This window comes from Giraffa tippelskirchi, chromosome 1 (assembly GCF_054371585.1).
Source record: "Giraffa tippelskirchi isolate mGirTip1 chromosome 1, T2T-mGirTip1v1.2.pri, whole genome shotgun sequence".
NCBI classification, from domain to species: Eukaryota; Metazoa; Chordata; class Mammalia; order Artiodactyla; family Giraffidae; genus Giraffa; species Giraffa tippelskirchi.
The window spans coordinates 18036801-18289622 of record NC_137275.1 but is presented as its reverse complement, the minus strand read 5'-3'; the positions used below and the strand labels follow the sequence as shown (position 1 = coordinate 18289622).

Below are 252822 nucleotides of genomic sequence, written 5' to 3'. Positions count from 1 at the left end.
CCATATTAAGAGAAACGCAAGTCAAAGGGAGATACTCCAGTTGACAGCCTCAGTTAATTTCAGCGTTGCAGTCACCCCAGCACAGGGACAGACCTGTGAGTCAAGAAGCCTCCAAACGATTCCAGCCTGGGTGATTCAAATCACATCACTCGTTTTGCTCTTTTCAGTTAAGGACCCAGACACTGTGGGGCAGAAACAAGCCACGTCTGCCATGTGCTGTCCAAATTCCTGATCTTTAGATGCCAGGAGCGTAGTAAAATGGTTCTTGATTTATATCATAAAGTTTGAGGTTATATAACAACAGAGGAATGAAATAGAGGGGAATTTTGCTCTTTATCTACTTGTGTATATATTTGAAACTGTCCAAAATTAAAAGTTTTCAAAAGATTTGTATGGGCATTCAAAAAAGAATGCTTAGAGAGATTTCTCTGGGGGCCCTGTGGCTAAGACTCTGAGCTCCCAATGCAGGGGACCTGGGGTTTGATCCCTGGTCAGGGAACTAGAATCCCCATGCTGTAACTTAGACCTGCAGCCAGATAAATAAATTTAAAAAAAAATAGAATGCTAGAAATACAACATCAGATTGTCTAAAAGATATGATGCCATGAAGGGTTTTACAATGGTTTTAGCTCCCTGGCGATGGAATACATCTTACAGTATGGTAAATTTTCAGATTCCTTGATCATGCACATGCAGCCTGTGAGAAAGTCAGAGACTGTCTAGATGAGATTTCTTGTATAAATTTGAAGAGGAGAGAGTTTGGGGAGATAGTGGGCAGGGGAAACTCTAGTATTCAGAGTAAAAGGGTCAAATTAGAGTAAATTGCAGCTTCTAAGTAGATTTCTACATTTTATGTGCAGAGAAGCTGTCCAAACCCATATTTATTCTTCACTAATATTTGGATTATGAAGTAAAATTCATATTTTGTGGCAAGACAAGAAACATTTAAACATGAAAAATGTTCTCTACCTTTTAGTTTCATCTCTCGCCACACTGTGTATTGTGTATCTGTGTTACCGCATTAAGCAAACTTCCCCTGTAGACAGAAATATCTGCTCAGCCATAAGATGCAATGGTCTTCCAGCATTAGTAAGATGACTTCTTAAAAGGTAGCATTCTTTCTTGATCTCATAAGGGGTTATGATGACACTTAGATCTGGATTGTGTAAACTGTCAATACTACACCATCTAGAGAAAAATAGGTATCATATGATATCCCTTATATATGTAATCTTAAAAAAGCTACAGATGTACTTATCTACAAAATTGAAATAGAGTTACAGATATAAAAAATAGACTTATGGCTACCAAGGGGTAAGGGGAAGGAGGGATAAATTGGAAGATTGGAATTGACATAAACACACTACTGTATATAAAATAGATAACTAATAAGGACCTCCTGTATAGCTCAGGGAACTCAACTCAACACTCTGTAATGGTCCATATGGGGGAAGAATCTAAAAAGGAGGAGTATGTGTATTTGTATAACAGATTCACTTTGCTGTACACTTGAAACTAACACAACACTGCAAATCAATTATACTCCAATAAAAATTAAAAAAAAAACCTGAGACACAAACACACAAAGAAAGTAAATATTTGACAATTAAAAAAATATGTCATCTAATGTACAGCCCTCTGTCTCAGAAAACTGATACAGCTCTGCTTTGCCTTTTTTTTTTGACTGGTTTTACCACAAGCGGCGTGTTGGATCCTATCTCTCCATCCAGGGGTCAAACCCATGTGCCTTGCTTTGGGAGTATGGAGTCTGAACCACTAGACCATCCTCTGCCTTGACTTCTAAAAGGAGGAACAGTTCTTGGAGCTTTTTGAAATTCTCAAATTTGGTTCAAATAAAATTTTTCATTTCTTTCCTTCTTGATTAATTTTTCAGCGACAGGATTATGGACAATCTTTTCTTTTCCTTCGAAGGTGATTAAATTCCCAGGAGTGCCGCACAACAGGAGGATCAACTAAAAGAACTCTCTACCTCCCTTTCCTTCTCTTTGTTCCCTGGGCTTTGTAAGGGAGAATGTGTCATCTTTTTCCAAAAATGGAAATAGCCTTATTTTATTTCTATTTCTAAAGTGAATTCATGTTCTTTAAAAAAAAAATTAAATAATTAAAAAATTAGTATGTTTAGAATCAAATGTCTACTGGTGAATAAACACGTAAACAAATGTGTTATATACATACAATGAAATATTATTGTCTTAAACAGGAAGGAAATCCCACCACATGCTATAACATAGATGAACCTAAGGGATATGGCTCAGATGGTAAAGAATCTGCCCGCAATGCAAGAAACCTGGGTTCAGTCCCTGGGTTGGGAAGATCCCCTGGAGAAGGAAATGCACTCCAGTATTCTTGCCTGGACAATCTGATGGACAGAGGAGGCTGGCGGGCTACAGTCCATGAGGTTACAAAGAGTCAGACACGACTGAGCAACTAACACTTTCGCGTTAAGGGATATAATTCTATGTAAAATAGAGCCATCACACAAAGATAGATACTGTATGTTCCACTTATATGAGGTTCCTAGATTAGTGAGAGTCATAGAGAGAGAAAGTGAAATGGTAGCTGCTAGTGGCTGGGAGTTGGCGGGATGGGTAGTGGTTGTTTAATGAGTGTAGAGTTTCAAATTTGCAAGATGTAAAAGATCTGGAGATATGGTTCACAAAAATATGAACATACTTAGCACTACTGGATTGTACACTTGAAGAGGCTGAGATGGTGAGTTGTAAGTTATGTATTTATTACCACAATAAAGTGTTTTGTATTAGTGCATTAAGAAATGAATAAAGAAAATAGGTGTCTTCATAATCTTATAGGCTAGAAATAATTAGCATTAATTGACATATATCCTTCTGTACATTTTTCCTATGGTGACACACATACACACTCATTTTAATTAAATATGGGATCACAGGACTTCCCTGATGGTCCAGCGGTTAAGACTTTGCCTTCCAATGCAAGGGGTGTGGGTTTGATCCCTGGTCGAGGAGCTATGATCTCACTTCTTGTGGACAAAAATCCAAAGCATAAAACAGAAGCAATACTGTAACGAATGCATAAAGACTTTAAAAATGGTCCACATAAAAAATGATTTAAGTAAATAAATATGGAATCACATCATATACACTTTAACAATAAACAGGCTATCTTTTCACTCAATAGAGAGGTTTCCATGCTCCATTTCAGTGGTTGCAGAGCTTTCTGTCATACTAGATGTGTGGCAGAATAAAACTTTGGCAGTGATTCTCAAAGTTTTTGACCTCAGGCCCCCTTTACACAATTAAAATTTATTGGGAAGTCAAAAAACATTTTTGTGTGTTATATCTGTGATATTTAATGTACTAAGTATTAAAACTGAGAAATTTTAAATGTTTATTCATTTAAAAATGATTATTATAAACACATTTAAAATTCATATAGGTAACACAATTGTGAAAATAACTATATTTTCTTAAGTAAGACACCTAATGTGAGACCTGACTCCTTGGAAAAGATCCTGATGCTGGGCAAGATTGAGGGCAGGAGGAGAAGGGGGCAGCAGAGGATGAGATGGTTGGATGGCATCACTGACTCAATGGACATGAGTTTGAGCAAACTCTGGGACACAGTGAAGCCTGATGAGCTGCAGTTCATGGGGTCGCAGTCAGACATGACTTAGTGTCTGAACAATAACAAAGCAAGACAGTTAGTGAGAAGGGTGACATTGTTTACATTTCTGCAAATCCTTTTCATGTCTGGCTTAATAGAAGACAGCTGGATTCTCTAACAACTGCTAAAGTCAGTCTGTTATGATATTACATGTGTAACTGCTGGAAAACTGCACTGCTATCTCATAAGAGAATGAAGAGAGCAAATAACATTTTAGTATTATTATGAAAAGAGTTTTGACCTCATAGACCTCCTGCCAGGATATTGGGATCCTTTATGGACTATGGGCTGCATTTTAAAAACAGTTGTTTTATTGATATTATTCTGGGTCTTTTAAAGAATACTTTTAAAATTTCAGCTTTATTGAAGTATACTGACAACATGTTAAGGTTTTTAATGTGTACATAATGGTGATTTGAAATATGTATGCATTTTGAAAAGATTCCCCAATCTAGTTAATTAGTATATCCATCACGTCACATATTTATTGTGTGTGTGTGTGACAGAGAGAAGACATTTAAGTTCTACTCTCTAAGCAAATTTTAAATATGCAATATAGTGTCATCAACTACAGTCATCATGTTTTACATTAGATCCTCAGACCTTATTCACCATACAGTTGAAATTTTGTTTTACCAACTTATGCTTTTTTTTCTCTTGTCTTCCCTTTAGAACAAGTAGTCTGCCAGACTCATTGTCCCATGGGAGGGATGTAACAAGGCAAAAAAAGAAGAAAAAATCAAAAAAATAAAACCCTTTCGTTTCCAAAAGCCTAATCCTCCCACTCCAGTATTCTTGCTTGGAAAATCCCATGGACGGAGGAACCTGGTAGGCTACAGACCATGGGGTCGCGAAGAGTCAGACACGACTGAGCTACCACTTTCACTTTTCACTTTCATGCATTGGAGAAGGAAATGGCAACCCACTCCAGTGTTCTTGCCTGGAGAATCCCAGGGATAGGGGAGCCTAGTGGGCTGCCGTCTGTGGGGTCGCAGAGTCGGACACAACTGAAGTGACTTAGCAGCAGCAGCAATCATCTAAGAAGATTGTGCGAGGTGCATCAGAGGTAACATGTCACCAGAGTGCAGTTGCCCAACCTCATACACTGGTGAAAAAAATCATTCCATTTTGTGTATTATATAGTTATGATAAGAAAAATAAAATACAGATCATGTAGTTGCTAAATATTTGATTGGTACACAACTTCCAAATACTGTCTCTTCCATTTTCTTAACAAAAGACTTGAGCTTGATTCCATGAACAAAATTTTTTAATATCCAGTGTTGTACTTGAAATGGTTGGCCACCATCTTGATCACATTCTTTGTTCATACAAGTATGTAATAAACAGCAAAAAAATTTTAATAGTTATAATTCCATTATAAGAATCTTACAGCAGTTCCTTTTTAATTTCGTGACAAATATAATGTTGAAATCTCCTGTGATAAAGTGAATATATTTTTAGATATAATTGAACTTTTTCATAGTAAGTGTTTCAAAAATACTGATGAAATTGTAATTGACAGAAAGGTCTTGGCAATGACCAAGAGGCAGGTGGGCCAAGGCAGCTGACACCAGGGTTGATGGCTACCTGGAAGCTCAGTTTGGTCCATTATCTGCCTGCTCCCTACAAATACTACCCCTTGGCACCATGCAAGTGTCCCCTCCTCAAACTCAGATATAATCCCGCAGGATAGGAAAAATCCCCTTTTTTAAAACTGTTTATTCTGTATTGGGGTATAGCCAATTAACAACGTTGTGATAGTTTCAGGTGGGAAAATTCTTAAACTTTTTTCTATTTTAAAATGTTTATTTTTCTTTTCCATTTTGCTTTATTATAAGATATTTGATGTAGTTCCCTGTGCTATAAAATAGGACCTTGTTGTTTATCTATTTTATGTAAGTAGCTTGTACCTGCTAACCCCAAACTTCCAATTCATCCCTCTTCCCACCTCACCACCAACCTCTGGCAACCAGAAGCCCATTTTCTGTGTCTGTGAGTCTGTTTCTGTTTCATAGATGTATTCATTTGTACCATGTTTTAGATTCCATGTATAAGTAATATTATAGGGTATTTGTTTTTCCCTTCTTGACTTACTTTGCTTAGTATGATAATCTCTAGTTGCATCAATGTTGTTTCGTTATTTAATTCCTGAGTAATATTTATATATATATATATATACATACATATATATATATACATACATATACAAAAAAAAATATATATATATATATATACACACCATATCTTCTTTATCCATTCATGAGTCAATGGACATTTAGGTCCTTCTATACCTTGGCTATTATGAATAGTGCTTCTATGAACATAAGGGTGCATGCATCTTTTCAAATTAGAGATTTGTCTGGATATATGTGCAGGAGTGGAATTGCTGGATCATATGGTGGCTCTATTTTTAGTTTTTTGAGGAACCTCCATACCGTTCTTCATAGTGGCTATACCAGTTTACATTCCCACCAACAGTGTAAGAGGTTTCCCTTTTCTCCACACGTGAAGAGGGGAAATTAATTGACGGAGATTGTGTCTACTCTTCCTATGCTGCTGCTAAGTCGCTTCAGTCATGTCCGACTCTGTGCGACCCCATAGACGGCAGCCCACCAGGCTCCGCCATCCCTGGGATTCTCCAGGCAAGAACACTGGAGTGGGTTGCCATTTCCTTCTCTATGGAATGGACTCAAAGTAAAAATTGAGTTGTCATAGAAAAAGCATTTACAGTTTTTTACTTAAGGCATACCTCAATTTGTGCTCTGAGATTCATCTCTGCCACAGTGTTTATTTGCTGTGTTTCCAAAGGTTGTGTTATGATAACCAACACTTTGGGAAACTTCTTCCCACATACATTTTTTTCAGCTAACATGTGATTATTTCCTTAGATTAATTTGCTGAAGCAGACTTGCTGGGTCTCAGGTTTGCAACACTTGTTATTTTCTTCCCTTTTTAAAAATTATTATTATTATACTTATCCTAGGAGCTGTGGAGTGATATTTTATTGTGATTTTGATTTGCATTTCTCTAATGAAAAATGATTCTGAACATACTTCATGTTCTTATTAACCATTTGTACATTTTCTTTGAAGAAAAGTCCATTTAAATTCTTTACCCATCAGCTTATTTTATTGATATTGCAATGTCAGCTATAGACAGTATACCTTTAAAGACTTCAACATGAAAATTATTACCTATAGTTCAATATTTGTTTATGGTTTCTTTGTTTCTAGGAAAAATTTACATACAGTGTGTTAAAAACAGGACAACAGGCCCCAGATGGAGTCACTTAGGGGAAGATTCATGTCACTAAACTGAGACAGGACAGTTTTAGCACCGAAATGGAGTCTTGAACCAATTAATCAGGAATCACTTGATCAGCACTAGTTAGGTAATTGGCCTGTTAGACCCCTGCCATCCTCTAAAGCAAGTGATCTTGCAATAACCAGTCTGCTGTTTTGCCTGCTACAATTTCCTTGTTCCACTCCCTTCTACCTATGAAAGTCTTGCATTTTGTCCAGCTCCTCAGAACTCCTTTCTGGCTGCTATATTGGGTGCTACCTGATTCATGAATCACTGAATAAAGTCAATAAAATCTTTATAATTTACTCAGTTGAATTTTGTTTTTAACAAGTGAAGTGCACAAATTCTATGTGTAACATTGGATGACTTTTGACAATGTGTGAATCCAAATCTCTACCACTCTGAAAACTTCCTTTAAACCCTTCCCCAGTAAATCCCTTCCCCTATCCTGCAAAGCAATCACTGTTCTGACTTCACTCATCAAATATTACTTCAGCCTACTCTAAAACTAAAAAAAAAACAAAAACAAAAGAACACTAAAATCATACGCTATATACAGTTGTGTAATACTCCTTTCAGTCAGCATGATGTTTTCAAAATTAATTCAGGCTGTTGTATGTATCAGAATTCATTCATTTTTTTCCTAAGCAGTTTCCATCCTATGAATACACCACTGGTTGTTTATTCATTTTCTATCAATGGGCATTGCCAATTTGGGGCTAGTATGATTAAAGCTACTTAAAACATTCTCTTTTCTTTTTAAAAAAATTCTTAATATTTTATTTATTTTTATCTTTTGATCGTGCTACAAGGAATGTGGAATCTTAGCTCCCTGACCAAGGATTGAACCCGCACCCCCTGCATTGGAAAAGCAGAGTCTGAACCACTAGACCCCCAGGGAAGTCCCCAGAACATTCTTATCTTAGTCTTTCTGTGGACATATATTTTCATTTCTCCAGGGTAAATATCCAGGAGTGGAATTATTTGGGTCATAGGGCCTGAAAATTTTTTTCCCAAGTGACTGTACCACTTCACACTCCTATGAACCATGTTTGGGGGTCTTGGTTTTTCCACACCTTCACCAACATTTAGTGTTGTCAGTTTAAAAAATTGTACCCATTATCCTATATCATTGTGGTTTCAATATTCATTTTGCTGATGACTAATGATGTATTTTATGTGCTCAATTGCCATTTGAAAAGCTTCTTTTATGAAATGACTGTCCAAAAGTTTGTTAATTGTATAGCATTTTAACATACATAAGGGTTGTATGTCCTTCAAGATAGTAAACGTTTAACAAGAACACAGAATTCTGACCCTTAAGTACTTTAAAAGCCAAGGAAATGCACTGGCATGAGGGATGCATCTAGGTGAGGTGTCAAAATTCTGTAGATTGATTTAAGAATGATGGCCTGATAGAGTTCACACACAGGGAAGTGGGCTAAGGGACCAGGGTTGCCGTATGATTTTTGCAAGCTTTGGGCACTTTTGCCTTTGTGGGAAAAAAATCTTATTGTATTTTTACTATTGTATTGGAATAAAGATGAATATAATCCAAACTTGATTTGGTATTATATATGCATTATTATCATGTTAATATTTTCTTTTGATTTTAAAAGAAATTAAAATTAGAATATATTTGTGGACGCCAATTCGATCCTGGGTCAGGAAGAGCCCCTGGAGTAGGAACTGGTGACCTGCTCCAGTATTCTTGTCTGGAAAATTCAGTTTACAGAGGAGACTGGTGGGCTACAGTTCATGAGATCGCAAAGAATTGGACAAGACGGTGTGCAGGAACACACACACAAAAGTCCTAGACACTGTGCCACTCGGCTTAATGGATGTCAGCCTTGTTGTTCACTACCCACTCGCTTAAATTATGGCATAAAAAACTATAGTAATTAGAAATGGGAACTCAGCCTAGGCCGGATCGTGAGAAAAGCTAGTCAGGCTGCAACTTCTGGTTGTTCTGCAATGTCTCAAGCACCTGAGAAGATAATTTCCTGTGTGTGGAATGACATCATCTTTTCCTTGGTGGGTAAGCACCTCTCCACCTTAGAAGGCAACAAGTATAGGAGTGTTTAGGAAAATCACATGAATATCTTCAGGTTAAAGAAATTGTACATATTTGATTTTTAAGTCTTTAAGAGAATTTGGCCTGTTTTCATAATATTTTAGCTTTGTAACCCCCAGCTAAATGTATAACTGACCAACTGATTTCGCTCAGGTGAGGTGTTATAAGTTTAATTTATGAGATTTTAACATAGGAAAGTTTTGTTTCAATAGTACTTGAAAGGTAAATCAAATATGTTAAAAGTATAAACATAGTTGGAAATATTTAAGGGAATCTACTCACTTAAAAAATTTATCCTTAAGGGAAGTGTTAAAATTGTCCAGATAAGTAAAAAAAATTACATGTTTTAAAAACTGTGGGACTTCCCTGGTGGTCCAGTGGTTAAGAATCTGCCTGCCAAATGCAGGGGACATGGGTTTGATCCCTGGTCAGGGAACTAAGATCCCACATGCCACAGAGCAACTAAGTCAGTGCTCCACAACAAGAGAAGCCACCACAATGAGAAGCCCACACACCACAACTAGAGAGTAGCCCCCACTTGCCACAACTAGAGAAAGCCCACAGGCAGCAACGGAGAACCAGCACAGTCAAAAATAAATAAATACAAATGTTTTAGAAGACTATGACTTCTAAAAAGCTTAAGAAATAATCAGGTTTTAAATAACTGAGATACAAATTTTTAAAAAAATAATTTTGTATGCACAGACACTACCTATGAGGACATTGAAATAAAAAAAAAAGAGATGTTGACAGTATCTATTGCTGCAGTGGAGGAATCTTGCTTTAGATGAGGGCTGAAGAGAACAGGTTGTGAAGGAGGGAAAGCCTGGAAAGCAGTGATAATAGGAGCCTGCTCCTCTTACGAAACTTCAGATTTGACAATTTGGGGCTTCGGCTCCGAACGCAGATGTGTATCTACAATGGCATATGTGTTAGATACTGACATCCCAATGTCAAAGCCTCACGTCAATCAATTTGCTATGGTCACCAAGGCCTTCCCCAGTGGCTCAGCTGGTAAAGAACCTGCCTGCCAGTGCAGGAGATGTAAGAGACGTGGGTTCCATCCCTGGGTCAGGAAGATTCCCTGGAGAAAGAAATGGCAACCCACACCAGTATTCTTGCCTGGAAAATTCCATGGACAGAGGAGCCTAGTGGGCTATAGTCCGTGGGGTCGCAAAGTGTTGGACGCAACAGAGTGCAAGCACACACACCTTTCTATAAAACATACTTTAAATCTTTCCATCAGTACCTGAGTTCTCAAATATGACTTCCACCTTGGCCCAGACTCTCTGCTTTTACATTATTTATCTGGCTATTTATTCCAACCAGATTCTTCTTTGTACTCCCTGGGTGCAAATTAGAGCTTTTGGAAGCAGTCTCAAATTTTTCAGTCACTAGGGTCTTTTTTACCCTGACTTGCCAGGATAATATTTCCTCCAGTGATGCTCTGGTGGCCTGAATAAATGGATGTCCCTTCCAAATGGCCTAATTTGCACCCCCAGGATGATTTAGCTACCCAGAAACACCCATGAATTCTGTTTTTATTTATCTCATTAGATACTTTTTCTAGTTATTTTGATAACTATTCTCAGAGCCACACTATACTGCTTAGATAAGGGAAATACTAAAGCGACCGAGCTAATGTGGTTTAAGTGGCCATATGCAAACACACTTAAAATGCAAATGAACATTCACATAAAGAGCATCATTTTTTAAATGTGAAGCAGGATACTCCTATATGCAAACAGTGTAACAGTTATATCAGTTACACATTAGAGCTACAAAGTCCTTGTTCCCTGTGAAAGTCACTCAGTCGTGTTCGACTCTTTGTGACCTCATGGATTGTAGAGTCCATGGAATTCTCTAGGCCAGAATACTAGAGTGGGTAGCCTTTCCCTTCACCAAGGGATCTTCCCAACCCAGGGATTGAACCCAGGTCTCCCACATTGTAGGCGGATTCTTTACCAGCTGAGCCACAAGGGAAACCTAAGAATATTGGAGTGGGTAGCCTATCCCTTCTCCAGGGGATCTTCCCAACCCAAGAATCAAACCAGGGTCTCCTGCATTGCAGGCAGATTATTTACCAACTGAGTTATTAGGGAATTTTTCCCTGAGATGTTGTCAAATGCACAGGATGGTGTGTTTACCTACTCTCCGTGCCTCCAAGAACTGCCCCTCCCACCTGTCCACAGAGTTCATTCTACAGTAAACATGTACTATGTGATGGCCACTTCTTCCTGCTACAGTTGACTGACCAGGGTTGGGAAGGCAAACCAAACGTGGTCATTCCTTTCTAGGAAGTTGAGCCTTAGAGATCTGGGAGGCTGTCTGCTGGTCTGTAAATGGGAGGCCCTGTGAAGGGGGTTGGGAAACTACTGCTGTGGGGCAGCCATCTTGCACCTCACATCTGTGGAGCCCAGGGAGTTTGCCTGCAAAGAGAGAGAGAGAGATAAAGAGAGAGAGAGAGAGAGATAAAGAGAGAGAGAGAGAGGGAGATGCAGAAGTGCTGAGCAAAGGGAAGGAAGATATGGCTAGGCAGCATGGGAGACACACAGAGCGGCCATCTGATCACTTTCTCGCTCCTGGTTCCGTCCCCTGAGAACCCAAGGGCACATCCTGTCCTCTGAGTCTGTGCAGTGTCCCTGCATTTTAGAATAAAAATCCCCCTATTCACCCTACCTTCCTCTGCTTGGTTTTCTCTAACTTGTAACCCAAAGAACTTTGACTAAGAAATAAAGGCCACTTACTAAATAGTAGCCACAGAACTGAATATCTTTTCAAAAATTAACTTATTTAGTTAATGCAATTTTAAATGAGAGAGCTATCACGGTCTCAGGAGTTTCATTAGGTTCTACAGTGTTAGGACTTCCATTCTTAGTTCAGAGCAAATAAAATGCACAGTAAATTCAATCTCAAATACCAACCTAAAACATTCATGGAAATAAACACACAGTCATTTTCCCTTGGTTTCCTCAGAAATTTAGTTCTCAGTGGAGATGTGGGAATTCTGTAATATACCGTGTTTAACAGCTCAGTTCAGACATTTAACAAACGTGATAAACATAGAATAGATTGTGCCAGTACTGGGGCTACAAGATGAATACAATTGGTCTTTTGCCTCTAGAGGTATGCCCAACACAGAGGGGATGTCAATAAAGGATAAGTTCCCTTCCCCCTCCTCTGCTGCCAACTCCGTGGGGAGGTGGGGCGTGATCTCTAGGGTCAGTTGGCACGTCTAGACAGGACACCCTCCTTGGAGTCCGATAGAGCAGAACAGCGCTGAGCAGGACCCTTGGGTTCCAGACTGGGCTTTGCCAAAAATAACACAGCTCTGTGACACCTTCTAAGCCAGTTTTCCTGTTCATTTTCACAACTGTAAAAATGGGCAAAGGGACACTAAGAAAGGCACTCACGTGGGTAGATCACTCAGGATTCAGTTGTGGCAACAGCTGCATATGCAGAAACAGCTATTGAAAATGGTAATTAAGCACTTTCAAAATCACTGCAGGAGCTAGAAGAAAGGGCTGCAGGCTGGGCCTCTGCAATAAGTCTCAAAGGCATGTTGCAGAACTGGCCTACCATGGAATCAGAGGCTGAGCAAGCCTTGTTGACTTCAAACAAACACTTCCACAGCCCCGATCCATGACCAACTGCCTGGGACACCTAGGAAGCTAATGAGGGACCCCAAACCTAGGTTGTAGAAATCCCTAGGGCAGAGGAAGACAGCTATATAGCAGGAAGGTAACCTGCCCCTCACTTCCACCTTCAAAATAACCACCATGATAAAGATGGTAATAAAGGTAATACTTACTGATACTATGTGCCAAGCTAAACAATTTATATAATTTAATTCACTAGTTCTCATAAGGACCCTATGAGGTAGATGCTGTGATCTCTGTTTTATACACAAGGAGCCTAAGGTAAAGAATAGTAGCTGTAGAGGTGAACATACATCTTATGGTGTCATCTCTTTCATATCTAGGACCGTAGCCACAAAGAAGTATAGGAAGCGAAGTGTGGCTCTGGGTTTTCCCACCTCCACAACTTTCCAGGTCCTCTAGAAGGGAATCAGGATGCGCTATGTGACTGTCTGTGTGACTGTCCACCACAGCCATCCCCATGAGACAGCTGCAGACCCAGGGCTGACAATGGCAAAGATACCTCAGCAACAGTTACTCAGCACAAACAGATTCAGTGCACCTAATCTGTTTGTCATTTGTTTCCCATAAGATTAGCTCACCACAAAACCCTATCAAAGCAATACAGACCAGAGAACAGCAAGGAGAGATAAGAAGGCCTTCTTAAGTGAACAATGCAAAGAAATAGAGAAAAGCAATAGAAGAAGAAAGACTAAAGATCTCTTCAAGAAAACTGGAGATACCAAGGGAATAGTTCATGCAAAGATGGTCACTAGAAAGGACAGAAATGGCAAGGACCTAACAGAAGCAGAAGAGACAAGAAGAGGTGGCAAGAATGCACAAACTATGCAAAAAAGGTCGTAATGACCCAGATAACCACAATGGGTGGTCACTTACCTAGGGCCAGACATCCTGGAATGTGAAGTCAAGTGGGCCTTAGAAGTATCACGACGAACAAAGCTAGTGGAGGTGATGGAATTCCAGCTGAGCTATTTCAAATCCTAATTCACAAAGATAATGCTGTGAAAGTGATGCACTCAATATGCCAGCAAATTTGGAAAACTCAACACTGGCCACAGGACTGGAAAAAGTCAGTTTTCATTCTGATACCAAAGAAAGGCAACGCCAAAGAATGCTCAAGTTACCACACAATTGTGCTCATTTCCCATGCCTGCAAAGTAATGCTCAAAATCCTTCAAGTTAGGCTTCAACAGTATGTAAACTGAGAACTTTCAAATGTACAAGCTGGATTTAGAAACGGCAGAGGAACCAGAGATCAAATTGACAACATCCATTGGATCATCAAAAAAGCAAGGGAATTACAAAAAAAATCTACTTCTGTTTCATTGACTATGCTAAGCCTTTGACTATCTGGATCACAACAAACTGAGGAATATTCTTCAAGAGATGGGAATACCAGACCACCTGACGTGTCCCGTGAGAAACCTGTATGCAGATCAAGAAGCAGCAGTTAGAACTGGATGTGGAAGAACAGATGGGTTCCAAATTGGGAAAGAAGCACGTCAAGGCTGTATATTGTCACCCTGATTATTTAACTTATATGCAGAGTGCATCATGTGAAATGCCAGGCTGGATGAAGCACAAGCTGAAATCAAGATAGCCGGGAGAAATATCAATAACCTCAGATATGCAGATGATACCACTCTAATGGCAGAAAGTAGAGAGGAACTAAAGAGCCTCTTGATGAGGGTGAAAGAAGAGAGTGAAAAATCTCGCTTAAATCTCAATATTCAATAAACTAAGATCATGGCATCTGGTCCCATCACTTCATGGCAAATAGATGGGGAAAAAGTGGAAACAGTGACATGTTTCTCTTCTTGGGCAGATGGTGACTGAAGCCATGAAATTAAAAGATGCTTGCTCCTTGGGAGAAAAGCTATGACAAACCTAAACAGCAGAGACATCTGTATAGTCAAAGCTATGGTTTTTCAAGTAGTCATGTATGAATGTGAGAGTTGGACCATAAAGAAGGCTGAGCGCCCAAGAATTTATGCTTTTCAACTGTGGTTGGAGAAGACTCTTGAGAGTCCCTTGGATTGCAAGGAGATCAGACAAGCCAATCCCAAAGGAAATCAACCCTGAGTATGTCCCAATTCTTTGGCCACCTGATGCGAAGAGTTGACTTATTGAAAAAGACCCTGATGCTGGGAAAGATTGAGGGCAGGAGGAGAAGGGAGTGACAGAAGACGAGATGGTTGGGTGGCATCATTGATTCAGTGGACATGGGTTTGAGCAAGCTCTGGGAGATAGTGAAAGACAGGGAAGGAAGCCTGGTGTGCTGCAGTCCATGGGGTCGCAGAGAGCTGGACACAATTTAGCTACTGAACAACAAGAAGTTTGTATCTGACACACATCTGTTCCAACAAGGCTTAAATTAGTTTGTTGCCAGTGTTTATTTCATTGATACCCAATTACAGCCTTAAGTTTGGTGTTTAGGATTTACTCATTTTGATTAAATCAGCGATTACAAGCTCACTGGGTGTCAACAATTTCTCTTTGGTTTTTACAACCAGGCTCAAAAGTCATCTCTTTCATGAGAATTTCCATTCTACCTTTGAGTAATTTTATTAATTGTATTATTTTCTGTAAAAGATCTATACATGTCTGTATTAGTTTGCTAGGACTATGATAAAAAAGTACACCAGACTGGGTGGCTTAAACAAATTTATTGTCTCGCTATTCTGAAGGCTAGACGCTCAAGATCAAGATGTTGACAGTAATGGTTTCTATCGAAGCCTCTCTTCTTGGCTTGTAGACAACTGTCTTCTCCCTGTACCTTCAGATGGCCTCCCTCTGAGTGTCTGCATCTTAATCTCCCCTCCTCATAAGGACACCATTAATATTGGATTAAGATCCATCCTAATCTCCTCATTTTACCTTAATGACCTCATTAAAGACTCCTTCCAAATGCAGTCATATCCTGAGATGTTGGGGGTTATGGCTTCAACATATGAGTTTAGGGGGAAACAATTCAGTTTGTAACAAATCCCTTGCCCACTAAACTATTTTGTTTCCAGCATTTTTCATACCGCATAGATTTTTTTTTCTAAATCTAATTTTATTTTTACATATAACAGATAAAAATTTTATGTGGTCAAATATTCCCATCTTTCAGTTCTTCAATAAAAGCTTATTTCTTAACCAAATGCTTGTTCTGTATTTTCCAAGTCTCCTGTAAATGTGTTACCATACTTTCATAATTTGAAAAGATAAAAATCAAAAAAAAATTTTAAAGCTTATTTTTATTCTGTTTATTCATATAACTTTAAAGTATCTTGAGGTGGTTTTGATGTTATTCAAGTGAGAATGTAAATAGCTTTTATTTCTCTAAAATTTAAACTAATTATCCCAACAACCTCTTCTAAATATGTCTTTCTTTACTGATTTGAGTAATAATAACAAAATAAATAGTAATAACAGGTAAACAATAATAAAATAAAGAAGTAATAAATAAAGTTGTATTTTTATGTAACTGTTGTTTTGTACCCAAGGCCTATATAAGATTCAGACCTTTGCCAGAATGAATGACATAATATTTCTTTATATTTTCAGTTGGCACATCCCTTAGTCTGTCTGGAGGCATCTTAGGATGGTAATTTGAAAATGGCATTACTTGCCTCCTTGCCCTGGTTCCTCTGCAGTCCCCCAGGGTCCAGCCTTGATTTTGCTTCACTCCTAGCTGTTGGGGTTGGTGGCATCACTTGCTCCTGGCCTCTGAGATAGTAAGATGGATTTTTCTTTTCATCCTGTTGGGCAATGGATCCTTACAACCTTCAGAGGTCTGAGGGGTGTGGAGGCTTGAAAAAACCATTCTGTTGAGCGGAAGAGGGAGTTTATTAGAGAAATGTAGTCTCATTTCTGGGCAGGGCTGAGCCCATTTGAGATTGACGATCATGAATTTAAGGTGGACACCGGCAGCGCCATCGTGTGAATCTTTCAGTAGGGACTGGAGAGATTTGAATTCCTTTTGTGGGGATTGAAAACAAATGGTGTGGAGAGGTTAAAATCGGAGGAGAGATGGAGACAGTGGACAAGAAAGAAAATACTTTATCCTCTCTGGGGAGGGAGGAAAGGAGAGGGTGTGTGTGTGTGTATGTGTGTGTGTGTGTTGGGCGGGGTGTGTGCAGGAGTCCCTGCCTGACTATCCCAATGCCCTCCCTCTGATAGCGGAAGTGGAAATGGGAGGACACCACTCACCCATCCCTTGGCAACCAGACCCCCTCCACCTGACGCTGGGAGTCTGAATCTGGAGCAGCCAGCTGTCCTTGGCACCTGCAGTGATGTTCCGTCGAGATGGCAGCAGTGTCTGGTGCCAGTGTCCCTCCCAACTGTCACGGCTCAAAAGATGACTCCATAGTCTTTCTTTTCTTATTCCTGGAGCTTTCTTGGTTGCAGCTAATTTTCCAAGTCTGGTTCTTAGGCTTCTAGCCAATATAGTAAACATCCACCATCCTTTTGTTATAATAGACAGTGTCAATTTCTGTGACCTTCAGCCAAGAAACCTGACTGTCACTTGCAGATGGGCTATGGAACTAAGCACACGTTTTCATTTCAGCTCTAGGGGCTTCCCTAGTGGCTCAGATGCTAAAGAATTTCCCTGCAGTGCAGAAGATAGGGGCTCAATCCCTGGGTCGGGTCGATCCCCTGGAGAAGGGAATAGCTACCCCTCCAGCATTCTTTCCTGGAGAATTCCATGGAGAGAGGAGCCTGGTGGGCTACAGTCCATGGGGTTGCAAAGAGTCAGACACGACTGAGCGACTAACAATTTCACTTTTTATCTCAGCCCTAGTACTAGCTTTGCAGCCTTGAGCAAAACACTTAAGCATTCTAAGCCCCAATTTCTTTCATTTTGTAAAGTAAGAATATCTATCTTACAGAGTTGTTGTTAGATCAAATGAAACAATAAGCGTAAAATATCCTCAAAAACACCTGCATTTTTTTGAGATCTTGATGAAGAACAGTTACTTTTCACAAAGGGTTTCCATGTATATAATGTCACATGACCTTCACACAAGGCAAGGTAGAAATCCCCATTTCACAGAGTTGGAAACTGACATTCAGAGAGGCAGGGTGACACCCTCAAGTTCACACAAATCTGGGATTTGATCCAGGCTTTCTGAATCGCAGTCCAGCTCCTAAGAGCCGTGGCTGCAGGCTTGCAGGTGAATAAGAGTTTCACTGGGTGTTCATGGTAACATTTGGGGAAAGGTGATTTGGAGACAGGAGTGTGGAATTTAGGACCAGCAAGATGCGTTATCATCTTAAGATGATAGTGGAGAGTGAGGTCTGTCTGGTGTACACCTGCTCAGAGGGGAAAGATGTACAAACAGAAGGTGTGGAGTAGTGTGCAGAGAATCGGTGTCTGTACAAAGCCAGAGAGTAAATAAGAACTTGGGGTTGATTGACAGAATCAGGCATTTCAAAGAGGTCATATAGAATGAAGACCGAGAACAGGCCGTTGGATGTAGCTATAGAGACATCACTAGTATTCAAAGACTCCGCACTGTTCTCCAATCTACTCACCAGGCTTATCTAGATCATCAAATCAACAAACATTTTTTTAAATAGAAGTATAGATGATTTACAATGCTTCTGGTGTACAGCAAAATGATTCAGTTTTACATATATATTTATATATATTAAATCTTTAAAAAATTAATTGATTTATATAGTTTGGCTGCATGAGATCTTCACTGCTGTGCATGCGCTTTCTCTAGTTGCAGAGAGCAGGGGCTGCTCTCTTGTTGCGGCGTGTGGGTTTCTCACTGTGGTTGCTTCTCTTGTTGCGGAGCACGGGCTCTAAGCACAGGCTCAGTAGCTGTGGCACATGGGCATAGTGGCCCCAAGACATGTGGAATCTTCCTGGACCAGGGATCAAACCCATGTCCCCTGCACTGGCAGATTTTTAACCACTGGACCACCAGGGATGTCCTATATATCCTTTTTACATGGACAAGCATCTTAAAGCATTTGTTTCATTCACTAGTCATAAATAGAATAAGTAGACATAAATAAATAGAATAAGAACAGTGACATCTTTCATAGGCTATACTGTATTATGGTTTTCACTAAATATCATTAATCTTCCAAATGGTAATGTTCCCAGAAATGGAAGTACATAATAATTTCTAAAATCACCCCCATTTGCTGATCTTTAGTACATTTCTCTATTGATCCCTGGAAAAAACGAATAGTTTTTCTGATATATGTAAGTGCACAGTTAAAACATTTTAAAAAGCCAGCAATACAGGTGATGTAAATCTATTTCTTTATGTCTAGTAGCAGCAGCAGCAGCAACAGCAGGAATAGGAAGTATATAATACCAATGAGTAGTTTGGATTTTTTTTTTTTTTTTGCAAGTTTCAGGAGTATAAATGAGTGCCGAGTCCTGACAGGTTCACTCAGCTCTAAAATTATAAGACAGGAACACATTATTTGAAATTGACTTGGGAGGTCAATCGGCATAGACAAGAGAATATTTTTAAAAAAATCTTACCTGGTGCTTTGCATGGTCTTCTCTATATTTTCTGGGGATAGCAATGACACTGGGTTCTCTTCAGAACAATGAAAAAGGACATTATTTGGAGAATATAGTGTTATTCTCTTTTGTTATTTTTTGAACATCTATTTTCAAATGTATTTTAATGTAAAATATAAACATATTTTATCAGAATGTACTACTAACATGTTTGCATCATCACAATTTATGATCTTTGACCTCTGTTTAAGGCTGAAAGAGACACTGGCTACTTTTGAAGTCAGTGTTTGAAATTTTTGAAACCACTTCAAATTAACTTTTTTAATTAATTTTATTTATTTATTTTTGGTTGCTCTGGGTCTTGGTTGCTGAGTGTGTCTCCTCTAGTCGCAGAGACTGGGGGCTTCTCTCTAGTTGTACTGTGTGGGCTTCTCATTGCGGTGGCTCCTCTTGCAGTGGCCCACGGGCTTCAGTAGTTTCGGCTCCGAGGCTCTTGAGCGTGGGCTCAGATAGTTGTGGTGCACTGGCTTAATTGTGCTGAGGCATGTGGGATCTTCCCAGACCAGAGCTTGAACCTGTTTCCCCTGCCTTGGCAGGCTGATTCTTATCCACAGTACCACCAGGGAAGTCTATTTTTTAAAATTAATTTTTATTGGAGTATAGTTGCTTTACAGTGTGGTGTTAGTTTCTGCTGTACAGCAAAGTGAATCAGCTGTACACATACATATAGCCCCTCTTTTCTGGATTTTCTTCCCATTTAGGTCACCACAGAGCACTAAGTTCCTGTGTTATATACAACAGGTTCTCATCAGTTGTCTACTTTGTGCATAGTAGTGTGTATATGTCAATCTCAGCCTCCCAGTTCATCTCTTCCCCGCCTTTTCCCCTTTCCCGTCCCGGCTTTTGTTCTCTACGTCTGTGTCTCTATCTCTGTTTTGCCAACAAGATCGTCTGTACCTTTTTTCTAGATTCCACATGTATGCGGTAAGATACTGGCTACTTTGATAGCCTGGAAACAGGCTCCAGGAAAACCATCAACACCACAGCCTTTGAGGACAAACCCAACAACCTAACTTCATTGTTTTCCTCGGTGCAGTTCGAGCAGCCATCACCGCTTGGCCAGGCACCTGGCAGAATGCGGCTGTTTGGCTTTGACCGTCCTTGTCCCAGCACCTCGGAGGTGCTGGCTCTCAGGGCTGTGCTATCTGGGTTTCCCTGTACTACGTATCGTGCCACTTCTGGTCCCATGGGTGGCTCGGAGCTTCTTGCCAGCACTGCAGGACTGATCATGAGAGCAAGTAGCACAGGTTCTTCTGTCAGTCTAGAGCTAAGTATTATAAACACTCAAAAAGAATGGAGGAAAAGAAGAAAAGCCAAGGAAGGCTTGGTGTCTAAACATGATCTCAGAGTGTGTGTCAGTTATCAACTTATTGCCCATCAACTCAAAATCTACTGTTTGTTACCTGCTCTGTGGTAATGGGTTAGACCGTCACATCACTGCTCCTTTGTGGAGAGCACGTTGTTGGGCTTTGTCAAGAGCAGACACTGGAAGAACGCTCAGGAGGAAGGGGCTGTTCCTGGGTCTAGTTCTTCCATTTTATTTCCCCCAGATACACATCCCCCTGACCCAGGCTGAAGTAGTAGGACTTCAGCAGGTTCCCTGTGCTGGAGGCAGCTAGAGGGACCCAGGTCTGCTTTGCCATCAGATGTACCACCACCTCCACTAGCTTTGTTTGCAGTGATGCTTTCTAAGGCCCATTTGACTTCATATTCCAGGATATCTGGCTGTAGGTGAGTGATCACACCATCATGATTATCTGGGTCGTGAAGATCTTTTTTGTACAGTTCTTCCGTGTATTCTTGCCACCTCTTCTTAATATCTTCTGCTTCTGTTCGGCCCATACCATTTCTGTCCTTTGTCGAGCCCATCTTTACATGAAATGTTCCTTTGGTATCTCTAATTTTCTTGAAGAGATCTCTACTATTTCCCAATCTGCTGTTTTCCTCTATTTTTTTGCATTGATCACTGAGGAATGCTTTCTTATCTCTCCTTGTTATTCTTTGGAACTCTGCATTCAGATGAGAATATCTTTCCTTTTCTCCTTTGCTTTTCGCTTCTCTTCTCTTCCCAGCTATCTGTAAGGCCTCCTCAGACAGCCATTTTGCTTTTTTGCATTTCTTTTCCATGGGGATTGTCTTGATCCCTGTCTTGTGTACAATGTCACAAACTTCTGTCCATAGTTCATCAGGCACTCTGTCTATCAGGTCTAGTCCCTTAAATCTATTTGTCACTTCTACTGTATACTCATAAGGGATTTGATCTAGGTCATACTTGAATAGACTAGTGGTTTTCCCTACTTTCTTCAATTTAAGTCTGAATTTGGCAATAAGCTGTTCATGATCTGAGCCACAGTCTGCTCCCAGTCTTGTTTTTGCTGACTGTATAGAGCTTCTCCATCTTTGGCTGCAAAGAATATAATCAATCTGATTTCAGTGTTGACCATCTGGTGATGTGCATGTGTAGAGTCCTCTCTTGTGTTGTTGGAAGAGGGTGTTTGCTATGACCAGTGTATTCTCTTGGCAAAACTCTATTAGCCTTTGCCCTGCTTCATTCTCTACTCCAAGGCCAAATTTGCCTGTTACACCAGGTGTTTCTTGACTTCCTACTTTTGCATTCCAGTCCCCTATAATGAAAAAGACATCTTTTTTGGGTGTTAGTTCTAGAAGGTCTTGTAGGTCTTCATAGAACCGTTCAACTTCAGCTTCTTTGGCATTATTGGTCGGGGCATAGACTTGGATTACTGTGATGTTGAATGGTTTGCCTTGGAAATGAACAGAGATCATTCTGTCTTTTTTGAGATTGCATCCAAGTTCTGCATTTCAGACTCTTTTGTTGACCATGATGGCTACTCCATTTCTTCTAAGGGATTCCTGCCCACAGTAGCAGATATAATGGTCATCTGAGTTAAATTCACTCATTCCAGTCCATCTTAGTTCGCTGATTCCTAGGATGTCGACGTTCACTCTTGCCATCTCCTGTTTGACCACTTCCAATTTGCCTTGATTCATGGACCTAACATTCCAGGTTCCTATGAAATATTGCTCTTTACAGCATCGGACTTTGCTTCTATCACTAGTCACATCCGCAGCTGGGAATTGTTTTTGCTTTGGCTCCATCCCATCATTCTTTCTGGAGTAATTTCTCCACTGATCTCCAGTAGCATATTGGGCACTTACTGACCTGGGGAGTTCATCTTTCAGTGTCCTACCTTTTTGCCTTTTCATACTGTTCGTGCTAGTGGAGGTGATGGAATTCCAGTTGAGCTATTTCAAATCCTCAAAGGTGATGCTGTGAAAGTGCTGCACTCGATAGGCCAGCAAATTTGGAAAACTCAGCAGTGGCCACAGGACTGGAAAAGGTCAGGTTTCGTTCCAATCCCAAAGAAAGGCAATGCCAAAGAATGCTCAAACTACTGCACAATTGCACTCATCTCACATGCTAGTAAAGTAATGCTCAAAATTCTCCAAGCCAGGCTTCAGCAATACATGAACCGTTAACTTCCAGATGTTCAAGCTGGTTTTAGAAAAGGCAGAGGAACCAGAGATCAAATTGCCAACATCTGCTGGATCGTCGAAAAAGCAAGAGAGTTCCAGAAAAACACCTATTTCTGCTTTATTGACTATGCCAAAGCCTTTGACTGTGTAGATCACAATAAACTGTGGAAAATTCTGAAAGAGATGGGACTACCAGACCATTTGACCTGTCTCTTGAGAAACCTGTATGCAGGTCAGGAAGCAACAGTCAGAACTGGACATGGAACAACAGACTGGTTCCAAATAGGAAAAGGAGTATGTCAAGGCTGTATATTGTCACCCTGCTTATTTGACTTATATGCAGAGTACATCATGAGAAACACTGGGCTGGAAGAAACACAAGCTGGAATCAAGATTGCCGGGAGAAATATCAATAACCTCAGATATGCAGATGACACCACCCTTATGTCAGAAAGTGAAGAAGAACTAAAGAGCCTCTTGATGAAAGTGAAAGAGGAGAGTGAAAAAGTTGGCTTAAAGCTCAATGTTCAGAAAACTAAGATCATGGCATCCGGTCCCATCACTTCATGGGAAATAGATAGGGAAACAGTGGAAACAGTGTCAGATTTTATTTTTTGGGGCTCCAAAATCACTGCTGATGGTGATTGCAGCCATGAAATTAAAAGACGCTTACTCCTTGGAAGGAAGTTTATGGCCAACCTAGATAGCATATTTAAGAGCAGAGACATTACTTTGCCAACAAAATCTGTCTAGTCAAGGCTATGGTTTTTCCAGTGGTCATGTATGGATGTGAGAGTTGGACGGTGAAGAAAGCTGAGCGCCGCAGAATTGATGCTTTTGTACTGTGGTGTTGGAGAAGACTCTTGAGAGTCCCTTGGACTGCAAGGAGATCCAATCAATCCATCCTAAAGGAGATCAGTCCTGGGTGTTCATTGGAAGGACTGATGTTGAAGCTGAAGCTCCAATACTTTTGCCACCTGGTTCGAAGAACGGACTCATTGGAAAAGACACTGATGCTGAGAAAGACTGAAGGCAGGAGGAGAAGGGGACGACAGAGGATGAGATGGTTGGATGGCATCACCGACTCGATGGACATGGGTTTGGGTGGACTCCAGGAGTTGGTGATGGACAGAGAGGCCTGGCGTGCTGCAATTCATGGTGTCGCAAAGAGTCAGACACGACTGAGCAACTGAACTGAACTGAACTGAACTGTACCACCACCGCCCCAGTTTCTGGGAGGGGGAACTGATAACATCCCATACTTGCTGCCTTTGCCGGAGAATTGCCCTCAGCTACATAGCTGCTGCCTTGGCCCACCCAGTAGGCTCTGTTACCCTCTCACTCACCCTTGAGTTGTCCATTTGTCCAGTGACTGATGAAGAAGGGTACAATTAGCTTCAAAACAACTAATTCTGCTTGATATATAAGCCTCTAACTTTAACCATTTAACTAGCCAGCTGCTCCTTTTATTGGCTTCTGTGTGTATACCACTAAACATTTTTCTCTTGTTAATCTTTTGTCAGTTTAATTCACAGGCCCCAGGGACTGAACATAAGCAGGTGGAAGAAAAAGTTTTTCCTTCCCTGTAAAGGCTTTGGAAAAGAACTGCTTTTTCATTTGTGGTTGTGTGGCTTGACTATGTACAAATGCAAACTTCCCAGCTCATTATCTTAACAAGGATGGATGAATCTTCCAAATAAGATGTGATCATTATTGCTCTCATCAGCTTCTAGCAACTGCTGGACCATGTCTGATCCACAGATGTTCACAGTGACCCTTCTCTCCCTGACACAGGACTAATAAGCAGCACATTCATAACCTTGTTAAAAATGTAGACGTTTTCAAGGGAAGAAGGAATGAATATATGCCAAAGTGTCAGTGTGAGTTATTTCTGGATGAGACCATTTTTTTTTACAACTCAGATTTTAATTTTTAATATTGATTTTTTATTGGAGAAATTTTTTTACAATGTTTTGTAGGATCAGACCTTTTAAAATTTCCTTTCTTGGGCTTTTCTTTATTTTCTAAATTTTTAGCAGTAAATACTAGTATTATGGTATAAAAAAGCTCTTTTCTCCACAATTAATAATATTTAAAAAACAAAAGTAAGTCATTAATCATATAAGATAGACAATGCCCTCTAGATAATTCTTGTCTGCTGATTTTTTGTTGTTTTTGTTTTACCTTGTATCCTGATTTGACATTGCTTTTTAAGTATTTACCGCATACTCAGCACTCCTTGCTCTTCGGACGGTTACATAAGTAGCAGCAGGAAAGTCATTTCCTCTGGGATTCTGCCATCTATGCAGCAGTTCAACTTTTGCCTCCCAAACCTGAAACCAGAGCTCATTTTATTGTATTTTTTTGCAAAAATCATACCCCAGCTAATCACTATTTCTTTCTAGAGCTCAGTTATGGGAATTGTTTTTATTAAGCATAGCTCCCAATAATAAAGGACAGGATGAATTTTGAAATAAATAGAATGATTTCTTGGAAAGAAATGTGAAACAGGAAATCTTTCTTTTGAAACAAAGGTGATTTGAAGGTCACATACAAGTTATTTGAAAACAGTACTAATATTTATTATAATTTGGTTAAGGACAGGTTATAAGAACGTTGAAACAAACAGAACTTAAACTGAATCAAGATGAAAAGAAAATCACTGTAAATTGGTATGCAATATCCTTATTAAAGGGCTTCCCTGGTGGCTCAGCGGTGAAGAATCCGCCTGGCAATGCAGCAGACGTGGGTGCGATACCTGTGTCAGGAAGATCCCCTGGAGGAGGAAATGGCAACCCCCTCCAGTCTTCTTGCCAGGAAAATCTCACGGATGGAGGAACCTGGCGGGCTACAGGCCATGGGGTTGCAAAATGTTGGACACAACTGAGTGACTGAGCACATCCTTATTAGAAAACCATGGAGAAATTTTAGCATCCACATCTCTGAGTTTTAAAGGGTTTGTGCTTTAATCTCACTAATCAATTGGCATGGGGGGGAATATAATTAAAAACAAAATCTCTTCACAGCCCAGAAAACCCCTCCTCAAAGAACAGGAAGAAAACGATTGTTATTGAATAAGTGTAAACCAGAATGTGATGTGCAGGTCAGGCCATCTGCCAAGAGATGGCAGAGATAGAAAGCCACCTCACGCACTCACAACAGAGAGGGTGCAACCCATGGCGTTAGGTTGGGTTTTCGATTTGCGGTTGGGGACAGCTGATGTTAGGTGCAGCTCCTCCTGGGAAACTGGTGAAAGGGGTGATGGCTTCCTTGATGCAAATTTCTTTCTTTTAAAAAATATTTATTTATTTGTATTTATGTATTTATTTGACTGTGCTGGATCTTAGTTGCAACATGAGGGACCTTCGATCTTCGTTGCAGCCTGCAAGATCTTTAGTTGCAGTATGAAGTTTCTTTTAGCTGTGGCCTGTGGGATCTAGTTCCTTGACCAGGATTTGATCCCAAGCCCCCTGCATTGGGACCGTGGAGTCTTAGCCACCAGACCACCAGGGAAGTCCCCATGCAACTTTCTAAAATATGGCTCCCAGGTCCTTGGAAAATATCCCCAAGTTGTGAAACCAGCAAGAGGCTTATTTAGTCATTAAAAAGATATATATATATCAAGAAATTCTGAAAGAAAAGGAAAAAGTAAGGGGTCTCTTTCTAGCAAGAATTAAACCTCTTATTTGTCCTTACACATACTGAGGGGTAATTTAACTCACTTGTGTCAATGAGCAAAAAAAAAAGAAAAATGTAATTCAGCAAATGTGAAGTTTAGTTCCCACCCACCCCCTTTTTTTTTTTGTTTGGCAAAACGCAGAAACATACACTTTTCTGATTGCCCAGACCAGGGTTTTTAAAGCGTGGCACTATCAACATTTGGGGTGCCAGATCATTGTTTGTGGCGGGAATTGTGCATTGTAGGATGTTTGGCAGCATCCTTGGCCTCTAGCCATAGATGGCAGCTGGGCATCCCCTCCTCACTCAACCTATGACAACGAAAAATATCTCCAGATAGTGGCAAGTGTCCTGGGGTGTGGGGATGGGAACCATCCTCCACTAAGAAGCACTGGCCTAGATGAATTATCAAAGACACACAACCCAAACAGGTAGTTGAGTCTAAGACTGGGCTGGGATGCTAGCAAGGCTTCTGCTCTCACTCCATGAGCCACGCCTGTATGATGCATGTTGCGATAATGTTTACTCAAGCATGGGCTGAGCACTGCTATTCTCAGAGGAACTCAGAGTCAGTCTTCTTAGTGGAAGACATCTCTCTACTAGTCCACTATCCAGCTTCCTTTTTTTTTTTTTTTTATTAAAAAAAAAAAGTAACACCTTGATTGTCTTTCTCAATCAGTCCAGAGAGGCAGGTTAAGACCCAAATCATTGTAGCTTTAGGGGTTGTCTTGTATCTAAGGACTGGTCAATCGTTCATCATTCTAGCCACCATGAAAAACATGAAAGATGAATTCTTTTTCTTTTCTTAGCTGTGAGGATAAGCCTGACTGAGAATGGAGGCAATTTTAGGGGAAACAGAATTACAGTAAACAGAGACAGTGTCTTGAGGAGAAAATTTGACTCCTGGATCTAGCCATGCCTGAAACCATCTTCTGAATTCTTTGTTCATGTAAGTCATCACAGCTGCGACTGGGAATTCAGCAAGCAAGCGGCACACAGCACTCAAGACTCTTCACTCTTTCCTTTTCTCCCTAATAGATCAGGGAGGTGGAGATGCAAGGGCTCGTGGTCTTAACATTCTCCTCTAATCTACCTCATCATTGTGCTTCTACCTCTACTCTGAAGTTCCTCTCCTTAATCACTCTTGTTATAGTTAGAGTTCATAAGGATGCCTTCTCTCTGCTACTAAGCTCTATGTTTCCTAAGGACCGGGACCTAGCAGATTCACCTTTACATCCTCTGCAGTGCACAGCTGGCCCTCAATAGAAAGTACAGGTTGCATAAAGCAACTTCAGCAGCAGACTCTGTGATTGACCTGTATCTTAAATCAATGCCCTTTTGGTTTCCACAGTAAGATTAGAGGAACATTTTCAGCAACGTTCTGATTCTGAAAGCTGGGCCTGTTTATTCCCACTTCGTCCACTGGATTCCATCTTTCCTTTCTCTCTGTCTTCTTTACTCATAGTTAAGGACAGACATAATGACCAAACAGCTCATTGTCACTTTCTTTGCCAGTCACTTCCCGTTTTTTGTTTTTTGAGATACCTCCACCATGCCCCTGATACCCACATGCATGAAAACTATGATTTTATGTTGAAGCTGAAGCTCCAATACTTTGACCACCTGATGCAAACAACTGACTCATGGGAAAAGACCCTGATGCTGGGAAAGACTGAAGGCAGAAGGAGAAGATGGTGACAGAAGATGAGATAGTTGGGTGGCATCACCGATTCAATGGACATGAACTTGGGCAAACTCTGGGAGATGATGAGGGACAGGGAGGCCCGGCATGCTGCAGTCCATGGGGTCGCAAAGAGCCAGACACAACTTGGTGACTGAACAACAGCAAAGAAGCAAAAGCAAACTTCAGTGCTTAAATAAAACACGAGAAAAGCACTTGGAAGTCTCTTAACTCACAATATGGACATGACAAGTGGCCCCAGGGGAAAAAAAAAACGGAGCTCATTCTCTTCCAAGCAATTTGAGGTCCCTATGGAAGATTTTCCCATACAATTCCAGCAGAGACCAGCCAGGGCACCAGTTTTGAGGAGTTGAATTCAAGCTTCTCATTCAACAGGGTTTAACAAAGTTCGCTGCGGAGAAGTGGAAATGTGGGATGGGATGCTGTTAGGGAAATTAAAATGGAGGAGGTCTTGTTCAGAAGCAGGAGAGCTGGCCTCTGACCTGCCTGGACACTGGAGGATTCCATGCCTGCCTGCAAGCACAGCTAGGCAGGTGGTACTTTATACAAGAAAGGGAGCAAGTCTTGGAATTCTTGAGTCCTGGGGAGACTGACCAACTCCTCAGGGTCTAACAAAATCCTGTAGCTGCTCACAAGATGAAACAAAGGTGAAAAAAGGTGAAAGGAAAACCAGGGCTGCATTTTTCATGCAAACTGATCCTGGGATTATAAGCGAGAGCCTCCGAAACTGCAATTTGAAGTCTCTTACCAATTGGGACTCCAGATTGCTGTTAACCAGGGACTTAGCAGTGCTGTTCAAGTCTGAATGTAGTTTGGCCCAATTTGGTGACCTACAGGCGGCACTAGTGGTAAAGAATCCGCCTGCCAATGCAGGAGATGCAAGAGACAGTGTGTTCTCTCCCTGGGTGGGGAAGATTCCCCTGGAGAAGGAAATGGCAACCTGCTCCAGTATTCTTGCTGGAAAATCCCATGGACAGAGGAGCCTGGTGGGCTACAGTCCATGGGGTCGTGAAGAGTCAGACAGGAGCACACAGGCACATACGATGTTATTCTCTATTGTTTCCATTTCTTTTCTTTTAATGATTGTATATTGAAATTTAAGTCAAATAATCTTCTAGACAAAAACTTTGGCCACCTGATGCAAAGAACTGACTCATTGGAAAAGACCCTGATGCTGGGAAAGATTGAAGGCGGGAAGAGAAGGGGATGATAGAGGATGAGATGGTTGGATGGCATCACCGACTCAATGGACAGGAGTTTGAGCAGGCTCTGGGAGTTGGTGATGGACCAGGTGTGCTGCAGTCCATGGGGTCGAAAAGAGTTGGACATGACTTAATGACTGAACTGAACTGAACCGAATCTTCTAGAAAAACTGAAATTGTTTATGTGTGTATTGACTGGCTTCTTTTGGTAACGAATCCTTTGAACCTAAAACAAAAGTAAAGCTTTTGGCAAAACAGACCCCTAGATCCTAGCCTGCCTGGCAGCCTCTACAGACGTAAGACCCAGTCAGTCAGTCATTGCGTGTGAATGAAACCACTAGCCACTGTGAATCAGAAACATGTCAATCATGCATTTGGAATAAATAGTGGGAAAGACGTTTTCTCTCTGTTGAATCAACAAGAAAAATGTTTCAGCAGCATCTGCTAGGATCTGCTCTTTTTGAGGGAAACAACAAAAAGGTCACCTCCTAGTCAGTTTCCACCAGAAGCAAACACTGCCCTTGGTAAGAGAAGGGCAGACGCAGCCACAGCCGAGCTTGATCTGCATGTGGGACCGTTTGGTGAAGCATCATACCACACTCATCTTTTTCTACGTATGGATTTGTGCCCTCCTTTTGTGCTTCTCTCAAGGACTTTCAGCCTCTCTGGTAAGAACACATGTTCCTCCAGCCAACATCTTGGCAAAGGCAAGTCTTTTTGGCAGCATTAATGATAATAGGTGCTGGCATAAATCTAGGAGGCCAGGGTGCCAGGGAAGGCGTGACCCAATTACTGACAGCTGTTAGAGCCTCGTTTCTCTGCATTTTAGTTTCCCCAGCAGAGTGGCACAGACACCACCATCATTAACATTTCATTTTGATTCAGTGTGTCTGCACAGGCCGGAACAACTAACGTGCAGCCTGTTGCCTATAAAAGTCCAAGCCCCCTTGAGGTCACTCTGGACTGCACCTGCTCAGGCACGAGTGATGGGTAGAGGGAGCTTTTCAAGGTTGTTCCAGTTTCTGAAGGCTTCCTCCTGCTGCAGGAGTCCTGAGAGGTGAACATAAGAGCTTTGTGAAGAGCTGGAATACTCCTGCAAAACTCCCTTCCTACCCCTCTGTGATCATGCTGAGAAAAAGAACTGAGAACAAAATTAAAGTCCAAGGCCTAGGTTTCATAACATAGATGGAAGAAAATCAAATATCAGTCTTAGTGAAGGCATGTTTTTTTTCTTTTTATTTTTTAAGTTTTTGGCTGTGCGGCATGTGGGATGTTAATTCCCCAACTGGAGAGCAAACCCACATCCCCTGCACTGGAAGCACAGAGACTTAACCACTGGACCACCAGGGAAGTCCCAGTGATGGCGTGGTTTACACTGAGCCAAGTGGTGCATGTTGAACAAATCCTCGAAAGTGTCGGATTCTCTTCCTGACCAAACTTTAGATGGGCTCATCTGAGTCCTCTTTTTGACCAGCCCTTAACTCTGGCCTAGAAAAACTGTAGACTCTCAGCACAAATGATTCCACCCCAGCCCTCCCAAGCCCCCTCTAAAAGATTCGATAGACACTAACATAGCTCCTCACAGCTCAAGGCTGCCACCTAGGATGACCCCAGTCTCCCTTTTTCTCAGTCAGCCTGAGAAAACCACCAGGATTACTGTTTGTTCCAATTTAGACCTAGTAATAGACAGATAGACCCCCATGCACACCCTCATCCCTGTTTGAGCAGATTCTTTAGAAGGCTGGGGTGCCTTGCTCTATCTTGCACCACTACTTCCTGTCATAAAGATACTAGAAGCTTGCTTCTCCTCTGGATAAGCACCAATGAATAAACAGAGGCTTGGGCTTCCCTGATAGCTCAGTTGGTAAAGAATCCGCCTGCAATGCACGAGACCTGGGTTTGATCCCTGGGTTGGGAAGATCCCCTGGAGAAGGGAAAGGCTACCCACTCCAGTATTCTGGCCTGGAGAATTCCAAGGACTGTATAGTTCATGGGGTCACAGAGTCAGACACGATTGATAGACTTTCACACAAGCGCGCGTGCGCGCACACACACACACACACACACTGCTGGAGTGCCCGCTTGTTCCCCATTGCCCCCTGATTCTCCCATAAAAATGCCCATCACTTCTGCACTTGTTCAGTTGCTAATTCGTGTCTGACTCTTTGTGACCCTATGGACTGCAACACTGTCTCCTGGAGTCTGCTCAAACTCATGTCCATTGAGTCGCTGATGCCATTCAACTATCTCATCCTCTGTCATCCCCTTCTCCTCCTGCCCTCAATCTTTCCCAGCATCAGGGTCTTTTCTAATGAGTTGGCTCTTTGCATCAGGTGGCCAAAGTATTGGAGCTTCAACTTCAGCATCAGTTTCCTTCCAATGAGTATTCAGGGTTTATTTCCTTTAGGATTGACTGGTTTGATCTCCTTGCTGTCCAAGGGACTCTCAAGGGTCTTCTCCAACACCACAGTTCAAAAGCATCAATTCTTTGGCGCTCAGCCTTCTTTATGGTCCAACTCTCACATCCATACATCACTACTGGAAAAACCATAGCCTTGACTAGATAGATCTTTGTTGGCAAAGTAATGTATCTGCTTTTTAATATGCTGTCTACGTTGGTCACAACTTTTCTTCCAAGGAGTAAGCATCTTTTAATTTCATGGCTTCAGTCACCATCTGCAGTGATTTTGGACCCCAAGAAAATAAAATCTGTCATTGCTTCCATTATTTCCCCTATTTTCCATGAAGTAATGGGACCGCAGGCCATTATCTTAGTTTTTTGAATGTTGAGTTTTAAGCCAGCTTTTTCACTCTCCTCTTATATCCTCATCAAGAGGCTCTTTAGTTCTTCTTCACTTTCTGCCATTAGAGTCATATCATCCACATATCTGAGGTTGTTGATATTTCTCCCGGCAATCTTGATACCAGTTTGCGATTCATCCAGCCCGGCATTTTGCATGATGTACTCTGCATTTAAGTTATATAAGCAAGGTGACAATATACAGCCTTGACGTACTCCTTTTCCAATTTTGAACCAGCCCGTTGTTCCACGTCTGGTTCTGTTGCTTTTTGACCTGCATACAGGTTTCTCAGGAGGCAGGTAAGGCAGTCTGGTATTCCCATTTCTTTGAGAATTTTCCACAGTTTGTTTCGATACACACAGTCAAAGGCTTCAGTGTAGTCACTCTGCACTCAGTACTGAATAAATTCTATCCTTACCGCTTTACCTAGTGTCCAGCTTATCTTTGACAAAGCTCAGACATTTTATTTCTGCCCTAGGGAGCAAGGACTGGACAGAGACCATAGTGTCAACAAGGCCAACGTTGTGAACTTGATCTCCATATGGCTCATGGTCACACGTGTCCACCTGTCAGGTAAAGTTTCACCAGGGCTTTTCATTGATCACAAGGTGATCCAGGTGAGACTGTAGAGATGGCTCAGCACAAGTCACCTGCTGCTGCTTTTGTGGTTTCTAGTTACTGCTTCAAGAGCACAAATACACAGATGGTGTGGCTTGCAGCCTTCCCTCCGGAAGCTCAGCTAGAAGTCAACCCTCCTGTTGTCTTTCATGTCCCCCCTCCCCCACCTGCCCTGCTCCCTCTATTCAGACATTCCCAGCCCTCTGTTCTTTTCTTTTTAGTCTATGGTTGACCTCTTTCACCAGTTCTCCCTAAAAGACATCACCTCCCACTTCTCTGTCTCTAGTGCCTTATAAGCACTTATCTTTGTTATGTAGTGCTTCATTATGTTACCAGCAGTGGCTCATGGTTCATGTACTTATTCTAAGTTGCTTCAGTGGTGTACAACTCTTTGCCACCCTATGGATGGTAGCCAGCCAAAGTCCTATGTCCATGGGATTCTCCAGGCAAAAATACTGGAATGGGTTGTTGCCATTTCCTACTCCAGGGGATCTTCCTGACCCAGGGATCGATCCCCGTCTCTTATATCTCCTGCATTGGCTAGTGGGTTCTTTGCCACCAGCATCACCTGGGAAGCCGTTTATGCTCTACTGCTCCTAAAAGAAACAAGAACCAGATATTCTTCCTCTTGTTTTCCACCTGTAACTATCATCAAACTAAGCACATTGACACTACTCAGTAAAATGCATTTCAGTAAAATGTTTCCATTGAGCTTTTGAATGACTCTGACGAATTTCAGCAACATGCTGAATTCTTTCATCATTTCTAGAATGGGCAGTAGACTCTCAAAGTACTTACAAATTTACAAAGAATTAAACTAGTGTTACTGTACTTCATGTAGAGTGAATAGATTTTTCCCAATTTTGTGTGTGATCATACAGTAATATTATGTTTTATTATAAAAGAGGCTGATTTAGCACACAGCATTATAATAGCTGGTTCTTTATACTTACATTGCTGGTAGCCTACATTTCCCTAGCTTTATGCACATCTCTTTATTATAACAACACACTTTATGCCTCTTTGAAGACAGAAGACAAACTTAAGGGAAATATCATGGACAACATGGCTCATAAAACCCCTCAGAAGTTAGGGATACAAACTTCCAATCTCCGTGATAATCAGATCTTTTTTGCTGTTGTTTTGTTTTAGTCAAGTAGGGATAGAACTTCTACATTTTACTTAAGTTGTTGAAGGGATAAATAAAAAATCTTTTCACTGGAGAAGATGCAATTAATAAAAATGGTAGGTATTTACCACAGTTAACTTCTATAAATCTCCTTTGGGGGAGGTTTAATCATCTAATACATTTGATTCAGCTAGAGAAAAACCATTCATTTTCTCTAGAGTGGCAGTTTTAATTCTAATAGCAAATTTTTTTTCATTACATACATAAGCTCTCCTGAAAGAGAATTATCATGTCTTCCAGTACTTCAAGTGACCACATATCACTTGGACAACCACTTACGGAAGACAGGGATCAAAAGACTATTTTAAAAATGAAGCATGCTAATTTATCACAACAAATTTGTCATTATTTCATAGCATTTTAGGCAGGAGGAAGGCTTATTATATATGCTGTCTGCCATCTTGATCAACTACTTTCCAAACACACATAAGGCAGCCTATAATGCTAATTTGTGTGTGTGTGTGTTAGTCACTCAATCATGTCCGACTCTTTGCAACCCCATAGACTATAGCCCACCAGGCTCCTCTATCCATTCTCCAGGTAAGAAGAGTGGAGAGGGCTGCCATTCCCATGCGAATAAACACAAAGAAAGAATTATCAGTATAATCTAGCTGTGACCTAGGCTCTGTTCCTTATCAATGGAGTGATCCTGGGCAAGCCACACTTTCTTCGTTTGTAACATACGGTAGAAAACGATAATGCACCTCAGATTCCTCAGTAAGGAATCTCTAAGCATACAAAATATTTAACATATTGTTGGAACAGTGTAAGCCCTCAATAAATGGTGGTTTATTGTCATCCTTATTATTTATCATTGACAGTAACAAAAGAAAATGCAAATTTATCAGTATGATTCTAAATTACTGGAAATTGTCAAAGAAAATTAAGTATAACAATGCTTACGTGTCCTTGTGCTACTTTTTGTCATATTGGTATGGAATCCAAAAGCTGTAGTGACTCTTAGTCCTTCCTGAAAAAAAATAGCAGTTTGGATATTTGTTGAGAGGATAGCTGCATTTGAAATGCTTAAACTTGATCAAAAATTTGATGTACCCAAAAGAAAAAATAATTCTTTTTTTTCTTTTGGTGGTGGTTGTTTAAGCTCATAATGCAAATCTAAAAAAGCTAGGACACAAGAAAGGTTTTGGTGAAGTTAATCATTCTAGAAATGGGCAACCTTGCTCATAGCTTGAAAAAAACCAAAAAGGAAAGCTGGAGAGCAACACTGGAATTGATGAAATTTTAATGTGTAGAAGCTCAATACAAGGGAACTAAGGGTACATTTCTTGATGCTTCAGAGAAGTCAGATGACACCATCAAAAAGTCCACATTCAAATCTTTTCATTTTACCTATAACTTAAGTTGGTTTAAGAATACAAGTTGAAATTCAGCTGAATATTTTCCTAAAACATGATGCAGCCGTTGTTTGAACACAATTCTTCGAGTGATCCATCTTCTCCACTGTGACTTAAGTGTTCCCTGTACTTCTTTGCCCACCACTCCGTCTCTCCAACTTTGGAAAAAACTAACACAAAGCAAAAACTCTAGATCTTGGCCTCAGAGGCGGGCAAAGGACGAATTAGACCAATGAGAATCTCTTCAGAGATTTCTCCACCTGGGGATGGCAGCAGAGAGCTCTTTCTGCTTTCATCTTGAAGCCATTGAGTCAGTCGGTCTAGAGTTGCCTGACAAAGAAGAGGTGGCAAGCCCTGAGATGCTGTTCTCTGGTTCCAGTTGCTCCAAGACCAGTGTTATTGCTGTCATGGTTTAAGAATGTGGCCACTACATTGTCTTGTTTAAGCTATATATACTTGGGCTTCTATCAATCAAAACTGAAAAACCATGTTTATTACACATTAAGTTCTTAAATGTCTTTGAATCTATTTTTATTCTCTATTATGTTCCCACTAACCTACCTTTCTCTTTTTCTCTAGAGCTGAACTGTCAATTTCTTTATATTTTAACATCGTTCAGGGCTGGTCACCCATCACTACCCTTGGTACACTTTCAGTTGGCTCACCTTACTGACACACTGATTGGGGGCAGGACAGATGGTCCCAAACTGCAGGCACAGGTTTTCTAGTTTCTGAAAAGGTATCCCTCCAATCTGCTGCCTCTAATATTAATAAATTAATAAAATAAATTATATATCAGTCTCATGAATTGATTAGCAAGAATCAGGGCTTACTTATAGCCTTACTCACTTGGGCAAACTAATAGAGTTGGGGTGTCTAGATGTTAAAACACTGAAGACTCTACTGTGGACACCTCATGGCTGAGCCCAAGCAGCCAGCAGGCGGGCCAGCTGCTCTCTTACAACTTTTTTAGCTGCAACAAATGGAACACATGCAGTGCAGCCCAGGACTCCACCGGGGCGTTAGGATGCTGTCCTGCATCTTACATGAGGGCGTGAGGTGTGGCAGTGTGATGTCATGCTGGAGACAAAATCAAGGTCGGGTGAGAGAGACACTCAGGAAGGACAAAATGGGGAAAATTCTACCAAGGCCAGACGGTATAATGGTTAAGTGCACAGACTTTGGTGTCCCAGGCGGCTCAGTGGTAAAGAATCTGCTTGCCAATGCAGTAGATGCAGGTTTGATCCCTGGGTCAGGAAGATCCCCTGGAGGAGGAAATGGCAATCCACTCCAGTATTCTTGCCTGGGAAATCCCATGGACGGAGGAGCCTGGTGGGCTACAGTCTGTGGGGTTGCAAACAGTTGACGTGACTGAGCAGGCATGCACAGACTTTAGATTGGGATTGCCCAGGTCTGAAGTCCCGGCTTTGCAACAAATATCAATAGTACAGGACCTTGGTCAAATTACTCTAATTTTATCGGCATCATTTTTCCAACAGCATTTGCTGACTTTGTATCACATTTTGGTAATTCTAACAATATTTCAAACTCTGTCATTATTCTTATGTTTGTTAATGTGATCTTTGATGTCACTGTCACAAAAAGATTACAACTCAGCAAAGGCTCAGATGATGGTTAGAACTTTTCAATAATATTTTTTATTAAGGTATATATGTTGTTTTCTTTTAGGCATAATGCTACTGCACACTTAATAGATTCTGGTATAGTGTAAACATAACTTTATATGCATTAGGAGGCCAAAAAATTCATATGACTTGCTTTATTGCAACAATCACTTTTTTGTGGTGGTCTGGAACTGAACCCATAACATCTCTGAGGTGTGCCCATATTACAATGAGCTAAAATGTTGAGGCACAAAGAACTTAGACTGTGGATCTATCTGCAAAGTTACCAATGGATGTCTTTCAGACACATGAGGAAAGCTTTAACTAAATCAGTTCAGCACTTATAAATAGTAATAGTTATTACTCTTATCCCAGTTTAACCAGTCATCTACATTTGAGCTAAGAATCAGAAAAGGGAGAGGGGAGAGGTAATATTTAAGTTGTGTTTAAAGAGAATCTTTAAATTATCAATTTGAGTAAGAATTCATTTTTCACAGAGGTCCTTACTTTGTGCAGCAAACTGTGTAGGTGCTATGTGGCATACAAAGACCATAACACAGGTCTTGGCCCTCCAGGGGCTTTCAGACTAGCAGCATTAATAAATACCTGGACATAAGTGTGGGGCTCACAATAATTAGAGCAGGGAAAGAACCCATGGATAGGGTGGGGATAAGGCTGAACTTGGACAATTTCATAGAGGAGACAGTATTTGAGCATTTTTAGTTGAAACAGAGTATATAATACATTTTAAAGATAATTTTCCATGCACTGGGAACAGCATAAGGCAGATAGGAAATAGCAGGTTTGTGAATCCCAGGGTAAATTCTGGGATTGCAAATAGTCCAGTTTGATGAAAGAAATGGGTAAGAGGATAATGAAAGGTCTGGTTGCAAAAGTAGGCTGGGGATATGCTGGGAAAGTTGGATTTCATTTTGTGGTGGACACCAGACTTTTGATCACAGAAATAATGCATAATTATTTATGCAAGTATGGATAAGAGGAATATTCAAACATCAGCCACAGTTCTTAATATATAGTTAAAATATATTTTTTTCATTTATAACTTATAGGAGAGCTTTAATAAAATGCATGTACAATAAATAATTCATACTTAAAAATGCTCATCAGATAGCTTCATGCCTTTTCAGTGGAAGAGGCCACAATACCAGGGAAATCAGAAGGCAATCTCAATAATTCTTCTACTTCTTCTTGCAAAGCCTCTGCTTTCTCATGCAACAGCATCTACAATAAAAGAATCAAGATGTGAAGCGAAAATATGCATTGTTAGGGAACTGCTAACATTTTACCACCATCTATTCAATACCTGAATCCTTAGGTATCAGCATAATCTAGACATTAAAACTAATAATGAGATTGAAAAATGGTCACTTAAGAACAAGCAATTATAGTAAATGAAGCTGAGGCATTTAAAACCATTTTAGCTGATCACTGCATTTGGTATACCAAAAATAACGGAGCTTTAATACTCTCAAATGTTTGTTTTATTGAAGACTCAGCCACTTAAAATTAACTTTTAACCTATAAAATTTAAGACAATTTTGAAAAAATGTAATTGGTTCTTAAAAATGTTACCCTTTATATATAGATTTTATTAATCCTCACAGTTTAGTATGCTATCTTTTAAAAACCTATTGAGAGAGTTAAAGCTTGGGGCCCTTTAGAGATCAAACCAGTAAATCCTAAAGGAAATCAGTCCTGAATATTCATTGGAAGGACTGATGCTGAAGCTGAAGCTCCCATACTTCGGCCACCTGATGCAAAGAAGTGACTCATTGGAAAAGACTCTGATGCTGGGAAAGACTGAAGGCAGGAAGAAAAGAGGACGACAGAGGATGAGATGGTTGGATGGCATCACTGACTTGATGGACATGAGTTTGAGCAAACTCCGGGAGATAGTGAAGGACAGGAAAGCCAAGCATGCTGCAGTCCATGGGGTTGCAAAGAGTTGGACACAACTGAGCGACTGAACAATAACAAAGTCATCTCATTCACTTTCACTTGCCATGATTAAATAATAACACTTGGTACGGGAGCTGGTGATGGACAGGGACGCCTGGCGAGCTACAGTCCACGAGGTCAAAGAGTCGGACATGACTGAGCAACTGAACCGAACTGAAGGAGGAAGTGAACATGCTGGCTCATGCTTTCCTTAAGCCTTGTGCGACAATGTATCTTGCCCAAGAACTGGCCTTTCTTTAGATCCTGAACTAATGATCACACAGTACAATGTCTTACTCATGGAAATGCTTTTCTTAGGCTCTATGTTAATGAATATAATTGTAACAAATCTTGTTTGGGAATCAGTTTCTCAAGACTTGTACCCCTGATTACACAGCAACAGTGTATCTAGCCCAGAGACATTGCCCTGAACCCATTCTACCTGGCTAATTTTGTGCCAAAGTTATCTCAGGAGGTATGCCTTGGGAAAGGGTCTGGTGGAACTCTTAAAACCTTGAGGTATTCTTTTTATCTATTCTCAGCAGCCAGTTGAGAAGTACATAAGGCCCAGCTTAAACTAGTGAGGCGGGTACTCTTTCTACCCGCTTCTGATGTCTATGTCAGAAGCTTTCTCTGTTCTGTCACCTTAAAATAAAATTTTGTAAAAAAATAAAATAAAATAAAATAAAATTTTGTACACAAAGCTCTGAGTGACTGAGAATCTTCTTTGGTCTTGGAGTTAAATCTTCTCCTTCAGAGACCACGAATCCGGTGGCACCATTTGCCATAAGCTGTCACTATCAATGTTTCAAAGAAAACTTTTATTCAAGCTCCTAAAACTAACATGGTTAATTTCAAAAGGAGCATAATAAACAAAGAAAGTATTTCTAAACCTGGTACATAGTAGATGTCAATAAATATTTGAATAATGACTTTTCCCCTTTCTTTAAAAACAACAGAAATCAAATGTTGGTATTTGTTGCAGCTGGGTTTGGGTATATCGGTGTGAAATCCTTGGACTATTTCTCTTACAACATTTTATAACAAAAAGGTCAATAAAAATCATAGAAGATAAAACCACTCTCTCTACCAATTTGATATGAAGCATAACATTATGAGCATTATTGTGCCTGAACTTGTCTAATACTTTTAACATTTAAAGTCACTTATTAAATATTTTGGCCATTGTTACTGCAGCTCCCTTTGTATCCTCTTTTTTTTTTTTTTTGATGTGTACCACTTTAAAAGTCTTTATTGAATTTGTTACAATATTGCTTATGTTTTATGTTTTGGTATTTTGGCTGTGAGGAATGCGGGATCTTAGCTCCTGGACCAGGGATCGAACCCATACCCCCTGCATCGGAAGGCCAAGTCTTAACTACTGGACCACCATTGAAGTTCCACTTTGTATCTTTAATAATATATAGTCTAACACTATAGTCTTGCTCTACTACTTACTGACTAGTTGTATTTCCTTGGGTAAATCACTTCATTTCTTTAAATATCATTTATTTATTTATTCAAAGATTTGTTAAACATCTGCTATAAGCTGAATACCGTGCTAGGTGCTCCAGCAATGAAATAACTACAATTTCAACCCTATCAACTCAAAGAACTGCTTATCTAATACGACAAGTTGTAGTGTCCTGAGAGGGCTGTCGCGAAGATCAATCACAGTAATACAAACCACAGAAGAGCCTTTCAAAAAAGTAAGCTGGAAACTTACTTTTCAGTCAGTTCAATTTATATATGACAATAGTATAACAATGAACTTTAAAAAAAACACACACACAACTATACAATTTAGATCACAAGGATGGAAATATAGTTGAGATCAAGAAGGAAATAATCCCTTGCTGTTTAGTTTAAGTTGTATTCAACTCTTAGACACAATGCCATGGACTGTAGCCCACCAGGCTCCTCTGTCCATGGGATTTTCCAGGCAAGCATACTGGAGTGGGTTGCCTTTTCCTTCTCTAGGGGATGTTCCCAACCCAGGGATTGAACCCATGTCTCCTGCACTTGCGGGTGAATTCTTTACTGCTGAGCCACCTGGGCAGTCCAAATAATCCCTACCTGCTGTGTAATGGATTTACCCACGTGGAACAGGAGGGTAGTGACAAACTGGGTTGCACCTTGCAAAGTGTAACCGGATGGCGAATAACCTAAAAGCAGACTGTTGACTACAGGTGAAAGAAACAGAAAAGAGAAACCTTTGGAGGCAACAAGAGCTGTTTTCAAGTATGTGAAAAACCACCAAACGAACCAAGGAAGAGCCTGGTTGCAGAGGGTAGTACTATGATGCCATGGTAGGCATTTTAAGGCAGCCTCATTTATACTGGGATGCTCTTTGTAACACTGAGTCCAAAAATAGAACTTAGTTCTCGAGGTTGTAAATTCCCTGTCAGTGAGAGTGTTTAAAGGTGAGAAGCCCAGATGTTGGGGATGCTGAGGAAAGGACTTCTGCGACAAGAGTAGTAGGAGGCAGAATTCAATGAGTTCAGAGTTCCTTATATTTCAATGAACTCGTAAAAGTTCCTTTATTTTTTAGGAGATCCTTTTTCTCTTTTTAACAAGTCTTGCATCATAACACATGCACTATTTTTATCCACATATTGTGAATATATATTTTTGTGCCTGTAGTTAATATGTCTAAAGTATAAGGAGATTACTCTGTATAATATCATAAAGATTTAAAAATGTCTTGTTTGCTTACCTTGGCTGATGAAACAATTTGCTTGGCCTGGCGTCTTGATAAATGATCAATTGTCCTTATCAGCACTTCAGGATTTGCATTAGCTAAGTGCGTTAGACTTTTATAACCTGCATTGTATAACTGTCTTGCTCGACCCTGCAAAGTATTGATAAAAATCATTAGGATCAGAATTGGGGATTAGGAAAAAATAATTAAGTGTTTTACTGAAGGGAAAAATTCACTTGTGAGAGACAGGAATAAACTAAGATAATAAAGTAAATATGAAAAGACAACACATCAGAATCTGAAGGAATTTTAAAAGTGTTTTAAAAGAATTTTAAAATAATCTGGGTGGCTCCAATCTGACTGCAAGAGAGCTAGCTTTCTGTGTAGCTGAAGTCAATTGATGTGTGCTGCAATCAGAAATGAGAAACCTGGGCACTTCCCTGGTGGTCCAGTGGTTAAGAATCCACCTTCCAATGCAGAAGACATGAGTTTGATCCCTGGTTAAAGAACTAGGATCCCACATGCTGTGGGGCAACTAAACCCACATGCCACAACTAGAGAGACAGTCACGTGCCACAATGACAAGTCCCACAAGCCACAATGAAGATACCCCATGCCCCAACTAAGACCCAACACAGTCAAAAATAAATGAATGAATTAAATATTAAAAAAACAGAAATAAAAAACCCCTTAGGGCACTTAGGCGAGGGGCATTAGTTCAGATCTCCAATCAAATGTTTTAGGTCAGTATCCCTAGAATGTTCTCACTATCTACACAGGGGACCTCTGGAGTGTGTGTGTGAGTGTGTGTATGTGTGTGCACGCTTTCCCAAGCAGAATTCCTCTGGTTTAAGAACTGAATAACAGAATAAACAGAAAACAAGGGTTGATCAAAAATAGAAAGCTGAGAAACCAGCTGAGGAAACCTTCATCTCATTCTCTTAGAAAATGTAAATGACCCTCACTGCCACCGAGTGACCACCACCTTCAACAAGCACTGCCTAAACTGACAGAAGGTGAGTCTTTGCTGGAGAGGAGGAGGGTATGGCACACATACATATTGGAGGAAAGAGGGGTGGCTCGTGTACTTGGGGAGAATCACCCTGTCTCTACTGTGACATTTTTCCACAAATGTGATTTTTCATCAGGACTGCTTCTGGATTGACAGGGATTTTGGGGAGGCCGTGGCAGCAATTTATTAAAAACAAATAAAAAAAGATTCCCATGATAAATGAGTAATATGGCTATTGTTGCCACTCACCCTGTGACACAACAGTAAAACCTGATTTTTCTGTGAGCTGAAATCATCTCAGTTGGGGAGCTAAGAAGCTGCTGCTGCTGCTGCTGCTGCTGCTAAGTCGCTTCAGTCGTGTCCGACCCTGTGCGACCCCATAGACGGCAGCCCACCAGGCTCCGCCGTCCCTGGGATTCTCTAGGCAAGAATACTGGAGTGGGTTGCCATTTCCTTCTCCAGTACATGAAAGGGAAAAATGAAAGTGAAGTCGCTCAGTCGTGTCCGACGCTTAGCGACCCCATGGGCTGCAGCCTACCAGGCTCCTCCGTCCATGGGATTTTCCAGGCAAGAGTACTGGAGTGGGGTGCCATTGCCTTCTCCGGCTAAGAAGCTACTAACCTCTAAAACCCCAGTCACTTCCATGAGTGGAATTAGCTCTGCCTTTACACAGTAGGTCAGCTTCTTGGTGAGTTCTCCCAAAAGGGCCTTGTAAACCCAGAACTCCTCAAGCTCCTGCAAAACACAGAGAGATACGCAGAACTGAAATCTCATAAGTTATTTCAGAATTCAGTATGTGTGGTAGGGGGCTCAGAAAGGACTCACCCTTTGATAAACTCTGGAAGTTGGGTAAAACCAGAGGTGAGCAATGACTCTGAGGAAAATTACTATGAGGAAGCATGGCAGAGGCGGAGGAATTTGAACAGAATGGTTTTAGGACAAAGAGTGTAAACTGAAAAATAAGTCAACAGGAAGAATTCTAGGGAGGGGAGTTCAGGAGAGAGGGAACACATGTATACCTATGGCCTATTCATATTGATGTACGGCAAAAAAAATCACAATATTGTAATTATCCTCCAATTTAAATAAATAAATATTTTAAAAAAGAAGAGTTCTGTTCACGTTAATCAAAACATCAACAAGATGTGCAAAGCGTGTATCATCTAGTTAATGGAATTACCTCACAGAAATGTAACACACAGGAGGAGAATGATGCAGCTCCAGAGAGAAGGCTTTGTATATATCCTCGAGGCATGTTAAACTTTTCAGACACACTCCAAATGTTGGTCTCTTTGAGCAAGGTATAAAGAATGAAAGACAGGTATAGTCTGTTGACAATGTTCTTGTCCACCTTCTAGAAAGACACAAATAAATTCATGTATTGGACCTGCTTAAAATGTACATCACATTCAAACTGGACAAAAGGTAACGAGAATGAAGCTGCACACAGCACAGAGAGGACAGAGCGGTTCTACAGAAATAAATCTAAGTCATAACAAATGTACTTTAGATTAGTTCCAAGTATTATTTTTTCCAAGTCTATAAAAAAAGAGATATGTAAAACTGTTTACAATTTAAATTTCCTTCTGTAGGGAGTATAGTGAGTTGAACTGTCCCTCCCCAAAAGATATATTCAATTCCTAACCCTTGGTGCCTCTGAACGTGACCTAATTTGGAAATAGAATCTCTGTAGACGTAATTAGCGAAGGATCTTGAGATGAAATTATCCTGGATATACAGGGGGCCCTTGAGCCCATTAGTCACTGACTAATATCCTTCTAAGAGAGAGGACATGAGTGACAGACAAGGTGGTGTGAAGACGGAAGGAGGCAGACTTTGGCGAGATGGTGACTACAAGGATCGCTAACCACCACCAAAGGCCACAAGAGAGGCAAGATGGTTCTTCCTCAAGCCTCCAGAAGGAACAACTCTGCCAGCATCTTGATTTCAGACTTCTGGCCTCCTGACCTGTGACAGAATAAAGTTTTGTTGTTTTAAGACACCTGGTTTGTGCTAATTTGTGATGGCAGCCTTAGGAAAAGAATACGGGAAGAGTAGGAGTTGGGGAAACCTTTACATTTACTGTAGTATTTGTAGTGTTGAATGTTAGTCGCTCACTTGTGTCTGATTCTTTGTGACCCCATGGACTGTAGCCCACCAGGCTCCTCTGTCCATGGAATTCTCCAGGCAAGAATACTGGAGTACGTTGCCATGCCTTTCTCCAGGGGATCTTCCTGCTGGGTCTCCTGCATTGCAGGCAGATTCTTTTACTATCTGAGCCACTGAGCCACCAGGGAAGCCCCTGGTAGTACTTACAGGTTGGGTGTACACACACACACACACACACACACACATATATATGACTGTGATTATAAATTAGACAAATGTGTTTATTTAGATAAATATGTTAATAAGCTTGTTTATATTGCAAACTAAGGGTAAATACTAGCTTCTATGACTTAAACTTGGTCATGGTAAATAATTAATGTTTCCAGAAGTTAAAACACTGAAAGAGAAATGGTTCCTGTAGTTGACAATTTCTATTCTGTATATCTGCTTTTGCCTGTGATGCCTAGTGATTATTTTTTGTATAAAGCATTTCACAGCTAATTCCAAGCTAACTCAGAAACTGAGTAATGCATGCTTGAAATCAGAGAAAAAAAAGAATGAACTTTAAAGAGAAAAGGGAGGTTTAAAATATAAAATTATATCCTCCACTATAGTAAAAGAATGTTTAAGATGAGAACTTAGAATGTTTGAGAACTTTGATGAGCACATTGAAGGACGTAAGAATTTCAGATTCTGTATGTTTGATACTAGATCACCCTTTTAAAGGCTTTAATCTGAAAAAGCATGATAGTTGACTAACAACTAGGAAAAGATCACTTTTTAATTTCCCAATTTTAGTGCACCTTCATTATTAACTATAAATTGAGTCAATGAAGATTTTTGCTTAGAATGTATTTTCTAAGCCAAGAAAAATGACATAATTGCATTACATGGCGAGATAAGTCACTTTACGCCAATTTCAAGATCTTTTACAAGAAATGTTTAAAGAAAAGGTCCTTTTCAATGTGGAGAAATCAAGTAGATTTTAAGTAAATATGTTCTCTAGAAATTTTTTTAAAAAGATACTTCCAAAGTATTAAACAAGTAACTCGTTCATTTGTAATTAAGATAAATCCATGCTCATACTATTTTAAATAATTATAAATTGAACAAACATTTATTGACTGTCTTATAAAATGTAATAAAAATAAATTCTGATTCAAGTTTCAACAGATGCATTATTGTAACATGATTTTATAAATGTTTATTACTTGGTAATGAGCTCCAGATTAATATTTTTTAAAAAATATATTTTAGAGTTTGAAACAAAAGGTTTGTTTTAAGAAATATTTTTATTCAACATTCTGAAGGTCTAAACAGTAGTCACTTCTGAGGTAAAAGACCGAATCTAAATATGGACAACAGGAATACTGAAGTACCGTGTATTTATACTTTTATGATACCTCAATACAGAGGACAGCTACACCATTCAATTCAAATGTAAGTAAAACATCTTCCATTTTTCAAAATGAAACAGTAATATCTATATAAATTTAAAAGATATACAGGGAAACAGTAGGTAAAATCATTAGGCTTCAATGAAGATTAGATTACCAAACAAAATGAAAATTGAAAAAAAAAGTGTAATTATTATGAGGTAGAAAATTATGCTAATTAAGGAAATGAATGTGTGTTTGCCAAAGAATTATTTTCACTTCTTGTACAGTTAGTGTGGCGCATTCAGCACTTGAGTCTTGTTTGTTGACTTAACTTTAAAAGACAAAAATATAAGATATCACACAAGAGTACTTGGCTTCTCTGCTTCAACCTTCTAAAATGCTTTATGTTCTTGAAGTACATTGGTAGTTCTTTGGGACAACGAAAAGCACCAACAAAAATAAAAAATCCAAAAACTCGTCTCATGTTAGAATTCCTGATGCCAAGTGAATGCTTAAGAAAAAGTTTCTAGAAAACTTTTCTCCCATGAACTGAACTTATTTCAGGATTCTTTTCTATAACATTGTGAAAATATTTTACAATTGTTATAATTTAAACCATAATAAGTAGCCTAAGAAAAATAGATTAATAAGGTTTACCTTTTCCTATGCTAAGAGCCTTAGATGTGCATGACTATTTTAGAAATACAAAGGTACACAAAAAAGGGCAATCACAACCACCCAGAAATAACATTATTTTTAAAAAATACCTAAATTTCTGGTTTGCAGATGTTTTGAATAGTAAAGTGGGAATTACATTAAAGACCAAAAAAATGAACCAAAATGATCAAATCAACAAAGGAGATGAGATGACAGCATTAATTTTTGTTACATGAACTTAGCTATTAAGAAAAAAAAAAAGACTATGGTACGTACCTTCCTAATAGCTTGACCTGATGCTTTCTTCCCAATAAAGTTCTCAGAGACTCCAACCAGAGCAGCGACATTTTGTTCTGCTGGACTGAGCTGGTTAAACTACACAGAAAAAGAATATAGAGAAAAATTACATTGTAACTTTAAAAAGTCTGTCATTAACCAAATCTAGTAGTCACATCACATTTTCATTATTATAAAAACTATGAAAGACTAACACAAATTTTACTTACAAGTAATGCAAGTTTTGTATTACAAGTAATACAAATAACACAAGTGTTTACTTACAAGCTTGCAATACTTTTAATGTATTATTAAAATATAACAAACTTTAGTAGAATGAACTTAAAAGACATGGCCACAAATACTGTAACCACAGTCTATGATTTTCATGGACTGCGTTTATGTTTCATTCGGGAGATGTCTGTGGGGAGGGGGAGGAGGGAAAGCTTTTGGAAGTAATTGCATTGTTTATATACATGTGTTTGTGTGCATGTGCTCAGTCATGACCAACTCATGGACTGTAACCTGCCAGGCTCCTCTGTCCATGGGATTCCCCAAGCAAGGATGCTGGAATGGGTTGCCATTTCCTGCTCCAGGGGATCTTTCTGACCCAGGGATCAAACCTGTGTCTCCTGCATTGGCAGGTAGATTCTTTACCACTATGCCACCTGGAAGACCCGCATACTGCCACTGCCTGTTCACAGTAAAATCATAGTAGACTGTACTCTACCACTTGGTTTTGTAACAGGTACAGCCACTTCCACCTTGCTACTGGAGATAAAGATGATTATTCCTTCTCAGGTATCAACATCACTGGGTTTGGTGTGACAGGAGGTGACACCGTGTGTGACTCTGATAGCGCTTTCATGTAATTAAACTCAACCTTCAGCGATGGTTTTCTTTACATTTCAGGCATTAGAAAATGTAGTGGTCACCACATCGCAAGAGTAACCACCTTGAGGAGATGGGGACCAGGTATGGTCCTTTTTTCTCTTCTGCACCTTTCTTTATTTTTTTGACAACAAACATGTTTACATTTAACAGAAAATATTTAAGTGAAACAAACAAAAAATGCTCTTGTCATAAAAAGTATTAGTCGCTCAGTCATGTCTGACTCTTTGCAGTTCCCATGGACTAACCCACCAGGCTTCTCCATCCATGGAATTCTCAAGGCAAGAAACCTGGACTGGGTTGCCATTCCCCTTCTCCGGGAGACCTTCCCGAGCCAGGGATTGAACCCAGGTCTCCTGCATTGCAGACAGATTCTTTATCGTGTGAGTCTTTTTTCTGGCTATGAAAATATACTTGAAATTGGGCCTTTCATCTTTCGAAAGGCCCAATTTCAAATATATATATATTTTTTCTCCTTATTTATTTACTTCTTGCTTGTTAGTGAAGTTGATTTTTTTCCACGTTACTTTATTTATCTATTTATTTATTTGATTTAAATAAATTTATTTATTTTAGTTGGGGGCTAATTACTTTACAATATTGTAGTATTTTTTGCCATACATTGACATGAATCAGCCCTGGGTTTACATGTGTTCCCCTTCCTGAACCCCCCTCCCACCTCCCTCCGCATCCCATCCCTCTGGGTCATCCCATTGCCCCGGCCCTGAGCATTTGTCTCATGCATCGAACATGGAATGGTGTTCTGTTTCACATATGATAACATACATGTTTCAATGCTATATTTTAATAGCAAAAAATAATCACATGATAAAAATCATATTGTGATTAATTATTTTAGCCTGTATTGCAGAATCTTATCTTCTCACCTGTCTGAAGTATATCATCCAATCAGGGTCACACTGAGAAGCCATATCATAGGGAGTTGTTAAGTAGATTAGATGAAGAAGGCTTTCGAGCATAAGACCCTCAAGACCTTTCTTCAAGTCTCTATAAAGAATGTCACAATAAGCCAAATCTATAGTTCCTAAAAGAAAGACCCAAAGAGTTCATTTTTCACAATCACTGAAGGAGGAAAGAGGTGATTTTAAAGAAAGTCTGGTTTACCTAACCATACCAACCAAGCCTTGAGGGACTTCCCTGGTGGTTCAGTGGCTAAGTCGCCACACTCCCAGTACAGGGGGCCCAAGGTTCTATCTCTGGTTTCACATGCCACAAATAAGAGTTCGAGTGCCACAACTAAAGATCCCTCGCCCCCAAATATATTTAAAAAAAAAATTCTTTACAATCTCTTACGATGTAACTTAGCACAAACTTAGGAGGTCATTTTGATATTATAGTATCCATCAACATTTAATAAGCACATACCTTCTGACCTAATCAATCTATTCTTGGGAATCTAACCTAAAGAAACATTTCTACACATACCCAAAAATACATGAACAGAGATGCCCTTGTTTATAACCGAGAAAAATCGGAAACAGTGTAAATGTCCATCAATAGGGGAATGGTTAAATACATTACGGTATCCATAGTGTGGATGACTAATGTACTAAAAGAAAAATGAGGTAGATTTAAAGGGACCGATGTGTAAAGATGCTCATGATATTTTATAAATGAAAAGAGCAAGCTGCCTCCATATACTTATACTATTCAATATGTATGTGTGTGCATGTGTGTGTGCTATATATACATATATATGTACATATGTATATATGCATATATACATGTAACACAAACATAAATATACATACACAAAATATTTGGAAGAATATATATCAAATTGTTATTAAATTTAGAGAAAATGTCTGAAAAGATATATACCAAATTGCTATTCTTGGTAGGATATTAAGATTTGTACGATTGCTGGGGGAGGCGAGCATGAAGGAGGGAGGACCATCTTTTCCTCCATGTATTTCTACAGTATTCTAAATTACTTGCAATTCAAAACATTTTTCAACTTTTAAAAACTGAAGTAGTTTAACAGTTTGCAAGATAAGATTATTATTATTAATATGAAATTACAAATCTAATTTAGAGTTGCAGAAAATTACTATTGTTTCCAATGCATTTCCTCAGATTCATAGTCAGATTCAGGTAAGCTCTTACCTTTAAAAGAAGCTCGTCCCAACTTTGTGATATGAAAATTATTTTGGAACTCTTCTTCAGACCCATAAATAGTAACTTTTTGTAGAAGTCCTTTTTCTGTCAAGTATCTAAGTGATTCCGTAGTTATTTCCCAGAGACTTTTTTCTTTCAACAAAACCTTTTGCTGAACACCAAAAAATGTACCATTCATAAAACGATATATGTCATCCAGGTTTGTTGCAATCTGAAACAATTCAGGATACCATTAGAGCAGCTTCTCTAATTCAAGGCATCATTTTGAATGAATAATTCATCAACAAGAGGACTCATTTCCATACCTCAAAGCTATTCAAATAAAAATCATTATAAAATCTACATAGTTGCATAAAGGTACTTTTATAATGATATTTTAAAATGACAAGAAAAAACAATTGAAGGGAGAATATAGTTATCATATTTATACTCTTAATGAAGGCATCTACACATTTCTGATTCAAAAACTCCTTAGGTTTTTGAGTACTTTTTCACAGTATCTCCAAAACTGTGCCCTCTGCTCACTCCCCACCAGTTGTCACTAACTCCCACTCAGCCTCCTTCAGAAATCCTCCCTCCACCCCCTCCCAGCCACCTGTGAAAATATTCTTTAGCTCTAAAAATTGTATTTAAAAAAAACACATATGGAAAATACAACTGAAAGTCTCCACTAAGGCAGGATCCAGCAATACTCTCCCTGATATTTTACCTGAAAATAAACAGCAGTTTTCTCCCTCTTTTTGTCTCTCTCATCCCCATCTCTTTTCTTTGTTCTTTTGCTGCTTTTTTTTTCTCCCCCCAACTCACTGTTTAAAACTTATAATAGCAACGGTGGTATTCAGATGTAGAGCTGACTCTGAGCGTGCATAACTTACATTAGCCAATTTTAATGAAATCAGCATGTTATACTAAAATATAGTCAATAAATAAGCATATTTCTCTGTTTCAATTCCGATGATATTTCAGTGGGAAAACTTAAGTAGTAATTTCACAGTAAACCAATATAAAGGATAACAAAAAATATTATGGAGCAGGGACATTTCCTAGGGCTTTTTCTCCTTTTAATAAAAGTCCATCCTTAACATAATATTCATTCAAGCTAAAACTGCACTTTTAAGATATTCAAGAACTGATACTCAGTTTATAGATTATCAACATACTTAGTTTCTATATTGTTTTTTAACTGAGTACAGTTAACACTGAGGGTAAACAAACAAACAAACCCCTTTACTTGATCCTTCTAGCTACCATCACATTATGTTTGTATCCCTCTGTAAAAATTTTTAGACATAGTGATTGTAACCCACTGGGATAGCTTCTATCTCTGGCTTCTCAAAGCTGGGTTCTCCAATGTTGCCCCAATCTGCAAGTTCAGCCATGACCAACTCCAAAGCCAGACCATAATTCAAGTATTTACTGAGTGCCAACCACATGCCAGGCACTATGCTAGTCACTGGGATTTGGTGATACAGGAGAATAAACATGGACCTGTCCCAGGGCTTCATTCCAGGGGGGTAAAGTTATCAGCCAAAGAAAGTCACTAACAAGAATACAACTACAAACTGATGGGTGCTACTAAAGGAAAGAAGTGTGTTTCTATAATGCATCCAAGAAACTGACTGCACTTGGTGGTAAAGGAAGGTTTCCCCAGGGAAGTGGTGGTGAAGTGAAAGTCTGATGGTGAGTAGGAGTGGGTGAGGGTGAAACGAGACGGACAGCTGAGATGAATGAGTCCCAGGCTTGCAGACCACTGCGGTAGGAAGGGCATAGAATGTGAAATGAAAACAGAAGGACAGTGTGTCTGGAGAGCAGAGTGTAAGAGCGTGTTGAGAGATGATAAGGATGGAGAGAGAGGCAGAGGCCATATCTACAGTGTTGGTGTTGTCGTTCAGTTGCTCAGTCATGTCTGACTCTTTGCAACCCCATGGACTGCAGCACGCCAGGCTTCGTGATAAGGGCTTCCCAGGTGGCTCGGCAGTAAAGAATCTGCTTGCCGATGCAGGAGATGCAGATCCGATCCCTGCGTCGGGAAGATCCTCTGGAAAAGGAAATGGCAACCCACTCCAGTATTCTTGCCTGGAGAATTCCATGGATAGAGGAGCCTGGTGGGCTATAGTCCACGGGGTTGCAAACGAGTCGGACATGACTCAGCGGCCAAACAAGGCCATGATAAGGGATCTGGACTCAATCCTAACAGCAGTGGGAAACAACCATTAACAAATTTTAGGCAGAAAGGAATTTATATTTGGAGAAGATTGATCTATTGAAGAATAATATGGAGGGGGTGTGGGAAGGCAGGGCACAGTTGATGCCAGGAGACCAGCTGGGCAACCATCATAGGGATCTAGGCAGGACCTCGGCAGCCTGGAAAAGAGTGTGCAAGCAGCCTATGTGACCTCTTTTTGCCTTGGATTCTTTTTTTGTGAAAGCAGAACTATTTTATTTCATTCAAAGGTATACAAAGATCAGAGATAAAAGCATATCAAGTATCTAGCAAGGTATCTGAAACATAGACGTGAGAAATGATCACTGGAGGCTCCCTGCATCCCAGGGCCCAACAACTGTTATATTCTAATTCCTGGAGTTTCCATCTCTTCCACCAAAACCTAGTCTCCCCAAGGATGCCCACCTCCACCCTCCTGCCTCTTGACCTCACACTGCCCTTCTCACCTCTCACCCCATCCCTCTGGTTCTTTCTGTCTGGAGGACTTGACTTCTCCTTCAATTCTAACTCCAAAGATTTTTCTGCCTCTCCACCCCCGTCTGTAATTCCAGCCTCCTTCCACAACTAGGGCCCTGTGGTGAAGCCCTACCCCAATGTGCAGAAGAACGCTGATGGCCTGTTCTTCTCAGCACGGGGCCCAGGAGCCTCGTAAGGGCATGTTTGGAACAACAGTTGCCTACTGGTTAATCTCCTGAGCCGACTCTGCCTGGTCTTCTTGCTGCTGTACTTCAATTGTTAACACAGAATTTAACTGAAACTGTTGAGCCCTATGGATCTGGCATTGCAGGCCCATAAAACCACACCCTTGTGGCCAAATCGGTTCCTCCAGGATTCCTGTACCTGAGTGCACTGGTCTCAAGTGAAGCCTCAATTCCATTGCCTTGCATGGAGTCCTAACTCATGACATACACGTATTTGTCAGATGTATATGTTCTTCCCGCCTTTTCATTGCCTAAGTAGCATCTTTTAAAATTATAAAAATATGAAGTCTATTGAATTGATTTTTTTCTTTCATGATTTATGCTTTTTGTTTCCTATATACGGAGAAGGCAATGGCACCCCACTCCAGTACTCCTGCCTGGAAAATCCCATGGACGGAGGAGCCTGGTAGGCTGCAGTCCATGGGGTCGCTAGGAGTCGGACACGACTGAGCGACTTCACTTTCACTTTTCCCTTTCATGCACTGGAGAAGGAAATGGCAACCCACTCCAGTATTCTTGCCTGGAGAATCCTAGGGACGGCGGAGCCTGGTGGGCTGCCGTCTATGGGGTCGCACAGAGTCGGACACGACTGAAGTGACTTAGCAGTTTCCTATATAAGAAATCTTTGCCTACCCTAAGGCATTTCCAAATAAATTTCAGTATAGATCAGTAATTTCTTAAAAAAAAAAAAAAAAAGAACAAAACCTGTTGAGATTTTGATTGGAATTGCACAGAATTTATAGACCCATGCAGGAAGAAGTAATAACATCTGAACAAAAGTGAGCGTTCCAGTTTGTGAAGATGGTATCTCTCTCCGTTTATTTAGGTCTTCTTTAGTTTCTCTCAGCAGTGTTTCACAGTTTTCGGTGAGTTTTAAGTGGGAGTAATTTACACAGGGTTAGCAAGTAACAGAGACAGAGCTGTGACAGGGACACGGGTATGTGTGACATGAGAGCCCTTGCTCTAAACCACCACGAAACACTTTGACGATTTCCCCACTGATACGTGACTGTGTCACGACGCTTCAGTCTCGTTTTTAAGCACTCTCTCCCATCCTCCCCCACTATGGCACACAGTCTGGCCCAACTTTTTCCACCCAACTTTCTACTCCTAGGTTATCTTCAGCCTTCCTCTACAGCTACAGTATCTAGTCTATTGACTGTTACTCCACGTCATCTTAAGGTTTCTCATCTTTCAATTTATTTCAAGTACCTGGAATGGCTTATTCCTTCCCTCTGTTTATCTAAAACCTCCATCTCCTTCAATACTCAGGACTCATTCCTCTTCTTTTCTGTAGCCTTTCACTCTTATAATTTACCAGGAGATAAAATATTATACCATTCATCTACAAGGCAATCAAAACAGTCTCATGATATCTTTTACTCATCAATTATCTTTTGGACTTTCACTTACACCAATTTGGGATAATAAAGGTAGGCTACATGATAGATTAAGAGTCCTGGTTTTTAGTTAGATAAAGCTGAATTCAAACCCTGGCTTTACCAGTTTGGGGCTGAGGGACCTTGGGCACAAAAGAATAACCCTAAAAAAGAGGTTTTACTCAGGAATAACCTTAAAAAAGAGAGCCAATTTCTAATCTTAGGGAAAAGAGTGTTTTCCCATTGTGTCCCACCCAACTTTTTTTTTCTGCCTGATAAAGGCTATACTGACTTCACAAATGTTTATTATGGTCAGAGGACTACAGAGGATCTTTTCTTACCAAGGCAGAGATGCCGGATTATCCAACATCAGGACCCATGCTTCTAGGCTCCTTTATCCCCCACAGTATCCACCAAAGTCTCTTACTTATAATGGATGCCCAGTTATTATTTGTTCCATACAATTCAAAGGATTAAAAATGCACATGTAAATCCAGATTCAGATTTATCATGTCACAGACTGCTCTTTTCCGCAATATATGGAAGTGAGCATTTTTTTCAACTTTCTTTAGTTTTCAAAACTTTTCAACCACTGTCTCAAATAATAGTAAGAAGATATAAAAATATTAAAAAAATACCTTCAAACCAATCAAAGAAAGAAATAAAGTTTGGATTCCCTTGGTGAATTCCTGAACAAGATGGCTATAGCAGTTTTCCAATGGTCTGCTTATTAACTCCAATACCTACAAGAGTTAAAGCAATATTATGTTTTATGTTATTATAAAAAACAAATCGTGTTCCATATAAAATTTTATAATTTGCATAGATCTTGTGGAGGCTGGGAGAGACAAAAAACAGAGAGACAAAAAAATAAGAATTTAACAGGTATCCTCATGAAAATGGAAGAAGACAGGGAAAATACTTTTCATTGAAATATAGAACTATTCAAGCTACTCTGTCTAATGCTTAATCACAGAGGAGAAGGAAACATTATTTACAGGAATATTAATCATTAATTTTTAAAAGATGATATCGAAGGGCTAAATTAAAGATTGAGAAAAGACAACAAAACAACCAACCAACCAACAGATTATTACCTGTTGCTTGTCTTTTTCTTGCAATATAAGGATACTCTCCCCAACAGAATCTATTCCAGCACGGCCAGCTCTGCCAATCATCTGTTTATACTGATTCCTCTTTAAAAATTCCTTAGCAACATAGGGGGCTCTTAATATAACTCTATGGAATTGATAAAATTAATTAAAAGTGATAGTCAATCTATACCATTAGCATCTATTTTTAAACTCTTCATTTCATTATTTTTATGTGATATTCAATTAATGACATATTAACTCAAAATAATACGTAACTACTATTTACTGGTAATCTATGTTATGATGTCCTAGGTGCTTTATGTATATTATCTGTAATCTTACAAAACTTGAGGTGATAATATTCTTTTTTTTAATTTTTATTTTAATTAGTTTATTTATCTATTTTTTAACTTGACAATATTGTATTTGTTTTGCCATACATTGACGTGAATCCACTATGGGTGTACATGTGTTCCCCTTCCAGAACCCCTCTCCCACCTCCCTCCCCATCCCATCCCTCTGGGTCATCCCTGTGCACCAGCCCCGAGTGCCCTATATCATGCATTGAACCTGGACTGGCAATTCGTTTCACATATGATAATTTACATGCTTCAGTGCCATTCTCCCATATCATCCCACCCTCACCCTCTCCCACAGAGTCCATAATACTGTTCTATTTATCCGTGTCTCTTTTGATGTCTTGCATACAGGGTTATCTTTACTGATTAACTAAATATCATATATATGTATTAGTACACTGTATTGGTGTTTTTCTTTCTGGCTTACTTCACTCTGTATAATAGGCTCCAGTTTCATCTACCTCATTAGAATGGATTCGAATGTATTCTTTTTAATGGTTGAATAATATTCCATTGTGTATATGTACCACAGCTTCCTTATCCATTCGTCTGCTGATGGGCATCTAGGCTGCTTCCATGTCCTGGCTATTATAAACAGTGCTGCGATGAACATTGGGGTACACTTGTCTCTTTCAATTCTGGTTTCCTCAGTGTGTATGCCCAGCAGTGGGATTGCTGATAATATTCTTACGCACTTTAATTTTCCTTTACAAAGTAGTTGACTGAAGCACAGATAAGTAGCTTATCAAAACCAACAAGACTAGTAACTAATAGAATCATAATTTGAGCTTAAGTCTGCTAGCTGCAAAGCTTATGATCAATCCACTATAGCAATAATCTCAAAAGGTTTTTGATTTAATACTCCATAAATGAAAAATCTGACCACAGGCCACTAACATATGCATATTTATTTACGAATTTGTATTATCAACTACATAAAATTTCAGATTTCAACTGTTTTTGACCTATGACATGGTGATTTCAATCCTGTTCATGAATACAGAAGTCTATAGCCAGCCTTCCTTTTCAAAGGTGAGAGAAAACCTGTGCTATTTACCTAAACTATTCAACCAACTCCTTTATTTATAAATCTCAGTGGACAGACAAGATTATTAAATACATGAAGAAAACAAATGATATAGAAGACAAACAATGAGAACATACAGAATATACATCTGACAGGGAACAGAAAAGAACTTTAAAAAATTGAATTAGTATGCACAGAAAATTCTGGAGGGTACTATATTTACAGTAGAAGAACAGAGTACTATAAAGAAAGAACAACAAAAGAAGAGAATTCTTAGAAATAAAAAATTAATTCATTTAAACAATTCAACTGAAGAACTGAATAATGAATGAATATAGTTAGTGGGATATAATCAAAAACTGATTTTGTAACATAGAAAGTAAAGGAGTCATATAACTCATATAGACTGGAAAATGTGTAAGAAAAGTTACGAGAAATGAAAGACCAATTTAAGAGATTCCAATTGTCTAACTGAAGTTACAAAAGCAGAGAAACAGAGATAATGGAAGGAAAGAAATAATACAAGAAATAACTGAAAATAATTACTCTAAGATGAAGAAAGGCATAAAACTTTAGACTGAAAGCATGTACCCAAGGGCTAAGCCCTATGAATCAGAAGTAGCTAGGGACTTCCTTGGTGGTCCAGTGGTAAAGAATCTGCCTGCCAAGGCAGGAGACGCAAGAGATGTAGGTTTAATCCCTGAATCAGGAAGATCCGCTGGAGTAGGAAATGACAACCCACTCTGGTATCCTTGCCTGGGAAATTCCAAGGACAGAGGAGTCTGGTGGGCTACAGTCCATGTGGTTGAGAAGAATTGGATGCAACTGAGCACACACATGATAAAATGTTGAGGTTAAAGAGAAAAGCATACAAGCTTCTGGAGAGGGAAAAACAGCAAGCCTATGTAAAAACAAAAATGTCCACCACTAGTTCCTTAAAGACGTAGAAGAATACTACAAAGGCTCCTAACGGAAAACACTGAACCTAGCATTGTGTTCACCGTGAGGTGTTCAAGTATGAGGCTAAACTAAAGATAGCTGCAACTATGCAAAGGTTCAAAAATTTTTATTTCCAATGCATCATTTAAAAAGAATTACCCAAGGATGGCAAAATAAAAAATGGATCACTGAAGGAAGATGTTCGATATAAGGGGCGGTGGTAGGCAAAACAAAACAAAAAACCCACACAAGTATGATTTATTGGTAAGTTTAAATAATTATTGATTATAAGATGAGAAAAAGTTGATGTTTGGTAGAAACCAACACAACACTGTAAAGCAATTATCCTTCAATTAAAGATAAATAAATTTTTTTTAAAATGAGAGAAAATTAAAAATCTAGACCTAACATTTTAGGTAACTGCAACAATACACAAGACAGTGTAGAAAAAAACATACAAATGCTAAGACTCTTGAGATGTTGAGCAGAGGATACAGTTATCAATTCTAAAATAATAGAAAAACACATTTGATTACCACTGTTAAATTTTAAGAGTAAACATTGCTAACAGAAATAAAATATATAACTTCCTTTATGATGTCAACAATTGTCTGAAAAAATGGAAAACTTACTAAGTGACAGAGTTTGAAAACAAAAGAATAGAAAAAGATATAGTTGCCAAAAAATACATAGTTCTAGTGTTTAAAATAAAGTCACTCTGAGGAAAACAAGGACTTATTCCACTGATAAGAGGAGTAATTCAGCCATAAGATATTTGGAATAAAGTTTTATATACTTAAATGAGACTTCCCTGGTGGCTCAGATGGTAAAGCATCTGCCTACAATGTGGGAGACCTGGATTCAATCCCTGGGTTGGGAAGATCTCCTGGAGAAGGAAATAGCAACCCACTCCAGTATTCTTGCCTGGAAAATCCCATGGACAGAGGATCCTGGCAGGCTACAGTCCACGGGGTCACCAAGAGTCAGACACAACTGAGTGACTTCACTTTCACTTTATATACCTAAATAGTTGTGAAATACAAAGCAAAAAATTGTAAAAATGTAAAGAGGAGAAGTTGATAACTCCATAATTACAGTGGGAAACTAACATACGTCTCTGGAACTGACAGATCAAAGAATCACGGAGAAAACAGAGGAGCTGATAACATGACTAATAATTGCAATCTCACTGAGATACATAAAAGTGCATACCCAACATAAAATATATAGTTTAAAGCTCTTGGATGATTTATAAAAATTGACCATTTATTTGAAAACAAAAGTCACAAATTTTAGCGTCATCAATAACTAAGAGTGGAAATCAATTGCACACACCCACAGCTTTGGTAATAACTAAAAAGGTAAACAAGGATCTACTCTGAAAAAAAAAGATACTATTAATAGACTCAAAAGTCTTCATAGATGAGTTCTCTAAGGTATCAAGGAACTCTCTATGTTAAATAAACTCTTTCAGACAAAAAAAAAAAAGAATGGTCAAAAGCTTGCCAACTGTTTCTACATAACTAGAATAACAAACCCTAATATCAAAACCAGATAGGGAGAGGACTAAAGAAAGAAGGACTAATACTAGCAAGAGATCTACTAAGACACTGCCTTGGTGGTCCAGTGGTTAAGAATCTGTCTTCCAATCTGTCTTCCAAAGCAGGGGACAGAGGTTCGATCCCTGGCTGGAGAACTAAGATCCCACTTGCCGTGGGGCAACTAAACCTGCTCACAACTAGAGAGAAGCCCATGTGCTGCAGTAAAGAGGCCACGAGGGGCAACTAAGACCAGACACAGCCAAATATAAATTTAAAAAAAAGCGAGAGAGAGAGAGAGATCACTAATGTCATTTTTCATTAAGATATTAAAGGAAATAAACCAAACAATCAACTCAGCAAATGCTGAAGAAAACATTTGATAAATTCTCATTCATTACTGAGAAAGAATAAACCAATTAAAAAAAAAAAAAACCTGTTGGCAAGCTGGGAACCAAAGTTTGGAGCCTGGCTGACAATGACTTGTATCTTACCTTCTCGCTGGTAGGTTAACACCTGCTGCGAGGGTGGATGTGCAGGTGAGCAGGCAGAGGACCCCTGTGGAGTAGGCCTCCTCCAAGAGCTTCCTTTCATCGCTGGTTAAGCCACTGTGGTGATAAGCAACTCCAAATGGGATGGTGTGCTTTAACACGCGACACAGGTTGCCACCGCTGACATTCTTCAAGTTCTTAATCACCTCCTGTTTTTCCTTCTCTTTGTGCTTCAGATATTCCCTAGGGAAAAGATCTGTTAGAACCTTTGATCTTATAGGGACAGAGCACCTACCATTTTAATTTTAGTAGCTACATGTAAACATTCTCCTTTTAAAATCATGTTACTTTTATTGACTTAAGTACATAAAACATTCTTAGAACTGTAAATTCTGAATTCATTAACAGGCAATTTCTCTCAACCTATTTGGGGATCACAGAGTCCTGTGAAAATCTGCTTAAAGCTAAGGGAAAAAACAGATATTCACATTAATACAACACTTTGCATATAATTTCAGAGGGTTTGTGTACTTCCTGAGGTTCAATCCTGTACTTCCTATGAATTCATGAATGCTGGGTTTAAACACCTGCTCTAGAAGTTACAATTTTTTTTTTCACAAGAAAATACATCTTTAGTGAAGATGAATTGCTTTGTCATAAATTTTCCTCTCTGAAGATAATATATATATTATTAAAGCATATGAATTATATGTAAAACACTGTCTAAACATTAGCACTTCAGAAGCCTCAGTAATATCCTACAATATCTCCTTCCTAGAAGCATCTATTTTTCTCAATTCCCTTCTAGAAAAGAAAAAAAGGAAAGACTAAGTACAACTAACTACTGATTGACTGTGAAGCAACAACTTCTGAATACTAGTAGCGAACAAATATAGTCTGTGTGTGTGCTAAGTCACTTCAGTCATGTCCACCTCTTTGCGACCCTATGGACCATAGCCCGCCAGTCTCCTCTGTCCATGGGATTCTCTGGACAAGGATACTTTGGTGCGTTGTCATGCCCTCCTCCAGGAGATCTTCCCTATCCAGGGATCGAACCCGTGTTCTTTTACGTCTCCTGCTTTGGCAGCTGTGTTCTTTACCACTAGTGCCACCTGGGAAACCCAAAAAATATTGTCTAAGATATAAATATAATACACGCAGCCCTGTACTGTTGTAGCAAGCTTCATGGAAAGCACAGAGAGCTCTGGCTGGTGCTAAACGCACAAGTTCAGTAATTTCATAAGAAGCTGAGAAATGGGTGGCAAGGAGACAATGAAGAATGGGGCAGAAAGTGATCGAGAGTCAACAGTGCAAGAACCAAAAGTGATAGCTGGGTAGGGAGCTACAGAATTTATGTTACTATTTTCCAGTCAGAGTTTGAGGTCCTGAAAGGGACAAATTCTTCTCAAGGAATTAAGTCTTAAGGACAATTACCCTATAATTTAAGAGAAGGGAGACACTATTTGTAAATGACCAGATAAGACATGGATCTATGGAGAAGGGTTTTGCTGGGGGGAAGTTGAGATGTGAGCTGGGTCCTGAAGAACAGGTTAGAGGTGGCAGATGATAGCTTAGTGGTGAACAGTGCCGCCAGATACGTCATCTCCGAAGGAGAAGATTTAACTCTGGGACCAAAGACAGTCTCAGTCACTCAGAGCTTTGTGTAGATTTTATCTAAAGTGAAAGTGACAGAAAAAGCTTCTGACAAAGACATCAGAAGAGGGCAGGAGAGTACCCGCCTCACTAATTTAAGTGGGGCCTTATGCACTGCTCACCTAGCTGCTGAGAATAGATAAAAATACTTCAAGGCTGTGGGAATTTTGCCCAGACCATTTCCGTAACATACACCCTGGAATGACATCAGCACGAGATTAGCCAGAAGGAACAGGTTAACCCAGAGCTCAAGGCTGCGGGAAGTTTTTACCTTGAACAAGAGATAGTGCTGCCTACAAGGCCTACTTGTCTAAGTCAAAAGAATGTGAAAAAGAAAAAATGTTGACCTCCTCCTTAAAGGGGCCTTAGGCTTGGACTCCTTATCAACCTGCCTAAGTTAACTCTCTCACAATGAGGGGTGGGGAAGTACATTATTGGCAGAAGGTAAAGCATGATCGCAGGCATGGAAATGGGTGATTCAAAGCATAAACAAAGAAGACAAGTATGGATGTCCCTGGTGGTCCTGTGGTTAAGAATCTGCCTGCCAATGCAGGGGACATGGGTTCAACCCCCGGGTCAGGGAAGATTCCATATGCTGTGGAGCAACTAAGCCTGTGTGCCACAATTACTGAGCTTTAGAGCCCATGATCTGCAACAAGAGAAGCCACTGCAATGAGAAGCCTGAGCACCACAACCAAGAGTAGCCCCCGCTCACTGTAACTAGAGAAAGCCTGTGTGCAGCAATAAAGACTGGGCACAGCCAGAAATACATGAATAAAAGAAGACAAGAAGCTCAATCTGGATGATGTGCAGGGTGGATAAAGAGTAGAAGAAATAAGGATGAAAAAGTAAATTGGGTCAGATTTTAGCATCAATCTAGGCTAAGAAGCACTGTGGTATCACTTTAAGGGAGATTTTTAGGGAAAGTGATACAATCAGAGCTTTGGCCATTGTCAGGAAATAGTGTTTAAAAGACATTCTTGACTTAGAAGTCCAAAGCACTAACAGCCATAAAAAAGATAATTTTCCTTGAGGTTGAGACAATCACTTGGGGAAAACTCTGCTTCAGTCTTTGCACATAAACTACACATAAGAAGCATATTCTAGGAGATTGTACTATACCTGCTTCCTGTGAAAGTTATGATTAGGAGGCAAATAATTAAGATAAGGGCTGATACTTTATGACTTTCAAGAAATTATCTTTCGAAGATACTACTGAGATCAGAAACCATTTAGCCCTAGATTATATTCATCTACATGTAAATTACAGAAAAACAGAAAAAAGTATGCTCTAAATATGACAACATTTTAGTTAACAGCCACCAAGATGGGAGCTAAACTATTTTATTGTTTGTTGTTAAGTTGCTCAGTCGTGTCTGACTTTGTGACCCCATGGACTGCAGGATGCCAGGCTTCCCTGTCCTTCACCAACTCTCGGAGCTTGTTCAAACTCATGTCCATTGAGTCAGTGATGCCATCCAACCATCTTATCCTCTGTTGTCCCCTTCTCCTCTTGCTTTCAATCTTTCCCACATCAGGGTCTTTTCCAATGAGTTGGCTCTTTGCATCAGGTAGCCAAAGTATTGGAGCTTCAGCTTCAGCATCAGCCCTTCCAATGAACATTCAGAGTTGATTTTGTTTAGGATTGACTGGTTTGATCTCCTTGCAGTCCAAGAGAATCTCAAGAGCCTTCTCCAACACCATAGTCCAAAGGCATCGATTCTTCGGCATTTAGCTTTCTTAATGGTCCTGCTCACATCCATACATGATTACTGGAAAAACCACAGCACTCTATGGACCTTTCAAAGTAATTCCTCTGCTTTTTAATATGCTGTCTAGGTTTATCATTGTTTTTTTTTCAAGGAGTGTCTTTTCATTTCATGGCTGCAGTGATTTTGGAGCCCAAGAAAATAAAGCCTGTCACTGTTTCCATTGTTTCCCCATTTATTTGCCATGAAGTGATGGGACCAGATGTCATAATCTTCATTTTTAAATGTTGAGTTTTAAGCCAGCTTTTTCACTCTCCTCTTTCACCTTCATCAAGAGGCTCTTTAATTCCTCCTAGCTTTCTGTCATAAGGGTGGTGTCATCTGCATATCTGAGGTTATGTATTTCTCATGGCAATCTTGATTCCAGCTGGTGCTTCATCCAGCTCGACATTTTGCATGATGTACTCTGCATAGAAGTTAAATAAGCAGGGTGACAATATACAGTCTTAATGTACTTCTTTCCCAGTTTTGAACGAGTCCATTGTTCCATGGCCAGTTCTAACTGTTGCTTCTTGACCTCCATACAGATTTCTCAGGAGGCAGGTAAGGTGGTCTGGAATTCACATCTCTTTAAGAATTTCCCACAGTTTGTTGTGATCTACATAGTCAAAGGCTTTAGTGGAGTCAATGAAGCAGAAGTACGCATTTTTCTGGAATTTTCTAAGAATTTTGAGTATTACTTTGCTCGTGTGTGTTCAGTTCAGTTCAGTCACTCAGTTGTGTCGGACTCTTTGCCACCCCATGAACCACAGCACAGCAGGCCTCTCTGTCTAACACCAACTCCCAGAGCCTACCCAAACTCATGTCCATTGAGTTGGTGATGCCATCCAACCATCTCATCCTCTGTCGTCCCCTTCTCCCCTGCCCTCAATCTTTCCCATCATCAGGGTCTTTTCAAATGAGTCAGCTCTTCACATCAGGTGGCCAAAGTATTGCAGTTTCAGCTTCAACATCAGACCTTCCAATGAACACCCAGGACTGATCTCCTTTAGGATGGACTGGTTGGATCTCCTTGCAGTCCAATGGACTCTCAAGAGTCTTCTCCAACACCACAGTTCAAAAGCATCAATTCTTTGGTGCTCAGCCTTCTTCACCGTCCAACTCTCACACCCATATGTGACTACTGGAAAAACCATAGCCTTGACGAGACAGACCTTTGTTGACAAAGTAATGTCTCTGCTTTTTAATATGCTGTCTAGGTTGGTCATCACTTTCCTTTCAAGGAGTAAGCATCTTTTTATTTCATGGCTGCAATCACTATTTGCAGTGATTTTGGAGCCCCCCAAAATAAAGTCACTGTTTCCACTGTTTCCCCATCTATTTGCCATGGAGTGATGGGACCAGATGCCATGATCTTAGTTTTCTGAATGTTGAGCTTTAGGCCAACTTTTTCACTCCCCTCTTTCACTTTCATCAAGAGGCTCTTTAGTTCTTCTTCACTTTCACCATCAGGGTGGTGTCATCTGCATATCTGACGTTATTGATATTTCTCCTGGCATTTTTGATTCCAGCTTGTGCTTCTTCCAGCCCAGCGTTTCTCATGATGTACTCTACATATAAGTTAAATAAGCAGGGTGACAATATACAGCCTTGACGGACTCCTTTTCCTATTTGGAACCAGTCTGTTGTTCCATGTCCAGTTCTGACTGTTGCTTCCTGACCTGCATACAGGTTTCTCAAGAGACAGGTCAGATGGTCTGGTATTCCCATCTCTTTCAGAATTTTCCACAGTTTTTTGTGATCCACACAGTCAAAGGCTTTGGCATAGTCAATAAAGCAGAAATAGATGTTTTTCTGGAACTCTCTTGCTTTTTCGATGATCCAGCGGATATTGGCAATTTGATCTCTGGTTCCTCTGCCTTTTCTAAAACCAGCTTGAACATCTGGAAGTTCACGGTTCACATATTGCTGAAACCTGGCTTGGAGAATTTTGAGCATTACTTTACTAGCGTGTGAGATGAGTGCAATTTACTGTAGCTTGAGCATTCTTTGGCATTGCCTTTCTTTGGGATTGGAATGAAAACTGACCTTTTCCAGTCCTGTGGCCACTGCTGAGTTTTCCAGATTTGCTGGCATATTGAGTGCAGCACTTTCACAGCATCATCTTTTAGGATTTGAAATAGCTCAACTGGAATTCCATCACCTCCACTAGCTTTGTTTGTAGTGATGCTTCCTAAGGCCCACACTTGACTTCACATTCCAGGATGTCTGGCTCTAGGTGAGTGATCACACCATCATGATTATCTGGGTCGTGAAGAACTTTTTTGTACAGTTCTTCTGTGTATTCTTGCCACCTCTTCTTAGTATCTTCTGCTTCTGTCAGATCCATACCATTTCTGTCTTTTATTGAGCCCATCTTTTCATGAAATGTTCCCTTGGTATCTCTAATTTTCTTTAAGAGATCTCTAGTCTTTCCCATTCTATTGTTTTCCTCTATTTCTTTGCATTGATTGCTGAGAAAGGCTTTCTTATCTCTCCATGCTATTCTTTGGAACTCTGCATTCAAATAGGTATATCTTTCTTTTTCTCCTTTGCTTCTTGCTTCTCTTCTTTTCACAGCTACTTGTAAGGCCTCCTCAGACAGCCATTTTGCTTTTTTGCATTTCTTTTTATTGGGGATGGTCTTTCTCCCTGTCTCGTGTACAATGTCATGAACCTCTGTCCATAGTTCATCAGGCACTCTGTCTATCAGATCTAGTCCCTTAAATCTATCTGTCACTTCCACTGTATAATCATAAGGGATTTGATTTAGGTCATACCTGAATGGACTAGTGGTTTCCCCACTTTCTTCAATTTAAGTCTGAATATGGCCATAAGGAATTCATGATCTGAGCCACAGTCAGCTCCAGGTCTTGTTTTTGCTGACTGTATAGAGCTTCTCCATCTTTGGCTGCAAAGAATATAATCAATCTGATTTCGGTGTTGACCATCTGGTGATATCCATGTGTAGAGTCTTTTCTTGTGTTGTTGGAAGAGGGTGTTTGCTATGACCAGTGCGTTCTCCTGGTAAAACTCTATTAGCCTTTGCCCTGCTTCATTCTCTACTCCAAGGCCAAATTTGCCTGTTATGCCAGGTGTTTCCTGACTTCCTACTTTTGCATTACAGTCCCCTATAATGAAAAGGACATCTTTTTGGGGTGTTAGTTCTAAAAGGTTTTGCAGGTCTTCACAGAACCGTTCAACTTCAGCTTCTTCGGCGTTACTGGTTGGGGCATAGACTTGGATTACCGTGATATTGAATGGTTTGCCTTGGAAACGAACAGAGATCATTCTGTCGAAGACTGCATCCAAGTACTGCATTTTGGACTCTTTTGTTGACCATGATGGCTACTCCATTTCTTCTAAGGGATTCCTGCCCACAGTAGTAGATATAATGGTCATCTGAGTTAAATTCACCCATTCCAGTCCATCTTAGTTCGCTGATTCCTAGAATGTGTACGTTCACTCTTGCCATCTCCTGTTTAACCACTTCCAGTTTTCCTTGATTCATGGACATTAACATTCCAGGTTCCTATGCAATATTGCTCTTTATAGAATTGGACCCTGCTTCTATCACCAGTCACATCCACAACTGAGGGTTGTTTTTGCTTTGGCTCCATCCCTTCATTCTTTCTGAAGTTATTTCTCCACTGATCTCCAGTATCATATTGGGCACCTGCCGAGCGGCAGCTGCACGGTGCAGGAGCGGTGAGCTAGTGTGTGAGATGAGTGCAATTGTGCAGTAGTTTAAACATTCTTTGGCATTGCCCTTCTTTGGGACTGGAACGAAAACTAACCTTTTCCAGTCCTATGGCCACTGCTGAGTATACTCAGGACATTTACCTTAAGAAAGCAGCAAGTACACCTATGGACACCTTATCTTCGACAAAGGAGGCAAGAATATACAATGGAGAAAAGACAATCTCTTTAACAAGTGGTGCTGGGAAAACTGGTCAACCGCTTGTAAAAGAATGAAACTAGAACACTCCCTAACACCATACACCAAAATAAACTCAAAATGGATTAAAGATCTAAACGTAAGACCAGAATCTATAAAACTCCTAGAGGAAAACATAGGCAAAACACTCTCCGACATAAATCACAGCAGGATCCTCCATGACCCACCTCCCAGAATATTGGAAATAAAAGCAAAAATAAACAAATGGGACCTAATTAAAATTAAAAGCTTTTGCACAACAAAGGAAACTATAAGCAAGGTGAAAAGACAGCCTTCAGAATGGGAGAAAATAATAGCAAACGAAGCAACAGACAAACAATTAATCTCAAAAATATACAAGCAACTCCTACAGCTGAATTCCAGAAAAATAAACGACCCAATCAAAAAATGGGCCAAAGAACTAAACAGACATTTCTCCAAAGAAGACATACAGATGGCTAACAAACACATGAAAAGATGCTCAACATCACTCATTATTAGAGAAATGCAAATCAAAACCACAATGAGGTACCATTTCACACCAGTCAGAATGGCTGCTATGCAAAAGTCTACAAGCAATAAATGCTGGAAAGGGTGTGGAGAAAAGGGAACCCTCTTACACTGTTGGTGGGAATGCAAACTAGTACAGCCACTATGGAGAACAGTGTGGAGATTCCTTAAAACACTGGGAATAGAACTGCCATATGACCCAGCAATCCCACTGCTGGGCATACACACCGAGGAAACCAGAATTGAAAGAGACACATGTACCCCAATGTTCATCGCAGCACTATTTACAATAGCCAGGACATGGAAGCAACCTAGATGTCCATCAGCAGACGAATGGATAAGGAAGCTGTGGTACATATACACAATGGAATATTACTCAGCCATTAAAAAAAATACATTTGAATCGGTTCTATTGAGATGGATGAAACTGGAGCCCATAATACAGAGTGAAGTAAGCCAGAAAGAAAAACACCAATACAGTATACTAATGCATATATATGGAATTTGAAAAATGGTAACGATAATCCTATATGTAAGACAGAATAAGAGACACAGATGCATAGAACAGTCTTATGGACTCTGAGGGAGAAGGTGAGGGTAGAACTTCTGGGAAAATAGCACTGAAACATGTATATTATCATATGTGAAACAGAACACCATTCCATGTTCGATGCATGAGACAAATGCTCAGGGCCGGGGCAATGGGATGACCCAGAGGGATGGGATGGGGAGGCAGGTGGGAGGGGGGTCCAGGATGGGGAACACATAAACCCATGGCTGATTCATGTCAATGTATGGCAAAAACTACTACAATATTGTAAAGTAAAAAAAAATAAAAATAAATAAAGAAAGAAAGAAAGAAAAGGAAAGAAAAAAAGAAAGCAGCAAGTAATATGGAAAATGTATTTTAGAGGAAAATTTTCCTTCAGAAAGAGTTAAGCTCTATCTGTTTAAGAAAGTATCAAGGGTCCATTACAATTCAGTACCTGAAGATTCCAGGGAACCAAATTTTTAAGTATGTCAACATCAACATTTATGACCCAAATAAACTATTACCCCTGAAAAGCAAAATAATCAAGGGTATAACTTGACCAACAATCAATCTTATTTCTCACAGTCAAAAGTCTGTCTCTAAATTTCCCCATCACTTAGTTGGTACTATATTACCTTATTCTAAGAAAACAAATGATTCACTGAGAATCCCTCAATGATAATTTAATTTCCTTAGGTTTTTATAATCTACATCATCATTTTAAAGTCAGACTCTGTTACTGAAATGGGAAACACTCCCTGACTTTATCCCAAATATCTGCATCTTTGTGCTAGCCAATTAATTTAACTCTGTATTAGACCAATCCACAACAAGCAGGATTTGGGGGACAGGTGAAGGAAGGCTGGGTTAGAATCCAGGGTACTGATCTGTGCATGGTCACATAGCACTGGCTCAGCGGCCCATCAGAAGCCTGAAAAATATGCTAAAACAACACATGGGACAACAAGGTACAGAAAAAACTAAAACTGTTCATACTTAGGGTCATTTTATACTTATCTCTATGACAGAGCCAATGCTAAAATACTATACAATTACAAAGCAGTACATTTCTTTATTATTTAGCAAATTCAATTCCAATGTCCACACAACCCAAGTGTGAAGTTTACTAAGAAATCAAAGGCAATAGTATTTAATTACAGAGAAAGTTAAGCCAAAGATATGATTAATCCCTACATTGATCACTCCTCTGATCACATAGGCCTTCATCCCTACTGTGATTATTGATTAGTCCTCTGATCACATGGGGCTTCCCTGGTAGCTCAGATGGGAAAGAATCTGCCTGCAATGCAGGAGACCCAGGTTCAATCCCTGGGTTGGGAAGATCCCCTGAAGAAGGGAATGGCAACCCATTCCAGTATTCTTGCCTGAATTCCATGGACAGACCATGGGGTCGCAAAGAGTCAGACACAACTGAGCAACTAACACACTGATCACATAGGCCTTCATCCCTACAGTGATTATTGATCATTCCTCTGATGACATAGGCCAGTAATTGACCTTGGCTGTATGTTGGACTTGCTTAGAAGCTTTACAAAATAGTGGTACCTGGGTCCCACTCCCAAATATTCTGATTTGTCTTGGAGGTAGCTTGGGCACTGAGATTTTAAAAAGGCCTCAAGGTGACGCACTGTGTAGCCAAGCTATTGTATTAGTCAGCATTCTCTTACATTTAGCCTTAGAATTTTTCTCTGGCCATTTCACATCTGTGAATTCCACAGTTCAGCTTTTTTCCCTCAAGGCCAGGACCTTTAGAATCTAGTATAATAACTTAGCATAATGTCTGCAAAAAGTAATCAGTGCTTGTTAAATAAACAGAATACAGGCATGTAGATCATGATAAAAATGAAACAGAATATTTTTAAAAGATTAACATACTTGCTTAAACTTTTGCATATTATTTCTGCTACGTTTTCACAGTTCTTCTTAGTGGGACAAAAAACTAAGCAGGAATAATTGGGAATAACTTCTGTCACCAGTGCTGCCAAGTGATCAGGATCCATCTTTTTCAGAGTATCGGAATACTGCACAACAAGATTTAGGAACAAAGTAGTTAGCAACCATGAAAGCCTTTCATTTTACCAGTGTGCTTTGAAAGATAAGTAAGTCAACCATAATTTTGAACTTCTCATTTAATAAACATGAGCATTTAAAAGAAAAGATGCAACCTATATTACACAGCAAAATGTTAAGTCCCACTTTTGTTATTAGGGTTTTGTTAGGTGTATTTAATTTTAAATAAAGGAAGTGAAAGTAATCAATTTTGTTAATAACTCTATGGCCCGCCCATCTTCACTAAAGCAGAAAAAGTCCACAGAGAAACACAAATTGATCCTAATAATAGTCAAAGAACTACATAAAAAAGTTAAACCTCTTACTATTACTGCTGCTGCTGCTAAGTTGCTTCAGTCGTGTCCAACTCTGTGCGACCCCATAGACGCCAGCCCACCAGGCTCCCCCATCCCTGGGATTCTCCATGCAAGAACACTGGAGTGGGTTGCCATTGCCTTCTCCAATGCGTGAAAGTGAAAAGTGAAAGTGAAGTCACTCAGTCGTGTCCGACTCTTAGCGATCCCATGGACTGCAGCCTGCCAGGCTCCTCCGTGCATGGGATTTTCCAGGCAAGAGTACTGGAGTGGGCTGCCATTGACTTCTCCGCTTGCTATTACTAACAGTTTTCAAAAATATATTCAATCATACTGCAGGACATGTTTTCAGAAATACAAAAGATATTTATCAAACAGACAGACATAAAGAACTCAAAGAACAAAGAAAAATGTAAAGTTATTTAAAATCTCACTTTCTTCAACTTTACTGAAAACTAATTATGATACTGATTTAGAACAATATACCTTTATGTTTTTGTTTAGTCGCTCAGTCATGTCTGACTCTTTTGCAACCCCATGGACTGTAGCCCGTCAGGGTCCTGTGTCCATGGGATTTCCCAGGCAAGAATATTGGAGTGGGTTGCCATTTCTTTCTCTAGGGGGTCTTCCTGACCCAAGGATCAAACACCTGTCTCCTGCACTGGCAGGTGGATTCTTTACCACTGAGCCACCAGGGAAGCCTAATATACCTTCATGAAATAATAAAACTGCTGTAAAATTCCTTTCTCTCCTTTTCAATGTCCTCCATGAAAACCATAGAACATTAGCACAGTAGACATCCATATTTTCTTATGCCAATATCTGAGCTATACAGCCCACAAATATTTCTTCTTGTATTACTGTTGCTGCTGAATGAATAAACATTTACGGGAAAGGTCTCCAAGCTTTCTTGGTCCATGGAGCCCCAAGGTCAAAAGAAATACCTAACAGTTTGATTACTAGGTAGTCAGGTCCAAACAACAAGTATGCATTTCTTCACAAATAAGTAGCCATCTGAATAACAACAAACGTCAGTTAAAAAAAAATTTCATTTCATTCTTAAATAACTATCATAACCCATTAATGAGAAGTATGCACACCTGGGCCCTTTATCTTTCAAACCAGAAAACCCTCATTTCCTGTTCCACATTGATTTACACATGGTATTTGCTTACAGTAAGTGCAAAAAAAAAAGAAAAAAGAATCACCAACTTCACAAAGACATACTATCCCAGGAAGGAATGTAGTGTGATCTAATCTTGACACTGGAAACCCAGTCATTTGTATGGTGTCCAGCATCAACCTTTTGTCCAACAGATGTCCAGCATCAGCTTTTTTCCTCTGAAATATCTAAACTTTCCCATGGTACCCATGTGACTTCTTTGTGGTGTCCCAGGGCAGCTGGGCACAAAGTCTAGGAACCTCACCATCAGGGATTATCAGTTCAGTTCAGTCACTCAGTCGTGTCCGACTCTTTGCGACCCCATGAATTGCAGCACGCCAGGCCTCTCTGTCCATCACCAACTCCAAGAGTCTACCCAAACCCATGTCCATCGAGTCGGTGATGCCAGCCAAACATCTCATCCTCTGTCGTCCCCTTCTCCTCCCGCCCCCAATCCTACCCAGCATTAGTGTCTTTTCCAATGAGTCAACCCTGCGCATGAGGTGCCCGAAGTATTGGAGTTTCAGCTTCAACATCAGACGTTCCAATGAACACCCAGGATTTATCTCTTTTAGGATGGACTGATTGGATCTCCTTGCAGTCCAAGGGACTCTCAAGAGTCTTCTCCAACACCACAGCTCAAAAGCATCAATTCTGCGGCGCTCAGCTTTCTTCACAGTCCAACTCTCACATCCATACATGACCACTGGAAAAACCATAGCCTTGACTAGACGGACTTTTGTTGGCAAAGTAATGTCTCTGCTTTTAAATATGCCATCTAGGTTGGCCATAACCTTCCTTCCAAGGAGTAAGCGTCTTTTAATTTCATGGCTGCAATCACCATCAGCAGTGATTTTGGAGCCCAAAAAAATAAAGTCTGACACTGTTTCCACTGTTTCCCCATCTATTTCCCATGGAGTGATGGGACCAGATGCCATGATCTTAGTTTTCTGAACGTTGAGCTTTAAGCCAACTTTTTCACTCTCCTCTTTCACCTTCATCAAGAGGCTCTTTAGCTCTTCTTCACTCTCTGCCATAAGGGTGGTGTCATCCGCATATCTGAGGTTATTGATATTTCTCCCAGCAATCTTGATTCCAGCTTGTGTTTCTTCCAGCCCAGGATTTCTCATGATGTACTCTGCATATAAGTTAAATAAGCAAGGTGACAATATACAGCCTTGACGTACTCCTTTGCCTATTTGGAACCAGTCTGTTGCTCCATGCCCAGTTCTAACTGTTGCTTCCTGACCTGCATACAGGTTTCTCAAGAGACAGGTCAGATGGTCTGGTATTTCCATCTCTTTCAGAATTTTCCACAGTTTACTGTAATCCACACAGTCAAAGGCTTTGGCATAGTCAATAAAGCAGAAATAGATGTTTTTCTGGAACTCTCTTGCTTTTTCAATGATCCAGCGGATATTGGCAATTTGATCTCTGGTTCTTCTGCCTTTTCTAAAACCAGCTTGAACATCTGGAAGTTTACGGTTCACGTATTGCTGAAGCCTGGCTTGGAGAATTTTGAGCATTACTTTACTAGCGTGTGAGATGAGTGCAATTGTGCGGTAGTTTGAGCATTCTTTGGCATTGCCTTTCTTTGGGATTCGAATGAAAACTGACCTTTTCCAGTCCTGCGGCCACTGCTGAGTTTTCCAAATTTGCTGGCATATCGAGTGCAGCACTTTCACAGCATCACCTTTGAGGATTTGAAATAGCTCAACTGGAATTCCATCACTCCCACAAGCTTTGTTCGTAGTGATGCTTTCTAAGGCCAACTTGACTTCACATTCCAGGATGTCTGGCTCTAGGTGAGTGATCACACCATCGTGATTATCTGGGTCGTGAAGATCTTTTTTGTACAGTTCGTCTGTGTATTCTTGCCACCTCTTCTTAATATCTTCTGCTTCTGTTAGGTCCATACCATTTCTGTCCTTTATCGAGCCTATCTTTGCATGAAATGTTCCTTTGGTATCTCTAATTTTCTTGAAGAGATCTCTAGTCTTTCCCAATCTGTTGTTTTCCTCTATTTCTTTGCACTGATCACTGAGGAAGGCTTTCTTATCTCTCCTTGCTATTCTTTGGAACTCTGCATTCAGATGGGAATATCTTTCCTTTTCTCCTTTGCTTTTCGCTTCTCTTCTCTTCCCAGCTATCTGTAAGGCCTCCTCAGACAGCCATTTTGCTTTTTTGCATTTCTTTTCCATGGGGATTGTCTTGATCCCTGTCTCCTGTACAATGTCATGAACCTCTGTCCATAGTTCATCAGGCACTCTGTCTATCAGGTCTAGTCCTTTAAATCTATTTGTCACTTCCACGGTATACTCATAAGGGATTTGATTTAGGTCATACCTGAATGGTCTAGTGGTTTTCTCTACTTTCTTCAATTTAAATCTGAATTTGGCAATAAGCAATTCATGATCTGAGCCACAGTCTGCTCCCGGTCTTGGTTTTGCTGACTGTATAGAGCTTCTCCATCTTTGGCTGCAAAGAATATAATCAATCTGATTTCGGTGTTGACCATCTGGTGATGTCCATGTGTAGAGTCCTCTCTTGTGTTGTTGGAATAGGGTGTTTGCTATTACCAGTGCGTTCTCGTGGCAAAACTCTATTAGCCTTTGCCCTGCTTCATTCTGTACTCCAAGACCAACTTGCCCGTCACGCCAGGTGTTTCTTGACTTCCTACTTTTGCATTACAGTCCCCTATAATAAAAAGGACATCTTTTTGGGGTGTTAGTTCTAGAAGGTCTTGTAGGTCTTCACAGAACTGTTCAACTTCAGCTTCTTCGGCGTTACTGGTTGGGGCATAGACTTGGATTACCGTGATATTGAATGGTTTGCCTTGGAAACGAACAGAGATCATTCTGTCGAAGACTGCATCCAAGTACTGCATTTTGGACTCTTTTGTTGACTATGATGGCTACTCCATTTCTTCTAAGGGATTCCTGCCCACAGTAGTAGATATAATGGTCATCTGAGTTAAATTCACCCATTCCAGTCCATCTTAGTTCGCTGATTCCTAGAATGTTGACATTCACTCTTGCCATCTCCTGTTTGACCACTTCCAGTTTGCCTTGATTCACGGACCTAACACTCCAGGTTCCTATGCAATATTGCTCTTTACAGCATCGGACTTTGCATCTATCACCAGTCACATCCACAGTTGGGTATCGTTTTTGCTTTGGCTCCATCCCATCATTCTTTCTGGAGTTATTTCTCCACTGATCTCCATTAGCATATTGGGCACCTACTGACCTGGGGAGTTCATCTTTCAGTGTCCTATCTTTTTGCCTTTTCATACTGTTCATGGGGTTCTCAAGGCAAGAATACTGAAGTGGTTTGCCATGCCGTTCTCCAGTGGACCAATTCCTGTCAGACCTCTCCACCATGACCCATCCGTCTTGGGTGGCCCCACATGGCATGGCTTAGTTTCATTGAGATAGACAAGGCTGTGGTCCGTGTGATCAGATTAGCTAGTTTTCTGTAATTTTAGTTTCAGTGTGTCTGCCCTCTGATGCCCTCTCACAACACTTACTGTCTTACTTGTGTTTCTCTTATCTTGGGCCTTGGGTAATTCCTCTCGCCGCTGCCGCCGGCCCCAGCCCCCGGCCCGGCCTAGCCCCTGTCGGCCACGGCCCACGGCCCCCAGCCCCCAGGGCCCCGGCCCAGCCCAGGCCCTGTTGGCCGCGCCCCCGGCTCCTGGCCCGGCCTAGCCCCTCTCGGCTGCCGCCCCTGGCCCCCGGCCCCTGCCCAGCCTAGGCCCTGTCGGCCGCCGCCCCTGGCCCCCGGCCTGATCAAGGTTACCTTATAATTAAGGAGGCGTGAAAAAGTCATGCCATTCTCAGCTCTGCTGTCAACTTCATATATTGTGTCATTTATTTTCAGATATTCTTTCAATTCAACCTTGAATTAAAAGGACACTTGCAGTTAATATCATATATAAATTCCTCTTTCTAGAGTTTCAAATTTTGTAAAATATGTTATAAAACAGTAAAAAAAGTTTAGCTTTCCTAAGGTATGCAGAATGCTTCAACTTAAATTTCTTTCCCATTTAAGTTTCTTTTTCCTTTTAAATCAAAATAGGGATTACTATCCTTGAAGAAATACTTTTGAATTAAATAGCCACATATCTAAAAGGAAAATCAGACACTTGTATTTATCACAAGAGGAAGTAAAGGTGAGCCACATGTTCACACTCTATCTTTTATTAAGGAGTTATTTGTGTTACTCCTCCAGATTTAAAACTTTATTAGTCACCAGTTTTAATGTGAATACCACCAAATTATTTTCAACTTAAGTATCTGTAGACAAAAGAAGTTTGTAAATAGAGCTTATTGAATTTTTTAAAGAATAGCATTGAGAAGCTGAATGCACTATCCACTGTACCACACAGCCACCTACAGAACACCATCTAACTTGACAATTAAGGTCAGGAACTATCTCTTGAAAATTCTCACATCTGGTGCAAATGTGAAAACGTCAAATGTCAAGTTAAAATCTGGTGATTCTAAAAAATTATTTTCTGGAAACCTATTTAGACGCAGAGACTACCGAGTACATGTACATTATAAAATTCTTTCAAATAACTATTAATAACATGTACTTACTTTCTTCAAGCCTTTTGGGAATACTGTTATTGGGGAGTTTAAATTTATGTCCATGTGAGGTCTTAATTTATTTTAAAAAAGCATTATAACTATCAAAACTTGAATCTTTGAAAACATTTTAACTTTTAAGATAAAACTTTTTTACTTGTCAATAACTCAAAACATGAATCACTAAATTCTCACCAGATGAAAAAATTTACCTTACAGAATATAAAGTGGAAAAGCAGAATGGGTCTGAAAATTTTCATTCAATAAATATTCATTGAAGGCCTGTGAGCCGGGCACCCATCCCGACCAAGCTCCCTGACCCCACAGCGTATGTTCTCTCCACACAGACTTGTTAGCATTTAGACACAGTGAGTGGCATTATGCTCCTTCATCATTCTCAGAATTTTTATATAGTACGTTTGCTACAAACAGAAGATGATACATAACAAATCAAACCTTAGGTACATACTGGTCTAAACTGACTGGTGTAATATTCTGCTTGCAGGAACTCTTGTAGGTCTTCAACATTGTTTAATGTTGCGCTCATACCAACAATTTGAGTCGTTTCTTAAAAAAAAAGTATTGAGAAAAATGTGTTATTTAGTATATCATAACAGTAATTTTAGCAACCTTTTTATGTTTGTAATTTTTCCAGTGATGTGGGAAAGACGGGGCAGGTAAGACAAACACAGTTGACCATGAACAAAATGAGGGTTAGGGACACCACTCCTCTGTACAGTTGAAAATCCATGTAAAACCTGTAGTTGGCCCTCCTTCTCTTCAGTTCTGCGTCTCTGGATTCAACCAACCACAGATCCTGTGGTACTGTAGCATTTATTACTGAAAAAACCCACTTACAAGTGAACCCACGCAATTCAAACCTGTGTTGTTCAACAGTCAGCTCTATAAAACCAGACTATTAACCTGGCAGATGATATTAGTCAGAAGAGATATATAAGCTGGTCACACAAATTGGGAGCCATCAGAACACAAGAAGACTTTGAAGTCATGAGTATGGCTGAGAATTAGCAGAAACTGTACGAAGAAGGAAACGAGGGATGAATCTATGGTAACACCAATGTATACGATGAACACACTTAGCAAGTAGTGTCACAAGGGAGAACAAAAGGAGAAACTGAAGAGAGCCCTTTTGTTCAAGTATTGATTAAGTGTAAGGCATTGGTGACAGAAAGACACATAAATATGTATCAGTATAGTTATATAAATAAGTATATAGCATCAGTATACATAACTATACACATAAGTATACAGCAGCAGTGTACATAAGCATACATTAAGTACACAGTGGCAGTGTACATAAGAATACACCAGCAGTATACATAAGCATACAAATAAGTACACAGCAGCAGTGTGCGTAAGTATACACGTAAGTATACAGCAGCAGTGTACATAAGTATACACGTAAGTATATAGCAGCAGTGTACATAAGTATATAGCAGCAGTATATGTAAGTATACAAATAAGTACACAGCAGCAGTGTACATAAGTATATAGCAGCAGTATACATAAGTATACACATAAGTGTACAGCAGCAGTGTACATAAGTATACACATAAGTACACACCAGCAGTGTACATAAGTATATAGCAAGCACATGTCCATTATGTGCAGGTACTATGCTAGATGCTTTACAGAGACTGATGCTGTCTCCACAGCAATTCAGTGAGGAAGGTTCTATTACTATCCTTCATTTTTGATGCACAAGGAAAAAGAGGCACAATTACTATACTACATACTATAACTGCCCAAGGTCACATACAAAGTTAAAAGTGAGCCAGGATGTGAATCCAGCTGCAGAGTCTGCCCTTAGTCATTACGCTGTCTACCTCTCAGTGCTAACACATGATTGGTCTTACAGATCGACAATAGGAAAATGAAAAGAGAATGGTGTTTCAGCACCCAAGGGAAAAAAGAATGATGAATACTCCAATACTGAAAACAAATTAAGATAAGAACTATCAGTGTACATTGGATGTGACAAGTAGATGATCATTCTCCCTTCATCCTTTGCTTTATATTTTTCCATAGAATTTATCACCATCTGACACACTGTTTTCTTGTTTATCTGCTTATTTTCTGTTCACTTTCACTAAAATATAGGTTTGATAAAGGCAGGGACTTTGTTTTATTCACTGCTACATCCCTAGCACTTAAAATAGGGCCTGACATGCAGTGGGTACTCAATAAACATTTTTTAATCAATGATTATAAAGTGCTACAATCTGCCTAAATACCATTGTTTTCAAAATTTCAAAAGTAATTCTTAAGATCTGACCTTTCTGATTAATAATTTTCTATAAACTATTATAATACATAATAAGCTATTGCAATAGTATACAAAAATAGAGAAGACATTTAGAATATTTCATATACATTTAGAGACTATCTGATGTTGCAAAATAACTCCTTAAAGTAACTATTTACAGACATTGTTTTAAATGATAGTGATGGTGGCGACAGCAGCAAACCTTTAGTGTGCTATGTGCTGAGCATGGCTGAATACGTTGGTCACATGTGTTACCTCACATAATTCTTACAACAATCCCATCAGGTTGATACCATTATTGTGCCCATTTTACAGATGAGGAAAAAACGGTTGAGTCACATACCTAAGCACACAGAGCTAGTAAGTGGAGGATACCGATGGGGACATCTTCAAATGCTAACTTCATTTATCTTCATGATTCTACTCATGCATCCAACACAAATGGATGTTTTAGAAATAAAAAACTAAGACAGAAAGCTTAAGCATCTTACTCTAGGTTACATAATCTAGCTAGTGATAGAATTAAGTCTTTTATAGGTCTCTTGATTATAAATCAACTAGTGACCACATTTGGAAAAAAAAAACTTACTGCTGGTGTAGAGGATTTTTGCCAGAGTCATTTCCAGTATAGCACCACGGCTTCCTTCACCAATCATGTGCAACTTTGAGATTTAAAAAAAAAAAAGGATAAAAGTAAATCTGCATATAATACCTATATAAAACAAGCATATATTTGATGAAATGAAGAAGCAATATTGGCTTTATAACTCAAGCATTTTAGTTATGGCAACTAGAGTACATACACATTATTTCACTGATATTTTAAGTTAATGAAGTTATCCCTAGGACAATGTCCTTGCATCAGGAATTCATCAGTACTACTATAAAACTGAACATATACACATATATTCACTCTTCAAGAAACAACTGACACAAAACTGAATTTAAGATTACCAAGCATGAAATGCCTTCACCTACATACTGTCTATATATTAAAATAAACCACTCATCCTCATAAGGTATTAAACAGATATACATAATAAGTGTTAGTAGAATAAAAATGTTGATAAATCAACAAATGTAGTAACCAACCTCATCTACAACAACCAGACCCAGACTGCTAATTCTTCCAGTTTCAATCAAGGAGTTCACCAGACTATGTCCTTTTTCAATAGTGGCAATATATAATGATTTTTTTTCCCTTCTTTTAATTGGAGGAAATTTTCCTTTGCTTCCAGCGTATTCCTCAACAAAGAAACCCAGTTCTATACCAAAACTTGACAAACCTGAAATCTAGAATATTAAACAAAAAAAGTCAGATAAATAAGAATTCTAATTATTAAATGTTCACAGGGATTTTAAAAAATCTAAAATAGTGTTTAATATAAATCAATGGGAATAAGGTTACAGATAAAACAATGTCATAATTAATGTACTGACTCTTGCAAATGAATGCCACTTTTAAACTATGTAATAAATGTAAAAATAAATTTTAATTGTCTCTTCTGATATTAAAAAACATCAGAATAACTCATTTATTTTGATAAAATAATTGGTTAGTTTCTGCTTGAAAAAGCATGCTAAATATCAGTAGAACATTTGAAATGGAGTTTAATTCACAAGTTCAGGAAGAAAAATCTTTCTTAAACAGGTAATTAGTATTAGAAGAGATTTTTAGTAAGTACACCATAGTGCTTCTACACATCCTGAAAATAATAATTCTCCATCAGTAAGAATACCTCTTCTCAGTCAATAAAAAGTTATTACATTTATTCTAGTTTTTGTATCTGAAAGTCAGAAAAACAGTAACAAATAGCATTTAAAAAAAATCACACCTTTTCTTGAACAATTGCCACATATGGCAGGATCATTAAAACATCTTTTCGCCGGCATAGTAGTTCTTGTAGCATTAAAATCTCAGCCACGAGGGTTTTTCCACCACTTGTTGGCAAGGAATATATTAAATTTTTTCTTTCTTGCACAGATTTCAATGTTAAGCAAATATGTTGCCATTCTGTGGAATTAAAAAAAAGAAGAAAAAAGCCTTATTTTTCCCTTCTACAAAGTTTTCCAAGAAGAAAAAAATCAAATCCTACCATGTGCAGCATCTTCTCATAGTAACAAATGTAACTATATATAAATACCAAAAATCTCCAATGTATGGTATGCATACTAGTTCAGGCCTGGTTGGTGGGGTGAGCAACTAGTTCACCCAACTGCCAGGTGCAGACTGAGGTCTAAGATTCCACTGGGCAGGCAGGCCTGCTGGACAAGAGGTGTTGCCTGGGACATCAGAAGGGCGAAGGGGCATTTCAAGGATTTGTGTGAACTCTAAGGACTTCCTCTTATGTTCGGTAAGGAAACTGTGTAAGCTTTCCTTCCTCATTCACCCAACAGAGAAACAGAGCGAAGAGGAAAAAAAAATTGAGAATTTACACAAACCTAGAAAGACTATTCAACCAGCTTTCACAGGGAGCTGGTTTGAATGGTCTGAATACCACTTTAAACTGATGAGAGGGACTTCCCTGGTGGCCCAGTGGTTAAGACTCCACACTCCCAGTGCAGGGGGACTGAGTTTGATCCCTGATGAGGGAATAAGATCCCACATGCTGCACCTAAGGTCTGCTGCGGCCAAAAAAAAAAAAAAAATCCTTAAACTGATGAGATTGCTTAAACCATAAAAGACTAGGATTATTAACTACGACATCTAGGGTTTCCCTGGTGGCTCAGTGGTAAAGAATCCACCTGCCAATGTAGAAGACACAAAAGACATGGGTTTGATCCCTGAGTTGGGAAGATCCTGTGGAGAAGGAAATGGCGATTCACTCCAGTATTCTTGCCTGGGAAATCGCATGGACCGAGGAGCCTGGCGAGCTACAGTCCATGGAGTTGCAAGAGAGTCGGACATGACTTAGTGACTAAACAACAAAATCTAGAGTTCCACAAGTTAGCAAGGTGGAATTCATGAAAAGGATCATATTAGATCCAAAACAAAATGTGAAAACTAGTATAAGTACTTTGTAGGAAAAGTGGACAATGTGGATCATCAAGTCTTCAAAATGTGCATTGTATTTACCTCTAGAAAAATGGGCAAAAGATATGATAAGACATTTCACAGCACAGAGAAATGCAGGTGGTTTATAAATACATGAAAAGATGCTCTACTGTTACCTATTAGCTCGGCAAAGAAATAAACTAATAAAAAGCATTAAATAACTACCTAAACAAAAAGCCCCCCACACGTAAAATACAGAGTTGACTAGAGCAGGAACAAACAGGCACTTTTGTGTGTGGTTGATGAAAGTATAAACTGCTACAGTCTTTTTGGGAAGCAATCTATCAGCAACAAACATAAAACTGCATGCTGCCTTTGATTTAGCAGTATTGCTTACAGAACTCCACACTGACAGAAATAAAAAGCAAGTGCATATGTAAAGGTTATGTGCAAGATGTTCACTAAAGCACTGTTTATATAACAAAGAGCCAATAACAGGGTAAAGACTGAATTATTACACAATCATATGATCTAATTATTTGCAGCCTGAAGTATCTGCAAATGATTATGTATTTTTTAGTTTAGAAGTATTTCAGGATTTTACAGTGCAGGGAAATAATAGCCATTATTTTGTAATAACTTTAAATGGAGTATATAACCTATAACAATATTGAATCACTATGTTATTCACCTGAAACTAATATGTTGGGTAGGCTGCAAAGTTCATTTGGCTTTTTCCACAAGCTGCTATAATGTTGTAAATCAACTATGCTTTGATAAAAAATTTTCAAAAAGATTTAAATACATTGAATATTTAATACTTAAATATTAGAAAATACTTCAGGCTAGTATCACCCATTAGTTATCAAACTGTAGATGTTTATGTGAAACTACATGTCCACATTTTATCCAACTCAGAGTTTTAAAGTATAAATTGACCAAAATAATAAATATTTAGAAATAATATTTATCTTCACATACAAAAGAAGTTACATTAATTTAGTTTCCAATATTTTTATAAAACACACTAAGAATGTAATTCTATACTTAAAAGGCGAAAACAACAGTACTGTATAAGGTTGAAGTTCTCTAGCTCAGGAGCTCTCAAACTTTCTGCACATCAGGATCAGGAGGGCTTATCCGAGCAGAATGCCAGATCCCAGCCCAAGGTGCTGACTCAGGAGGGCCGTGGTGGAACCTAGGAATGTGTATTTCAACAGATTTCCAGGTGATGCTGATGCTGCAGTTAGGAACTGCACTTTGAGAACCATTGCTTTAGCTCAATGAAAAGTAACACACACATTCATGCTTTAAATTGGTCATATTGTCATCAGATTTACAAATATTGAGATTTTAAAAATTATTTACTAAAGTTCTTACTTTAAAGCAAACAATATATAATTACTGACAGTCATTACCAATGTCCAACTTGGCAAGTTCTTCACACAATATAACTGGCAAAAAAATTATTAACCCTTTTTAACAGATCAGGAACTAAGGCTCAGAGTACAAACCTTGTGGTTAAATGACAGCGCCAGAATTCATCATCAGGTTGACAATCCCAAAGATCCCACATGTCATGGGACAACTAAGCCCATGTGCACAACTACTGAGCCTGTGCTCTAGAGCCCGGGAGCTGCAACTACCGAGCCCATGGGCCCTAGAGCCTGTGCTCTGCAACAAGAGAAACCACTGCAATGAGAAGCCGGCACACCGCAACTAGGGAGTAGCCCCTGCTTGCTGCAACTAGAGACAGCCGCGCTCATCAATGAAGACCCAGTGCAGCCAAAAACAAATAAATAAAAATCTTTAAAAAAAGAAAAAGATGAGTTAGATAAGTCTTGTCCTGAGAGCAGGAAATGCAGATGAAACATAGAACAAGGTGCTGGTAAAAAAAAAAAAAGAGGGCAGAAAAGTAACATCTACTTCAAGGACAATACACACCTTTAGCTCTTGAACTGCAAACCTCACAATTTAGTTTGTCAGACTCTTTCAAAGCCTTCTATTAGACTTTGTTTCCTGTAGTCCTACTTCTCCAACCTCAGTGTCTTTCCCCTGAGATAAGAACCCATGTTTTCAGGTGGTTTGTGATACTAACTTAGGAGTTTCAGAAGTAAGTATGAAGTGATTTGTTGATAGGATGCTCTTTCAGGAATGCAGCGAGTGTCCCTTGTCTAAAATGACACATATTTGAAAATATGCAAGGAGCCAGGATTTTTGAAATGTTACAAGACAAATCAGCTATTATTACTACTATTTCTCTGCATTTAAACTCTAACTTAAGCTGTCCTTAAAGATGTTTACTTTTAATTAATGATATTATCAATACTGACTCACTCAAGACATCTGAGTAGTCAAAGGAATTTAGGCAACTAAGTTTTAGTAGCAATGTAACAGTCAGTTAAGGAAGCTAAGAAGACTGAGGAGCAGCCAGCTAATTAGAAAAAACAAACAAACCAGGAATGGAATGTCAAGAAATGGGTGTTTCAAGAAGGGTCTGGTCAGTTGTGTTAGGTAAGCAACTGAGAAGTCAGGGAAGAACTAAAGTCTCACTGGGTTTACACCCCAGTCATTATATAATAAGGGACAACACAGAACCCAGAGGTGGAATGGGCTGGGAATTATCTGAGGTGAGGAAAAGGAGACAGCAAGGATAACAAGTTGGAGCAGTGTGGCCACGAAGGGAAGAAAAGAAGTTCAACAGCAGCAGGATACGGATGGAAGCTGAGAGGACTGAGTTTTTGATTTAAGGTGAGAAATAAGACCATGGAAGCATCTTTTTTCTACTGATTTGCACCAATATTATGGTAATGAGGATAAATGTTTTTTCATTCCAGCAAAAAACATTACCATATAATTTTTCAATTCCCTTGAACTGAACATAAAGATCTCTCACTTTGCTGGGTAATGAATAAAAAGGACCAAGGTCATCTGATGATGACTCGATTGTTTTCTTAGCAACATTAATTTCTTCAGATAGGAGAGTCTCTTTGAGCTGTTTAGTCCTAGAAAATATTGGTGTTTGGGCTTTGGCATTTCCAGTCATGGTACTTTTTAGATGATCTTTCAGACTTTTTCTCCTACTTGCATCTGAACTAGTTCTGATTTTAGAAGAGGATTCAACAGTCTGCTGGGGCTGCTCTCTGCTACTAACGGGCAATTCCTCATTCACAGTCTTAGGAGAGAATGACTTCCAATCCTTTTCTTCATTAGATGGATCACCCAAATCACTGGAAGACTTATGCAAATTTTCAAAGAATAAAGCCTGAGAAGAAGGTACATCATACAAAATATCAGCTTCAGGTTCAACAGAGACATCTTCATGCCTGCTCTGGTTTTTTGTGTGCTCATCTATAGTTAATTCTGTACAGTCACCTACAGTAGTAACATTGAGTGTGTTATGTTTATCGCTTTCTGAACAAAGATCTTCAGTGGCATGGTCTGTAGCCTGGTTCCTATGTTCAGGAAGTTGCAAATACTTTTGTTCCAGGTCATCAACTTGAGCTAAAAAAGAGTTCTCAGCAAAGCTATCATAGTCACCAAACATGTCCTCTTCACTGTCAATAATCTGGAAAGAAAACAAAAAGATTTATCGTGGAGTCCAGCTTCATTAAGAATAAAAGTTTTAGCTGAAATCTCTCTTAGGTATATAACTGTATGGTCACATACGGATCACAGACCTAAATGTAAATAATCCTATAAAATAGATACTATTGTCCCATTTTACAGATGGAGATATGGAGGCCCAGAGACGTTAAGTGACTGACATCAACTGTACTCCTAGTGATGCTGGGATCCTAATTCTTAAGCTACAGTTAAATCCTTTAAAATGGTAGCAAGACCGACGGCCATCTACTGGGAGGGATATCATGTCAATAGGAGTTTCTGATAACCGCAGTACTGTTTCCCGTCCTATCTGCAGACACTGGCCTGCAATCAAATCATGCTTGTGCCACTGGGCACTCCAAGAAGATTGTTCTTAGAATAGAATTGAAAGGGAAAGTCTGACTTGGGACGGTCTATAAACAGAAGAGATATAATTTCGGGTAGCAACACAGTGAAGGGATTAAGAACACAAGATTTGGAATAGGAAGTGTAGTTTCTTAACTTCCCGGTCTAATTTCCGTTGTAAAACCTGGATAAAGCAAATAGCTTAACAAAGCCCATAATAGGTCTGGGTACTTTTAGTCCAAGGAGCAGCAACAACTTGGAAGTATAGGTTTGTGTCCTGCCATTCCTTTTATGTCTCCAGGTCTATGTTTCACAATTATATATATCTACGGGGGCTAACAGTGAGGATTAACAGCGATAACAAAGAAGAGCTAGGCACAAGAAGGCTAGTAGATGACCTGTCAATTGCTTGCACCTGAGGCGGGAACTGCCAAACTCGGGAGTTTCAAGGGCCAAGCCTTTCGGTGAGCATGCGCAGTGGGGACCTGGGCGTGTAGCATCACTCCAAAGGTGGGAAATAGAACGAGGAACTCAGGGGAATCTGAGAGGTGATGAGGCTGTACCTCGACCGGCTGCACGTCCACGGTTTTCCGCCGCCGGCTCCCGGCCACCATCTCCTCGTCCTCCTTCTCTTCATCGCTGGGCTTAAGCTCGGTCGCGGGGGAGGCGGCCAAAACGCTCTCTAGACTAGGACGGTTTCTTTTGCGGACGGACACCCGCCTGCGGATGCGGGAACCACCTTCGTCCATGGCAGGGCCTGAGGGCCCAGCCTCACCTTCGTTTCCTGTGACCCAGCCGCCAACCCCCTAGTGGAGGGATAAGTGCAGCAACAAGGGGAGGGTAGCAACAGGTGGAAGCTGCGCTCCCCTCTCCATCCACCTTGGGGAAGGACCGCTTTGGGACCGGAAGCGGAGGCACAAACCTGGGAGCCCGCCCTCTCTTCGTCCAATCGTTAAGTGTGCTGGGCTGGCGGCCCGGCAAGCGGTGGGGGCGGGGTGGGGGGGGAAGGGGAGGGGAAAGGGAAGGTACTGCGCAGGCGTATTGAAAACTCCACCTGCTCTTTGATTCCCGGCAAATTGCGGAACCTTTGAACCGAGTCCGCGGGCCTCCAGGGGAAGCACACCGGAAGGGACTGGTCAGGACGTTTTTGGAAAAAGGAAAGGAAGGGGAGGAGCAAGGAGCCATGGCCGCTGTGGTAGCTCTTTGCAGTGGGTTAGGGAAGAGAAAGTTTACGCGTTTCCCAACGGCTTTTGTCTGCCTCACAAGTCCCGGGACTCATGCAGGTAAAGTCTCCATATCCTAGGCTCTTTTGTAGCATTGCAGCCATTGGTTTAGGTCTAATTAGGTCGTTGGAGTCGTCGCTGTTAGCTAAAGGACGCCGGTGTTTAGGCGCTTGTTTCTCCAAAAGAAGTGGGCATCTGTAATGTCCCGTATTTTAAATGACTAGTATTTTAAAGCTGAAGAGTGCGTGAAATGTCGTCCAGTACAGTGTTTTAACGTAAGAGGAGCGATTCTCAAAAAGAGGCAGGGACTTGCCCAAGATCTTAAGGTAGACTTGGTAAGGAAGGAGCATTTTCAGAGTCACCTAGCACCAAATCGCAGATATCCGAGGGCCCCCAGGTCAGGGCGAAATTGTAACATAGCCCACGGAATCTATCACTTCTGCACTTTTATCTGTTTTGTGCTTTTTTTGTAGCGTCTGTTTTCATTTTCCCTTTCGTATGACAATGGCTTTCAGTTTGCATTAAAATCTGTCTCTACCCACGGAGAGAAGGGAAAATAAATTTCAGGAACAGGTGAGAGGTTGTATGGCTAGGGGTATATATGCCCTTTTCCCAACGCCCCAGAAAGCATATTTATCCTAAGTCTGCTGCTAAGTCGCTTTAGTCGTGTCCGACTCTGTGCGACCCCACAGACGGCCGCCCACCAGGCTCCCCCGTCCTACCACTGCCTCAAACCTAAAGGCCCTTTATTTTACTTTGTTAGTAGTAATGAATATAAAGCTTTTACATTGTGTCCCTTAGTTCATCTTGCCTCAACAGAAACACAATCTTTCCTTAGCTGCTGAGCTAACAAAAAATACTTTGTTGCTGTTTCTGTTTAATTGCAGTGCTGTGGAGAAGTTGTTCACAATATAAACAGGTAACCAGCAATGAGGACCTGGTAAGAATTTTTTTTCTTCTTTTTAATAAGGTATTTGCAACTGAGACCAGATTATGTCTTAGCTGTTTGAATCGAGTTCAGCTGAAGGACAAAAACAATTAAGATAATCAATCTGAGTTTGAAAATTGTAATTTATTGATGAACTTTGAAGTAAGAGGATTCCTAGATTCTTAGCAAGAAGCATGACTTCTGTAACACCGTATTTTTCTTTCTAGATACGTGCTTTGGGAATTTAAAAAGGTAGTTTTGATGCATGCTGTAATTGCAGAAAGTCCAGCAAAGCGATTGTACAAAGTTTACCCATACCTCCACTCCCTGTCCTCATTTCAAATTCAATTCTACTTTTATCCTAGTCATTAAAGTTTTATACCAGGACGTTAAGTACAGTTTCTTCTAAACTGTAGATGCATATTTTTTATGGATTTCAAGTACTAGCATTAGATTTAGGCAGTATAGCTTTTCTTGCTACATACAAAGACAGTTTGATACTAGTTAGACCACATAAAACACATAGAGAAGGAATAGTCATTACACATGAATTGGATATAAGTTGAATTAGGAACATTTGAGGAATTGGAAGAAACAAAAGAACTCAGTCCCTTTGAGCATCCATCTTGGTCATCTAATTCACATCATAGTCAAGAGAGTAAATGAAATTACTAGAGCTTCTCTTTAGGTCCTTAAATCCCACTGAGACTCTCATGAAAGCCAAGGGTTCCTTAGAAAAAAGGCACAAAGCCCCATTTATTTGAAGTTTTGCATACAACTACAGGGGTTCAAGACTTCAAAGCCATTTCTAGATTCAGAATCTGTATACTGGAGACACCTAAAGTGATTTTAGGATGGAGGCCTTGTGATGGAAACTTTAGAAGCAGTGGGGAACAAAGAAAAACCAAAAAAGCTGGCACAGACTTATAAAACAGTCTGGGACTGTTTTAAATTGTTATAGAACAATTTTATACTACTATAAAATTTTAGTTTAAAAAAAAAAAAAACCTGGGTAGTATTTCAGTAAGCTGTGGAGACATTGGGGCTTCCCAGGTGGTGATAGAGGTAAAGAACCCACCTGCCAATGCAGGAGACATATAGACGTGGGTTCAATCCCTGGGTTGAGAAGATCCCCTGGAGGAGGAAATGGCTACCCACTCCAGTATTCTTGCTTGGAGAATCCCATAGACAGAGGAGCCTGGCGGACTACAGTCACAAAGAGTTGGACAAGACTGAAGTGACTTAGCACACATGTGGGGGCACTGTCTTTTTCTAACACAAAAATAGCAGTAAAACATCTAAAGAAATATAGGGATGGATTTAGATTATACTAGTTGAAAAATTCCATATGTTATCTATTTTTCACAGAATCGTCCTCCATCAGTTAATTCCTCCTTAGCCAAACTAAAACAAGATACTTGTACAAAATATGTATGAGTACACTCAAACCTTTAAAATGGTCTTTTTCAGAAATAACTCTTATTTTTCTTTTGTAAGCCAAGCTGTTGTTATTTATTCATTCTCACAGTAAGAAAGGTACAACTAATCCCTTGGAGAGATTTAAATGTGGTACCCTAAGATTTAAGTTTTTTTGATTCAAAGTTAACACAAACAACATTATCAGATTTTTTGTTTTTTCCTTTATGCTAGCCTATTCCAATGGAAAATCCTTATAAGGAGCCTCTGAAAAAATGTATCTTGTGTGAAAAACGTGTAGATTATAAGAATGTACAGGTGAGATCTGGTTTTGCTTCACTGTGATACTTGGTTTGGGACTTTTGCTCTTTTATTAGTAAAATAGAGAAGCAAATCAGTTTTTATAATAGGCTTTGTGTAGGGTTGACTGTTTTTAGCAGCTTCATAATTTCAAATCTGGTTATACTTTATGTATAAGGCAGCTATTTTACTCAAATAGGAACCTCTTGGCTGTCTTTCATTTACTCTTAACCATCTCAGTGTTTCTTGTTTTTTCTTCACTCCAAACCTCTTAATAGTAGCTCCCTGTGGCAGTGATTCTCAGTTGGTGGAGTTGAGTAGTTAGAGAAAAGCTCCTGTGTTGAAGTTGATATCTGTACCTTACCACCAGTATCACTATTTTGAATTCATTTTATCTGTTGTCGAGCGCTCAGCAGATTAAAAGTGGCAAATTTGGAGAAAAGATGGTGTCAGAGTTAAGTATACTGACAGTAGTGTAAAGTGATAGCTTCTTTGGTGGGAGAAAACCCAAGAAACTGTAAAATGCAAGTATTAGGATTAATAAAACAAGTAACAGCAAATGGCCTGATATACCTGTACATCTTGAAGACCTCACTGTAGTCTCATATTATGGGATAGCCTATCATGACAGATGGAATGTTTTGTACCTTGCTATAAGCAGCAGTGCTTTAGAAAAGTTATCTATGGAAAAGTCAAGAAAACGCTTTAGCACTGAAAGAACATGCTCATTAATCTGTTGTATAAACTTTTTTTTGACACACTGGGGAAGAGATGTTAACTTCCGCAGTTACTTTAGTTATTTAAAAAAGACGACCTGTTAATAGAATGAACATAATTCAGTGTTTTTGTTCGTATTTTTGAAGTTTGTCTAAAACTTATTAGTAAGCCTTTTATAGCATAAAGGTGCCATAAGGTTTGTGTTTTGAAATTTACACAAGGTTGAATAACAAGTGTATTAACATAAAATTTTTTTCCTTTCCAAATATAACTCAAACCAGCTTTTATCCCAGTTTATTTCTCCATTTACTGGATGCATTTATGGAAGGCACATAACAGGTATTTTCTTTTCTATTACAGCAACTTAAATGTAGATAAGACTTATATTAGCCTACTTCTGTTATTTAAAAAAAACTGGCAGATTTTCAAATAGTGCCACAAATTACTATTAGACCAAAAACTATGGGTCCTTTGAGAACGTCTCTTTTGAGGCCAAAGAGGTAATTATTTTGCGTATCTTCTTATACCCAGTTAACCAGAGGGTGACAACATGTAGAGAACTCGGGCTTTGTTGTTCTAGAATACACTGTAGGCATCCTCAGGCTCTCGTTTAAACCAGGGGCCTACTGCCTACAGGCCAAATCAAATCTGCCACTTCTAAACAGCTTAGTTTCCACAATGTCTCAGCTACAAGAGCAGAATTAATGATGAGAGAGAGACTGTGTGGCCCCACAAAGCCCAAGATACTCACTCTCAGGCTCTATACAGTTTTCCAGCCCTTCTGTGACATAATTGTCGTGCATTTTGAATATTGCCATTTTTTTTATGAAAAAGTATTTTCTTTTATAGGTCTTTGTGGGAAGAAACAAAAAGAAATCACAAAAGCAATTAAGAGAGCTCAAATATTGGGTAAGAGCATCTGAAAAACTGAATTAAGCTAAACAAAATTTTGCTCATTGCCTTTTGTGAGAACTTTTTCTCTCTTCACAGGGTTTATGCCAGTTACATACAAGGATCCTGCCTATCTCAAAGACCCTAAAGTTTGTAACATCAAATATAGGGAGTAAATTATATAAAGTTATCATCAATAAACGTATTTTGCAATAAATGGTTGCGTGGTGCTAATACTGGCTCAAACTATAAGATTTAATAACCATTGAGCAGAAAAACTAACAGGCTAAATCTTGTCAAACTATAAATATTGTTTTTAATTCTTATAGTAATTTGGAATCATGAGGAAAAAGTGTTTCAGGAGTGAAGCTTCCTCTTCATATCAGAATGTTCATTAGGCAAATCAGATTATTTAAAATGTTAATACTTGTTACATTTACATACACATATATTTTAAAATGTTAACACTTGTTACATTTAACATACATATACATTTTAAAAATTGTTACGGTGGGGCCTTCACTTAATCTGGGCCCCCAAACAGTTCATACAACACACTACTGACAATGCGATGTCAAACACGGCAGGGCTGACTTGTACTGGAACTTGACTTTATGCCCAGATTCTGTGTTGAAAACAGGACTATAGAATATGGATGCAGGACAGTGGAATGCTTATGTAATGTACAAATCCCACAGGACAGAGTGTGGATTTGAAATTGTTAAGGAAGATTTCCCAACAAGCAGGTAAGCCAGCCTGATTAGGACCAGGCGTCTTCTCTCTGCAGAGATGTCACATGGGGATGGGCGGTGGTGCAGTCCGTCACAGGACCCAATACTCAGCTCTGGACTCGGTCATAAACTAGTAGTGTCCTCTAAATAAGCCGATCCATAGGCAGTCTGTTCTACATCTTACTCCAGTAATACAAACAAATCCCCAAAAGACAGAGAATAATGAGAAAAAAATGTCTTACAAGCATTCTTTTTTTCCTTTTCATTCCCTGAAGGTTGGGACATCAAGCTTATTTTAAAATTAGGGTTCAGACAGAACCCTATTTCCTCTCCTGTCCTGCGCTTCTTATGCAACCAGTAAAGCAATACCAATAGCAGCTCATGATTTGCACACATCATCCCAGGTATTATGTGGGCTCCATAAGTGCCCCACAGTAACTAATGTATGTTAACACATAAATAAAAGATGACAGCAAATTCATAGCTAATATTAAAAAATCACCGCTTAGGAAGTCACTGATGAAGAGCAATGGTCAATGTGTGGGTTCAGCATTTCACCCAGAGAGTAAAACATGAAGGCTTCATGTGATGTGTCTTCATGGGAAATTCTGTTATGGAAAAGACATAAAAAAACCAAACCATAAAAGTGCTCTTAACCAACCTCCACTTAACCTACTCACTGAACATGGGCTTTACATCCTTAAAAACCACATAGAAGCCCACAACTCTCTATCTGTTGAGTTCTGTATTACCAAGAATCAACTATTTTGTTCCCAGACTTGTGTCAGTTCTGTTTTTGTACTGATGAATATAAGCATTAAAAAGAAGTTACTATTGCAATGAAAACCAAGTGCTTTGAGAAGACCTGATTAAAGACAACTAGCTTTAAAAAAAAGTCAAATTAGGTGTGGTTAAGACAAATAAGATTGGGAATGGGAAATGAAAAAACCCTAGTAGCATTTTTTACTTAGGCTGCTTCGCAAATTTCTCTAAAGAAACTAAAACTGAGACTTAGATAAGTAATGGGTGTGATTTACATAGGACTCCAGTAGTGTTAGTTGCTCAGTTGCGTTTGACTCTTTGTGACCCCATGGACTGTAGAATGCCAGGCTTCTCTGTCCATGGAATTCACCAGGCAAGAATGCTGGAATGGGTATTCTTCCCTTCTCCTGGGGCTCTTCCCAACCCAGGGACTGAACGCAGGTCTCTTGCCCTGCAGGCAGATTCTTTACCATCTGAGCCACCAGGGAAGCCCAGGAACTCCAATACATTCATAAAAATGTTCCTGGCCCTACAAAAGTTTGACAATGAATATATACTTCTGCTTTATGTTAAAATGAAATCTGTGACAGACACCATCCGTATTTATCTATAGGTATCATCTGAGTCCCACTTAATGGGCTTTTTCACCTAACTGAACAAGTGCTGATCCAAACACTGCATCGCCAGGCTTGTTCTGTACTCAAATTCTGGACTGATTCAATTTAAAGTATTTTATAAAATAAATGCACTAGAACTTCCCTGTGTGTTGCTGCAAAGAGCTGACTGAACACAGTAAAAAAAAATACGTTTGGGTTTCCCCTTCAGCTGATCAAAAATCTCCTTTTGGCCCAAAAGAATCAGAAGGTAGGAGACTGTGGATATTCACCAGAACCCTTCATTCTCTCAATCTCTTCATCTGTTTCTGGGCTGCTCACTGTGGATGCTTTTTCTTGGTCACTACTACTGGTATCTGTTTTAGAGAGTCTGTTCTGTATCTCTCCCAGCCGTGACTTTTTGAACTGCCACTCCTCATCCGTGTCTGAGGCTTTCCGCTTGGTCACCGGCAGGGCACCACGAGCTGGACTAGCTTCAGGAAAGTCTGTGTACTCCACCATTAGGGTTAGGTTGTCTACCCCACTGAGAGGGTGGGTGGTAGTACAGCTACTTCCAGAAATGCGCCTATTTTTCAAGGAGATAACACATGAATGAAGAAGTTCACAATCCGGAAAAAAGGTCCGTAAAGCTTGACAAAGCAAAATGTTCTCCTGAGGCTCTTTTTGGACATTCTTCTCTCCTAAACAAGCAAACAAACAGTTCAACATACGGGATCTGTATTACAAAGCTCTTGTATTTATTTGTAAGTAAAGTCAAAAGGACTTTAAAGAATTCTACAAAATTACCTAAATTAAGAAAAATGATAATCCCAAATTTATATGTCACACTACCCTAATAGGAAATTAAAGTTATATTCCTTAATATCAAGGTAGTATAGCTACATGTATAGTACCATGTTCTTTGTTGGGTGGGATTTAAGAGTATTAATAGAAATTATTTTTAATCCTCAGGTGGCAAGTTCATCAGTTAGTGCAATCACCTCATCCATAATTCCAATCAGTGAGAATTTTTCTTTAAAGAAAGTAGTGATAACGTGAACTTTTTACTTACTTGTTGCTTGCATCTGTGCCTGTTTTCTTTTTTTAATTTCTCCTTTTAATCTGTTTACATCATTTAATAGTTTTTCTACGGCTCTCTCACTGTGTTCTACTTTTTCGCATATACTCTGCAAAATAAAATAAGGGCATAGCTATGGTTCCAAATTGTGTACTAGTCTAGGTTCACAAATAATACAAAATCCTTCGTGGTATATAACAATGATTATTTCCCTTTAACATTTTGCAGTTTTCTGAAGGAATAAGTTCCCACTTAGAGTTTTATCATTCAGGTTATTTGCTAGATTATACACAGAAAAAAGATATTTAACTTGCTTTGAAACTAATTATTTTGAGATGCATAGTTACTGCAAACATGTAACATTAAGAAACTAACAATATGAGAAAAGTAAATTGTTTTACTATTACAAAATAAAACTGATGATTTTAATTCCTGTAAAGCTATTTTTGCAACACAGAATGGTCTTATGTGTCATCAGTTTTTAAGTACTAACACCATTTGACTCAGTGATTTCATTTTGGGAATATAACTTAAATAAGAAACAAAAATTTATATATGATGATGGTTCTCAGTTATCAGATCAAAAATAACTAATTTCCAATTATAGTGTAGTAAGCCTATTTTAGTGCATACTTTGTGGCACTTCTGTACCCAGACTATTTCTCATGAACTTACGCACCCTGCCCTGAGTTCACCAGTAACCTTTCACCAACCTGGCCCAAATACTACAACAGCCAACTGGCAAGTCCTAATCTCTCGAACAGAAGAGATCTAAATGCAAAAGCTGTAGGTTAGCTGCTTTCTGGTCAGCCAGTGGGTGAGTAAACAAGATCCATAGAGACTATGAAGGAAACCAGCGTGCAAACACAGTAAGTCCAGATGGCATTCAAGCTCCTGGTTCTAGTTCTTTCCTAGGCTCAGTGACCTGCTGTCTACGGTTCCTCTCACAGACCTCTCCATTCCCTAAATTAGCCCAAGTTGGTACTTTTAACATAAAGAGTTCTAATATACCGCTCTAAGAAATACACTATTAAAAGGAACTAAAATATGAGAAATTACTTAATGATACATCAAATAAAAAATTTTTATGTCCCCGTTACTGTCCACAGTATAAAAGCGCGTATATGTTAGGGGAAGACTGAAGAACGTGACAAAGTACAATCAGTTCAGTTACAATGTGAGATTCTTGATGTTTCTCTATTTTCTAAAGTTCTTATAATGTTCATATTTTAAAAAAGTATATTACTAGTGTGTAAAATGTATTAACCCCATTTCTCTTGGTGTGCTATACTGATGAGTATGGTGGCCACAGAGCATGCTCCTCAGATCCCCATCTACAGGAAGCAGAGCTGACTGATGGCTTCTGCTGCTATCCTTTTAGTTCACTACTGTGTGCATGCTTAGGTCGTGCTCCCCCTGGGCCTCTTGTAGCCAACGACTGAGCACAGTGAGGGTGTTAAGAGTCTATTCCTATAGGACACCTTTGCTCAGCCTCTGCATCTGGCTGGTTTTTTTGGCTGGGTAGTCCACAGCTCTTCCTACCCGTCTCACCCTCCTTCCCGTCTCCTCTCTCAGGTGTCAGACTTAACATGGCAAGTCTCCCTGCCACTCGTGGGCTCTCCCCGTTATTCTTCAAAGGCCTGAAAACCACCTGCGTGTCTGAGTTCCCATGCTGATGTCTACTTCTCAAGGGACCTGAGTGGACACAGTGAGGCAACTCAGTACTGCGGCAGACTGTTTTGCTCTCAAATATTTGCTTCCCTTTTTATCCTGTAAAAGGGTCATAGATCCCTGCCTACTACCACAGCATCCTGTGGCCAATAAAATGTGAGTGGAGGTAGGTGACATGCCAGCTCTGAGCAGAAGTTCTAAGAGCTGCTGTGAATTTCCACCAGTTTTATTGCTCTTTTCCCTTTGTCATGAGATGAACATGTCCCACAAGGGCTGGACCCCAGAATGACGATGACATTTAGAACAGAAGCAGAGATGCAGCCAAGACACAATGTGAATGAGATTGAACTTTTATTTCTGTAGATCACTGAGATGGAGGTCTTCATTAATGAAGCTAAACTAATACAAAAACTTATGTCTAGTCAACTATGAAGCTGTCCCTGAGTATATATTCAGTGATCAATGTGATATGAACTCTGTAAGAGACTGTTAAAATTTTTTAATTATAGGATAGTTCATTGCTTTACAATGTTGTGTTGGTTTCTGCCATACAACAACGTGAATCAGCCATAAGTACATGCATGTCCCTTCCCTCTTGAATCTCCCTCCCACCCCTCCACCCCCATCCTACCCCTCTAGGCTGTCCCAGAGCACTGGGTTGAGCTCCCTGTTATATAGCAACTTCCCACTAGCTATCTGTTCTACGTATGGTAATGTGTATGTTTGAGTGCTACTTTGTCAATTCGTCCCACCCTCTCCTTCCTCCACTGTGTCCACAAGTCTGTTCTATAAGAAATCTTTAAATGTTTAACTTACCTTTAATTCATCTTGTAAAGAAGTATACATTTCATTTATCTTCTGTACCTCCTTTAAAGATCCATCTTCTTTAAAAAATTCAGAGCTGTAAAAAAATTACCATTTCTTCCAGGCAAATGTACAGAACTCACTTTAATAATACAATGAAAAAACTTCTTTGTAGTTGAGGAACAATGGAAGATTGTTTTTATTGGCTTTGCAGGGACCATAATTTTGTTAACCTATTTGTATACAGCAAAACCAACCAGAAAACCTAGTTCATCTATCTTCACCTCAGCAAACTTTTTAGCCTCCTAAATACTATTTCCAGGACTCAAAAGAGAGATTAAGTGAAAGTAGATAAAGACTGAAGGAGAGGGGTGAGGAGGGATCTGTCTTGGCAGTGCCATCAGTCAGTTATTTTAGCAAGTTCAAGTCATCATTGATTGAAAAAGGCAATATTATATATATATACACACACACTATATATATAAAAAAGGAAAACAATTCTAAGGCATGTTTTATAAAACTCTGTGTCTTAAAATCAATGAAACACGGTATTCAATTTCAATATGACACTGTTAAGCACTGTGGGAACACAAAAATCAAGTTCATTAGTCTCATAAAATTTACATTTAGTAAGTACCCTACAGTACCAGTGTTGTGATTCCTGACATTCATTATCCCCTTACTGCTCACAACACTTACAGCTCCACAGTTGACCATGTGAGTCTTGACTAAAGCCTCATTTTTTTTTCTTTATTTAATATCCAATCTAATTTTTTGCCTTTATAATCTGAACTGCTGCCTTAGAATGTTATTTTGAGGCTAGCTCCTTAATCTAAGAATAAATATGTCACAATATGTAGGCTGTACACTACCACCCCCCTTTCATATTTGATAAATGGACACATGCTGGAAAGAAATACAGAGAAGTTAAATTGTTCACTTGGGTAAACTTCAGTAATGTGGTCAGTAGTCAGTTTTCCTTTCATTTTTATTCTTTTTGTAATAAAAAAATTAACTTCAAAAAATGAATCGGAGTTAAGTTTGGTGGGAAAGCAATTGAGGAATCTCACCTGTGTGTTTTTACTGCTCGATTGAAACCAGCGGATGTACAGGAACCAGATGCAGTTTTATAACCCAGTTGTTCGGACATGCCCAGATTGGCCACCACTAAAGGTATCCTATGAAAAAGTCTGAAGAAATAATTTTTAAAATAAATTTAAAATAAAGTGAAAGGCTAGCATCTAGTTATTAGTATAGACTGCCTTTTCCCTACAAGGTTAAAAAACAAACAAAAACCCCATTCCTTACTACTTACCCAAGAAAAAATTTATTGATTTGAGGCAAATAGCTTTTAAAAATTGTGAGATGTGCATAGTGTAAGATTATTGTGTGAAAAAATACTTTACTGGCTATTTTAACTGATCACCACATGTGAAAATAAGGTATTACCATTGCAGTTCTTCCTATCTTTCATGAATGATAGAATTACTCTTTATTGGTACTCTTTGAACTTCACTTTCATACTCCATGAAAATGCTGTCTACATTTCCTGTGGAGAGTCCTATTAACTCATTTTGGTAGATCAATAAGAAACACTTTGTTTCCTGGCAGAGGTTCAGAGAAAAGCTGCTCAGGTACACAGGCTTTAGTTCTACATTATATTCCTTAGCAACTGATACCTAAAGCATGCATATTTTTTCCACCTTATGGCAGATAACAGAAAATTCTCAGTATCAGAAACACAAATCAACATTCCACTGTTGTTTAGTCGCTAAGTCGTGTCCAACTCTTGTGACCCCAGGGACTATAGCCCATCAGGCCCCTCTGTCCATGGGATTCTCCAGACAAGAATACTGGTGTGGGTTGCCATACTGGACTTCTAATTCCCTTATCTGACCTTCGTTTTCCCATCTATAAAGAACCAATGTTAAAAGAGACCAAAAAGAATTACTGTGACAATCTAATGCCAATGTAAGAAAACAGTAAGCTGTAAAAAGTACAGTGAAAATACTGAGCACACTTTTTTGTTATCTGAAAAGAGCCAGTAACTGGCCAACATTTACCCCTTCTGAGGTTTATATAAGGCATGCTCCAGCCGATGAGTAGAGCAGCTTTCTGTTATTACACTTGGTGTTAATAACAGAAAAACAAGTTCCCGGCTTGAAAGATGCTGCTGTAAGTTTTTGTGAAGCAATCTCTCTCTGAATGTCATGATCTGGTCTGAATGACGTCGGAATTTGTACCAACCAACCACATCCTGAAAGAAAATAATATATTAGGTGTATACCTTCATGGTTACAATTATTATGTGTCTTGCTGTCATAATTAAGTAATGAAACTGACAACCTTAAAAATGGCTTTCTTAATATTCAGCAAGATTTGGGGCCTAAATAAACAAAACATACACTTAAGAATATGCTTTAACCTTGTATATAGTGTGCAAACTGACTTGCAGTTAAATTACTTCCCATTCAGTTACAGGGCTACAATATTATTCAATATGGATTAAAGGAAAAATTCTTAACTTCCTCTAGTTCTCTTATGGCATTTTCTAGCTTAAATCTTAATCTTTAGTCAAAATTTAAATGAAGAAAATGTCAATGAAAACCAATTAACTTCCTGTCTGGATCCTTGGTTTGCTAAAGAAGTAAACTGAAGCCAATAGCTTTTAATTGAAATTTATACAATAGGCATGTTATCACAGACTTTGTTGCAAGATTAAGATCATATGAAAGGGTTTTGTAAATTATAACATGCTAAACAAATGTGTTGTTAGTATCACTAAACCTTTTTCTTCAAACGGGAAAAAGTCTCATTTACTAGAAACTTAGTACTAATCGTAACAAAGAGAAAAACAACCACTTTGGAGATCTCTGACAGTTTCAGAAACTAATTTTAATGTTTGCATGTTTAAATTGAGGAAATTACATTTCATGCCCGTCAGAATGGCTGCTATCCAAAAGTCTACAAGCAATGAATGCTGGAGAGGGTGTGGAGAAAAGGGAACCCTTTTACACTGTTGGTGGGAATGCAAACTAGTACAGCCACTATGGAGAACAGTGTGGAGATTCCTCAAAAAACTGGAAATAGAACTGCCATATGACCCAGCAATCCCACTGCTGGGCATACACACTGAGGAAACCAGAATTGAAAGAGACACGTGTACCCCAATGTTCATCGCAGCATTGTTTAATAGCCAGGACATGGAAGCAGCCTAGATGCCCATCAGCAGATGAATGGATAAGGAAGCTGTGGTACATATACACAATGGAATACTACTCAGCCGTTAAAAAGAATACATTTGAATCAGTTCTAATGAGGTGGATGAAACTGGAGCCTATTATACAGAGTGAAGTAAGCCAGAAAGAAAAACACCAATACAATATACTAACACATATATATGGTATTTAGTTAATTGGTAAAGATAACCCTGTATGTGAGACATCAAAAGAGACACAGATAAATAGAACCGTATTATGGACTCTATGGGAGAGGGCGAGGGCGGGATGATATGGGAGAAGGGCACTGAAGCATGTAAATTATCATATGTGAAACGAATTGCCAGTCCAGGTTGGATGCATGACACAGGGTGCTCGGGGCTGGTGCACCGGGATGACCCGGAGTGATGGGATGGGGAGGGAAGTGGGAGAGGGGTTCTGGAAGGGGAAAACATGTACACCCATGGTGGATTCATGTCAATGTATGGCAAAACAAATACAATATTGTAAAGTTAAAAAATAGATAAATAAACTAACTAAATAAATAAACAGGAAATTAAAATTATTTTAAAACTAAAACATTTTTACAAGTACATTTTTTAAAACTTATTTTTAATTGAAGGATAATTACTTTACAATATTGTGCTGTTTTCTGCCATACATCAACCTGAATCAGCCATAGGTATACATATATCCCCTCTCTTGAACCTCCCTCCCACCTCCCACCCCATCCCACCCCTCTAGGTTGTTACAGAGCCCGGGTGTGAGTTTGCTGAGTCATGTAGCAAATTCCCATTGGCTATCTATTTTTCAATATGGTAGTGTGTATTTCCATGTTATTGTTTCCATTCATCTTACACTCTCTTTCCTCCCCTTACCTCCGTGTCCATAAGTCTGTTCTCTATGTCTGTCTCCACTGCTGCCCTGCAAATAGGTTCATGCATACCATCTTTCTAGATTCCATATACATGCATTAATACATGATATTTGTTTTTCTCTGACTTACTTCATTCTGTACCACAGGCTCTAGGTTCATCCACCTCATTAGAACTGACTCAAATGCATTCCTTTTTATGGCTCAATAATATTGCATTGTATATATGTACCACAGCTGCTTTATCCATTCATCTGTCGATGGACATCTAGGGTTCCTCCATGTCCTAGCTATTTCAGTTCAGTTCAGTCGCTCAGTCGTGTCCGACTCTTTGCGACCCCATGAATTGCAGCATGCCAGGCCTCTCTGTCCATCACTAACTCCCGGAGTTTACCCAAACCCATGTCCATCGAGTCAGTGATGCCATCCAACCATCTCATCCTCTGTCGTCCCCTTCTCCTCCTGCCCCCAATCCTACCCAGCATTAGGGTCTTTTCCAATGAGTCAACTCTTCATATGAGGTGGCCAAAGTATTGGAGTTTCAGCTTCAACATCAGTCCTTCCAATGAACACCCAGGACTGATCTCCTTTAGGATGGATTGACTGGATCTCCTTGCAGTCCAAGGGACTCTCAACAAGTACATTTTTAAATACCCAAATAAAATTGGAAGAAAAGCTCAAGCATTTTCAACAAGGGATGCTTTTTGAAAGAAACTTCTTTTACTAAATCTACTTTTATTCTTGACTAAGAGATCAAGAAGTTTTAACGGGAAATAAGTACCAAGAAAAAATGTTGTCTTTGGACAAAAACGTTTTTTGATCATTCAACAAGTTTTAACTGAACACCAAGCAGGCTGGGGAGGATCCAGATTAGGTGCTGTGTGGGAAACTATCCCTGCACTAGGAGAAACTAACTGTAGCCATGGAAAAGGATGGCACTGGAGTGAGTCCCTAGTAATAAGTGGTGTGGGAAGGGGCATGGTGGGGATGGAGGAAAGGGAGACACTGCGTAAGCCAGAACAGCCAGGAGAAGAAGAGAACAAGATGAAGATTCTTAGTGACTAGCTCTGCTTTCAGAGAAACCCCTCTGAATTTCTGGAAGGAACAAGTCTTTCCTCACCTGCTTTATAGAAGACATTGTGAAGACAAACGCTGCTTGAAAATTCTGTCAAAGTATTACACGTTTTAGGAGCTTAAAATAATACATATAATACAAAAGAGAAAAGGTAAATCAGGGAATACCTTCTTGACATTTGATAATATTTTCTTCAGCGCCTGTTCCTTTACTTCACCGGAAGAATTATAAAAGCTGTAAAGGACAAAATTAAAGGCATTTGAAATAAACTAAAAATATGCATGATTGGCACTTTTATTGGCACTTTTAATTTTAGTTACTCCTAGCCCAACAACCCAACATTCATAGACTTACCTGTTAGATGAAGTTCTAAAATAAATAGGAGAGAAAGTTCTCAAATGAACAGACTTAAAAGTGGTAGAAATATGTGGTCCATAAGCAATTAAAAAGGAAAAGGAATGGAGAAACTTCAAGAGATAAGTATGGGCACCACTTTTTTTTTAACCTAAAACAAACTATCCATTAAATACAAGTATTTGTAAGTTCACATAGCTAGTTCACAATTTACATACTAAAACATTTTTTACAATAATGACACAAACAAAAGAATGTGTGAGTAATGAAGCAAAATAACAACAAAACAATTTATTCATTGCTGATTCCAAAAGCTATACTTAAATTAACAGAAGTGCTTTAGGAGTTGGTTGTTTTTTTGGGGGGTCGGGGAGGGGATAGGTATTAGTTTAGTGATCTCTGTTCTGTAGCTGGAATGTTAAATATAGGTAGGAAATGTAGGGAGAACTGAAAAATATTTCTACAAGATTCTGAAGCATTGACTTCCAGCTTTCTTTCCCATCCAGGGCTGGCAAATATTTTCCTCCTTTTTAACTTCCATCAAGATCAAAAATATTCTTTTTGATGACGAGATATCTTATGCCAAATTCCTGACCAATACTACTCAATGTAATAGGCTTTTACTGATAACTCTAATCAGCACACTGAAGAAATTTAGCTGCATAAAAGTGAAAAAATGTATCCTATAGGCAATATACTTTTTCAACTTACAAAACAGACAAAATAAAGTGTTAGACAAAATAAAGTGTTCTTCCTCTAAAGGGGAATAGTTCAACTCAATGAACAGACTCTTCCATATCACCTATTCATCCCAACATGAAAAATCTAAATACAAGAGTTTATTCCTGTGTTTTCTCTAGGATAATCCACTTCTGAGCTTCTCAAACTGGGGAACAAGGCAACATACCAGAGTGTAAAAGAAACAGCAGGACAACAGTGTACATCTTCTGTGCAAGCACTAATTTATGTGAAGATTTTGGGAAAGGAGGCATTTTTTTATAGAAATACATTGTGCAGTAGAATTGAAGTTAAACTGCTTAATTTTTTTTAAGTGACTTTCAGTTTCAGGCTTCAGTGGGCTGTCTTCCAGATTTCCCCCAGATTTCTGAGGTAAGACAATCAGTGCATTTCAGTAGAAAACTTTAAGAAACAATGTATCGAGCAGTGTTAATAAACTTTCCCTGTAAAAGGGCCAGAAAAGTAAATATCTTAGGCTTTGAGGAACAGTCTCTGTTACATATTCAGCTGTCATTTTAACTCTTAAAAAATATATTATTTATGGAAGGCCATAAAAAAACAAGTCATGGGGCCACAGTTTGCCACCCTGTGTATTAGAATACAAAACTGAGTACTAAGGCTTATCCAGTTCAGATTCCATGAAGTACGGTATTGAAAGACTGTTTTTAACATGTGCACCTATATCATTTAAAACAAGAGAGAAACAGTACAGCATGCTGCAGTATTAGAACTTAAGAAATCTGGATTCTTCTAGTTTTGCCCTACTGCTAACCAGTTAGTTATTCTGTCCCCTGCCCCACAATTCTGTAAACCTAAAAGGCTGAGGCATGGGTTCCTTATCACTGGATCAGACGGAGTCCTCAGCTCTAAGACTCCATTAAAAGCTGGTCTAATTATGCAAAGTGGTTGCCAGGAGATACCGAATCACTTATTTTTTTTTCATTCTCCCTCCTTAATCCATTCCTGCCCCAGAGTTCCTCAAGAAAGTACTCGTTATGAATCTCCACCAAGAATCCCTCATTCAAAAGGTATTTTCTCATACCCATTATATATTAGGCAACACAGAGGCACTGTGCCCCTTTCTAGTACAGCAGTTTAAGACCACACTAAGCCTCCAGGGGTGTTTCTCACCTTAATACTATGCTCCACTGCAACTCTCACACAGCCTCGGAAATGGTGCATACAGTGTGACTCTAAGACATCCACATACCGTTTACATAAACCATAAAGCTATTTCACCAAAACCACACCGTATTGTTTTATGGTTATAGCTGCTTACTTTATGGAAGTTCACAGATTTGTGTACTTTTCTATGTATTATAAACCTCAATGAAAAGTTTTTAACAATATTACAGCCTATCAGGGCTAAGAGTACTACTACTATCTGTAGGGTTAAGAGTGTAGGTTTCCACCCTTGAAAAACAACAGGAAGCAGGTTAGATAAAGAACCTAACCAGTTAACAGACAAAAGGTAACATTAAAAAAACAGAAGTGAGGAAACAGATGATAAAATAAACCAGAATAAAAAGATAGGAAAAAAGGGCTGCTGTTGATGCATGAGGACCTGTCACCGAGTTTACAGTATGTGATGAGGTGATGGATGGGAGAAGGAAAAGCAATCCTCAAGGTCAGCTGATACCTGGGAGAGGCAGAGAGGACCAGCTGAAGAAAGCAGATAAACACAGAGAAAGAACTATTAGACAGGGCTGAAATGAAGAGGTGAATTTCCAGGTATTTAAAAAGTCTTTCATCTGTACCACCATGTATAACTTGTAACGAAGATACTTTGTTAGTTTTAAAGATTCACTTGCAGACAATAATTTTCACAATGGATCGCTGACGTGCCCTTACTACTCACCTAAAAAGCTGATGGCATGAAATGTATTTCTGAATGTCTGGGGGAAAAAAAAGAATGTTTAGTTATGATTACATTAATGATCACTTGAATAACATATATCAAGCATTTCATGCCGGGATTTATGTTACTGTTATCTCATTTAATCCTGACAACAAACCCACATAATAGATGTTATTATTCCTTCCATTTTAAAGATGAGGCAACATGCAAATTAAGTAGCTTACCCAAGCCACTGGTGGAGCCAGAATTTCAACCCAAAGCCTCACTCATGACTAGAATGCTATATTCTTTCTAACTAGGTTTAACAATGGCCACACAAAAGACAAAGTCACAGTTGCTATATTCACTGAGTTCTGAAATGGTTATGCTCCAATTTATAAACTGATAAAAGGAGCTGTTAAAGGAATTATCTGTTATTCCAACTGGTTGTTTCATAAGGATTTGTCAGTGTTAACTGTAGACTAGAGAAAAAATGTTCAACATCTCTTAAGAGGTGAGTTTTATTCTCCTGTCTGTAGAAATACTACATCTAAATACATCTAAATTCTGGTAGTTGCAGATGCTGTGCAAACATTAAATTCTATCATATGAGACATCATTACAGATCACATAGGAAACAATTCATGTAAGAAGTATCAAGATGATATGGTGTTTCCTCTATCATTCCAAACTTTCAGATCCCTCAAGATTCAGTAGGGAACAGTGAAAGGAGCGAAAGACTCAATCACATATGATCACACAGAAAGTCATCAAGACAATACAGGCTCTTCTAGGCACCCCATTTTTCTGTGTTTGTCAGACAGCATTTACAGGATCACTGTAACAGTCATCACCGATCTCAGACAGCTCCTGTGACATGTCTTCTCGGGAAGATCCTAGTCAGACTACCTGAAATTTCCTTAGTCACTTAAAGCAAAGACATCAGTTTGATTATGGAGAATTTGTGAGTCTTCATCTATACGAGAACTGCTACTGCTAAGTCCCTTCAGTCGTGTCCGACTCTGTGCGACCCCATAGACGGCAGCCCACCAGGCTCAGCCGTCCCTGGGATTCTCCAGGCAAGAATACTGGAATGGGTTGCCATTTCCTTCTCCAGTGCATGAAAGGGAAAAGTGAAAGTGAAGTCGCTCAGTCGTGTCCAACTCCTAGCTACCCCATGGACTATAGCCTACCAGGCTCCTCCATCCATGGGATTTTCCAGGCAAGAGTGCTGGAGTGGGGTGCCAGTGCCTTCTCCTCTATATGAGAAGAGAAAACCCAACACCAAACTGCTGTAGAAGAATCCTTCAAGTAAACATCTGCAGGTTGCACTTTTTTCACTTATCAAACTGGCAAAGACTGAAAGATTTGGTAATACCTAACGGTGATAACGGAGAAGGCAATGGCACCCCACTCCAGTACTCTTGCCTGGAAAATCGCATGGACAGAGGAGCCTGGTAGGCTACAGTCCATGCGGTCGCTAAGAGTCGGACACGACTGAGCGACTTCACTTTCACTTTTCACTTTCATGCATTGGAGAAGGAAATGGCAACCCACTCCAGTACTCTTGCCTGGAGAATCCCAGGGACGGCGGAGCCTGGTGGGCTGCCGTCTGTGGGGTCGCACAGAGTCGGACGCGACTGAAGTGACTTAGCAGCAACGGCGTTAAGGCCCGACCTTTGGGCTTCCCTGGTGGCTCAGACAGTACAGAATCTGCCTGCAGTGCAGGGGACCTCGGTTCAATCCCTGGGTAGGGAAGATCCCCTGGAGAACGGAATGGCAACTCACTCCAGTATTCTTGCCTGGGAAATCCCAATCCCATGGACAGAGGAGTCTGGTGGGCTACAGTCCAGGAGGCCGAAAAGAGTTGGACAGGACTGAGTGACTAACACTCCAGTTATTTAACCAGTAAGTTTTTTTAGTTCTCATCTTCCAAATTTTCTGCACCATTTTATGTTTTACTCCAACCTGTTTTACCTTTTTTCTCTTGGTCTTGCTTACTCGTTCCTTCTTTTGCTGGACCATCTTCCTGCCACTTACATATACACAGGAACTATGCTTCATCCTTGTTTCCCCACAGTAATCTTAATCTGCTCCCTATGTCTCACTGTTTCTTGCTTTAGGGCATAGCCGTAACTTTAAGAAATGAGTGCAATATATTGTTATAAAATTTGCCTTTAAGAATTCTTATCTATTCCTTAACAACTTAAAAGTAACTTATGCTGATCCCTTTCAGCATAAACTATCAAAATAGGAGACACAGAAATAAGTGACTCACCAATTGTATAAATAACTTCAACATCATCCATCTGGGAATCAGTTATGCTGTTCTTGGCTTCACCTTTCACTTCCCCAAGGAGAAAACCTTCCTAGGAGGATAAGAATAAGCAGTATATGGAATACACCAATAGGATTACCATTCCAGTCACTTATTTAACTGGCATTTCCCAAGACTTTTACAACATGTCCAAGCAGGGCATACTCAAAAGACCAGGTGCATTCCAGTTCACATGGGACACATGACCAGTTTTAAAAACATGAGTAGAAGAGACTGTAAATACCACTGTGACTTTAGCACTCTTGGAAGCACAGAAGGCTTAAAGCCAGAAATGAGAGCACAATATTTGAGGAAGGAGGAGCAGGACAGCTAGCCTTAGAAAAGAAGACTCCCATTTGTAAGTGAAAGTTGCTCAGTTATGTATGACCAGTTGTGTCTGACTCTTTGGGACCCCATGGACTGTAGCCCACCAGGCTCCTCTGTCTGAGTTCTTCAGGCCAGGATACTGAAGTGGGTAGCTGTTCCCTTCTCTAGGAGATCTTCCCAACCTAAGGATCAAACCCAGATCTCCCACATTGCAGGCAGATTCTTTACCGGCTGAGCCACCAGGAAAGCTCCATTTGTAAGGAAAGCTTACAAAAGAGTCTGCCTGCCAATGCCAGAGAAACGGGTTCGATCCCTGGGTTGGGAAGATTCCCTGGAGAAGGAAAATGGCAACCAGCTCCAGTATTCTTGCCTGGGAAATCCCATGGACAGAGGAGCCTGGCGGGCTACAGTCCATGGGGTCGCAAGAGTTGGACACAACTTAGCAACTAACCCACCACCCATCTGTAAGGAAATTCTAGGTAGAAGGAACAGTGCCAATAATCGACCATCCCAAATGACTAGGGGCATCAATGGCATGGGCTTCTGAGAGTCAGTGGTGGCTTCTGTGCTATGAAATGACACAGGATGGGCTTTTTAGATTAAGAACTGTGCTTATTATTAATGATTTGGATATCAATATCAGAGTCTGCTTTGTAAAAGAGAAGCTTGGTTCTTTTTAAGATGTAGGCATTTTGCCACAACAGCAGTGACTTCTGTGAATTTCAGAGAATTCAGTTATTTCTCTTGGTACATTTAGAGACCAATGTGCTTGACAATGAATTTTTAATCTTTATAATTAGTTAAGACTACTTTTAAAAATTCATTAAGAGAAGAACGCAAAGCAATGTTTCCACAATGTGAGTCTTCATTAGAATCAAAGGGGAACAATCGGAACTCTACACTCTAGTGTTCTAGACAAAGCCCTGGAAAAGAGAAAACAGAAGACAATACAACTACCCAGAAAACCACCTTTTAAAGGCTTTAGGAAAAAGATCTGAGAAGGAAAGCCCTAACAGTATGGTACTTTGCAAGTGCTAATACTTTAAGCTACATAGGATTAGACCCATTCTGTTTATATTTACACTACGATATTTGAAGGTAATTTCCACAACCACATGCATTTTTAATCATCGTATATTTGCTCTATGTTAGGTGTTAAGCTACAATATAATTTAAATTTGCATACACAAAAGCTATCAATTCCAACCTTATTAGGATGGCGCCAAAAAACTATTTTGGAAAAGACAAGCCTTTATTACAAAATGAAAGGCACAAAATTGAGCAGCAATCACAAGGCTTGGAACAGTACGATATTTTCTAAACCCTATTAGCAAGTTACTAACCACTTCTCTGGTGGCTCAGACGGCCAAGAATCTGCCTGCAATGCAGGAGGCCTAGGTTCAATTCCTGGGTCAGAAAGAACCAGGAGAAGGGAAAGGCAACCCACTCCAGTATTGTTGCATGGAGATCCCAAGGACAGATGAGCCTGGCAGACTACAGCCCATAGGGTCGCAAAGAGTCGGACAGGACTTAGCGACTAACACACAAAACACTTACTCTAGGACATTACTTCTCGGGCTCGACGTTTTACAGTGGTTTTTAGTTTCATAAATATAAAAGTTTAAAACATAGGCTCTATTAAAAAAAAAAAAAACTACTTCACTACTTAACTTTATCTAGAGGTTTTGAACGTAGGCAAAAGTGTGAAATCAGCATTTAAATATTTAATATTGGAGGCTATACTTAAATGTTCATAAGCGAAAGCTGAGGCCATAGCTTTATAAATGTGACACCAGTGCAAACAAAAGGCAGACACCCGATATACATCTTTTCCGCGTACTAAGACTGACGCCAAAATAGCCACCGGTGGCATCATCCATCTTTCCTTTACAAGCCATCCATTTGAGCAAACGTGCCCAGCGGCGGCTTCGCAGGGGAAACACCGAGTTGTCTGCGAAAACCACGGTCGGGAGTGAGGAGCAAGTTCACCAGCGACGTTCCCAGCAGCGGCGGGAACGCTGTGTGAACTTTCTATTCCTTCACAACAGAGTGCGACCAGAAAAGGGGTACTGCCGAGAGACACGGTGACGGGCAGGGCACAGAAACGCAAACACGGGTTGCGAGAGGGGAGCTGAACCTGGAGAAGACACCTCTAGGACCGCCCGAGAGCGGGAGAAGGCAGCTCCGACGGCAGAGAGCCTGGGCGGCGGCGGGGAGCTCACGGGCGGCACCCGAGCAGCGGCGGCCCGGAGGTCGCCCAAGCTCGGGGGTTGGGGGGGCCCTTCCGAGGCGACGCCGGATCCCGCCCCCGCCCTCGTCTCACCGTGTCCGAGTCGGTATTGAGGTGCTGAAAGGCGAGCGCGCCGAGCACAAACCCAGAGAGCACCGCCGACGTGCTCTCGCCCTCCATGCTTCCGTCGCCGCCGCGCGGCTCCAGGGGGCGGGGCGGGGGCGGGGCCGAGCGAGGAGGCGGGCCTGCGCTTGCGCGGTGGCCACGGCGCGCACTGCGGTGCCGCGGGCCGACGGGCGAGGCTTGGCCGCCCTCTGGTGGGGAGGCCGCGGCGAAGAGGTTGTAACTAGGGCTCAGGTCCGTCTCTCTGGGTGTTGGGCAATTGCCCTGCCCAGGGCCAGGAATAGCGCTTTAGTAGCTAACTGCTACTGAGGGGCCCTGGCATACATGCAAAAGTATGGAAGATGAAAACAGCTGACAGACCAGAAGCATTGCCCAATGGCATAATATCACAATGGAAATGCCACGTTTGGAGTTTTCACAGTGTCAGATGCTGCACTTTACCGTTTGAAACTTCTAGAATACTAACGACAATGTCAGAGAATGTCTCTTCTAGAACTCTCTAGCGATGTTCCATCTCGTGGGGTGAGGGGGATGGATTTCTATGTTTGCTTTTAGAAAATTGAGGACTCAATTCAAAGAATATACAGACTGTTTAACCTTGTTCTGACAAGTTAGTGATAGTTATAAACACGCTGATGATCATTTGATAAGGGTGCTGCAGAAACCAGTAATCGAGAGACCAAGCACCACAGTCAGAGAGTTGGAGAACTCAGGTTTATTATGCCGACGGCCCAGAGGAGTTAACACTCCAAGCTCTGAGCCCAGAACAAAGGGATTATAAAGTCTTTATACACAAACTATAGTGGGCAACACTAGCTGCTAATAGGCTGGTTTAAACCAAGCGGTTTCCCACACATGGGAACACTGGTCAAGATGGGGAGGGGGATGCCTGACCTTTACATGGACAGGCATGATTAAGCAGGTTTGCAGGGCTGGTCAATTGCAAAGAGCAGGACAAGGCTGAGTGAGATAAGCTCCAGTTCCTAGTATTGTTAAGTCCCCACTTTCTGAGACTACGTGACCTATGTGATCCAGACTTTGCAAGGAGCAAGCTGAGTTACAGAGGCAGAATGAGCAGGAGGTTATGTAAAATTTTAACGTGTCATCTACAAGGGAAGTAGGAAGATTATGAACTAACAATTTTCCACAAATGATATGTAAAGCTATGGTTTTTAAATGAAAGCTAGCCATATATCAGACTACTGAATTAAATTAATATTGCTTGTTTCTGGGTTTTGTTGTGTAGCAGCCATATTTGACTAACACATTGAAGACATGTATAGCATTAAACGGAGAAGGCAATGGCACCCCACTCCAGTACTCTTGCCTGGAAAATCCCATGGATGGAGGAGCCTGGTAGGCTGCAGTCCATGGGGTCGCTAAGACACGACTGAGCAACTTCGCTTTCACTTTTCCCTTTCATGCACTGGAGAAGGAAATGGCAACCCATTCCAGTATTCTTGCCTGGAGAATCCCAGGGACAGCGGAGCCTGGTGGGCTGCCGTCTATGGGGTCGCACAGAGTCGGACACGACTGAGGCGACTTAGCAGCAACAGCAGCATAGCATTAAAAGTTATGTTTTTTCTCTAAAATTAAGTTTCTTGCCGTCGTTTCAGCAAAGTCGCTGTTAATACAAAAAGATTTTCACTTAAGTTGTGTTTTATAGGTAGTAATGATCTAAAGGATTAAAAACTTTTTTTAAAGTTTGTCCAAGAGAATGAAAGTAAACCCTCACATACAAGAGCAAATGATTTTTGACATGGTTGCCAAGACAATTCTTTGGGGAAGGACAGGCTTTTCAATAAATGCGAAAGGACGTAATTAAACCCTTACTTTATGCCATATACAATAATTAGCTCAAAATGAATGAAATACCTACATGAAAGACCTAAAACTAGCATTCTTAGAAGAAAACATAGGGGGAATCTTCATGACAGTGGATTTGGCCATGATTTTTTGTAAAAAAAACATGTAACACCAAAGGAAAAAAAAGATGAATTTTATTTACTTCATCAAATTAAAAACTTTGTCCATCAAACGAAACTATAAAGAGTGTTAAAAGGCAACCTACAGAATAGAAGTATTTGTGAACCATGCATCTGATAAGGGATTAATATCCAGAATATATATAAAGAGCTATAATTCAATGACAGCAGAAAAAAAAATGAGCAAAAGACTTGAGTAGACATTTCTGTAAAGAAGATACACAGGTTTCCCAGGTGGTGCTAGTGGTAAAGAATCCACCTGCCAATGCAGGAGACGCAAGAGACCTGGTTCAATCCCTGGGTCAGGAATCCTTGGGGTAGGAAAAGGCAATCCACTCCAGTATTCTTGCCTGGAAAAATTCCATGGACAGAGGAGCCTGGTGGGCTACAGTCCATGGGGTTGCAAAGAGTCGGACACAACAGAGTGACTGAGCATGCATTCAATAAGTACATGAAAAAATACTTAACATCACTAGTCATTAGGGTAATGCAAATCAAAATCATAATGGCCCACTGTATAACATAGGGAACCCTGCTCAATATTCTGTATGAACTTAAAAGGGAAAAGAATTTGAAAAAGGATACTTGTATATGTATAACTGATTCATTTTGCTGTACACCTAAAACTAACACAACATTGTTAATCAACTATACTCCAATATAAAATAAAAATTAAAAAACAAAAATGGTGGCACAGTGGATAATAGTCCACTTGCCAGTGCAGGGAGCATGGGTTCGATCCCTGGTTCAGGAAGATTCCACATGCAAGGAGCACCTAAGCCCATGTGCTTTAACTACTGACCCAAGTGCTGCAACTAATGAAGCCCGTGCACCTAGAGCCTGTTCTCTACAATAAGAGAAACCACCGCAATGAGAAGCCCGAGCACCACAATAAAGAGTAGCTTTTGCTCATTGCAACTAGAGAAAGCCAGAGCAAAAAGCAACGAAGACCCAGCACAGCCAAAAATAAATAAATAAAATTATATCTTAAAGAAACACCAAAAACTTTAATGGCAGACCACATCATACTCATTAGGATAGCAGTGGTGTAATAAAAAATACGTTTGGTCTTTGTTCCTGCATCCAGGAACAGAGTTCCTAAAATCCTTGTAGTCTGCAGCATGATAGTAGTGTCTTCTGTATGCTAACGTGATTGTTGGGAAATGAGAGTGGTGGGCTAGATAGCTTAAGGATGGGAACTAGTTTCCAGAAAGAGGAAGCCTTGGTTAGAGGATTGAAAATTTTAGCCCCACTCCTGACTTTTTATCTGGAGAAGGGACTGGCAACCCACTCCAGTAGTCTTGCCTGGCGAATTCCAAGGACAGAGGAGCCTGGCAGGCTACAGTCCATGGGGTCGCAAAGAGTCGGACATGACTGAGTGACTAACACTGACTTCTTAAGTGAGAGAGGCTGGAAACTGAGTTTAAATCACTAGTAGGCAATGATTTAATCAACTGTGCCTAAGTAACGAAACTAAAGAAGGGGTTCCAGGTTAAAGACTTGAATGTCAGGCCTAAAACAATTAAACTCAGAAGAAAACATAAGCGGTGCACTCTTTGATATCAGTCTCAGTAATACCTTTCTAGATAGTTCTGCTCAGGCAAGGGAAACAAGAGCCAAATTAAACAAATGGGCTCCCTCATCCCCAGACTGTTTTACCCACTCATGTGCATTAGATTTTGGGTCTCCACCCTAAGGAAGGATCCTGTTTTGTCAATTTTTATGTTGATTTGTCTGCCTGACTATTGATTGCCCCAGGCCATGCTAGGTCAGGTTTCTCATTCAGTTCTTTGTTTTCCAGCTTTTAAAAAGTTCTTCCAAACTGGGCTAAATAGAGCAGACTTGTTTGAGGCATTTTAATGTTTTGGGACCAACAAGGGGTCCATTTGGTCCACCCAAGCTCGGATAGTGTTCCTTTTCTCAGCTCTACCAATGTACATTTTATCCATCCCATTTCTTAATAACCACCTGAAGATTTCCACCTTATGGAGTCCCTTGGCTCTTCCCTCTGCCTTCCCCCATTTTCTTCTTCGCTAATTAAAAAGTCTCTGAGATGCCTTACACAAGAGTCTCGTGCACCGCAGCACCAGCATTTTGGTGACTCCCTAACAGGGGCTGCAATTAGATTGAGAGAATACTGTATAGAAATGGAAGAGTTGATTCCTTCTCATTTATATCTTACTGCTTTAAAAATGCTTATATATTAAAGGTATCGACCTTGTCTGTCAAATATTGAAAGTATTTTTTTCCAAGATTGCTTTTAACTTTTACATGCATTTAAGGTAAACTATTTTTAATACGGAAGCTTTAAAACTTTGTATTTAAAGCTTTTATTCATACCCTTAATCTTTCTGCCTAAGGTATCATGTTTAGGAAGACTCCCTGTGTCATGATTAATAACCATTACTCTTGATAAGAGGCAATTACTAATTAAGACTAATGCCATTTGCTGAATGGAATCCTAGCAGAGATCATTTACGAAAAGTCTAAGCACTGAATCCATACAAACAACAGAATTGCTTTAAAAAGATTTTTAATGGTCATTTGCTTCTTTCTTCACTAACTGTGGAAGCTGGAGCAAGAGAAAATACAAAATGAGCCTGAAACATTTATCTAGTGCCAGAAAATAAAGATGGATTCAAAGAATGAGGTAAACATGTTGATCTGACATAGAAGTCAGGTGGAAAGGGCTGATACTGACCACATCTGAGGTGAAATATCAAAATGAATAACAAGAGTAATAAACTATGTCCCATTGAACAAAATAAGAATCTTTCAGTCCATACTGATACAAATGAGTTGATGAATAAATAAATGGGCTAAGAGAAAGCTCTTCCTTACAGTTGCAAACCAACTGAAAAATGGAAAAGGAATGAGAAAATTAGAAAATCCCTTTTAGCAACTATTATCGTCATCATCATAATTGATACAAGGCAACAGATACTAAAACTAGTGGGTAAAGTTTGACTAACCGCTATTTATGTAGTGTGAGTAGGAAATGGCAACCCACTCCAATATTCTTGTCTGGGAAATCCCACAGAGAGAGGAGCCTGGTGGGCTACAGACCATGCGGTTGCAAAAGAGATGGACACGACTTAGTGACTAAACAACAACAGCAATGAGTATTTCCACAAAAGATATTTATGAATGATAGGAAGAAAAATAACTTTACAAACACTATCTTAATCAAATAGTTGAAGTTAACATCACCAGTAAAGAGGCAAATCAGCATCAGATGCCTCCTGGTACAAAGCTCTGATAAGACATCTATTCTGCCACATTCTTGCTAAAAGTGAATTTTTTCATGAGACATCAAACTTAAATAGAAGAGCATTTTATAAAAACCTGACCCGTATTCTTTATAAATGTCAATGGCATGAAATACAAAGACTGAGAAAACGTTCTAGATTAAAGAAAAACAAAGAACCAAGGAATAACCTGAAATGACAGGGACAACTTAGCTCAAACAATTTGTTGAAGTATTGATGAAAAGAGTTTTACCTGATTTTATTCTGCCTTCTTTATAATTATCGTGGGCTTGCCTGGTGGCTCATGTGGTAAAGAATCTGCCTGCAATGCGGGAGAGCTGGGTTCGATCTGTGGGTTGGGAAGATCTCCTGGAGGAGAGCATGGCAACCCACTCCAGTATTCTGGCCTGGACAGAGGAGCCTGGTGGGCTACAGTCCATGGAGTTGCAAAGAGTCGAATACAACTGAAGCGACTAAGCACAGCACGTAAATAGCATATGGTAACTCAGGAAACGCTAAGTAACAGAGCAACTCTGAAACCTCCACTTCAAGAGCTATTTTTAGAATTTACAAATAGATTTCCTCATTACCTAAATTGCTTAGCACTGAACACACTTGAATAATTGTTTGTAAATGTTCTGGTGAAATTGAAACTTTCCCTCCCTTGAAATTTTGCTTAAAAAACAAAGCATGGGTTTTATTTTTCTCAGTCTGAGGATTCCTTTAATATATTCTACAAATTTTCAAAAAACTCATTTTGCAGGTGAAATACTTAAAGAACTATACAAGATATATTCATGACATTTCATGGATCAGAAATATCATCCATATCATTCTGAGTCCCCAAACTCAGAAGATAAGATAATCTATTATAATACCAGAATAGGCTAAAATTTCTATAAAGAATAGTCTCCCTTCAGCTCAAGTTTTAGCTCCCTATAACTCAGATGGTAAAGAATCCACCTGCAATGTGGGAGACCCGGGTTCAATCCCTGGGTCTAGAAGATACCTGGAGAAGGGAATGGCTCCCCACTCCACTATTCTTGCCTGGAGAATTCCATAGACAGAGGAGCCTAGTGGGCTACAGTCCTTGAGGTTGCAAAGAGTTGGAGAAGATGGAGCAAATAAAACACACACACACACACACACACACACACACACACACACACACACTGATATTATAATCTTTATGTCAGAAATCCCCATCAAGTGTTTGAAATTCTTATAGGAAGGCTCATAAAGCTTGGCACGATTCCTACTCTGATGGATTCCTCCTAGATACTTTCTTGTCAAGTATTTTCAAAGTATCATTTTGTTAGGTAGTTAGAATAGGAAAAAGGAGTCCAAAATGGAGGTGGCTAGAAGACAAAGAAGGGAAAAGCCCACGAAAATAGAACAAAGGAAGGTCTGAGGACTGGAGTGAGGACCTCAGGTAAAACAAACAACCCTCCTGGCTAGCCCAGTTTACATAGGGCAGTCTCAGGGGGATGAGAAAAAATACATAAAAAGAGGAGCCAAAATTGAGCTGGGGGCTTCTCTTCCCTTCACATATTTTGGGTCGACCTGCCCTCATGCCTCATGCCTCATGCCTCGAGGATGTATTTTCCTTTTTTGCCAAATAAAACTGAGCTGTTACATGGAGATGTAACACTGGTCTGTCCATCACTTCAAATTTTTGCTGCAGCAAGATAGAGCCGAGAAAATTACACACTTCCCCGACAATTTCAACAGTATATGTCCAATAGGTACACAAATAGTATATGTCCAACAGGTACACAATATGTTTCCGAAAGGAACATTACCATTACCATACCTTTCCTTGATGTACCACCAGGAGATATAAGAAAAGACACCAGCAGAAGTCAGCCTTAGAACATATTAGAAAAGAATATAGATCCTAATTACGTTTCCTAGCACCAACACATATTCTTGTGGAAATACGCTTCCCAGTTGTATTTGTTGGCTAGGGCTGCCGTAACAAAATACCACAAGACTGGGTGGCTTAAATGACAGAAATTATTTCCAGTTCTGGAGGTTAGAAGTGCAAAATCAAGGTGTCAGCAGGATTCTTCTTTTCTAAGGTCTCTCTCCTTAGCTTGCAAATGGGAGCCTTCTTGCTCTGTTTTCTCATGGTCCTTCTGTGCATGAGCATCCCTGGTGTCTGTGTATCCAAACTTTCTCTTCTTGTAAGGACATCAGTCATTTAGATTAGGGCCCACCCACCCTAATGAACATATTTTAACTTAATACAGTCACAGTTTTGAAGTACTGGTTGTTAGGGCATCAACATAAGCATTCAGTTCAGTTCAGTTCAGTCGCTCAGTCGTGTCTGACTCTTTGCGACCCCACAGACCACAGCACGCCAGGCCTCCCTGTCCATCACCAACTCCTGGAGTTTGTTCATCGAGTCGGTGATGCCATCCAACCATCTCATCCTCTGTCATCCCCTTCTCCTCCCTCCCTCAATCTTTCCCAGCATCAGGGTCTTTTCAAATGAGTCAGCTCTTCGCGTCAGGTGGCCAAAGTATTGGAGTTTCAGCTTCAACATCAGTTCTTCTAATGAACACTCAGGACTGATCTTCTTTAGGATGGACTGGTTGGACCTCCTTGCAGTCCAAGGGACTCTCAAGAGTCTTCTCCAACACCATAGTTCAGAAGCATTGCGGGGACATAATTCACTCCACACCACCAGACTGATGCATTTAGGACCTCAGATAGTTAGTTCACTGGAGATCTGATTCTGAGACTCCTTAAACAGTCTCCATGAGCAGATGACTTCCAGAAGTACAAAGCTTTTTCCTGTAAAAAATTAGTCAACAGAAACCTCAATTAAATATAATCTGGAGACCAGGAGGGGGAGCTCTCACACCCTGTGACAATAGGAAAGCCCAACAAGAGGAAGAAAGAATTTCTTTCCTGAGAAGGACTCAGCATTTGAAAAGCCCTGGGTGCTTTGTTTATGATTGCCCTCCAAACTGCCTTTTCCTCTTGATAAAAGTGTTCTCCTTCTCTTGCTGTGTTGGGGCTTCCATGTGGCTTGCCGTGGCTGCAGATCCCGAATTGTAGTTCTCTACTGATCTCAAATAAATACATCTTCAATGGAGAAATATCTGGCAGTCTTCCAGGTCAACATGCCAAGTATTTTATGTATCAAGAAGATGGCATTGGCTATTGTCAAAGATAAACAAAGCTGGACATTCATTAAAGCAGTAAAAACAGATTTTACGTAGTAGCTACTATCATAGGAGAAGATCCCCTAGAGAAGGAAGTGGCAACCCACTCCAGTATTCTTGCCTGTGAAATCCCACGGACAGAGGAATCTGGTGGGCTACATACAGTCCATGGGGTCAGAAGACTCAGACACGGCTTATTGACTAAACCACCACCACCACCACCACCATAGAAGAAAGACCTGAGCTCCACTCCAGTTTGTGCAGAGGAAGAATGAGGAAGTACAGAGGGCTAAGACAGGGCTGGAGCAAAGACAGGAAAGTGACAAATTACTGGAAAAGGGTAAGAGGCATGGTCAAAGTAAATATGATTAGACCTGTCCTGCTAACTGGCATTTTCTTGAAATGAGGCCTCTACCCTTCCAAAGGAGGCTTCCCTGGTGATTCAGCTGGTAAAGAATCCACCTGCAATGCTGGAGATCCCCGTTTGATTCTTGGGTTGGGAAGATCCCCTGGAGAACGATAGGCTACTGACTCCAGTATTCATGGATTTCCTTGAAGGCTCAGATGGTAAAGAATCCACTTGCAATGTGGGAGACTTGAGTTTGATCCCTGGGTTGGGAAGATCCCCTGGAGGAGGGCATGGCAACCCACTCTAGTATTCTTGCCTGGAAAATCCCCATGGACAGAGGAGCCTGATGGACTACAGTCCATGGAGTCATAAATAGTCAGGCACGACTGAGCGACTGAGCACATAGCATCCTTCCAAAGAGACTGGGAGACAGAGACCCTATCTTTCCTGATGACTACATTTTAAAGGAATAGTTTTCAGGTCCTTGAGAAAGATACTCAGATTGTAAGAAACACAAATATGTCTAAAAGGGATAGAGGAAGGATTTATAATTGTAAGCTCTTTTAAGTAAATGCTCTAAGAAAGGGAGGTCACTCCTCAGCTTTTCAAGACAGAAATTCAAGGGCAGCTGGATCATCCCAGGGACATGGCCTTAATCTGCTAGAAGCTATGAAGTTTGTTCAAGTGTCCTAGTGCATGAGTTTGGATGGAGCCTTTTGTGCCAAGAGTTTTTGCAGTTCTCAGTATAATTATCTTTCTCTCATGACCTTTGGATCAAGACCCATGATCTGACAATGGACTTTAACATCCTTAAATATCATTCTTAAACAATCAAAGTGACTGCAAATCTTTCCAACAAATGGACTTTCCAACCACTGGACTTTGCAACTATTGAATTAACTGACCCTGGAACCCTCTAGAATATTACCAGCTCCCCACATCTGCATGCCTCAAGTGTACCCCAGGCCTCCATTAATTATCTCCTATTACTGTTATCTTCCAGAGCCTTAAAGAAACCCAAGAGACATCAAGAATAGCAAGAGACAAGGGATTAATAATGGAAGCTATTATCTAATTATTTTCTCACAAAGTCATATAGAGACCATCATGTGATTTATTTAACACCATTCAGGGCATTTATCCTCCACAATCAGACCAAAAAATCAGACAGCAACTTATACCTTAAACTGGACATTTTTGTCTCCTCAATGAGAATTCCTGGGACATTTCTTCCTGTGATGACCTCATCAAAATGCAACTTATAATTTAGACATAATTCTGGAGAATAAGACTTCCTATTTCAGCTGCCAAGGTTTCTTTTAGCTCCAGGAAGCTACCTTGTCCAAGGACCTGCCCTTTCTAGGGTGGCTGACATTTAACTGATTGTGCAGGGGTATAAGGGCCATTTTAGCTCAGTGAGGGATAACTTTTGTGGGTCATATATGCCCCAGAGCTCCCTGTGGCTTTGGTTGGGCTGAGGCTTTGCCAAGTCTGCATGACTGTTGGATTTCACCTTCTGCCTAATCCTTTTCCCCTCCACCACTCTCCAGCCTCCCAGGTGTTGGTGTTCCTGAACCAAACTTGGGTTTACTCCCCCATGGCTTTTAGGGAAGGATTTTTAAAGACAACAATAGGGGTGAGGGTCAAAAGTATCTGATCAGCTTGTGGACATTCTTCTGATTAACTAGTGGTGAAGTAACAGGGTGATATTTTGGGAAATTTAATCATTAGTCTTCTGCTTTCAACCAGTCTGGGATCTACATGGGTCAGCTTGTAGTCACCATCTGCCACCAGGTGGGGGGAATCTCAGTTTCTGCAGAACAACTCCAAGATATGCCTCAGATTATTATCTATATCCCTTCCAGAGAAACTAGGGGTTCTGTGACTCTGTTGTGACTGAACTGTTGTTTCCTGACTGCTTTTCCTTTGTTTCTCTCTTCCCTTGATTCTCTAATTATTAACTGCTTGAGTCTGCTCTTTGGAACTTGGGGAAGGCCTAGGAAGCCAAGAGTTTTCTACAAACAAGAAGTGGGGGACATGGAGGAGCTTTTGTACCCAAGAAGGCCCTGCAGGGTCCTTCTTGGTTTCACTGATCCTTAATAAATGCCCTATAGACCAAAGTTCATCTCAGTGGTTGCTGTCAAAGAACCCACCATACATCAGTGGTCGGTTGGACTTTCCAAAAATACTCAAGCAAACCCATTTTATCAGGATGATAAACTGCCAGGAGAGGTCTGAAACACTGGTTTGTGCAAAGATTTTTGACCAGCCTACAAGTTTTTGAACAAAAATCTGCAATACATAGTTTAACACTGACCGTGACTCAAACTGGCTAGTCCTAGGCTGACTAGAGAGTTGGTTATAAAAATAGGTTCAAAATAATTCTTATGATATTCATGATTGCCATTACACTTTTTACCTTTTTCTGTTGTCTGATGTACAGATACTTAATGTTCCCACAAAGTCATTATCCCAAGGCAATTCCAACTAAAATACTGTGTCAAAAAGCAGCCCTTATGGACAATCTGGTTCCTTTAGAAGCTGACATTGACCAAAAGGGTGAAATGGAGAATTTCTGATGAGGAAAGGGTACAATCCTGGTTTACCTAACATAGAGGTGCCAACAGAAAAGCAGCAGGCATTTCACACTACAGAGAAAGCTCTCATGGTTTTTCAGAGCAATGATTCTCCAAATACTGGAGCAGCACCGTCTTGGAAGTTGTTAGATACACAAATTCTCCAGCCGCACCTCAAACCTAAGACATCAGAATTTCAGATGATGGAGCACAGCACTCAGGGCCTTAACAACATCTCCAAGTGCTTGCAGTAGCATTTACAAACTGCTCTTCAAAAGAATCTGCAAGTAACTGCAATTGTTTCCCCCCTCAGGGCTCAGTCAGCATGTCCCAGGGTAGACTCCTGGGTAGGCCCTCCGTGATGCTTTCCACTCAGATGACTTAAATAAAACAAAATTTGTTGTTATTTTTGCTGTTTAATTGCTAAGTCATGTCTGACTCTTTGTGACCCCATGGACTGTAGTCTACCAGGCTTCTCTGTCCATGGAATTTCCCAGGCAAGAATACTGGAGTGGGTTGCCATTTCCTTCTCCAGAGGATCCTCCCAACCTAGGGATTGAACCTGCATCTCCTGCATTGGCAGGTGGATTCTTTACCACGGAACCACCAGGGAAACTCATAAAAGAAAAATAGAGCCCATTATTTCTAGACTATCTTTTTTCTTCCCATCTTGTCTCCCCCTTTATATATTCACTTTTTGCCTTTGTTTAATTGTAACCAAGAGTGAACTTCTAACATGCCAATTAAGTGAAAGTCTCTGAATTAGTCCCAAGAATTATTTATTAATTTTTCTGAAGTTACCATTTTGAGCCTGAGAGAGCCAAACTGGGATTGCCAGACTGAAAATATAACCGGGACCAGCTTGCAAGCTTCCAATGGTAATGTATTTGATACTAGGAGTAACCACTTCATTTTTTTTTTTTTTTAAATATATTTATTTACTATGCTGTTCTGGGTCTTGGTTGCAGCATGCAGGATCTTTAGTTGCAGCATGCAGGATCTTTAGTTGCAGCATGCAGGATCTTTAGTTGCAGCATGCAGGATCTTTAGTTGCAGCATGCAGGATCTTTAGTTGCAGCATGCAGGATCTTTAGTTGCAGCATGCAGGATCTTTAGTTGCAGCATGCAGGATCTTTAGTTGCAGCATGCAGGATCTTTAGTTGCAGCATGCAGGATCTTTAGTTGCAGCATGCAGGATTTAGTTCCCTGACCAGGGATATGGAAGGTGGGCCCCCTGCATGGGGAACACAGAGTCTTAGTCACTGGACCACCAGGGAAGTCCCTTCCTTGACTCTAGCCATAGTTTATGGTTAAACTATTATCATTTTGTATTGCTTGACTGCTTTCCTTTCTGCATTTTTTCATTTTTCTGATTAAATTTGCTCTTAGAGAAGAGCTCTTCAGGGAAGGTGTACGAGGCTGAAGCTCTTCTGCAAACAAGAAGCAGGGGATGAGGAAGGAGGAGGAGTCTGTCCCCTGGAAGACCCCTGCAGGGCCCTGCTCGGTTTCAACTGGGCATTTAGGAGGCAGAATAAGAGAGTACCGAGGGTTAGTCAGCAGGCGGCTCAAGTAGAGTCAGCAAAGTGAAAAATTACAAAGAGTCGATCAGCGTAAATATGATTAGGCAAGTCATGCCTGCTAGCTTGCTAGCATCCGAAGTTGGGTTCTACCTTTCCTCAGAGACTAGGAGACAGTCCCTTCCTTTCTGATAATTACATTTCAAAAGAGTGGCTTTCAGGTCCTAGAAGGAGATACTCCTGAGTTGTGGGAAATATAAATATGTCTCAAAGGGACAGAGGAAGTCTTTACAACTGTAAATCATTTTTAGTAAACGCTCTAAGAACGGTAGCTCAGGAGTCTATCATCAAGTATTGTTGGGACAAACAGTAAATCTCTTGGCAGCCTTGAATGTTTTTAGACAGTAACTCAGTAGGGGACGGAGTTGCCTCAGGGAGTGATCTTAGGTAGCTTTGTTGTTGTTGTTCAGTCACTCAGTCGTGTCCGACTCTTTGCAACACCATGAACTGCAGCACACCAGGCTTCCCTGTCTGTCACCATCTCCTGGAGCTTGCTCAAACTCATGTCTATTGAGTTGGGGATGCCATCCAACCAGCTCATCCTCTGTCGTCCCCTTCTCCTCCTGCCTTCAATTAGGTTGCTAGGAGCTGTGTAAACGTTTGGTGGAATTTCCTCTTGCAGGAGTTTGAATGGAGTGTTCCAGGCCAAGAGTTTTTGCAGTTCTCAAAGGTTTTAGTCAACCAAGTCCTTTTTTCCTAGAGATGCAGTGTTGTCAATTGGAATTTCATTCCTGGGAACCCGTTTCATACTGCAAATATATCAGAACTGATGAAGGCATGAAGTAGAAGTAAACAAATGGAAAGGTTTGCTTTTATAAACATGAATTAACAAAATACACTATTTAATTCATAACCACAGGAAATGTTTTGAAGCACTTACCTGTGAGGCATACTGTTGAGAAACTCCCACATCAGTGGTTCTCAAATCACTTAAGAATCACCTAAGATTTATATTTATTTCATTTAGATTTTGCTCATTATTTTAAATAATGAATACATCATTTGATAGAAATTTAACCATGTACATATGTAGTGATGCATCTTTTTACTATTCCTGTCCCCCAAGACTCTGCATCCCTTGAGCATCTTTTAGACATTGGTTCCTAGGCCTCAGGACAGAGCTAATGAATTGAAATCATCAGAGATGAAGCCCAGGTGGGGGCAGTTTTGAAGAGATCATTCTGATTGTCTTCAAGTTTGTAAACCACTGCTTTACAAAAGATTACATGTGATTTATTTTTATTTTTTAAAGGTTACTCTTTAAAAAAATATATTTATTTATCTGGTTGTGCTGGGTCTTAGTTGTGGCATGTGGGATCTAGTTCCCTGACCAGGAATTGAACTCAGGGCCCCCTGCATTTGGAGTGTGGCATCATGGCCACTGACCCAGCAGGGAAGTTTCAGATAAGTGCTTTTATTATCCACGTTTTAGAGTTGAGGAAACTGAAGTTACCTCAGAGGGTGGGACCCTGCTTCAGTATGACTGGTGTTCTTGACAAAAGAATGCCACGTGAACAGACAGATATACACACGGATAGAATGCCACGTAACCGCGAAGGAGGAATGGGGTGATAACAAACAAGCCAGAGAAGCAGATTGCAGACAAAGCGCCAGAAGCTAGGAAAGAGGCACAGACAGGCTTTCCCTCCTGACTCTCAGAAGAAACCAGCCCTTCCCTGCTGAGTCTGGACTTTTAGCCTCCAGAACTGTGAGAGAGAGAGTTTCTGTTATTTAAGCCAACTGGTTTGAGGTCATTTGTTAAGGCAGGCCTAGCACATTAATAGACTTCCTAAAGTAGAAGATTACTCTGCTGTTAAAAATCCTCCCTGTGTAAGCCACCTCATCTCCTACTGCCCTAAAGCACAATCTTTCCTCCAATCTCTATCAAGATCATGGTCTTTCTCTATAAAATTTTATTTTCTTATATCCCTGCTTTAGCCTGTTCGGGCTGTTATAGCAAAAATACAATCAACTAGGCAGTTTATGGACAATAAACATTTATTTCTCACAGTTCTAGAGGCTGGGAAGTCCAAGATCACAGGGCCAACAGATTTGGTGTCTGATGAGTTCTCACTGTAACCTCACATGGCGCAAGAGATGAGCTGGCTTTATCGGGTCCCTCTTGTAAAGGTTCTAATCTCAGTCTTGAGGGCTCTGCTCTCCCAAAGGCCCCACCTCTTAATGCCATCACCTGGGGGTTAGGACTAAAAATATGAACTGGCTGGGGCACACAAGCATTGAGTCCATAGCAATCCCTTTCATGTTTTCTCTCTTGTCTACAGTTTGTATCCCACCTACTGGAGTTCTGTGTTCTCCTTGACTCTCTCCATTGTAGAAAGCTATTTTTCTTTGCTTTTTTTGGGGGGGTGGTGGTGCATGCAGAATCTTAGTTCCCTCATCAGGGATCGAACCTGTGCCTCCAGGCATGGGCGTGTGGAGTCTTAACCACTGGACCAGCAGGGAAGTCAGAAAGCTATTTTTGCTCTTCTAGAATTTTTTAATCAATACCAATCACTTTGCTAAAATGTGAGCATCCTACAAAAAGAGATTATTTATCTCTCCCCTACCCCCGCTTTATTTTCAATCTCTAGAATAGGTCTAAATCAAAGTTGACACTAAATAAATAAATGTGGAAATTAAATACGTTTTGGTACTTAATTGTTGACTGTTGGGCTAGTTAGGTGTTTCTTTTTGTTGTTTTTTCTTTCCTCAGTAAGAGTCTAAGTTCTCGGAGGGCAAGAATCTTGCCTTGTATTTATACTTTCCTTGTATTCATGGATTCACTCTTATTGAGTGTGTGTGTATGTATATATATGTGTCTGGGCACATGCGGTCACTCAGTCATGTCTGACTCTCTGCAGTCCCGTGGACTGTAGCCCGCCAGGCTCCTCTGTCCATGGGACTCTCCAGGCAAAAATACTGGAGTGGGTTGCCATTGCCTCCTCCAGGGGTTCTTCCCAACCCAGGGACTGAACCCCCATCTCCTGTATCTCCTGCATTGGCAGGCAGATTCTTTCCCACTGGCGCAACCTGGGAAGCCCTCAGTCTTATTGATATCTGCTTTAAGTCAGGTACCATGCTAACTTACAGTATTCTTGCCTGAAAAATCCCATGGACAGAAGAGCCTGGCAGGCTACAGTCCAAGAGTTGAACACGACTAAGCACACACACCATGCTAACTACTGAAGGTACATTGAATAATAAAACACAGTGTCTGCTCTGATGGAATTTATAATCTAGTTGGAGACAGAAACATCAAAGACATAATCTCCTATGTGATGACATAATTACAATTCTGATCAACAGTTTGTAGGAAAAATATAGAAAGCTAGAAGCAAGGATAACTAAGGTATCTACTCCCTTAGTATTGGGATCAGGAAAAATCTTCTCAAGGATCTAAAAGGGAGGAAAGGGGTCAGGGAAAGAACCAGTGCCCAGGAAAAGAATATCAGAGGTGGAAGCCCTGACCAAAACTTAGGGAAAGGTTTACGTGAGCTAGGAGAGAAAACAAATATGTATTTCAGAAACTTATTTTGACTCATCTGAGATGAGTCTCTTTATTCTGGAAAATCACCTGAATGAACCTTTTGATTACACAAATGTTAAACAAGTAGTTACCCTTGGTTGATAGAAGAAAACTGAAAGAAAAACAAGCATGTAGTTTTTTATTTTGTATTGGGTTATAGTCGATTAACAAACGATATTGTGATGGTTTCAGGTGAACAGTGAAGGAACTCAGCCATACGTATACATGTATCCCTTCTCCCCCAAACTGCCCTCCCAAGGGATATAGATGTTTTAGTGCTAAGTGCTAAGTCGCTTCAGTCATGTCCGACTCTGTGCGACCCTATAGATGGCAGCCTACCAGGCTCCGCCGTCCCTAGGATTCTCCAGGCAAGAATACTGGAGTGGGTTGCCATTTCCTTCTCCAGTGCATGAAAGGGAAAAGTTAAAGTGAAGTCGCTCAGTCATGTCCGACTCTTAGCGGCCCCGTGGACTATAGCCTACCAGGCTCCTCCGTCCATGGGATTTTCCAGGCAAGAGTACTGGAGTGGGGTGCCATTGATGTTTTAGACATAAGTCTTAATTACTACTTGGACTCTAAATAGATGTAGATGACTGAATCTGCATACTGAGGCTCTTTTGGTTCTGTGGTGAGAAATGCTTCTTGATTCTATTTATACCTAGAGTTCATGATTACAGCAAAGAGGACTTACCTTGGGGAGATGGGTGTGGGCTTATTCAAGAATTGCTTGCAGGAGATCCAAAGCTTTTGCCCCAGGGTAGAGGAGTCAGAGTTTTCACCTTATACTGGAAGAGACAGTAATGAGGAACAGGACTGAACTTGGCACAACCCAATCTATACTGGAATGTTGATTTTGTACACATGACTCTAAGAATACATAACCCCAAATATGCTGATGCTTGCTTTCAAAATGACTGCTCCAATAGCAAAGTGGAAAATGGATTGGGAGGGGCCAAAGAGGATTCTTTCTGGGTTATTCTGTATTTATGGGCCTCCTTAGTTAATTTCTGCACATGTGCTGGATCATTTTACTCTTCTTTAAATTTCCAAAATTAATCATAATATCTGGCATATACATAGTAATACCTCCATATTTGTTACTGAATGAATGGACTTTTTCATTAGGAGATTATTTTAAAAATCACTGTGTAGAATATGGAGTAAGACATCCTCAGATTATCAGAACTCAGAAATAAGAACATCCTTTGAGAATGAAAATAACTTACATATATATATTTCTTTGCTAGCCTCTTTTTTTTCTTGAATACTTATTCCCATTTTTTTCCCCAAAAATGCTTTGAGGGGACGAATGAAACTATGCAGAGTCATTGGTAGTGGGGAAAAAAATAAAATACATCAGGAAGAAAACACAAAACAAAACAAAACTGGTCAATGTGTTACCAAAGAGATGTGAGGAATGTCCATGAAGGTGACTAGAATAAATTTCCTAGAAGAATGACTAGAAAATGACTAACATGAAAGGAACCTGTGACCTCACTGACTACTGAGAAACCTGTTTAGATAAAGAAGGCAGGGAGTCCACATGGAACCAGGAAAAGGAAAGAAACCACAGAGGCTGACTTGGGTGTCATCATGCAGCTTGATCAGAGGAGGGAATGGGTCGTGGTCACGCATCTTTCAGCCCCACAGCAGTGACTCTGCTCCAGGTTTCCCTTGGCCCTGGATGAAAAAACTTTCTACACTCTACGACTCGCATTTCTTTTGCTTGTGAGTTTGGCCTTCCATCTCTTTGACACAGTGAAGGAAGAGGCACTATATTTTGAAGGTGTTCTGTCTACTAGAAAAATACATACAAGACCATACATGGCCCTTGGCATTCTGAGTCACAGCTCAGTCTCCTGTGAATTTGATTGCTATGAACCGGCCACAAAAGCCTGACCAAATCAAGCTTTTGATTTTAAAGCCAAGGGTCATTTTAGCTATCTCAAAAAGAGATGGTCAACACTAAGGTGGTGGTGGGTCCCACATTTGATATTCTGTCTCATCCTCTCTAACCCCATTGGAGTCCTAAGGAGGAACCTTACTCCTCAGGGTAGCTCATTCCTAGACACTCTTGCAAAATCTCTGCTGTGGAATCATTGGTGTGGCTTTGACTTTAGGAGGGTTGGGGAGACTGGTATTTTCTCCAGTCATGGTATTTTCATGGAAAATCATGGTATTTTCCACATAGGAGTCATGGAGAAAATGCCCTCTGGATACAGTTTTGTAAAGGTAGGTCAATAGGAAAATCTAGGAGGCTGAAGCTTCAGTCAACAGTAAGCAAGCTGATTGTTAGTAAAAGAGATTGTGGGGTCTGGTTGGTTGCCGCGCAAAAGCCAATAAACAGGCCAGGTTGGTGGAGAGTATTCTTTATTTCAGATGCTGGCAACTGGAAGGGAAGGGTGGCAGACATTTGTCTGAAGGAAGGCCGACTCCCCTACACTGATGACAAGCAGGTGGGGAGAGCTTTTATAGATGGAGTGGCAGCAGGGGTGTTGGGAGAGCGGGTGTTTACTACGTGCAGAAGTAGCACAGTCATCTCTAACAGTCATCTTCAAATCGGTCTGACCAGCGTTATCTTGATCACGTTAGGTATAGTTAATGTTCAGTTCCAGGGTCCATTTGTTCCTATTTCTTTGAGGCCAGTTCTCAGAATTGTGGCAACTCATGTCCTGAGTACAGTCTGGTCATCATGTAGTTAACTTCTCCACCTGAAGTTTTAGTACCTGTAAGACAGCTCATAGGATATGGCTCAGAATATTGTCTATAACCCTTGAGAAAGAACTAAAGGTCCTTGACTCTGCTTAATGACGACATTATTATTGTTTAGTCTCCTTTGACTGTTTTCCTTTGTTTCAGCATTTCTAATTTCTCTGATTAAACTTACTCTTTGACTAAAGCTTTCCACTGACAAAAGACAGGCATAAGACAAGGTGGGGGGTAAGGACCACAGGGTCCTGCTCCATTTCATGATGTTCTCTTTAATTCATTCAACACACACATGTAGGTGAACCATCTGCTTTTTAAGGTCTTTAGAGACAGATTCATAGGCTGGTTTTCCCTGGTTCCAAAGAATACTTCCTCTGGCTTTAAATTCATCAGATTCAGAATCGTATCACCGTCTTCTTGGGTTGCTCAAACCAAAGAATTCTCAGATCGCTAGCATGTTTATTTATGCTAACTTAAGAAATATTGAATAAAAGAGTGGATGACCATTACTTACTCACAGAGGATTTACAGACCCCTGAGAATACGTTTGTGTCCCCTGTGGGTTTCAGGGACTCCCATCTAAGAAGCACTGGGGAGATGATGGTCTCCACCTGCCTGTTGACTGACTCACAGACAAGGTGGGGTTACCAGTTTTCTTTGTGTTTATGTGAGGTTCTGCCCAATGTGTTGTTAGACTTCTAACAAGAAAAAAAAATATGATGGACTTAAACGTAAGTAAAACAAAAGCTTTTTTGTTTGTTAAATAACAATAAGAATTGCAGAAATAATTGAAGCTAAAAATCAACCGGAAGGTGCTTGGCACCGCTATCTCTTTCAAGTTTTGCTCAATTAAACTCTGGCTTCATCAGGGGGATGGGTGTTTTTCTGCAGGACTATAGCAAGGAGATACCAGTAGGGGACAAATAAAGAGTAATGCTTGATCAGACTGTGTTATAACAGTCATCACGGTACTTGAAGAGATTTTATTTTTAACAGAGGTCAGAGTGCATTGAAATTATTAATTAGTCAGCAGGTTGTTTTCTTTTTAATCATTGTTGGCAGGCAGTTGCTGTCTGCTCAAAATGCAGAAGTGAACTTTAGCACTATATATTGCAGGGTGGTGGCAGCAATTCATTAATTAAAGGAAACTTTCCTGATTTGAGAAGCCTTTAACTTATGAACTTGCAGAATGAAGACTTCAAGACTCATTCTGGATAAAATTGATTATTGTCTTTAACTACTAATCTACTTATTTTTATTCTGTCTTAGTGAAGGGAAAGTATGCTCCTGAATAATATTTAAAATACTAGTTTCCATTTATTACCACTTCCTCAAATATATAATTCAGAGCTACATTTGGTCTTTCAAATTTTTTATTTAAATTTGTTAACAAATTTTCCCTGAAATGTGAATCCTTTAATGACAAAGACAGAAAATCAGTCTCTCTGACAGGTTTTCCAATCAAGTATAAATTTTAGAGTGGGACTGATTATACTATCACAGAATTATAAACCATGCCTGAAATCACCAAGCCACCAAGACCTACGTACATGCATACATGTGTAAGCATGTAGATACGGTGCAATACTTGCAGACATGAGGTCTTGACCCACTGTTTCTAGAGAGCAAAATGGTGCTATTGCCAGGAAAATTGAAATATAAAGCCAATTAAAAAAACCTGTTAAAAGTTTAGTGGTTATTAGACGAATGGATAAGGAAGCTGTGGTACATATACACAATGGAATATTACTCAGCCATTAAAAAGAATACATTTGAATCGGTTCTATTGAGATGGATGAAACTGGAGCCCATTATACAGAGTGAAGTAAGCCAGAAAGAAAAACACCAATACAGTATACTAATGCATATATATGGAATTTGAAAGATGGTAACGATAACCCTATATGCGAGACAGAATAAGAGACACAGATGCATAGAACAGTCTTATGGACTCTGAGGGAGAAGGTGAGGGTGGGACGTTCTGGGAGAATAGCATTGAAACATGTATATTATCATATGTGAAACAGAACACCATTCCAGGTTCAATGCATGAGACAAATGCTCAGGGCTGGGGCAATGGGATGACCCAGAGGGATGGGATGGGAAGGGAGGTGGGAGGGGGGTTCAGGATGGGGAACACATGTAAACCCATGGCTGATTCATGTCAATGTATGGCAAAAACCACTACAATATTGTAAAGTAATTAGCCCCCAACTAAAATAAACAAATTTATTAAAAAAAAAAGTTTAGAGGTTATTAAAATAATGTAATGATTCCTACAAATTTGGAGAGGTATTTTGGGAAGATTGATAGACTATGGATGCTACTGGGGATAAACGTGATTACAAATGACTGAGGAATAATACCTTCCCCTTAATAAGTGAGCTGTTTCTTAATGGAAACCTTTGCCAACATTCTTGTAACTGCCACTTGTATTTTCCTTTGTTCTCACCTCTCTCTTCTTTCCCAGAGTTGCCAAACTCTATGATGAGTTCTTCTGTCTTAATACTTTCCTGGAGACACAGGGCACTTGGCCATTAAACTTTTTCTCTAATCTTTCTAACAAAGAGTAAAATGAGAAAGAATGGAAGAAAGCAGGGAAAAGAAAAAAATGATGAAATCTAAAAAATAATGAATAATGAAATCTAAACCTTCAGCAGTGAGGGAGGGGTAGCAGCCCTAGTGGAAGAAATTCTGACTAACCAAGACAAGCTGAAATGTATCTATATTCAATTTTAAATATCTACTGAAAGAAGCTGGGCAGGTAACGAAAATGAGGAAGCAGACTGGGGTTAAGAAAAGTTTTAATAAGTACTTAAGTACAAAGTACATGCCATTTCCCCCTTATGTCTATTCTATGATAAAAATACACCAATGCCATGGTGGTGAAGAAAGACCATGAGGGGGTGAACACAGAGTACACGGGAGAGGGTGTGTCCTACAGGAATGGGCATAAGGGTATGTCCTATAGGAATGGGCATATGGGTATGTCCTATAGGAATGGGCATATGGGTACGTCCTATAGGAATGGGCATAAGGGTACGTCCTATAGGAATGGGCATATGGGTATGTCCTATAGGAATGGGCATAAGGGTATGTCCTATAGGGTCAGTGCTGCCTGATTCTAAGAGAACCCAGAATTCTAATCTCAGCATGAATATTTTAATATGTGGGCAATCAGTTCAAATTTTCTAAAAAATATGTATGGATCATCGTGAAGGCCCTCTAGTTTCTGACTGCTGATTTACATGTACCCAGTGAATAAATGGATTGGGAAGAGAGCCTGAACTTCCTGATCAGAGATTTTTCCCTCTCAATGTACATAATCCTTGATGCTGCATTTCTTGCCCTTTGAGGGCATTCTGTTCAATTTCGCAAGTGTGTATTGAGTGTATCACTATATCATAACAGTATGCCTTGGGATGAAAAACTTTCACCACTAGTTTATACTACAACTTTGGAGATTTGACATAGTAAGTTTGATATCATGGCCTATGATAGTGATTCCCAATCAGACTCTAGATTAGATTCCAGGGAGTCACATCCTGATCCAAGAATTAGATTCTAAACCTATCCATAAAGAAAAAGTTTTGTGTGTCAAAATTATTCTTGAAAAATTCCCTGGGAATGCTCCATCATGAAGACAGACTCCATCATCATGTCAGTTTTCCCTTTGATATTGGAATAGATTCATTGCTTCCTGGACTGAGCACAGAGGAAGTAAATGGTGTGACTTTCAGGGCTAAGCTCTTGAAAATATGCCTTCAACCATTAAACACCAGAATCACATTCAGTGGAGGAACTCTCACACTTTGAAAGTCCTCCCAGGAACTGATACCTCTGGAAGGAAAAGCAGATTTATTATACTCCCCATCTCAACATACTGCCAACCATTCAATTCTGGCTCTTTTTATTATTTAATTTGATTTGTTTATTATAAAGAATTTTTTTGGTTGTGCTGTGCAGCTTGCGAGATCTTAGTTTCCTGACCAGGGATTGAACCCTGGGCCCCAGCAGTGAAAGCACTGAGTCCTAATCACTGGATCATTAGGGAATTTCCTCTTTTCATTATTTTCATCATCTAATTTACTTCAGGGCTTCCCTGGTAGCTTAGATGGTAAAAGAAACTGCCTGCAGGAAGATCCTCTGGAGAACGGAATGTATACTCACTCCAATATTCTTCCTGAAGAATCCCATGGACCAAGGATCCTGGCTGGCTACAGTCCATGGGGTCGCAAAGAATCAGATGTGACTGAATGATTAACACTTTCACTTTCATAATTTATTTCAAATAAATGAAATGAAGCATGAAGTATTAGGCAGCTCCACTGTAAGTGATGTGCCTCCAAGTGCTATCATGGTTTTGTTGGAGAAACACTTTTATGTTGGTAAGTAGTTCATAAATGTTAGCCGAGGGACTCGTGGAGGTCCCTGAAGCCCTTTCAGGGGATATGAGGTCACAGTTGTTTTTATAGTGATACTTGGAGGTTATTTTCCTTTGGTGGGGGGGGGGGCAGGGTCTTGCCTGGAGGCCCAGTGGTAAAGAATCCTGGCTCACTGGTAAAGAATCCGCCCGCAATGCAGGAAATGTGAGTTTGATCCCTGGGTTGGGAAGACCCCCTGGAGAATGAAATGGCAACTCACTCCAGGATTTTTGTCTGGGAAATCCCATGGACAGAGCAGCCTGGTGGGCTATAGCCCATGGGATCGCAGAAGAGTCGGACAAAACTTAGTGACTAAACAACAGTATTTTCCTTTTTCACTCTGATTTTCTCACCCATGTGATTGACAGTCTTTTGATGTCTACACCTGGCCAGGCTCCTCAGTGACTCAGTCAAATACAAATCTAGGTGCTGCTGTGACACTACTTTGTATAAGGGATTAAAGTAGTTGACATGAGGAGATTATCCCAGGCAACCTGGATGGGCCTGAGTCAATCAGTCCAAAAGTCTTAAAAGCAGAACTGATGCTTCGCTAAAGGAGAAATTCCACCTGTGATTGCAGCTTCCTGCGCCTGAGATTTTCAGCCTGCCCTTCCTGATAGTTTGTCCTATGTGTTTCACACTTGCCTAGCCACCCCTATAACTGTGCAAGTAATTCTTTGCAGGAAATCTTTTCATATATAATATCCTTCTATTCTGTTTCTCTGATTTAATTTTGGTAGCAAAATTGGTTAAGAAGAATAGAATATTAAGGACGAGTTTTCTGGAGTTGGTTTTCTAATCTGTATGTATGTGCTAAATCACTTGAGTCATGTCTGACTCTTTGCAATCCTATGGACCATAGCTTGCCAGGCTCCTCTGTCCACGGGATTCTCCAGGCAGGAATACTGGAGTGGGTTGCCATGCCCTCCTCCAGGGGATCTTCCCAACCCAGGGATAGAACCTGTATTTTCTGTAGCTCCTGCAATGCAGGTGGATTCTTTACCACTGAGCCACCAGGGAAGCCCTTTTCTAATCTAACTAGACTTACAGGCAGTAATGCTTCTCTTTGCCATGCTAGAGAGGGTGCTGATAGTCCACTTGGTAATATGTAAAGAGATATCCAAAATGTGGCCGTTGGATACTTCTAGTCAGTAGAAGGCCAAGGTTCTAGGTGACCATGTTTAGTCAAACTGAGGAATACAATAAGTCCCCTACATATGAATAAGTTCTACTCTGAAAGCACATTTGTAAGTCCAACAAAGTTAGCCTAGGTACCCAGCTAACACGATTAGCTATATAGTACTGCATGCTGTCATAGGTTTATAATATTTTTCACACAGATACTACATAAAAAACAGACAAACAAAAAATAAAGAGAACATTTTAAATCCTATAGTATCTTGAAAAGTAAAATGGTACAATAACTGGCATACAGGGGCAGCTTCTCATCTTTGAAAGCTCGAAACTTCGTATGCAGGGGATTTACTGTATAATGAGATTGGCTAGTTGCTCCTAATTGCCCTTCTTCAGTAGGGAAAAGAAAAAGGTTAGTTGAATGAAGGTTGAGCTCCACATAATGGTCTGAAAGCTTCTATACCTGCCCAGAAGAACAATCTTACCTCCTAAAGCTATGAGCCAACATTTCTGAAAACCGAACCTAGAGTCTCATGCCTCAGAGGCTGAACTAATGACACAAAAGTGAGGGTGTTGCTTGCGAAGAGAGAGGATCCTGAAAATTCGCATGGGGATGTCTATGGGCAGATCTCGAAGCTAGGGACATTGAAGCCCAAAATTCAGCTGAGTCATTTTTGCCAGTTGAAGCAGCTTTCTACCTCTGCCTGGAAAACCTGTAATGAATGCCCTCCCCTGAAGTACCTGCCCTGCAAGACACTGCTGATCCTTCTCAGGACCTGCCTTATCACTCTTTGCTTCTAGACCTGTAACTAAACTCAAGTCTTGGCAGGCCAGAGGTGAGGTACAAAGTGTCAGGTATCTCCATGAGAAGGTGCGCTATACTCCAAAAGAACTGTGTGATTTTTCTAATTTTTACAGGCAGAGATCTAGGGGATATGCGTGGGAATGGATATTAAGGGTGTGAGAGCATGGTGGAAGGAATAGAAAGTTGGGTCAGGTGGAATTTGTTGAGATGACCCATTGAGCAGAAATTCTAGAATTGGTTTTGGCTCAGGGGGTTAGAAAGGACGCTAACAGTTTGATTTGTTACCTGAAACATGCATCCACATGCATCCATCAGTGGTCTCCACTGAATGAGTTCAGTGCTAGAACTTCGTTGGTATGCTATAGAAGAAAGTATCTAGAGGGTTAGGGAGATGGAATGCTAACATGCGTTTATCATGTAAGACCTGCTCATTCACCCTGGGAGGGGCCCAAGGTGTGCCTTTTACCTCAACTCTGAGAAATAAATTTGTGGGAGGAGCCCCAGCATCTTTGAAGAGTTCTGTGGTTCCTCTTCTCGGTAGGTCAGAATTTACAGAGGGAACAGCTACCATTCAACCATGATCCCTACAGGCAATGGGGATAATGGGACTCCGGGAAGGCAGGTGCCAAGTGGCTGATTTAATCACCAAAGACAAAGGGAGTATAATGATTGTAATGGACGGAAGACTCAAAGTAGTAATCAGTATGGTCTGACTCAAAGAAACCTGTGGTGTTGAATAACTGGTCAAATGAAATAGATGGACAGTCAACTAAACTCTCAGTTGTATAAGTGGGAAAGTTCTAGGGTAGTAGACAGAAGTCTAACTCGAATCACACAGAACAGTCACAATCTCTCAACTGATTCCCAAACTTTAGCTAATTTACAGAATTTGAACCACTTGAAAGAAAGGAAGGCTGGGGTCCCCTTGAAGACTGCCAAAGTTTTATACTGTTGATCTATCTTCCAATCTTCTGCAAAGGGACCTATAGCCATTTATCAGGGTAACTGTGCATTGAAGAAAGGGAAATAATCGGACTTTTCAGGGACTACTGGACATTATTTCTAAGAAGACACTAACTGCTAGAGACTTAAAATGTCACTCCAGAGTATCAGTGAAAATAGGAGCTTGTGGATGTCAGGTGAAAAACGTGGTTTTAGCTCAGGGCCATCTAACACTGGGCCTGGTGAGTCCCCAGGTCTGGGATGCATTGTTGTAACTGACATACTCAGTAACTGGCAGGGTCGCCATGTTAAAACCCTAACTTGTGAAATGAGAGATTTGGACTAGAGGTCAGGAGAGCAGCGTGCAAAGGGGAGTGAGGTGGAGGGGCATGGTGGCATGATCAAGTATCTAGAGAAGAAAAGGCTCTCCAGCAACCAGGGGAAGGTGAGAAAGGTTTGGTTGGAATGTAAGGGAGAAAAAGGTGGAGTCCTTTAAGATCTAGCCTAAGATATTTGAGATGTTTGCACTTTAATATGTGGCCATTAGGAGATAACTGCTGACTTTGAGCAATAGTATGGCATGCGGTAAGATTATGTGCCAGTGGAAGGGGTGGAATAATGGGAGGGAGTCACAGAGAAACGATATGGTTCCTGGAATTAAGCAGTTGACAGTGTGATGATGAAGCAAACACACACGTCAAGGTGGGTTATGATGAAAACCCAAGAAAAGTGTGAAATTAGAGAAAAGAGGGGTCTCACACAGTGACTGAGGCAAGAAATGCAAGACTTACCTGTTAAATAACATGCTTCAGCTATCTCCTTCACCCCCAGATTTCTCCTTTGCCAGTGTGGATTCCTTCCTCTTAAATCAATATTTGCCATTTGGCTTCAACTATGATATCTTATTTGCCACAGGCATCTATTCATGAGTGTATTGACATTTGTTCAAAGCTTTTTAGCCTAAATTACTCTGTTCACAATTGCCCACAATTGCTGTCAAAGCAGGGGTATGAAGAAGGTGCAGATAATACAACAAATCCTCAAATAAGAAGGTGTTTTTCAGAATCAGTTCTTCCTACATTGGCTCCTGGAGACTTACCTGGACTCACTTGGCCTTTTCCTGTTCTGTTTATTTATTTAGTATTATATAAGAAGTAATTAACAATGTCGTGTTAGTTTCAGGTACAGAGCAAAGTGGTTCAGTTATATATATATTTATGTATATATATTCTTTTTCAGATTCTTTTCCACTATAGGTTATTACAAGATATTGAATATAGTTTGCTGTGGTATACAGTAGGTCCTTGTTGTCTATCTATTTTATGTATAGCAGCGTGTGTCTGTTAATCCCAAACTCCTAATTCATCCCTCCTCCCACCTTTCCCCTTTGGTAACTGTATGTTTGTTTTTCCCCATGACCTTTTGCCATCAGTTAAATATAAAAGTATCTCCTCTTTGTCCACACTCCAAGGGCTTGCTGCTCAAAGTGTGTCTGTACACCAACAATATCAGCATTACCTGGGAGCTCCTAGAAATGCAGAATCTCAGGCCCCATCCCAGCCCTAGGAAGAATCTTCATTCTCAGGAGCCCCAGGGATTCCTACCCACTTTAAAGTTTGAGAAGCTCTGGACTAGATGCTACCCCTTTTCTTCATTCTCCTATACAACTTCATTTGGCCTCAGGTGTTGACAAGGGGTCATGCATGGACTTGACAGTTTCACCAAAAAGTTTAATATTTTAGGACTGAAAGGGATCTTAGAAATTACATAAGAATAAGGGAACCATAGGATTTATCACTCAAACCAGGACATTTTCTGAGAGTGAAAGGAAGTGTCATTTAAAGTGTATAGCAGAACAACAGGTGAAAACAGGATTGTCCTAAATAACCTCACTATTGAGTATTTACTATCAGCTAAAGTTTAAGTGGATTATCTCAAATCCCAATAACAACCTGCCCAGGTAGGTGTTATTAACCCTGGTTTACAGATATGGTAGGAGTAGTGGGTTGAACTGTAGCCTCCCAGAAGATATGCCCAAATTCTAACCTGTAAACGTGAACTCATTTGGAAAAAAAGTTCTTTGCAGATTAAATATAATTAAGTAAAGAATCTCAAGATGGAATTGTTCTGGGGACTTTCCTGGTGATCCAGTAGCTGACTCTGAGTTCTCAATGCAGGAGGCCTAGGTTCAATAACTGATCAGGGAACTAGATCTCACATGCTGCAACTAAAGATCCCATGTGCTACAACTGAAGATAGAAAATCCTGGGTGCTGCAACTAAGACCCAGAGCAGTCAAATAAATAAATAAATAATAAAATATTTTTTAAAAAGAAATCATCCTGCATTAGAGTGAGCCTTAAATCTGGGGTGATGGGTGTCTTTATAAGAGAAGAAAAGGCCATTTGAAGACTGAAGCAGCAGGTATGCTGCCACAAGCCAAGGAACACTGAGAAGTACCCAAGAAGCTGGAAGATGCATGAATGATTTGCCCCTGGAGCCTTTGGAGGGAGCTTGACTCTGCAGACACATTGATTTCAGACTTCTGGCCTTTAGAACTGAGAGAATATGTTTAGTCACTAGGGGGCTTCCTTGGTGGCTCAGCCAGTAAAGAATCTGCCTGCAATGCAGGAGACCCAGGTTCAATCCCTAGGTTGGTAAGATCCCCTGAAAAAGGAAATGGCAACCCACTTCAGTATTCTTGCCTGGAGAACCCCATGGACAGAGGAACCTGGTAGGCTACTGTTCATGGGGTGGCAAGAGTTGGACATGACTTAGCGACTAAACCACTGCCAAAGTCACTAAGTTTGTGGTAATTTGTTATGGCAGCCCTAAGACAGTGAAGGGAGTCCTAGCACGGGAGGGAGTATCCTTCTTAGGTTTAAATGATAGAGCCTTAGGGTGTGCAAGGAAAGGAGAGAAGTGAGAAGACTGAAACAAAGCATGGAGACCACTTGCTCTGTCTTGTCTCCCCTCTCCCTCCCCCATCACTGCAAAAGCAAGCCTATCTTGGTTCTTGTGTTTTAGGCAAGAAAAAGATGATCTTTTATATCTCTCATTGAAGCCCCCTTCAATGTCTACACAGAGCTTTGTTGTTACTAAATGATTTCAAACTCATCAGTCATCACATTTGACCCTAAAAAGAATCCATTTTACTGATGAGAAGCTGAAGCACAGAAGACTAAATGAATTGTTCAGATTTATGTGCTGGAATCAAAAGCCTTCAAATTCTACACTATTGCTGAGGCAGGAGATAGCTGCGCCCCAGGCTCAACAGTTTCTCCCTATGGATAGAAACTCTGTAATAGCAGAAATTCCATAAAAACAGAACGATGGAGGAAGCTGGGCCTTATCCAGGTAAAACATGGAAGACCACATATTCCTTTTTCTCCAAGTTGAAGAGACCTCCCAGATCACACATTTGCAGAGAGGCTCCTTGGTGGTCAAAAAGGGAGGGGTGTCACCTCATAGTAAGTGATAATCAGCTACCCAGGAGCCTCTTCACTAGACTCCATCATTTGCTAAGAAATGAGCCTGCACACATGGGAGAGTCCTGAGATATACCAAATACAGACTCAGGACCAGGCACATCAAAATGATTGGCCAGAGGGAACCGGGAACAAATGCCCCATAAAAGCAATTAAAACTGCCAGGAGGGTGCGACTCGGTGACTCTCTGAGCCCGCCTGTGTGTTCATCCACATTACTCTTTCCCTCCTAACGAACACTTGACTTGTTTCACCACTTGCCTTCTTTGTGGGAATTATTTTCTGCAAAGCTGAGAAGCCAGAGTCTTGTCACTGAGGACAGCCTCCATCTCTGGCAGGGAACCAAAGCCCCTTTTCAAGCTGCTGTAGGCAGAGGTCACTGGAGATCATAGCCATTTTACCATTCTGTTGTGGGACAATACTTTTTCCACGAAAAAACAAACAAAACCCTCAAAAAACAAAAGGAGCAAACCCAGTTCATGAAATTTGGTCACGAGCAACAGAAATCATTGGAGATTGTGGGTGCTCAGCTTTTGGGTCTCGATGGTTAGAAAAAGTCCATCCGTAAACAAAGCTGCCTGCACTGGGACTTGTTGGGTAAACTTCGGTATAAGCGCTCAGGGTCCTCTTCCTTTGAGGAAATAAAAGGAGCGTTTACGAGTTTTGCCTGAATGTATAGTGTTGAGTCAAAATAATCTTTGAGGACTTGGATTAAATATGCGTTTGCTTCCAACAAGGACTTTGTAAGGATTTTGTCAATTGTGTTTTTCTTGTTTTCATAAAATGGCAGACCAAACAGAGGTTTAACGTTGAGAAGCCAAGCGCCGGAAACTTCTTTATTCATAACTTCAATTTTAGGACCGAGTTACATTTCTTTGCGCCTTCTTAGTTGGGGGTGGGGGGGTGATACCCGCCCGGAGAGAGCTGCAAAGGCCGAATATTTACATTCTTTGCCGGGAGTTTCTCCTTCCTTCCGCCTCTTGTTCCCGCTACACCTTAGGCCCCGGCAGCCTCCTTGGCAGTATTTTCGATCAACCCTCTGAATGCAGTTTTTCCTGCCCTCCCCGTTTTTCCAGCTTGAAATAACACCCGAAAGAGACGGCTGTGAGATTTTTCTGTGGTCTCATTCAGTGACGATCTGGAAATCCAGGGGAGCCTGACTTGCTCATCGACTACACAGTCTCAACATCCCTTCTCCCGCTTCTTCTTAAAAACAGATCAGGTTTCTAAAAGGCGTGAACCGCAGTGAAGTCAATACCCCTCCAAGGTTGTTCGAAGGAGGGCCAGCCAGACGGCAGTGCGGGGACTGGCGTCCGCGGGGGCGCGGGCCCGGCGTTCTTCTGTGGTTTCTGTGCCTTGAGTGGGGGGTGAAAGGAGAGGGGAGCTGTGGTCGGAATTTTGCCCCAGGAAGAGAGCGACCCTGGGCGGAAGGATTTCTGTGCCAGGGACGCGGCGGCGAGCGAGGTGAGCGGTCGGAAAGAGCTTTCCACTCCGGGGATGAGCTAGGTCTCTCCCCAGCGGCTCAGCGGAGAAGGGAGGGGATGGGGGGCGAGGGGAGAAGGAGGTGTGGGAGAGCTGGAAGCGGAGGAACCGAGGCGTTTCTCTCCGCCCCCACGCCTTGAAAGCCCTGCTGAGAGGTCGTTTTATACCCAAACAGGACCTTCTCAAGCGTCCCGGACCCATCGGTAGTACATTCTGGGCATGAGAAAAGGCTAACGTTTTGCAGATGAAAATTCTGCTCCCAAAGGGACCTCCGCTGAGAGTGCTGGGAGGCGGGGCGCGGCGAAGGCGGGAGGCCGCCCGGGGAGGCTGCGGCGCTTTCCGCGTGGATCCCGCCTGGAGGCTCCCCGTTGGGTGGCGGAGGAGGTGGGGCCAGGGCAGGGCGCAGAAATAGGGACTCCGGGCGGCCGCGCGCAGCCCGCCGGCGGTGCAGTCCTCGGCCGGGCGCCAGGTCCGCGGCGGTGCGGTGCGGTGCGCCTCGGGATCCTCGCCCGGGAGGGCCTCCGTGAGTCACCGCTTGAGTTGCCGCAGTCGCCACCCAGCGGAAATCGGACCCGGGGTGGAGCCCGTTCCCCGCCGCGCTCGCGTGTCTCCGCGCTCGCTCCCAGGTCTGCGCTCCAGGCGACGGCTTCGGCTGGGGGCCTGGGCCTCTGGCGCACAGAGAGTTAATCGGCCGCGGCGAGGAGGAGCCCGAAGAGGAAGGAAGGAAATTGCTGTCCTTCTGAAAGTTTTTTTTTTTTTCTTCCTCTCTTCTTTCTCCCCCGCAGAGGTGAGTGCCGGGAGGCGGCGGCGTTGACTCCTGGGAGCCGGGCTCCGCGCTGCTGCTCTCGGAGTTGCCTTCGGACTACCTGGAGACAGGGACGGCCATCGCATTCGGACCTCCTCGTCGGGGTGCGCCGAGCCATGGACGGCGCGGAGCTGGCCGGGCAGATCCTTTACACCTGGCTGACTCTGGTGCTCGGCCTCATACTCCTGCCTTCGGCCTTTGGGGTGTCTTTGGGCATCTCTGAGATCTACATGAAGATCCTGGTGAAAACTTTAGAGGTGAGTCCGTGAAGGGATGCTGCTCCCCCTCCTCGGAGGGCTTTGGCGGGGGGGACCCGGGGACGATGGGGAACGAGGTTAGAGCTGAGAGCCGAGGAGACGCCAGGAGACCAGGAGGAATGTCAGTGGTCTGGGGGGAGGTGCGTTTTAGTTTTTCCTCGGCTGTATCCCGTCTTCTCCCGCAGAGCTGTAGGGATCCTGAGACCGCTGGACCACCTGGTTGCTGTGGTTGGAGGTAGAACGACTCCCACCCCTTTCTATTATGATGATGATTTTTACTCATCTCAATAACAACGCGACCGCCTTTTCTATCGCCGGTATTTCTTTATATTCTTTAAGCGAGGCAGCCGCCACCTCATTCTCCTTAGTTTTTACAACCTCAGGTTTCAGAGGTCCTTCTATGGACTAAGGTTTCCCGTCCAGAAAGGCATCAAGTTTATGCCCAAGATAAGAAACCGATTGCTGGATGGTAGAAAGAAATCTGATTATATTTTAGGAGTCATGGAAATTTAATCTAACCAATGGCACTTGACATGTCATTGAAAATCTATGTTTTCTTTGACTTCAGCTCTTCCTACCCTCCTGTTTCCAGATTTTGCAAAGAAAGGTGTTAGATGGGAGTGGCTCTGATGGAACAACTGTAACTTGCCCTTCATACAGGGTTTTATTAAATCAAGGAGGGTTCCCTGTGGACTCTCATCAGATGTAGGGAGAGCAAATGTTATCCCCCCTTTACAGGTAAGGACACTGAAATTCTGAGAAGTTCAGTGGTTTGCTTGAATCAAGCAGTGGAGACAAGGAGTCTAACTGAAGAGAGGGCCTATAGCCTAAAGGTTAATAGTGCAGACTCTGGGTACAGATTTGCTTTGACTTGATACCAAAGTCTCAGTTCTGCTTCTCAACAGGGAACTCACCTACTTCTTATGCTTCATGTTCCTTATCTATAAAATAGTAGTAACAATAAGAACTACTTCCATAGGGTTGTTAAGTGAGTTAAATAAAATACGTCAAGCATTTCAGATTGGTATCTGGACATGTTAGGTGCTGTGTACATGTTTGCTGCTATTAAAAGAATAATATTATTGGGACTTCCCTGGTGGTCCAGTGGTTAAGACTATACGCTTCCACTGCAGGAGACACGGGTTCTATACCTGAGGATCTTACATGCCTTGTTTCTCTAGCTGCTGCAGAAGCTTCTAATGTGCCTATGTGGCTGCTTAGTAGTGTCCAACTCTTTGTGACCCCATGGACTGTAGCCTGCCAGACTCCTCTGTCCATGGGATTTTTCAAGCAAGAATACTGGAGTGGGTTACTATTTCCTCCTCCCGGGGATCTTCCCAACCCAGGGATTGAATATGATTCTTGGATTCTTGATACCACTGAGTCACTGGGGAAGCCCTCTAGTTGCTGTTAGCCTGGCACATAACTTCTACACTTTGAAGGGATATCTCCAGTCCAGGATCTGACTTTCAGTGTGGCAGGGCCTGAAGTTTTAATTTTTGTCCATCTAGATTTGAAGAGATTTTTAGAGATGTACTCCTTGTTAGTAAAACTCTCAAGAATGCCAGTTTTCTTCTTCTGTATTTGCGCCGAGTCTTTCTTGCAGCTGCTGGATGTTCGTTGCAGGTGGGTTCTTCCTCAGTTGCAGCAGAGGTTTCTCTTATGGTGGAGTATGGGCCCAAGTGTGCACCCATTTAGTGGTTGCAGTGCACAGGCTTAGAATTAATTAAATTCTCAATTAATTTAGAGTTAATTAAATTCTTAGTTCCCCAACTGGGGATCAAACCTGAGGCCCCTGCATTGGATGGTGAATTTTAACCACTAGACCACCAGGGGAGTCCCACCAGATTTCTAATTTTAGTGGAAGATATATCAACTAGTTTGGAAACCAGGTAGATGGCAGCATAAGGAACCATCCTTTTTGCTAAGACCAAAGTTTATTGGATCAGACAGATGCTTGGCATATATGTAGTTAAAATGGGGATTCAGTTTGTGAGCCATCTCTGATTTGGTGGTAGCTACCCAGAGTTCCTGTGTTTGGGAACAGCTGGGTGCCTCAGTTGAGCTATTTCAAATCCTCAAAGGTGATGCTGTGAAAGTGCTGCACTCAATATGCCAGCAAATTTGGAAAACTCAGCAGTGGCCACAGGACTGGAAAAGGTCAGTTTTCGTTCCAATCCCAAAGAAAGGCAATGCCAAAGAAGGCTCAAACTACCGCACAATTGCACTCATCTCACACACTAGTAAAGTAATGCTCAAAATTCTCCAAGCCAGGCTTCAGCAGTACGTGAACCGTGAACTTCCAGATGTTCAAGCTGGTTTTAGAAAAGGCAGAGGAACCAGAGATCAAATTGCCAATATCCGCTGGATCATCGAAAAAGCAAGAGAGTTCCAGAAAAACATCTATTTCTGCTTTATTGACTATGCCAAAGCCTTTGACTGTGTGGACCACAATAAACTGGAAAATTCTGAAAGACATGGGAATACCAGTCCATCTGACCTGTCTCTTGAGAAACCTGTATGCAGGTCAGGAAGCAACAGTTAGAAATGGACATGGAACAACAGACTGGTTCCAAATAGGAAAAGGAGTACGTCAAGGCTGTATATTGTCACCCTGCTTATTTAACTTCTATGCAGAGTACATCATGAGAAACGCTGGGCTGGAAGAAACACAAGCTGGAATCAAGATTGCTGGGAGAAATATCAATAACCTCAGACATGCGGATGACACCACCCTTATGGCAGAAAGTGAAGAAGAACTAAAGAGCCTCTTGATGAAGGTGAAAGAAGAGAGTGAAAAAGTTGGCTTAAAGCTCAACATTCAGAAAACTAAGATCGTGGCATCTGGTCCCATCACTTCATGGGAAATAGATGGGGAAACAGTGGAAACAGTGTCAGACTTTATTTTTTTGGACTCCAGAATCACTGCTGATGATGACTGCAGCCATGAAATTAAAAGACGCTTACTCCTTGGAAGGAAGGTTATGGCCAACCTAGATAGCATGTTTAAAAGCAGAAACATTACTTTGCCAACAAAAGTCCGTCTAGTCAAGGCTATGGTTTTTCCAGTGGTCATGTATGGATGTGAGAGTTGGACGGTGAAGAAAGCTGAGCGCCGCAGAATTGATGCTTTTGAACTGTGGTGTTGGAGAAGACTCTTGAGAGTCCCTTGGACTGCAAGGAGATCCAATCAATCCATCCTAAAAGAGATCAATCCTGGGTGTTCATTGGAAGGTCTGATGTTGAAGCTGAAACTCCAATACTTTGGCCACCTCATGCGAAGAGTTGACTCATTGGAAAAGACCCTAATGCTGGGTAGGATTGGGGGCGGGAGGAGAAGGGGACGGCAGAGGATGAGATGGTTGGATGACGTCACCGACTCGATGGACATGGGTTTGGGTGGATTCCGGGAGTTGGTGATGGACAGGGAGGCCTGGCGTGCTGCGGTTCATGGGGTCGCAAAGAGTCGGACACGACTGAGCGACTGAACTGAACTGGGTGCCTCAGGGAAGAGCTATGATCCAGTAGCGAGGTCTGCTTTGGGCACAGGAGAGGGAGATGGTAACCCGGGGCTTTGTATCCTCCAACCAGAACAGCATTGTTGGAAGTTGACAGTGTTAGTCGCTCAGTTGTGTCTAGCTCTTTGGGATCCATTGACTGTAGCCCGCCCTGTTCCTCTGTCTGTGGAATTCCCCAGGCAAGAACACTGGAGTATTTGTTGCAGCATGTGGGATCTTTTATTAATAGTTGCGGCATGCGAACTCTTAGTTGCTGCATGTGGGATGTAGTTCCCCAACCAGGGATTGAACCTGGGCCCCCTGCATTGGGAGCTCGGGGTCTTAGCCACTGGACCACCAGGGAAATCCCTCTTTGGACTCTTTAATTAGAATTGGATATTTCTCAGGTTTCCTTGGTTACAGTTTACATACCATTTTATAAGGTTGTTTAGTTTTATACATTATGTGTTTACTTTGATAAGTTTTCTTGACAAAGGGTAGCTTTTTTGTGACCATAAACTCAAATTCTAGAAGTTGCCGTGTGAGGGGGTAATCTAAAGAATAGCTGACTGTGAAAACAACTAATTGTCAAGTAACTCAGCCAGCTGAGGACTCTTCTTAGCTCTCCAGTTCAGGTAATAATTATTTATTAAGTAGCTTAATAAGCTACTTAAGCTTATTAAGTAGCTGAATGCTGCCTTCTGCATTGCTGAATATCTTTATATGTATTCATAAGTCCTTGCTATGGCAAGCTACTTGAAAAACAGGGCTTGAATTCTCATCATAGAGTAAGTGAGGGATTCTCTAAACCAGTGATTTTCTTCAATTCTTTTTCTTTTTATTGTAGTGTTTATTTTTATTTATTTATATATTTGACTGTGCCAGGTCTCAGTTGTGGCGTGCAAACTCCCAGGCCCCCTCTATTGGGAGCGTGGCGTCAGCCTTTGGACTACCAGAGAAGCCTCTCTAAACCAGTGATTTTCTAGGTATATAGTAATTTTTAGGAAGTAGATGTGGCAATATTATGACTTTATATTGGAGAAAGTTTTAGGAGTGCAAACTATGGAAAGTACAACTTCTGGCTGAGGGAATGCATAGTCCATCTGCCCGGTAGGGTGTATTAATATATATTTAGATCTCTGGAAGAGAGCATGAGTTTTTTATGTTTATCAAACAGGAGCATGGATTAAAGGTTGAATTATGCTGTTCCCAACCAGGAAGGGTTAATGATGCTTGTTATTCATTGGCCTAAGGACTATTATTCGTTGGCCTGAAGTTCACAATTAGAGGGAAATAAAGAATGGAAAAAGAACATAGGGTTAATGGAGAAAAAGATAAAGGGGAGTGATACATAAATTGCTGAATCTAACCAGATATTGCAAGCAATAGATAGATAAAAATAAATGTTAATGGACTTAATTTTCCCCTCAACTTTTGAAGTATAAGTTGGACACATAACAGCTGCCTCCAAATTTCTGGCATTGTAACCTTGGGCAGTTCATTCAACATCTCCACCTTAGTTTCTTCCTGTGTATTTAGGAATATAGCTCACAGAGTTATTGTGCAGATTGAACGAGGAGAAGTGAATGAAAGCACTTAATATACACTAGGTGCTCCAATCTTGGTGGAGTTTGGATTGGAACACTCATTGGTTGTGTGTGTGTGTGTGTGTGTTTGCTCCTATGTAGCCAAGAATTAATCTACCTTCAGATCTGATGGGTCAGCACACATGTATTCAGAGCAGACTACTCCTGCCTTGTATGTTAGTTACTATTCTTTCCCTTACTGTCTCCTCCATTCACTGGTTATTTTTCTGTGTTTTAAAAAAGGCAGGTCAATAATTTTCAGATGGTTAATACTTCTGTTGTTATAACACTCAGGTATTATCCCTGGTGTTGGAAATACAGTAAATCTTCTAGAAGGCCATGACTGTTTATGACAGAGTATGCTTAGTTGCTCAGTTGTGTCTGACTCTTTGTGACCCCATGGACTGTAGCTCGCCAGGCTCCTCTGTCCATAGGATTTTCCAAGCAAGAATAGTGGAGAGGGTTGCCATGCCTTCCTCCAGGGGATCTTTTCTACCCAGGGATCCAATCATGGCTCCTGTGTCTCTTGCATTGCAGGCGAATTCTTTACCTGCTGAGCCATTAAGTCATAATAAAAGAAAACTGCCAAAGCAATGTGCTTCTTAGTTAACTTAATTCCACAACACCTCTCTGGGATAGGGTGTGTTATTCCCACTGATAGACTGAGGAAAGGTTCGGAGAGGTGAGTTGACTGGACAGTGGCATACAGCTGTCAGCGGTAGAATCACCATTTAATTTGAATCTAGAGCCTGAGTTCTTATTCTGCCAAGAGACCATTTTATTTTGCTATAGTTGATGGCCAGCCATTGAGTAGGCCTAACCTTTTGAGGCTTTATACAATCTTGTACATTTTTCCTTTTTTGTTTCCCTCTCTCTAGTCAATTCTTACATGTCTTATTAGCATGGAAACTGGAAGTTGAATTGTCTAGCTGACAGTGTCACGTTTTTGCAAACTTTCGGCCCAAGCTTTAAATATTAGGCTTACCCATTTCTTTACTGTGAATTGAGGACAGTTACTTATTTTCTTTCAAGAGGATTTTGAAATTTAAGTGAAATGACAACCTGATGGAAAGTTGTCAGGACTTCCCTGGTGGTCCAGTGGCTAAGACTGCTTGCTCCCAATGCAGGAGGCCTGGGTTTGACCCCTGGTCAGAGAACTAGATTCCATGTGCCACAACTAAGACCAGACACAGCTAAATAAATAAATAATCATTAAAAGCAAAAACAAAAAGATGTGCTCGTCTTGAACACAGTAACTGCATTTTGGAGGACACACTTTGGAGCTAGCATTTCAGGAGAGGGTCTTTGTTCTAAAACTCCTCTGATGACAGAACATGGAGTTCTTTAGAGCACATCATGCTATTGGAGCAGTGTACCCATGTTAGTTTGTTGCCATAGCAGAATCCCATAAACTGGGTAGCTTAAACCATGGAAATTTATTCTCTCACAGTTCTGGAAGCTAGAAGTCCAAGATCAAGGTGTCAGCAGATTTGATTTCTTCTGAAGCCTCTCTCGTCTTGTAGATGGTGCCGTCTTGTAGGTAGTGACCTGGATGGTCTGTCTTGTGTATACAAGTCCCTAGTTCTCCCTGTTCTTATAAGGATCCAGTCATACTGGATTAGGGCTTCACCCTAAGAGCTTCTTTTTAACTTAGTCACCTCTTTAAAGGCTCAATTTCCAAATACAGCCACATTCTGAGGTACTGGGGGTTAGGGCTTTAACACATGGATTTTTGGGGGGAGGATAGGGGTACAGTTCAGCTTATAACAGCCATGCGATACCGATATTTTCCATCCTGTCAGCATGAACTAATTGTCCTAGTCTAAGGTAATTTCCACTTATATAATATTCAAAAGTGCATGCCCACATTAAAAAAAAAAAAGAGCTCCAAGATAAGGATGATTTTTTTATTTACAAAATTTTATCTTAATCATATCTTTAGTCTACTTATAACCACTGATAAGTACCAAGACTTTAAAGTGAAAAACTCTTCCCCAGTGGCTCAGTGGTAAAGAATCTGCCTGTAGTGCAGGAGATGTGGGAGACGTGGGTTCGATCCCCGGGTTGGGAAGATCCTCTGGAGTAGGGCATGGCAACCTACTCTAGGATTCTTGCCTGGAAGTCCCATGGACAGAGAAGCTTGATGGGCTACAGTCCATGAGGTCACAAAGCATTGGACATGACTGAGCTCGTGCGCGCACACTTACCTCTACTGAGACAAGATGGGAGGCGTAAAAGTCCAGAATTTGAGAATTCCTGCCTGGGATCAGCAAGGAGGAGAAAAGGACGCAACCAAATTAAGACTCTGAGCTTGTTATCATTTGTGACTTGCCACTTGAAGCTGGGAAGATTAGGCGTCTATTTATAGGCTGTTTTCTAAGCACAAATGGCATGTTCCTGCTTTGCTGTTTGGGGTGTGGTGCAGGGGTCCTGATACAGTCAGGTTATGCCCTGCTTCTCGACCTTCATGTGCATGTTTTAGGTTATTTATTCTCTAGCACTTATTTTCTTATTTAAAAAAAAAATAAACCTTTTACCTTTCTGCTTAATCCCTTCAAGCCCTGCAATAACTGAGATTTGTTTTTTTGTTTGTTAGTATTTTGGAAGGGGATTGTGCTGGGTCTTTGCAGGTGCACAGGCTTCCCTTGCTGTGGCCTGTGGCCTCAGTAATTGCAGTGCTCGAGCTCTCTAGTTAGGGCACGCAGGCATAGTTACCCTGTAGCCTGTGGGATCTTGGTTTGCCAACCAGGGATTGAACTCGAGTCTCCTGCACCGGAAGGCGAACTCGTAACCACTGGACAACCAGGAAAGTCCCAGTAACTGAGGTTTTTGCCTTGACATGCTTAATAAATCCTGTCTTTTTGCCCCTTCAAAGGTGCTGAACTCTTAATTATAATTATTAACAGTGACCTTTACTTTTTGTTTTGCTCTTCTACCTCCCCGAGTCAGTTTAGGCGCTGTTTAGGCACTGTTAGCTTCTAGAATTGTAATCATCTAGATAATATTTTAATTGATCCTTTCGCAACTGAAGATGTAGCCATTGGGTTTTCTGGAGTGCTGTCAAAAGAGTTCACTTGCTGCTCTTGAACTGTGATGTTAATGGTAGATGATTTGGGAAATGTATAAAAATAGTATAAAGAATAAAAGAGCAAATCACACCTTGCTATATTTCTGGGAGTTAATTTTTTCTGTTCTTAAATTCTCTCAAAACTGTGGTTCCTCATAATCATAATATTTTCTTTATCTTGGTAGGTAAGTGACCTGGTAGGCAGATTTTTTTTTTTACTTTTGTTTCTTTGTTGTTTTTAAAAATTTTTATTGGTGTATACTTGCTTTACAAAGTTGTGTTAGTTTCAAATGAATAGCATAGTGAATCAGTTATATGTATATATATTTTTTCTCTTTTTTTAGCTTCTTTTCCCAAATAGGCCATTTAGAGAGTATTGAGTAGAGTTCCCTGTGCTATACAGTAGGTCCTTGTTAGTTATTTATTTTATGTATAGTAGTGTGTATATGCGGAGAAGGCAGTGGCACCCCACTCCAGTACTCTTGCCTGGAGAATCCCAGGGATGGCAGAGCCTGGTGGGCTGCCGTCTATGGGGTCGCACAGAGTCGGACACGACTGAGGTGACTTAGCAGCAGCAGCAGTGTGTATATGTCAACCCCAGTCTCCTTAGTGATTTCATGGATTCCTTTCCAGCTTTCCAAGTCTCACAATGGTCCTTCTGCAGGATTCTGTCTAATATAGGGAGTTAGGCATCTTTGAGTATGTCTCATCCTTGGATGCCTAATTTGTTATGAAAATATTATTCTTTGTGTCCTGTGTTTATGTCTTTACGTGTATTAATCTCATTTAATCCTCATGGCAACCTTATGGGATAGAAACTATTATCCTCATTTTACATATGAGGAAACTGAGGCTGAGAGGGATTAAGTAATTTTACACCCAGACAGAGTTGATGCTATAGTCTGTGCTCTTGTCCTTCATGCTTTCTGACCTTTTCAAGGAGTAATTTATTGGATACCAGGGTGTGTGAGGGTTTTAATAAGGTAAACATGATCTTTTCCTCATTTTTATTTGGGAACTATCAGTAACTAATATAAGAGTATACCTGGGACTTGGAATGCTATTATATCAGAGATTCAGTGGGGTATCTCTTCAATTCAGATACCATTAGGGCTTAATGATTAATTTCATGTTATTTAAGCATGGTTTAAAAATGTTGCATCCTGTCTGTGGCACATTTTACATTAATAACTTCTTGTTTTTTGAACAGTGGGCCACATTACGAATTGAAACAGGAGTTGCAAAGCAATCAGTTCTTAAAAACTCAGCTTCTGTCGGTAAGTCTCCCTTTTCATTATGGTGGTTAAAATATCCAAATTGGGTAGATATGTGTCTACCCAACTTGAACTTGAAATATATCCAAAATAGTGCATTTTATGGGCCTTGGATTGTTCATAGTTCTGTCCTTTATGCAAAATAGCAGCCTTCTGAGTTCTGGACGACGTTTCACTGTAAAGGTAGTCATAGGATGCTGGTTCATCTATGTGTTCTTACAGGGTATTTCTAAAGGTATGCATTTAAAAGTGGTTGCCCATGGTATTTAAATGGTCTTAAGAAAAAAAAAAAAAGGTTAATTGGACCACCTGGGGTTAAGTTAAACCTATGTTTGAGATTTCATTAACACCTTATTCTAACTTTGGTTCTCAAAGTATGTTCCTTAAAATATTATTTCCTGCTAAAAACCAATTAGTAATTCATGAAAAAAAAAAACAAACTCCCTTGTGATATAAGCTTGGGAGTCACCACATGCTACAGATTCCTTTTGGAGACTAATCATGTCTAGTAATAAAGGCTCAGAAAATTCGGTAGAAAGACACTCCCTTAGTTATTGTTAGAAGTGAGTTACCAAATCAACCTAGCTGACCAGTCCCTGCTTCTGTTTGTGTATTTTTCCTTTGTCCCAAAAACCCCTTTCATGTGGGTTAAGAATTTTAAGAATTTTTTAAGACATGGGGTTCATAGGGGAGTAGAATCCTATGGAAGTAATGGCAGTGAAATTAGGAAGAAATAAACCCTTGATTTAATTAAAAGAATTAGGCTGTGTGTGTTTTCCAAAAATAAATGTATAGAAACAATAGTGTGCCCATCTGATTTAGGGTTCAACATGGTCAAAATGTCAAACATTTCACTAGGTGGAATTTGTCTTCTGAAAACTTGTCTAAGAGGAATTGTAGAAATTATAGTACATTTTGTAAATAAAGGATTTGAATGAACATATCTGTGCATTTTTGTATAGTTGATTGCTATGTTCTACTGATTGAAGCAACTAGTGAGCTTTGTGTTGTCTATGTAAACACCAGAGGATTAGCACCGATAAGGTTTTTACCAAGATTGGGTATTTCCAGCTATACCTGATCCTCTTTTTATTGCCGGATACCCTCTCTGATAGCGACTAAACAGCACAACTTTCTCTGAGCTATAGCAGATCTACTAACTTTTTTTTCTGGGTTCTCTTTAAATGTGTGTCCTGTGATTTAAGGAGAGAAGAAACTTTATTGCTGATTTTTTTGTTGCACTCAGTGAGACTTTGGGCTGTTGTTGACCTTGGATGAAATTCTCTGGGACCCTATAGATTGAGGTGGCAGTGGCCCATATCTTGGGCCATGAATTTAAAAGAGCATAAAGTGTTTCAATTTGGTAGTTAAGAGGATTAAAGTCACTAGGTAAGGGTGTTTGCAGCATTGTTTTAGTTTTGTAAAAATTATTTATTTTTGGCTGTGTCAGGTCTTAGTTGCAGCACTTAGGCCTCTCTAGTTGAGGCACACAGGCTTAGTTGCCCCAAGGCATGCGGGGTCTTAGTTCCTTGGCCAGGGTGTCGCACCCGAGTCCCCTGTGTTAGAAGGCAGATTCTCAACCCCTGAGCCACCAGGGAAGTCTCTGTTTTAGTGTTTTCAGCCTAATGGGAATGAATATTTCCACTTGGATTTATTTATTTATTTTTGTTGCGCTCTTGTCTTTTCTGTCTTTGGTCTTTGCCTGTTCCTTGGTACCTCCAGGAGACAGTGGAAGTGAGCAGGAGGGAAAAATACACATCACAATGGTTGAGAGTAATGTGTTGACTCTTTTGATGTCATCAAACACTTTGGATGTCTACAAAATTTATCCTGTTTGCTTCTGAGTGGCTGCTCTTCCTTTCAGCCTGTGCAGTTGGGAATTGACTACTGCAGAGACCAAGCATTTGTTGCCAGTGAGGTTGACAAGGGATCCGTGGGTGATTAAGACATGGTTCCTGTGGGGAGACGGGCATCCACTGCGATAAATGCTAAAATAGCTACATAAGCAGAGAATGATGTGAGATCTCACGTAGGCTCTGCCATGCGCTGCTTCCATCTCTGTTAATCCCACAGCTGTGCTTGGTATGCCCCTCTCCTCCTGACTTATGTCCTGCTTGGGTCGCCCGGTGGCAGGGTGTGTCTCCTCTGGATACATCCTGGTGCTTGGAGTCAGCTGGGAGGTGGTGTCAGAGTCCCAGACAGAGGCAGAGGGTGATGAAACCTCGAGCACTTGTGTGTCTGGCTGGTGCAATCTCCTGCCTTCGGAGCATCCTGCCTCTGTCCCGCAGCCAACTAGAGCACAAGTCAAGGTTGAGCCACGCAGAGTTTAGGCAAGGGTCACTGGCAGGCCACGGGCCGGGGGTGCGGGTATGTCCAAATGATGTAGTGCTGATGAAAGGTTTGGGGAACCAAGAGGAAGAGATGAGCTAAACAGGAACGAGAGTTATGTTTATTTTCTGCATCCAAAAATTCTTTCTGCTGCTCTTACTTGGTGAAACGCATTTTTGGAAACACTTTAAAATCTCCCTCTCCAGTTAAACCCCTCTTGTACTGTATTGGGTTAGCCAAACAAGTTCTTTAGGGTTTTCTGTACCGGCTTATGGAAGAACACAAATGAACTTTTTGACCACCCCAATGTTTTTTCTGTGCCTTTATTGAATAAGCTGATTGAAAGCTGAACTTTGGGAAGTGTTATCTTTGTGCTTAAATACTTCATTGCCGTCCTTGACTGTACTCTACCATGACTTTTATTAAAACACTGTCTTAATTCATTGAGCTTTAAATATAATCATGAATAGGCTCTTTAAGAAGCTCTATCATTGTACATTCCTCTTCTAGGTTAGGGTTAGTGTTAAAACAGTGGTGAATATAAATTTTCTCCTCCCTTCAAGTAACTATGTTATAAAGGAAGCATACATCTTCAGGGGAGAGTACAGAGCTGCCCTCTAACCTAGTTTTTCTTCCCTGAGAGCTGATGTGCTAGAAGGTAATAAGAAAAGAGTCTTGGTTTCTTTGCATCAGCTGTGCTGTAGCCATAGGACAAATGCATCTCCTTGGAACCCTGGAATGTGATTTTTAACAACTTTGGTTTTACTCTGTTGTAAATAGTGGAAGGGACCTTTGGACTATAAGAAGCCGCTCATCTCTTTCTTTGGGTATCTGATTTCCAGAACTTAGGCTGTCAGATTTGAATGAGTCAGTAACTGTGATTGTCATTGAAATGAATGTCGTTCGTTGATTATGTCATTTTCATGACTCAAGATAAATTCCACTGTAATTGCCTTATGGTGCTGGGACACCGTGATGATTACCAACTGAATGTTGACAGGCAGGAATTAAGGGCCTGCAGTTGCCCTTGCCTGGGGAGTGAGTCACAAACTATACACGCAGAGGCTGTGGCTCAGACCTGCTGGTGTTCCCTGGTACGTGTTGCTGGCCTGACTCAGCATTATCGTCAGTGGGGAAACACACTTGCCTCCTCCGGTCCTCCACCTTGCTCTGTTCCAGCAAGGATTTGGGGTCACGTGGCCTACCGTTAATTAAGCCCCTGGGCTAAATTTTTCTTCTGCCCTACATCTCTTGCCCCTGAGCACCCCCACCCCACCTCTCCCTCCTCCCAAACACACACAAATGACAAAATGCTGCGCTGAAGCTTCTGATGTACCTGTTCAAGGAGATTCAGCCCGACTAATGTCTCCCACTAATTTCATTCACCTTTGGAATTTTTTTGTGAGAACTGACTAACCATGTTGATACCAGTACAACATTATTATTAGTAGTAGTAGTAGTAGTTGTTGTTACATTGCTCAGTTGTATCCAGCTCTGTGTGAACCCGTAGACTGTAACCCACCAGGCTCCCCCGTTCATAGGATTTCCCAGGCAAGAATACTGGAGTGGATTGCCATTTCTTTCTCCAGGGGTCTTCCTGACCCAGGGATTGAACCCGGGTCTCCTGCCTGGCGACTTCCCTGGTGGCTCAGAGGGTAAAGCGTCTGCCTGCCATGCGGGAGACTTGGGTTTGATCCCTGGGTCGGGAAGATCCCCTGGAGAAGGAAATGGCAACCCACTCCAGTATTCTTGCCTGGAGCATCCCATGGACAGAGAAGCCTGGTGGGCTACAGTCCATGGGGTCACAAAGAGTCGGACACGACTGAGTGACTTCACTTATCACTTATCTCCTGCCTGGCAGGTGGATTCTTTACCACTGAGCCACTTGGGAAGCCTGTGATTCGGTTTATATGAATCGACCAGGAGAGATGAATCCACAGACACAGATACAGACAGGGGCTGGGGTGGGAGCTAAGGAGTGACTGCTGCACGGGTTCAAGTCTCCCTTGGTGGGAATGAAAATGTTCTGGAACCAGATAGAGGGGCCGCTGCACACTGTGAATGAGCTAAATACCACTGAATTAGACACTTGAAAATAGTGAATTTGGTGTTAGAAGAATTTCACCTCAATTTTTTTTTTCTTCTTGCCATGCAGCAAGGCATGTGGGATTCTTTACCACTGAGCTATAATGACAACTTAGTTTAGTGACACTTTGGAGGACCATTTGGCAATTTGTAGCAAAGTTGAAGACCTACTCATTACCCGTTAACTCCTCAATTCCTGTGATATCGAACCTATCCGAACTCAGCATGTATGTGTTAGGAGACATGTTACGAGTGCATGGAAACTTGGAAATGTGGAGACGACCCGGTTACTCCTGAGGAAGGAAGATTATCTAAGCTGCTTTATTTATACTGTACAGCAATCAAAATGAATTAACTGGATTTACATGAAGCAAACAAAATAGACAACTCTCAAACAACGTTGAGAGAAAATAAATGTACAGTGTAATAATATTCATTTAAAATTGAATACCTTAAACAGATACTATATATTTATGTAGATATATGTCGATTAGTAATAAAATACTTGTGGAAATGATACATCTGCTAGAAGGAAGGTCAGATGGAGAGGTGGGCTTTAACTGTACCTATAATTTTTGCTTTAAAAAAATAACTGATGCAGATAGGCCAGTGGGTTTCTTTTCTTTGTGGAATTCGTATGTTTTGGTTAAACTTGTATTTTAAACATAAACCAATCAAATAAGTTATTAATATCAATAATCATTCAGCTAGAGTCTGTAGTCTGATGAATGGAACTAGTTTCATGTGAATAGAAAACAGACACTTATCTCAGGAGTGTGACTGATGGACTCAAGCTCCAAAGTTCATCTCTAGTCAGTATGGCCTGTGCCTGGAATTTAAACTTAAACCTGTTTAACAGAGGCACTAGTAACGGAGTTAGAGCTGCGTTTCGCAACCTTAGTACTACTGACATTTTGTTATCGTTCAGTCACTTAGTCGTGTCCGACTCTTTGCGACCCCATGGACTACTGCCCACCAGGCTCCTCTGTCCATGGGATTCTCCAGGCAAGAATACTGGAATGGGTTGCCATTTCTTCCTCCAGGGGATCTTCCCGACCCAGGAACTGAACCAGGGTCTCCTGCATTGTGGGTGGATTCTTTCCCAACTGAGCTATCAGGAAAGCCCCAAATGAAGGCTCTGCCCTCTCTGAAGCTGAATCATTCTCTGTTACAGGGAGCGGTCCTGCATAGGGTTCCGGGTCTCTACTCACTAGGCGACAGTTAACACACTGTTCATGTGACAACCAACAGTGTCCCCAGATATTGCCCACTGTCCCCTGGGGGCAAAATCCTCCTCTTTTCTCCCCCACCCCACCTTCTACTTCTCTTAGTGAATAATATGTTAGTCTATTGGTACCCACTCTCATTGGAATAATTTATTTAGTTTTCTAACCAGTAGCCCCTCGAAGGAGCAGAACTTGATTTCTCCAGTTTGTGGCGACTGGTTTCGGGGGAGATGGACTGCAAGGTAAGGCGTGGAAACCACAGGGTTACCGGGGTCAATGGATGGTGGGAGGGGAGGCGGCGGGTTCCTTAAGGAAAGGAAGAGGCGAGTGGAGGGAATCTTCCTTCAAAGTTCACCTCGTCATCTGATGAAAATAGACTTCCTCTTTTAGAGGAATCTTGGCTCTCTCACCTCTGAACGCAGATGACTGTGCATGTAATTCTGGCCAATAGTGAGTACGCGGGATGGAGTGGTTCTGGCAGGAAAGAGAAGACCGGACCTCAGAGCAGACTAATGATCTTAACTGCATGGTGAGGGATGGGTGGAAAAAGAGCAATTTGAGCCTTAAGTCACAGAAAAGGAGGCTCCTAGCCTAAGAAACCAGTTTTTCCAGCATGTTTTAGCCCATAAAACCTACTCTATTATTTTTCAAGATTGTTTTCCTTTTCATATAGCTGTAACAAAGTGGATGACTTGCCCTGTGCCCTGTCCCTATTTTCTATGAAATTAGGTTGTTTTTTTTTAATTTATTTTTTAAAAATTTATTTATTTTTTAAATAAAGGATAATTGCTTTATAGAATTTTCTTGTTTTCTGCCAAACATCAATAAGAATCAGCCATAAAAAAAAAAGTACCTAATCTAAGCAGATTTTTAATCTAATGGCTACCCACTCCAGTTTCCTAGCCTGGGAAATCCCATGGACAGAGGAGCCTGGCAGGCTGCAGTCCATGGAATCACAGAGTTGGACTGCATTTTCCGGGTGGCTCAGTGGTAAAGAATCTGCCAAGGCAGGAGACACAGGTTTGACACAGGGGATCTTCCCTGGGTTGGAATGGTCCCCTGGTGAAGGAAGTGGCAACCCATTTCAGTATTCTTGCCTGGGAAATCCCATGGACAGAAGAACCTGGCAGGCTATAGTCCATGGGGTTGCAAAATAGAAACAACTTAGTGACTAAACAACAACAAATCCTCACCTGTTGGAGTCTTGTTGGTGATTTTGCTCTCTTCATCCCAGGTCCCTCAGTTGTTTAGAAGAGGGTAACTGCATTTCAGAATTACGAGATTTGGAAAAGCTGGGTGTAAACGAAGACTCGAGGATTCTTTGAGAGGGAAAAGAATGTAGGATCAGATGATAAGACAGTCACCTCAAGAGCACATCTCCTGTTTATTTAGAGTTCTCTTTACTGCTGGGAGGGGTGGACGTCTCACTGGGGACTTATCGAATTTAAAATGCAGCTTGTCATTTTAGAAGCGTTCCTAAAACCAGCCTCCCCACCCTCCATACCCCTTCAGGCCACCCTACACTACAGAGAAAACCCTGATCAAAGCTCCAAAGCTTTTCCATTCTGTTTCTGCCTTATAGATGAAAACCTATCAGTTCAGTTCAGTTCAGTTCAGTCGCTCAGTCGTGTCCGACTCTTTGCGACCCCATGAATTGCAGCATGCCAGGCCTCTCTGTCCATCACCAACTCCCGGAGTCTACCCAAACCCATGTCCATCGAGTCAGTGATGCCATCCAACCATCTCATACTCTGTCGTCCCCTTCTCCTGCCCCTAGTCCTACCCAGCATTAGGGTCTTTTCCAATGAGTCAACTCTTCGCATGAGGTGGCCAAAGTATTGGAGTTTCAGCTTCAACATCAGTCCTTCCAATGAACACCCAGGATTGATTTCCTTTAGGATGGATTGATTGGGTCTCCTTGCAGTCCAAGGGACTCTCAAGAGTCTTCTCCAACACCACAGTTCAAAAGCATCAATTCTATGGCGCTCAGCTTTCTTCACCATCCAACTCTCACATCCATACATGACCACTGGAAAAACCATAGCCTTGACTAGACGGACTTTTGTTGGCAAAGTAACATCTCTGCTTTTAAATATGCTATCTAGGTTGGCCATAACCTTCCTTCCAAGGATTAAGCATCTTTTAATTTCATGGCTGCAATCACCATCAGCAGTGATTTTGGAGCCCCCCAAAATAAAGTCTGACACTGTTTCCACTGTTTCCCCATCTATTTCCCATGAAGTGATGGGACCAGATGCCATGATCTTAGTTTTCTGAACATTAAGCTTTAAGCCAACTTTTTCACTCTCCTCTTTCACCTTCATCAAGAGGCTCTTTAGTTCTTCTTCACTTTCTGCCATAAGGGTGGTGTCATCCGCATATCTGAGGTTATTGATATTTCTCCCGGCAATCTTGATTCCAGCTTGTGTTTCTTCCAGCCCAGCGTTTCTCATGATGTACTCTGCATATAAGTTAAATAAGCAGGGTGTCAATATACAGCCTTAATGTATTCCTTTTCCTATTTCGAACCATTCTGTTGTGCCATGTCCAGTTCTAACTGTTGCTTCCTGACCTGCATACAGGTTTCTCAAGAGACAGGTCAGATGGACTGGTATTCCCATCTCTTTCAGAATTTTCCACAGTTTATTGTGGTCCACACAGTCAAAGGCTTTGGCATAGTCAATCAAGCAGAAATAGATGTTTTTCTGGAACTCTCTTGCTTTTTCGATGATCCAGCGGATATTGGCAATTTGATCTCTGGTTCCTCTGCCTTTTCTAAAACCAGCTTGAACATCTGGAAGTTCACGGTTCACGTATTGCTGAAGCCTGGCTTGGAGAATTTTGAGCATGACTTTACTAGCGTGTGAGATGAGTGCAATTGTGCAGTAGTTTGAGCCTTCTTTGGCATTGCCTTTCTTTGAGATTGTAAAGAAAACTGACCTCTTCCAGTCCTGTGGCCACTGCTGAGTTTTCCAAATTTGTTGGCATATCGAGTACAGCACTTTCACAGCATCATCTTTCAGTATTTGAAATAGCTCAACTGGAATTCCATCACCTCCACTAGCTTTGTTCGTAGTGATGCTTTCTAAGGCCCACTTGACTTCACATTCCAGGATGTCTGGCTCTAGGTGAGTGATCACACCATCATGATTATCTGGGTCGTGAAGATCTTTTTTGTACAGTTCGTCTGTGTATTCTTGCCACCTCTTAATATCTTCTGCTTCTGTTAGGTCCATACCATTTCTGTCCTTTATCGAGCCTATCTTTGCATGAAATGTTCCTTTGGTATCTCTTAATTTTCTTGAAGAGGTCTCTAGTCTTTCCCAGTCTGTTGTTTTCCTCTATTTCTTTGCATTGATCGCTGAGGAAGGCTTTCTTATCTCTCCTTACTATTCTTTGGAACTCTGCATTCAGATGGGAGTATCTTTCCTTTTCTCCTTTGCTTTTCGCTTCTCTTCTCTTCCCAGCTATCTGTAAGGCCTCCTCAGACAGCCATTTTGCTTTTTTGCATTTCTTTTCCATGGAGATTGTCTTGATCCCTGTCGCCTGTACAATGTCACTAACCTCTGTCCATAGTTCATCAGGCACTCTGTCTATTAGATCTAGTCTCTTAAATCTATTTGTCACTTCTACTGTATACTCATAAGGGATTTGTTCTAGGTCATACCTGAATGGACTAGTGGTTTTCCCTACTTTCTTCAAATTAAGTCTGAATTTGGCAATAAGCAGTTCATGATCTGAGCCACAGTCTGCTCCCGGTCTTGTTTTTGCTGACTGCATAGAGCTTCTCCATCTTTGGCTGCAAAGAATATAATCAGTCTGATTTCGGTGTTGACCATCTGGTGATGTCCACGTGTAGAGTCTTCTCTTGTGTTGTTGGAAGAGGGTGTTTGCTGTTTACCAGTGCGTTCTCTTGGCAAAACTCTATTAGCCTTTGCCCTGCTTCATTCTGTACTCCAAGGCCAAATTTGCCTGTTATGCCAGGCAAACCTATCAATAATAATACTAATCACCACTCTTTGTTAAACACTGACTCCATTGTGTAAACTTAATTTATATTGTTCATGTCAACATAATGTCTTGTTAGGGCTTTCCATGTGGCTCAGTGGTAAAAAGAACCCACTTGCAAGGCAGAAGACATGGAATTGATCCCTGGGTCAGGAAGATCCCCTGGAGAAGGAAATGGCAACCCACTCTAGTATTCTTGCTTGGAGAATCCCAGGGACAGAAGAGCCTGGCGGGCTACAGTACATGAGGTCTCAAAAGAGTCAGACACGACTTAGCAACTATACAACAACATTTTCTTAATCCTTATTTTATGGATGGGAAAACTATAGATGAAGAAGCTCAAGTAACTTGCTTCAGATCACGTCACTAGTCAAAGGCAGCCTGGAAAGGAATCTCAATTTGTCTTTCCTACTCAAAACCCCTTGCCACCACTCCCTGCCCTAATCCATGCCTTCCTTACCAGCCTGTCTGGTCAGCGTCTTCTGATTCTCCATTTAAAGGTTGAGGTGACTCTTGCACAAATGAGAACTCCTCTGCTGGGTGTTGGCTTTGTCACATCCTAGGAAACTCATAACATTTCAATCTCAAGACATCAACAGAAATTTTAAAGAAATGAATCAGTTCAGACTATTCAACATTATGATCAAAACTACTGTACATAAATGTCAAACCCTAAGACTGACATTTTAATTGAATTAATGGTTCATTTGATGATGAAGTTTTATGGACACTTTTGTGTTGTGGAATTTCTTGTTTAATCTGATTAGTTATGTCCAAAGCAATGAATAGTGTGTGTCAGTCAGAATATGAGTCAACAGTGTATTGACTGAGATGTTAAAATGTTAGTTGTTAAAATGAAACTATGCCTGTTATTCCAAATGCCTGTTGGTTTCTCTGCAGTGTCAATTGACAGCTGATTACAGTGTCCATACTTCTACCCCACTGATGCCTTGAAATGGGTATAAATACATAATTCATTCCATGATTATACATCTGGGGCTAAAATCCTCCCATGTTATAATGAGTATTTGCTGTTTTGTAAGTTGCTGAACTACTGAGGGATATAATGATGGAAATGATGGTAGGTTTTCTCATCCACGTTTCTCAAGAGGTTGCAAGTACATTTCTAGTACTTCTGGCTTAGTACTTTGAGTCTTGATAACCGAGACACTAATAGCAAGTTACTCACAATGAAAATGGCAAATCGTGAAAATAGAACATTTATTTCAGCAGAACTTTTTCTTCCATCTTAATCCCAAATAACAGGGTCAACAAATGCATTCTGTTGGGTTGGCAGAAAGTTCATTGGGGTTTTTCCATACACTGTTATAGAAAAACCCAAATGAACTTTTTGGGCAATCCAGGACCATGTTAATCTTCCTGTGACCCTGGAGACATCACTAAGTGATGATGTCTTTGTCACCATTCAGCCTTCTTTATGATCCAACTCTCATATCCGTATATGAATACTTGAAAAACTATAGCTTTGACTGTACGGACCTTTGTCGGCAAAATGATGTCTCTGCTTTTTAATACACTGTCTAGGTTTGTCATAGCTTTTCTTCCAAGGAGCAAGCATCTTTTAATTTCGCGGCTACAGTTACCATCTGCAGTGATTTTGGAGCCCCAGAAAATAAAATCTGTCACTGTTTCCACTTTTTTCCCATCTGGGTAGTAGCTGTTTTTTTTCTTCTCCTGGATGACTGAGTGGCACTGGATTGCATTCTGAACGCTGCTGTACCCTTCCTGTACCGTTCTATGTTTGGGTCCTGTACCTCCTCAAATAGAACTAACTTACGTGAATGGACCTGCAAACACGTGTTCCCATGTTTGAAAGTTTGCAAGTTGAAGGTTATGTAGGGGACTTACTGTACTTTGGAGACAGTGCAAATACATAGCAAATGACACCTTTCTTCAAGTTCCAAGAGAAAAGATTGTTATGGATGTTGATTTCAGATATCCCTTTGTAACCAGTGGCACTCTCTTGGTTTAAGCAAAGTGGAAATTGATAATGAATTCCAGAGACGATCCCTTAAAAGGGAGAAAGAAAGGAGATTAAAATTGGATAGACAGTGCAGATGTTGGCTATGTTTGATTTATAACGTGCACCTGCTTGGTAGACTATGTAAAAATACTCCAAGTCTTTGCAGAGGGTTGGTGTTGTTGATTTTTTTCCCAAGAGTGGTAAACTTTTTGTTTATTTAGTTGGTATCTGTTAGTGTTTCATGCAGACCTGAATCCCTTCCTCTTCCTGCTTCTGCAACAGCATTCGCACATTTACTTGAATAAATGAATGTCCTCATTTTCTGTGACTCACATGTTCACACAATGAGTCTTTTTGTCAGTCAGTGGCAACCCACATGACCCTCTACAACAGTTATCGAGTGTGTGACGCCAGCAGGTGTTGTGAAATCCCAGCGTGGCAGTGCTCATCCTCTGATGCCCCTCTCAACGAGCCTGTGCCCAAGATCGCTATCAGTAGGGAAGTTTGCATCTCAGAATACCTGTGCAAGAGAAGAACAGGCATTTTGTAATCAACAAAAAGAGCCAACATCCTTTTCTTTTTTTTTTTTAAAAGGCAGGACATTGCTTTGCCATTTCACCCTCATCTTTTTTTAAAAAAACATTATTTATTTATGGTTGCGCTGGGTCTTTGTTGCTGTGTGCCAGCCGTCTCTAGTTGTGATGACGACCAGGGGGCTACTCTCTAGTTGCGGTACATGGGCTTCTGATTGCAGTGGTTTCTCTTGTTGTGGAGCATGGGCTCTAGGCACATCAGCTTCAGTAGTTGTGACTCATGGGCTCTAGAGCACAGGCTCAAGAGTTGTGGCGCATGAGCTTAGTTGCAACATGTGGGATCTTCCCAGATCAGGGATCAAACCCATGTGCCCTGCATTGCCAGGCAGAGTCTTAACCACTGGACCACCAGAGAAGTCCCCACCCTCATCTTCACAGGACAAGCCATCCTTTGTGTCTTTTAGTATAAGCCTGATTTAGATTTAGAAACTTACAAGTGATAGTTTGTAAGTTTGATGAAACATAGACTTTCCCCCCTTGTCTTTGCAGATAATCAGTTAAAACAACTCCTGCATCATATAATGAGTGGGGTTGGTGATTCATGGGCTCAAGGAAGATGAAAAGGGGAAAATGGAGTTCCACTGATGTGGAGAATTTTGAATGATTTTTGGAAAAAGAGTATCAGGTGGAAGAAATTGTAAGCAAAGGCAGAAGTGTAGGAGAGTCTAAGAGGAATTAGGGGCCTAAGAACTAGGGGCCTAGGCTGGCTGGAGCTAGGATGAGGGAAGATGAGTTGGAGGTGGAAAGAATCGAGATCGGATGTTTCAGTTCTGAAAGATCTTGAATGCCAGGCCAGGAGATTATTTAATTAAATTCCGGACAAATGTGGTAGCTTTGTGGAAGTGGGGCTAGACAGGAAGAGGATGGGGGAAGTGGAGAAAGGATGGTGGTAGATGGAAAGCCATTCTGGAAAGTAAAGGGGCTTTGAACCAGAGCCGTGGTGGCTGGTGCGGAGGTGGAGGGTCTGGGCAGCCATATATTATAAAATGCAAGCCTTGGGGTAGAAATCAGGACTAGAGTTGCACATTTGGGAGTTATTTGCAGAGGGTGGAAGTTGAAATGGTGGACGGAGGGAACTCACTTAGTAAAAGACATTTTATTGAGGCTAGAGAGAAAAGAAAAATAGAAAAGGAACAGGAAGAGATAAATGAACCAAATGAGGATTCACCAGGGAAGAGAATAGGAGCAGAGAGAGTGGAAATTCAGAGGAGACGGAGTTCTAACTGTATGTTTTCTCTCTGTATTTCACTGATACTCTTTTTTTTCCTTAGTTTTTTTCCTTAGTTTTAACTAATTAATCTATTTGACTAACTGCAAGGAGTCTTAGTTGCAGCACTCGGATCTTCGATCTTTGTTGCGGCCTGGGGGATGTTTTAACTGAGGCGTGTGGGATCTAGTTCCCTGACCAGGGATCCAACCAGGGCCCTGTGCATTGGGAAGGCGAAGTCTTAGCCTCTAGACTGCTAGGGAAGTCCCGAAACCCTTTAGTCTTAATTTGCATTTCTTTTATAGAGAGTGTAATTTGGTACTTGTTTTATGTTTTTAAGGGCCGTTTGTATTTGTTTTTCTGGGAACTGTCTACTCCCATCTTTGATTATTTTTCTTTTTTTTTTTGGCCACTTTTCTATTTCTCTTGATTTCTGTTTCACTTTGACATCTAGGATCTTCTCATACATTAAAGTGGTTAGCTTTTGTCTCTGCAGAGATAAAAGTGCTGCTTTCAGTTTGCAATTTGTGTTTTGTCCTTTGCTTATCATGTGTCTTACTTTACGAGTTTTTTTCATCTTTATGTAGTCAAACTTATCAGTATTTTCTTTTATAGCATCTGGATTTTATGAGTTTTCTAGTAGAAAGATTTTTCCTTCTGCCAAGTCCTAAGGGGATTCTCTAATGTTTTCTTTGATTACTTTTATGGCTTTAAAAACATTTAAATCTTTGATTCATTTATTCTGGTCTGTTTGTCCAGATGACTATCCAGATGTTGCCAACTCCCTATTAAAAAGCCCATCTCTACCCAAGTGATTTTCACTGCATCCTTCATAGTTTCCTGTCTTCTAGTATATTTTTGGATCTATTTCTGAACTTTCTGTTCTGTAACATTTACTTGTCTTTTCTTGCATGGGTATGTTGCTTTAATTATTGACATTTTAACAGATTGTTTTAGTATCTGGTAGGGATTGCTGTTTGGTCACTTTTCCTTACAGAAAACTGTCTTGATAATTCTTGCTTTTGACACATATGGTCTTGAGATTTAGCTTGTCTGTGATCAAGAGGAAATACAACATCTGTTTTTATTGGCATTGTGTTAAATTTATAAATTTCCTGAGGGTGGTTTGAAATTATCAGTGTTGAGTCTTCCTCTCCAAGGATATTACATCTTTCCATTTGTTTAGATGTTGTTTTTTTTTCCGTATTGTCCAGAGGTGTTTGAAAGTTTTCCTTAGATAGTGTAGATTTTGTCTCAAGTTTATAATTCTAGCTGATATTATAAATGGAGCATCTTCTTCCATCGTATCTTCTAACTGGGTGTTGTTTGTATATTGGAAAGCTTTTGATTTTAGTAAGGCAGAAGGATATAATCAAGTAAGAATTCTCCTACTGTATGTAGATTTTCATATTTCCTTGTTTTTTTTCCCAGGTATGCAGTTATTTTATTGTCAAATAGTGATAGTTTTGCCACCTATTATTCAACTTTAGTTTGTATTTTATTTCTTTTCCGGTTTATTCTCTTTCTTTCTTTTTTTTTGATTGCATCACACTGCGTGTTGGATCTTAGTTCCCTGACTGGGGATCAAACCCGTGCCCCCTGCAGTGGGAGTGTGGAGTCTGAACCACTGGACTGCCAGCAAAGTCCCTCTTTTCCCTTTTGTACTTCATTTCTTTCCCTGGTCTGATTGTTCTGGCTGCTGCTCCAGCACAGTGCCGACTAGCAGTGCTGTTAGCTGTCACTACTACTGGGGACAGGTCTCCAGTATCTCCTGGTAAGCATCAGGTTGGGCTTGAGCTAGTTTTCCATCTTATGATAAATACTTCTTGATGCTTGTTTTGTAAGTCAAGAACAAATGTTGAAGTTTTAATGTTTTTTCAGCGTGTTTGGTGATAAATATACATTTCCCCCCCTTAGGCATGTTTTGGTAAATTACATTAATAGCATGATATTTGAGTAATCTCTGAGTTTATGGACTAAACACTGCTTGACCATGATATGGTGCTAGAAACTGTCTGCCAAAATTGGAGTTAGGATTTTTTGCAATTGATCCTTATACTTGAGGTTAATGTGTTACCTACCAACTTACTTTTTCCCCCTCCTTCCGTTCTTTCCCCTTGTCTCCTTTTCTTTTCAGATTTAAAGGTTTGGTAGGATTCCTTGTAAAAAAGGTTGGTGTCTGAGACTGATAAAGTTTCTTTACCCCCACAACATTATTTCATTTGTGCAAATGGTTCTCTTTAGATCATTCATCTCTTTCTGTCAGTATTAGTAATTTTTTTTTTTTTTAGTTAGAAAGCCAACCCTTTTGCTCAGCTTGTTATTAAATTTGCCAGGACTTTGTGCAAAGTTGTTTCTTATTCCTTTAATACTTTCTGTTTATATTATTTCTTTTTTTCTCTTTTTTGGTTGTGTTGGATTTTCGTTGCTGCGTGCAGGCTCTCTCTAGTTACATCACACAGGGGCTTCTTTAGTTGTGGTGCAAGGCTTCTTGTTTTGATGTGCAGGCTTCTCTAGTTTCTATTTTCATCTTTGCAAATTCTTATTTCATACTTACGTGACTTTCTCCCCTGTGCTTATTTTTCTTGCTTGGATTAACTTATGGGATATATAGGTGTTTAAAGTAAACTTTACCCTTTTTATGTAAAAAAGAAAAAAAAAAGTTGAACATTGTAACTCTTAAATGTGCCAACTGGGGAAACGTTCCTAGAGGAGCATAATTTCATAACTAATGCTTTTTTAAAAACTAGGCCATCATGATAGAGTAGCGCTTAGGAAACCAGAAGTGCTAAGTCAGCATTTATTTTTAGCACATATCATGTATACGATAATGATAGCTTCATGATAGTTCTGATTTTGTCCACCCCTTTTTTTTGGTCTGTGCAGCTTGAAGGATCTATGTGGAATCTTAGATCCCCCACCAGGGATTGAACCCAGGTGCTTGGCTGTGAAAGTGCCAAGTCCTAACCACTGGACCACCAGGAAATTCCTTGCCCCCTTTTCTTTTTATGGTTCTATTTTATGGTACACGTGAATCTAGTTCTAAAGGAGGGACACTTGTGAGACTTCTATGTAGTGATTTTGTTTTCAGTTTGCATTGTTTTCACATTTTTGCTTTTTATCTTGACCAGTCTCTCCATTTCCAAGAAGACAGAAACCTCAGACCTTAAAACAACATGCAAATAGCAACTCCTCTTACAAGTACATTGCTAATTTGACCATCAGATAGCTAAAATATCAATAATAGGTGAAAATAAGAGGAAGATGCTAATGTGTATGAAATCTCAGTGTTCTAATATTTATTGGTAATAACGTGGTTCTCTCAATCCCAAGTATTTCTTCTTCTAAACCTTTTTAGGGGGCTTCCCCGGTGACTTAGCGGCAAAAACTCCACCTGTAATGCAAGAGATGTGGGTTTGATCCCTGGTTCAGGAAGATCCCCTTGAGGAGGACATGGCAACCTACTCCGGTTTTCTTGCCGGGAAAATCCCATAGACAGAGGAGCCTGGCAGGCTACAGTCGATGGGGTCACAGAGTTGGACATGACTGAAGAGACTGAGCACGCACAACCATTTTAGGTTGTAGAGTGAGTGTGTTAACATAGATCTGTCGCTTGTAGCAACAAAATAATAATGATTCAGAGGTAGGGGTCAATCCAGGTTTTGTGGGGGCCTGACGCTTAGACAGTTTGGAGACTCTGTTTAAGAAAAATAGTACTCAAAATTAGATGTGGGAGCTTTGAAGGGTCTGTGCTGGTGAGGAAACTGAGGCTTAACCTCGTTAACGGCACGGTCCATCTATCTTTGGCTCAGAGACCTTGAGTTCAGTGTACAGTCATGGCTGAGGATGTAGCAGGTTATTTATTGGGACCACAAGAGATAAAGGCTGTTTTCTACAAAACTTGCCTGGGTGACAGTACAGGTTACTGTCCCTCTGTTAATATAACAGTCGTAGACAATTGTAGAATACACCTTAGCGATAGCAGTAAGCATCAAGGATGATTATCCTTTCTAAACCTTGACTGATCCCCAAGAGACATGGGGCAGCTGCCTCTGCCTCAGAGAGGACTTGAAGAAGGAAGATACAGGCAGGACATCTGGGTGCTGAGTCATAAACTGGACAGAACAGCCTCCTCACAGAACTTGAGCCTGGCCAAACTACAAACCGAGGGAGTATTAAATAGACCGCTGCCCAGGGGCTGTTCTTTGTTGGGCTTGTAGTGGGAAGACCTAAACAGATGTGCTCCAGTCCATAAAGATTCCTGCCTCTGCTAAAAAAAGCAACAACAAAACAGTGACTTGAGTTCTGGCTTCTTGGGAAAGATGATTGAGCCTGGGTCAGTTAGTGACAAGTGCGTGTCCAGATTAATGGCAGATGGAGGCCACTTACGGATTTTCCCGTATCGAAGTTCCATTTCTTCCTTCAGAGGTAGGAGAGATATTAGGAAGAACTGCTACTCGAGTAGGGCTTCTGTTTAGCAAGGAAAAACTAGGCTGATGTGGAGTTGATGAGGGAAGATCTTAATCATGTCTTTGAGGTTTGTGAAAGAGCAAGTGTTGGACAGAGTAACATGGAATTTGGAAACTTAGGATATGAAGGAACGTTTAGTTTCAGGATCACAAGCTTGGTTTTTAAATCCTGGTTCTACTCCTCTTTTTCCCCATGGCCCTGGGCAAGTTAATTACTCTGAGTCTTAATTTCCTCAGCTGCAAAATGGGGATAATAGACAGGACCTCCCAGGATTATGGGGATTCCATCAGTGTGTATGTCAAGGGCTTAGCACACAGTCTGGCATCAGGAAGCACTCAGTAAATGTCAGCTGTCTTTTAGTTCAGGAAAGAAGACAAAAATATCCATGGGAAATGTAGATGTGATTGGCTAGAGCCTCTAATGGAGAGGCTAAAAGCTGAAAGCTGTGGAGACTTTTTTTTTTTTGTCCACACAGTGTACCATACAGCATGTGGGATCTTAATTCCTTGACGAGGGATAGAACCCGTGTCCCTTGAGTTGGGAGCGTGGAGTCTTAACTGCTGGACCACCAGAGAAGTCCCTGTGGAGACTCTTAAAAAAAAAAAAACCTGTGGCATAATTAGCATACATTAAACTGTACAAATATCAGCTGTTCAACAAGGTGAATTTTTACATGTTTGTAGACCAATGTGACTACCACCCAGATTCAACTAAAGATCGTATTCATCATCTCAAGGTTCTCTCAGACCTCTCTCTAGGAGGCATCATGGCGTGTGTATAATTATGTGCTGTCACTCTCTTGATTTCTGTCATCATCATTTAGTTTTTCCCATTTATTGAAATTCACATAAACGGAATCATACAGTTCGGGCTCTTTTGTGTCAGTTTTTTCACCCAGCGTAATGTTTATGCAATTTCCCCTTGTTGTGGCATGAATCAGTGGGTTTTTTTTTTTAATTGCCGTCAACTATTTCTTTATATGGGGCTTCCCACGTGGCACTCATGGTAAAGAACCCACCTGTCATTGCAAATGCAGGAGACTTAAGAGACGCTGGCTCCATCCCTGGGTCGAGAAGATCCCCTAGAGGATGGCACAGCAACCCGTACTCCAGTATTCTTGCCTGGAGAATCCCATGGACACAGGAGTCTGGCAGGCTACAGTCCATAGGTTCACAAAGAGTCAGGCAAGACTGAAGCGACTTTGCATGCACACATTTCTTTGCATACAAATGCATACTGATTTGCTTACCTATTATTGTGTTGATTGATGTTTGGGTATTTTACAGTTTTTAGCCACTAGGAATAAAGCTGCTATGACCATTGTTGTGAACCTATTTACTTGTTTTTTTTGTACACACGTTGTAGCAGGATTGCCGGGTCATAGGGTAAGCAAGTGTGTTTTAACTGTTGAAAACTAAGTGGTATTCCAAGATGGTTGTGCACTCTCAGAGCTGGGCCTGAGTTCCATAATCTCTTGAGTGCTTGGTATTTTGGGCTTTTTAAATTATAGCCATTGTGGTGGGTAAGTGTAGTACATATTTCGTTTTGGTTTTTTTAAAAACAGCATTTTATTAAAAACAGCATTTTAAGTACTTTTCTCTCACTGTGTAAAATGATGTGTTTGCTCAGTTGTGTCTGACTCTGTGACCCTATGGACTGTAGCTTGCCAGATCCTCTGTCCATGGGATTCTCTAAGCAAGAATATTGGAGTGGGTTGCCATTTCCTCCTCCGGGTGATCTTTTCTACCCAGAGATCGAACCTGCACTGTCAGGCAGATTCTTTACCACTGAGCCACCTGGGAAGCCCATGTAAAACAATACATATACGTAATTGAAAAATTAGACATGGCAAATGTATAAATAAGAAAATTAAAAAAAATCACCCACATGAAATCTGTTACTCAGAAAAGACCTAATATTTTGATGTCTTTCCTTGTAATTTTTCCTCTATTCCTATATATTTTGAAAAAGGTAGTTATTTTATTTTTTTTTGGCCTCACCACATGGCACGTCAGGTCCTAGTTCCCTGACCAGGGATCAGACCTGTGCCCCCTGCATTGGACCGCCAAGGAAGTCCAAAAAATTAGTGTATTAGATTTGGGATTGGACCCTTGTGTCTGTATTTTTCTGGAGGAGGGTATGGCAGCCCACTCCAGTATTCTTGCCTGGAGGATCCCATAGACAGAGGAGCCTGGTGGGCTATACAGTCCGTAGGTCGCAAAGAATTGGACACGACTGAAGTGACTGAGCATGTACTCACATCTATATTTTTATAGATACCAAAGATAGTCTAATGTGCAGCCAAGCTTGAGAACTACTGAGTTAGTTCAATTTTTTTTTTTCCTCTCCTTTCTGTATATTTTAGTTCCTGGCCTGGCACTCTCTCTATGATTGAATGAACAAATGAATGAGTGCTTTTGATTTAGATGAGGAAATTGATTCCCAGCTAAATTGACTTTTCAAGTGAGTTTTTAGATACATTAAAAAATATATATATATCTAGTATTCATTTTTAAAAAGTGAAGGGAATAGTACAATTAATCCCATTATACCCATCACCCAATTTCACAAGGATTTGTTTCATCTATCCTTTTTTTTTCAGTTTTTCCTTTGTGGAAATTTTTTTTCTTTAAAAGTTTAATTAGAAATGCAATATGTAAGCAATGTAGAAAATCAGAGACTACAGATAAACAATCAAAAACACCATATTCTCACCTTAGTGAATGTCCTTCTATAGAAGTATTTTATTTTATCTTTTTTTATAGAAGTATTTTAAAACTAATCTAGATACTATATCATTTTACCTTTAAGTACCTTAGTATGCATGCACCTCAAAAACTTGACTTTTAAAAAGCATAATCCAGGTACCATTATTATACTTAACTAAGTTGATAATAGTAAACTGGATTTTAAAAGGTACTTAAGAGGGAAAGCGGTTGTCATCAGGAACACAAAGAATTTGCTATGAAAGAGCACAGTCAAATCGCCTAAATTATGTGCTGGAAATTGTATTTTGACTAATGACCCAGGGAATTTTTTGCACATGGTATGTCTCAAGCTTAGCCTTGTCATATAACAGGTAAATTATTTTGAAAAAAGGTGACAAAAAGTGGACTAGAAACCTGTGCAGTTGTGTGACTGCGTAGCTGGTGAACTGGTTAGTGTGTTAATATCTGTGATGATTAATGGACTGGAGATGCACGAGGCCAGAGCTCAGTGGTCTCTTCAGGAATCCTTGGCCTTGGCCTGCTAGCATTGCATCAGGACCTTGAACTACGCCTAAGGGACTAAACATGGGTCTAATCTCTCCGGAGCTTGATGTTGAATATTTCTGCTCTTTAATCCCAGCAGCCCTGACCCACCCTTCTCCCCAAACCCAAGGGCATACAGTTAATTTTTACAGCTACTCTACTTTGGTCTCTTTAATCAAGCAGATTGCATTTATGGATCAGAAAGGATATTGGGGCAGGGGAGGGAAGAATGTAGGACTGGCTTCCTTGCCGAGAACAGAGCCCCTCAGAGGAGGTCCTCATAGCAGAAAAACTACCTTGTTACCAGGATTTGGTACTGGGACAGGTAGACTCCTTCCTGCCCAATTGCTTAATAATTGAGTAGGAGGATCTAGAGTAAAGGGCTTCCCTGTTGGCTCAGTGGTAAAAGAATCTGCCTGCAATTCAAGAGATGTGGGTTTGCTACCTGAGTCAAGAAGATCCTCTAGAGAAGGGAATGGCAACCCACTCCAGGATTCTTGCTGGGAAAATCCCGTAGACAGAGGAGCCTGGTGGGCTGTAGGCTTGCAAAGAATCAGATATGGCTAAACGACTGAATACACATACACACACAGAGTAAACTTTTTTAAAGGGAGAAGGCAATGGCAGCCCACTCCAGTACTCTTGCCTGTAAAATCGCATGGACAGAGGAGCCTGGTAGGCTGCAGTCCATGGGGTCTCGAAGAGTCGGACACGACTGAGTGACTTCACTTTCACTTTTCACTTTCATGCATTGGAGAAGGAAATGGCAACCCACTCCAGTGTTCTTGCCTGGAGAATCCCAGGGACCGGGGAGCCTGGTGGGCTGCTGTCTATGGGGTCGCGCAGAGTTGGACACGACTGAAGCGACTTAGCAGCAGCAGCAGCAGTATTTACTTAATCCTGTAATAGGTAAATCATGAAAATAGAGGATTAACAGATACTGTCTCCTTCAATTCCTTTTTTCCCATAGTTGTGGAAACACTTAACATAAGATCTACCTTATTTACAAAATTTAAAGTGTATGATACAATGTTGTTAACCATAGGCCATACTGTGCAGCAGGTCTCAAGTATGATTTTTTTTTTTAAATTGAAGCATAATATACACAGACAAGGGTGCAAAATTATAACTGTACATCTTGATGTATTTCCCAAAGTAAATGTATCCATGAACCTCTCATCTAGATCAAGAAATAGAACATTACCCGTGCCCCAGAAAGTCCTCCTGTTGCCCCCTCTAAGTCCCTACAGGATGAGGAATTTTTTGTTTTTGTTAATTCCAAACTAAGTTTAATTTTTAAGTTTCTTGTGAAAATAGTGGTAAAGGAAATTTCTATTTCATGATTCAGTTTGATTCAATCGCTCAGTCTTGTCCGACTCTTTGTGACCCCATGGACTGCACCACACCAGGCTTGCCTGTCCATCACCAACTCCTGGAGCTTGCTCAAACTCATGTCCGTTGAGTCTGTGATGCCATCCAACCATCTCATCCTCTGTTGTCCCCTTCGCCTCCTGCCTTCAGTCTTTCCCAGCATCAGAGTCTTTTTCAGTGAGTCAGTTCTTCGTATCAGGTGGCCAAAGTATTGGAGGCCAAAGTACTCCAAGTACCAATTTCATGGTACTGGTACTGTGTGATCTGTGATCATGTATATTTTGAGTTAAGTAGACTTATGCTTATATAGGATTCCAGCTCAAACAGACTAATTCGCACAAAGTTTCCTTGAGAGAGTGTTTTAAACTCTAATATAGCCCATTGGTAGGTTAAGGATCAGTTTCTGTACATAAGCCGGTTATACCCACTTCTGGTGTGTAATGGACCCTGATTTTCTGTAGTAATTGCTGACCCAGAAAACATACTTTACAGCTGCAAGATGGAAAAATGAGCATGACTTATAGATGGGCAGTTATTCCAAGGGTTCACTCAGCTAATTTAGAGTTAATTATATTTGAGATGGTTTTAACTTAAGCCTCCCTTTTTTTTAACAGGCGTGTCATAGCTGATACTGTTTATGTACCAATGACTTGCTCGAGGCAGGGGACACAGGAAGCTTGTGCAATTCATCTCTTGCTTTAGATGGAGATAGTTGTTCTAATTTTATTTTCATCCCAAGCATGAACCTTGTCGAGTTGGCTGAAGCATTTGGTGTAAGGACAAAGTTCAAATGTTTGTGGCTTCCCTTTTTTGAAGTTAACTTGTGAAACAAAAGGAAATAGCTCCTAGAATCAGGGTTTTACCAATTTAAGAATTGTGGGTCGCTCTGAAGGATCAGGATTAATTTATTAACAATAGCAAGGTTTCCCTAATGACAATAAAAACTCAATATTGAAACTTCTGTTCTAGTTTGATATGTATTTATATTGCTCTGCCAACCCCTGAAACTACTACTCTGATTTGATGTTTATTATTTTTATGCATATTTTCATACTTCCCCTATACATGTGAAGTGAAGTGAAGTGAAAGTTGCTCAGTTGTGTCTGACTCTTTGTGACCCCATGGACTATACAGTCCATGGAATTTTCCAGGCCAGAATACTGGAGTGGATAGCCATTCCCTTCTCCAGGAGACCTTCCCAACCCAGGGATCAAACCCAGGTCTCCCGCATTGCAGGCAGATTCTTTACCAGCTGAGCCACCGGGAAAGCCCCCTCATACATGTATGTATCCTTAAATAATATAGTATCTATTGTTTTGCATTAAGCAAACTCTAAAAATATCACCTTTCATGTATTACTCTGAATTATCTGTTTCTTCTGATGTTTGCAAATTATCTAAGTCGGTAAATGTTTAGTTAATTAAAAAAATTATATATTTACTTATTTAATTTTGGCTGTGCTGGCTCTTCATTGCTGTGCAGTCTTTTCTCTGGTTGCAGGAATGGGGGCTACACTCTAGATGCAGTGTGTGGGCTTCTCATTGTGGTGGCTTCTCTCTTGGAGCACAGCCTCTAGGGAACGCAGGCTTTAGAAGTTTGCAGGTGGGCTCAGTAGTTGCAGCTCCCCGGCTCTAGAGCACAGGCTGAATAGCTGTGCAACACGGACTTAGTTGCTCTTTGTCAGTGAGATCTTCCTGGCCCAGGTGTCAAACTCGTGTCTCCTGCATTGGCAGGTGAATTCTTTACCACTAGCACTGCATGGGAAGTCCTCTGAAAAAGGTTATTTTTAGAAGGGCTGGTGGCCAGATGGTAAAGAATCCGCCTGCAGTGCGGAGACCTAGGTTCGATCCCTGGATCTGAAAGATCCCCTGGAGAAGGAAAAGGCAAACTGCTCCGGTATTCTTGCCTGGAGAATCCCCGTGGACAGAGGAGCCTGGTGGGCTACAGTCCATGGGGTTGCAAAGAGTCAGAAATGACTGAGCAACCAAGCACACACACACTCCTATTACCAGTGTGTTTCATTCAGCCATTTCCCAAGTTAACTATTCATCTCTCCCCTCTTAAAAAAAAAAAATCTGTACATTGTTAAATAACGAGACTCTTGTACTGCTAAATATTGGCCATTTTGGATAGAGTAACCTGCTCTGAGTGGTACTGCAGTACCTATAGAACACAAGGGTAATTGAGTAGAACGCTGGTTCATTCTCTAATACTGAATAACCCTTTGCAGAGATGAAGAAAGATTAAGCTACTTGGACTGCGCTAAGAATATAATCTAATGATCATTCAAGAACATACTTTAGTGCTCTCATTCTTAAGGAGGTTAGGTATTAGCTTTGCTTTGGGCAAAATTGAAAGAAAACCCACCCCAAATCCCAAAAGTAAAATGAGAAAACTTTAGTCGTTGTAAGGATACTAAACCCTTTCCCAACTGTTCTCCATCCCCATTTTATAAAGGACACCAAGTTGGGTGACTTAACAGTTACTCCTGGACATAGAGCCACCTGGTGGTTGTCCTAATAGAATGTGACTTTGGACTTCACATCCTCTTTATTTTCTACTCCATTATGCTGCAGTTCTTTCAAAAAAAAGAAAATGGGTGTATTATAGCTTCTTCAGATGTACATTCAAGTTCTCCAGCAGGTGGATAACATAGCTCCCTCCACTGGCCTCATTGATTTCCTAGGAAATGGAACAGTGAGGAAATCAAAGGCGATCTTCTTTCAGGGAACTTAACATCTTAATTCTTGACTTTTCTAATTAAAGTTGGACGTAAATTTGTTTGTGATACGCCCCATAGGGACAGATGGATAGCCATGTCACTGTGTATGCAGCTACTTTTTATTCTTTGAAGATCTTCTCATTTATTATTTTTACTACATGGTTAGAACTGGGTGGTATTAGTCATTTTTCAGTTTATCAAACTTATGCTACTTTGAAAAATCTTTGAATTATTTTCTTTATGGAAAGTGTGATAAACAGTATAAAGAGGAAAACCTAACAGCCCAGAGTAACCTCTTAATTTTCTTCTTCTTGACATTTTTAGTGTATATATATTTCATAGAGTTGAGTAAACCAGAGTTTTAGATCCTGACATTTTTTACTTAACATTATAGTTTTTTTTTTTTAATGGATGCACTATATTATGTTGTCTGGATTTATTATAATGGAAAATGCTACAGTAAACACTCTTGCCTGCATTTCTGATTATTTTTTTAGGACAGTTTCCTAGAATTGGAATTATAATCATCAGAAAAACTACTTTTAGTCTCTTTATGCCAAACAGATTTTGACAAGATTGCTCCTTAACTGACTACCTTAAACCAAGTGTTCAGAGTTAAACGGCACAAGTCATAGGATGAACTGACATCAGTGCCCCTCTCACTTGAGTCAATAAAAATAATGCAGTTCCATACTCGTACAAATTGAGTATGAGAATACCTGTGTCATTTTTGTCTTTGAATTTTATCATTAAACAAACATGCTGCTAATTTGATCATGTGAATGGGCCACTGTGTCTGATTCACATTTCTTTGAAGACTCATAAAAAGGCATTGAGTATTTATTAACTATTTATGTTGTTTCTGTGAATTCATTTCATGAACTTTGCTTTTTTTTTTTTTTCAGGAGCCTATGTTTTTCTTATTAAATAATTTTTACAAATTAAAAACATCAACCTTTTGCTATTTGTGGAAAATACCTTTTGCCGTTTTGCTTACTTTCTGGCTTTATAGCTTTTCACTGGGGAAAATAGAAATCTTTGTTTTTACATGATCGAGATCTGTACTTGGGGGAGAGTTTGTTTCTGTGAGTTCTTTTGCTTATAATACATAGGGATGAAATGCAAGCAAGAAGGTTACTGAGGACGAGATTCCTCTGTAATGAATAGAAATCATTGGATAGAAGCCATTTCATGTAGACTCAGTGATTTTACCTCTTTTCTCACTGCAGTTGCTCGTCTTTTATTTCTGAAATCCGCTTCATGTTACCCATTAGATGTATTTGTCTTCTGCATAAAGTAGCCTCTTTGATCAGTTGTTCTTCTGTCCTATGGCGTTTTCTCATGTCCTGATGCTTTCTTTTAAGGTATTATCCAAAGAGATGAGTCACCCATGGACAAAGGGCTGTCTGGTCTGCGAGGAAGGGACTTTGAGCTGTCTGACGTGTTTTATTTCTCCAAGAAGGGGTTGGAAGCCATTGTGGAAGACGAAGTGACCCAGAGGTTCTCCTCAGAGGAGCTAGTGTCGTGGAATCTCCTCACGAGGACCAACGTAAATTTCCGGTACATCAGTCCTCGGCTCACCGTGGTGTGGGTGCTGGGCGTCATTGTGCGCTACTGTGTTCTGCTGCCTCTGAGGTACGTCTCCCCGCCAGTAACTTGATGGTACAACTAGTCCAGCTTTCGTTTTACGTACTTAGGATTTTTTTTGAGGCGTACCATTTAAAGTCTTTATGGAATTTGTTACAATACTGCTTCTACTTTTGGGTTTTTTTTGTTTTTTTGGCCATGGGGCATGTGGGATATTAGCTTCCTGACCAGGGATCGAACCCTTACACCCTGCATTTGAAGACGGAGTCTTAACCGCTGGACCACCAGGGAAGTCCCCCAGCTTTCTTTTTAAATTACGTATGTAGTGATCACATGAGAGTATTAATGGCAGTAATCCCACCCCTTCCCATTTATTAGTAGAAAACACTGTTGAATGTGACCTCCACAAAGACATTATCTCTTCTCTCGTTATCTTCCCCAGATGAAAGTGTGTATTCAGAATCCAGTATATATCCATCTGGATCCATGTCACTTTTTTAGTCATAGATAATTTGAGGATGGAGTTTCGTCGTTGAGCCGCAAAGTTGTGTGGCTCTTTGCGACCCCATGGACTGTAGCTGCCAGGCTCCTCTGTCCCTGGGATTTCCCAGACCAGATTACTGGAGTGGGTTGCCATGTCCTCCTCCAGGGGATCTTCCCGACCCAGGGATCAAACCCATGTCTCCTCCATTAGCAGGTGGATTCTTTACCACTGAGCCACCCGGGAAGCCCTGAGGATGGATAGAAAAGGGAAGTTAGAAAAAAGAAGGGAAAGTGTGTACAGTTTCGCGTCCACCAGAGTGTCATCCAAACTGTGACTGCCTCCCTTCACTGGTCTATAGCAGTTCATAACCACACAGGAGAGAAAAAATTCCTGAGAGTGGTTACCACATGGGAGAGAGATATATGTGAGGGTGAATTTGTTCCACCTCGTTCCATTTTGATCTCACTTTTGTATTAAAAGTTCACCAGTTGGGTCCCCTTTGGTTCCAAGTTAGGGTGCCTCCTCACGAGGAGTTAGCTTCCAAGCCCAGTTTACTGGAGCCACAGTGTGGAGCGTAAGTAGAAAAAGTGATGAAGCAGAATAAGCTGGGCAGCAGGAAGAAGCGGTTGAGGTCTCTTTGGTATGATGGTGCCAGGTGGAAATGTGGCTGCCAGGCACGACGTTGTCGTTGATGGTCTTGCTTCATTCCCCTGGATGTGGCCTTGGCGTGCTCTCAAGAGGGCTTTGCAGGCAGTTGCTACCAGCCAACTAAAATTGGCACATGAGTTGCAATGTCTTTACCACCCCTAGGGTGGCCTATCCTTGCCTCACTCAGATTTATTACAAGGAAAGAGGTTGCTTAAGTGTAGGCAAAGGCACATTTCTACCAAGCTGTATCTCTTTTCTTGTCCTCTTGTTGCCAGTATCTAAATGGTGGGAGTAGGAGGGAGAAGAGGGGAGAAAAAAACCTAGATGGTGCGGTTATCTTTGGGGAATCATTTCAGCTCTGATAACAGAGTGAAATTCGGACATACTTGCTTGAACATTTAAGTCAGCGTTCCCAAAGTGGGGTTCATGTTCTCTGGGGATAGACAAGATTATCCTTTGGTGTGTAAAAAGGAAATGGTTCTGCTTTGAGCTTCCCTGGTGGCTCAGTGGTGAAGAATCCACCTGCCAGTGCAGGAGACACAGGTTCGATCCCTGAGCCAGGAGGATCCCACATGCTTCGGAGGAACTAAGCCCTTGAGCCACAGCTATTGAGCCTGTGCTCTAGAGCTGGGGACCTGCATCTGCCTAGCCCATATACACCAACAACTAAAGCCTACGTGCACCCTGGAGCCCGTGTTCCGCCACAAGAGAAGCTACTGCAGTGAGGAGCCTGCGCACCACAACTAGAGTGAACTCGTGCATCACAGAAGACCCAGCACAACCAAAAAAAAATAGTTCAACTTTTATTTACTGGAAGTTTCTAGTCTGTTTATCATTAGCACCTTCCATTGATATTATTTTATTCTTATAAACAAATGAAATTTCGGCAAAGTTGAATATATAGATGAGCTCTTGTATCTTCACTTGGTCCATGGGTCAGACATCGTATCCAAGGCAACTTGAAGAAAGGGTGAGGATTTTACAGGCTAGGGTGCTTGAGATGCTCTCCTATGTTGATTAGCTTCCACTTGCTGGAGGTGCCCACCAAATAGTGATATGATTCTGTCATCTAGTTTAAATTTATGCTCGTTAAATAAGTATATGACATAAAAGATTCTTTCAAGTAAACCACAGATTTAGGATAATCCAATAATGTGAGCACCCAAGAAAAGAAGAAAATGGCAGAATTTTCTGCCATTTGCCATAATGGCTCCTCCTCTTAGTACATACTCTTCATGTGAAAGAATTACTTTGTAAGTACTTTCTAGAAGAAGCAGTTTGAACGTCTTGTGGACACCGTGGGGGAAGGAGATAGTGCGACAAATTGAGAGAGCAACATTGACATAACTTATAAAACAGATAGCTAGTGGGAAGCTGCTCTGTAGCACAGGGAGCTCAGCGTGATGCCCTGTGATGACCTAGGGGGGTGGGGTGGGGGTGGGGGTGGGTACTGGGAGAGGGACTCAAGAGGGGGTGTATGTATACGAAACCAACACAGCATTGTAAAGCAATTATACTCCAATTTAAAAAGAAGTAGTTTCTACAAAGTGGGCATTTACAACACAGATTGTGCTAAAATTTATTGAGATGATGGTGGTATAACTCTGTGAATGTGCCAAAAACCATTGACTTGTCACTCTAAGTAGGTGAACTGTATGACATGTGAATTGTTTCTCACCAAAACTCGTCAGCAAAACAGATTGTGCCAGAACACTTGTGTCATCTGTGAGAACTCGCACGTTGGCTCACTGACACTGGAAAACAGAATTTTCCGTTCATTTAGCAAATTAAAATGTTCAGTAGTTTTGAACCCAGCTGTTAAGCATGTTAAAATATATGACCTCTTCTGATTTAATGTGTAGGAGCAAATGATTCATTATGCAAGATGGCAGTATTTTAAAACTTGTATAATTGATGGATGAGATTAAGCAGTCCTTTAGTTATTGCATTAGTGGCTGACATAAAATATGGTGTCCAAAGAAAATGAAACGGACCTTCAAACTGCTGTCTCAAAAGGTGTTAAACCAACACTTTAACAAGGTTTAAAACCTTAACAAGGAATTTATAAGGAAACCACATTTATCTCGAAAGATTTAAAATCTCAACTTTTTCTTTTTGAGTAATTCTATTTACATTTCTAAAAATAACTCTTTTCTTTTTGAAGTGATTGGTCCAGATGTTAAAAGCACTTTTTAAAAATTAGAAAGTGTCTGTTGAGATGAGAGGTCCTGTCTGTCACCTTGTTTACTAACTTCTGAGCTATTTAGAGCTTCACGAGGGTACAGCAGTTAAATTTGCATGGAAAAATATAATGTGCTGTTCTTATTATGAAGGAAACTTTAGGTAAAACTTCCTTGTCATTTGCTATACATTTTAAATTTCTTTGAGGAAAATTTAAATTGTTCCTTTTTGTCCCCATGATTAAAAAATACCCTGATGCTGGGAAAGATTGAACGCAGGAGGAGAAGGGGACGACAGAGGATGGATGAGATGGTTGGATGGCATCACCAGCTCAATGGACATGAGTTTGAGTAAACTCCGGGAGTTGGTGATGGACAGGGAAGCCTGGTATGCTGCAGTCCAAGGCGGTCGAAAAGAGTTGGAAACGACTGAGTGACTGAACTGAGCTGACTTAGAAAATACAGGAAAACAAGTTATTTTTAGAGCTTTGCAAGGTATTTTCTTTTATAGCCTCACCAGGCCACACCAGGCCATACCAGAATAACTACTTTCAAACTAAAATGACTCCTTTATACATTATGTGAAAGGAAAAAAAAAGTGAAAGTGTTAGTCATTCTGTCCTGTCCGACTCTTTGCCACTCCTGGACTGTAGCCTGCCAGGCTCCTCTGTCCACCGGGATTGTCCAGACAATAATACTGGAGTGGGTTGCCATTCCCTTCTTCAGGGGATCTTCCTGATTCAGGGATGGAACCTGGGCCTCCTGCATTGCAGGCAGATTCTTTACCATCTGAGCCACCAGGGAAGCTTGATACGTTGTACAAGAAGTTAATATGAGTGACATATGTACACCATGTATAAACTAGATACTAGTGGGAAGAACAGGGAACTCAGCTCAGTGCTTTGTGATGACCTAGAGGGGTGGGAGGAAGGTTCAAGAGGAAGGGGATACATGTATACTTATAGCTGATTCACTTTGTTATAGAGCAGAAACTAATACAACATTGTAAAACAATTATACTCTAATAAAAAATTTAAAATTAAAATATGAATATATTTTTTTAAATTAAAAAAAAATTTTGGAAAAGCAGAGGAGCAAGATTTTATTCTCTTCACTAGCCCGATTAACCCTTTGATAATTGCATAGACTGAATGGCAGTTTTGCGAACAAATTTCCAGGTCTGCTCTATACATCTGTAGGCTGGTTATGTGCTTGCTGTTATTTTGAAAATGGTGTCAAACCCTACACAGTATTTTGAAAGTTACGCTACTTTTTGTCTCTCAAAATGTACCAAGAACCATTCTGTGTCAGAATCTATAGATCTGCATGATTCTTTGAATGACTGCATCATATTGAATGACTGCATCATATTCTGTAGCATGGATGCTCCACAACTTACTTGTGGTTTTGTTATTCATAAATTTTATGTTCCTTCTCTTTTCCCCCTGCTGTTCAAGTCACTTTTGCGTTACTTTTTCTTTTCTCTTTCAGGCTTACCTTGGCTTTCATTGGGATCAGTTTGTTTGTTATAGGAACCACCCTGGTTGGACAGCTGCCGAGAAGCAGGTGAAATGTTTTTTTTCCTCCCAGCCATTTAATAGGATTGTCCCTTTTCTTTCTTTTAAAATTTTTTTTTAAAAAAATTTTCTGGCCATGCTGTGTGGCATGGGGGATCTTAGTTCCCTGACCAGGGGTTGAACCTGTGCCCCTGCCTTGAAAATGTGGTGTCTTAACCACTGGACCACCAGGGAAGTCCTGGATTGTCCCTTTTAGCTGTGTCCACAAAGAGAATATTTGTGATTCCTGTGTACTGCCTCAAATTTATGGCCTTGGCACATGTATTAAAATGCTGCTCACTTCATCTTCAGAGTCGCTATGTGATTTTCCATCATGCTTTCATTTAAATTGACAGAAGTTGCTCTTACAAAAGAGAAAATGAAGAGGAGGAGGGAGAAAATGGACTGAGCGACTCAAGGAATACAAGAAACTCTCGTAGGATCTTCAAGCTTGTGAGGCCAAGACCATAGATGCCTCAGCTTATCTTGGTCAAGGATTTGTCACAGTGGGAACCATTTTCCATTAGAGTTTTGTCCTAAATGCCTCAGTGGGTGGAGAAGGAAATGGCAACCCACTCCAGTGTTCTTGCCTAGAGAATCCCAGGGACGGGGAAGCCTGGTGAGCTGCTGTCTATGGGGTCGCACAGAGTTGGACACGACTGAAGTGACTTAGCAGCAGCAGCAGCAGCAGCCTCAGTGGGACCTTGATAATTGAACTGTGCTCGTATTTCAGAACATAGTATGCTGCTGTGAAGGAACACCCTGGAGCTTTGATTATGTTGTTTCAGAGGGGAGCCCAGAGCTGCACAATAAAAGGTTTTCTTTCTCTTTCAGACTCAAAAACCTGCTGAGTGAACTGGTCCACCTGACTTGCTGCCGCATCTGTGTTCGGGCCCTCTCCGGAACCATTCACTATCATAACAGGTGAGTGTGTACCGCTTTCATACCTGCTTTCTCAGGTCAATCTAGCATGTGATTGACAGGAGTGGGTGGGGGAAAACAAGGGAAGTAAGACTACTTCCGGAGTGTTCATCTCTACCGTGTAGAGCGTCACAGACATAACAGTGCACCTGAACACTTTTCGAAAGCAATCCAGGGACTTTCCTGGTGGTCCAGTGGTTAAGAATCCACCTTCCAATGCTTGGGCGTGGCTTCAGTCGCTGGTGAACTGAGATCTCACATCCCGCAGGGCAACTAAGCCCACACTGCACATCTAGAGAAGCCCAAGCACTGTAACAAAGACCCAGCACAGCGCGCCCCCCCCAAAGTAATCCATTTGCAAAAGGAACATGACAATAAACATGTAATGACACCTAATAATTGGTCATTTATGGTGTGCAGGCCTGGCCTGTGATTCTTTCTCCTAGGTCATCTCTAAGAGAAGGCGCTATTATACTGTTCTACAGGTGAAGAAGTGGAAGCTCCAGGATTGGTTGTCTAGGGTCACGTGCCTAGTAAATGTCAGAGTCAGGTTTGGAACGGGGTTAATTAAATTTTTTTTTAAATGATGACGGTGATAGGGCTGTAGAATGGTGGAAAGAGGGCTAGACTTGGAATTCTGAGGCTGGTTTCTAGTCTCAGCCCTGCCAGCTTCTGAAATCCCAGAACTGAGCTGAAAACAGAACCTAGCTTTCTGCTTCCCTCACCCTTCATCAGGGAGGAGAAAGGTGGTAAATGAAATCATTAGCCACCTGAAGTTTGTTTTGATGGTTTTTGAATTGCTTTTCTGTAAATTCAGTTTTTTTATACTTAATATCATTAGTTTAAAAATTCTAGGACAAACATCTCTTTTCTACCGACTAGATCTTTTTTTAAAATTAAAAAAAGATTTTATCTTTTAAAGGTTACTTTCTACTTACAGTTATTACAAAATATTGGCTATATTCCCCATGTTGTACATTACATCCTTGAGCTTATCTTATACCCAAGAATTTGTACCCCCAACTCCCTCACCTCCATATTGCCCTCGCTCCCCTTATACTTATAACCATTGGTTTGTTCTCTATATCTGTGTGACTGAATCTTTCTGTCTAATTTGTAGAAGGAAAACGTTTCATCATTTGGCTTTGCCATGTGTTACCAACTTAAAGCCCTCTTAAATTTCTAAAATTACATGACTTTCGTGATTGGGCTGTAAGTTTTGGGGTAAGAATGAGAAGAAAATGTTTTGGTAAAAGTGTGATCAAAGGAAACACCTTCTTCAGAAATGAAATGAAAATGAAATGTTAGTCACTCAGTCGTGTCTGACTCTGTGTTCCCATGGACTGTGGCCCACCAGTCTCCTCTGTGTGGAAATCTCCAGGCAAGAATACTGGAATGGATTGCCATTCCTTTCTCCAGGGGATCTTTCTCTAGGGGATCAAACTCCGGTCTCCTGCATTGCAGGCATATTCTTTACTGTCTGAGCCATTAGGGAAGCCCCTTCTTCGGAAAAGGTGCATTAATTACATAGAGAGGAGTTCACAACTTATTGTAGAATTGCTTCTAATTTTAAGGAAAACATGCTGAAGTTGTTATGCATTTTGTTCCCTTTCTTCTCTGTTTAGACTGAAAGAGAACTACTTTGCTCCAGTAGTGTCAAATACTGCTTAAACTTTGGGACAGAGGTCGGCAAACTAAACTATGAGCTTATAGGCCGAATGTGGCCCATCCTCTGGTTTTTGTAAATAAAGTTTTATTGGAACATAGCCATGCTCATTCATTTATATATTATCTGTAGCTGCCATTGTGCCAAAATAGCAGAGTCTAGTAGTTTTGACAGGGATTGGCTGACTTGCAAACCCTAGAGTATTTACTGTCTGGCCTTCCATAGGAAAAGTTTGCCAACTTCCGCTTTAGGGGGGTAAGGCAAAGGAAACTATAGTACATTTACTCTGGATCACTCTGAAGTGACTGAAAGTGATATTTATGAAGATTGAAATAATACAAAAATACTTAGGATAAAATAAGGAAAGCTTACATATCACAAAGTTTATTAAAGTGATGGAATCTTTGTATTGATAATTCAGTCTAATATTTTAAATTTTTTTCATTCTAAAAGGACAATATGATCATTACAGAAAAGTAATATAAATATATGTAAAGGGAAAATCATGGGCCCCCCTCCTCGTATACTCTTGCCACCCTCCCATCATACTGCCTAGAGACAACCCTTTTAAGATGAGCCCATATATTTGAAAGTTTATTTTTTTAGTATACTTTAAAAAACAAAATAGCATGAATTTCTACAGGTGTATTGTGAGTTAGTTGCTCAGTTCTGTCTGACTCTGCGACTCCACGGACTATAGCCCACCAGGCTCCTCTGTCCATGGAATTCTCCAGGCAAGAAGACTGGAATGGGTAGCCATTCACTTCTCCAGGGGATCTTCTGACCCAGGGATCACACGCGAGTCTCTTGCATCGCAGGTGGCTTCTTTATCATCTGAGCTACCGTGGAAGTTGCTGTTTTGCAAAAATAGTGGCCATTTTTCAGTGTTTAGTATTAACCATTGTATGTAATTGCAGGCAGTACAGGCCCCAGAAGGGAGGCATTTGTGTTGCCAACCATACGTCCCCAATCGATGTTTTGATCTTGACAACGGATGGGTGCTATACTATGGTAAGAACATCTCACTGGTATTTCAAGTACTTGCATATTCTGTGGATTATTCAGACTTTTATTTTATTTTGGCACAAATTAGAAAGTTGGTTTTATATTAGAAAGTGACTGGGTTATACTATGTAAGTAAGTCTATAAATTATTAATGCCTAGTCGCTTCAGTCACTCTTTGTGACCCCATGGACTGTAGCCTGCCAGGCCCCTCTGTCCATGGGGATTCTCCAAGCAAGATACTGGAGTGGGTTGCTATGCCTTCTTCCAGGGGATCTTCCCAACCCAGGGATTGAACCCAGGTCTCCCTAATTGTAGGCTGATTCTTTTACTGTCTGAGCCACCAAGGAAACCATAAATTACTAATATATTTATATACATTAATAATATATTTACATTATTTATATTATTAATATATATTTATATGAGGAATATATAGTGCAAGAAAAAGAAAGAAAATAGTCATTATATTTAAGATAGTAAGAAATTAGCATGCTGAAATGTAGGAATACTTGAGCATGACTGGACTTTATAAAGTTGATTCCATCTTGCTTCTAGAATCCCTGCAATGTTTAGTGACACTTTGAGATGTTAACGCCATCCTCTTTAGAGCTGTAGAAATCCCTCACCAGGCAATTAGTTCTTTCTCCCTTCAGGGAGTCATATGCAATTAAAAAAGAAAAAAAAAGCCTGGCTGTTGAGTGAAGATCAAACAAGGCTAATATTTATACCACATTGCCTTTCTCAGTTCTTGCTGACAGCCCCCAAAGAAAAGACAAAGCCCACTAAAATCAAACACCTCTAAAGACCTTTTGGTGGCATTTCTTGCATTTTTTTCAAGTCTAAGGTGTTTCAAGTCAGTGGGTGTTTTCTCTCACCCTGAAGAACTTGTCAAGATTTCCTTCATCTCTTTCCTGTGCGTGTCAGGCTAAATTTGGAGAATCTCTAAAGGTGTTCTTTCCTGCATGGTGATAAATATGCCCCAAGCTGGTGTGTGAAATAGAAATGATGGCACAGGGATCCTGAGGTGTGCTTGGTTGCTATGCTGTGTCCAACTCTGCGACCTCATGGGCTGTACCCCACTAGGCTCCTCTGTCCACGGAATTCTCCAGGCAAGAATACTGGAGTGGGTTGCCGTGCCCTCCTCCAAGGGATCTTCCCAACTCAGGGATCGAACCCAGGTCTCCTGAATTGCAGGCGGATTCTTTACCACCTGAGCCACCAGGGAAGCCTGGGATCCTGATGAGGGGAATTTCTTTTCATATCTCATGTTGATGACTTGGGCTTCACAGAGAACAGGTGGATTTTTTTAATTTCAGTTGTCAGCTCCAGTAACTGATAGTCGGGGTCTGGTGTGTTTTTCTGTGAAAGCATTTGAAGGGAACCTTTATTTTATTTATTTATTTAGAGATATAGTTGATGTACAATATTATATAAGTTTCAGGTTTATACTATAGTAATTCACAGTTTTTTAAAGGTTATACTCCATTTATAAAGTATTGGCCAGGGGAGGGAGGTGGGAGGGGGTTCAGGATGGGGAACACATGTAAACCCATGGCTGATGCATGTCAATGTATGGCAAAAACCACTACAATATTGTAAAGTAATTAGCACCCAACTAAAATAAATAAATTTATTTTAAAAAAAAAGAAAACAAACAAACAAAAAAGTATTGGCCATATTCCCTGTGTTGTACAATATGTCCTTGTAACTTACTTATTTTCTACATGGTAGTTTTGTACTCTCAGTCCCCTGCTCCTGTGATTGATAGTCATGGTCTAGTGTGCTTTGCTGGGAAGGCATTTGAAGGGAGCCATTGTAGATTGAACTATCTGTAGGCCACTGTGGAGTTCTGGTAGTTTGATTGCCTGTGGGTTATACATTCATTGAAGGGGGTTTGAAGACCTTTGTAAAAACTGCTGTCTTTTTACAGCAGGCAGATATTGTGTAAAATATAAGTTCAGATGTATAACTCTTGGACAACTACCTTTTACAAGTTATACATTTATCTAAGTTGTGGAGCTCTTTCTGAATCTAAGGAAGCTTTAAACCACCTCTCTGAAAAGACTTATGGGAATTGGTAGTTCTTGACATTTTTTAGGTTAGTAATCAGTTAATATTTATGTATCCTTTTTTTCAGAAAAACAATAGCATGCATTCACTTTATACCAACAAATATTTTTATGTAGTTCCAAGATGTTTATGGATTCCAGAAAGCCCATCCAGAGACCCTCATGTTAACAGTCCTTGATAGACCCCACTCAACTCTGGGTGTATATAATAATTCCTTGCATTTAAGTGGACAAGCACTTTCACATCCATTGTAATCTTTTGTGACCTTTCACATCCATTGTGACCTTCCCTGTAATCCAGAGAGGTTAGGGCTAAGATGTTTAGCTGCGAAAGCAGCTGTTTTCCTACCATACTATCTTTGTAAATTTCTTAACCAACTTGCCTAATCATGATTTTGTGTTTCTGAGACAATATTCATTGTGTGTCTTAGTCAACAAAGATCTGAGCATAACTCATTTGTGACTGAAGGCCTCAGAATTTTCTTAGCATTTTCCGTGCTTCTTGAGCATATATAATTGTCATTACAACTTCAGTATACAATTGTATAGTTAACAGTATTAGCCAAGGCTTAGAAATAAAACTGCAAACTTTGATGGGTTGAGTGATAGAAACCAAAAGCCTGTCGGATTTATTTTTTACTTTTAATTTTTTAATTGTAGTTGAATACAATGTTATGTTAGTTTCAGATGTACAGTATGGTAATTCATCACTTATATACATTATGAATTGATCACCACTCTATGTTTAGTATTTGTCTGTTCACCATATAAAGTTATTGCAACATTATTGACTATATTCCCTGTGCGGTACATTACATCCCATGACTTACTTATTTTGTAACTGGAAGTTGGTACTCTTAATCTCCTTCACCTATTTTGTCCTCCTCCCCATTCCTATCCTCTCTAAGCCAAATGGATTTTTCAAATTTAGGTATTTTCCAATATCTCACAATTACAAATAATGCTGCAATTTAAACATTGTCCATATGTGTTTCCATTTTGTTTGGGGTATATCTTCAGGGTAAATTCCTAGAAGTGAATTATTGAGTTTAAGGATAAATGTTTATGTAAAGTGAGGTGAAAGTGTTAGTCACTCAGTTGTGTCTGATTCTTTGCGATCCCATGGGTTGTAGCCCCCCAGGCTTCTCTGTCCATGGAATTCTCCAGGCAAGAATACTGGAGTGGTTTACCATTCCCTTCTCCAGGGGATCTTCCAGATCCAGGGATTGAACCCGGGTGTCCTGTATTGGAGGCAGATTCTTTACCATCTGAGCTCCAGAGAAGCTAATGTATATGTAATTTTAATAGATATTGCCAGATTTCCTTCTATGAGTGTTATAAGCTCCCCATCCCAAGCACTGTACGAGAGTGCCTGTTTCCCACAGCCTTGGTTCATTGTCATGCTTTTGAATCTTTGCCAGTCTGTTGGGTTTGAAATCGTATTTCAATGTAGTTTTAATTTGTATTTCCCTTACCTTGACTTAGTTGGAAAATCTCTACTTTTAAAAGCTAGCGTAAAGCCAGTACAGCAACATAACTTGAAATTCAAAGGTGCTACTCAAGAACATTTTGTGCTTGTATTTGGCCAGTCATGTCCTTTGAGCAGGTGCTTTCCAGGTGGTAAAGAACCCGCCTGCCAAAGCAGGAGGCAGCAGGAGATGCGGGTTCAATTCCTAGGTTGGGAAGATCCCCTGGTGGAAGAAATGGCAACCCACTCCAGTATTCTTGCCTGGAGAATCCCGTGGACAGAGGAGTCTGGCAGTCTGGGGTCACAACAGAGTGGGACACTACTGAGCAACTGAGCACGCGTGCATGACTTTCGAAGAGACTAAGAACTTCAGTCAGTAGAAGGCCAGTCTTTTCTCTGAGTAGGGAATATGAACTTACTGGTAAAAGAAGGCTTGCTTTGGACAGCTATGCCTTTACATTTTTTCCCATTTTCTCATGGTCCTTGTAGGTTGGCCAGGTTCATGGTGGATTGATGGGAATTATTCAGAGAGCCATGGTCAAGGCTTGTCCACATGTCTGGTTTGAACGCTCAGAAATGAAGGATCGACACCTGGTTATTAAGAGGTAAGCAGTGACATTACTTGGTATCCATTGGGTTGGCATAAAATCTTGATCTTCCCGTCAAAGAGGGCAGAGCCAGTGGTACTAAGGGTTAACACTAAAACTAAGGGTTAAAACTAAAATATACGGACCTCCATTTGTGGTTGGCCATTTTTGGTGGGTCACCTGTCTCAACTAGATTTAAAAAATTTTGAATTCTGTAGTCATGGCGGTATAGGTGATGCAGTTAGAAGACCCATACATTTACATTGCCCTGACTTAGGTATTCCAATCACTGAATTTCTAAAACTGAAAATTACTACCTTGGATGTAAATAATTGGTAACGGTTGGCTGAACAAATAGATGGTTGATTAAGTATTTGCTGGAAGTGATCACTTAAACCCATCTAGAGACAGACAGGCAAAAAGGCAAAATGGTTGTCTGAAGAGGCCTTACAAAGAGCTGAGAAAAGAAGAGAAGTGAAAGGCAAAGGAGAAAAGGAAAGAGATGCCCATCTGAATGCAGAGTTCCAAAGAATAGCAAGGAGAGATAAGAAAGCCTTCCTCAGCGATCAGTGCAAAGAAATAGAGGAAAACAATAGAATGGGAAAGACTAGATAGAGATTTCTTTAAGAAAATTAGAGATACCAAGGGAACATTTCATGCAAAGATAGGCTCAATAAAGGACAGAAATGATATGGGCCTAACAAGCAGAAGATATTAAGAAGAGGTGGCAAGAATACACAGAAGAACTATACACAAAAGATCTTCACAACCCAGATAATCACGATGGTGTGATCACTCACCTAGAGCCAGACAACCTGGAATGTGAAGTCAAGTGGGCCTTAGGAAGCATCACTACGAACAAAGCTAGTGGAGGTGATGGAATTCCAGCTGAGCAATTTCAAATCCTGAAAGATGATGCTGTGCATGTGTTGCAGTCAATATGCCAGCAAATTTGGACAACTCAGCAGTGGCCACAGGACTGGAAAAGGTCAGTTTTCATTCCAATCACAAAGAAAGGCAACACTAAAGAATGTTCAAACTACTGTACAATTGCACTCATCTCACACACTAGCAAAGTAATGCTCAAAATTCTCCAAACGAGGTTTCAACAATATGTGAACCAAGAACTTCCAGATGTTCAAGCTAGATTTAGAAAAGGCAGAGGAACCAGAGATGAAATTGCCAACAACCATTGGATCATTGATAAAACAACAGAGTTCCAGAAAAACATCTACTTCTGCCTCATTGACTATGCCAAAGCCTTTGAATGTGTGGATCACAACAAACTGTGGAAAATTTTTCAAGAGATGGGAATACCAGACCACCTGACCTGCCTCCTGAGAAATCTGGATGCAGATCAAGAGGCAATGGTTTGAATGGGATATGGAACAATGGACTGGTTCCAAATTGGGAAAGGAGTATGTCAAGGCTATATATTGTCACCCTGCTTATTTAACTTATATGCAGAGTACATCATGTGAAATGCCGGGCTGGATGAAATACAAGCTGAAATCAAGATTGCTGGGAGAAATATCAATAACATCAGATATGCAGATGATACCACCCTTATGGCAGAAAGCGAAGAGGAACTAAAGAGCCTCTTGATGAAAGTGAAAGAGGACAGTGAAAAAGTTGGCTTCATACTCAACTTTTAAAAAACTAAGATCATGACATCTGGTCCCATCACTTCATGGCAAATAGATGAGAAAATAATGGAAACAGTGAGAGACTTTATTTTCTAGGGCTCCAAAATCACTGCAGATGGTGATTGCAGCCATGAAATTAAAAGACGCTTGCTTCTTGGAAGAAAAGCTATGACTAACCTAGAAAGTTAAAAAAGAAAGCGAAAGTCGCTCATTTTCGTCGTGAAAAGTGTCCGACTCTTTGCAACCCCATGGACTATATATAGTCCATGGAATTCTCCAGGCCAGAATACTGGAGTGGGTAGCCTTTCCCTTCTCCAGGGGATTTTCCCAATCCAGGGATCGAACCTAGGTCTCCCGCATTGAAGGCAGATTCTTTAGCAGCTGAGCCATAACCAACCTAGACAGCATAATAAAAAGCAGAGTCATTACTTTGCTGACAAAGGTCTGTCTAGTCAAAGCTGTGATTTTTCCAGTGGTCATGTATGGATGTGAGAATTGGACTATAAAGAAAGCTGAGCGCCGAAGAATTGATGCTTTTGAATTGTGGTGTTGGAGAAGACTCTTGAGAGTCCCTTGGACTGCAAGGAGATCCAACCAGTCCATTTTAAAGGAAATCAGACCTGAGTATTCATTGGAAGGATTGATGCTGAAGCTGAAACTCAATACTTTGGACACCTGGTGCGAAGAGCTGACTCATTGGAAAAGACCCTAATGCTGGGAATGATTGAAGGCAGGAGGAGAAGGGGACGACAGAGGATGAGATGGTTGGATGGCATCACTGACTTGATGGACATGAATTTGAGCAAGCTCGGGAGTTGGTGATGGACAGAGAGGCCTGGCATGCTGTAGTAGTCCTTGGGATCGCAAATAGTTGGACACGACAGAGCAACTGAATTGAACTGAGAAGCAGGCAGAGCTAGCACTCTTTATGGAACAGGAGATTGAACTTCTGGGTCTTGGAGTGGATTTAAGCTACCAGAAACCTTTGTTTGAAGCAGCTTTTTGCCTGAGACCTTTAACTGGAGGCACTCAAGTCATTGCTTCTGTAAATATGATGGTGCGCTGCACTTTTAAGAGTGAAGTGGAATGTACCTGTTGAAATGTCTTTAAGGTTAGAAAACTGTTTCCTATTTTATGATTATTGAGCAGTGATGTGCACACTGGCAGTTGTAATCTGTCTATCTCAGCTTTGCCAGCTCTTATACTTGTTTAGAAAGAGACCAACTTGAGTTTATTTCCTTTCTCTTCTCCTTATTGCTTTACAATTATATTTGTGTTAGTAGAGAGTAAAGAATACCAAAAAGAGTTTGGGATTGATTTATGTACACTACCATGTGTAAAATAGATAGCTAGTGGGAAGCTGCTGTATAGCACAGGGAGCTCAGCTCAGTGCTCTGTGATGACCTAGAGGAGTGGGATGGGGGTAGGGTGGGAGGGAGGCTCAAGAGAGAGGGGATATATGTATACTTGTAGCTGATTCATGTTGTGGAACAGCAGAAATTAACACAATATTGTAAAGAAACTATATACCAATTTTAAAAAATTTGCATGATTTAATTGAACCTAAAAGAAAGGATACCAAAGAGGATTCCCACCTCTCTCTTTTTGAAGGTATAATTTAGATCCTTTATTTTTCTTCACAGACTAAAAGAACATATTGCTCATAAGAAAGAGTTACCCATATTAATCTTTCCTGAAGGTGAGAAGTGGGATTGCTTACCAAGCTATGGTTGATAACAACAGGTACCCGAAGTATATGGGGAGCTGGGTTGTTCTGGAGCTGGCATTTTTAGTCCAGATTTCTGCTGTCCTTTAGGAATGGCATGGCCTCTTTGGGCCAGTAATTCCCTGCTTTCTTACGAGGTTTGATGGAAGTCATGGTACCTTTTTGATCTCAGCTGTTGTAATAAAGTTTGATGGGCTTCAAACTTCATCATGATGGGCTTCCCTGGTGGCTCGAATGGTGAAGAATCTGCCTGCAATGCAGGAGATTCGGGTTTGATCCCTGGGTTGGAAAGATCCCCCGGAGAAGGAAATGGCAACCCACTCCAGTATTCTTGGCTGGAGAATTCCATGGACAGAGGAGCTTGGTGGGCTACAGTCCATGGGGTCGAAAAGAGTTGGACATGACTGAGCGACTAACACTTTCGCTTTCAATGAACTTAGCTAGGTATTGTCCATAACTTTTTAAAGGTCCTTATTTGAAAATATATTGAAATCGCCATCTCTTGTGAAGAAACTGTATCTCTAGAGTAGTCAATAATAAAGTAAAATTTGTTGTTAAACCTGGTTAGAACTGTTGAATTACTACTACTTAAACAGGAATAACCACTCAGTACTCTTGCCTGGAAAATCCCATGGACGGAGGGGCCTGGTGGGCTGCAGTCCAGGGGGTCGCTAAGAGTCGGACAGGACTGAGCGACTTCACTTTCACTTTTCACTTTCATGCATTGGAGAAGGAAATGGCAACCCACTCCAGTGTTCTTGCCTGGAGAATCCCAGGGACCGGGGAGCCTGGTGGGCTTCCGTCTATGGGGTCGCACAGAGTCGGACACGACTGAAGCGACTTAGCAGCAGCAGCAGCAGCAAACAGGAATAAATTTGCAAAATGATAGTATTTAAAATATCTGTAACTTAAAAAAAGTCTGTAATTTTGATGTGACCTGAATATTTTAAATTATTTTATAATAAAATGTTTCCTTTTTAAATTGACTGCTTTAAAAAATTTCACTCCCTACCAATGTCCTTATAGGAACTTGTATCAACAATACTTCAGTCATGATGTTTAAAAAAGGAAGCTTTGAAATTGGAGGAACCATCTATCCAGTTGCCATTAAGGTAAGACAGATTATCCACTCTCACACCCCTCCCTGCCAAAGACAGTGACTTGATCACTTTATTTTGATATAATTTCAAACTTAAGATTTGCAAGAATAAGGAATACTTGTGTGCTCTTTGCTTCCCTGGTTGCTCAGACTGTAAAGAATCTGCCTGCAATGCAGGAGATGCGGGTTTGATCCCTGGGTCAGGAAGATCCCCTGGAGAAGGAAGTGGCAACCCCCTCTAGTATTCTTGCCTGGAGAATCCCATGGACAGAGGAGGCTCGTGGGTTACACAGTCCATGGGGTCACAAAGGGTTGGACACGACTGAGCGTGTGCTCTTTATTCATACCCACCAGTTGTTTACATTTGTCCCACTTGCTTGATCTCTTTTTCTGTCTATTGATATGGATATAGACAGGTAGCGGTAGGGGGATACTATGTGCCAAGCCAGTGTCTGGGTACTGAGGACCCTGTGATAAGCAATCAGATATTATTCCTACTTTCATCCACCTTCCAGTGAAGTGGGTAGACAGATATTTAAGAATCATGTCAACAACCCCAATCTAAGCACTCTGGATGCAATCTCAAAAACAACAGAATGATCTCTGTTCGTTTCCAAGGCAAACCATTCAATATCACGGTAATCCAAGTCTATGCCCCGACCAGTAACGCCGAAGAAGCTGAAGTTGAACGGTTCTATGAAGACCTACAAGACCTTCTAGAACTAACACCCAAAAAAGATGTCCTTTTCATTATAGGGGACTGGAATGCAAAAGTAGGAAGTCAAGAAACACCTGGCGTAACAGGCAAGTTTGGCCTTGGAGTACAGAATGAAGCAGGGCAAAGGCTAATACAGTTTTGCCACGAGAACGCACTGGTAATAGCAAACACCTTATTCCAACAACACAAGAGAAGACTCTACACGTGGACATCACCAGATGGTCAACACCGAAATCAGATTGATTATATTCTTTGCAGCCAAAGATGGAGAAGCTCTATACAGTCAGCAAAAACAAGACCAAGAGCAGACTGTGGCTCAGATCATGAACAGCTTATTGCCAAATTCAGACTTAAATTGAAGAAAGTAGGGAAAACCACTAGACCATTCAGGTATGACCTAGATCAGATCCCTTATGAGTATACAGTGGAAGTGACAAATAGATTTAAGGGACTAGACCTGATAGATGGAGTGCCTGATGAACTATGGACAGAGGTTCGTGACACTGTACAGGAGACAGGGATCAAGAAAATCCCCATGGAAAAGAAATGCAAAAAAGCAAAATGGCTGTCTGAGGAGGCCTTACAGATAGCTGGGAAGAGAAGAGAAGCGAAAAGCAAAGGAGAAAAGGAAAGATACTCTCATCTGAATGCAGAGTTCCAAAGAATAGCAAGGAGAGATAAGAAAGCCTTCCTCAGAGATCAGTGCAAACAAATAGAGGAAAACAACAGATTGGGAAAGACTAGAGACTTCTTCAAGAAAATTAGAGATACCAAAGGAACATTTCATGCAAAGATAGGCTCGATAAAGGACAGAAATGGTATGGACCTAACAGAAGCAGAAGATATTAAGAAGAGGTGGCAAGAATACACAGAAGAACTGTACAAAAAAGATCTTCACGACCCAGATAATCACGATGGTGTGATCACTCACCTAGAGCCAGACATCCTGGAATGTGAAGTTAAGTGGGCCTTAGAAAGCATCACTACGAACAAAGCTAGTGGAGGTGATGGAATTCCAGTTGAGCTATTTCAAATCCTCAAAGGTGATGCTCTGAAAGTGCTGCACTCAATATGCCAGCAAATTTGGACAACTCAGCAGTGGCCACAGGACTGGAAAAGGTCAGTTTTCATTCCAATCTCAAAGAAAGGCAATGCCAAAGAATGCTCAAACTACCGCACAATTGCACTCATCTCACACGCTAGTAAAGTAATGCTCAAAATTCTCCAAGCCAGGCTTCAGCAATACGTGAACCGTGAACTTCCAGATGTTCAAGCTGGTTTTAGACAAGGCAGAGGAACCAGAGATCAAATTGCCAATATCCGCTGGATCATCGAAAAAGCAAGAGAGTTCCAGAAAAACATCTATTTCTGCTTTATTGACTATGCCAAAGCCTTTGACTATGTGGATCACAATAAACTGTGGAAAATTCTGAAAGAGATGGGAATACCAGACCATCTGACCTGTCTCTTGAGAAACCTGTATGCAGGTCAGGAAGCAACAGTTAGAACTGGACATGGAACAACAGACTGGTTCCAAATAGGAAAAGGAGTATGTCAAGGCTGTGTATTGTCACCCTGCTTATTTAACTTATATGCAGAGTACATCATGAGAAACGCTGGGCTGGAAGAAACACAAGCTGGAATCAAGATTACCAGGAGAAATATCAATAACCTCAGATATGCGGATGACACCACCCTTATGGCAGAAAGTGAAGAAGAACTAAAGAGCCTCTTGATGAAGGTGAAAGAGGAGAGTGAAAAAGTTGGCTTAAAGCTCAACGTTCAGAAAACTAAGATCATGGCATCTGGTCCCATCACTCCATGGGAAATAGATGGGGAAACATTGGAAACAGTGTCAGACTTTACTTTTTTGGGCTCCAGAATCACTGCTGATGGTGACTGCAGCCATGAAATTAAAAGACACTTACTTCTTGGAAGGAAGGTTATGGCCAACCTAGATAGCATGTTTAAACGCAGAGACATTACTTTGCCAACAAAAGTCTGTCTAGTCAAGGCTATGGTTTTTCCAGTGGTCATGTATGGATGTGAGAGTTGGACGGTGAAGAAAGCTGAGCGCCGCAGAATTGATGCTTTTGAACTGTGGTGTTGGAGAAGACTCTTGAGAGTCCCTTGGACTGCAAGGAGATCCAATCAATCCATCCTAAAAGAGATCAATCCTGGGTGTTCATTGGAAGGTCTGATGTTGAAGCTGAAGCTCCAATACTTTGGCCACCTCGTGCGAAGGGTTGACTCATTGGAAAAGACCCTAATGCTGGGTAGGATTGGGGGCGGGAGGAGAAGGGGACGACAGAGGATGAGATGGTTGGATGGCATCACTGACTCGATGAACATGGGTTTGGGTAGACTCCAGGAGTTGGTGATGGACAGAGAGCCCTGGCGTGCTGCAATTCATGGGGTCGCAGAGAGTCGGACACGACTGAGCGACTGAACTGAACTGAACTGAAGCACTCTGAGGCTCTAGTCAGGGGAGTTGCTGGGCCTGGTTTATTATTTATTTTGTTTCTTTACTTTTGTTAAACATTTCATTGGAATATAGTTGATTTATAGGCTGTGTTAGTTTCAGGTGTTCCGCAAAGTGAATCCACTTAGTTATACATATACATATATCTAGTCTTTGAGATTCTTTTCCTGTATAGGCTGTTACAGAGTATTGAGTAGACTTCCCTGTGCTATATAGTAGGTCCTTATTAGTTATCTATTTTGTATGTAGTGGTGTGCTTATGTCAATCTCAGTCTCCCAATGTATCCCTCCCCTCCTTTTACCCCCTGGCAACCATAAGTTTGTTTTCTCCATCTTGTTTGTTCTTTGGATCCTTTCTGCCAAGTAAAGTATCTTCTTTTTTTTTTTTTTATTTTAGAGGGGGGCACGTCTGATAGATGTTTGGCCTGTCATCTACTGACATGTAGAAGAGAAGCTGCCATTTAACTCCTAACTAGAATACATTTTCTTTTCTCTTTTCTCAGTATAATCCTCAGTTTGGTGATGCGTTTTGGAACAGTAGTAAATACAACATGGTGAGCTACCTGCTTCGAGTGATGACCAGCTGGGCCATTGTCTGTGACGTGTGGTACATGCCCCCCATGACCAGAGAGGTATTGCATAGATAACAGGTGCTTTATCTAATCAGAGGAAGGCCAGAAAACGTGTACCTGCACATGTGGGTGTCTCCTTTCCTATCAGTTGAATTTGGACTTTGTGCTTTCTCAGCAAATGAGTCATTTAAAAGACATGTATCTAGCGCTCTTCAAAATCACGCTGGTTTTAGATCAAGAGACTCTTTTTCATAATAGTTTTTACCATTGTTGTTGGTTTATTAAACCTACAGATACTGTAGAATGTTGTATCTTGCGTAAGTCTAATAAAGAGCATAATAAATATATATATGTGATAAAGATATTAAAAACAGCACTGCATTTTCTTGATGGAACAAATGATATTTGCTATAATTCAGAATAGAGCATATTTGAGTTAAAAATGTGAATATTATACTTTAAAACAAATCTAAGTGATTGTGAGACATTTGAAAGCATTGTTTGAGAACTTTATCTTCAGGATGTGCTGGTAATTTTTTATTCCAGGAAGGAGAAGACGCAGTCCAGTTTGCTAACAGGGTTAAGTCTGCTATTGCTGTACAAGGAGGATTGACTGAGCTTCCTTGGTAAGAAATTTTTTAGAAGTATTATTACTAAAAAAGATATCATTTATTATGCTTTTTAGCTGGAGGTTTAGCTGACATTGACAGTAGTTTACACAGCATAATAATGGCTTAAATAAGATAGAATGTTATCATCCATACTTCAGCATAGGCAGCCTAGACTGGTATAACCGCTTGTTTTGTATTGATCTACCATCCTCAGTATGGTCCAAGACTACTCTGCCCAGTGAGTACAGTAACATGACTAGCCGGGAAGAACTAAAACAAGGATGCATTCATGTCTTTAAGAGCACAAGCTGGAAGTTGGACATACCACTTCCATTTCTATCTGTTGACTCGAACTCAAGTCATGTGATAACACCTTGCTGCAGGGGAGGCTTGGAAATGTAGTCTTTGTTCTGCTTGGCCATGTTAGTGGCTCAGTCACGTCCAACTCTTTGCAACCCCATGAACTGGGGCTTGCCAGGCTTCTCTGTTCATGTAATTCTCCAGGCAAGAGTACTGGAGTGAGTTGCCATTTCTTTCTCCAGGGAATCTTCCTGACCCAGGGATCAAACCTGGATCTCCTGCATTGCAGGCAGACTCTTTACTGTCAGAGCCACCAGGGAAGCTCCTGCTTGGCCATATGTCTAGCTAAAATTTAGAGATCTTTCACTGAAGAAGAAAGTGGGATTGGATTTGAGGGAAATGGACCTTTGGAGGCAAGGAGCAACTTACAAACTTGTTCTTATTTAACTCCAGCTGTAATTATATTAAAGAAAACTTAAAAACTTGATAGGAAATAAGTGAAATATTTCAAGTATAGATACCTATGGCTTTAGTTTTGTGTTTTTTTAAGAAAGATAGAATGTAGGTGAGAGTATTAATCTGATCAGGCTGCCAGAACAAGCTCCCATAGACTGGGCGGCTTAAACAACAGAAACTTATTTTGTCACAGTGCTGAAGGCTGGAAGCTGTCTGGTATGTCTTCTTACAAGGGCGCTGTTCCTGTCTTGAGGGCCCATCCCTGATGACCTCATCTATACCTAATTGGCTCCCAAAATCTCCATCTCCAAATACTGTATTATTGAGGATTAGGGCTTCAGTACCTGAATTTGAGGGGGCACATGCAAACATTTTGCCTGTGTCAGTGAGGGTTGAATATCCCTAGGTTACAATGGGAGATTAAATTTGTACATATACACAGACCTTGTATTAGCATGCTGTTGCTGCTGCTAAAATGCTTCAGTCGTGTCTGACTCTGTGCGACCCCATAGACGGCAGCCCACCAGGCTCCCCGGTCCCTGGGATTCTCTAGGCAAGAACACTGGAGTGGGTTGCCATTTCCTTCTCCAATGCATGAAAGTGAAAAGTGAAAGCGAAGTCGCTCAGTCGTGTCTGACTCCTAGCGACCCCATGGATGGCAGCCTACCAGGCTCTTCCGTCCATGGGATTTTCCAGGCAAGAGCACTGGAGTGGGTTGCCATTGCCTTCTCTGTGTATTAGCGTATTTGGCACAAAACAGTCCATTCGTTAAGTCCTGTGAGTTTTAATAAAGTCCCTGCTGTCTTATCTATTTGGTATTTTCAAAACACTTGACATGAGAAGTTCTCTAGAGGCAATTTTGGGAGTGTCGTGGAGCAGGATGTGGCTAGCCAAGTAAGGCTGTCAGCTAGGCAGCCAAAACCTTCTGAACCTGCAGGGGGACCCAGGACTGCTTAGCCATTAAGCCTATGGAAGAAGGGCTGCCTGGATTCTTACATACCCTTTAATGCAAGGATGGGGAATGTCTTTAAAATAATTTCATCAATTCACATATCTTGAACACAACTAATTTCACCCAGGAAAGTCTGTTTCTGGCATCTGTCATGCTAATTAACAAGCCACTAATTTCTGCAGTGAAAACCCATTTCTAAAATTCACTATGCTAATTAACAAAGCTTGGGAAGTTGATGGGAGATCAAGATAGTGGAAGCCTTATAGTGGTACCTCTGGAGGGTGGCCTTCTGATTAAATGCCTGGCTGACCGCTCTGGGGCTATGAGTTCTTGATTTAGGGCAACTCCCTTAACTATGGTGAAGACAGGTTAAGACTATCATTCTTATTATACTCTCTAAACTGGAATATGTGAAACTAAATTGCAGACATCCTACGGAAACCAGGTAACTCAGATTGGGACTTCAGTCCATGTGGCCAGGCCTTGAACCCAGTCTAAACCTAGATTGGGGCTTGAGCCCATGGTCTTTTAACTAGAATCGCTCACCTGATGCCTGGGCTTACTGAGGCTCAGATACTTTGTATCTCAGTGCAGAAGGAATTCAGTAAGAAGCAGAGTGATAGGCAAGAAGCAGATTTGTTAATATAGGACAGTTGTGGAAATGCAAATGGGCAGGTTGCCTGCCCCACGAATTAAGTGGGCTACAATTTTATAATCAAAGGAAAATTAGGGAGAGGAAACGACTGTCTTCTTTAAGTAGAGGTCGGGCTTACATCACTAGCTCCTCCTTCATATCGGGCAGGAGAGTGTCTGACCCTACGAGGTCAAACTGGGACTATCATAGCTTATTCAAATCAGTAGAAGGGTGGTAATGTTTTTCTTTCACCTAATGACCTGGAGAATGTCTCATGCTTTTTATTTATGGCTTTACAGCAAAACAAGCCTGCTTCATTCCATGATAATCCTATAGCTTTCTTGAGCAATCATTAACTTACAGTGGTCTCCCAAAATTTCCTAAGTTTCTCCCTCTATCTATAGTCCCATACTGGGACCTTTACAACTACCTGCTGTTGTTGTTTAGCTGCTCAGTCATGTCTGACTCTTTGCGATCCCGTGATCTGCAGCACTCCAGGCTTCCCTGTCCCTCACTGTCTCCCAGAATTTGCTCAGACTCATGTCCATTGAGTCGGTGATGCCAACCAACAATCTCATTCTCTGTCGCCCCCTTCTTCTCCTGCCCTCAGTCTTTCCCAGCATCAGAGTTTTTTTCCAGTGAGTCAGCTTTTTGCATCAGGTGACCAAATTATTGCGGCATATTCAGGGTTGATTTCCTTTAGGATTGACTGGTTTGATCTCCACGCAGTCCAAGGGACTCTCAAGAGTCTTTTTGAGCACCACAATTCAAAAGCATCAGTTCTTTGGTGCTCAGCCTTCTTTATGGTTCAACTGTCATATCTGTACATGACTACTGGAAAAACCATAGCTTTGGCTAGACGGACCTTTCTTGAGCAATCATTAGTCTCCCAAAGTTTCCTAGGTTTCTGTATCTATCTATAATCCCCTTCTGGGACCTTTACAACTATCTATATAAGTATCCTATTCTATCCATATCACTGCCATCATGAAATAACAAAATTACTAATGCCCTTGTTTACAGATGTCTTAGTGACCCATGTTCATATGTATAACTGGCTTCCTTTTCCTTGTCCATTGTTTTCTATTCTTTATCCCCCTTCCTTTTACTTGACATCCTAACCATGCTCCTGCCCTGAAGCCATTATGAAAAGCTTAGAGCTTTGGATCTGTAGCCTCAGATACAAGGAAGAAAGCCTTGAGAAACAAAAAGAGCCTAAGGGAGTTAGCTCTAAGACAGACTGTCCTCAGCCAGATTGGCCTGAACAAAATGGTAGAAATGATCCTCATAGTTTTAAAATTGCCTTTTATCAGGCTATATGCAGTTTTATTAAAAAAGTTACTTTTCATTACCTAGACTCTTCTTTTAAAAGAAAGTAAGTTCACTGCCTTTCCAGTTGTATTTGTCATTCATCTGTTGGGTATGAATTAACACGTCTAGATTTTTCCCCCCCTAGATTAAATGAGAACTTAATTGACACATCTTTTTAAAAATTATTAGGTGACTATTTTTAAAAATTTATTTATTTATTTATTTTTGGCTTTGCTGGCTTGTTGTGGCAGGTGGGCTTTCTTTAGTTGCGCGGAGTAGGGGCTCTCTCTAGTAGCGGTGCATGAGTTTCTCATTGCAGTGGCTTCTCTTGTTGCAGATGTCGACTAAAAAAGATGCACCACGTGAGGGTTGCAAGTTAAGTTTTATTTAGGGCGAAATGAAGACTGTAGCCCAGGAGATAGCACCTCAGATTGCTCTGAGAGACTACTCCAAAGAGGTAGTGGGGGAAGGTCAATATATAAGATTTTGGTGAATCGAGCACTTTACAAAAGGTTTTCTGCTCGTCGTGAAGAGCTGATGTCATCATGAAGGGACTTAGTGATTTTCTAGATATGAAGAGATGCAAAGATTGGGATCATGAAATTAGTTCCTGAAAATATCTTAACTCTCTAAAGGCCTGTTTTATCAGATTCCGTGGAGCACAGAGTGCCTCACTCTCCACCCTAAACTCCCTCAGGGGTTGTTGAGGGTCAACAGCTGCAGCAGCACAGGGTTCAGTCTACGCAGAGGCAGATGGCAGATGCTCTTGTTGCTGTTCAGTCACTGGCAAATCCTCTTGGCAAGTGCCGGTTTGTAGTGACACAGAGCATGGGCTCTAGGTGCATAGGCTTCAGTAGTTGCAGCACATGAGCTCGGTAGTTCAGTGCACAGCTTAGTTGCCCCTCAGCCTGTGGGATCCTCCCAGACCAGGGATCTAACCTGTGTCCCCTGCATTGACAGGTGGTTTCTTAACCACTGGACCACCAGGGAAGTCATCAATTGTATCATCTTAAACTGGCTTTTGTATTCAGCTGCTGCCCTCCTTAAGAACTAAGATCTCCTGCCATTGCAAAGAGGAGTTTAGTAAAGTTTTGAAGTCCCTAGGGGGTGACAAGTCACAGTTGGAGTGCTTAGAGCAGTGTCTCAGATGATAAAGTGTCTGCCTGCAATGCGGGAGACCCGGGTTCAATCCCTGGGTCGGGAAGATCCCCTGGAGAAGGAAATGGCAACGCACTCCAGTACTCTTGCCTGGAAAATTCCATGGATGGAGGAACCTGGTAGGCTACAGTCCATGGGGTCGCAAAGAGTCGGACCCGACTGGGTGACTTCACTTTCACTTTCTTTAGAAGGGAGATGCTCAGGATTTTCAAGGACACATGTTGCTAATTGACTTGTTGCCTATTTTGGCCTGGACCTCAGAAAAGGAAAAATGGCCTTTCCTCTGGCTCTCCCTCCCTTTCTTAGTTCTTACCAACCATCCTGGATGGCATCACTAACTCAATGGACATGAGTTTGATTAAGCTCTGGAAATTGGTGATGGACAGAGAAGCCAGGCGTGCTGCAGTCCATGGGGTCACAAAGAGTTGGACATGACTGAGTGACTGAACTGAACTGGTAACTCAGCTGGTAAAGAATCCGTCTACAATGCAGGAGACCCCGGTTTGATTCCTGGGTCGGGAAGATCCCCTGGCGAAGGGATAGGCTACCCACTCCAGTATTCTTGGGCTTTCCTGGCGGCTCAGACAGTAAAGAATCTGCCTGCAATGCGGGAGACCTGGGTTTGATCCCTGGGTTGGGAAGATCCCCTGGAGGAGGGCATGGCAACCCACTCCAGTATTCTTGCCTGGAGAATCCCCATGGACCGAGAAGCCTGGCAGGCTACAATCCATGGGGTCACAAAGAGTTGGACTCGACTGAACAACTAAGCACAGCACACATTGCTTTTATGTGAATTCTGAATAGTAAGAACTAAGAAAGGGAGGGAAAGCCAGAGGAAAGGCCATTCCTCCTTTTCTCAGGTTCAGGCCAAAACAGGCAACAAGTCAGTTAGCAACATCTGTCCTTGAGCAGCCAAAACAGGCAACAAGTCAGTTAGCAACATCTGTATTTGAGCAGATGTTGAGTTACCAGGGACGTGCCTAAATGCTATGTATAGTGAGAAGCATCTCCTGTGGATAAGAGAGGCTCTTGTGGACAATTCTGGAGGTCTCATGACAACTTCTAACCTCATTTCATGGAAATTTCCTACAGCTGACCCCCTGGAATATTTGTGGACCAAAATCTGTTTTTAAAGTTGAGGACTTCGTGGTGGACCATGTCTTAGTTTTGACTCTAGAGGCCCGAACGTTACAGTGGACTCAGGCTGCCTTCTGTTTGTAGGTCAAGTTCTGTCAGTGTTCACTGGCTAACCTGTGATCCACCTGTCATCATTAGAGAGCACTTGGTAAACATTCATGCTTAGCTGGGTTAAAATTAAACAGGCAGAGTATAAAGTAAGCACTTTCTTAGTCCATGGTCTCCTGGGAATTAAAATCTAAAGTTGTGAGATTAGGAGAGAGTGGATCGTATAATCCAGTCTTCTTCCAGGTCTTCCAACTTGTTGTTTCTTTGTGTTGTCAAAAGGAGGAAGGACACAAAATCCTTTTAACTTTGGCAGGTCTGATTTTTACCACCCTGGAGAGAGTTCAAAGGTTGACAGGCTCTGAATTAAGGAATGCTGCTTACATAGGCACTATGATTGGTTGAATGCCATTTATGTTTTTGTTTCTTGTTCTATTTATTTTGAGTCTCTTTTGGAATGTGGAAGATTAGCAATACTTGGAATAGATAGAGCACTTTGAATCAAAACATGACTTGTTAGACACAGGATTAGATTTGAATTATGAGCCCATTTCTTTTTGAGGAATTTACCCCCACCTCCCACCCCCATACACAGAACCTTCATCATTTCTTACATGTATATTTATAGTGAGACCAGGGAAGCCCAGTAACTCAGAACGTAAAGCATCCACCTGGAATGCAGGAGACCTGGGTTTGATACCTGGGTTGGGAAGATCCCCTGGAGAAGGAAATGGCAACCCAGTCCCGTGTTCTTGCATGGAGAATCCCATGGACAGAGGAGCCTGATGGGCTACAGTCTGTGGGGTTGCAAAGAGTCAGACATGACTGAGCGACTAACATACACATAGGCCGATTTAGATGAAAAAATCTAGTACTTGGCTTTCCTTGGGGAAAAAGATAGGTAAATAATCTGAATTTTAATGTAGCATGCAAATATGGAAGATAGCAGCCCTAACTTCTAAAAAGAAATTGAGCAGTGGAATTGTGCTTAATTCTTACCAAACATCAAAGAGATTGTTCCTTCCTTTAAGTAACACAGGTCTGGTTGAGTGGTAAAGCAGAGACTGAAATCTGGGTCTTTCTGGTTTCAAATCCACTGTACTTTGCCTCCTCTCTGAGCTCAGTGCCATGGCACTGTGCAGCATGTATGAGTAGGTAACCCTTTGAAATCATTGCTGGGAGTATTTATGTGTCTTTCTCTTCTCAGGGATGGAGGGCTGAAGAGAGCCAAGGTGAAGGACACCTTTAAGGAAGAGCAGCAGAAGAATTACAGCAAAATGATTGTGGGCAATGGATCTCTCAAGTCGGAATTGGACTGAATGCCATCCAGGCTTTCCAGAGCTAGTCCTTAGAAATGGAACGGGGTGGAGAGTTTGTTTGTTTGTTTGTTTTGTCGAGGGGAGGAAGGGAGTGTGTTGTTTTGTTTTACTTTTTTTTTTAAATTGTTAACCTTTTGTACAGGATGGTTGTCTCTACCTCCTCATGCCAGAGGCGGAACCCACGGTGCCCTTTTTGGCTTTTGTTGTTATAGCATTAGCCGCATGAACTGTAAGGTGGTGTGCTGAGTTTGGACTGATTCTGCCTTTTGTGAAATGACTGTGGATTGAATGAAATATTTGTACTGGAAAAAGTTCTTCTAAAACACTTTGGGAACTCACTGTGTTTGAAACTCGTTGAGAGGACAGTTCTCAAGAAAACACCCCAAACTTTGTTCATGATTCGCTTTCACACGCCCTTCCCTTCCCACTTTCCTTAATCGCTTAAACAAGGATTGCACATTGGGTTTGAATGGCTGCCATGGTTTTGTTCTACTATAAGGTTGAAAAGAAAAATGGAGGACAGTCTTTAGGAGAAAGGACAGCTTTGTGGCCCCTTGATCTGAAAGTTGAAAGGAAATTAAATATTTTTTACTGGCGTGTTAGAAGAGAGATCCTATTTGGTGAGCTTTACCAAAGAAAAGTGAATCTACGTTATAGTGAGTACATATTTATATGCAGGTGACTTTCAAATAGACCTGTGTTAGCCAGCAACTGGTGATAAAGCTTTTAGTTTTCCATGTTTGTAAGTAAAGATCTCTACTTGACACCCCTCCCATCTACTGATTGGTTTGATCCATGTCACCAAACATTTCAAAGAGGAAGAGCCTCTGGCAACCACCACCAATCACACTGAGTGTCTTCTGCAGAGGCGGGGGTGTCATGAGTGAAGCGTGTGGCGCTGTTCCTCCCCCATCACTCCTTTGTCCTTAAGTTCGGAACTTTCCCATTTTCTTAAACAGGAAAATAAGTGGTAAAGTTACCTTTTGGAATCTGAGCCTTAAATCTTTTAAAGGGGAAAATCAATGTTTCCCGACTGTGCAGCAGAAGCAATGTTGATAGCAGTATGGAGCCATCAGAGTGTTATTTCTCTTCTGGGAACCATGTACAAAATGTGACACTGTCTTAAGGTGAATATAAATAAATTCTATATTTCTAAACGTGTGTTGCATTATTTTCTCCGTACCTCAACTCTTGTGCCTTCTTTTGATTTTGAGTAAGTTAAATTTTTTCACGTTACAATCAAGGATTGTTTGTGTTTTCATTTCAGTGACATGGTTAGATTTTATTAGACTGGAACGGCTGGAAAATGAGAAACATGGACTGTTGGTTTGGGTGTGTTTTCTCTCTCTCTCTTTTTTTTTTAAGCTAGTTTGTCTGGACTCTGACTCTTGGACCTTGTCTTGAGCAAAGACATAGACTCCGGTTGTTTTGCAAATGAACGCAGGCACGTCTCTGTTAACTGAGATAGGCCTGCCCCAGCGCTGTCAGCGTGTATTCTTCTCATCAAGCTACATGGATTTGATCCCAAAGGAAAATTTGTGAACAGGTGACCGTCACGGTCAGCTAGCCTTCTCTTCTTGCTTCCCCCCATCTTTTTCCTTTGTTCTTGCTTTAACCATTGCCCCCACACCCCAAAAAACTCTCCTAGGGGTAAGCTTTGCCACCAAATCAGTGAATTCGTATGTTGGGGTGACTTTTTTCTCAGAATGTTTCCTTTTTCTTTTTGCTTGTCATATACAATACAACTTGAATTAATAAACTCATGTTATTAATTAGGTCAATTCTCAGAAAAGCTGGTAAAACAACAGCTGTTTTGTTTGGATACTAATAATGTGTATCTTTCCAAGGGCACCTTGGAAGCAATAATGCTGTCACATATTCACTAGAAAATCTAATGCTGTTTTTTTTTATCAGAATATAATTGCTTTACAATGTTGTCTTAGTTTCTGCTGTACAACAAGGTGAATCAGCTATATGTATACATATATCCCTTCCCTCTGGAGCCTCCGTCCCCTGCAAAACCTGTCCCCACCCCCCACCATTCCACCCCTATAGGTCATCACAGAGCACCAGAACCTTTGTCTTTTAAGTTTTTGACTTACACAACTAGTTTTCAAGTTGTTTTACGAATTACAATATTACTGAAAACATGTTTTTAGAAAGCAAATACTGCTCAGATTTAGCTTATGTTCTCTAGAACACCTTTTTTTTTTTTTACTTTCCTTTCTTAATATTATTTTATACCCACTTTAGAAATATTGTGCTCAGAGTTTAGTATTCCTGGGACTTCTGTAACTATTGGTATATGGAAGGGTAAGCAGGATTTGGTAGAAAGAAATCCCATTCGGTAAGCCCTTTCATCTAACACAGATTCATTCATTGAGTCTTGTGATGGGCCATCACCTAAAAAAATGTGATGGCCCTTTTTTTATTCCTACCCTTTGTCTTGGTGACCTTTATAGACTCTGGGTTTCACGAACACCAAGGGTTTCTGAAACATCCTGGCACATACTGGGATTCGATGAGCAGCCATGTCTGAATCAGCAAATACCCTCAGAGCATAGGGGAAACAGTCCCGGATCACAGCCTGGTGCAAAAACAGTGGTGAAGAAAGTTTTCTAGTAGAGGCAGACTTGCCAAGGTCTAGTCAACTTGGTGATTTGCACATGCTGCATTTTGGGCATTCTGTTGATATCTGGAAATATGCAATAAGGGCTGTTGGTTTCTTGTGACTACAGATAAAGTACTGGGGTTACGAGGGCCACCGCTTGACCAGAGTTGCTCTCAGTACCTGTTTCTGAAGTATGGTACTTTCTAAAGTGTGGTACTGCAGATCTAACCTGTTTCTTGCTGGGTCTGAGTGGCTTCTGATAGGAGACCACAGGGAGGATGAGGTGTGGTGTTGGTGCTGAAAACAAGGGACCCTATTAGGAACTTGACAAAAGCTGTATGCTTGCTTTTTGTTTTATTTTGAATACTGGGTCCCAATGGATTGATGCTACTGGTATTTGATGTTATTTTTTGGAGTAATGGTTAGGATGAGATAGAGAGTCATAAAGACATTTTCTAATTGTGACTGTAGCACTCATCAACTTTTCAGCTTTTGACCAATTACCGCTCTGATTCTCATTTGTCTTCTTTTTATTTATCGTGAAATTCTAGAGCACACACAAATGTATGTGTATGCATTTCTGTGCAGGTATACTTTAAGGGCAATGATAAAAACAGATACTTTGTTATTGGCATGTTTGTTACCAAGCCAATAAGCGGAACATGACTGTATCCTGGAAGGTATGAAAAATTCACCGACTGTTATTCCATTTATAGTCAATGGACAATAAGGTTCTTTTTATCTTTGTATCTCTTGGTAGACATGCTTGAGAGTTTCTCTAGTTGTATGTGTAGTAGGAATTAGGATTACTCTAGGATAGGGTATAGGCATTTCAACTTTAGTGTTGAAACAGCCATACATTTTCAAAAAGGTTGTACCATTTTACACAAATTGTACTATCAGCAGTACATGAAAGCAACATTTACAGTTAGCGTAGTAACATACTTGAATTTTATTTTCAATCTTATTTTGTGCTTTCTTTTGTGTTGTTTGTTGTTTTGTGGCTAAGTCGTGTCCAACTCTTCTGTGACCCCATGGACTGTATCCGCCAGGCTCCTCTGTCCATGGGATTTTCCAGGCAAGAATACCAGAGTGGGTTACCATTTTCTTCTCCAGGTGATCTTCCTGGACCAGGGATTGACTCCGAATCTTCTGCATTGGCAGGCGAGTTCTTTACCACTGAGCCACCAGGGAAGCCCTGTTCTCTTTCTTACATTTTTTAAAATCTCTCTCTCTCCTTCTTGCCCTTTTTTGGATTTATTTCTTTTTCCATTTTCTCTACTTAAGTTGGAGTTTAACGGTCTTGTTTGTTTTCATCTGTGGTTACTTTATAAATTTCAACTTGCATACTTACCAAAGTCTAAAACTGATAATTATCCTAATACTCCTGAATAAAACAGGGACTTCAAATTCCAGTCATTCATTCCTTCTTTCAATTTATATGATATTATGCATTTTAGTTACTTATATAATCCCACAAAATATCATAGTCACTATTGCCATCATAAGCTTTTTCGTAATTTTATATAGTCAGTGTTTACCCATATGTTGACTACTTTGTTATTCCTTAACCTCTTTTATCTCAGTCCTTCCATGTGAGATCACTTTTCTGATTGAGAGTCTCTTGGCAAATTCGGTTTTTGTTTTTCTGAAGGTTTATTTATTTTGTATACATTCTTGAAAGTTTTTGCTAGATGTAGAAGTTTATGTTCACATCAAGTTATTTTTCTCTAAACACATTAAGGATCATCCCATAGTTGCTACTGAGAAATCAGCTATGAGGCATGATTATTATTTCTTTAAAGATAGTGTTTCTTTGAGCACATTTAAGATGACTTGTTTTTGTTATTTTACCACTTTGCCGTGATGTACTCGGTGTGAGTCTGTTGTTATCTATCTTGCTTGTGACTTGGCTTCTCATCTGTGGTTTAGTATTTTTCATCAATTCTCAGATATTCCTTTCCATAATGTTTCTGTCCCACTTGCCCTCTCCTGTCTTTTTAGAAGTCTGATTAAGCAAGTATTAGACTTTCTCGCTCTATCCTGTATGTCTCTTAATCTCTCTTTATACTTTTCATTTCTTTGCCTCTAGCTAGACTTCTTTCTGGACAATCTTATGATTGTACCATTTCACTAATTCTTCAGTTCTGCCTAATTTGCTGTTCTGTCCCTTAATGGAGTCTTTAATTTCAGTTTTTATATTTTTCATTTTTATGAGTTAGTTGATTCTTTTTATTTTTTAATTTTTTATGAGGCTGCAAGGTATTTTATTACCTGAAGATTTTGAAATATAATTCTCTAAAGGGCGTATTGCTTAAAATCACAGTGTTTAATATTTTTTTATTAAAATATAGTTTATTATATTCATTTCAGTTTTAGAGCACAGTGATTCAGTATTTTTCCAATTATACTCCATTATAAATTATTACAAGATGTGCTTATCCTTGTTGCTTATCTGTTTTATACATAATAGTTTGTGTCTCTTCATTCCATACCCTCAATTTGTCCTTCCCCCTTTCCTCTCCCCATTATAACTAACTTGTTTTCTGTACCTGTTAGTCTGTTTCTGTTTTGCATATATATTTATTTGTTCTTTTTTTTTTTTGTCTAAATTGCAGTGTAGTTGGTTTACAGTGTGTTTCAGGTGTATAGCTAAGTGATTCGGTTATTCACATATCTGTATCTGCATCTATATATGTCTATCTGTTTAAGATTCTTTTCTAAGTTATTATAAGATATTGAATATAGTTCCTTGTGTATTTGATTCTTTTTCAAGGGTGCTTAATCTTCAGTAAGTTTTGGAGCATCTTACACATATAGATTTTATATGTTTTTCCGCCTATTCCAAAGTCTTACATCTTTCTTGAGTCGGAGTCTTTTTTTTTTTCCCCCTGTGGCTTCTCATTAAGGGAGTCATTTCTTGTGTGTTTAGAGAGTTTTCATGATGATGTCATCTTTGGAATTTTATCTTCAAGCTTCAGGCCTTCAGATCAAGGATAAGCAAACTATAGCCCATAGGCTGGACCTTGGGCAATACTCTTTTTTTGCAAGATTTTATTGGAAGGCAGCCACACCTGTTTGTTCACTCACTGTCTGTGTTTGCTTCTGCGCTACAACAGCAGAGCTGATCAGTTTCGACAGTGACCGGATCACCCACAACACCTAAAATATTTACCCTCTGGCCCTTCACCTGGAATGGTTTGCCTACCCCTGTTCTAGGGTACAATCAACCTGGCACCACTTTATACTAACTGACTAGCTTGAGATTTATTGAACCACGTATATAGCGAGAATGTAGCTTGTCAACCCAAATGAGGTCATATGGTGGTTTTGAATTCTCTGCCTAATATTTTTGAGATTCACCCATATTGTTATGTTTATGAGTAGTTCTTTTCTTTTAATTGCCAAGTGGTTTTAAATCCTTCGGGGGAAATTATTTTTCCCTTTCACTTAGCACTAAAGTTTGACACAAGCAATTTATTGGGCTGGCATCTGGAAGTGAAGGATGGGTGATTTCTTCTTTCTCCTTACTTAAAGAGTGTAGTCCTTTGAGATCCCACCCTTCAAGGAAAGAGTTTCTAGTTAGACTTCTCACCTTGGGCTGGCCTTCAACTTTTTGTCTGGTCCCTTAGGTCCTTGTTGTTCAGTTGCTCAGTTGAGTCCGACTCTGTGACCCCATGGACTGCAGCACGCCAGACTTCCCTGTCCTCTACTATCACCCGGAGTTTGCTCAAACTAATGTCCATTGAGTTGGTGATGCCATTCAACCATCTCATCCTCTGCTGCCCCCTTCTTCTCTTGCCCTCAGTCTTTCCCAGCATCAGGTCTTTTCCAATGAGACAACTCTTCACATCAGGTGGCCAAAGTATTAGAGCTACAGTTCAGCATCAGGCTTTGCAATGAATATTCAGGATTGATTTCCTTTAGGATTGATTGATTTGATCTCCTTGCTGTCCAAGGGTCTCTCAAGAGTCTTCTCCAACACCACAGTTTGAAAACATTGATTCTTCTGCACTCAGCCTTCTTTATGGTCCTTGAGGCTCTGGAAACCACTGCTCAAGCTTGCTTGGCTCAGCCAGCACCCTCAAGGTGAAGGCCAATGGCCGGCCTCTCCAGTCTGCTTATCTGCCGGGGTAATATATCTTCCTTTAGTCTTTGGCATGAGTACCTTCTTGCTAGTTAATGTGCTGTGCTATGCTTAGTTGCTCAGACATATATGACTCTTTACAACTCCACAGACTGTAGCCCACCGGGCTCCTCTGTCCTTGGGGATTCTTCAGGCAAGAATACTGGAGTGAGTTGCTATTGCTAGTTAAGGGAAGCAGTCAAAATAGTTTTCTTTTATCATATAAAAAGAGGATGGGTACATGTTGGTAGAAATAAGAGTTCTAGAAAGCAATAACTTTCTAAAAAGTTTCTCTGAGTCATTATATTAATATAAAGAGCAGAGCGCTTCCTGTAGGATTATAACAATCTACAAATTAAGTGCTGTGCTGAAGGTTTTTTGTAAGATGAGGTGATAAACAGGAAGATATGGACCAACACAGGGAAAGCTGTGAGATGCTTACCAGTCACATTGCATATGATAACCTAATGGCATGATGGCAGCTGAAAGCAGGTGCAGTGGTATTTTCTGCCTTTTTGGTTGAGTGACAAGTTCTCTGACTGCCTATGGTCTGAGTCAACCTGAGCTGAAGTCCCATCAAAGCCTTTGATTGCTCTTCACGGGGGTCAAAAATCTCCTTGATGGGTACCCCCTGCTGTTGTAGGACGCATACAGCAGTTCTGGCTACTCAATGGTCTCTTGGAAAAGATGCCCCCAAACAGCTTTTAAAATAGAATATTTATGCTCTGTCTTGGTGAACTGAAATACCATGAATCCCTTTGAGCTCTAAACTATGATTAGGGTGTGGGACGCCTGGAAGACTGGGACCAAAAAGTCAGTCTCCTTGCAAGGTGAAATAAGATACTACTTTTAAAAATAAGTGAATTTAATTTTTTGGAGATGCTTTCAAAATTATATCCCTTCACTTAAGGTACATTCTTGCCAGTTATACAAACCAATTGGGAAGGATAGCTTTCTTGGGAAAGCCTTCAAATGACTATTTCTCTAGCTTTATAAAGTAAAACACATGGTGCCTGCTGTGTGTGCCTGGTCCAAGGACACAGCAATGACAAGGAATGACAAAGTTACCGGGCCTACAGAAATCCACAGCAGCAGGTGAAAAGCAAAAAATCAAGGCACATGTTTGGGCAAAACCATCACAAGGGATTCACCGTGATCTTTAACTTTTTTTTTGGATAAGCCTAGGATAGTAAATGCCTATGCATTCTTTAGCGTAACTCTTTAGGAAGAGTTTACAGAAAATTATACCCTTAGAGTATAGTGTCAACTCAATGGAGCTCTGTAACTGGGAGAAGAGAGTGAGCCTAATCTCTATGGAATGCACACCTGACAGTCAACATTGCCAAACGGACTGAATATTTGACCTTGGTTAAGACCTTCTTACTATAGCAACCATCTTCTCATACGGGCAGCCCTGATGTCTTGTTGTTTAGTTGCTCAGTCGTGTCTGACTCTTTTGCAACCACATAGACTGTAGCCCCCAAGGCTCCTCTGTTCATGGGATTTCCCAGGCAAGAATACTGGAGTGGGTTGCCATTTCCTTCTCAAGGGGCTCTTCCTGACCCAGGGACTGAACTCATGTTTCCTGCATTCTATGTCTCCTGTGTTACAGGCGGATTCTTTACAGCTGAGACCGATTGTTGCTAAATCGGGCACAAGTGAAAGAGATCCAGACTTCCTAACTGGAAAGAATTTTCAGTGCTGGTTGTTTTCAAGGCAGGTTCTGAGGTTGTCCTTGAAGAGCCAGAATTTTGTTTAGGATGGGACAGAGGAAGGAATTTGAAACCATGTCTTACCCAGTAGGTTCTACAGTAATTTGGTTAATCAGTGGAGTGATGAATGAGATGCTGTGGCTTTAACCAATAAATCCCTTGGTTTAATATGTCTCTTTGGGAAATGCTTTTTTTTTAAATAACTAATTTATTTATTTACTTAATTATTTATTTTTGGCCGTGCAGGGTCTTCATTGCTGCCTGTGGGTTTTCTCCAGTTGTGGTGAGTGGAGGCTACTCTAGTTGCGGTGTGAGGGTTTCTCATTGTGGTGGCTTCTCTTGTTGTGGAGCACAGGCTCTGGGGCGCAGGCTCAGTAGTTGTGGCGCGGGCTTAGTTGCCCTGTGGGATCTTCCCAGAACAAGGATGGAACCTGTGTCTCCTCCATTGGCAGGTGGATTCTTAACCACTGGACCACCAGGGAAGCCCTGGAAAATGCTCTTATTAAACAGTGGTTTTGTTTAGGTATTTAGCACATTCTTTAGGTAATGCAGACGATGATTCTGACTCTGCTAGTACGAAGGCCCTGTGCTGCCCAAGATAGGAATCCGCACCACAGGAGTTTCAAATCTGGAAGTGAAAACAAGCATCACTAACCACAAGAGGAAGTGGCAAGAACCGTTGGTTTGTTTTTTTTTTTTTTGCCCAGACGCAAAGTGCTGTGGAGTCTGAAGAAGTTTAATGCAGAGGATGAGAGGGCATGTGGAAGGGAGGACATTTGAGCCATCTCTGGAGGCTAAGTGCTCTCTGATGAAATTAGGGAAAATGCAGATGAATGGATTCCTCCTTTCCCTGTGTGCACCTAGGTACACCACGCCCTCCCTTCCCCCTGCCTAAACAAAAACAAAACAAAAGCCTCAGTAGGAGAGGGCTGTTTATAACCACAGAACTGTTTGTCTGTGAAGTGTTTCCTGTTCTTATTTTTAGAGCCATTTACTCTTTCTCTCCTGTTATTAAGGCTACCTGAGCCCAAGCCATCATCATCTCTCACCTGGGCTACAGTAAGAATCTTTCAACGGATTAACCTGCTTCTGCCCTTCTCTCAAAAATAGTCTATTTGGTGACTGAAAATCACCAAATAACACCCTAATTAATGATTATGATCCTTTAGAATCAAAATTGAATCATGTCACTTGCCCGTGAAATGAGCCCTGTGGTTCCTTCCTCCATGGGCAGCTCCACCCCCTGTGCAGGTTCTGACACCTACTTTGGTCCCCACCCCCCAGCCTTCCGACCCCCCAGTGTGGGGGCCACCTGACTCTGCACCACCTGTGGCCTTAAGACCGGATGGTTCAGGAAAGGGAGAAGGAGAGAAAGGGGAGGTGGGAGAGCCATTCCTGTTTTTTTTGTATTTTGAGGAGGGGACAGCAGGAGCATTGGTTAGTGGTTATAGAGTGTATCTTTTTTCAATCTTTAGTTTCAATCTTACATGTTTCTTTAAATTACACATAGATAAGTGTACATATTTAAAGATCCCTGGTGGCTCAGATGGTAAAGAATCTGCCTGCAGTGCAGGAGACCTGGGTTCAAGCCTTGGTTTAGGAAGATCCCCTGGAGAAGGGAATGCAACCCACTCCAGTATTCTTGCCCAGAAGATCCCATGGACCAAGGAGCCTGGTAGACTACAGTCCATGGGGTTGCAAAGAGATGGGCACGACTAGGCAACTGGCACTTTAACTTTCACTCTAAATAACTAGGTCATTTTCCTGCATGAATTCTTTTTTTTTTTGATGTAGATCAATTTTAAAGTCTTTATTGAATTTGTTGTGATATTGCTTCTGTTTTATGTTTTGGTTTTTTGGCCCCAAGGCATGTGGGAGCTTAGCTACCCTACCTGGGATCGACCCCTCAACCCCTGCATTGGAAGGTGAAGTCTTAACCGCTGGACTGCCAGGAAGGTCCTCTCCTGGATGAATTCTAATTTTGCTTTAACAAACAAGGAATATCAGAATGCTTTAGGACGATGCTTTCTTTTGAAAACTGAGATCTGATAGTTGTTTTTATTGTTCAGTTGCTAGGTCGTGTCCGACTCTTTGAGACCCCATGGACTGCAGCACGCTAGGCCTGTCCCTCACCATCTCCTGGAGGTCTGGTAGTACTATGAAACAAACTGAGGTCTGATATTACTGTGCCGCAGAGGTAAATGTTATCTTTACTTTTGCCTATATTCTTTCCTGTTGTTGCCATGCTACAGTACTGAGCAAGCAACTTCTCCCATCACAGAGGTTGGTACATCCCCTCCAGGCTAGCCAGTTAGAGAACTTCCTTTGTTCCCAGTGTGAGCAGATGACCCAAGAGTGTCAAGCAGTGTCTTTTGAAAAAGCAAAAGGCATATAGAGGAGATAAGTTCTTATTTTTTTCTGAGGTTGCACACGCAGATCTCAAGATCTTGGGGTCATCTTTGCTGCACTTGGAGAGCAGCTTGTTGAGAATGAACCCAACACAGAGGAATGTAGACAGAGAAAGAGGGATTCATCCTGATGGTACAGTTTGATACCCTTCATTCACTCATGCCTGAAGCCAGAAAACCCCATGAATTTTGAGATACAATAATCGATAAACTACTTTCCCCCTCCTTAAGCTAGATGGGTTTGTATTTAGAGTGAGTTTAAATTTTTGACTATAGTATGTTGAAAATGAAACAGTCCTAAAACAAATAGCTTTATAAATATATATGTATAGTTTATATGCATATATGTGCACATACACAAGAACTTTCCAGCTAGGAATTTTTTTAACTTTTAAAAATATTTATTTATTTATTTGGCCATGCTGGGTCTTTGCTGCGGCAGGCAGGGTCTTTAGTTGTGGCATGTGAATGCTTAGTTGAGGTATGTGGGATCTAGTTCCCTGACCAGGGATCGAACCTGAGCCCCTTCCATTGGAAGCCTGAAGTCTTAGCCACTCGACTGCCAGGGAAGTCCCAGGAATTCTCTTTTTTTCCCCAACTGAAATCTTCTTTGGAACTCCAAAACAATACTTTCACTGGATCAGGGATGGGCTTCCAAATGCCCAGAGCCTCAGTCAGTCGGTCTCCCTTTGCCTCCATCCATTCTCTCTGGGGCAACGCTGTGAAATCCTGGGGCTATGCTGTGAAATCCTGGGGCTCTGTGAGACAAAAATGAAAGTCCATTTTTGGGCAATGAACGTGCAATGTGCATTTTTAAGGAATTTCCCCTTTAGTTAAGTAGGGCCTAATTTTAGTGGTTTAAATATAAAAAATAGTACAATAAACCTGTCATTGACTATTTATAGAATTTAAATATCTCCCTCAGAGTACTTTTTGGACAGCATCCATTATCACGCTAATTAAATATTAATGTAATTAAATCCGAGTCCAGCTGAGATAGGTAACTGTGCCATGAGCTCCTGGCAGCTTCCTGCCTGCTGCAGAACTCCTGTCTGAGGCAGAGAAGCCAGTGTGGGTTTTGTCCCTAGATGAGGGAGACCTCAGAGCCACAGATTCTTTCAGCAGCTGCAGAGCACAGAATCTTAGTTCAAGGTCAGGGCGGACAGCCAGCCAGTCTGAGCCTGTCCTGAGCAGTACAAAGTTATCACACACTCAACAGGAGTTAGAGGAAGATTTTTCAGAAGTCTCCCTCTCCCTTTAGGAGTGAGCTGGAGAAAAAGAGAATTTGAGACCCCAGTACCTCTTGTGATGAATCTATACCTGACTCCAGCCATCTGAGGGAAGTCCCCATATTCAGCAGAACATACACACATTTTCTAATGCGATTTTGGTATAGGGCACACCACTCTGCCTGCAATGTGGGAGACCAGAGTTCGATCCCTGGATTGGGAAGATCCTCTGGAGAAGGGAATGGCAACCCGCTCCAGTATTCTTGCTTGGAGAACCCCATGGACAGAGGAGCGTGGCAGGCTGTAGTGCATGGGGCTGCAAAGAGTCAGACATGACTGAGTAACTAACACACTTCACTTTCACACTACTCTGACATCTAAACATAAAAAGGATAATTGAATAGACTCTCAAAGGGGTTTAATAATAAAATACTGGGAATTAGAAATTCCACAGTGCTGTAGTTACACTTTGAGGGGGACCACGAGAAGGCTGGTGTCAGTGCTTTCCTTCTGTAAACAAACCCCTATTATTAGGAGAGAATGCTTTTGTTGTTGTTTAGTTGTGTCTCTTTGTGACTCCATGCACTGTACCCCACCAGGCTCCTCTGTCCATGGAATTTCCCAGGCAAGAACACTAGAGTGGGTTGCCATTTCCTTCTCTAGGGGATCTTCCCTACCCAGGGATAGAACCTAGGTCTCTTGCATCTCCTGCATTGACAGGTGGATTCTTTACCACTAGCGCCACCTGGGAAGTCCAGGAGAGAATGCTGCATTGCAGAACAACTCTCAGAATCTCAGAATGAGTAAACCATGGCAACCTTCTATAAAGCAACATAAGAAGTAACCAATTTTCTCTTGTTATGACTCTGTATGACAGTCTCTAGGTCCATCCATGTCTCTGCAAATGGCACAATTTCATTCTTTTTTATGGCTGAGTAATATTCCATTGTGTATTTGTACTACATCTTTATCCATTCCTCAGATGGACATTTAAGTAGCTTTTATGTCCTGGCTATTGTAAATAGTGCTGCAATGAACATTGGGATACATGTATCTTTTCAAATTATCGTTTTCTCCAGATATATATGCTCAAGAGTGGGATTGTTGGGTCATATGGTAGCTCCATTTTTGGTTTTTTAGAAACCTCCGTACTGTTCTCCATAGTGGCTGTGAGATAATATCTCATTGTGGTTTTGATTTGCATTTTTTTAGTAATTATTGATGTTGAGTACCTTTTCATCTGCCTCTTGGTCATCTGTATGTCTTCTTTGGAGAAATGTCTATTTAGGTCTCCCACTCATTTTTTTGGATTGCGTTGTTTGCTTTTTTTTTTTTTTTGATATTGAGCTGCATGAGCTGTATCGTATATTAATGCATATATGTGGAATCTAGAAAAATGGTACAGATGAAACTATTTGCAAAGCAGAAATAAAGACACAGACATAGAGAACAAATGTTGGACACCAAGGAGGGGAAGAGGAGTGGCTTGAACTAGAGACTGGGATTGACATATATGCACTATTATGTATAAATGGATAGGAGAACCTACTGTACAGCACAGGAAACTCTACTCAGTGCTCTATGGTGACCTAAATAGGAAGGAAATCCGAAAAAGAGGGGCCATATATATACGTGTGGCTGATTCACTTTGCTATACAGCAGACACTAACACAACATTGTAAAACAATTATACTCCAATAAAACTTTTAAAAACAGAAGTAACCCGTTTTCTCATGTAACCTGGGAATCCCAGTCTGTATTAAAGAAAAACATTTTGGTTTTTCCTTTGACCTTCTTTTCTTTTGCTCTTTTATTTTGTTCTATTTATAGTGTGACTCCTTCAACACTCAGTCTGGCTTTGGTCGCCTATGTTCAGTTCATTTAGCTTCACTATTTTTAACACATCGTTGAGGTAGTTTTGGATCAAAATCATGTGCCTTGGCAGCACAAGTCATTCAGCTAACAAAGGCGTAGTAATCACTGACGCGAAGCCAAGTCAGAATTTTTTTTTTAAGAGTAGTATTTTCCAAGTGGTTATGTGAATTCTAGTGAGATTTGCTTTGGAACAAGAAGTATTTATTTCCCAGGACTGATCTCATTTCCTTCTAAAGTGGTCTCATTAAATAATTGCTTATATCCTTAGAAGAAAATCCAGTTTCAGAGACACAAGCCAAAGTCTGTGACCAAAAGTTCAACTTCATGTTCTACTAAGAAAGTAAATAATGTCATATTAGCAACTTTTTTTTTTTTTTAAATAATGGGAAATTGCTATATGGTCAAAAGGTTTTACATTTCTCCCTTCTCTCGACTCCTGATAAATTCCAATTCAGATTTTATCCTGCTGTTGTCATGTTATATTTACAGATGAAATCGAGAGAGTGGATCTGGTGGCAGTTCAAAATATTTTGTGGATTAACCACCTGTCCTGTATCTATAGCCCGACATTCTGAACAAAAGCTTAGAGACAGTGATTCATTCATTCCCTCAGTGATCACTGAAATAGAACCTTTCCTAACAACCCTCTGATTGGGCAGAAACAAGCGTTAATTTTTCACGTTGATTGTTGTCTCACCCGTTTGTCTGTGGGTGTGGCCATGGGGCAGGAGTTAAGTCTGCCTACAGATCTTTCTCTAGTCTTGGGCTCATGTCCCAGCCCCTCATTGTGGTGGTTGTGGGGGCAGGGCATGGCCAACCTTGGTGCGTCAAGCTTCTGAGCATGGCTTGTGAGACTAGCTCCCAGGGCTCCTTGTGGTGGGGCTAGAGGTGGTCCCTGCCACGTTGGCAGATTTGTTAGTGGCCAGTGGAAGTGACAGGGCTTCCCAGGTGGCTCAATGGTAAAGAATCCACCTGCAAAGCAGGAGACGTGGATTTGATCCCTGGGTCGGGAAGATTCTCTGGAGAAGGAAATGGCAGCCTACTCCAGTATTCTTGCCTGGAGAATCCCCATGGACAGAGGAGCCTGGTGGGCTACAGTCCATGGGGTCAGAGAGTCAGACATGACTTAGTGACTAAACAGCAGCAGCAGCAGTGGGAGCTGAAGACTTCTGAGGTCGAATAGGGTTGAAGGAGACTGTTTCTCCGTTTATCCCCTGATGTTGGATTTCCCACTAAAGCTGCTAGATTCATGCAATTTCCTGGAAGAGAAAGGAAGTTGACCTGCAGCTGATTCAATAGGTGGATCCGTCTGAGCCACACAGCCAAGCATGTGGTCACCTGCCAGGTGTGCTTCTCTTACTTTTTAAAATAATGTTTCATTGACATTTTTATTGTTATTTAATTTTTTTTTTTTTTTTTTGCCACACTGCGTGCGAGGCTTGCACGGCATATGGAGTCTTAATTCCCTGACTAGGGATCAAACCTGTGCCCCTGCAGTAGAATTGTCGCGTCTTAATCACTGGTCAGCCAGGGCAGTCTCCTCTCTTTTGAGTTGCGAAAGTAGGTGTCGTTGCTACTGTGTGTTCTGTATACCAGGGACTCTGACCCTGCGATGTAAGAATTATTATCCTCATTTTCAGGTGATCAGGAGTGAAGCCCACAGAGGCGAGGAGGCTACCTAAGGCCCCACAGTTTTCGAGATGGAGCCACAACTAGTACACATTTAAGATATTTCTTTATAAATATTTTACTGCTATATTTTTCAAAATGGCTGCCACTCCTTATCACTTGTTTTCCTTAATTCTAATTCTTTGCCTCAGCATTCCAATTGCTTTTCTAATTTACTGATACTGTATGTCCTCTGGTTCTTCTCTCTCACCTTTGTCTCCCCATCAACCTGTCTGGCAACGTCTGAACCTTTTACCCTCCTCTTCCCTATACACACAATTGGATTCTTCCTTTAAGCTCACTCCTTTCTTCTTTCCTGTCATTACCATTCAGGCAGCGTTCAGACCTGTCCACTCTGTTATTAGATTATAACAGCCTTGGAACCAAAACTCTCCAAATCTGAAGCTACCATTAGATTCAGCTTCCTAAAATACCCTTTTGTCCTGTCCTGGTTCCTTACTAGGTACCAAATGAAGGTCAGTTCCTTAGCCTGGAATTCTAGGCTCCCCACAGTATGGTTCCAAACTAATAAAATTATTATTTATTTATTTAGATTTATTTATGTGCTTATTTTTTTGAGGACACCCTAGGTGGCTCAGAGGTAAAGAATCCACCTGCCAGTGCAGGAGACACAGGAGATGTGGGTGTGATCCCTGGGACAGGAAGATCCCCTGGAGGAGGAATTGGCTACACATTTGTTTTTGGCTGTGCTGGATCTTTGTTGCTATATAGGGGCTTTTTTTCTAGTTACGGCAAGGGGGAGCTACTCTCCAGTTGCAGTATGCAGGCTTTTCTTTACTGTGATTTCTCTTGTTATTTAATTTTTAATTTTTAGAGCATGGGCTCTAGGACACATTGGCTCAGTAGTTGTGGTGCACAGGCTTAGCTGCCCCGTGGCGTGTGGCATCTTCCCTGCCCAGTGATGGAACCCGCGTCCCCTGCATTGGCTGCTGCTGCTGCATTGGCAGGCGGATTCTTAATCACTGGACTACCAGGGAAGGTCCAGCATCAGTCTTTTAAAATCTATAAAATGGGCATAAAGTTGTTACTGAAATAATATATTTAAACACTTATTAAATTATGAAATATTCTGCTAATGTGAGGTGTTAGTAGTATCTTCACAGAAAACTCTAAGATGTAAATAAGGAAGGAATTATTCTTCGTTTTAGAGGGGAGTAAGTGAAAACAGATTGGTAACAGGGTTTGTGGTCACTCTGTGAACTAGTGATGAGGGCAGGACTCAAACTTCTGATTTCCTGTCTAACACTCTTCCATGATGTCACATCCAGTGTTTAGAGGAGTGGAAGGTGTACAAACCAGGAGAGGTGGTAGGAAGACGTGTTTTTTTAAACATGAGCAGATTTATGCGGTGATTTCAGAGCTGTCTCTGTGGAGTTGAACCTAAGGCATCTCTCTGCAGAGGCTGTATATTTGGTTGTCAGTACATTGAAAAGAAACATAGCTACACCTTAGGTATGTTTTAGTTAAATTAAAAGATGGACGTGTATTTATTTTGAGGTGATGATTGAGATACCTTCCCCATGTGTAATGGAATTTTCTTTTTTTGGCAATGCTGAAGACAGTTCATTTAGCTGCATATGTTGTCGGTGAAATTTCCCACATGCTTACACGAAACATTTGTCTTCTCCAGATGGCCTGTGTAAAGCCCAGTTGTTCTTCCCAATAAATTTATGGTTATGACAACTGTGGTATCTCTCTAGACTAGATGAGAGTTTTTTTTCTTGGAAAAGGAAATGGTCTCTTTCCATTCAAACAGGGAAAGTGGGCACCCAATTGTACTAAGGCTGAAACTTGATGGGGTCTGAATTAGAGAGGTCAGTAGGTCAGGGATCCTGCTTTTATTCCCTCTCCACCCTTCAAATCGGTGTGGTCTTAAGCTCCCTCCATAAAAGAACCCCAAACATAAAAGATATCCAGAAAAGGGTCCACAGACTTTTTTTGTCAGTAATACCTTCCTTTCTTTGTTAAAAAGTCAAACATTTATTATTCAACAGTTAATATATAAGAAAGAATGTCTGTACCACATATGTAATTAAGAAATCTACTAATAAGTTGAATATCCATGGAACCACCAGTCTACTTCCAAGCCAGGACATGGTTAATGCTATTCAATTGACCTGTGGTTCATTTCCTTCCTTCTCCTTCCCTTCCCACTATGAACCACATTGTGTCTTCCAAAATTTTCATGAGCTGACTATAATTATTTATAAAGTGTTTTGAAAACTTTTCAGGAGGATATGCAATGTGACTTCAGATGTGTATTTATTAATACAGTAATTCTTCACTTTGTGCTGAGGGCTTTCAAGTCTATGGTCTCCTTTGAAATTCACAACAGTTCCATGAACTAACTCGGGTGGGAATTTTATACTTTTGCAGGTAGAGAAAAGAGGCTCACCTAGGACTCATAACTGATGAGTAGGTATCAGAGTTGAGATTAGAACCAGAGGCTTCAGATCCCAAGTCCTGTGATCTTTGCTCATAACGACATTGCCCATGATTTCCAAGGAGAAATCCATCTTCCTGGTCTGATAGAAATATTGCTCTGGGTCACAGTAGTAGACCACAGGAGCTTGTACTGTTAGCAGATCCAGAGACTCAGGGCCACGTAGGGTACCTAATTTTTCCTTTTTTTCTCAGCCCTCGGCATGGTATCTGAAACACAGTAGGTCCAGGTTAAAACCCTGGGTTTTGGCGTCCAACATCATGGCATTGCAAACTGGCTTTTCATCTAGTAGCGAGGTGACATTGGGCAGATAAAATTAACCTCTGTAAGCCCCAGTTACTCCCTTGTAAAATGAGTTTAATCATACCAATTCTCAGGAGTGCTGGGAGGAGTAAATGAGACCATGACGATGTAGTGACAGCAGAGGGATTGCCAGGGAGCAAGCACTGAATAGATGGTAGCTAAAAATAAAAAAAAGGAGTGTCTGTTTCCATGTCCTTGGGCGAATCATTTGATTCCATCTGTTCCCTGCTTTCCAAAGCTTCAGAGCCTTATATGTGCAGGGAGGGGGTTATACAAAGATGAATTCTCAGGTCTTTCGAGCTCTTTCAGTGATACTAAATACAGTTCCCAAGACTTCTGCTGACTTAGTTTAACTTTTTATTTGACTTTCGAAAACCATATCCAAATGCCTTCATTGTTTATACTTCCAAGTCCTCACGTGACACACAGACTAGTGTGACAAGATAGAAGTGCAAAATAATAACCAATGTTTTTCTTTTCTGCAATTTTCTTGTTGCTCCATGGGCTACTGCTAGCATTCACTGCTTTGGCCCTAGAAAGTGTAAAAATTGAGTTTTATGTGATTAAAAAAAACACATAGCAGCATTCATTATTATATTGAAAATCAGGCTTCCTATTGGAAGAGTCAAACTTTGAGAGAAAAAAGGAGGCCTTAAGCATTGAATTATCTTTCTAACTGGTCTGGAAAGCGTGCGCAATGGTGTGGTAGTAGCTTCCACAGGCATTAAAGTCTAAGTCTAATGTTAGAAGCCAAGTTTCAGACAGAACAAGACAAAGACTTTGTGCTGTTGAGTGTCTGAGACGGGCCTTCTGCACTGTGCCATGTAGTGAAGGTGGAGGATGAGAAAGGAGAGATATTTTTAATTCGTCTGGGAGGATGTCAGAGCAGAGAGGACTTGCCCCTTATTTCCCAGGTGAAGCTTTAAGGCAGCAAGCCTTGGAAGTCCTTCTGTCCCAGCCCCCATGCTAAGATGGTGCAGCTGAAGAGCGGAATGGTGTGGCGTGTGTAGGCACAGTCTCCTGCCACAGCTCACCCACAGGCGCGAGTGAAGTTGCACAGAGCAAGTTACCAGCGGGGGTGGGGAACTGACTGGCAGCCAAGGAGGAACCTGGAGAAGCCTTGGAGCGTGGTTGAGGAGCACCCACGATGACTTGTGTGGGGGTGGTGACCGGAGGGAAGGAGGGAGGCACCAGACGCCTCTGCGTGCAGAGGGAACTGAGGCCTGTGAAGCAAAGAAGGATAGGATGAATCGCGTAAGCAACAAAACCAGCCCGAGAGGAGACTGCTGGAGAATGGCTGGCAGACTGTATTCCTGTGGATGGTAGGCCAGTAGACTACCCGGCTTAGTCTGGGAGAGAGGTGGACACAGTTACCAGGCATGCTGGCTGCTGTGTGTTTTACTAGATTATATCCAAAGTGTCATTTTTGTTTTTTTCTTTTTTGCCCCACCACATAGCATGTGGGATCTTAGCTCTCAGACCACATATCAAACCTGCAGTGGAAGGGTGAAGTCTTAACCATTGGATCACCAGAGAGATCCTCCAAGGTGCTATGGAAACCTAGCCACATGTTTCAGGGTCTTCCTGGGAACAGACCCCCATATCACTTGCTACTTAATATTACACTGTAATATTAAAAATATTCAATTATTTTTAGTCTGTAACTTTTCCTCTTGGGATTTGAGTTATCTGGCTGTTTGTTCTACCATTTAAAAAAACAAAATCCAAACCAGCAACCCCTCCCCTACCACTGGTCATCAGGCTTCTGAACTTGAAGAAGGAGGAGTGAAGAAAGGGAGAGTAAAGCCCTGAAATGGGGAAATAGTTCAGAAACAATACTTTCTTAGCAATAAAAATACTATCTTATTTTTCTGTGCATGTAAGCAGCTTTGCATATGTCCCCTCGACTGATCCATGTAAATTTAGGCTCTTACAGATGAGAAAGAAGAGACTCAGATTTCTAGATTGAAGCTCTTTCTACTACCATTATGCTCAGAAGCACAGTGCCTAGAGGTGTGTGTGTGGTGTGTGTACTGTGCATATGTTGGAGGTGGAGGAGAAGGTGTGGGGACTGAAGGCAGATTTTTCTAGAGGAAAATGTCAAAACAGCACAATCACTCAACAAAGACATGATGAATGAAGGGAAAGAGTGATTTGCTTCAACAAGTCATGAGGATCTGGCTTTAGATATACCGATAATGGCCCTTTTAATTCCCATTTGCCTTATGACATCATCACTTATTGTTGGTCAAAATGTTCTGGGAGGAAAACTTCAGAGCTCAGAGATCAGGCCAATTATTGTGGAGACTCTTTTGAAAGAATATTATGCTTCACTCTGCTCAAGTGTACATGGCACATTGTAGGACCTAGAGGAATCTACACTAGGTTTACAGGCTCTAGGGGACATATGGACTCTTCTGTATCTTTTCCTTTTTTTGAGTAGCAGAAGCATCCCCCTTGACTGGGTTCTTAGTGGGCCTGTCAATCCAGATGCCCCTCCTTGGGTCAAGGGTTGATCACATGATCCACTCTAGGCCAGTCAGATTCCCTGTCTGAAGTTGGAGTCTGGACTGAAATGTTCACATGGACTGAAGTGATTCACTTTGAGGGAGACAACTTGAAGAGAATCTGGTCATTATTTCCTGCTACCACGATCTTCAAAGCTGCTCTGTTTCCTCCTTGGGGCCTGATACTTCTCTGTTTCTTTTGACTTGGTAAGTTACCACATGCCCTTCTAATTTACTGCTTTTCGTTTAAGTCACCCAGAGTTAATTTTGGTTGCTTCAATCTAAATATCTCTAACAGGACTTTCCTGGTGGTCCAGTGGTTAAGACTCTGTGCTTCCAGTGTTGGGGGCAGAAGTTAGTTCCTGCCTGGGGAGCTAAGACCCCTACAGTCTGTGTCCTACAGCAAGAAAAAAAGCGGGCGGCGGGGGGAAACTCAGGCTTCCTTCGTTGCACAGCATTAATAAAAAAAACTCTATCAAGCACAGCAGTAGTACAGTGTTGCTCAGTATTTTCTTTGTTGTGGGCAGTCTTCATATTCTATGCAAATACTTCTGGACACTTGCTAATTTGTGGAGAAAAAGCCCTTTTCAGGCAGAAGACAGGAGCCAGGTGAAACAGTTAATAATTAAGTGTGGGAAATCTGAGCTCACCAGGAAACAGTGGGTTCAAGAAGAGAAAAGGTAGTTATGAAGATGTTTATTGGTCAAGAACCCTGTGTAGGCACTGTTTGCAATAGCCAGGACATGGAAGCAACCTAGATGTCCATCGGCAGATGAATGGATAAGAAAGTTTTGGTACATATACACAATGGAATATTACTCAGCTGTTAAAAAGAATGTGTTTGAATCAGTTCTAATGAGGTGGATGAAACTGGAGCCTATTATACAGAGTGAAGTAAGTCAGAAAGAAAAACACCGATACAGTATACTAATGCATATATATGGAATTTAGAAAGATGGTAACGATGACCCTATATGCGAGACAGCAAAAGAGACACAGATGTAAAGAACAGAGTTTTGGACTCTGTGGGAGAAGGTGAGGGTGGGATTATTTGAGAGAATAGCATTGAAACATGTATATTATCATATGTGAAATAAATCGCCAGTCCAGGTTCAGTGCATGAGACAGGGTGCTCAGGGCTGGTGCACTGGGATGACCCTGAGAGATAGGGTAGGGAGGGAGGTGGGAGCAGGGTTCAGGATGGGGAACACATGTACACCCATGGCTGATTCATGTCAATGTATGGCAAAAACCACTACAATATTGTAAAGTAATTAGCCTCCGATTAAAATAAATAAATTAATTATTTTTTTTAAAAAAAGAACCCTGTGTAGGGTTGGAGACCAGGTCAAGTTTGATCCTTCTATGGCCAAGAGAGTTTAGGGACAACTCTTGTTGGGACAGGAATAGATCAGAACTTCTTAGTCAGCCTCTTCCTTGGGCAACATGTGTGCTGGAAACAGGTTGGACACCAGTGACTGGTATAGATCCTAGGCTCCCTGAGTTAGACTGTTCTCCCAGCCTGAATTGGACTGGGACTCTGGAACTGTTCTGTGAACCTGCCATTGTTTATAAGGACATAGATCCCGTCCTGATAAATAATTGCACCTGCTTTATAGTCTCTCTCTGCCTTCAGGAAATTGTCTCAGATTTGTGACACTCATTTGTTTACTCATTCAGTAAATATTTATTGAATGCCCCGGTCACTGATATTGATGCTAAATACCTAGTGGTACAGAATAGATACAATTCCTTTCTCAAGGGGATAGTAACTGTTGAGAGGGAGAGAATGATATTAAGCAAACAGTTAAATAGAAATTTATAATTACAAATTGTGCCACGTGCTAAGCAGGAATATTGCAAATTGTGATCAGGATATAACATGTGATGTTGTTTTACTATTGAAGGAGAGGCTGTGGAGAGAGACTTTTCCCTGTAAAGAGGGTTCACCATCTTTCATTCTGACGGTAAGATCTTTGCATTTTATCCAAGAGGCTTTGTGTGATACATTCTGTAAGATATAATACATTTTTGTGTTGACTTTATGTGTAGTAGGTTGTAACTGAAAACTGAAGGCCAGCTTTAAGAAGACCTCTTGGGCCAATGGTGTGTTGTGTGTTCAGTTACTCAGTTGCGTCCAACTCTTTGTGACCCCATGGACTGTAGTCCTGCCAGGCTCCTCTGTCCATGGGATTTCTGAGGCAAGAAAACTGGAGTGGGTTGCCATTTTCTTCTCCAAGGGATCCTCCCAACCCAGGGATCAAACTCAAGTCTCTTGGGTCTCCTGCACTGCAGGTGGATTCTTTACCACTGTGCCACCTGGGAAGCCCCTTGGACCATTTGGTGGGCATCAAATCTGGTTTAGAGATGGGGACATAAACTTGTGACTCTAAGGTTCAACAGGAAAAATGATTTAAAACTCATTGAAGTCGTGTTTGGCCATGAAGAAAGAACAAATAATGAGACTAATTTCATGGGTGCATCATACGAGTTTGGAGATCTCAGCTGTCATATGACATGTTGATATGACTAAATTAAAAGAATTATTTATTTTTAATTGTAGGATAATTGCTTTACAATACTGTGTTGGTTTCTGCCATACATTGATATGAATCAGCCATAGGTATATATATATCCCCTCCCTCTCGAACCTCCCTCCCACCTCCCACCCCATCCCACCCCTCTAGGTTGTCACGGAGCTTTGGTTTAAGCTCCCTGCGTCATACAGCAAATTCCCACTGGCTATTTTACATATGGTAACGTATGTCTTCATGCTACCCTCCCCATTTGTCCCACCCTCTCCTTCCCCTTCCCGCACTGTGTCCACAAGTCTGCCCTCTGTGTCTGCATCTCTACTGCTGCCCTGAAAATAGGTGATATGACTAAATTTCCCAAACACATTGTAAGTGCATCTGTTATACTGAAAGAAATGGCCAGACCTCACCTTTATACATTTGTTCAACATTTGACCATCACCTGAAGACCTGGTGGCTCAGGTGGTAAAGTGTCTACCAGCAACGCAGGAGATCCGGGTTCAATCCCTGGGTCAGGAAGATCTCCTGCAGAAGGAAATAGCAACCCAATCCAGTATTCTTGCCTGGAAAATCCCATGGACAGAGGACCCAGGTAGGCTACAGTCCATGGGGTTGCAAAGAGTTGGACACTACTGAGCAACTTCACTTTCTTTTCTTTTCTTCTTGAAGACTGTCGTTAAGGGCAGGATACTCTGTGAGGTACACTGTAACTACCAGAATATATATGGAATCATCTAGAATGAAGCAATTTTGCTATCTAATAGGAATCTATATGGTGCATAAATAAGATCTTAGACTTTGGCAATCATCCTGAGTGGCTGAGAAGTCTTTGAAAGAATGCTTTAGGTGCCATCTTGTGGTCATTATTATGATTGTATTGCATTCAACTCATCTTCAGCTTTCCAGAAAGATTGTTTAAATAAAGTTTATGAGGTTCCCACCAGCTGTTTATTTGGTGCTCTATGATGACTTAGATGGATGGGATGGGGAGTAGGTGGGAGGGAGGTCCAAGAAAGAGGGGATATTTGTATACATATAACTGATTCACTTCATTGTACAGCAGAAACTAACGCAACATTGTAAAGCAATTATATTCAAAAAAAAGATAAAATTTTATGAGGACTTCTGGGCTGTTCAGACTTAAAACCTCACCCCATACAACTAGTGTCTTAAAAGGAGTTTACATTATTTGGCTATGACAAAGCCTTGGTATAGTAATCAGTTCTCTTTCTGTGTCAGTTTCACACTGTCTTAAACAAGAAAGGTGTTACCTTGCAGAACTGAGAAAGCTGCTGCAGGAGCCAAGGCCTTGGAGGCTAATTCCAGGTCCCATTGTCACCAGGACCTGCCCTTCCGTTTCTTGTTTCTGTTTGGTTTTATCCCCTCTTGCTTCAGGGAAGAGTGCTGCTAGAAGTTCAGGGAAGAGTGCTGCTAGAAGTCCAGATTTCAAATCATTTCTGCGTTGTGACTCAGGTACAGACAGAAGAATCTTGAGGGAACGACTTTGGCCCAGTTTGGGTTCCATGCCAAGCCTGGTACCAATCATGCGATAAGGGGAAGAGGGCAGCCTGAACAGCCAGCTTGAGTCTGTGATCACGCCCTGTGGTTGAGGGTGGAGGAGAAGGCACCTTAGCAACATGAATGTGTTACCATAGTGACAGAACCTGTGGGAATGCTTATAGGCAAATGAGCAAACAAAAGGCACAACCTGACTCACTACAACTGCACTACTTGGACCCCAGCACACATCCAGACCCTTCCTCAAATCTGAAAGGGCCAAAATACTTTAACTTTCCTGAGTACATGCAGCAATACAAACTTACCCCATCTTCAAGCGGAGGCAACTCAAAGATGGGCTGAGTTGACAAATTCAACACCAACAAGTTCAGGATTTCTAGACAATGCACATTGCTCTTAGGTCCAGATAGATGGTACAATCTTGGCCCAACAATCTGTTTCCATTAAGAAAAAAACCCCACAAAGTCAGTTCACTTGAGTTGATCTATTTTGGGTTCCCTTATCTTTGAAAATTTCCTAAAGAAAAAAAATCCTCTGAGAAACATTTTAGTAAGTCAGACACTTCAGAGACATTCAATCATGTATTCAAATAAACAGTTATTTGAACCTCTAATGTTTGTCAGTTATCATTTTAGCTCCTGGGAATATGTCCCTGATTTCTCTGAACTGAAAGATGTGAAAAATAATTTGATGGTGATTGCAGCCATGAAATTAAAAGATGCTTACTCCTTGGAAGGAAAGTTATGACCAACCTAGACAGAATATTAAAAAGCAGAGACATTGCTTTGCCAACAAAGGTCCGTCTAGTCAAGGCTATGCTTTTTCCAGTGGTCATGCATGGATGTGAGAGTTGGACTATAAAGAAAGCTGAGTGCAGAAGAATTGATGCTTTTGAACTGTGGTGTTGGAGAAGATGCTTGAGAGTCCCTTGAACTGCAAGGAGATCCAACCAGTCCATCCTAAAGGAGATCAGTTCTGGGTGTTCACTGGAAGGACTGATGTTGAAGCTGAAACTCCAATACTTTGGCCACCTCATGCAAAGAGTTGACTCATTGGAAAAGACCCTGATGCTGGGAAAGATTGAGGGCAGAAGAAGGGGACGACAGTGGATGAGATGGTTGGATGGCATCAGCGACTCAATGGACATGGGTTTGGGTGGACTCCGGGAGTTGGTGATGGACAGGGAAGCCTGGCGTGCTCAGAGCTGGACACGACTGAGTGACTGAACTGAACTGAAGCACTAAAGGACTTCAACTTGTAGCATTTTTCAGAATTCTGTATATTTCACAAATGGTCTTTATGGAAAGTTAAAATCGCTGAAATAAGAGAATATCATTGGTACAGAGAATAGGGATAACTATCAATAGAACCTCAAAGAGTTAGCCATATTACTGGGAATAATTTCAGACTGAAAGATACTTGGCAATGGTTTGTCTAAAAAGATTGAAGCATTTTCTTCTTTTGAATTTTTCTAGTCTTTTTTTCCAAACAGAGTTTGTTCACTTGAGGGCCGATTAATCATGAAACAATGTTGAATCAATTTACATTATTCATTAATTAGTTTCAGAGCTCATTATCTTGTTGGAGTTTCTAATTTAAAGCAAATTGAATGATTTATTTTAAGAGCTACATTTAGCTTAATGATTAGAGAAGAAGGATAGAGTAGTGCTTAAGAGCATGGATTTTGGCACTATATTGATTAAGATTTGAATCCTAACTCCACTCTTATTAATTGCCTGACTTTCAGCACATTTTTTAACCAAAGTCTCCGTTTTCTGATCTGAGTAATGGGAGCAATACCAGTACTCACCTCATAAGATTATTGTGAAGGTTTGATAAATGTATAACAGAATTAGTAACTAGTGCAGACAATAAAGGATCTGCCTGTAATGCTGGAGACCTAGGTTTGATCCCTGGGTTAGGAAGATCCCCTGGAGGAGGGCATGGCAACCCACTCCAGTATTCTTGCCTGGAGAATCCCCATGGACAGAGGAGCCTGGCGGGCTACAGTCCATGGGGTTGCAAAGAGTTGGACACGACTGAGCGGCTAAGCACAACACAGCACACACATCCCTTACTGACTGAGGGTTGCTTTGGGGGTGTTAACTCCCTGACACCTTTGGCTGACCATTTTGTACCCAGTGGAAATCTCTAGTTGGGGAGATGCAGGTATAGTACTTAGTATAGAAAAGCATCAGTATGGCTAGAACTATCTGTTGAGGCTATGAGTGACTGAGTGTGGGTTGGGGGGATATGGTGGGGTACCAGAAATGCATGCTAGAAACATTTCCGTGAACCCCTCTTAACGGTGTTAGATGCCCTCACTGTATGGTTCCACGGACTCTTTTTTTCTTTAAATTTTTAATTTTGCATTGGAGTGTAGCCAGTTAACAATGTCATAGTTTCAGGTGAACAGCAGAGGGACTCAGCCATACATACACATGTATTCATTCTCCCCCCAACTCCCCTCCCATCCAGGCTGCCACATAACATTGAGCAGAGTTCCACGTGCCGTACAGTAGGTCCTTGTTGGTTATCCATCTATATAGCAGTGTGGACAAGTCAATCCCAAACTCCCTAACTATCCCTTCCTCCCATTCTTCTCCCCTGGAAGCCGTAAGTTCCTTCTCTAAGTCTCCACAGATTCTTGTTGCCTCTTTTATAAAACCTACCACATTGTACATGTCGTCTATTCTTTCTCCTGGGTATCATCTCTATATGGGCAGGGACAACATCCAGGTCGTTCACTGTGGTGTCTCCAAGCCTAGGTGATCAGTAAATATTTGTTGACTGAATGTTCTGATCAGGAATCAATAAATGTTCATGGCAAAAACCTAACCATATGAATATTAATAAAGAAAGTTTTTGTACTTTTTATTTTCTACACATAGAATAGTACTGCTGAACTCTTTCAACACAAAGACATGAATGCTTGGTTTGAGTCCATCTGAGCTGGTGTCAGACTTGAAGGAAACTTGTCTTTTACAATTTTATGGTCCATGGAAAAAGTAGAGATCAGATATTTCTCTCTCTTAAACAAATATGGTAAGCAGGGAGTAGCTTCCATGAAGGTAAGATGGAATAAAAATGGTATTAAGGTTGAAGTCTTTTTAAAATTTATTTATTTTTAAATGGAGGATAATTGCTTTACAATGTTGAATTAGTTTCTGCTGTACAATGAAGTGAATCAGCTATATGTATACATATATCCCCTCCCTCTTGGGCCTCCCTCCCACTCCCCATCTCACACATCTAGGTCATCACAGCACTGAGCTGAGTTCGTGCTACACAGCAGCTTCCCGTTAGCTGTCTATTTTACACATGGTAGTGTATATTGGTTCTGTTCGTGAAGTTACTTGTCCAAGTTTCCCAAAAGGGGTGTGCATGCAGGTTCAGTTAGTTGTGTCTGATTCTTCGCAACCCCACAGACTATAGCCCGCCAGGCTCCTCTGTCCATGGGGTTTTTCCAGCAGGAATACTGGAGTGGGTTGTCATTTCTTCCTCCTGGGGATCGATTAAACCCGAGTCTCCAGCGTCTCCAGCATTAGCAGGTAGATTCTTTACCACTGAGTCACCTGGGAATCTCATTCCCAAAGCAAGAGAGTTCAGCAATTTTGGACGAATTTCAAGGCTAAGAATACGGTGGCGAAATGTGACAATTCTGCCAGTAGGTGGTGCGTTTCACGAAGCAATTGAGGTGGTTTTTTCTTTTGCGTTTGGACTGTGTTTGAGTTCACAACATTAATCTCAAAATGAATTGGATTAGTTTCTGAAGGATTGATAAGATTTTAGCATCAGGCAAGCAATAAGGGGAGAAAAATCAGTCACCCTCTTCCACAAGCAAAAAATTCAGAGGGAGATACAATCTTTGCAGTTCATACAACTGCAGCCAGTAGTATGGGGAAGAAGAAATACATGAAAATGACAGTGTGTACAAGTCTATCCCAAACTCTCTAACTATTCTGTCCCCATATCCTTCCCCTGAACATGTACACACTGCTGTATTTAAAATGAGTAACCAGTGAGGACCTACTGTATAGCACAAGGAACTCTGCTTAATGTTATATGGCAGCCTGGATGAGAGAGGCATGTAAAGGAGAATAGATACATGTACATGTATGGCAGAATTCCTTCTCTGTCCACCTGAAACTATCACAACGTTGTTAATCGGCTATACCCAATACAAAATGAGAAGTTAAAAAAAAAATAATGGTAATTGTAAGTTGGTTATATCCTCTTGTGTGACCTGAACAATTCCAATTTTGAAATCTATTTTGGACAGGCACATATGCCAGGAAAAATTCAGATTTAATGGATAGTTCTGATATAGGGTTAAGAATTGCTTAAATGTACAGTTTTAAGATGAACTGGGAAGTATTGGACTTAGCTTTGTGAATTACCACATGGGAAGTAGAAGTGTTAGTCACTCTGTCGTGTCCAAATCTTTGTGGCACTATGGACTGTAGCCCGCCAGGCTCCTCTGTCCATGGAATTCTCCAGATAAGAATATTGGAGTTGGTTGCCATTCCCTTCTCCAGGGGATCTTCCTAACCTAGGAATGGAACCCAGGTCTCCTGCAGTGCAGGCAGATTCTTAACCGTCTGAGCCACCAGGGACTTGACTTTGTGAATTACCACCTAAATACATATAAATTACCACGTAAATACCACATTTATGCTTGTAAGTTATTACATTTAAAAACAAATCATACAGTAATTTTTAATACTCTGATATGTATAACTTGACAAACTGCTGAGCTATCTTAATATTTCAGTTGAGTTTAATAAACATGTATTGGGGGTCTACCATGTACCAGGCAGTCTGCCAAGTGCTAGAAATCCACAAATTAGTAAAACAGAGCCCTTCCTTCCATGTCAGCCTTCGGCCCAGCTGTTTGCAGACCTGTGGAGACCCTGCTTCTCCTCCATCACAGCTAAAGGTCTCAGTCCAAGGGCTGTGGTGCAAGCAGAGGAGTCAGTGCTCCCTAAATCCGTGCTCCCTTCTGTAGCAAGGTCCCTGCTTCTCTCACACAGAAACCTGGCCTAGTCAGGGGCTGCAGAGGAGGAAGAATTGTTCACCCTCTGATTATGCTCCAGTGGTCATGTATGGATGTGAGAGCTGGGCCACAAAGAAGGCTGAGTGCGGAAGAACTGATGCTTTCGAACTGTGGTGTTGGAAATGACTCTTGAGAGTCCCTTGGACAGCAAGGAGATCAAACCAGTCAATCTTAAAGGAAATCAACCTTGAATATTCATTGGAAGGACTGATGCTGAAGCTCCAATACTTTGGGCACCTGATACAAAGAGCCAACTCATTAGAAAAGACCCTATTGCTGGGAAAGATTGAAGGCAGGAGGAGGAGGGGAGGATGAGATGGTTGGATGAATTACCGACTCAATGAACATGAGTTTGAGCAAGCTCCTGGAGGTGGTGAAGGTCAGGGAAGCCTGGCATGCTGGAGTCCATGGGGTCGCAAAGGGTCGGGCACAACTGAATGAACAACAACATGCCTCTTTACTACCACACTTTTTTGTTGTTCATTTTTAAAAAATGTTTTACCATTTTAAAAATGGGTTTGAAAGTGGTTTCATTTTATTTGTTTTGGCTGTGCCACGCAGCTTGTGGGATCTTATTTCCCTGACTAAGGATGAAATCTGCCACACCTACATTGCGACAGCCGAGTCTTAACAACTGGACCACCAGGGAATTCCCTCTCACCCTTCAAACAGGGAAGAAGTATGGTCATTTTGGATGTATATTAAAATCCAGTGATAGGTTAAAAATGCTCATGCATCACACCTGAATTTTATAATTATATCCTTTTCCAGGATGCTTGTAGAAGTTTCAAAGACATGGCAAAATGGTCAAAGTCATATTCTAGGAGAAGGCTTGAAAATGACACCTCTTGTGCCAAGTCTCTAATAAGATTGTCCCCAGGTTTATCCGCTCCTCATCATCCAGAAAGATTCAGGAAGGTAAAAGTTGTCCTAGGCAGCAGCAGAAAGATGCCCAGTTACTTTTTATGAATCAGGGCTTTTAGAAGAAATGCGCAGCAACCATTTTGAAATGGGTCATAGAACAAAGACATCTTTGAAAACACACAGTCCTGGTTCAGATCCCAACTTAACCACATGTCAGCTCTGTGATTTGGGGTGATTTATTTAACTGCTGTGAGCCTTGGTTGTCTCACTTAAAAAAATAGGAATTATAATTCCCAGCTCATGAGGTTGTTGCAATGCTTGAAATAGGATAACACATGCGAAAGCAACTATCATTACTGGCATAAGAGGCAGTCAAGAAATTTTAGGATTACTTTTTCCCTCTTTGGAAGGGGGTATGTGTGGTCAGTTGGGCTTCCCTGATGGCTCAGTGGTGAAGAATCCGCCTGAAATATAGGAAATGCAGGAGACACGGGTTCAATCCCTGGGTTGTGCAGATCCCCTGGAGGAGGGCATGGCAATCCACTCCAGTATTCTTGCCTGGAGAGCCCATGAACAGAGGAGCCTGGAAGGCTATGGTCCAGTTCAGTTCAGTTCAGTTCAGTTGCTCAGTCGTGTCCGACTCTTTGCGACCCCATGAATTGCAGCACTCCAGGCCTCTCTGTCCATCACCAACTCCCGGAGTCTACCCAAACCCATGTCCATCAAGTTGGTTATGCCATCCAACCATCTCATACTCTGTCGTCCCCTTCTCCTTCTTCCCCCAATCCTACCCAGCATTAGGGTCTTTTCCAATGAGTCAACCCTTCGCATGAGGTGGCCAAAGTATTGGAGTTTCAGCTTCAACATCAGACCTTCCAATGAACACCCAGGATTGATCTCTTTTAGGATGGATTGATTGGATCTCCTTGCAGTCCAAGGGACTCTCGAGTCTTCTCCAACACCACAGTTCAAAAGCATCAATTCTTCGGCGCTCAGCTTTCTTCACCGTCCAACTCTCACATCCATACATGACCACTGGAAAAACCATAGCCTTGACTAGACAGACTTTTGTTGGCAAAGTAATGTCTCTGCTTTTAAATATGCTATCTAGGTTGGCCATAACCTTCCTTCCAAGAAGTAAGAGTCTTTTAATTTCATGGCTGCAATCACCATCAGCAGTGATTTTGGAACCCAAAAAAATAAAGTCTGACACTGTTTCCACTGTTTCCCCATCTATTTCCCATGAAGTGATGGGACCAGATGCCATGATCTTAGAAATAGAGGAAAACAACAGATTGGGAAAGACTAGAGATCTCTTCAAGAAAATTAGAGATACCAAAGGAACATTTCATGCAAAGATAGGCTCGATAAAGGACAGAAATGGTATGGACCTAACAGAAGCAGAAGATATTAAGAAGAGGTGGCAAGAATACACAGAAGAACTGTACAAAAAAGATCTTCATGACCCACATAATCACGATGGTGTGATCACTCACCTAGAGCCAGACAGCCTGGAATGTGAAGTCAAGTGGGCCTTAGAAAGCATCACTATGAACAAAGCTAGTGGAGGTGATGGAATTCCAGTTGAGCTATTTCAAATCCTCAAAGGTGATGCTGTGAAAGTGCTGCACTTGATATGCCAGCAAATTTGGACAACTCAGCAGTGGCCACAGGACTGGAAGAGGTCAGTCTTCGTTCGAATCCCAAAGAAAGGCAATGCCAAAGAATGCTCAAACTACCGTACAATTGCACTCATCTCACATGCTAGTAAAGTAATGCTCAAAATTCTCCAAGCCAGGCTTCAGCAATATGTGAACCGTGAACTTCCAGATGTTCAAGCTGGTTTTAGAAAAGGCAGAGGAACCAGAGATCAAATTGCCAATATCCGCTGGATCATCGAAAAAGCAAGAGAGTTCCAGAAAAACATCTATTTCTGCTTTATTGACTATGCCAAAGCCTTTGACTGTGTGGATCACAATAAACTGTGGAAAATTCTGAAAGAGATGGGAATACCAGACCATCTGACCTGTCTCTTGAGAAACCTGTATGCAGGTCAGGAAGCAACAGTTAGAACTGGACATGGAACAACAGACTGGTTCTAAACAGGAAAAGGAGTACGTCAAGGCTGTATACTGTCACCCTGCTTATTTAACTTCTATGCAGAGTACATCATGAGAAACGCTGGGCTGGAAGAAACACAAGCTGGAATCAAGATTGCCGGGAGAAATATCAATAACCTCAGATATGCGGATGACACCACCCTTACGGCAGAAAGTGAAGAAGAACTAAAGAGCCTCTTGATGAAGGTGAAAGAGGAGAGTGAAAAAGTTGGCTTAAAGCTCAACGTTCAGAAAACTAAGATCACGGTCCAGTGGATTGCAAAGAGTTGGACATGACTGAAGCGACTGAGCATGCATGCATGTGTGGGTGGTCAGTCACACAGTCATTAGACAATGTGTAAGGATGTTTGGTATCAAAATGATATCATCACCATCAACCCATCATCTCTTGGTTCGCTAGCAATGCTCCTCATTTTGATGGCAATGTCAATAGACAATTTCATTGTCAAGGGCTGATTCTGAAAGTGTGCGTGTGTGGATGCTCAGCTGCTCAGTCATGTCTGACACTTTGCAATGCTATGGACTGTAGCCCGCCAGGCTCCTCTGTCCATGGGATTTCCAGGCAAGAATACTGGATTACGTTGCCATTCCCTTCTCTAGGGGATATTGCCGACCCAGCGATTGAACCCTTGTCTCTTGCATCGGCAGTTGGATTCTTTACCCCTGAGCCACCTGGGAAGCCTCAAGTCTGAAAGCATCCATAGGCAAATCCTGAGTGGAAAGAGACCATTTATATTTCTCACACATGTTCTTGTAACTGGTAAGCTGGAAAGCTGGCATTCTCAAAGAAACTGATGAGATGATAGGAGGGGTTGGGGCATCCCAAAGCCTTCTCGTTTTCTGTGTGATCCTCAGCCTGCTGGCTTAAATGAAGTGAGGAACAGTTTCTCTTCAACTGCCATGGACAATATGGGAGCCCGACTGCTTTTGTTGCTGATGAAAATATTATGGCCTCAGTTCCCTGTAATCAATTTACTGCTTTATGGACCCAAAGTCCTCCAGAGAATTTAATAAATTCACATAATGTTTCTAAGTGCTGCATTGTGCATTTGGAGCGCTGATTTAGCTGACAAATGTGAAAAATTCGTGTAGCTAGACAAATCCCCAGTGATTACACATGTGTAGAAGCTAAAGAGAGCACGTTGCTCCGGAGAAGGTCAGCATTAACATACGGCAGAGATCCTTCTCTCGTGATCAGCTTCGTGTCCCCCCAGCTCTGACAGTTAATACCATCAGGCCGAATATTTGCAGGGGGGTTTCCACTTCCAGTGGGGCCGCGCTTTTGGTTCCCAAACAACTTGCAGCTTCTGATCCAGGCAGAGCAAAGAACAACAAAAATAAGGCAACGTTGGGGTGTGTGACAAGCATGGTACCCACTGGATTTAGATAATGAAATGGTCACTGAATTATGGACATTTGACCCCAAAGACGTCAGAGTTCTCTAAGGGAGATTTTTATGGGCTAGTATCACAGGTCACTTGTTTAAAACTGCTTTCACTTAAGTTGTATTGAATCTTTCTGCATATCTTTTTCTTTCATTCTAATTTCCTTCCTTAAATTTACCAAAATAATAAATATTAAGCCATTTTTATTGTTCAAGATAATCTCTCTTTATTGATGTACATATGAGCATTCTGCCTAGTTATAATCAATCTATCGATTGCTTTGTCTTAAAAAATACCATTTTATATTCCATTTTTTCTCCTTAATGTTATTTCATACAAGCAATAATGTTATTTTATATCCATCTAGATGGGCCACAGAGCTGTGGTTTCAAATAGCTTTTTAGCATTGAATTTCTGGAACTTATCTCTTAAAGTGGACAACTGCTGTGTGCTTCAAAGACCACTATTGTTCACAATTACTGCAGATTTTATTGCCTGACTTTTAACTTGAATTTTGATTTTCAGCTTGAGCTATATTTAGGGTTTAGATTCCCTGGTGGCTCAGTCAGTAAAGAATGCCTGCAATGCAGGTAGACCCGGGTTCAATCCCCGAGTCAGCAGGAAGGTCCCCTGGAGAAGGAAACGGCAACCCACGTCAGTATTCTTGCCTGGGAAATCCCATGGACAGAGGAGCCTGGTGGGCTACAGTCTATGAGGCTGAAAAGAGTTGGACATGACTGCACAATTGAGCGCACACACACACACACACACACAATTTGCCATTTTAACCATTCTTAAGTGTACAATTCCATGGTACTAAATACATCCATAATGTTGTACAGTCATCACCACCATCAATCTCCAGAGCTTTTTTCATCTTGTAAAACTGAAATTCTATACTCATTAAATATTATTTTTCATTCCTCCATCCCCTCAGCCCCTGGTAATCACCATTCCACATTTTGTCTCTATGAATTTTACTACTCTACCTCATAAAAGTGGAATCTTATGGTATTTGTCTTTTTGAGACTGGTTAATTTCACCTTAGCATGATGTCTTCAGGTTTCATAGATGTTGTAGGGTATGTCATAATTTTCTTCCTTTTTAGGGCTGAATAATATTCCACTGTATGCATATACCATATTTTGCTTATCCTTTCATCCAGTGATGGACACTTGGATTCTTTCTGTAGCTATATTTTTAGTATTTATTAGTTGGGAAAATCAAGAATAGAGTCTTAGACCATTTGCAGTGACACTGTAGCTTCTTGAGGGTGCCTAGGATGGAAAATCACTGCATAAGAGATTTTAATTTTTAAAAACTTTTTGATCAGCTCTGACCTGAATGGCAGCATGATGCAATGCTCTTATAAATAAGATGTTTAACTGTGAAACTCCCTGCCACCCAGATATTAGCAGTAGATGGTAAGAAATGGAAAGTTTGGGGGTTAGTGAAGGTCCCTTTCAAGAGGACAGGACTTGTTAATGAACATGCTTTCTAGGAGTTCCACTTTATATGGAGAATGGCACCATGTGCCATATCTAACTGTCGTGTATTCCTGTCACCCATCTTGAAATGGTAATGCTTATACCAGACAAACAAGATTCTCCATTAATACTCAAATGGTACCCTTGTGACGTTGCGATTTTATTTTTGCACTATTTTGTTGCTGTCACTCCTGATAAGTATGTCTCTATACTTGCCAGGTTAAATTTGTCACCAGTTGTAATACATAAAATGCATACCTCTATATGTACACATTTTTTTCATTTTCTAAAATGAACATCATAAAAAAGACAGAAGCATGACCTCAAAAGGCAGGATACAGACTCAAAATATTGTACAGCAGCTTCATCTTTTTATTAGATTTTCTGTGTTTTCTCCCCCCTCGTTGCTGGATAAAATCCATACAAATGAAATACTGGCTCACTCAGTAAATAATAATGAAAAGGTAAATTCATTTTACAGAGAAGCCAGTACATGTAAGACATCATCTTGAATGACTGTGATTTTCTTGAACTGATCACCAGGCTATTATAGTCTCTCAAAAATAATATCTGGCTTTTAGGCTCTCCAATTGTGCCGGCGACCTCTCCTTAACCCTTTGGCTCTTAAGAAAAATTGATTTTTTTTAACCATGTGCACTGTATGCTGCTAAAATTACATAGGTGCCATTTGGTTCACATCACTTGGTGTTGGAAGAGATGACAGTTCATGCCGAAGGTCTTCTTTCTGCCATCATTTCCCCCTCAACTACAATACCCAACTTAATTGCATCTTCAATAGTTATGATATGAAGATATTCATATATGATATGAATAACTAATTCTAATTTTTTAAAAAGAAATAGAAAAGAAATACCTTTAGGGTTCAAATTTTGTTTTCTTTTACAGTTTGTTTTGGACTTCCTTGTTGGGTCAGAAGGTAAGGAATCTGCCTGCAATGCTGGAGACACAGGTTTGATCCCTGGGTGGGGAAGATCCCCTGGAGAAGGGAATTGCAATCCATTCCAGTATTCTTGCCTGGAGAATTCCATGGACGAGGAGCCTGCCTATAGTTCTTGGAGTTGCAAAGAGTCGGACGTGACTGTTTTGTTCTCTTTTTAAGTTTATCTTGTAGCTAATTATGTGTTGAAACCTATGTTAGATTCCATCTTATGTTTTTTGAAAAAGTCCAAATGTGTCTGTGCATGATAAATTTGTTCTTTCCTCACTATTCTCTCAGACTGATGGGAAGAACTACATTTAAGTAGATGTTTACGTGCCAGAGAGGATGACTGAATGACCAGCTATCCTAGTTTGCCTAAAACGGAGGGAGTTCCCAGGGCATGAGCCTTTCAAGGCCAAACTTGGGAAAGTCTGGCAAACCCAGGTGAACTGGCCACTCTGGAGAATGGGTTTATTCTGGATTTGCTTCTGGGTGAGAGAAAGGTCTAATTCAACTCAACAGCAGTTTTTCTGAGCAATTTCTATGTAAAGGGCTTCCGAACGCATAAGGCTAGCAGAACAAATGGGCTCTCAATGAACTTTCTACCTGGAGGAGCTGGGGAGTCACGTGTCCAGAAAGCGGAGGTCACGCCTGTACAAGCCAAGTGCCGGAGGAGCAGGTATACAGGCCATGGGCATCCAAAGAGGGAGAGGCCCCTCAGAGTGGTCTGTGCTCAGATGGTCCTCTTCTAATCAGAAATAAAACCCCCAGGTCACCACAGAATGAGTTTCCTAGATGGCTCAGTGGGTGAAGAATCCACCTGCAGTTCAGGAGACACAGGAGACGCGGGTTCGATCCCTGGGTCAGGAAGATCCCCTGGAGGAAGGAAATGGCAACTCACTCCAGTATTCTTGCTTGAAAAATCTCATGGACAGAGGAGCTTGGTGGGCTATAGTCTAATGGGTCACAAAGAGTTGGATATGACTAAGCACAAGCACATACCACAGAAGGCTGAGCTGAACTTGCTGCGCTATACAGCGGGTTCCCACTAGCTAGCTGTTTTACACTTGGGAGTGCACACATGTCAGTCCCAGTCTCCCAATTCATCCCACCCCTTCCCTGAACTCTTGCCCACATGTCCATTCTCTATGCCTGTGCCTCTATTTCTTCCCTGCAAATAGGTTCCCCTGTACCATTCTTCTAGATTTCACATATATGCGTTAATATAGGATATATTTGTTTTTCTCTTGGGTATGAGAAGGAAAGCCAAGAGGGAAGTTATATATGTATACATATAGCTCATTTACTTTGTTGTACAGCATTGTAAAGCACCTAGATCCCAATTTTAAAAAAGGAGTATGTTTAAAAAAATTAAAAGAAATAAAATACCTATAGCTCAGAAATGCCATCTAAATAACTATTTACTGAGCATCTGAGAAGGTAAAAAGCGAGTAAAGTCCTTGAGTCAGAAAGAATTTGTCCTCAATTCAAGATGAGGCTTCCTCATTATTAAAAGCTTTATTCAGCTTTATTGAGAACTTTGAAGATGGAAACAAGTTGGAAGCTTTTATGTCTTTGTCTCTAATATTGGGTGAGTGGCAGCCTGAGGAAACACTTCCGTAACCTTGAGAAGTATGTCCAGGTTGAAATAGACTTGAATTTGAGGGAAGGGAACTGTGAGCTTGGCCAGACTGGTCTCCTACCTGCAGAGAAGCCAGGCTGGTGGGGTGAGGGTCTTTAGAAAGGAGGCCTTGGAAATTCAGCGGAGTAGACTGTGGGTGGAAGCTGAGGATGGGCAGGCCCTGGTACAGTTATGATGTTGCTGTTCAGTCCCTAAGTCGTGTCTGACTCTTTGCAACCCCAAGGACTGCAGCAGCTAGGCTTCTCTGTCCTTCATTATCTCCCAGAATTTGCTGAAACTCATGTCCATTGAGTCAGTGATGCTATCCAATGATCACAACCTCTGCCACCCACTTCTTTGCCTCCAATTTTTCCCAGCATCATGGTCTTTTCCAGTGAGTTGACTCTTCACATCAGGTGGCCAAAAAACTGGAACTTCAGCATCAGTCCTTCCAATGAATATTCAGGGTTGATTACCTTTAGGATTGACTAGTTTGAAATTCTTACTGTCCAAAGGATTCTCGAGAGTCTTCTTCAGCACCATAGTTTGAAAGCATCCACTTTTTGGTGCTCAGCCTTCTTGATGGTCCAGCTCTCACATCTGTACATGACTACTGAAAAAACCACAGCTTCACTATCTTCCAGGAGATAGTGAAGCTACGGACCTTTGTCGGCAAAGTGATGTCTCTGCTTTTAATACATTGTTTAGATTTGTCATAGCTTTCCTTCCAAGGAACAAGCTTCTTTTAATTTCATGGCACAGTTATAATTTCTACCAAAAGGAGGAGAAAGCAGAGTGAGTATGGGATGTCTGTCCTGATTTTTGAAGGTGTGAAAAGTGGTGGATGGCCAATGAGGAGAGGCTAAGTCAGACAGTCCTTTATTGGAATCCCTTTCCCAGGGCCTTCTAGCTGTGTAACTTGGGGCAATTGACTTAATCCCTGCAAACTTCCATCTTCTTATTTGTGAACAGGGACATAATTCCTTCATGATAGTTAGTCATTAGGATTAAATAAGATAATGTAAGAAATTTAGCTCAATTCCTCTACATAATTCTAAACAAATAGTAGCTATGAACACTTTTGTTTCTAATAGTAGGGCAGCCATCTCATTGATATCATCAGAATGTGGTGCTGGAGGAGACTCTTGAGAGTTCCTTAGATGGCAAGGAGATCAAACCACTAGGGAATCAATCCTAAAGGGAAATCAACCATGACTATTCATTGGAAGGACTGATGCTGAAGATGAACCTCCAATCCTTTGGCCACCTGATGCAAAGAGCTGACTCATTGGAAAAGACCCTGATGCTGGGAAATATTGGAGGCAGGAGGAGAAGGGGATGATAGAGGTCAAGATGGTAGTATGGCATCACTGACTGAATGGACTTGAGTTTGAGCAAGCTCCGGGACATAATGAAGGACAGGAAAGCCAAGCGTGCCACAGTCCATGAGGCTGCAAAGAGTCAGACACAACTGAGCCACCGAACAACAACAAAGTCATCTCATTCACTTGCTATGATTCAGTAACACTTGGTACTTCTTTCTCTTATCATTTTATACCATCTTTCTTCTTCCTGAACTTTTAATTGATATGTACTGTAATTCTGAGAACTGTTTTCTAGCTGAGACACAGATTGCAAGTGTAAAGTATCCATTTGATAAATTCCTTGGGATTGAAGTTTGACCTGTGTGACAAACCAGCTAATCCAAGATTTCATCAGAAGCAGTAAGTTTCTTCCCGGGACTCCTCTGGGATATAGTTTATTCTGTCCTCCAAGGTCTGTCTGCTCTCCTTGGCTGAGAACCAGGATAGAAAGTAGAAGGAGACCTCATGGATAGCTGTCAGTGAAGTACATGCAGGGCTTCCCAGGTGGTAACAGTGGTAAAGAACCTGCCTGCCAATGTGGGAGACATAAGAGACCGGGTTTCAATCCCTGGTTTGGGAAGATCCCCTGGAGGAGGGTGTGGTAACTGACTCCACTATTCTTACCTGGGAAATCCCATGGACAGTGGAGCCTGGTGGGCTACAGTCCATAGGGTAGCGAAGAGTCAGACACGACTGAAGAGACTTAGCACAAGCAGCAATACGTATGATGGACAGTGGGAGCAGCCTTGTCCACACAAACCCACTCTGCCCAGGGTGGTCTCCTCTTCCTCTCCCTACAGCAGTTCGGTTGACTTGCTGAGCCAGAGAAAGTCATCCTGGGGTCGAGGATTAATCCTTCTCAAGTGTTCTGGCAGGGATGAAAGCCAGAAGTAGGTACAATGAAGGCCAGGTTTGTGTTCAAGGAGAAGAGAGATACTTTGAAGTACCTGCCTTGGGCAGCAAAGCAAATTTATAGCCTATCCTCCTTACTGGGCAGCCGGAAACTGTACCCAGTCCAGGTAGTAAATTTGCTGAATTCACCTTCACATGGTTGTATTCTGCTAAGACTTTTTTTTTTTTTTTTTGATTTTAAAGGAAACTAGGAATTCAGTCTTTTAAAAATTACAGCTACAGCGTTGACGTATGCACACTACCATGTGTAAAACCGATAGCTAGTGGGAAGCATCGCTGATTCACTGGTCATGAGTTTGAGCAAAATCCAAGAGACAGTGAAGGGCAGGGAAGCCTGGCGTGCTGCAATCCATGGGGTCTCAAAGACTCAGACACAACTTAGCGACTGAACAACAAGTTGGGAGCTGCTGTATAACAGAGGGAGCTCAGCTCGGTGCTCTGTGATGAACTAGAAGGATGGGATGGTGGGGTGAGAAGGAGGCTAAAGATGGAGGGGATATATGCATACATATAGCTGATTCTCGTTGTTATACAGCAGAAACTAACACAACATTGTAATGTAATTATACTCCAGTTAAAAAAAATTACAGCTATAGACTGGGCTGAGTGAGGTTATTCTCTGCTTAGAAGGTGAATATTTATGGTCACCTAATACCAGAAAACAACATTTAACAGTTGGTGGAGAAATTTGTGGACTGGGCAAGCAACGTGAGCATAAGCTGTGTTGGTGGCTGGGGTTCAGCAGTGTCAACAGAAGTAGGTCTGTTTAAAGTGCTGGGGAGCCTTGCGGGATAGGACTGACCCTGAATGAGGCAGGAATCAGGTTTCATGAGCCCAGTCCCTGACCAAGTCTGGAGTAAGGTTTTGGGAGGACCATTATTTGAATGGGCCTCCCTAGTGGCTCAGTGGTAAAGAATTTGCCGGCAATGCTAGAGCCACGGGTTCGATTCCTGGGTTGGGAAGATCCTCTGGAGAAGGAAATGGCAACCCACTCCAATATTCTTGCCTGGAGAATCCCATGGACAGAGGAGCCTGGCAGGTTACAGTCCATGGGGTCGCAAGAGTCGGACACGACTGAGTGACTAAACCACCACCAGCACCATTATTTGAATATATTCTACCTCATAGATGACTAACGGGGAAAAAAAAAAAAGGCTCTAAAGCAGAAGTGGACAGAGTCATGATGCTAAAAACATTTGTTTGTAAGCAGACTAGAAGTGCTTCAATGATAGAACGTTCATAAGAGAAACAGACTCCTGAGATATAAGACCCAATAAGGCCATACTGCTGAGGCAGAAGCTCAGAGGCTCGAGAGGTGCCCACCATGTTGAGCTGAGGTGGGCATCTGTGAAGAGAGCAGTTTTGCCATGTAGCAAACATGGAGTTTACATCTCCAGAATGGATGCTGTGGGTTGGGTTCCTGGAAAGGTGACTCTAAACCAGAGGTTAGTGTGTGAGTTTATTAGGGGTGCTCTTGGGATCAGGACTTGCTGGGGAGGGACTGGGTGGAGGGAGAGGTTGGATGGCAGTGTGGCTACCCCCATGGCGAGCTCTGCAACTACAATAGCCCTTTGGAGTTGACCCCATTTGGGGCTTGGAGGCTGGATTTTCATGGCCCTATGTCAACCAGTCATCAAATGCAGGTTGACCCTGGGAAGTGGGTAAGACTTTGGCTGAGGTGGTTGCATTCAGCCAACTTGAGGGCAGTTCCCAAGGGCTGAGGGTTGGTGGAGGGCAGCATGCCCAGGAGGTGCGGGGTTGGGCGGGTGATAAATCCTTCAGTCCTAAAGCTGAGATTTAGGTGGGATAGCACAGTCTGTTTCAAAGGGACTTACCTTTTGAGAGACCAATGGAATGTACTGAATGAAGTGCTTCTGGTTTGGGGAGATAGAAGTCACTGTGACTTTCAAAAAACTGAGTGCAAAGTCATTCAGTCGTGTCCAACTCTTTGGGACCCCATGGACTGTAGCCCACCAGGCTCCTCTGTCCGTGGAATTCTCCAGGCAAGAATATTGGAGTTGGTTGCCATGCCCTCCTCCAGGGGATCTTCCCAACCCAGGGACTGAACCCACATCTCTTACATCTCCTGCATTGGCAGGTAGGTTCTTTATCCCTAGTGCCATCTGGGAAGCCCAAGCAAACTGTAGTAATCCTCAGATCTGGGAATCGAAGACTGACTGTGTCTTTAAACTAAGCTTTAAATCAGGTCAGATTAAAATAAATGAGCTCCAATCTGTTTCTATGGCCTTCTCATTCTGAGAAGAGCATACCCTAAGATTTCTCATTCAGTTCAGTTCCATCGCTCAGTCCTGTCTGACTCTTTGCGACCCCATGGACTTTAGCACACCAGGCTTCCCTGTCCATCACCAACTCCCAGAGCTTGCTCAAACTTATATCCAGTGAGTCAGTGATGCCATCCAACCATCTCATCCTTTGTCATCCCCTTCTCCTCCTGCCTTCAATCTTTCCCAGCATCAGGGTCTTTTCCAATGAGTCAGCTCTTTGAATCAGGTGTCCAAAGTATTGGAGTTTCAGCTTCAGCATCAGTCCTTCCAATGAATATTCAGGACTGATTTCCTTCAGGATTGACTGAAGATTTCTCATACTCCAGTCAATAGTAAGTACTCTGTGTACTTCTAATGTTGCTATAGAAATAATAGCAGTAAAGATAACAACAATCACAACTAACACAAATTGAGTGTTACTATGTGCTAGCACTCTTTTAAATGCTCTATTTACTATTTTCTACTTAACTCTTACAATAACCCCATAAGGTAGGCAGTTTTATTATTCTCACTTTCAAGATGAGGATAATCAAGGCTCAGAGTTTAAATAACTTGTCCAAGGCTATGTAGCTGATAAATACAGTGCTGTGTTGCAAACAGTCAGGAAAAGCAAAAGTGGAAAGATCAAAACCAAAGCAAGGTGGTCTTCAGAAGAGAGGATCCCTGATGCTTTAAGATCTGGTCACATGAGGTTTCCTGACCAATGTTAGTGGCATGACAGGCCACTTCTGTTTCAACAAGTGAGAGTGCTGTGTCTGAGCTATCCTGGATTAGCCCATGGAAGGCATGGCCCCCTGAATAGCATGGCCCAATCGAGGTGTTCAAAAGAGATTTATTCAGTGATGGATGGAGTGAGTGTACTGGAAGGATTATTATTATTATTTTTTCTTGGTTGGAGACTCCCCTTGGACAGAGGTTGCAAAGAATAAGACACAACTGAAGTAACTTAGCATGCACATGTGCTCAAAACAGTCAAAACCCTGGACAATTTTCTTTCTCTGAGCCAGTTTTTCATCCATAGAAAGGAAATGAAGTCCCTGGGGAGATGTGAGGTTTGGAAATAATCACTGATGTAGGGTAGAGTTTTGTGCTGCATACGCATTCAACAAATGGGAGCAATTGTTGCTGTCATTATTATTATTATCGATTTTGCACCACATGCTGGAAGGTGATACTTGATTTAAGAACTATAAGAAGAACGAAATGCCTCATTCTTTCAGCTTTGGAATGCTTGACTACATCATCTCTAGCATTCTGTTTTAAAACAAAGCATGGAATCCTAGATTTTCATGTTTCTCAGGTGCAGAGTTTTTAGACAAATAATTTGTACCGAAGTAAAAATGGAGCTTCCTGGTTCCATCCTGCCCCATCTGGCCCCCTTCCGACGTTTTCAAGGCATGTCTTGCTTTTATTACCCTTGCATTAACGGATCTACTTCAAGGAGCTTACCATGACCCAGGAAATGGAGGCTGATGAAAATTGGAGGAGGTAAGATGGCAAGAAGACATAAAAGGGATTTTATGTTCTTTTTTAGGAGTCATTAAAGCAGTGTAAAAAAAAAATCCTTAAAATGCCACACAAAGTAGTGTTTAGATAAGACTCAGAGGACATTTTCTATAGACAGATGAAAAAAGCCAGTCTCTGTGCTTTTGGCAGAGTTAATTCCTGGGTAAGGGGTAAGGGGGTCAGGGCTTGGTTGGATATAGGAGAAAACTCTTCAGTTATTTTAAGCAGAAGGAAATTTCACACAAGGAATAAATATGCTTATGAAATCACTAGAGGGATTGGAGGAGGAGGTACTGGGTGGCCGTCCAGGTGCTAGTACCAAAAGGACAACCACATCAGCCTGGCAGAGGACCATGACTTCAGCACAATCGGAAAGTTGGAGAACCAGGAGGTTACTTGAGCTACTGTTGGTTCTGAGGTCACGTTACTTTAGTTGTGAGTCTGGGGTCGGAGTGCTACCACCTCCACTGTCGGTTCAGAAACACACTACCTCAGCCAAAATCTAGGGATCAGGAAGCTGGTCCCATCATTGTTGGCTCTGGAGCTGTGATCATCTGATAAATGTGCACTGGCAAAGTTGAAACAGGAGGCAAGGGGGCAGAGCACGGCCTTTAAAAGAATGACATAGCCCGAAGACATGACATAAACTGATTAGAACCAAAGTAGTCCAAGATGGTGGCCAAGTTGACTTCCACTAGATCTTGAGCCTCAGAATATCCTCTTTGTAACACATCAGCCTCAGTATATGCTCACTGTAACACATCAGCAAGCTAAATGACACACCCACAGGCACCATGACAATTCCAAGACCCATGAAAAAGGCAAAAAAGTGGAGCAGTGGCCTGATTCCTGGAAATCTCCACTCCTTACTCAAATTAGTTGGAATAATCCTCTTACTAATTAGCGTATGAAATTACCCAGCCCATAAAAATTAACATACCATATTCTGAGGCCACTCGCTCCTTCTGAGATGGCCCACAATCTGCGGAGTGTGTTTCTCTCTAAATAAATCCACTTCTTACCTACCTTCCTGTCTACTTTGTCTCTCACTGAATTCTTTCTGTGGTAAGACCAAGAACCTGAGCACCATTAAGTGCTGAAACCAGGG

The 252822-nt window shown here is 41.0% G+C and overlaps 5 protein-coding genes, 2 long non-coding RNA genes and 1 pseudogene across 15 annotated transcripts in view; 4 read left to right on the top strand and 4 right to left on the bottom strand.

Annotated features, from left to right (window-relative positions):
* Positions 1-34843: 34843 nt before the first annotated feature.
* On the bottom strand, positions 34844-83563 carry HELQ (helicase, POLQ like). Its single transcript, XM_081582329.1, has 18 exons — positions 83092-83563; positions 80418-80596; positions 79675-79875; positions 79172-79244; positions 76765-76862; positions 75505-75603; positions 70057-70202; positions 59784-60023; positions 55430-55571; positions 54971-55075; positions 50017-50239; positions 48777-48934; positions 46999-47097; positions 43758-43931; positions 43199-43312; positions 41581-41715; positions 38017-38147; positions 34844-34895 (listed from the first exon to the last, which is right to left on the bottom strand). Exons 2-17 carry the CDS (start codon positions 80490-80492, stop codon positions 38040-38042), a joined length of 2190 nt encoding a protein of 729 aa, XP_081438455.1. The 5' UTR covers positions 80493-80596; positions 83092-83563; the 3' UTR covers positions 34844-34895; positions 38017-38039.
* Positions 83564-84134: 571 nt separating this feature from the next.
* Positions 84135-86432, bottom strand: LOC145542805 (helicase POLQ-like). The gene is made up of 2 exons (XM_081582395.1): positions 86092-86432; positions 84135-85145 (listed from the first exon to the last, which is right to left on the bottom strand). Exons 1-2 carry the CDS (start codon positions 86275-86277, stop codon positions 84324-84326), a joined length of 1008 nt encoding a protein of 335 aa, XP_081438521.1. The 5' UTR covers positions 86278-86432; the 3' UTR covers positions 84135-84323.
* MRPS18C (mitochondrial ribosomal protein S18C) lies at positions 86030-91220 on the top strand. Of its 2 annotated transcripts, XM_081582411.1 has the most exons (6): positions 86030-86811; positions 87639-87691; positions 89330-89413; positions 90394-90451; positions 90962-91021; positions 91103-91220. In XM_081582411.1, exons 1-6 carry the CDS (start codon positions 86712-86714, stop codon positions 91177-91179), a joined length of 432 nt encoding a protein of 143 aa, XP_081438537.1. In that variant the 5' UTR covers positions 86030-86711; the 3' UTR covers positions 91180-91220. The 2 variants fall into 2 exon arrangements, with proteins under 2 accessions (XP_081438537.1, XP_081438548.1); XM_081582422.1 differs by lacking the exon at positions 89330-89413.
* Positions 90392-109817, bottom strand: ABRAXAS1 (abraxas 1, BRCA1 A complex subunit). 2 transcript variants are annotated; one of them, XM_081582371.1, is made up of 9 exons: positions 109706-109817; positions 107017-107107; positions 104760-104796; positions 101977-102043; positions 98706-98899; positions 97713-97832; positions 96655-96739; positions 94162-94276; positions 90392-93790 (listed from the first exon to the last, which is right to left on the bottom strand). In XM_081582371.1, the coding sequence occupies exons 1-9, from the start codon at positions 109790-109792 to the stop codon at positions 93354-93356; spliced, it is 1233 nt and encodes a 410-aa protein (XP_081438497.1). In that variant the 5' UTR covers positions 109793-109817; the 3' UTR covers positions 90392-93353. The 2 variants fall into 2 exon arrangements, with proteins under 2 accessions (XP_081438497.1, XP_081438508.1); XM_081582382.1 differs by lacking the exon at positions 104760-104796 and having other exon boundaries at positions 101977-102078.
* Positions 105305-106053, top strand: LOC145538680 (E3 ubiquitin-protein ligase RNF138 pseudogene; annotated as a pseudogene).
* Positions 109818-133082: 23265 nt separating the features above from the next.
* On the top strand, positions 133083-208376 carry GPAT3 (glycerol-3-phosphate acyltransferase 3). 7 transcript variants are annotated; one of them, XM_081582292.1, is made up of 13 exons: positions 133083-133266; positions 141937-142213; positions 151574-151640; positions 178247-178517; positions 183273-183347; positions 184172-184261; positions 186842-186935; positions 190956-191071; positions 194343-194398; positions 195452-195537; positions 199228-199356; positions 199843-199922; positions 207108-208376. In XM_081582292.1, the coding sequence occupies exons 2-13, from the start codon at positions 142073-142075 to the stop codon at positions 207217-207219; spliced, it is 1317 nt and encodes a 438-aa protein (XP_081438418.1). In that variant the 5' UTR covers positions 133083-133266; positions 141937-142072; the 3' UTR covers positions 207220-208376. The 7 variants fall into 7 exon arrangements, with proteins under 7 accessions (XP_081438418.1, XP_081438411.1, XP_081438428.1 ...); XM_081582285.1 differs by lacking the exon at positions 133083-133266 and adding an exon at positions 140663-141133; XM_081582302.1 differs by lacking the exon at positions 133083-133266 and adding an exon at positions 141158-141354.
* Positions 208377-225959: 17583 nt separating this feature from the next.
* Positions 225960-232309, bottom strand: LOC145542753 (uncharacterized). The gene is made up of 2 exons (XR_014080113.1): positions 231928-232309; positions 225960-226147 (listed from the first exon to the last, which is right to left on the bottom strand). It is a non-coding gene; the product is annotated as an uncharacterized LOC145542753 (long non-coding RNA).
* Positions 232310-249873: 17564 nt separating this feature from the next.
* Positions 249874-252822, top strand: part of LOC145542756 (uncharacterized) — a 3966-nt gene continuing 1017 nt past the window's right edge. The window contains exon 1 of the long non-coding RNA XR_014080116.1: positions 249874-252822. This exon is cut by the window's right edge and continues 464 nt beyond it. This is a non-coding gene — a long non-coding RNA (uncharacterized LOC145542756).

Coding starts and splice junctions, on each gene's coding strand:
- HELQ (XM_081582329.1), bottom strand. CDS start 80,492: ATGCTACAAGAACTACTATGCCGGCGAAAAGATGTTTTAATGATCCTG. Junction 55,572..59,783: donor GTTAACCTACCAGCGAGAAG/GTAAGATACAAG, acceptor TCAATTCCATAG/AGTTATATTAAGAGCCCCCT. Junction 38,148..41,580: donor AAATTGTTTCATCAGCCAAG/GTAAGCAAACAA, acceptor CTTTTATTGTAG/ATGCTGTTGCATGAGAAAGC.
- LOC145542805 (XM_081582395.1), bottom strand. CDS start 86,277: ATGGACGAAGGTGGTTCCCGCATCCGCAGGCGGGTGTCCGTCCGCAAA. Junction 85,146..86,091: donor TGGACGTGCAGCCGGTCGAG/GTACAGCCTCAT, acceptor TTTTCTTTCCAG/ATTATTGACAGTGAAGAGGA.
- MRPS18C (XM_081582411.1), top strand. CDS start 86,712: ATGGCCGCTGTGGTAGCTCTTTGCAGTGGGTTAGGGAAGAGAAAGTTT. Junction 87,692..89,329: donor TAACCAGCAATGAGGACCTG/GTAAGAATTTTT, acceptor CCTTTATGCTAG/CCTATTCCAATGGAAAATCC. Junction 90,452..90,961: donor TTATGGAAGGCACATAACAG/GTATTTTCTTTT, acceptor TTTCTTTTATAG/GTCTTTGTGGGAAGAAACAA.
- ABRAXAS1 (XM_081582371.1), bottom strand. CDS start 109,792: ATGGAGGGCGAGAGCACGTCGGCGGTGCTCTCTGGGTTTGTGCTCGGC. Junction 107,108..109,705: donor TCAATACCGACTCGGACACG/GTGAGACGAGGG, acceptor TTATCCTCCTAG/GAAGGTTTTCTCCTTGGGGA. Junction 93,791..94,161: donor GGCACAGATGCAAGCAACAA/GTAAGTAAAAAG, acceptor TTGCTTGTTTAG/GAGAGAAGAATGTCCAAAAA.
- GPAT3 (XM_081582292.1), top strand. CDS start 142,073: ATGGACGGCGCGGAGCTGGCCGGGCAGATCCTTTACACCTGGCTGACT. Junction 178,518..183,272: donor TGTGTTCTGCTGCCTCTGAG/GTACGTCTCCCC, acceptor TTTCTCTTTCAG/GCTTACCTTGGCTTTCATTG. Junction 199,923..207,107: donor GGATTGACTGAGCTTCCTTG/GTAAGAAATTTT, acceptor TTCTCTTCTCAG/GGATGGAGGGCTGAAGAGAG.